Source organism: Anabrus simplex, chromosome 1, assembly GCF_040414725.1.
Source record: "Anabrus simplex isolate iqAnaSimp1 chromosome 1, ASM4041472v1, whole genome shotgun sequence".
Classification (NCBI taxonomy): domain Eukaryota; kingdom Metazoa; phylum Arthropoda; class Insecta; order Orthoptera; family Tettigoniidae; genus Anabrus; species Anabrus simplex.
In genome coordinates, this window is record NC_090265.1 from 1,009,634,931 (window position 1) to 1,009,923,288 (window position 288,358).

Here is a 288,358-nt window from a genome sequence, read left to right on the forward strand (position 1 = left end):
GCAGACAGTTCATGACCTTCGTGTATTCTTAGGTACCGTTAATTTCTACAGACGTTACCTCAAGGATGCAGCAGAAACGCAGTCTCTTTTGCATACTTATCTCAAAGGTGCTAAAAAGAAAGATAAGCGACGAATTAACTGGACACCAGAAGCTATCATAAAATTTGAAAAATGTAAGCAGGATTTGGCAAATGCAGCATTGCTTACATTTCCAGACGCAACATACCAGCTGGCCCTGGCAGTAGATGCAAGTGACTTTGCAGTAGAAAGTGTCCTGCAACAGTATGAAGTAAAAGGATGGAAACCTATTGGATTCTTTTCGAAGAAGTTAAGCGATACACAGAGAGCGTATAGCACCTATGACCGTGAACTGTTAGGAATCTACCTCTCTGTCAAGCAGTTCAAACATTTTCTCGAAGGAAGAGACTTCATAATATATACGGACCACAAACCACTCACTTTTGCATTTAATCAGAAAAATGAGAAGGCATCTCCACGGCAGTTGCGACATCTTCAGTATATCTCCCAGTTTACAACAAACATACAACACATTAGTGGCAAGGACAATATAGTTGCGGATAACCTGTCACGGATTGAATCTATGACTGTCATCGATTACGACACAGTCGCTGAAAGCCAACGTCAAGACAGTGAACTTAAACAACTTCAAGAGGAAAGTCGATCACTCGTGTTCAAGAGCTACCCACTGCCTTCTGGACAGTTACTGTTTGTGATACCTCCACAAACAATATAAGGCCATACATTCCAAAAGAATTTCGCAAACAATTCTTTCTTCAGATCCACAACATGGCGCATCCAGGGAAAAAGACTACTGTTAGGCTGATGATTTCTAAGTTTATCTGGCCTGGTATCAAGAATGACGTCAGAAAATGGACGCAAGCTTGCATGGGATTTCAAAAAAGCAAAATAACAAGACATACCAAATCGCCAGTCAGCCATTTTCAAGAACCTGATGAGAGGTTCAGCACTGTTCACATAGACATTGTTGGCCCTCTTTCACCTTCTGATGGCTATCTCTACTGCCTCACATGTATAGATCGCTTCACCAACTGGATGGAAGCAATACCATTGCAAAATATAACGGCAGAGACGGTAGCAAAATCATTTTATGATCATTGGGTGACGCGGTTTGGAGTCCCAGCAAATCTAGTTACTGACCAAGGCCAACAGTTCGAAAGTCAGCTCTTTAAGAATCTTTCCGAATTGTGTGGTGTGAAGCTTAAACGTACGACACCCTATCAATCCGCAGAGCAATGGTAAAGTTGAACGTCTGCATCGAACTATTGTAACTTTCCTGAATTTTTTACTAAATTTAAAAACATATAAAACTGCGTTTATATTGAAAAATCTGAATATCTGCATTTAAAATGGAAATTATGGAAATTAATATTCATTAAATAAAATACACGATCGTCGAACCCTGGACTCACACTTACTTCTTACCTGCTTACTTACACATACGTTATTTGAAGGGCGCCAGCTACCACTCAGTGCAGCAATAATAGAATGAGAATCTTGACTATCTCTAGGGTGTGGGGTAATAAGCTTACTTTTGACAACATACCATGTAAGTTCTGGGAAAAGGAGATTGGCGTTCGGTTTCCCCATTAATTTTGAGGTTAAGATATTTTACTGTCATTGAAATAAAACTATGAATTCGTTTGATAGAACAAAATATATTCTTTAAATAATATATTAAAAATAGTGAGTTTTGTTGCGATAAAACAGATTAGAATATGAAATTATGACATTGCAACTGAAAAAACTATGCATGAATTTGAATTCTTCTTGACCGGACATTTAACAATTTATACGAAATATTTCCCTCACTGATTCACTTGACTGTACCTTCAACACTTTGAGTGTAATTACGACGTATTCCTTTGATCTGGTGTTTACTGTAGATGTGTCACGCCTAACTTGGTGATACATCCTTGTGACTGCTTCTTCTCCATATCATCTGACTTCTTTGTAAGTCAATATGGTACCTCATGGTAGGTGGTATCCCTCTCTGACTCCATGGTAAGCCCTTGCGTCCGTGTCTTCAACTAAGTGACCGACCAAGTTTGGCCTCACTCTCTCAATGACCAATAATTAATGGCTCACTGAGTCTTTTCCATCTCTCGTTCACACTCGTTGATTGACCGACTGAGGCCTCTTCATCTCGTAGACTTCTTCACTGTTCAGCTTCCGTTTAACTAATGACTGACACTACAATATGCAGCCACCTTATATAGACGTTGGTTGACGCATCTACGTAATCTCCAGAAATAAGTATGATGTACTCCTACCGCGCGGCAAATATTACATACAGTTGTGAAAGCGCCGCCGGCTCCCTAAGAAAATCAAAGGAACGGAGCTCAGTGCTATGTGAGCACGATGACGTAGCCATGACGTAGCGATGACTTGGCAGAAATGTCAGCAGTATAGCACAATATAACAACGTCACATCCACATCTGATTCATCGAAACTCTCACTGTACAGGTATTTAATGTTAATCTACATATACGTATATATGCATACACTCAATTACAAATACGCAAGCGACAAGCATTGCATAATGGAATTGAATAATAATTATAACAAAATAATGGTAATCTCACAGATAATAATAATACGGACATAATAATAATAATAATAATAATAATAATAATAATAATAATAATAATAATAATAATAATAAAATACAGATATTACCTTGTAACGGGACTTGAACCGTTACACAATAAAAACTGCTATTACAGCCCACAACTCTATAAAGTGGACAGAGACCCTTCCGGTTGTGTTGCTAGGTCTACGCGCATCACTCCGGGAGGACTCGAACAGTTCAGTTGCACAAATGGTGTATGGTACGCATATTAGGCTTCCAGGTGAATTCTTTGATAATCCTCCATCTCATACCGAACCAGAAACTTTTGTCTCCAAACTTCAGCAGCACATGCAGCAACTCAGGCCTGTGGAAGTTAAGCACAAAACTTCCCGAACTGTGTTCATCCATAAAGACTTGAGTAAATGTACTCATGTATTTCTGAGAATCGATAGAGTGAAAAAACCTTTGCAACCCCCATATGAAGGTCCTTTCCTGGTAACTGCCAAAACTGATAAATATTTCATAGTTACCATAAAAAATAAATCTGTGAATGTCTCCATTGATCGCCTGAAACCAGCCTACTTCATAGCAGCAGATGATGAAACTTCTACAGTTCGTCATGAAGAACTACCAGGTGTCTTGCAAGGACTCTGCCCCCCTGATGGATCAACCGCGGATTCCCCGAACAAACCCAGCAAGGAGAAAGTGGTAACGAAATCACGTAGTGGAAGGACTGTCATGTTTCCCACTCGCTATTTAGATGATGTTGTATATATTTAATATTCTTGTGATTATGGTATATTTTGTTTATGTTTATATTGTCTTTGTATCGTAACTTGGTTACTGGAGGGGGAGCGGTGTAGGCTACCCCTAGTGGACTTTGAGTGAACTAAAAACCGTAGATAACTCTTCTTTGCCGAGAGAAAAGCGGCAGAAAAAAGTAAAGATGGAGTGAGCTGTTTTTGTACATTTGTGTAGCGATACTTGTGGTGTAAAATAAAGTAGCAGATTCAGTGTGTTGTGTACTTCACTACAGTATGTTACAATCATCTTCTAAACCTATTCTGACTATTTACAGGAAAAGGTGATAGTCAGCTGTTAGTTATTACTAAGAAGGAAGTTACTGTAAGTACGGAGTTTGTACAGAGGGTTGGGACAAGGTCAGTGTCCAGTAGGGTACCGTAATTAACGAGCTAGTGAACGTCAAGCAGGTAGACGACAGCCGTTCAGCCAGGCAGGGTGGAATAAAATAGCTGTGAAGGGAAGAGTGAGTGAGTGTGAGTGTGTGAGAGAGAGAGAGAGAGAGAGAGATAGCGAGATGTGTCATAGAAGAGGACACAAAACTCAATACAGAGGGTTACCAACTTATGGGTTAATAAAATAAAGGTTAGATATGAGTAAGCTTATGGAATGTCACTCATCTGCGTAGCGCGGTGCATACTGCCGTCAGGGGTCTTAAACAGGATAACTCCATCACTGGTCCAGACATTTCTGACGCCGAATTTGGAGATAGCCGCCTTCAGAACCGTCAGTCTGGCAGACGTAAGGTCCTCCCAGATCGTGACACGAGATCCTTTCAAATGCCTTTTCTTTGCGAATATCGTCTTCCTGGTGTGATAACTTGTCAACTTCACGATACTAGGCCGGGGTTTATTACCAATTTTAAGCCCGACTCTGTGGCTCCTGTCATAATCAGTTGTGTAAAGACAACACCTCCTATAGAGCATCCAGAGTTAAGAAAAGACTACAGGCCTTATGGGCCTGCTGCCTTCCACTGTTGCCATACTCGCTCACTCAGCGCGGCTCGGACACTGCTTGCGAAATACAGTCATGACATAAAATTATACAACGCTTGGTACAGCTGTTGCAAGACTAATAATAATATAAATGCCAGATTATCTCCAGTCATTAATGAAATTTCGTTTTGCCAAAACGTTTCTAAGGATAATAGCCCACTGACTGTATCATTCGAAATAGAGGAAGAGTTTGAACATGCAGGGATGCGAACTAAATAATAATAATAATAATAATAATAATAATAATAATAATAATAATAATAATAATAATAATAATAATAATAATATGCAAACATGCAGGGATGCGAACTAAATAATAATAATAATAATAATAATAATAATAATAATAATAATAATAATAATAATAATAATAATATGCATATCCAGAAACCGAAATGATTGTCTTGTTTCTTATATCTGAGAAAGTTTCATGATCGTTGTTGCTTTAAGGGAGCGCAGTGCTGAGTCTATTAGCCCCCAGAAACATTTCATTATTTCATTAAGGCATATACTGTGTGGTTACAACACAGGAAGCTGACGGCGAGATATCTCTGTCTCGGTGATGTATCCTTCAGCCCATTTCAGATAAATTTATTCGTAAGTGACAACAGATGCAAGGGCTTCATGTTTATCACAAAATACGATAACTTAAATATTCTTCCGCAACATAAAATACGGAATGCTGAATGACCTATTCGTATGATTTCTTAAAATCAGGTAGTTCGGAGTTGCTGTTTTTCGGAAGTGAGGATTGTGTTCAGAGTTGGCGGTTCATCTCTAAAATAGAATTCATGAACAGTGCGCCGTATTCCACTTCTGACAAAATCATGGTTTTTAATGAGTCTGGAATTACTGCGAATTAACTGTTTCCTTTCCCGCTTCTTGCTGGGACTCTGGAGTGCCCTTCGCTGGCTTCCTTCCTTATTTTGAAGACGGAAGTCTTCGAAATTCCTAAAAACTTTGCGGCTTTATCTACTACCCAGTTTACACTTCGTCCTGGATGCTTTGTTTTCAAATATGAAAATGAATTAAGCACCATTTGCCGTTCCTTTCTCCTGACAACTTCACTACTTATCCTTTTCACATGTTCAGCTATAATTTAAATGTATTACTCGCTGACTGATTATATAAAAAATACTAAACAGACAAAACTATACACGATACACACAACCAAAAGCAATGCAATACACGAAAAATGAAACACAATAAATTATACTGTATTTATAACAAAACACTATGCGCCCCAGGAAGACGATCACTTCACTCTGCCGAATATCTCCCAATCATTGTAATGAGTGACACACACAAAAAGGGAAACATGCCGCACTGACCTCACCAATGATGATTCGCAGTGGTTAAGCTGAGTTATTACACGTGTTGTCTACTGTACACACTTCCGCACTACACGCTGAAATGTGGCGCGCAATGCGACAAGCATGGCCGGCTGTTCCGTGTACTGAACCGCATATACGATATTTAAAAGGATAAACTCAAAGATATCAAAATGATTTTACGTCTTATTTAGTATTATATGGCACAACCAATCCTTGTTTCATAAGAAAAAGTATACCTTTTGATAGGAATTCATTATAATGTTTATATACATGTAGAACTAAAGTGGGTAACACCAACAGAAGTAAAAGCCCATAAGGCCTGTAGTCTTTTCTTAACGCTGGATGCTCTATAGATATATAAGGCCTCACAACCGTTCTGGGAATATACTGTGACGTCAGCATTGCGAGGCAAGCTTGAACCTTTTCAGTAATAAGACAGCAATGAGTTTGGCCATGTAACGCTGAAATTAGAAGAATTTTAATTCGTTTACTGGTGCTAATTGCTAATACCGTTGTACGCAATGGTACTGATGTGTTGCGTACTCAACTGTAAGGAGAATTCCGATAGTGATAACGAAGTGCATGCATTAAGTTTACGAAAGACGAGGTTATGCGGCAGATATGTTTACGTGCAATTCCAAGACAAGACTACAGATTTGCTAATAATCAATGGTGAGTAACTATTATTATTACATTCTCACATAATCATAATGAGCATAGGCCTATGACGTATTTACTACACGCAACAGCTGGTGATATGTAGGCGTATTTACTCTTCAATGATATAAGGTTATGTTAGCTCACAATCATGGGATACATTATTTCAACGGTATTATTATTTATTATTATTACACGCATTAAAACATACCACCTACAAGAGCTGCTGGTGTAGACCGATTCACTCTGTAAATGCACGAATTTCGCTCACGGTGATACATTATTTTACAGGTATACCACAGATATTTCAAAGTCGGTGATATTTTATGGGAAGTAACTGGTACTGATCCTCAGGAAAAACTTTGAACTACTCGTCTTCCAAGACCTACGCCCTATGGGCGGGGGCGGTAGAATAACACCCACGGTATTCCCTGCCTGTCGTAAGAGGCGACTAAAAGGGGCCTCAGGGGCTCTGAACTTCGGAGCGTGGGTTGGCGACCACGGAGCCCTCAGCTGAGTCCTGGCATTGCTTCCACTTACTTGTGCCAGGCTCCTCACTTTCATCTATCCAATCCGACTTCCTTGGTCAACTCCTGTTCTTTTCAGACCCCGACGGTATTACGTATGGAGGCCTAGGGAGTCTTTCATTTTCCTGCCCTTCGTGGCCCTTGTCTTCCTTTGGCCGATACCTTCATTTTTCGAAGTGTCGGACCCCTTCTATTTTTTCTCTCTGATTAGTGTTTTATAGAGGATGGTTGCCTAGTTGTATTTTCTCTTAAAACAATAATCACCACCACCACCACCATCTTCCAAGACCATGACTGCCAGAGACTGCAGTGGCTTACATCTTTCCCAACTGCCCATCATATTTATAGTCACATTCTGGCAGGTGAAGAGAAGAACCAGGCAAAAATGGGGAATAGAAAGAGGAGCAATAAACAGAGCCATTGAAGATAGTATGTCTCATACACAGAATTTCAATCCACAATCTTACACAGCTGAACAGTACAATAAACATGCTGTTACCTGATGGTTGTTGTAATGTGATGAAGGGAACGTAAGTTATTTTTCTGTACGTCAATACATCAAGGCAACCATACTGCATAGCATATGTAATCATCTTACAGGACATGGCCTTTGTTATAAACGGGTTTTATTAAAGTATAAAATATTTCTAATGTATATGTGGACAAAATTACTAATACAAATGCGGTATATTCCTAGTTAAAAAAACATCATAGCTGCATCACAAGGAATGAGTGTAACAATGTGTAGAAAGATTCAAGAAATAAATTAATTCTAGTCCTAGTTGGTGAATTGAATACCGAGTATGATGTCCCTACAGTTAATTTAATAGTCATAGTCTTAGTTCATAAAGGAGTATGTGTACGATTTTCTTGTTATTTGTTCAACATTCTGTCTGATATCTCCTCATGTTTACAAATTTATGGCCAAGCCCATGGTGAAGGGAAATAATGCCTGCCTCTTACCCGGAGGCCCCAAGTTCGATTCCCGGCCAAGTCAGGGATTTTTACCTAGATCTGAGGGCTGGTTCGAGGTCCACTCAGCCTGCATGATTACATTTGCGAGCTCTCTGACGGTGAGATAGCGGCCCCGGTCTAGAAAACCAAGAATAACGGCTGAGAGGATTCGTCCTGCCGAACACAAGACGCCTCGTAATCTGCAGGCCTTCGGGCTGATCAGGGCCAAGGCCAAACCATTCAGGGCTCTTGCGCCGTGCGATTTTTACAAATTTACGAGACATAGTAGCAATTTAATGTTGCCACATGTCAATACTTTTAAAAGAGTAGGCTCCAGTCTGTATGGTAGTCCAATATTAGGACAGAAACTTACATACTTTCTGGAATACATAAAACAAAGTTCATGGTTTCGTAAAGAATGACAAATTGGTAACATCGATGGTAGGTGAAATTCTCATTAAACCATACATGAACTTCAAGGAAGGAAACATTGTAGGCTCATGTGCAAATACTGCCAGCGATGCTACATCAGCTTAGATGTTAGGCCTATGCTAATATTATATGTGCTAGTTTTCTTTTAAGATTATGTAATGCCTATTTAAATTGAAATATGTAACATCCTGTTGTGATCTTAGCAATTCGGCCTAAGTAAGTTAACATTGCAAAATGCTGTCGTGTTTTCTCAACTGTTTGCTGTTTATCTTTAATGGCAGAGTCACTAAAATACGGTAGTAACGACATATAATTCAATATCCTTTAAATTTGAAACGCTATTTGTTAGTAAATAAATTATTCCATTGGCAAAAAATATTAAAATCATGTCTTTGTTTAACCATGTTCCGCGTTCCGCTGCATTGCCATCGCCTCTATAGCGTGACGTCACCACGCTGTTGTTAGACCTTATTATCTAGGAGGTAAAGAACGTTGTGCTCTGGGATTGGAAGTGACAATGGGTCTCGCGACGGAGGAAAAAGTGTTTACAGTGGAGTATTATTTCCGCTCGTACGGAAACGGTTATCAAGGTGGGCCGAGTTTAAAGTTAGTGGCGGAACAATATCGTGAACACTTCAATAAGCCAGCGCCTAGAAACACAGTTATGATATCTGTACCGGGCGGTACACCTCCACGCCGCTTATTTAAACTTTGCGCCAGTTGAAACTCCCCTACTGGAAGAAGTCTGAACTTTGTCCTATGTGTTAATTTTCAAGTTACCCTGAAGATGCCACTACTTGGAAATTTTGAAGTTTCTGAACTGTGTTGTTTTCGATGTATTTTTGTTTTGCTTGTAGTAAGAAGTGTGAACATTCTCTTCTAGAGGACACTACTGAAGAACTACAACGGTGCACCCTAGTGCGAAGTGAAAGAACTGTTTTTTTTTGAGAAAATTTAATTTCAAAAGTTTGTTCTTTGCTAAATTTCTTTCAGTCATTGTTTAACTTGGCAATATTAACCCTTTCTTTCCCCTTGTTTTGAATTTAGCCAATCCCGAATTTCTCGAATTAATTTTCCACCAATAATATGTTTCTTCTTCGTATTGTGTAGGGGGTTTCTTGGTGAACCAATAAAATCCTTGTGGGAGGGTGTTCTCATTCCAAAAACGCCTCGAACTTTCCGCGAGAGCATATAAACTGCTGATTTTCGGGTCTCGGTGCCACTTCAGTACCATCTTTCAGTGTATAAAGTACATAGCAGGGGACGGGAAGCGCCTCTTTCTTCGGGGAGCAGTTCAACACCAAGGTAATGGCCTTTTAATAACTTCTTTTCTTGCTAGCTCAGCAGTTTAACTCTCGGGGCGGGTCCGAAGCGTTTCTACCATGTAACTTTCCCTAAAATGTAAAGACTCTTAGCCTCTATTCTCTTTCAGAACTACATATTGGGATAGAGAGTGCTTAATCCTCTCGATCTCCCACTCATATTGCATTGAGGTGAACTTATTTTCACAACCGTTTCTTCCCTTCTAGTGTAACGTAAATTGTTTCCTTCTAAAAGTCACCTCTTTAGTATGGGATTAGCCCTTGCATTAACGGCCTTGTGCCAAGTAGGTTTTAAACAAATGTATTAGGAGTGCAGATCGCCTCCTCTCAATTGTTATTTTAGAGGTCAGGTAATTAACCATTTTCTCACTTAATAGACCTCAGTAGGTTGGGTATGTTACCCCTGTGTATATGTCCTTAGAGGACAACTTGAAGGTGGAGTTTGGTGTGGCCTTTGATAGGCTTAAAGTTGAGAGCGAGTGGCTCTTTTTCGAAAGTTGAGTGTTGTATGCCTCGAGGAGGCTTTACTGTGTAATTTGGAGCAAGTGCTCCTGGGCTTGATTGGGGTCTTCTGCCCCTTTGTTGAATTCTGTATATCGTAAAGTTGGGCTAATTGCTCAGAATTGTGTGTCTGGCTCTCGGAGCCCAAATCCTGTAATTGTACATTCTCGATTAGTGGTTTTGCTACTCTGTACCTGCCATTATTGTTATTTCTTGTTTTTTGCTAAGAAAATATAACCTTGTTAAATTTTAAATTCACTTTAATTTCGTAGCCTGAGACCTGTTCACCCCCCCCCCCGCACCTTCTTTTACCTCTAACTACGACGGAAAGCTCCGTAACAAGTGGTAGCAGAGCGTGGTTGAATGGGTCTCAATTTAGCCCCTTTTGACGGCTAAACATTGTTTTGATTCGAACTCTAACAATTTTCTCAGTTGCTGGAATTTTTAAATTTTCCTTTTTCAAAATTGTTCTGTCATCATGCCCGGCCCTCGCGATGTTCTCCATCTTAACTATTTGCGCAAGGAGGAGTTGATCTATGAATTGACTATTAGAAATGTGCAATCTGGAGGCACGGTTGCGGTAGACACAAACAAGCTTAGAGAGTCCCTTGATTTGCCCATTTCCATCCCCACTTTGGGAGAGAAAGAAATTGACGACTCTCTTTCCACGATCATCGAGAATATTACTGGGCTAGCATCTGTAGTTAGTTTTTTTGACGAAAATGATCCTTCTCCTAATCAAATTAAGCGTGTGCAAGCCAGGCTATTTCATTTTTCAAATAGAGTTAACGATCTGTTGTCTCTGAAGTTGAATGACGTTCAGAGGAAGGAAGCTAGTACGGTGCTTGAAAATATTTCTGAATTATCTAATAAGGTAACTCAATTGTTAACTGGGGAAGTTCCTCCCAAAATCGATCAACCCACCACGGTGAATGTAGGTAGTGAGGAAGAGCCTCCTAAGGGAGAAGTCAATAGGATAACCGTTGGAGCTCAAACGATCTCTACCCCATTGGACAACGAGTCTGAACGCCGTGCATCGTTGAATAATGTACGTTCTGAATTAACTTCTTTGCCACTGAAACCTTTACCTACTATGTCACCTGGGTTCAGCAGCTTGCCTCATCCATTGGCAATGTTGCTCAGAGGTATCTCGAAGTTTTCGGTTAACACTACCAGTGAAGTTATTTCTTTCTTAAGGTTTTTAGTTGAATTTCAGGATCATGCCCTTGTTTTTTCTCTTTCTCCATGTCAGATTTTGCAAATCATCTATCCCTATGCAATAGGTATTCTCTCAGACAAAATAGTAAGAGCCATTGCCGAGCAATCATCTATTGAAGACTTCCACGCCCACTTGCTAGCTAACTTCATCCCGGCTAGGGCAAGGTCATCTCTGATTCAGAAGTACTATTATCGAGTACAGAGATTGGATGAAAATCTGGCTGATTTTATACAAGACATTAAGTTTTATACTAGGGTTTTTGCTCTTCATTTTCCTGAAGATCAGATTGTACAGGCTATTGTAGAAGGAATTTCACCATCCTATAGGTCATATTTGTGTTTCGCGGCGTGCCCGCAAACCTTCTCTGAACTTGAAGCATTGGCCGTCTCAGCGGAAGGAGTTAGATACGCCGATTCTTTGCGTGTCGCGAGAGAACCCCCTCCTTCGTTTAGTAATACTCGGCCTCCACCTCGCCGATCAGTCACACCTCGTAAATGTTACGCTTGCGGGTCGCCTGACCATCTTCGGAACAAGTGTCCATTGATCAAATCTAGTAGGGCAAATAATGGAGCTGGCTCATCACAAGGCTGTTTTAAATGTGGGGCTTTCTCACATATCGCCAAGAATTGCACAAATTCAAATAGCACCCCCTCCTGCTCAACTTCTGGTGCAACTTCCACCAATGTCACTAATAATAAGTGACTAGCGGCTTCGGCTGAGTCGACTAATCCATCTTTCCGAGGCTCAGCCCCTGGTAAACAGATCGAAACTTCAGGGAACGTTCAATCTGTAAATCCATCTTTTGAATGCCCCAAAGAGTGTCTTAGGATTGCGGCGGATACCCCCGCACCGGTCCCCTTTCTCAAAATTGAGTTAAATAATGAGCCTATAACAGCCCTATTAGATTCAGGCAGTGTTTGTTCTATTATTTCGGCTGAATGGTATGCAAAATTGAAATCTGTTTGTAAACTTCCTGACTATTGTTCCTCTTCGATCCAATATGTTTCGGCTAATTCATCTCCCTTAGAAATTCTAGGTTCTTTACAGGTCAAAATTCGTATTTTTAAATTTACATGGAAAATCAAATTGTTTGTGGCTAAGCACTTGTCTTGCCCCATCATATTGGGAGCCGACTTTATTTCTCACACTGGTCTTGTGCTCGATCTTCAGAGTAAGTCGTGCACATTCAAATTTGCTTCCAATTGTAAAATCCCCTTGTTAAAATGTAATTCTGCGTCATTTTCATCTATTTCGCCTACCCAGGATGAGATGTTGTTAGACCTTAGACATCTACCTGAGGAGCAGGCTGATAGTATTCGTAAGTTGTGTCAGTCGTTTCCAGAGGTGTTCTCTGATACTCTTGGTGTTACTGACCTTATCGAATACAAAATTGAGGTCACGGATTCGATTCCTGTCCGTTTTCCACCTTATAGACTATCTCCACCTAAAATGAAGGCTCTGAAAGAAATCATCGATCAGATGTTGAAGGATGGTATTATTAGGCCCTCTAAGTCGGCGTATTCTTCGCCTATTTTTCTAGTCCCGAAACCCCAAGGGGGCTTCAGGCCTGTCATTGATTATAGGGCTCTCAATCGGAAGGTGGTGTTACAATCTGTGCCCCTTCCCGACCTTCATTCTTGTTTTTCATGGTTCCGTAAGGCCAAGTTCTTCACCATCTTGGATTTGAATCAGGCCTACAATCAAATTCCCCTTGCCGAAGAGTCTAAACATCTTACAGCGTTTGCCACGGATTGGAATTTGTATGAATACAACCGCGTGCCTTTCGGGCTCCCCACGGGAGCAGCTGTACTCACTAGGCTGCTAGATAGGGTCTTCTCCGACATCAAATTTGAGTACTTGTATCACTACTTGGATGATGTCGTCGTATTTTCGGAGACCTTTGAAGAACATCTAGATCATCTGCGAGAAGTTCTCAATCGCCTTCGTAAGGCTGGGTTAACTGTCAAGTTGTCCAAGGTTGCCTTTGCTAAGCCCTCTATGTCATTCCTAGGGCATATTGTGTCACCTGATGGTGTTGCCGTCGATCATTCTAGAACACAGGCCATCCGTGATTTTAAACCTCCCAAGGACATTAAAGGTATCGCCATGTTCATTGGTATGGTGAATTTCTTCAGGAAGTTTATTCCTAACTTCGCTAATAGAGCGGCGCCCTTAAACCTTCTTCGTAGGAAAGGCATCAAATTCGAGTGGGGACCTTCTCAACAAGCCGCTTTTGAAGATCTTAAATTAGCTCTCTGTAATGCCCCTGTCCTTGCTATGCCTGATTTCTCAAAGAAATTCATCGTCCAAACTGACGCGTCGTCGGCAGCAGTAGCTGCAGTCCTTCTTCAAGAGACTGAACTAGGGAGGCGACCCATCGCCTATGCATCGCATCTAGGACTCTATCGGCTCAAGAAGCAAAGTATTCCATATATGAGCTCGAAGGTTTGGCAGTCTTATTTGCCTTAGAAAAGTTCCGTCTCTATCTGGAACATGTCAAATTCGACCTGGAGACAGATAATCAAGCCTTAAGCTGGGTCTTAGGTAGGCCGCGTCGTACTGGTCGTATAGCCCGTTGGGCCATCCGAATCTCTGCCTTCCAATTCGATGTCAGGCATATCAGAGGTACCGAAAATGTTGTCGCTGATGGACTCAGCCGTATGTTTTCCAACGACGTTGAGAACCATGAACCGGTCGATAGTTCATCTCCTCCCGAGTCCATGCTATCTGATGTTAATGCCATCTTAACAGATGCTCCCATGCTCTTTAGGGATATCGAGAAATACCAACGTGAAGATCCGACGCTGGCTCCGATAATGGAAACCCTTTCTTCTGGGGAACATGTCGTCCCTTATGTTTTGAGGAATGGTGTTTTATGTTGCCCATCGAGGCATGATAAGATGATGAAAGTTGTCGTTCCAGCTGTTCTTGTACCTATGATCTTCAAGTATTATCATGATACCCCATTAGGAGGGCATCTAGGCATCTTTAAAACTCGTGAGAAGATTCGTGAAATGTTCATCTGGAAGGGTATGGACGGTGAAATCCGTGAACTAGTAAAGGCTTGTAAATCCTGTTTGCTTAGTAAACCAACCATGTCCACCAAGGTAGGCCTTTTGTCTTCTCATCAAGCGTCGCGCCCCATGGAACGCCTGTATATTGATTATGTAGGACCCTTCCCCCAGTCGAAGGGAAATGCCAACAAGTTCATCTTTGTATGCGTAGATGGTTTTACAAGATTTTCCTGGTTATTTCCGACTAAGCTGGCTACCGCTCAGTCCACCATTACTTGTCTAAATTCTATCTTTGCTTCTTTTGGTCCGTGTCAATATATTGTATCTGATAATGCTAAGGCTTTCACATCTAATTTATTTCGTAAATTCTGCTTTGACCTATCCATATCTCATGTGACGACTTCTGCTTATTACCCTCAACCATCTCTGGCTGAACGGGTTAATCGTAATCTCAGGTCCGCGCTTATTGCCTATCATCATGAAGATCATTCTAGATGGGACACGTCCCTGCATTGGTTAGCTTTTGCTTTGAATTCGGCGGTTCATGAATCACATAAATTTACTCCAGCGTCTTTGATGTTCAAGTTTGTTCCCAACACGCCGCTCTCTAACCTCTGGTCTCTGAGTGACATTCTACCCGAGACAATAGACCCGGACAATATTAAAGATCTTTGGAAGAAGGCTAAAGCCAATCTTAAAGTGTCTCATGAAAAGGTTAGGGAAAGATATGATCGTGGACGGAGACCCACCAATTTGAAGGTAGGTGACCAGGTGATGGTCAAGAACTTTGTTCCCGCGGGCAAGCTTGCCCCCAGATTTCATGGGCCGTGTATCATTCTCGATTTCCTTACGCCGGTTACGTTGTTATTAAGTAATCCAGCCACCGAGAGGATATTTAGGGTTCACCTGTCACAGATGAAACCGGTGTAATTTCTGTGTTAACTTGCTTCATATTATTTTGAAAGAAATAGGAAGGTTATATTTTTTTTTCTCTGAGAGGTTTCACTTTTAGGCCTTCTGCCCTTGCAATCTGTTTCCTTTAAGCGTAATTATTTTTTGTAAACCTCCCCCGATCAGTTGAACTGCCATCCTGTCCTTGCCACGGCCATTACCACGCTCCCGTCTCCTGCTCCCCACACACTGTGGCTTATAAAATGCCATGGATATCTGCACGCCGCTGGCCCCTCAACCTCTCCACAAAGCCTATGCCCTCAAAAATGATGATGGTCCAACAAAATTCTGCCGCCTAGCTTTAATGTTTCAGTGCACCCGCAGCCGCGCGGCGCCGTGCCGCGACTGGGATAGAGGAAGGGCCCCCTCTACTCCAGCGAGGACGACAGGTGCACGGCGAACCGGAGCCCTCCTTCCGGCCAAGGCTGATGTGCGGCGCACAACCTGTAACTGGCCCGCAACCTGCATGTTCACCGCGGGCGCGGCGTGCTTCAACACCACTGCTCCCCTCATAGTGCGGGCGAGCGGTATCTCAGGGTACTTGAGGGGTCCGAGAGGCCGCCTTTGGACGCAAGCTGCAACGGCCGGTCTGGCCATCCAACTTAATCAACATCGAAATATTTAATCAACTACATGGACATTTACTATCAGCAATTACTACACTTGGGAATTCAACAGCAATATTTGGTGGACTTTGAAAATTTTTCTTCACTTTCAAGTATTAAAAGTTTTTCTTCTGAATTCAACTTCTACAAACATAAAGACATTACTTCAGCAGTTACTACGAGAATTTTTGAAACTGGATCAAATCAAATTTTCACTATTTCGATAAATGCTTCTGCAATTAATCTCCATAGCAACATCATAACTTGGACCTTGTTTTCAAACAAAAGTTTATGTTCTTCCGTGTTACCCCCTTGGAGGAACTTTTGGGGGGGGAGGTCTGTACCGGGCGGTACACCTCCACGCCGCTTATTGAAACTTTGCGCCAGTTGAAACTCCCCTACTGGAAGAAGTCTGAACTTTGTCCTATGTGTTAATTTTCAAGTTACCCTGAAGATGCTACTACTTGGAAATTTTGAAGTTTCTGAACTGTGTTGTTTTCGATGTATTTTTGTTTTGCTTGTAGTAAGAAGTGTGAACATTCTCTTCTAGAGGACACTACTGAAGAACTACAACGGTGCACCCTAGTGCGAAGTGAAAGAACTGTTTTTTTTTTGAGAAAATTTAATTTCAAAAGTTTGTTCTTTGCTAAATTTCTTTCAGTCATTGTTTAACTTGGCAATATTAACCCTTTCTTTCCCCTTGTTTTGAATTTAGCCAATCCCGAATTTCTCGAATTAATTTTCCACCAATAATACGTTTCTTCTTCGTATTGTGTAGGGGGTTTCTTGGTGAACCAATAAAATCCTTGTGGGAGGGTGTTCTCATTCCAAAAACGCCTCGAACTTTCCGCGAGAGTATATAAACTGCTGATTTTCGGGTCTCGGTGCCACTTCAGTACCATCTTTCAGTGTGTAAAGTGCATAGCAGGGGGCGGGAAGCGCCTCTCTCTTCGGGGAGCAGTTCAACACCAAGGTAATGGCCTTTTAATAACTTCTTTTCTTGCTAGCTCAGCAGTTTAACTCTCGGGGCGGGTCCGAAGCGTTTCTACCATGTAACTTTCCCTAAAATGTAAAGACTCTTAGCCTCTATTCTCTTTCAGAACTACATATTGGGATAGAGAGTGCTTAACCCTCTCGATCTCCCACTCATATTGCATTGAGGTGAACTTATTTTCACAACCGTTTCTTCCCTTCTAGTGTAACGTAAATTGTTTCCTTCTAAAAGTCACCTCTTTAGTATGGGATTAGCCCTTGCATTAACGGCCTTGTGCCAAGTAGGTTTTAAACAAATGTATTAGGAGTGCAGATCGCCTCCTCTCAATTGTTATTTTAGAGGTCAGGTAATTAACCATTTTCTCACTTAATAGACCTCAGTAGGTTGGGTATGTTACCCCTGTGTATATGTCCTTAGAGGACAACTTGAAGGTGGAGTTTGGTGTGGCCTTTGATAGGCTTAAAGTTGAGAGCGAGTGGCTCTTTTTCGAAAGTTGAGTGTTGTATGCCTCGAGGAGGCTTTACTGTGTAATTTGGAGCAAGTGCTCCTGGGCTTGATTGGGGTCTTCTGCCCCTTTGTTGAATTCTGTATATCGTAAAGTTGGGCTAATTGCTCAGAATTGTGTGTCTGGCTCTCGGAGCCCAAATCCTGTAATTGTACATTCTCGATTAGTGGTTTTGCTACTCTGTACCTGCCATTATTGTTATTTCTTGTTTTTTGCTAAGAAAATATAACCTTGTTAAATTTTAAATTCACTTTAATTTCGTAGCCTGAGACCTGTTCACCCCCCCCCCCGCACCTTCTTTTACCTCTAACTACCACGGAAAGCTCCGTAACAATATCTATTGTTAAAAAATTTCGTCGTATGGGTAGTGTATTGTGTCAACACAAGGGAAAGTCTGGTAGGCCAATAACTGTGTCCACAAATGAAAATCACGGAACGTGTCCTCAATCAGGTGTTGCAGTCTCCAAAGCGAAGTCTCCGGCGAACAGCCCTAAAATTTAACATCAGCCCTACGTCACTTCGACGATTGTTTAAAGACATAGGTGGATTTCCGTACCAAATAGAAGTTGGGCAACGATTGGCGGAGCACGATAGGCATGTCATGGTGGAATATTGTGCACGATTTTTGGCCATGGTGTACGAGGATCCAGATTTCTTGTTCAACGTGTGGTTCTCCGACGAAAGTCACATTCACTTGGACTGTTTTATCGATCGCCAAACAACTCGCTTTCTTAGTTTCGAGAGGTCAGACACTATAGTCCAGAAACCACTACATGGTGTGCGTGTGACGATTTTGTGTGCAGTGTCAGGAAACGGTGTGCTAGGTCCGTATTTCGCAAGACTGGGAATTTCACGTTTTTGTGTTAAAATGTTATAAAAGCTGCAGTTGTTTTATTTGAGCATGTTATATTTAGAAACTTGGTATCATTTCTCAATCACCGACTTGTACAGCGAGCATGCTTTTCAGCTGAGCTCAAGGTCGCGAATAACCGTAATTTCAGAAGTGTTAATATTTTTTCTCTTTCCAATTTGATTGTGATTAGTGATGGGCAGAATTGAATATAATGCATTCGAGAACTTGAGGATCGATACATTCGAAACCATATTCTCGAGTTCAACATAACCTTTAAAAGTCGATGTAGGCCTAATTTACGCAGTACAAGATTTCCATAAACTGACTACGAACAGTATATACAGGTGACCAAATTAAAATGGAAGATAAAATTAGAAAAAAGGGATTTCTTTATCATATTGGGCGCTTTTGTATCTAATGTGCTTTATTTCATTAGATTAGAGAATCAAAAAATACTCGTGGTCAATTGTTGTTTGGCTTGGCGTTAAGGGTATTAGATTTTTCGAAGAGTTTGGCTGATCAAAGTTCCTGAACTGAAAGAAATTTTCAGAAGAAACTGACGAAGTTTTCCCGGTAAGACTGAATGTAAAGTTTCAAGATTTGTAAGTCGTGTACTGGTAATTAATGTTTGAAGCCGGCCCCACGGTCTAACTTGCCTGCCTCTCACCCGGAGGGCCCGGGTTCGATTCCCGGCCAGGTCAGGCATTTTTACCTGGATATGAGGGCTGGTTCCAGGTTCACTCATTCTACGATTACCTCTTAATTGAGGAGCTACTTAATGGTGAGATGGCGACCCCGGTCTAGAGAGCTAGGAATAACGCCTGAGAGGATTCGTCACACTGACCATGCGTCACCTCGTAATCTGCAGGCCTTCGGACCAAGCAGCGGTCGCTTGGTAGGCGGAAGGCCCATTGGGGCTGTAGTTTGGTTTGGTTTAGGTGTGTTTGTAAGAGTATATGTATACATATTTAATTTTTATGATGTATAGCCAAATCGTTGATGGTTCCTCCGTTCCCGGATTTTCCGTTTTCCCGTGTTGTACGCTTTTTTCCGTGGTCCCTCCAAAAACGGAGAATCGAGGTTCCACTGTAGTAAAAGAAGAGCCACTACAGAACAAGATAGAGGCATCTAGATTTAGATGATATAGACACAAAGAGAATGTAAGAGGAAAGGATACCCAGGCAGATGCATGAAATAGAGATGATAGGAAAACAACCCAGAGGCAGGTGGGTAAAAGGAGTGTGTACAGAGAAGAGAGGACTGGGCAAGAGTGAAGAGGGAGAAGTGGTGGGAAGGCAAGAGGAGATGAAGAGGCTTATGTTCCAAGCAGACCTAGCCAACAGCTGGAAACTGCATATGATGCAGTGAAATATGTAATTATGTACACTAAAACCTCGTAATTCAAAGTCGTTGGGATGCAAAAATCGGACTTCGAATTAAGCGCCAACTCTTAATTCAGAAATGCAAACTGTTGCCGGATCAAAAGATATTCTAAGGCACGTACTGCATGCAGTTAACCTTGATTCAAAGTTTAAACCTTTGAAATGCCATGGCAAAAACTATTTCCAAAATGTATCCAACAAGGTGCATTTACAGTATTCAAATTCACAATACAGTATTCACTTGGATAACTCACCGACAAACATAACCTCACGCAACGAAAAAAAAAAAAAGCATAATTCAAAGACGAGGAGAAATCTAAGCTGGCTCCCCTGAGCAAGTCCTTTATTCATGCATTTTAGATGTCCTGTACTTGCGTCTTGCACGGAAAGTACCCGATGCCCTTAAAACATCGTGGCTTATCGAACTTCCCTATGACGAGGGGAAGAAGTCTCTCGCTTCCGTGTGCATTGCAACACAGTGATTATATGAGCCACGCTTTTTCGCCAACTGTCGGCATCGCCGGTGTTCGCGGGTTCTGCTTCTCCGCACACTGCCTGCTAAGTGATATGATGTTCCTTAACACGCTGAAAACAAAAGAATTACAATTTTACTCAAACTTAGCAAATATGAAGCACACTGTAGACAAACCGAAGTGAGTGAAAATACTGAAATCTACCCCAGCACGTTCCGGAAGACGCGGATAAATTTGGAATTTAAATTACTCTGAAAAAAAATTTAAATAATAAAGGCAGTTTTGAATTAAAAGTCAATTTCTATAATGGGACCGAATTACGAATTATCCGTATTTTGATTTTTTTAAATGAAATGGCGTATGGCTTTTAGTGCCGGGAATGTCCGAGGACATGTTCGGCTTGCCAGGTGCAGGTTTTTCTGATTCAACACCCATAGGCGACCTACGCGTCGTGATGAGAATGAAATTATGATGAAGACATATACACCCAGCCCCGTGCCAGCGAAATTAACCAATGATAGTTAAAATTCCAGACCCTGCCAGGAATCGAACCCGGGACCCCTGTGACCAAAGGCCAGGATGCTAACCATTTAGCCATGGAGCCAGACTGAATTAAACAATTTAAATAACGTGCAAAACCGTACCTCATGTTTCCGGGAACGAGAGCTTCTTCGAATTAGGCGGAATTTTTAATTAACCAACTTCAAATTATCGAGGTTCTACTGTACTAGTATTAATGCATTAAATTTACAAAACAATGTTTGTATATTCCTTTAATTATGACTAATCTTTGTTGCTTTAGGTGATTTATGTACTGTAGTCTGTTTTCTAGTTTTGACCGTATTAATAAAAATACTTAAAATACTCTAAAAATATATTATGCACTATAAATCTTGTGAGTATATTATACACAGTGTTGCAGCAGATTTCCTTCTCTATTAAGTAACAGTAAATTCACAGTGTGTCACCGAGTGATGTTTTGGCGCTGATCTGATAGAATTCTCTGTATGCATACTGTGAAAGATAAAACTAGCTAGGTGAAATATCATCACTTTGCAAACAGAGAATTTGAAGAACCTGGATTTTGTTTCAAGACTGCATTGAGTTAGTTAGAAACTCCTTGAGTCCTGGAGGGGCGTGCCATTCCAGCTGATGAGTCCAAATGGCACGTCTGGACGAAACTCTGCATAATGCACACGGCCTAACCACCCAAAAGTTGGTTCTATTCCTGTGATTTTAAGATCTGCGGCTGTGAAAGCCTTTTTTGAAATTGTATCTCCAATGGGGGAGCATTTTTTAAACGGAGAAGTCATTTCTCCTTTAGCAGGTTAGCAAACTTGATTTGCTAACACGGCGGGGCCACACAGTTTGGTCTGCCACTGCTAAGCAGAGTCCTGGAGGGGCGTGCCATTCCAGCTGATGAGTCCAAATGGCACGTCTGGACGAAACTCTGCATAATGCACACGGCCTAACCACCCAAAAGTTGGTTCTATTCCTGTGATTTTAAGATCTGCGGCTGTGAAAGCCTTTTTTGAAATTGTATCTCCAATGGGGGAGCATTTTTTAAACGGAGAAGTCATTTCTCCTTTAGCAGGTTAGCAAACTTGATTTGCTAACACGGCGGGGCCACACAGTTTGGTCTGCCACTGCTAAGCAGAGTCCTGGAGGGGCGTGCCATTCCAGCTGATGAGTCCAAATGGCACGTCTGGACGAAACTCTGCATAATGCACACGGCCTAACCACCCAAAAGTTGGTTCTATTCCTGTGATTTTAAGATCTGCGGCTGTGAAAGCCTTTTTTGAAATTGTATCTCCAATGGGGGAGCATTTTTTAAACGGAGAAGTCATTTCTCCTTTAGCAGGTTAGCAAACTTGATTTGCTAACACGGCGGGGCCACACAGTTTGGTCTGCCACTGCTAAGCAGAGTCCTGGAGGGGCGTGCCATTCCAGCTGATGAGTCCAAATGGCACGTCTGGACGAAACTCTGCATAATGCACACGGCCTAACCACCCAAAAGTTGGTTCTATTCCTGTGATTTTAAGATCTGCGGCTGTGAAAGCCTTTTTTTGAAATTGTATCTCCAATGGGGGAGCATTTTTTAAACGGAGAAGTCATTTCTCCTTTAGCAGGTTAGCAAACTTGATTTGCTAACACGGCGGGGCCACACAGTTTGGTCTGCCACTGCTAAGCAGAGTCCTGGAGGGGCGTGCCATTCCAGCTGATGAGTCCAAATGGCACGTCTGGACGAAACTCTGCATAATGCACACGGCCTAACCACCCAAAAGTTTGTTCTATTCCTGTGATTTTAAGATCTGCGGCTGTGAAAGCCTTTTTTGAAATTGTATCTCCAATGGGGGAGCATTTTTTAAACGGAGAAGTCATTTCTCCTTTAGCAGGTTAGCAAACTTGATTTGCTAACACGGCGGGGCCACACAGTTTGGTCCACTTCTCTTGGGGAGCGGACGCATACTTCCCGTCGCAGCCACTTCAGATCTTTTGCTCGGCCGGGTGGCCTTCATCTATATTCGCTACCCAGCCGACCTCAATTCAAACATATAGGCTGGCACCTAGTTGGAGGTCAGCCTTCCCAACGCCACCATGCACACCTGTCTTCTCAGCGGTGTTGATCCCGCTCTCACCGATACTGACATCTATCACGAACTCCGCTCAACTGGCGCCCCCATCTACGATGCCTGCAGGCTGTTGGATGGCACTACTGGATTACGGTCATCAACGGTTCTTCTTTATCTCCCCAGAGTGGACGATGTGACCCGCCTCCTCGACACCGGCGTTACTATCTATCAACGCTTTTACCACGTGGAGCCTACTCCTCCGAACATCATCGCCCAACTCAACACAGATCCTGCTAACCTGCTCGCCGAAGTTGCTTCTCCACCCAGGACGCCGCAAGAAGAGTCACTGCCCCCTTTTCCCACTTCCACGACCACCACTACCACCACCACCACCACCACCATTACGACTTCAGTCTCTACCACTTCCAATACTCCCCCCGCTACTGTAGTAACCTGTCATCCTTCGTCAATAATGATATCATCCCTTCCTCTTACTTCACTTCCCGCACAATCTATCCCCCAGCAACCCCCTACGAACGTCTTGGATTCCCACGCACCACCGCCACTATCTCCATGCCCTGACGCCGCAGCAACAGCCAATTCTCTGTCATCGCCAACGCAGCTACCACCATCATCCACAGCTATGCCTAGCTGTGTACTTCGCGGCATCGACCCTCAAATCTCATCACGGGAAATACTCCGGGAACTTCAAGCAGCTGGTGTCCCCGCCCGCCGTGCGTCCAGGATCCAGAACGACTCCGGTCCTACATACATGGTTAGACTACACCTTCCAACTGCCAACGATGTACACCATCTTATTCACAACGGAGCAACTATCTACCGTCATCGGTATAAAGTGGAACCCTCTCGTTCATCGCCCCTACAACTTCGTCATTCCCTTCCAAACACGTCTCGTCGCCCCCGGCCAGTCCCTCCATCCTTCGAACCTCGTCAACCAGTCTGTCCGCCCCTTCCCCCGCCAAGTTTCTTCGCTACACCCCTTCCGACGTACGAACTCCTTCGTCTCCTCACTACCTCCCTTTGTAATCTCACCGCTACCCTCAATCTTCTAACCTTTCATCTCCACCCAAGCACACCGCTCTAACCTCCACACCTCGCACATAGCCCATCTGTCCTTGTAAATCTGTCCCTAAAGCAATCGATAACTGACACGTCCTTTCTTCTCATCTCCATTACTTACTCATACCGCATTTTCCCCATCTCCCCCTTTTTTCTCACTTCCTCTCAACCCCGTCATCTCTCCTGGCCAGAGAGAGGGCGACACCCTCTAGGTGGCCCGCCCCACCCCTTCAGGGTGGGGAATGAAAGCATTGAAACAACAACAACAGTTTGGTCGACGACCTTCTCGCGCAACTCGAAACTTGACTGCCTTATTCTCTGCGCATCTCCAATTACTTTTTCTTCGGCCTGGTGGCTCACCAACTCTAACTTTGCTGCCTCGCCGAACCCAAAAAAGCATATCAGGCTGACACCAAGATGGAAGTCGGCCTCCCCACTCTGTATATCTGTCTCGCCAGGAATGTCAATCCAGCTATCCCCGAAGAAGAAATTGAAGCAGAACTCCGTGCGATTGGCATCCACCATGCCATACGATCTTCCGCTGGCCCAGGACCATCAACTGATGTGCTACTCTATACTCCATCTGCAGCTGACTTCTGGAACGCTGTTGATAATGGCGTTTATATCCAAGGCAAGCTCCATCGAGTAGAAGAAATTCCAGCAACAACTACGTCAGCCCAGCCAACTGCCTATACCACAGCCGAGCCTACAACTACGCCATCACAGAAACCACCACAACTACAGACTTCGTCAAATTTCTACATCACTCCCATTACCACCACCTACACCACCACAACCACCACTGTCACCTCGACCACTCCAACATCTACCCTCCGTACTTCCCAGATCGCTGTTACAACAGTTGTCCCATGCCACCCACCTTCACTAATGACCTCTTCACTCCTCACTTCGCCCTTCTCTTCACATCCCTATGTATTTCCTGGAACAACGAATACCACAGTTGACGCACCGCCTTCGCCAGCTTCACCCAGAACAGCAGCCTCCGCAACATCATCGCCCTCGCAGCCACCAACAACTTCTCACAGAATGTCCAGCTGTGTCATCCGTGGAGTGGACCCGGCTCTCTCCGAAAGGACCATATTTCAGCAACTACAAGCTAAAGACATCCCAGTCCGCCGAGTCTTCCGCATCAAGAATGCAACAGGGCCAACATACATGGTACGCATCCATGTCCCGAGCGCCACAGATGTTCAACACCTCATTGACCACGGAGCTTACATATATGGCCAACGTCATCGAGTAGAACCGTCCATCTCTCCCCCTAATCCTGTCAGACAACCCACCAACAATTCTCCCCGCCGCCCCCAGGCAGTCAACTTCCCACCTAGTCAATCTGTCAGTCCACCTCCTCACCCATATAGCTTCTTTCCTTACCCACCTCCGCCACTCCATCTCATCCGGTACTTAATATCTTCCCTTCATAATCTCACTACGTCCTTGCATCTCCTCACCTTTCAATGCTATCCTCACAATCTTCTCTAAATTTCAATCCTAGCGAAAATCCCCTAAAATTCGCATATCCGTAGCCCACCTCCTTAAATTTGTCACATCGCTCCTCCCATCTCACTCATTCCTTGCTCCTCACAGTTATCGTCGCTCCCCTTGGCCCGAGAGATCGCGACACGATCTAGGGGGCCCGCCCCGTCCTTCGGGCGGGGAATGAAAACTCTCAAGCAGCAGCAGCAGTTTGGTCATCTCTCTCTCCTCTGATTTGGATTGCACCGAACTCCGTCGCACCTTCAAATCATTTTTGCTCGGCCGGGTGGCTCACCATCTATAACTTAGCTTCCCGCCGATTCAATCAGCATATTAGGCCGACACCTAGTTGGTAGTCAGCCTCCCCAGCACCATGTCCAGCTGCGTGCTCCATGACATCGATCCCGCTCTCTCTGACCAGGACTTACTTGCCAAACTCCAAATGGCACACGTCCCAGCCCGAAGCGTCTCAAGGATACTGCAAGACTTCGTCCCTACACGTCGGGTCCTGCTACATCTCCACTCAGCTGACGCCGTTTCACATTTTCTCGCCAGCGGAATCTACTTGGACAGCCAGATCCACCGAGTGACATCTTGTCCTTCGTACTTTGCCAACGAAACACCACCACAGTGGACTCCGTCCCAACCATCTTCCTCTCATTTCTACACAACTCCCATCGCCACCACCACCAGCACCACCATCACCACTACCATCGCAACGACCAGCACGCCCTCCATCCCTCTCTATCCTTCTGTCCCGGTCACAACTGTTATAACATGCCATCCTTCTCCTCTCATGACTTCTTTCCTCCCTGTCTGCCCTAGCCCTGAAGGACCTCAACACCTGAACCAACCCACTGAGACATCTCCGTCTACAGCTGCAGCACTGCCTTCGTCACCACCATCTACGCACGCCGCCGACGCAGCAGCCTCCGCCGCACCACCATCCACGCAGTCCTCATCGACCTGTCACACCATGTACAGCTGTGTGATACGCGGAGTGGATCCTGCTCTCTCAGCTCGAACGATTCTCCAGGAACTTCAAGCCGAAGGCGTCCCAGTTCGTCGCGTCTTTCGGATCAAGAACTCCTCCGGCCCGACGTATATGGTCCGCATACACCTTCCAACTGCCGAAGATGTCCAACGACTTATTGCCAATGGAGCTTACATCTATCGCCATCGTCATAAAGTTGAGCCCTCTCTCTCCCCACCTCAACCTATTCGCCAACGTTTCAACCCACCATATTGCCGCCCCCGGCCAATTCCTCCTTTCCAACCTAGTACACCCGTTTGCCCACGCCTTTCCCCACCTAATTTCTTCCCTCCACCACCTCCAACGCTAGATATCATCCGACTCCTCATCACTTCCCTTAACAATATCACAACAATTCTGCAACTCCTCACATTCCATTTCCACCCTGCTACATTCATTTAAACTTCACTCCTCGAGCACAATTCCTATCGTTCCCATCTCCCCAGCTAAGAAGACCCACCGTTACTTCCTCATGAATATTTACATCGCTATCCCCATCTTCCTCTTCTATCACACCTTCTACTTCTTTTCCCTTCTCCCGGCCCGAGAGATCGCGACACGATCTAGGGGGCCCGCCCCGTCCTTCGGGCGGGGAATGAAAGCATTTAAGCAGCAGCAGTTTGGTCCAGGACATCCTTCTCGCGCAACTCGAAACTTGACTGCCTTATTCTCTGCGCATCTCCAATTACTTTTTCTTCGGCCTGGTGGCTCACCAACTCTAACTTTGCTGCCTCGCCGAACCCAAAAAAGCATATCAGGCTGACACCAAGATGGAAGTCGGCCTCCCCACTCTGTATATCTGTCTCGCCAGGAATGTCAATCCAGCTATCCCCGAAGAAGAAATTGAAGCAGAACTCCGTGCGATTGGCATCCACCATGCCATACGATCTTCCGCTGGCCCAGGACCATCAACTGATGTGCTACTCTATACTCCATCTGCAGCTGACTTCTGGAATGCTGTTGATAATGGCGTTTATATCCAAGGCAAGCTCCATCGAGTAGAAGAAATTCCGGCAACAACTACGTCAGCCCAGCCAACTGCCTATACCACAGCCGAGCCTACAACTACGCCATCACAGAAACCATCACAACTACAGACTTCATCAAATTTCTACATCACTCCCATTACCACCACCTACACCACCACGACCACCACTGTCACCTCGACCACTCCAACATCTACCCTCCGTACTTCCCAGATCGCTGTTACAACAGTTGTCCCATGCCACCCACCTTCACTAATGACCTCTTCACTCCTCACTTCGCCCTTCCCTTCACATCCCTATGTATTTCCTGGAACAACGAATACCATAGTCGACGCACCGCCTTCGCCAGCTTCACCCAGAACAGCAGCCTCCGCAACATCATCGCCCTCGCAGCCACCAACAACTTCTCACAGAATGTCCAGCTGTGTCATCCGTGGAGTGGACCCGGCTCTCTCCGAAAGGACCATATTTCAGCAACTTCAAGCTAAAGACATCCCAGTCCGCCGAGTCTTCCGCATCAAGAATGCAACAGGGCCAACATTCATGGTACGCATCCATGTCCCGAGCGCCACAGATGTTCAACACCTCATTGACCACGGAGCTTACATATATGGCCAACGTCATCGAGTAGAACCGTCCATCTCTCCCCCTAATCCTGTCAGACAACCCACCAACACTTCTCCCCGCCGCCCCCAGGCAGTCAACTTCTCACCTAGTCAATCTGTCAGTCCACCTCCTCACCCATATAGCTTCTTTCCTTACCCACCTCCGCCACTCCATCTCATCCGGTACTTAATATCTTCCCTTCATAATCTCACTACGTCCTTGCATCTCCTCACCTTTCAATGCTATCCTCACAATCTTCTCTAAATTTCAATCCTAGCGAAAATCCCCTAAAATTCGCATATCCGTAGCCCACCTCCTTAAATTTGTCACATCGCTCCTCCCATCTCACTCATTCCTTGCTCCTCACAGTTATCGTCGCTCCCCTTGGCCCGAGAGATCGCGACACGATCTAGGGGGCCCGCCCCGTCCTTCGGGCGGGGAATGAAAACTCTCAAGCAGCAGCAGCAGTTTGGTCTGCCACTGCTAAGCAGAGTCCTGGAGGGGCGTGCCATTCCAGCTGATGAGTCCAAATGGCACGTCTGGACGAAACTCTGCATAATGCACACGGCCTAACCACCCAAAAGTTGGTTCTATTCCTGTGATTTTAAGATCTGCGGCTGTGAAAGCCTTTTTTGAAATTGTATCTCCAATGGGGGAGCATTTTTTAAACGGAGAAGTCATTTCTCCTTTAGCAGGTTAGCAAACTTGATTTGCTAACACGGCGGGGCCACACAGTTTGGTCTGCCACTGCTAAGCAGAGTCCTGGAGGGGCGTGCCATTCCAGCTGATGAGTCCAAATGGCACGTCTGGACGAAACTCTGCATAATGCACACGGCCTAACCACCCAAAAGTTGGTTCTATTCCTGTGATTTTAAGATCTGCGGCTGTGAAAGCCTTTTTTTGAAATTGTATCTCCAATGGGGGAGCATTTTTTAAACGGAGAAGTCATTTCTCCTTTAGCAGGTTAGCAAACTTGATTTGCTAACACGGCGGGGCCACACAGTTTGGTCTGCCACTGCTAAGCAGAGTCCTGGAGGGGCGTGCCATTCCAGCTGATGAGTCCAAATGGCACGTCTGGACGAAACTCTGCATAATGCACACGGCCTAACCACCCAAAAGTTGGTTCTATTCCTGTGATTTTAAGATCTGCGGCTGTGAAAGCCTTTTTTGAAATTGTATCTCCAATGGGGGAGCATTTTTTAAACGGAGAAGTCATTTCTCCTTTAGCAGGTTAGCAAACTTGATTTGCTAACACGGCGGGGCCACACAGTTTGGTCTGCCACTGCTAAGCAGAGTCCTGGAGGGGCGTGCCATTCCAGCTGATGAGTCCAAATGGCACGTCTGGACGAAACTCTGCATAATGCACACGGCCTAACCACCCAAAAGTTGGTTCTATTCCTGTGATTTTAAGATCTGCGGCTGTGAAAGCCTTTTTTGAAATTGTATCTCCAATGGGGGAGCATTTTTTAAACGGAGAAGTCATTTCTCCTTTAGCAGGTTAGCAAACCAACAGCTCTGCACTCCGACCGGCCAACCGAGCAGAGTCCTCCCATCTCACTCATTCCTTGCTCCTCACAGTTATCGTCGCTCCCCTTGGCCCGAGAGATCGCGACACGATCTAGGGGGCCCGCCCCGTCCTTCGGGCGGGGAATGAAAACTCTCAAACAGCAGAGCCGAGCAGAGGAAAGGGTGGCTCTTCGTCTCTGTATTCGGGAGACTGGACAGGGCTGGACCTCACGGCTGGTCTCCACTGTCGGTTTTCCTGAGAATGATTTTACGTGGTTTTCCATTCTCCTGCAATAAGGCAAATGCTGGGAGGCTTCCTAGTATAGGCCACGGCCGCCAACCCCCTCACCATCTCCGAGCATCTCCTTCGCCGTAACAAATCTCCCGGCCTCACAGACGGCGTCACCATCTAAGAGGCCCGCCTCCTCCTTCAGGGGAGGAATTAAAACATTTTAGTATTAGTACGTAACCTAGTCTTGCCATGCAAATACCCTGAAAAAAAGTGTTGACATTGATTGCGACTAGTTTTAGTAGAAATGCTAAAACACGTGCTTTCAAAATGTTCACTACATACTACAGACTTCGAGGAAGGTTGCCACATGCTATTTTTCTCGTCACCGCGACATGACATAATTAAGACCCATTTTTCTCGTAGTTCCACATTTGCTCGTGGAAATAAATGCCACTACCTTTCTGAAGTTTACTTTTGCAGAATGGTGCACAGCAATAAACCATTGTTTATCACGCGCAATAAACATCTTGTGAATAGAATGTTTACAATAAATACTCTCTCGGCTCTTGTATATTTATCAATATGCACAAAACATTTTCTTAATGTAAATCCACAGCCTGTTTAGAGTCATTTGTCCGGGTCAGCAATGGAACGAATTAAGCCCCATCTAGCGGCGAGAATAGGAAATTTCCCGGCTGCCGAAGCCTGTCGCATTCCTCTGGGGCAACGATTAATGACTGACAAATGAAATGATATTTGAGAGTGTTGCTGGAATGAAAGATGGCAGGGAAAACCGGAGTACCCGGAGAAAAACCGGTCCAGCACAAATCTCATATGGAGTGACCGGGTTTTGAACCACGAAACCCAGCGGTGAGAAGTTGGCGCGCTGCCACCTGACTCGCGGAGGCTTCTATTTTCATAACTTTACGTTTAAATATAAACCATATACTCATCACAAGCTGAATACACAAATCAACGCCTTTTATAATGAATTTTAAGGCTTATCTCACCTAAACTTACCTTTTTCCTTCACAGTTTCCATATAGTCTGTGTTGTTAAATGGTGGAGGGCTAACACGAAGTCTAGCGGTGACTCTGGAACTAGAACGTATTTCGCGCTGTGTAAACTGCCATGCGGAGGCAACTGTGTTACATATTCCACCGTTTGTATTCGAATTATAGTCCGGCCTACCAGAGGCTCAGAGCAAGGTATTGATTAGATTGGATATTTCCAGGTTGCAATTCCACCTTCACTAGCACCATCTCTTGCAGAATTATCGGCGTTCTCCAAGGTAGGTAGGGGCGTTCTCTAGTGCGGATGTTGTTAATGATATAATAATAATTCAAAGAAAAACGATATATTAATGGAAAAACCGATATATTATTCGATAAATCGAATCAAAATTTCGATATCGATATATCGATAAATCGAAAGGAAAATATCGGTATTTCATAAAAACCGATAAATCGTTGCCATCCCTATCCACGAACGCACTTCGCAACTTTTCACTTTTCAATTCTTGCAAAGTGCAAAGTCTTTCTGTTCCACCATGATATTACGTTTCAATTTCTTTGCAAAGTGAAAAGTCTTTGCGTATGAGTGAACCGATCAAGTTTACTCCATGGTCAAACTGTATAATACTCCATGATTTTAATACTTAGAAGTTGTCAAGGAGAAACGGAACATTCTTTTTGGCAACTTCTAAAATAACCTAACACATGATGACAAGCGATCTGCTTGAACTGAAGTTCTAAAGAAAGCTCAGTCTTTGCAGTTAACTGGAGCCGAAAAATCTTGGACGTACGCGAGGGATAATCTATTTGGATTATGGAAATGTAGTGCACTAGTAAGTAAATATTTACGTTTTCATTAAATGCATTAATCGAGAATATATTGCTTAAATCAATTTGTATAACCTCACATATGTCGATGCAGCATGTTACATAAAATAGTAACGTAGAAGTGATTGAAGAATATACACTGAAGAAAATGGAAATTGCAACACCCAGAAGGAGTGGTGCTACATTGCTGCAATTGAACATGAAGGACGAGTGTTCGACTTTCAGGTCCCTCTGACCGCAAGTTTGGACAACAATAAATACAGAATGTGCCCACCACGAGCTGCAACACATTGATGAATTTGTCGAGGCATGGAGTCAATAAGGCCCTGGATCGCTTCCTGAGGAATTGTGGCCCATGCTTGCTGCACTGCACTGCACGGGTCAGTTGTTCCAGAGTTGTGGGTGGCTGAGGACGGTTGGCCAGTTGACGAACCATCATGTCCCACACATGCTCAATAGGACAGAGGTCCGGAGATCTGGCGGGCCATTCTAAGGTTGTGATGTGGAGAGCTTCTCTGGAGATGCGTGCAGTGTGAACCCGGGCATTGTCCTGCTGAAACATCCCATTAGCAATGTTCGCCATTATAGGGACAACCACTGGACTGAGTACCCTATCAACGTACTGTCAAGCAGTCATAGTGCCCTCAACAAGCACTAATTGTGATTTCACATTAAAGCCAATAGCTCCCCAGACCATAATGCTTGGTGTTGGCCCTGTGTGCCTGTCGACAATAAGATCTGGGTTGCCCCTCTCCCTGGTACGTCAGCGCACACGATTCCAGCGATCACTGCGGGCAAGACAGAAGCGCGATTCATCACTAAAGACGACCCTATGCCATTCTCAGACCCACGTCGATCTTTCTCGACACCAGGCCAGCCTTACACGTCGCTGTTGTGGGGTCAATGGAACACCTTCTGTAGGGACACGGGTTCGTAAGCCAGCTGCACGCAGGCGATTACCAACTGTTTGTTGTGTAACGTGGGGTGCCACAGCTGCTCGAATTTGCGCTGCTGTTGCATAGGGTTCCATCCGGGCCATCCGAATGATGTGGCGATCCTGTCTCACAGTTGTCTGTCGCGCGGGGCCTGTGCTGGGTCTACGAGTGTGGGTACCTTCATTTGACCACTGCTGCCATAGACGTTGTACCGTAGATGCCCGTTGGCCAACACATACAGCGACAGTCCTTAGCGATAATCCAGCCTCACACAGCCCAATTATCCGAGCCCTCTCAAACGGCGACAGTTGTTGATAGCGTGCTCTTCTCTGTTGTCGAGGCATGTTTGACGGGGAACACTTCACCGCACAGACTGCAAGTCAACTACGCTACACCAGAGTCCGTATACTGGAGTTGATTCCTCCGCGACCAAGCACGTGGGGAGACCTGTAGCAACAATCCAATGGGTCTGAAATTTTGATCGTTTACATACCTACATGGCATCGTTCCATATCTTGAAAATCAACACAAATGGCCAATGCCTTCATGGTGTTGCAATTTCCATTTTCTTAACTGTATATCACGTCTGAAGCATTAAATTCTTGCTTTTAGGCAAAAAGAGATAATGCCAAGAAAACTGGAAGTGAAGGAGGGAAGATAAGCAATTGGATGAGGTGGATGCTGCTATCTTTGACATCCTACAGAAAGATTCGGCCGTTTTAGATGGGTTGAATCTTCCAGAAAGCTACATGTAAGATCAAGCGACCGTGGAGCCAATACCGACTCCTGCTGAACTTCCCAGTGGCGAAAACCTACAAAACACACCGAGGAGAAAGAAAGGGAAGCTGTCGAATTCCCCACGTCCTATTGCTAACACTGAAGAAGATACGGTGACAAAAAACTGAGGCAGGAACTTCTCCGTGTGGAAATTTACCACAGGAAGTTGCAAACTCTGAAGTTGGAAAGGGAATTGGAAATACCACCTTCAGAATTTACTAGTGACATTGCAGCTTCTGCTTCACAGAATTTTGTCTATACTACAGACGAATGTATAGAAAACATAGCCAATGAAAGTACCGAGTGATTGATTTGGACTTAAATTTCATAGTAACATGTTTATTGTATATAGATTAGAAATATAGTATAGCAAATAAAATGAATGTTATTAATGTAGAAACAGATATTATTGTTCAGTTCAGTTGGTGAAATATCTCAACAACGAATTGAGTTTAGCAACGGCGTCTAAATCGGGTGCCTCATTTCCACGATTGGGGTCTTCATTTTCATCCATTAAGGTAAGTAAGTCTTCTTCATTTTCTCTTCCAACCTTACGTGCAATATTATGCAATGCAATACACGCTAAGACCACCTTTTCAGCTTTTGTTGGACATAATCGTAAGTGTTTTAAGCAGGGAAAACGTTCCTTTAAAATTCCGATACTGTTCTCAACAATACGCCGTGTCGATTTATGTGCCTTGTTAAATCGTTGCTCAACAGCATCGTCAGGATTTCTATTAAGAGGGGGTATTAGCCACTCTTAGTCCATAGGCACTGTCACCTAATATAACTGCTCCTGGGAACGGCCACCAACCTGAGTCAAAACGTCTACATACGGCAGTGTTTCTTAGGACCCTGGAATCGTGCACGCTAGCCGGCCAACTAGCATTAGCACTGTAGAAGGTCAAGTCTGCCCACTAATCACCATAATATTGAGAGAATGATGCCCATGTCTATCAACATAAACCTCCTCGTGCTCAGTAGGAGCATCAATATTAACGAGAGTACGGTCAACCAGTAGCGTAGCCAGGATTTCAGTTTTTTTTTGGGGGGGGGGGCATTCATCCAGCATTTTATTTTGATAGGTGTCCAAACTTCCATAGTTTGGGTGGTATAGAATGCCGAAAAAGGAAATGGGTGTCCTTGGATCCAAGTAAGAATGGTGGATTCGTGCGGATTCCAGAAGCTAATAGTAATTTTCTTCTTCTTCTCTCCTTCTTCTTCTTCCCCCGCTTTTCCCACATCTGTGGGGTCGCGGATGCGAACTATGTCGCACATCTGGATTTGGCCCTGTTTTACGGCCGAAGGTCCTTACCGACGCCAAACCTATATAGAGGGTTGTAATCAGTGTTGTGTGCTTCTTTGGTGGTTGGTAGTGTAGTATGTTGTCTGAATATGAATATGTTGGGACAAACACCTAGTCCCCAGCCAGAAGAATTAATCAGACGCGATTAAAAACCCCGACCCAGCCGGGAATCGAACCCGGGACCGTCTTAACCGAAGGCCTCAACACTGATCATTCAGCCAATGAGTCGGACTCCGTAAGCTAATATTAATGTACATTATATATAAAATGTTCAATAAAAGGACATTCGTTAAAACTCCTGGAGTGTCTGGACTTCTTGGAAGACAACCCGTCCCACGGCTACCTCTGTTACTCCCATCCCAACATAACTGCAGCATTTCATACATTCCGAGTACAAGTGAAATGAATGCAAGAATAAACAGTTTGAGTAAGGATGCAATATTCTGGTTTAGAATAAATACGGTAATGTTATTATAATAATGGTCATGTGATAAGCAATAACATTATAAACAAACTCTAGACGACACAGACTTCGAACCTAACCGCATCTTAAGAAATCGCACAAAGCAGTTAATCAGAAATTTTTAAAAATGTATATATTTTCGGAATTTAGCTAACAACTTAAATTCTAATCGCGCATGGGACCAATTTAGAGCTTTGGGAATAGGAAAACATCAACAGAGACAGACAACTCCTGACATTCCACTTGACAAACTGAACGATTACTTTAGTAGAATAAATAATCAACCTACCCCAATTAACTGCACCGACTCACCGCCCGCCCCTCCAGCCAATCCACCATTCACATTTCACAGTGTCACAGAAAATACGGTTAAAAGGCTTTGTACTCGATTAAATCAAAGACTACAGGTGTAGATGATATTCCTATTACTTTTATACATAACATTATGGGTGCTATCTCGCCTATGCTGACGCACATACTCAACTACTGTTTACTAAACGGGACATTCCCTACTGTCTGGAAAGCAGCCAATATTATATCGGTACCTAAGAGTTTAGACCCACAATCACCCTCTGACTATCGTCCTATGTCTATACAACCTGCGCTTTCTAAAGCCTTTGAACGTTTAGTATACGAGGAAGTTCTGGATTACCTAAATAAAAATGCTCTTTTGGACCCTTTACAATCTGGATTTGAGAAGGGTCACAGTACCGCGACAGCACTTTTGAAGGTTACTGAAGACATTAGAAACGCTATGGACAAACGGATGCTCACTATACTTATCCTTCTTGACTTCAGTAGCACCTTTGACGCTATAGTAATTCCGACTATGATAAAGAAAATGGAACTGCTAAATTTCGAGCTGGCTGTGCTTAAGGTTTTTAGTTCTTATTTGAGTAACCGTCAACAGCGTATAACAGTAAACGACAAGGCCTTTAATGGAAAATGAAACTTAGTGTTAACCCACAGGGCAGTATTCTACGGATCCTAATTTTCTGTATTTTTATCAATGACATACCATTTGTGACAGGAAATAACACACATGACCTCTGTGCTGACGATCTTCAAATATATCGACACTGCAAGACAAGATATTAACAGGGACCTCCCACGACTCAGTGTACTGTATATGCACAACGAAGCTCTCTTATACTAAATTGCAAAAAAACTCAGGCAATTATAATTGGATTACGAAAATTACTGAGCTGCTCATACAATGTCGCAATCCCGCCTATCCTACTGAATTATTCCCTACAGTAAAACGGTTTAAAATCCCGGCGTAATGATGAATGATTGATTGGTCTGATCACACGAAATAAATATGTAAAAATATTTTTGGAGTTCTTCTTAAACGGCAGAGGGATGTATTTCCATTTGAGCTACAGGCCAAACGAATACAGACACTCATTCTCCCTATTCTTGATTATTGTGACGTTGTTTTAGTTGATATGACGAGAGAAGAAACACTTAAACTTCAACGAGCACTGAATTCCTGCCTGCGATTTATTTACAATATCGGGTGCGATGTTCATATCCCCCCATACTATCAGGCTGTCCCATGGCTGATGTCTGATAAACGTCGGCAGCTACACACACTAACGATGGTGATCAGAGTGGTAGCTGAAAGTCAGCCAATGTATATTTCTTCTAAATTCATCTTTTTATCATCATTTCACAACTTAAATACACGTTCTAGATTCATTCTTTCTATTTCACTGCACCGCACAAATAAAATTAATAGATAATTTGTGGTGACTGTCGCCAGATTATGTAATTCCCTGCCAGTTCAGGTCAGAGAAACTAGCTTTTTTAAATCACGATTTAAGGTCACCTGCCGAGACTACCTGCTGAGGACAGTTGACTGAATGGTTGAGTATGAATGTGTGCGTTCCTGAGGATTAGCCATTTTTAAGAGTTTTTAATATTAATTAGTTCTAATATTAATTTAGTAAGTAATGTATTTAAATTTATTTTTAATTCTATTAATTTATGCAGTTTTAACCATTTTAAGTATCTCAGTGTTTTATTTAAGATTCTGATTAGTATGTGGTTAAGTGTACGAGAGGGCCTGGAGCCCTAACTTCGCCACTGTACTGAAGGCACTAATAAACAAACAAACAAACAAACAATGTAAAGCGTATGGGTATAGATATTTTGTTAGTTAGTAAAGAAAAATACGCGTTACAACATATGCTATGTGGGGTTTACCTTGTCCTATTAGTTTCCAACGCGGTTAGGGCCTCGCAGCTGTGATCTTGCATCCGGGAGATAGTGGATTCGAACCCCACTGTCGGCAGCCCTGAAAATGTTTTCCCGTGGTTTCCAATTTTCACACCAAGCAAATGCTGGAGCTGTACCTTAATTAAGGCCACGGCCGCTTCCTTCCCACTCCTAAGCCTTTCCTATCCCATCGTCGCCATAAGACCTCTCTATGTCGGTGCGACGTAAAGTAAATTGTTAATTACGTTCCTCGCAAGCCTGGGATACAGAATATAGTAGTAAAAAGTTAAGAGTTTTGTGACGCTAATATTCGTATGTATAATTTTTATTAACGTGTCAGAAACCAACGACACTGAGCTGTTGCCATTTCAACACCGTTTTAAGGGTTACCGATCCAAGCCGGGATTTGAACCTGCGAACTCGGACTCAGAAGGACAGAGACACAACCAACTGAGCCACATGAAAAGAAGGCGTCTGTGATTATTGTTATAAATAGATGCAGTTAGTATTTTTACAAAGGTTTTATGAGGAGCATTTATTAAGGCGTACGTTATCTTACTTTCCTAAATGCACGAGGCCGGTCAGAAGAACTAGCTGGAAGCTAAGGAGCCTTGCAGGGTTGTCGCTTCCTTCTCTGTTCACTTTTCCAAACCAAACTCAATGACGTAACAGCCCCGAAGCGCCATCGCCTACCAAGCGACGGCTGTTCAGCCCGGAGGCCTGCAGATTACGAGGTGTCGTGTGGTCAGCACGACGAATCCTCTCCACCGTTATTCTTGGCTTTCTAGACCGGGGCCGCAATCTCACCGTCAGATAGCTCCTCAATTATAAACACGTGGGCTGAGTGTACCTCGAACCAGCCCTCAGATCCAGGTAAAAGTCCTTGACCTGACCGGGAATCGAACCCGGGGCCTCCGGTAAGAGGCAGGCACGCTACCCCTACACCGTGGGGCCGGCTGGTTACTTTAGGTCTCCTTATTTTCGAATTTGACTTAGGGCATACTGCATTCGATTCCCGGCACTGACAGAGTTAAGAAAGGCATGGGATGGGGAGGATACAACCTTGTTTTTAGGTGCAGTAGAGTTTTCCTTGAGTCTCCCGTAATTGAAATATCTATGGCCTGGAAGGTAGTCTAGTGGTTCCTTTTTAAAGAAGACAAATTAAATAAAGATTCTACTTCCTCACAAATGAAGAACGATATTATCAATTTTACGAACAGTTTCAATAATGCAGCCGGTGTATGTTAAGAGAACAGAAGCTATAATTGTATGTTCATGGTAACAATCAAAACCAACAATATCTACTGAAGATCCGTCACCGCACTCGATAGAACCGGCATTCTTTTTATATCCACCGGGCGAGTTGGCCGTGCGGTTAAGGGCGCACAGCTGTGTGCTTGCATCCGGGAGATAGTGGGTTCAGACACCACTAAAGATGGTTTTCTGTGGTTTCCCATATTCACACCAGGCAAATGCTGGGGCTGTGCCTTAATTAAGGCCACGGCCGCTTCTTCCCACTCTCAGCCACTTTTGATGGTGCCATTTGAGGTTCCAATCAGTCCCCAGGCATTTGACAAAATATATAGGCCTACCTATCGAACTCAGGCACGGCTCCACGATTGTCTTGCTACTGTAAAAAGAAAAAGAAAACGTTTTCATAACTTACCGAGGATGCACATAGTGTTGGCTTCTCAGTGACAAAACGGTCCCTCTTCATGTCTTGACATTTGTCAACACACGGTTACATTCTCAATACTGAGACCTCTACAGGGAAATATACCCGCGCATCACAATCCTGAGTGTTTTCCTTTCATTCAAGCAGTTCCCATCGTCGCCATAAGACCTACGGTGCGACGTAAAGCAAATTCTAAATAAAAAATAAAAAATCTTTTCACAACCCCTTCCAAGGAAAAGTTGTATCCACACTACTGGCCTGGACCCACTGAAATTATTTTGTGGGTACGCCACTGCATCCACTCACCATTTAAGGAACAAGGTAAGTCCGAAGAATGGTTTCATACTCAAAATACGCCACCATAAATGATGCGGTTCTGGCTCAAAAGTGTAAGGAAAGGTAAGGGACGGGATCTAGTGTTTCAAGTAGAATCCGTATCAATAGAACGTGACTTTCCATTTTAAAAATGTTTCATGTATCAACTGCGATTCAAGTCTGGGCCGTCCTGATGAGAAGATAGAACCATTGGAACTGAGTTATCACGCCCGCCATTTACAAAATAGTTACCCGCACTTTTGATGGTGCCATTTGAGGTTCCAATCAGTCCCCAGGCATTTGACAAAATATATAGGCCTACCTATCGAACTCAGGCACGGCTCCACGATTGTCTTGCTACTGTAAAAAGAAAAAGAAAACGTTTTCATAACTTACCGAGGATGCACATAGTGTTGGCTTCTCAGTGACAAAACGGTCCCTCTTCATAAAAAGTTACTTATATGGCACAAAATGAGGAACTAACGTGCAGTTCACAATCCTGTCACAGTCTTCCCAACGCTGCAACTTAAACACAGCACATCTCTCAACCACGGTACAACCCGAGGATCCCTAGGACATTGTTGTTTTCTAGAACTGATATGCAAAAGCTGACACGATGTTGTAAGCTTGCAACTGTTTCAGGACGTGGCCCTTTGTTATCTCGGTGGTCACGTTCCGGCCCCCTACTGAGTAATCCCTTGCTAATTGCCCCTTTCTTCATGTCTTGACATTTGTCAACACACGGTTACATTCTCAATACTGAGACCTCTACAGGGAAATATACCCGCGCATCACAATCCTGAGTGTTTTCCTTTCATTCAAGCAGTACAAATATGGAGAATTATGTATGGCCCTATTGAGCCCTGCTAGTAGATTCTTGTCGCTACGTTAACTTAACATTTCGGCGTGCGTTTTTAAGTTGTTCGTACCGTACGTAAAACAACGACTGATCCTCGCTCTAGTTTCAGGAAATATTTGGGGGGGGGGGGGTGGCCCCACTGCCCTCCCCCCCCCCCCCCCTGGCTACGCCAGTGCGGTCAACACATCCACACACAGAAGGAAAGCCACCCTTCATTAGAAATTCCGTCGCTATATTATGTGGATTATCAGGCGAACGTACTATGTTAGGAAATATCACATTTACTATAGCATCTACGACTTTAGTAACAGTTCTGCAAACAGTTGATTTTGATGTCCCATGCACTGCTGCCACACCGTGCAGCTGGGCACCATTTCCTAACGAATGTAAGCATATGAGAATTTGTTCCTTTTCGGAAAGGGATTGACTTCTTTTTGTTGCAGGTTTCAATAAATGACCAATCATTTCAAGAATATAGTCAGTCTGTAATGGGGTAACACGAAAACAATCGCGAAATTCCGTCAAAGTGAGGTTATGAAAATTAATCGTGCCTTTGTATGTTCTCTTGTTGGATTCTTCATCACTGTCCTCACTTGATAACAAAAGCTCTCGTCGTAACATGTTTATATCCTAAACCAAATTCTAGGCCGAGAAACTAGTGTATATACTTGTTAATTAACAACTGAAAAGAGAATCATCTCTTTGCACAACTTCTGAAAACTTTTCACTTCATTACTTTGCACTTTGCATTTCTGTACCAATGGAGGAACATAACAGGCTTGAAAAGTGAAAAGATTCCTAACTTTTCACTTTGCAAACTAAATCTGAAAAGTGATGGTGGAACAAAATCTGAACCGAAAAGTGCATAGTTGGTGGAACAGGCCCCTGGTCTGATCTTTCAAAAGTATTGTTGATGCAATTAAATTATTTAAGACTCGTAAAATTGCTTCTAACCTCTTCAGCGACGAAGTTGTAATGTGTGTGCTACACATGTAAAATGAACAGTGTTAGGGTAGAAAAGTTGCAATATTTTAGGGGCCTTCAACATATACTGTAGTCAGCATATGAATAAACAAAGTACTTAATCTGCTAGTATGCCTTCAGACCACAAAACTTCCATCCATTGTTAATCGTGTAATTTTTGCATCGTTTGTAGGTTCCACGATTCAGAAACAGGTTTAGGTGTGACTTAGATGGGGCTTCTGAATCCAGTTTACCAACACTAATGTTGGCAATGTATCATGCCACGGCATCTGTCATTTCATTTTCTGCGACCCTCATACAGGAGTTCTGAATATCCCTTCGAACAGATGCCAGCATATACAACACGTGCCCAGATAGTTCTTTCGAAGCGTAGAGTCAGTCGGAATTGGCCTATTACAATAACAAGAAAGTAACTCTATTCTGGCACCTGAAGTTCGTTCCACTGAATGTTTGCACCTACCATTGCCTGGCACGTATCTCTGAAAAAACTCTCTCTTTGAACCTGACTGTCCCGTTAGAGTTAAAGGGTACCTGCTTAGAAAACAAACTATGTTTATTGTTGTGTGCAATGCACTACGTAAATGTCAGTCAAGTTGTAATAATGTTATTCGCCTTACATCCCACAAACTACTTTTTCGGTTTTTGGAGACACCGAGGTGCCGGAATTTAGTCTTGCAGTTCTTTTACGTGCCAGTAAATCTGACATAAGCCCGACGTATTTGAGCACCTTCAAATACCACTGGACTGAGCCAGAATTGAACCTACCAAGTTGGGGTCAGAAGGCCAGCGCATCAACTGTCTGCGCCACTCAGCCCAGTAAAGTTGTAACTTCATGGAACAACGTATAGTTATGTTACACATTTGGTACTTTCCCGTTCGTTGTAAAACGTTCCTCAGTACTAGACTATGGGTGCTATTTAGTCATGTTTAGTCTGGACTAAAGCCACACAAACTATGGACCAAGAGCAAACATTTTTCTTATTCATTGTCCTTCTGTAACATGAAGGTCGTACGTGAAGTTGCGGTTAGTTCGCGAAATAAGGGAGATGAGAAGATGCATGAAAATGGATGGAATACAACCTATCATCTTCCTGAAGTACAATGATACCAGTTTTATATCGTCTTACGAAGACCAATACAAGAGATCTGATAGCAGTTGTGCGTCCTAACCTATATGAGTTTGCAAACAATAGACTGCTACTCTTACATCACTAAGTAAAGTTTCCTGCTGAAGAAGAGCAATAAGAAAGTTTCACAATATTATTCAGTTTCCTCAAATAATTATTTTAACTGTATTAGTCTATTGACTGCAGTAAAAATGTAGTCAGCTAGCGTGGTGGTCAGATCGTTAAGGCGCTGAGTTTGTATTATGGTCTCACATAGTGGTTAGAAGTCCCGTTGGTCGAACATATTTTGACCATCCGAGCTGGCCGGCAGGATAGGGGAAGGGGTGGTATACAATTTCTAATCACCAGATTGCGTGTCAAAGGCCTGGATTAAATTTCAAAACTCTCTGCATTGCTTATATGGAGCGAGGGCATACGACTCTGTTGGTGATTTTTCCATCGGATGGGGTCGTAAAGGTTTGAGCAGACTCCTTCGTGCTATTTGACAGAAGTAGGCTATTTGCTGGCACAGGGTTCCACCCCCTCAGCCATTATCAATTTGCTGATGGAAAACAGATACGGATTTAAAATCCTGGAGGGGAAGATGCAAAAATGTATATTAACAGAAAGGATGGTTTTCTTTAAATGTTCAGGTAATAAAATTAATAAACCAAACCAAGCCCCATGGCACAACAGCCCCGAAGGCCATGGCCTACCAAGCTACAATGGATAAAAATTCTCTGAAATATTGTTACCCTGTTTTTAATCACATTAATACCACTAGCACATTTGCAGTATCAGCGTGTTATCTGTTACATAGACAACAGTCATGAAAACTTTTACCCAGTCTCGATATTATTCAATGCTATTAAAGTTTTATTTTATATTACAAGTAATGAAATTTAAAATCATTAATAACCGTCTTCTTCATAATTTCATCATCACGATGCACAGGTCGCCTACGGGTGTCAAATCGAAAGACTGAGCCGAACTTGTCCTCGGACACTCCTGGCACTAAAAGCCATTCGCTATTTCATTTCACTGGGAGATATTAGCAGAACTATGTTTACAAGAAATTGAAGAAAATGAGTTATCTTCTTTATATTCAAATTCAGGAAAGTCTATTCTATTTTCCACCACTGGTAATCTCTTCTCCACACATGAAAAGAGGAATAATTTTTCCTCTCTGCTCCAGTTGGTCTCCCAAATCATCTTTTTGACGTCCATGATCAGTCAAGTCTACATGTATATGAAACGAACAATAGTTGTTACTGATGTCTATGAACACTCAACAAAATCTCCATTGCACTAGCTAGAATACGTCAAGTAGGCCATACTCCGTTTCAAGAGTTCTGCGCAATGCTCACGAGTAATTCACACTATTTGGCAACAATGTACAAGGATGATCCCCAGACTATCATAGTGCGCGCATAATACAGGTATAAGTACTAAAGCAGGACTAATAAATGAATAGCACCCTATGATCTTAGTTTTGACGCACAACTAGATGTAATTTCAGCCATTTTTAACAAGCTCCTATCACGCAAGTCAACAGACTAAACAGAATACCATTAACATACACTCGTCAGCTGTCATAACTTAACTGGTCAGTTGAGGTATGAGGATGCATCCTGGAAAGTCCATGTGCAGTTTTCACCCCATTGTCTTGTCTCTGCCACATTCTTCGTCTTATCTTGTGCCGTAAGACTTTCCCAGAAAAACAACATTTCATCTTGTGCATAATCATATTTATACTTACCATGACACCTGACCCGTGCCTGCTTTCCATATGTAACAAGGTTAAACGACCAATGCAATTCACCTAGCCATCCACAATTCTGAGAAGATTTGTGTTGTTGTATGGAGCTGATGCACTCTGACCTACTGTATTTCACAAAGGGCTAGAAATCCCTGTTTTAAAGGAACTGTTCTCTTCAGCCAACTTTAGCAATTTAAATACAGTAAAACCTCATTAATACGTTCCTGCAGGGGACAAGGATATAGAACGTTAAGTGAGAAAACATACAACTGAATATATGAATAAAAAATTATCCAACAGGGGTATGGGAACACCAGATACGATTTTTTCCGACATGGGATTCAAAGTTGATATACATGTTGATTCCCACAGGGAACCTGAAATATTTGTCCCGAATGAGTAAATTTATAATCGTCAGTTATTGGTAGCTGGAAAATTTATAATGTCCGATAACGGACCATTTACATTGGTATTATGACATTTTAAGTCGTGTACCCATGGGTACAGTGAAAATTATATCTACAATTTCTAAAGATGAGAAGAAAGTATTCGAAGGTGTGAAAAAACCATGAGAGAAAACATGAAAACCTTTTCTGCTGGCACTTACAAAATAACAAGTGTACTGATAAGTGTAATAAACACCAGACAACACACATGAAAACATGCAGCGAGGCCAATTAAAATATCTGAAATATTATTGTAGATCACACTCTTTCTAAAACAAATGTTGGTAGAAGCCTTTTATTTTGGAGCAGTGGGTTATTAAGCATTACTTTCTGGCCACACTCTCACACAATGAATTGGAGATTACGCTCAACCATGTAAGACCGGGTGGAATGACTAACCGCCAATCTGAAGTCTACAGAACTTCGACCAACTTGAGTGATCGAGACGAAACTTGACAGTGTAACCTCAACATTCACGACCTCTGCGCGCTTAAAAATGCTGATGTCAGTCCACTTTCTGAAAATGAAAAAGTATTTTAATTTAGTGTTCATTAGTGAGGAATTTTGTGACTTTTCCCATACTCATAACTAGGCTATCACAAGACAAATATGCACCACTCTAGTCAGTTCCTCACTATTACGTTCCTAATCCAGATATAAGCTACCGTATCACACGACTCAGTCGCTACATTTCACTGCATCATTCAACACAAGATGAATTTCTAACTTTTGAACAGAATGTGAAATACATGCACAAAGAGGTGCACTGTTTTTTAGCAATCTCACTGCTAACCAGCAAGCAAAACAACATTCCTGAGGCTAACAGCTTAATCCCTGAAGGTGCAACTTATCCTGTGAAGTTCAGGAATTCAAGGCCTTTTCCCGCAATCGCGCAACTGCGGTGATGGCTATTACCCGAGTTGAAAATTATGTTTTTCATGAGGGATGACAAATAACATTTTCAGGGCTAAGAAAAATGAGATCATACCAAGTGGTAATAACAAAAATTCGCGATGCGATAAGCAAGTTATTTTTATATATATTTAATGCGATGAGAATCAAACTTTAAATTTACGAGGTGCCAAGCGGGAAAACGTGTGAATGAGGAACGCACTAATGAAATTTTACTGTATATTCTATAAGATGAAATTTGCCAATTATTTTACTAGTCTGAAAATTAAACTGAAATTTAACATTAAAAAAAAAAGATGACCTAGATATGAAAAAATTACATTCTTCACATGTGTAAAAATATGTAATATTACTAAGAATATGTAAAATAAAACAAGGCATAACTATATCAGAACCCCAATTTGCCAATATTTTTCATCCTCAGTTGTCTATGGAATACGTAATTACATAAGAATCCGGGCCCTAATAATGACAAGGGTCACAGGAGTAACAATTTCCTTTACCTATACAGTGGAACCTCGATTCTCCATTTTTGGAGGGATCATTTAATTAAAAGGTACTACACGGGAAAACGGAAAATCCGGGAATGAATGAAAGCCATCAACAATTTGTCTAAACATCACAAAAATGAAATATGTATAATTATAATCTTACAACACTCTTAAACCAAACCAACCAACAGACCCAATGGACCTTTGCCTGCCAAGCAACCGCTGCTCAGCTCGAAGGCCTGCAGATTACGAGGTGACGCACAGTCAGTGTGACGAATCCTCTCAGCCGTTATTCCTGGCTATCTAGACCGAGGTTGCTATCTCACCATTAGATAGCTTCTCAATTCAAGGTAATCACGCAGGCTGAGTTGACCTGGAACCAGCCCTTATATCCAGGTAAAAATTCCTGACCTGGCCGGGAATCGAACCCGGGCCCTCCGGATGAGAGGCGGGTAAGTTAGACCTTTGTCAACTTCCCGTCAAAACTTCTTTCAATTCAGCCACTTTGATTAGCCACTCTCTTCTAAATCTAATAACGCCAAGTCAAACGACCACAAGTAATTTTTAATTCTCTCATCTAATAAAATAAAGCACATTAGATACAAACGAATAAAATAAAGCACATTAGATACAAACGCGCCCAGCATGATGGCGACATCCCTTCTTTCCTTAATCTTCCATTTAATTTGTTCTCTGGTTCGTAGTCAGTTTCTGGAAATCTTGTACCGTGTAAATTAGGCCTACATAGACTTTTAAAGGTAATGTTGAACTCAAGAACATGGTTCCGAAGATAAGTATCAATTCTCAGAAGTTCTCGAATGCATTACCGGTATATTAAATTCTGTCCATCACTAATCCAATCAAATCGAAAAAAAGAAAAATATCGAAACTTCAGAAATGAGTTATTCGTGACCTTGGGCTCAGCTGGAAAGCGTGCTCTCTGCACAAGTCAGCAAGAGTTAAAAATGATACAAACAATTTAACATACATACATACATACATACATACATACATACATTATCATTATAGACTGTTATGCCTTTCAGTGTTCAGTCTGCAAGCCTCTGAGAATTTACTAAACGTCGCCACAATTCTCGATTTGCAACTAGTGTTGTGGCTTCATTTAGTTCTATACCTCTTATCTTTAAATCGTTAGAAACCGAGTCTAACCATCGTCGTCTTGGTCTCCCTCTACTTCACTTACCCTCCATAACAGAGTCCATTATTCTCCTAGGTAACCTATCCTCCTCCATTTGCCTCACATGACCCCACCACCGAAGCCGGTTTATGCGTACAGCTTCATTCCTAAATTAGCCTTTATTTCCTCATTCTGAGTACCCTCCTGCCGTTGTTCCCACCTGTTTGTACCAACAATCATTCTTGCTACTTTCATGTCTGTTACTTTTAACTTATGAATAAGATATCCTGAGTCCACCCAGCTTTCGCTCCCGTAAAGCAAAGTTGGTCTGAAAACAGACCGATGTAAAGATAGTTTCGTCTGGGAGCTGACTTCCTTCTTACAGAATACTGATGATCGCAACTGCGAGCTCACTGCATTAGCTTTACTACACCTTGATTCAATCTCACTTACTATATTACCATCCTGGGAGAACATCCAACCTAAATACTTGAAATTATCGACCTGTTCTAGCTTTGTATCACCAATCTGACATTCAATTCTGTTGAATTTCTTACCTACTGACATCAATTTAGTCTTCGAGAGGCTAATTTTCATACCATACTCATTGCACCTATTTTCAAGTTCCAAGATATTAGATTGCAGGCTTTCGGCACAGTCTGCCATTAAGACCAAGTCGTCAGCGTAGGCCAAACTGCTTACTACATTTCCACCTAACTGAATCCCTCCCTGCCATTTTATACCTTTCAGCAGATGATCCATGTAAACTACAAACAGCAAAGGTGAAAGATTACAGCCTTGTCTAACTCCTGTAAGTACCCTGAACCAAGAACTCATTCTACCATCAATTCTCACTGAAGCCCAGTTGTCAACATAAATGCCTTTGATTGATTTTAATAATCTACCTTTAATTCCATAGTCCCCCAGTATGGTGAACATCTTTTCCCTCAGTACCCTGCTTTATCTAGATCTACGAAACATAAACACAACTTCCTATTCCTCTCGTAGCATTTTTCAATTACCTGGCGCATACTGAAAATCTGATCCTGACAGCCTCTCTGTGGTCTGAAACCACAATGGTTTTCATCCAACTTCCTCTCAACGACTGATCGCACCCTCCCTTCCAAGATGCCAGTGAATACTTTGTCTGGTATACTGATCAATGAGATACCTCGATAGTTGTTGCAATCCTTCCTGTTCCCTTGCTTATAGATAGGTGCAATTACTGCTTTTGTCCAATCTGAAGGTACCTTACCAACACTCCACGCTAATTTTACTACTCTATGAAGCCATTTCATCCCTGCCTTCCCACTATACTTCACCATTTCAGGTCTAATTTCATCTATTCCTGCTGCCTTATGACAGTGGAGTTTATTTACTATCCTTTCCACTTCCTCAAGCATAATTACACCAACATCATTTTCCTCCTCCCCATGAGCTTGGCTGTCTGCAACACCACCAGGATGATTTCCTTTTACATTGATAAGATGTTCAAAATATTCCCTCCACCTCTCCAGTGATTCCCTGGGATCTATTATGAGTTCACCTGAATTACTCAAAACACTGTTCATTTCCTTTTTCCCTCCCTTCCTAAAATTCTTTATTACTGTCCAGAAAGGTTTCGCTGCTGCTTGACCTAGCCTTTCCAGGTTATTACCAAAATCTTCCCACGACTTCTTTTTGGATTCAACAACTATTTGTTTTGCTCTGTTTCTTTCATCTACGTACAAATCCCTGTCTGCCTCGGCCCTTGTTTGGAGCCATTTCTGATAAGCCTTTTTTTTACGTTTACAGGCTGCTCTCACTTCATCATTCCACCAAGATGTTCGCCTTTTCCCATCTTTACACACAGTTGTTCCTAGGCATTCCCTTGCTGTTTCTACTACAGCATCCCTGTATGCCACCCATTCACTTTCTATATCCTGAACCTGCTTACTGTCTGCTGTTCGAAACTTCTCACTAATCATATCCATGTACTTCTGTCTAATTTCCTCGTCCTGGAGATTTTCTACTCTTATTCGTTTGCAGACAGATTTCACTTTCTCTACCCTAGGCCTAGAGATACTTAGTTCACTATAGATCAGATAGTGGTCTGTATCATTGAAAAATCCGCGAAAAACTCGTACATTCCTAACAGATTTCCTGAATTCAAAGTCCGTTAAGATATAGTCTATTATGGATCTGGTGCCCCTAGCCTCCCATGTGTAGCGGTGAATAACCTTATGCTTGAAGAATGTATTCGTAACAGCTAAACCCATACTAGCACAGAAGTCCAGCAAACGCTTCCCATTCCCATTAGCTTCCATATCTTCCCCACATTTACCAATCACCCTTTCGTATCCTTCAGTTCTATTCCCAACTCTCGCATTGAAATTGCCCATTAGCACTATTCTATCTTTGCTGTTCACCCTGACCACGATGTCACTCAATGCTTCATAAAACTTGTCAACTTCATCCTCATCTGCACCCTCACATGGTGAATACACGGACACAATTCTTGTCCTAATTCCTCCCACTGACAAATCTACCCACATCATTCGCTCACTTACGTGCCCAACAGAAACTATGTTGCGTGCAATGGTATTCCTGATAAAGAGCCCTACCCCAGACTCTGCCCTTCCCTTTCTAACACCCGTCAAGTACACTTTATAATCTCCTATCTCTTCCTCATTATCTCCCCTTACCCGAATATCACTTACTCCTAGCACATCCAGATGCATCCTCTTTGCTGACTCAGCCAGTTCTACCTTCTTTCTGCCATAAGCCCCATTAATATTGATAGCTCCCCATCGAATTCCATTTCGTTCGCCAAGTTGTTTCCAAGGAGTCCCTCGCCTGTCAAATGGGAGTGGGACTCCATTACTCCCATAGGTCGGAGGCTTGCTTAAAGTGTTCTGAGCTCGGTTAATTCATGAAGCAGGATGCTGCCCTACTTGCACACAGTCCAAGCGAGGATCTCTCCTCTAACGGGTTATGGACCACCAGTGAATTGTATAGTCCTAGCCGCCTGAGCACAAGGAGGGCCACGACTCGGAATATGTCCGAGATGCCCATTCCCATTCCATAGCAACTGGTATCCCGACTCTCAGGACCACTTACTAGGCCATTCAGCCGTTGCCCATGGTTCACGAACTAGGACGTGACTACAGTAACCCACAAACATGAACCATAACAACGTGCGCAAATAAAATGACAGGTTTATGACTTAACACAAACGTAAAATTCCCAGTCTTATATGAGGACCAAAACAGTAACAGGCAATCCCAAGACCTCCTATAGCTTTTTGTAGGTATGTACTGTAAGGTGCAACATCTGTTCTGGTCTCGATAGCATAATCGTATACGATAATATTGAAATACTGTACTACATTTGTGCAAGACGTATGTTAAGCAGCCGTTTCGATTACTGCCCGAAAACCCAGTTACTATACGTACAGTGCCATAAACCTGTTCAGCAATACAATCGAAAAACGTAAAAAAATATAAGCATCTAACCCTTGTCGTGTCCTCCCAGGGGCTTGAACCCAGGACTGCTATTCCCTCCGAGGATCGAACCCAGGGAACGTAGGAGGAATAGCTGTACCTGACGTATTGGGATCAGCCTGTAATAGAGGCTAGGAGTCAGGTATAGGCATACCTAATAGGCGTACCTGATAATAATTAAAAGATGTAAAATAATTATATTAATGGAATTGAATAGTCAATTAAGAGTGGAAATCATGTTTCTTGCATGTTAGGGAATCTTGAGTAACAGAGAAGTTTGTCATAGGACGTAAGTCATGCTGACCAGGGCATGGTTCAACTCTATAGACGCAGTAAGAAAGTACTAGAAGGTCTCTTGGATACAGGCCTCTGATTGGCCAGAATTACGGAAAGTTAGGCGGTCACGTACGCCGGTTACTACAAGCTTCGAGAACATGGGGTGTGGCCCCGGAGGCTATATAAGGGCAAGGAAGTCATTATTCAGGGCTTCTACCATTCACTTCGCGGACCAGTTGCCAGTAGAATCCCTGCCGGTCGGTAGGACGATTACGCAATCAGCAATAATAATAATATTAAGTATTATATACTTCAATGGACGGCTAGTAGACAGACTTCTTGCTCAAGACTAGCCAACATTAAGTCTTTATTTTAATTGTACATAGTGTACATATTGTAGTCAACTTTCAGTATCAGAATATATTAACTTCGTGGGAATCCATTTCGTCGACCTCCTTCTGATCTGCACCTTAGTTGAAACTTCCCAACCTATACGTTCCAACCGCTCGGGAACGATCCAAACAACCTTCCAACCAACCTGACTTTTTCCTAAGAGCTCACCTATAAGCTCAAATCCTGTCTGTCACGACAGAAGACAAAAATTTTTGGTGTGCAGCTGTGGGGTGGGAAGCAGACAACCTCAGCAGAGAAGGAGTGATTTATTTGAACGCCCCGCAGAAGAGGCTTAGCTCAAGAAAGAAGTAACGGCCCAGCAGAGTTCCCGTTCCAGTGAGAGGTGCCAGCAGCTCGACAGCAGCCTACTGAGCCAGCCCAGCGCGCAGTAGCAGACAGCATTCAGAGACCGAGGATCCAGCCCATCTTCAGCACCGATCAACCTTAAGGGTGAGTGCTTGTAATTTTCTCTTCTATAATGGCAGAGTCAAGTGTAACGGGTAACCTGGTAGATAATGTCAGTGACGGAGGTTCGGATACGGGTAGTGTGCATGCAGAAGAACGATTGTTTATATCGGCATCAGAAGGCCATAAATTAATAGGTCATGAATTTGACGGCAGTAAGCCGGAACGCCTCCGCGAATTCATTGCGAATGTAGAAGCCGCACACTGTATGGTACGGCCTAACGAGAAAGGATTGTTTTTTAAATACATCCTAACAAAGATAACGGGCCCAGCTCGCGAGAAGTTGCTATCACGGGGGGATATCATAAATTGGAGGAACGCAAAGAACGCGTTATGGGGATACTATGGCAAACAAGGTACGTTTGAACTATATTTATGCAAACTATTTCAGTCCAAGCAAGGGACTAGGGATTCCGTGGCGGAATGGGCTCACGAGGTTGAAGAAATCGTAGTCATGTTCAGAAATGCGATTTTAGAGGAAGAACCGATAGAAGGCCGCGAATATCAGCGCTGAATTATAGTTAAAATAGCCATAGCCGGTTTCACACAAGGGCTCCGAAATAGGAGGATTCAGCACAAGGTGCAGGACCGAGATCCTAGAACATTCGAAGAGGCTGTAAGTACAGCCAGGCAGGAAGAGGCATTACTGCTCTCTCAGGAAGAGCGTGAAGCCCTATACAAGCCACAACCAGTTAGAAACCCTCGTAAGGAAAGTTGGCAGGTATTGCCTACAAAGGGCAGCTCTAAGGGCAATTTAGGGCGACGTCAGGCAACGGGAAATAGGCAAGGCAAATCCTGAAACGTACTGGTGACTTGCTTCAACTGTAAGCAAGAGGGCCATATCGCAAAAGAGTGCGAACGGCCAAGAACCAAGTCTGACACACCGGCTCCTAAGTGCACATACTGCAAAAAGCTAGGACATAAGGAGCGAGAATGTAGAAGGAAATTAAAAGACCAAGAGAAACCTACTACCGGGGAAGTAAGGATAGTCAGGTCCATGAAAGTACCAATCAAGGTGCAATCCCAGCATGTGCAGGGAGCAGGAAATCGTAAGGGGCGATCTGAGCCCGTCATACGATGCTACGAATGCAATGAAGTGGGCCATAAGAGGCCCGAGTGCCCATGACGAAATAAGGACCGTGGACGCACACGTAAGCGGTGTTATGCCATTTACGGTGGCAATGTACCACCAAGCAAAGGCGAAAGGCTCAAGTCAGCCCTCAAGGAAGGGGCAAGCAAAGCCAAGAGGCGCGAGTTAGCCCTCAAGGAAAGGGTCGGAGGGTAGTCCAGGCTGGTGTAACACAAAACAGCCAAGGCAAGCCGAATAGTCCTAATAAAACACGGTGTAAAATATGTAAGCGATGGTCTCACGATAGCAAAGACTGTTGGTTCAATACCCGGGACAAGTTAAACTAACAAGGGGTCACGAGCAAGGGACTGCTGTGAAAACCCCGAAAGTATCAAGTCCCGCCGCAACAGAATTATCTAAGACAGAAGGCTCAATCTTAATAGATTTAGCCGGTCAGAAGATCCCTACTAGATTTTTAATAGATACAGGTAGTGATGTATCTCTCATCAAGGAAAAGTGTGCACCTAAGGACGTTTTCGTGAATCGAAAGGAGATCCTCCAACTGAAAGGCATCAGTGGAGACATAGTATTCACGAAAGTGGAAGTTCGAATCCCGATAGGAGGAAAAATCCTAGAATTCCACCTGGTAGGCAATGATTTCAATCTGAAGCGAGATGGGATCATTGGAAAGGATATCCTGCATAATAGCATATTAAATTACCAGGATGGGTATGCGCTAATAGCAGGAAAGAAATATCCCTTTGGTGCACGAGAAGCCGTATGGGTTACTTTGGAACCCCGAACCGAAAAGATAGTGGCTATCAAAGTAGATAAGAATAATGCCGAAGGCCTAGTTGAAAAGCAAGAAGTAAGACCGGGCGTTTAATTAGCAGAGTGCTTAACCAAGTCGGAAGATTACACGGCTATTGTCAGTATGTTGAACACTACTGATAAGACTTGGAGATTACTAAGTCCAGTGGTAGAACTTCATGCTGTAGGGGAAGAGACAGCTGAATCACCCACTGTAGTAAATAAGGTCGAGCGAGCCGCCTTATCTAGAACAAGCAGCGGAACACAAGAGCACTCAAGGAATGGCAATAATAATAATAATAATAATAATAATAATAATAATAATAATAATAATAATAATAATAATAATAATAATGTCAGTGGTGAACAAGTGGAGATCAGGTCTCCCGTCACCAAGTCCAGAGCTCAAAAACTGCGAGAGCAGTTGCGTTTAGACCACTTAGCGCCCAAAGATCGCGAAGAAATATGTGCGATCTGTACCGCCTACCAAGATGTATTTTACTTGGAAGGTGATAAGTTGACGCACACAGATGTGCTGCAACATGCCATTCCGACATTTACGGCAATATAGATTGCCCGAAGCCCAGAAGGAGGAGATAGGTAGACAAATCGACAAGATGCTAAATGATCAAATTATAGCTCCTTCTACTTCTCCATGGTCCTCGCCCATTCTTTTGATCCCCAAGAAAATGGACGCCTCTGGGATGCAAAAGTTTCGTCTCGTAATTGATTTTCGTGAGCTCAACCGGGTTACTATCGGTACAGCGTACCCACATCCGTTAATTACGGAAATACTAGATGCTTTAGGAAAGGCCCGATACTTTTCCACCATGGATTTGGCGCATGGCTATCATGAGGTCATGTTGAAGCCAGAAGACAGAGAAAAGACCGCATTCTCTGCACTAGGGAGGCATTACGAGTACTTAAGAATGCCCATGGGGCTCAGGGACAGTCCCGCGACGTTCACGCGGTTAATGAAAACCGTATTAACAGGCCTAGAAGGCATAAAATGCCTCTGTTATTTAGATGACGTCATTGTCTATGGTAGCTCGATAGATGACCATAACCAGAAACTAAGAGATGTATTGCAACGGCTAAGAGAAGCCAACTTAAAATTAGGACCGGACAAGTGCGAGTTCTTACGAACCGAAGTCACCTTCTTAGGTCACGTCATTACGAAGGACGGAGTCCAACCCGATGAGAGGAAAACCCAAGCAGTGAGGGATTTTCCACATCCCACTGCCACGAAACAATTGAAGGGATTTTTAGGGTTGTCAGGTTATTACCGTAGGTTCATACCTAATTATAGGAAGATAGCGAAACCACTGTACGAGCTCCTAAAGAAGGACGTACCGTATGTGTGGACAGAACAGCAGGAACATGCGTACCAGGTACTGAAGCAGAAACTCATTGAAAAACCAGTCTTACAGTACCCCGACTTTGAGAAGCCATTCATTTTAACCACAGACGCAAGTGGGGAAGCGCTAGGTGCTATACTGTCTCAGGGTCCGCTAGGCAAGGATTTACCGGTGGCTCATGCCAGTAGGACGCTGAATAAAGCAGAAAGAAACTACAGTACCACGGAAAGAGAAGCGTTGGCCATTGTATTCGGTGTGAAATATTTTCGTCCTTATTTGTTTGGACGTCATTTCACAGTAGTGACCGACCATAAACCGTTAAAGTGGGTTTTCAGTGTACGAGACCCATCTTCTAGGCTACTGAAATTTAGGCTTAAGTTAGCCGAATACGATTTTGATATCGTGTACAAAGAGGGCAAGCGTAATTGCAACGCGGATGCTCTGAGTAGAATTCCTGCTACCTCTGAACAGGAAGTGAGAATAGTTAGCTCTGAAGGCCAAGAGCCAGACATGGCAGGCAATGGGGAACGAAGTAATGAAAGGACGTCGACTCCTAACACTAGGTCGAACGGGGAAGGTGAGCAGACAGACAGACTCAGCTCTGAATCCGAGGACGCTTCGGTAGAGGTGACAGAGCCTGAGAATGAGGTAGGAACGCCTGCTACAAGCAAATCGAAGGCTGAGCTAACAGAGCAGGAAAAACGGAACATAATTGAAGAAGCGCATGCTTCGCTGGTCGGAGGTCACCAAGGCATTGCCAGAACGTATGCTAGGGTGAAAGACCACATCCAGTGGGATGGGATGCACAAGGACATAGAGAACTATATTCATTCATGTTCTTCTTGCCAAAAGAATAAGATTACCGGGCCAGAAGTGAAGGCACCAATGGTAATAACGGACATTCCAGCGACAGTGTTTGATAAGGTCTCATTAGATATCGTAGGCCCTCTAGACCTAACAGAGGCCGGAAATCGATATATACTCACCTGTCAGGACCAGTTATCGAAGTACCGGGTCGTGAGTGCAATACCAGATCAGACCACAGAAACAGTAACCAGAACACTGATAAATAGTGTAATCAGTATTTTTGGAATACCAGGAACGATCTTAACCGATCAAGGTGCGAATTTCATGGCGGACATGTTTAAGAAACTGTGTCGAACCTTACGAATTAAGAAGGTACACACAGCCGCTTTCCGTCCACAATCAAACGGAAGTCTAGAAAGGTCACATAGAGTGCTAGGTGAATTTCTGAGACATTATGTGTGTAGCTCTCAGAATGACTGGGATAAGTATCTCCCAATGGCTATGTTTGTGTATAATACTACCAAACATACTAGCACTGGTTATACACCATTTGAATTGATATTCGGAAGAAAGGCCAATATTCCAGGCGTACTACAGAGAAAACCTGAGCCAACTTACAATGAATATCAGAATGTGGTAGAAGAATTAACAAAATGACTCCAGGAGAGTCACGAAATAGCCAGGAAAACTCTAATTAAGAGTAAAGAGCAAGAGAAGTGTAGGTACGATGAATCACAGAACGAAGTTTCCTTTAAGGAAGGAGACCTAGTATTGCTCCGTAATGATGCTCTAAGACGAGGGCGTAGCAAATCAAAATTATCGCCACCATATCAAGGCCCCTATAAGGTCATAAGGGTAAATGGTGTGAACTGCACACTTGAACTGAATAAGCGAGGAAAACGGACCACTGTCCACAAAAATAGATTGAAGCTGTATATTGATTAGAAACGGCATAAATAATTGTATTTGGTTCTGATTTCGGCCGCGGTAAACACACTCCCTTTACCTCAACGGCATTGTGAACTTTCGATGACTGCTGATAAGGTTAGTATGAAATACCCTGTCAAGTCACGTGCCAAATTAGGGATACCGATGTTAGAAATTCAACCTAGAAATTTCAGGGCCAAGGATTATTGGTACGGGACGTCAAACAGTGCACGATCCTCAGTACCCGTCAGAAAGACCACAGTGACGAGGCTGTGAGTCTAGATGTCAACCCTCGCCAAACTTGACCCACGAGGTCTTGAGCTGAGCACAAGGCTCACTCAAGTAGTGAAAGCAGAAGGCTTACAATTTAGTTCAGAGTTAATAGGAACATTGCTAATACGCAACATAGTATTTTATTGAACGGGCATGATAGAGAAAAGGCTGCACAAAAATCACTAATATGAAAGGTAGGAAATTGTGAAGAGGTACAGTCACAGTCACAAATCGGTGTTAAGAATTAAACAATACGGTCACATACACAGTGATTCTCTCACGAAGGAAAGAATAGAATGAGTCCTGTAGTAAGGCACACGGAAAATCCCCGTGTGGTGCCGGGGATCAACATAAGTAGTCCTGTATACCAGAATAGCACCACAGCCGATCCAGCTTGTCGTAGGAGACGACAAATGGATCCTCATAGGGAGCGGCCTTGCATGCAGTCTTTAGCACAAGTGCGGGCGCCCTATGGGAGGTGTGAATCCTTTGGAACGGATTCCACCTGGGGTATGTCACCATTGAGCCAGTGACTACCCAAGGAGGTGCAATTTCTGCACTACACAGAATCCACCTAAAGAGAGAGGTTGTGAACACAACCAGGTTTTGTTGTTGTTAGGAAGGAAAGTCATACTATGGACATGAATTGTAATGAATCCAGACCAAAGCATCATATGCCACTCAGCATAAAACATTGGAAGTATCCAATCGTTTCTTGGTACGAAATCTTACACCCTTAGATCAAGCTCCATGCACGGTTACTCTGTGCCACTCTGCGCACAGCGAATAACTGGGGAATGTATGTCCCATAAGACGTTACCCTCAAGGTAAAATTCTGACCTCCAAATTACATAGCCGTTACCTTGGGCCGGCAACGCTATGTCTCCTATCAGAGGATGTTGAAGGCAGAAGGTGAGCCACCCTTTGGCCAGGAGTCACCCCTTGAGAAGACCCCGTAAGGCGGGTAGTTATCTGAGGGCTTATGGATAAGCCATGTAAGAAGAACCGTATTCTGCCTCCAATAGCACATTGGAAAGGGTTCTTGCGAACTCAGGACTCATGATACCGAAGAGTGCCGTGAGATGAAAAATGAGTTGAAGGCCATACTCATGGGATGGAATCGAACCCGAGACCCACGGCTCCGCAAGCGAGCGTGTGGTCAGTATAAACAATAATCCCCGTAGAGTTACTCGAATGTCATTCGGAAATGAATATTAATAACCTGTTGTGTTAACACCTTACTGTTGTGATTATCTAACTTAAACGTAAGACAAGCGTAAGACAATGTTGTCAGCATTGTCAGCGGGCCAGCACGGCCAAGCATGCATGATGTCCAGTAAGCGGTCAGAGACAGCGACTTTGATGTTGATAAAGCAGCACCGTTAGAGATAACCCATACAGCAAGCCAACCGGCGTGTACTTCGGAGAGGAGAAACAGAACTGTACGCGGCAGTGATTAGTACAAATTAATCGGTTATCTGAATTGTACAGTATATCGTAGCCATAAGGACCAAAAGGGGACACAATTTTGTGCATTATATCAAAGAAAGAATTCACGTGTAATAGATGGGTTCGTGTAGACATAATGAGTATTCAGCCCAAAGGCTGATTGGATCCTCGAAAGGTCCACAGTAACTACCGTAGACGGCCTAAATGCCATTGAATAGGCGCGCTAGAGAAAGAAGAATGAGATAGCTTCCGTTGCTTTCCTCATTTTGGGATAAGGGATACAATAGGACATTTTCAAAGGGATAGATGTCAGACATGAAAGGCAGGCGGAACAAACGTGAATTAATCCACGTAGTAGATACCGTAACGAAGACTATTTGACACGTTAATGCTATTAACACACGGAATGATATTGCCGTGAATGAGATAAATTCAGTGGAAATTGTGAACAACTTAAGCAATGTTCAGAGGCCTTCCAACATTCAGAATTACAGATAACTTCAGCTGCATGAGCACTATCAGATAATTTTAGATAGTATTATAAATGCTCGCTTAGGACTAGTACAGGTACGAATTCTTAGTCCTGATGATATCTTAAAGGCTTACAAGAAGGTACAAGGGGAATTTCCCAAAGGTTATGACCTGCCAATAGAGATAAGAGAAACTTATGGGTATCTCACATGTCAAATTTCAACAGTGAGCGTGTACCTAACAAAAGACTCCTTGGTATATATTTTAAAGCTTCCATTGACAAATGGAATTAAGTATTCCCTTCCCTACAAAATATAAAGAACAACCCCAACCACTTTGTATACCTACAGGAAGAAAAAGAGTATGTAATCTTAGACAAAGAGAAGCCAACATATGCACAACTAGGTAAGGAACAAGTGCAAGAGTGCAAATTAACATAAGACAATCAAAGGTTGTGTAAATATAATTTTCCTCTAAGAAATGTAATTACCAAGAGACCTTGTATAATAAGTTTGTTAACAGGTGTGAATCACCTCCCCGAAGACTGTGAAAAGAGGGTATTGCCAATTTTCGAGCTTACTTGGATCCCTGTGAATGATAATAAATACATTTACATATCCCCTAATGAAACCCAAGTGACATGCATTTGTAAGGAATCAACTAGTGATGTAAAATTACATGGCCTAGGTATAATAAGTTTCATGGAATTGTGTACTGTAGTACGATACAAAGTTCAGGGAGTATAAACTCCACCATGAAAAAGGACATTATACCTGAAATTGCACTGGAATATGATTGTTGTGAATCAAGTTATAGTAATATAAAACTCAGTGAAATTCCTGAATTAAATAAGGTGACTGCAGGTAATTTGTTGAATCATGTAAATGACTTGAAATGGACAAGCCAGAAAGTAAGTGAAGTCGAACGCTTGGGGCAACAGCAAGAAACTGAACTCAAGCATAATATAGCATTAAGATATGTAAGTGTGTACCAAATTGTAACTTGGAGTGTTTTAGATCTAATGATAGTAATATTGTGTTGTTGATGTGGCTGTTGTAAAAGCTGTAAGTATAAAAACAAGAGCATTGAGGACTACAAGGAACCCTGCCCCAATCTCTGTATCTATCAAAATGTGATTACTGCCAACAGTAAGGCAAGGGTATCAGACGAAGACATTACCGTCCATTTTAGGCAACACAGGGCTACTGGAAGGGCCCCCAGTGAGCCTGTTTTGCAATCAGAGTTAGAATTAATAGAAACACCAGTCAAGGGTGTTACCGGAAGAGACATTGGCACAGCATAGTCCAACTAGTAGGAGTGTAAGCTCCAAAAGATTGTAATTCATAAGTATCATAAGCTGTAAAGATTACAATTTGAGAGTAGCGAAATGAATGCAAGAGATGTTTGCATTCATTTCTCCCTAGGGGAGGGAGGTGTCGTGTCCTCCCAGGGACTTGAACCCAGGACTGCTATTCCCTCCGAGGATCGAACCCAGGGAACGTAGGAGGAATAGCTGTACCTGACGTATTGGGATCAGCCTGTAAGAGAGGCTAGGAGTCAGGTATAGGCATACCTAATAGGTGTACCCGATAATTAAAAGATGTAAAATAATTATATTCATGGAATTGAATAGTCAGTTAAGAGTGGAAATCATGTTTCTTGCATGTTAGGAAATCTTGAGTAACAGAGAAGTTTGTCATAGGACGCGAGTCATATTGTAGTAAACTTTCAGTATCAGAATATATTAACTTCGTGGGAATCCATTTCGTCGACTTCCTCCTGATCTGCACTTTAGTTGAAACTTCCCAACCTATACGTTCCAACCGCTCGGGAACGATCCAAACAACCTTCCAACCAACCTGACTTTTTCCTAAGAGCTCACCTATAAGCTCAAATCCTGTCTGTCACGACACCCTGGACATGTGGACGTTTTATAAGTGCGAACATTTGACTAAACTCGTTCCGAAATGCTCTGCATCTCCTTACAATTATTGTGGCCACTCTCCGCTTTATAATTTCCGAGATTCTCTAAACAATACCACCCCGAATTCGATGCTAAGATGGTCCCTTATGCAAGTTCATGGCCGATCGCTTTTCCAGTACAGTAGTTGCTCTAATTATCGCAGTGATGGGACATTAACGCCAAGATCCATAAATATGCCGTAGTCTTTCCGCGATACAGTTTATTAAACTCTTGATCAAGGATTTAGCGTTGATGGGACTGAAATTTCTGGACGGTTGATCCGGGAAATCGTTTCTTTGAGGAATGGATAATGCTGAATTTTTACAGCGTGATTTAATTACGATGCTCGCGGGACCATGCATGATCCAGGAAAGCTTAGGTTCTGGGAACGGATAATCAAGGTTCCACTGTATATGCAAAAAAGCATTAAATAATATAACAAACTAAAGTCCGTTTTTATAAGTACATTTATTGTAACAACAGATTTAATCAAATTTCATAAAATAAATACAGCAATGGATTTAAATAAAAATACTGGCAATTTTTTAACCATTAATAATTCAAAAACAAAATTACAACAAAAGGAATGCTAATTCGTAAAAATGAAAATGCTGAATGAATGATTCAGATACCAAGATTCAGTGAATATAATCGATCTCTATAAACTCAAGTGCATAGTTATAGTGGTCAAATGTCACTGCAAAAGTATAATGCAGCAATGATAAAAGAAACATTCCACAGAACATAATGCTATTATATATATAGCAGTCTAACATACATTTACATATTGACATGAAGCCACACTAACAAAATAATGGCTATAGACTTAATATGTCAATGTACAAGGATAATCTTCACCGTAAGAGTAAGTATATCTAAACTAGGAATAGAAAGTAGATACACTGCTGCAACGTGACTGCTAAGCATTAACAGAGATCTAGTCAGAGTAAACAAATAGTTCCAAATGCTAACACTTCAGCAAGTGAAAAACACAGAACGAAGTTCACTTATGCACACCACACAAGGAAAGATGATTCGAGTTTCAAGGAAAGACTTTCATTTTCCTGGTTCACTTTTTACAACTTCCATTTTTGTTTCCTCGGAACCATCTTCCTTCTTGTCTTTCTTGCCATCACCAGCTGCAACAATAAAAATAAAATGTTAATTAATTCAAATAGCTTCACTGTTGCTGGATGTTACAGTGTTGCAATATTTTTCCTTATTGTTGGAAAAAAAAAAAAAAGTAACCCTTCAGTACGTGGGAGCTACAATTGTGCTCCACTTAAAATACAAATACTGTATTTTCACCACACTATCATCACACTTCTTATACAAATATTAAAAAAAAAAATAGGGTGCAAAAAATTAATTTGTAACTAAACTCTATTTTATAGACGTTTAAGGTGCACATAAAAATTGCGTATATACATTAAAATTAAAATAGTCCAAACCAAAATTCAGAATTTATTCACAACAGTTTGGCGAACGTTTCTCCAAATCTGAAAATATAGAACTTATGGTTTTTAATACATGTATGTCCAGTGGCTGAGGAATGACTACCTATCATGTGTTCTTTTCATTAAGAAGTTGCTTCACTTCGTTCACGAGGTGACCTCTGAATTTATCTACAATAAGGAGAGCCGGCTGTTTCACTAGCGTACCGGGTCTTCTACCCCACACAGTTTTAACCCAGTCTAACGCGAGTTCTACGACTATCCAACCCAGTTGTTAACACTCATACGTGAATACCACAGGGAAACTATTTGCTTAGGCATAGTTTTTCTCTTGAAAATTATATAAGCCAGCCACTTTCTGCTGTTAGCTGTGCATCGTAATTCCTCACTACTGCCAATTTTTACAAAATATACCTGTGGTACTAAGGCAGAACCCGATACAGTGTCCAAAAATCTGATGTTTTCAATACCAATATGTATATAGAGTAACGAGGTTTAAGATGGCAAAACCCTATATGGATAACAATTCATATGTCGCTAGCACAATGAACAATTTGTGTTGAATCTATGGAGGCAAAGCACGGTATGTCCAATGAGTGAAAGTATCTTCACTCCCTTTGAAAGTTTTACAATAATGCCCACACAGAATGATTGAAAACCCTTTGATGACCTTATCACATCAATTACAAGCTAATCCGAATTACAACCGATTTTGGGTAATATCGCAAACTTTAAAATGCGTCTCCTGAAGTCAGGTTTTTGGACATAGCGGGTTCTGCCTTAGTACCACAGATATACATTCCGTGAGCCTTTTACCGCAATAGTGCTGTTGCGAGGCACATCGAGAACCAGTGACGTTACACAGAGGCACTGTACCATCCGACTGCCACGATTAGAGATGTATAATTAAGATGCAGACTTTGAAGGTAGAGTTTTATGTGCGTGTGGGGCTGAAGGGAAAAAGCGTGGTTACCCGGTAGCTGCCAGTGGTGTTCATTACAGTTACATAGGTAATACATTTCATATTAATCCGTATTGAAGAGCAATATAATGTAAAACAAAAGCTAAGGGTTTCCACCTATCCAAAGATTATTTGTTCTAAACTTAAAGTTGCATATATACGTTGATACTAGTTTCGGCAACTACCCATTTCTCCGAATTCAAGACTGTCTTTTCTCAGGAAAAGATCACAGGTCGTCTTGCATTCACGATATAACTAATGATAATGCTCCTCTTCATCTCAGTCGAAGAGCATATAGACCACAACCGATTTCGGTGACCAATTCCTGCTATACCATGTTATCTTGTGCTTCTATATCAAACTAGTTTTAACAAATACAGTAGAACCTCAATAATTAAAATAGGTTAATTCAAAATCCCACCTAATTCGAAGAAGCTCTTATTAGGCATAGAATTTCAAGGATAATTGAATAAAAACCTGTTCAATACTTTTCACATTTAATGTGGTTTGAGTCTACATGAATTTATGTAAGACTTATTAGGTCAGGTACATGTTTCACCCATTATTTTGGGCATCTTCAGCCTGTAGATTACCTTTATGTCAAGGTTTGGGACCTTTTTAACCAATATATACAAACATTAATGATCCCCTTAAGACTAATATGCCAGGATAATTTAAAAAATGTGAACTAAACGTAACTGTGGGTAACGTAAGTTAATGGTGTTTTAACACATTGAAACTTGTCGGTCCTATTCTACCTAATTTGAAAAATGTCCAAAACTGAAATAGATCTTTCTCAATCATAAGTCTTGGGTAAAGAGGATATTACACACTGGGGTTCATTTGACCCCTATATCATATGTTCTTGACGTACGGTAACTGATGTCGGGATGTGTTGTCAACAACAAGTGGAGATTTTTGAACTGATTGTTAATTGTAGATTGAAAGTATTGAAAATATAAATTTAAATTAACTGTGTTTTAACTTGGCAGTTCTATTCAACTTAAAAATATGTTCAGAACTAAAATTGATCTTTATCATAAGTCTTGAGAATAGAGGATATTGATCCTGGGGCTTATCCGACCCACATATTTCATTTTCATGTTCTTGACGTAACTAATATTGAAATGCGTTGTCAAACACTAGTGGAGATTTAAAACCGATTGTTATAAATAGACTGGTTAAGAACATTGTTGTGAATGAAACTAGTGTCTTGACTTCGGGTCTCATGTAACGCCAAGGAATTGTCAAGAGTACAATATTAAGCTGTTTTTTAGTTTTAGGCACTTAATTGAGAAGGAACATCTTAGACACTTGATACAGTCTTGTATGAATATTGTTCCCGTTGATGTGTTGCTTGGTCTTTGGGAGGGATCTTACGATTATCTGTAAAGAAGTAAAAAAGAATAAATTAAAAATTTTAGAGGACATGTTGTGACAAAATGTATAAAACTAACACCTCATAACTGTAAAATGACTTACTTCAATTCATACTAGATGGACCTGTCTGTTCCAGCAGCACCTGTCTTAACATTTCTACTCTTAGTGTTGTATTGGTGCAGTAATGGAGAGGTGGGGCATGGAGGGAGAGTGGGGGTAGGCTGGTCTATGGGGTTATGTGCTATTGCTGGAGGGGAGTTTCTAGAAGCGATATGGGCGGGCTTAAATTTTGGCATGGTGGATGAAGCATTTGAGCGTGGAGATTTAAAAACTTGAGGGATTTTGTTATGATTTAAATTCACGATATTAATTAATCGAATAATAATAATAATAATAATAATAATAATAATAATAATAATAATAATAATATTTGCTTTACGTCCCACTAACTACTTTTTAAGGTCTTTGGAGACGCCGAGGTGCCAGAATTTAGTCCCGCAGGAGTTCTTTTACGTCCCAGTAAATCTACCAACACGGGGCTGTCGTATTTGAGCACCTTCAAATACCACCGGACTGAGCCAGGATCGAACCTACCAAGCTGGGATTAGAAGGCCCGAGCCTTAGCCGTCTGAGCCACTCAGCCCGGCAATAATTAACTAGGTGTTAATTCGTACAAAGGATTTTTAATTTCATTGACATCGTTAAGATTTTTAGTTTTATTGTAGGTTTGGTCCAAAAAGATTTGTAGATTTTCCAGTTCTTTAATTGCCCTTTACCCATGCTTCTAATGATAAGATCTTTCTCTATGGATGTAAAGTGATGACCCATTTCTCTCATTCGTTGGCTCATCGCTGAGCACTTGTGTTTTTGAGCGTTATAATGTTCTAAATATCTTGTGTGAAAGCTCCGTCCATTTTGACCGATAAAAAAAATCACATTGTGTACATGTTAGTTTATATATGCCGGACCTTGAATAAGGGTTGCTATTGTAATTGACCTTGTTGTGGTTAAAAAATATGTTTTGATTGGTGTTAACTGTCCTGAAAGCTATATTAATATTGTGCTTCTTTAAAGTATTTGCGATCTGATGGATGACTGGGTTATTATATGTAAATGTGGCAAAACTAGTTTTTTTTAGTTTTTCCGGGACAAAATTAGTGTATCAAGTGTCTAGGATGTTCCTTCTCAATTAAGCTGCAACCTAAAACTAAGAAACAGCTTAATATTGTACTCTTGACAATTCCTTGAAGTTACAAGAGACCCGAAGTCAAAGCGCTTACAGTTGCTTTCACAACAACGTTCTTGACCAGTCTATTTATAACAATCGGTTTTAAATTTCCACTAGTGTTTGACAACACATTTCAATATTAGTTATGGCAAGAACATAGAAATGAAATATGTGGGTCAAATAAGCCCCAGTATCAATATCCTCCTTTCTAAAGACTTATGATAGAGAAGAAGATCCAGTTTAGTTCTGGACATATTTTTAAGTTGAATAGAATAGAACTGCCAAGTTAAAACACAGTTACGTTACCCACAGTTATGTTTAGTTCACATTTTTAAAATTATCCTGGCATATTAGTCTTAAAGAGATCATTAATGTTTGTATATATTGTATATATTGGTCAAAAAGGTCCCAAACCTTCACCTAAAGGTTGTCTATAGCCTAAAGATGCCCAAAATAATGGGTGAAACATGTACCTGACCTAATAAGTCTACATAAATTCATGTAGACTCAAACCACATTAAACGTGGAAAGTATATAATAGGTGGTTTTTATTAAACGATCCTTGAAATTATACGCCTAACGTCATCTTCAATACGGAACAATAATGAGACTTGTTACTTGTAAAATTAAGCTCTCGTTCCCGGAAACAGGAGGTACAGTTTTGTATGTTATTTAAATGGTTTAATATGAAACGGATAATTCGTAATTCGAAGAACAATGTCTGTCCCACTACCGAAATTCAGACTTAATTCAAAACCGGCTTTACATTTTTATAAATAGTATGTTACGAAGTAATTTAAATTCACAATTTCTCCACGTCACGATAGAACGCGTCTTCCGGAATGTGCATGGGTAGCTTTCTGCACTTTCACTCGCGCCGGTGTCTACAGTGTGCTTCATATTTGCTAAGTTAGAGTGAAATCTAAATTCTTTTGTATTCAGCATTTTAAGTAACACCACAATACCACGTAGCAGGCAGTGTGTGGAGAAGCAGAATCCGCAAACACTGGTGATTAGAATAATAAGTTAATTTATTAATGTGACCACCTAAAAAGTCTTGTCTTTGTTGAATTACACTGACATGTTAACTAAAAATGGTACATGTTTCGCCTTGTATATAGGCATCATTAGCCATTGCCTTAACCTTGAAATAAAATCAGGCACCAGATTTACATATAAATAAAATAAAACTAATTTCTAAAAAGCCTTGGAGAGAAGTGAACTAAAATTAACATATGGTAAAAGACTTTTACAATGTTGATTTTAAAGATATATCAATGAGTGAGTAGTTTACAATTGGTGAAAGTATTTGCAATATTGACATTAGAAGGCTAGTTATAATTAAAATGAACAAAGCAACAGTCTGTTATAAACAAGTGGTAAGATTGCTATAAAATTATGTTGACCGACCAGCGGTTACAATTAGACAATGACGAAAATGACGATCAAAATCGTATTTATTAAAGAAATTATGTTGAATAAAATAATGTCGAAGGATGGTCAAGTGACCTGTAATTAATTGTTTACACGAGATAAAAGTCTAAAGTCAATGTCATATGGTGAAGTTATGGATCACTTTGCTGAAAACATACGAAGTTGTAGTTGAAGGTTGATGAATGATGTTTGAATTGGACCTCTATGGACCATCTCAATTTGATGCAATGCTAAAACGTGAAGAATATGGGTATATTGACATTCTAGTCAAAAGACAATGTGACAGTTGAATCATTTGACGATGGTGAGGGTAACTTGTTGCGTTTATGAGCTAAAAGTTATTGACGACTGTCGACTTCTTACGAGTGTCACTCGACTTGAGTTAGTTCTGCGTACTGAACATATAAAAAAATAGAACTATATTGCTTTATCAGTTATTAATAATCTGTAATGTTAAAAAAAAAAAAAAATCCCTTCATTTAGACACATCTTGGTAGCTTTTTATACCTCCTAAACTCTTATTACGTTGAAAATTCAAGGTATGTCCAATAATATGGCCAGGGGTATTTTCCTTCAACCACGTCTTTTTGATGGTAACATTTTCTGAGCCTCATGAACATTTTGCCATTCAAGAGTCACTATGTAATATAAACAAAATATTGGAAATTAAAGAATGAACTCACTTTTGTACAGCAGTTATATAAGCAGGCGCATGGGCTACAGTCTTAAACAAGGCAAATTCAGTGACTAATAACTCGTGCTAAGGTCTATTTGTAGACCAGCTACGACAGTGAGCGGACACAATGAAATGCTTGCTAGGGCTACTGCACACACTCCACAGTGAAATGCAAAACTGACAAACTGTTATAACTGTATGCCTACTGGAGGCTTAAATCGAAATAAGTTTATAAAACATTCTTAATCACCTTCAGAATCATTCCCCTCGCCACTGCTATTATCACGCCTCCTCTTTCTATTGAAGCGGCCTCTGCTGAATTTTGGAGGTGGAAGAGGATCCATTCCCAACACTTTGTGAATTTGACGGAAAGCAATCAAGCGCAGTGCATGCTGAAACATAAAAATAAATAGCTTTACAATGTAATGTAGAAAATTTTGAAATGCTATCGTAAGAAGCTAATGGAAGTGAAATGTACATAGGAAACAGAGCAGGAACTTACCATGCAAGAACGCCCGGATCAAGTAATCATAATAAACACACTAGTCGAAGTTTTGGCTGCAGTAGTCTGGGGAGGATTATTAAGTATATAGCCAATATTGTGTGCCCTTTGTAGTTTTTCATTTGAGATTAATTCTAACTACTAAACATAAGATTAAGGCAACAACTGACAATTTTTGGACCTACCATAAGCCATTTCTTTTATATACTCATCCAGGCATGCTAGAATGGTAACTTGCTGCTCTCCATCAGAGAAAAAATATCTATATACAGTACATGAGAGTAAATCACATTGCACAGATACTGCTTTTGCACCCTTAAAAGTTGACAAACACAAGCATTCAATGCTGCAACCAGGCATACAGGATAGTACAGTAGAACCTCGATAATTCAAAATCAGTTATTTCAAAGAATCTCTCGCTCCCAGAAACACAAGGTACAGTTTTGCATGTTATTTAAAGGGTTTAATTTGAAATACAGATAATTCGTAATTCGAAGAACGTCTGTCCCAGCATTGAAAATTCAGACTTAATTCAAAATTGTCCACTTTGTCAAAAATATTTTACAGCATAATTTGAATTACAAAGTCTCTGCGTCACTTTGATTTTGGTGTGCCTACAACGTGCTTCAGCATTGCCAAGTTCTAGTGAAATAATAGTTCTGCATTCTTGAAGTTACTCATTTTACTTTAAGTTTTAGTGTGCAGTTATAAACTTTGAAGTTGTCATATTTTATTAATACTGTGTTTTAGTTTATTGTTATGGTATTTTAATTTAGGGCACGTGGGTTCCCTTTTTGTTTTACAAGGTGGCTAAGCATCGGTATTCTTCCAAGGCATCGAGTGAGAAGATTAAAATTATAAGGGAGGTCAACAAAGGACAAAAATCGAAAACTGAAATAGCTAAAGACTTTGGAATTCCAGTGCCCACGGTTTCAACATTTTTAAAAATCGTGAGAACATCGCTCAAGAAATGCAGGGTGCAAATACAGCAAAACGAATGCGTATTCGAGGAGCTAAACACACTGATTTGGGAGTGGAATCGATCTAGTGGTTTTGGCATGTTAAAGCAAACAATATCCCTGTTGATGGTGAGATTATTAAAATGAAGGCGAATGAACTAGTGCTAAAGGTGGGGCCTGAGTTTCAGTGTTCAAACGGGTGGGGCTTTAGCGTTTTAAGGAATGGCACAATATCATGTGGCAGGCAGTGTGAGTGCGGAGAAGCAGAATCGCTGAACACTAGCAATGCAGAGAGTTTGCGAGAAAGCGTGGCTCACACAATCAATTCGTATGCACCAAACAATATCTTCAATGCCGATGAGACCGCACCGGTTTTTTAATGCCGAGCCCAAACGGACGTATGGTTTTAAAGGAGAGAAGTGCCATGGCAGGAAATCTGACAAAGATAGGGTCGCAGTCTTTCTGTGTTGCAATGCAGACGGAAGAGGAAGACTTCCTTCCCTTGTCATAGGCAAGTTCAAGCCACAATGTTTTAAGGGCACCAGGCACTTTCCGTGCAAATAGTCTAAAAATTCCTGGATGACAAGCAAAATTTGAAGAGTGGCTTGTATGCCTTGAGAGTAAAATGGCATGCCAGGACAGCAAAATAGTTCTGTTGGATCAGTGCGCTGCACACAAACATAATTTAATTTTAAAACACGCGTCTCATCTTTTTCTGCCGGCCAACAATGTGAACTACTTGCAGCCCCTAGATCAAGGTATAATTTCATCTTTGAAACGGGCCTACAGAAAGCGGCTGGTGCATTACTTTCTCCGTCAAGCTGCTAGAAATATTGCGGCGGAAGAAATATGCAAGTGGAATGTGCTTAATGCAATGCGGAGTGTGACAGTTGCCCGGGATGCTATTCCTTCATTAGCAAACAAGAACTGCTTCATCAAGCGTGGTTTTGGTTCGTTAAATGAAGTAGAAGAAAATAAAGATGAATGGGACGAGTTACAGCAAATGTCTGTATAACTTTCTCAGAATACATCGCCATAGACCACGCGGAGACTACTTCAGAAGAGCGGGATCCCGCCATGACGATCAGCTGTGATCACGACACCAGAGGGAGATGCAGCTACAGCGGATGCTGAACACGGCGAGGATACGGCGCCACTCTAGCTGGGTTGGTTTCTGTGATAAGTGCAAGTGATGCCGACAACTCTACAATTAGGGCTAAGGCCCATATGGAGCAGTTCATAGCCAGTGTTTATATTTTTAAAAAGATTTTGCGACTTCTCATACATTCTTTCTTTAAAGGCAATAGGTCTAATGTGTTACAAGATATTAGAATCATTCTGTATTGACAGCTTTCACTTTACGAAGGAAAATTCAATGTGCCCTATTCAATATGTACCGGGCGGTACACCTCCACGCCGCTAATTTAAAATGTGCGCCAGTTGAAACTCCTCTGCTGGAGGAAGTCTGAACTTTATCTACGGTATTAATTTTCTACTTTCTCAGAAGATGTCACTACCTGGAAATTTTGGAGTTTTTGAACTGTGTCATTTTCGACGTATTTTTGTATTGCTTGTAGTAAGAAGTGTGAACTTTCTCTTCTAAGAGGACACTACTGAAGATCAACAATAGTGCACCCTAGTGCGGAGTGAAAGAACTGTTTTTTTGGAGAAAATTTTATTTCAAAAGTTTGTTTCTTGTTAAATTTCTTTCTGTTACTGTTTAAGTTGGCAATATTAACCCCTTCTTTTGAATTTAGCCAATCCCGAATTTCTTGAATTAATTTTCCACCAATTATGTGTTTCTTCTTCATATTGTGTAGGGGTTTTCTTGGTTAGCCAATAAAGTTTTTGTGGGAGGGTGTTCTCATTCCCCAAACGCCTCGAACTTTCCGCGAGAGTATATAAACTGCTGATTTTAGGGTCTCCGGGCCACTTCTGTTCCATCTTTCAGTGTGTAAAGTACATAGCAGGGGGCGGGAAGCGCCTCTTTCTTCGGCGGCAGTCAACAACCAGGTAATGGCCGATTAATTACTTCTTTTCTTGCTTGCTCAGCAGTTTAACTCTCGGGGCGGGTCCGAAGTTTTTCCATTATGTAACCTCCCTTAAAATGTAAAGAAACTTGTATCTATTCCATCTTTTAAACCGCATATCGGGATAGAGAGTGCTTAACCCTCCCGAGCTCCCAATCATTTTGTTTTGAGGTGAACTTATTTGTCTCAACCTATTCTTCGTTAACGTAAAGCAAATTGTTCTTTTCTTAAGTCACCTCTTTAGTATGGGATTAGCCCTTGTATTAACGGCCTAGTGCCAAGTAGGTTTTAAACAAAGTGTATTAGGAGTGCAGATCACCTCCTCTCAAATTGTTATTTTAGAGGTCATGTAATTACCCCTTTTCATTTAATAGACCTCAGTAGGTTGGGTATGTTACCCCTGTGTCTATGTCCTGAGAGGACAACTTGAAGGTGGAGTTTGGTGTGGCCTTTGAGAGGCTTAAAGTTTGAGAGCGTGTGGCTCTTTCTTGAAAATTAAGTGTTGTATGCCTCGAGGAGGCCTTTCTGTGTAATTTGGGGCAAGTGCTCTTGAACATGAATGGGGTTTTCTGCCCCTCTGGTAAAACTTATTTTGGAGTAAAGTTGGGCTAATGGCCCTAGAAGTGTGAAGTCGGGGCGCGAAGCCCAAATCCAGTAAATATTGTAACTACATTTTGTTGACTTGCTACTCTGTACCTGCCGTACTTGTTATTTCTTAATTTTGAAAAGAAAATATAACCTTGTTAAATTTCTAAATTAATTTTACTTTCGTAGCTTGAGACCTGTTCACCACCCCGCACCTTCTTTCACCTCTAACTACCACGGAAATCTCCGTAACACAATACATTATATCTCCACCATTAGATGGAGTAATAAATGTCAAACATGTTTTGGATCATTTGAGCCATCTTCTGTGAAAAAAGGGGGCCAAAGTTATTTACATAATAAGAACAAATGAAAAACAAAATATGAATGACGGAAATAAAAAAACAAATCAATATACAGTAGAAGATCGATAATTCGAAATTGGTTAATTCAAAATCTAGCCTAATTCGAAGCAGCTTTCGTTCGCGGAAACATGAGGTACGGTTTTGCATGTTGTTTAAATCGTTTAATTCGAAATACGGTTAATTTGTACCGATACTCCGACTTTTAATTCAAAACTGCCTTTACATTTTGAAAATAAGTATTTTACAGAATAATTTAAATTCAAAATTTCTCCGCGTCTTCCAGAACGTGAAGGGGTAACTTTGCGCACTTTCACCTACTTCGGCGTGTCTGCGGTGTGCATCATATCTGCTATGTTCGAGCGGAATTTTAATTTGTATTCGGCATTTTTAGGACGCCACAAATCACATAGCAGGCAGTGTGCGGAAAGGTAGAATCCACGAACACTGGCGTTGCCGACAGTTGGCGAAAAAGTGTGGCTTATAGCCTATAATCAATTCATACGCATCAAACAATATTGTCAATGCCGATAAAACTGCATTTTTTTTTAAATGCTGAGGCCAAATGGACTACCTTTCCCTGTCATAGGAAAGTTCGAAAAGCCACAATGTTTTAAGGGCGTCAGGCAGTTTCCTCGCCAGTACAAGGCATCTAAAAATGCAGACAGTACAGTAATCCAAAAGATAAAGCATTTGCACAGGGGAGCCAGCATGATTTCTCCTCGTCTCTCGATCGTGTTTTTCTTCCTTTCATTGCGTGAGGTTATGTTTGTCATTGTTTTATACAAGAGCATTATTTGAATAATGTAAATGCACCTTGCTGGATAACTACCTGAAATAGTGTTTTCCATGCCATTTGAAAAGTTTAAACTGAGAATGAAGGCGATCGCATGCATTAATGGGTCTTAGAAGTGCCATGGCGGGAAATCGTACAAGTATAGTCACTGTACTGTTGCTGTAATGTGGACGGAAGCGAGAGACTCTCTCTCCTCGTCATAGGAAAATTCGATAAACTGCGATGTTTTAAGGGCGTCAGGTACATTCTGTGCAAGCACAAGGCATCTAAAATGCATACAGTACAGTAATACAATTAATAAAGCACTTGCACACGGGAGCCAGTACAGATTTTCTCCTCATCTTAGAACCTTGTTTTCTTTCTTTTGATTTCATTGCACGAGGTTATGTTTGCCAGTGAGTTAGCCAAACACATTATTTAAATACTGTAAATGCACCTTGTTGGATACATTTTGTAAATAGTTTTTTCCATGGCATTTGAGAGCTTAAAACTGTGAATCAAGGTTAACTGCATGAAGTAATGGGTCTTAGAATATATTGTGACGCCGCAAGGGTTGGCATTTCCAAGTACGTGTTGGTGGTTAATGCGAAATCACGTAATTCGAAGTCTGATTTTTGCGTCCCAACGACTTCGAATTAACGAGGTTCTACTGTATACACATTTTCATCATTAGATGGGGTAATAATTTGTTTGAAACATCTTCAGTGAAAAATGTTAACATTTTTTAAATAATTGAAATAAAAAAGTGATTGAAACCTATGAAGAAAAAAATGAAAAATGAGATAAGATGGAAACAAACAAGTGTATATAGTGAGGTTGTGGACCTATTATTCTAAAAATTTTGCAGTGTGATACAATTAAAAAGGACGATATCAGTGTTAAAAATTCAGAATTGACAGTGTCTTTGTGAAGTCAACATCACGAATAGTCAAGAGGGGAGTGAAAAACTTGAGAATCTAAGTTTGAGAGGAAACACTTGCCAGATGAAAGGTATGAAGTGTGATGGAAAACAACCAATGAAGTTCAAATTTTACAAAAGTAGCAATCTCAAAAGACCTTATCTTTTCTAAATCAGCGGTCCCATTCTTAATGACTGTTTCCAATGTTGGCTAGGTGTGTGCCTTATTTCAAAAAGTCAGGAGGGCAGCATAAAAAAAAAAAAAAAAAAAAAAAAAAATTATAAGCTGTGTCAGAGAAGATAACATGTCTGGTGAACTGTATTAGACCATAGTGGAAACCATCAATGAAGTTCCAGTCTGTAATGGAAAAAATTAGGTACGAGACGATTGGGCTAATAAGTAAAAAATAAGTGTGAAGAAAATATTTAAACATATTAAGGGTTTTTGGGCTTCAATCCATTCCTGACCCTGTAAAGTGACTGGAAACTGGCTATGGATTTTCATTTTCAAGGAGTTGTCCTCTCGAAACGGCCTGACTTTCTCAAAGTTAATGGTCCCGTTCTTACGAGTTTGTCTATTGTTTGCTCAGCTGTGGTATGCAAGGATGGGAAGAGTGAAGGGGGAAAAGGAAGGGGGTGCAGGGCTGGTGGGGATAGCTTCTACAATAAAAAACAAACCCAGCCTCCAACTCAACCCCCGCCCCACCGCTTCTCCCAGACACAGCTGACCCAACAATAGAAGCGATCGTAAGAATGGGACTGTTAACTTTGGGAAAGTCAGGCCAGTTTGGCAGGACAACCACTGAAATTTAAATATTTTCTTCACACTTATTTTTTACTTATAAGCCCAAGCTTCTCACACAGCATCATGTTTTCCAATACAGATTGGAACTTCATTGGGATTACAAGATTTCATTGATGGTTTCCACTATGGTCTCATACAGTTTATCAGGCACCTGTTATTTTCTCTAACACAGCTTCTCAATTTTTTTATTCGCTGCCCTCCTGACGTTTTAAAATAAGGCAAACACACCTAGCCAACACTGGAAACAGTCATCGAGAAAAGGGCCGCAAAAATCGAGAAGATCAGGCCTTTTGAGATTAAAATTTGAACGTCATTGGAGGTTTTTCATAACATGTCACATTTCACCTGGCACGTGCTTCCTCTCAAACTTACATTCAAGATTATTTGTGATGGAGACTACAAAGACAGACTGTCAATTCTAAATTTAACACAGCGATTTCGTCCTTTTTTAATTGTATTACACTGCAAAATTTTTTACACTAAGAGGTCCACAACCTCACTATACACACTTATTGTTTGTTTCCATCTTATCTCATTTGTTTTCACTTTTTGTTCATAGGCTTCAACACATTTTAACTGCAATTATGTTAAAATGTAAACTTTTTTTCACCGAAGAAGTCTCAAACTAATTTACTATTACTCCATCTAATGATGGAAATGTGTATATATTGAATTGTTTTTTATTTGTCGTGTATCTCTTGTTTTTAATTTGTTCATGTTTTAACACATTTTAATCTTCTATTATGTAAATAACTAACCACCTTTTTTAACTGAAGATGGCTCAAACGAGGCGAAACAGGTTCGACTTTTATTACTCTAGCTAATGATGGAGATACAGTCTAAGTCTGTTATAGCAAGAATTCACACCAGAGGAAAATTTACTCGCTACAGCGGAATGTCGTTACATCTGATTTTTGTATAAAAGTCAGAAAAACCCCCATACACATTAAAATCGGTATGAAACGACAACCTGTTTATTCAAAACTTGCGTTTCTGCGGATGATATCCACACTACGACTTCAAAATCAAATCAAAATCTCTTTATTTGCAAATGAGGTCTCTACCTGGGTGGCAAACGGTACACTAAAATACATTATTGTCAAGCACTAAATATTAAATTAACAAGAGAAGAAAATTTTCCTATAATACAATATTATACAATTTTCGCTAACATTTTTTTCTATTAAACACACAGCTCCTTAATAAATTTATGTTGCTTACAAAATTCTACATATAATATCTCCTGTACTACTTACAAATATAGTCACCTGATACAGTATGTGGAATTACTTCAAATGATATTATACAACTGGTTTAAGATTAAACTTTACATAACCGGGCGAGTTGGCCGTGCGCGTAGAGGCGCGCGGCTGTGAGCTTGCATCCGGGAGATAGTAGGTTCGAATCCCACTATCGGCAGCCCTGAAGATGGTTTTCCGTGGTTTCCCATTTTCACACCAGGCAAATGCTGGGGCTGTACCTTAATTAAGGCCACGGCCGCTTCCTTCCAACTCCTAGGCCTTTCCTATCCTATCGTCGCTGTGTCGGTGCGACGTAAAGCCCCTAGCAAAAAAAAAAAAAAAAAAAAAAAAAAAAAAAAAAAAAAAAAAAAAACCACTTTACATTGCTTTTACATTTTTTTTAAAACCCATTCTGGAACCTAAGTAGCATAACCTGTTGCGTCTTAACCAAAGCCCCTTTTGCCACCACTTTCGTTATTTTTTGAAATGTGATGCTACATGAAAGTGTATGTTTAATGTCATTCTGAAAAAATAACAGTACCATATTTCTCTAAATCCAAGATGAGCCCCTCTCTTTCCTTCAAAGAATTTTAATCAGGCTCAAAAAGTGCTTTGTAAAATCATATGAATGCCTTTGTTGTACAGTACGCATTTTTAGACTATTTTAGACGCTGAACATTGGCTTTCGTTATGCCGCATTTTTTTGTCGGCTGCACAATTATTCTGTATTTCCGCAGGTTTAGTGACCATTAACTTAAAATTGGCATCATCAATACCGAAGAGAACCCTTTGAAAATTTGCCGGCAATACCCATTCCATACCTCTACAATACGGCGATCCGTCAGGACAATATTCTTACTGTCTATAAAACTGTTACGGTACTTTTACTCAGTGTCAGATATAACCAGTTACTGCTACACGCACGCCTCGCTTGCTGGGTTCAGACAACTTCAGCGGCTACTGATGTATAGGCCTAATCATGGACGCTGGAGGTTAACGAACAAGTTTATTGCGCCAAGGTATGGCCATTCCGCGCTTGCGTTTTCCGTGCACATACCTCACAATTTCATTTTAGACTTCTTATTGTCCTTATTGTGGACCACTGAATGCATTTTTTGTACAGTACACATTTTTTAAGCTTTCTTTGTCTTCACGCTGACGCCAAATATTGGCTTTAGTTAGGCCTATGCCACATTTTCTTGCGGCTGCACAATTATTCTACATTTTTGAGTGTTTAATAACCAATAACTTGAAATTGGCGTCATAATATCGACTAGAACCCGTTGAAAATTTGCTGGCAATATCTGTTCCACTATCCATCACGAAAATATTCCTGCTGTCTATAAAAATTTTACTAAGAGTCGGGTACAGTAGACACGTTAAGCCTATAACTGCTACTGAGTGAGTAGCCGTGGCCTTTCTAAGAATTCGAAGGCTCGCACGTTTTGATGCCATTCTGCAGATTTGAGAAATGTTTTTGTAGAGGCTAATAGAATGTAGTTCTCTCTTCATTATTTCCCGAGATCCAGTGGCGTTACACAAATGCACTGTACAACCGGTTGTCACAGCTAGCGATGTATAATGAAGAGGCGCTCGTTTATTGTCAACGAATTTTTTGTGTGTGTGTGTGCGCGTGCGAGTAAAAAGAAAGACCAGCGTGGTTACCGCAGTAGTTGCCTGCGATATTACTGGTAGACCACAAATGCAAGATAACCCCCGATTTTTTGCACGAGATTCTGAAGGGAAAAAAAGTCTTGTGTTCGGAGAAATACGGTATCATTCCGGAGTTTTCTTCTTCAAATGGCGTCACCTAACGTAACCGTAGGCCTATGTGCGCCATGAAAACATATTTGAAACGCATTCAGAGAAGTGAGTTATCCTCGCTAAAAATTCACATGTGAATAGCCCTTCCGAAATTTAACTAGACGCGAGAAAACAAACTATCTTTTGAAAGCAGTGAGGTACCATTATCTTGAGGTGTATCACATTCTTAGGATGATTTCTAATGCTGAATACGCCACACAAACCCAGCCCCCGAGCCATTGGAATTAACTAATTAAAGTTAAATTCCCCAATCCGGCTGGGAATCGAACCCGGGACCCTCTGAACCGAAGGACAGTATGCTGACCATTCAGCCGAGTCGGACTATATAACATTAAAATTAAGACAGTTTACTTCAGCCGTTATTTTGAACGAGTTAACTGCTATCGGCCACGTTATTAACGCATAACGAAAAATTGTTATCCTCTTTCATTTCGAATTTTCTTTAGAGAACAGCAGTCGTTGGGTATTACTAATCGACTCCAATATTGCCTTTGAATGTTGACGAGAGGGCTCGCAAACGCACATAGTGAGAAAACTATACCGTATCAAAGATGATCGATCGCATTTTGTGGCAAACGTTTGTTTCCTTATTCAACAGTGTCACCTATCCTAACTTAACCGCACTATACATATGATGAAAACATACTTGAAGCGCCAGTAGAGAACCATCTCGGTATAAATTTACATGATAACCTTTCCGTAATTTAACCACGCAGAGAAAATATAAACTAACCTCTGAAATAAATTATGCACTCTGCCATATCTCGAGGTGTATCGCATTTTTACTTCATTGCAGTAGGCCCCTATTTAGCATTCAAATTTTTCAGTCAGCCTTCATTTGTAACGAGTTAAGAACTGTTATCGGACACATTGACGCATTTATTATGAAAATACTCTTCCATTTTGAATTTTCTTTACGGAACAGCAGTTGACTGGTGTTGCTAATCGACTGACATCACGTATGAATGTCGAGAGAACTCACTAGTGGATATAGCAAGGAAATGATACCGAAGATAATCGATTGCATGCAACATACCCGCTGGGGTGCATAAATATCGGTAACTGAAAAAATTGTGTACGCTTAATCGCTCTTAATAACGGAAGCGTCAGTGATAGGGCTCTTGCTGTAACTGAAGGACAATACACTGTTTAATATAGGAATTATGAAGGGACAGCGAAACATTGTTGATATAACATGGTTCTCGTTATCTGCCGTACTCGCTATAGTGGACTTCTACTGAATATATGTATAGCCTAGAGCACATTAAATTTTCCTTTGTAAAGTGAAGTCTAATGTGTGACAAAAAACCTACTGGGCATTGCGAACTTTTCAGGCATTGTACCAAGTTATTCTTCGTACTTGTGTTAACCCATGAACGCCTAGCGTTGCATATGTGCAACGGCGTGTCTGTGCTCTTTTCTTTCAATGCATGAAGTTGTTTTCCAGTAAAAAAATGAAAATTGCGCGCACATTCGGTAAGGGGAATTGTGCTTTGTTACGAGTCGGTTAATCAATAGTCACCGCTTGATTGTTGACGACGTGTATGCTTGAAGTTCACCGTGTGTTCCAGCTATCACAATGGGATACCGTAAGGGGTAACATTCGCCATATAATTTTACGAATCTAGGCGGATCCGTTGTCAAATCACTTCCTTATGTACCAATGTTGCGTTTACAGTTCACCCTGTCTTCCCACTAGATCTGGTGAAGGTTTTCCAGGGCAGATAAGAAAATCATCATGGTAGAACGCCCTGCACTATTTGGAATTTATAATACATTTATGTCAGGAACAGAGCTCATGGACGAGAACGTCAACAGATTCCTGTGCCGATTAGGAGCACAAAATGGTGGTGGGCAATTTTTTCCTGGATTTTAGACGCCAGCCTGCAAAATGCTTGGTATCACAGTTTGCATTACTAAGTGATATGGAAAGAACAGACAGCATGAATCTAGACATCTTATTCCATCAGCTCCACAGATAATCCACAACTGTGCCCATTTTGTATCATTTATAGCTGGGTTACACAATACTAGTCATCTGAGGAGCTGTAAACTGGTTTAGGAGTTCATTCACAGCGCGTCATCTCTAGTTTTATTTTCTCTTTTACACAAAACAGGAAACTTAAAAGAGAGAGAGCAAGAAAACTGTGCTGCTTCAATGGTATCAAGTTTAGCAACCTGTGCATGTTTTAGCACATCATTCTTAAACAGGAACTTGTTAACGATGTAAGTCACAGGCTGCAAGAAAATAGTTTCTGAATGACTAGAAAAACAGAGATTTGTCTTTCATCTTGTAGAGTCAAAGTTTCAGGTTTGAATGCAATTACCAATTCTTCCATCATCCTTCTGATTCTTGACTGGGTGATACTAGACATCAAACTAGGTGAGCATCTGTTTCAATAGATCCATCATTAATTTAAACAGTACATGGATATGTGAGGAAGTACCCTGAAGGAACATATTGTTATCAAATGAAGGGATAATCACATGCCCCCCCCTAAAGGTACAAAAGGCCTTGTTTAGGTCTGAGGACAGACAGCTGTTCTTCATGAGATATAGTGGGATTCACATTTCTAAAAAGTAAACGTGTGCCCTCGTCCTGAGGTGGTGCAGCTCTTTTCAGACACACCCCCAATAGATGTGAGCTGCATGTACCGTGTTAACCACCTACCAGCCCTCCTGCCATTCTTAAATTTCTGGCAGCTAATTAGACACCTGTGCTCAAATGAGTTTGAATATCACTACACAAAAATTAATATCAACCTGAGCAGAAGCCGTTATGTCCTCTCTCTGCTGAGGAAGCATATTTCCAGCTGCATCAGAAGGATCCTTCTCACATGGATCGAGAAGGCCTGGCCCACCAGGCAGAAGAATTCCCGACGCCAGAGCTTCCATTATTCTGCGTAGAGCATCCCCTGGGCTTAGTGGCTGACCCGCAGAACTAATTACTTTTTCCACCAGCAACTCCATAGCCTGAAAAATGAGGCATGAGAAAATGGTGACAATTTCCTAAAATAAGGATAGAAAATAAATCTTACATTACTGAAGATTGAACTGTTTACTAAGCATGCCTCTTACTTATAAATGGAGCAATTATACTAGGCATGTAAAATATTGAAATCATTAACCCTCAGCTGCTGAGGTGTCGGCAACCTTGTGACCAACGTTAGGTCTGAGAGACTCCCTGAAATGAATGTCAAATTATCGACTACTAGTATAAGTTTCCATGAGCAAAGTATTATCAGTGGGTTTAGCATGCATTGTAGACAATGGTTTAGTGCACGATTTTTCATAATGTGCTTTCCGACGTAATAAAGATGTCAATTTTAATGGCCGGAAAATTGATAAAATTTACATTTGTTCTCATCAAATAAAAAAAGTAAACCATGCAGAAATGAATAAATACCCTATTACTACGTAATAAGGTATGATAAAAATTTACAGAGGACATTTCCTTTATCAACTGATTAAAAAAAGAAAAGTACGTCATAGTGACGTGGAGTCTGTGGCCTACACTACTTCAAACATTATTTCAGTTCCACATTATTGTTCAACAATGACCAGCTGCATGGTTGCTTAAGACTATGAAAGAGGAAGGTACCAGAAAGAACAAGGATGTTAAGTTGAAGGTCTAAACGGAAGCGAACGAATCATCTACAGGAGTCTGTGAGACACCACGTCTGTAGCTAAGGGTATTATAAATTATAAATTATTATTATAATTTATTATTATAAATTTATTCATTCAGGACAAATGTTTTAGGTTCCCTATGGGAATCAACATCTACATCATTTGATGGCCAGGCAAGCATCTATTTTTGGAAATGAGACATAGCTCTCATAGTGCATTGGCACTGCTGGTGGCTTCAAGTAGCCTATGCAGGTATTATAAATTTACTCATTCAGGACAAATATTTTAGGTTCCCTATGGGAATCAACATCTACATCATATCTTCATGTGTAGTCCTGACAATGTCTAACAGCATTTCAGCACGATTTTAACAAGTACTACGGGAACATTTCATTTTATTTACGTTGGTTGATGTGAAAACACCATCTAGCAGTTCTGCGTCAGCTGGTGGTTATTTACAGTGGCGCTCAGTGGCTTGCATACTACTAACACCACTCAAGTAGTTTGGTGATTGATGATCTGACTATGGAATCAACATTTACCAGTTCCAGTTTTGTAATTGAAACTGTAATGATTAGCAGTGATGGAACTAACAATTCTATGAATATTAATACAAGAAGTCTGGATGATGAGCATACTCCAGATGCTAAGAATTTAGAGCCTAGTTTACTTTTCAAGTTTTACACAGTTCATCCCAGATTAAATGTCCATTGTGTGTTTGTACATTTGTTTAGTTATTAGATGTATTACATTTAGGCTGAAGATGGCCAGCCAAGGCCAAAACTAGTCCGTAGTTTAGTAATTAAATTCAAAATACAGTATTGCATATTATAGTACTGAAAAGGCAGACCATTATGACATTAATTTAATAATCAATATTGTGATCGCAATTCAAAAGTCTCCAAGTGTTATTGCAGTTCACACTTTCCACAACAAATTTTATTAGAAGCCTTTTTATTTCAGAGCAGTGGGTTATTAAACATTTTCTGGTCACACTCTTAGACAATGATTTGGAGGTTACACTGCCTCATTATTATTATTATTATTGATCGAAATTGGACTTGCATAAATAGCTTCCCTCCAGCCAATGAACCTCTTTTATGAATACAATGCTTATTAAAAAGCCATACGGAATAAGTATCCTGCTAGGGAAAAGACATAACCAAGTACGACCGACAGGAATCAGTAAGGAAGGACTGACCGCCATTTTTAAAACCTTCAACCAAGACGAATGATCCGAGTCGAAACTCGAGGGTGCAAGTTCAACATTCGCGACCTCTGCACGCTTAAGGATGTGGATGCCAGTCCACTTCCTGAAAGATTTTAATTTCATCTTCATTGGTAAGGAATTTCACTTTTTCCATATCCATAACCAGGCTATCACAAGACAAATATGAACCACGATAGTCAATTTCACACGACTATGTTCCTAATCGAGATATAGGCTATCGTATCATACCACGAAACTTCACTGTACCACATCACAAAATCAATTTCAAACTTCTGAATGGAATGCGAAAAACAAGCACAAATAGGCTCACTTTTTCCATCATCACGCAACTGTGGCGACGGCTCTTACCAGAGTTGTAAATCACGTTTCTTTCACAAGGGATGACAAATAACATTTTTAGGGATGGTAAAAATTTGATCGTACTCTTGGCGAGGGGAAATAGCGAAAATTCGTAATGCAATAGGATGTTGACATGTTCCTAATCCAGATAAGGTTAACAGTATCAAACGACAAATAGTTACTACACTTCACTGTACCACATCACAAAATCAATTTCTAACTTCTGAATGGAAAGCAAAATGCAAGACAATGTTATTCAGCAATCTCGCTGCTAACCGGCAACCAAACTAAACATTCCTGAGCCTAACTGCCCTCTCCCCGAAGATGAACACAACCTGTGAAGTTCAGGAACTCAAGGGCTTTTTCCGTAAACACGCAACTGTGGCGACAGATATTACCCGTGAATAGTGAACACGGATGAAAGAAAGAATGAGCATTACAAATACTGTAAAAATATGTATTAAAGGAAAGTGGCAACAGGAAAATAATTGAAGTTGCTAAGAAATTGAGGACTGCTCCAGCCACCTTAAATACAATTGTACCTAAGGCTGTGGATATTGAAGGAAGCGCATGTAAGGTGTTATGACAAATAAGTGGGAGGAAAATATGAATACCTGCAAGATTATTTATTGCAGTGGTTCAGGCAACATAGGGCAGAAGACGCTCCAGTCGGCGGACCAATGCTTCATGAAAACAAGGCAAGTGAACTAGCTAACAGACTTGGTGGAGATTTTAGTGCTTTTGTCAGGACGGCTACACAAATTTCATTTAAGGTTAGATACAGTATAGGCAGTAACAATGTGTGTGGAAAAAGCAGAAATGCCAAGGCAGAGACTCTGCAAGATTGGAAAGAAAACTGTTCGAAAGAACCAATATCTCTATTCGCTCCTGAGGACATTTTCAATGCAGACAAAACAAGTCTTTTTTAACTTTATGCCCGGACATATAACGGATTCAAAGGACAAAAATGGCACGGCGGAAAAAAAAACAAACACGTAAAAAATACGTGGCCGGCTAATCTTTCATAATGAGCTGTATTTTTTTCCATTTGGATACGCCTTCACAATGATTACGTCAAGAAGCAAGGACAAACTGGAACACAACCACCACTCAAAAGAACAAAGAGGTATTCAAGCATGTTTGGAAGTTCTCATAATAGTCTCACAGCACCATTAGAAATTTAAAAAACAATACACACAAACTTTCGGATGACATTTTTACGATGAGGATCATGACACAACATGAATGTTTATTCATGTTTGAATTCTTAATTGGAGATTGTTTGTGGACAGTTACACTTAAGTGATTTTAACTAGAAGCTGCAAAAGAGAAGGCTATTATATTCTCGTATCGTGTATTTTCATATCAATGTGTGTTCAATAGCTTTCTCTGTGGATCAGTGGTAGAGTGTCAGTCTCCGGATCCCAAGATAGCAGGTTCAAACCCGGCAGAGGTAGTCGGCTTTTTGAAGGGCGGAAAGAAGTCCATTTGACACTCCATGTCGTACGATGTCGGCATGTAAAAGATCTCTGATGGCACATTTGGTGTTTACCTGACAAACTTCATTAAATCTTAGCCACAGTCGCCCAAGAGAGTTTCGGTTTATTCGGTCTGCCATCTAGTGAGCCTAGAGTAAAACAGAACGTCGAAATTGACGAGCAGACAGCCAGATGGCGTCAAATTGAAATGTCTGCACACGGCAGCAGAGGCCATATGATTATTATTATTATTAATATTATTTATTTATTTATTTAATGTGTGTTCCATAATGAGGTATTGCACTGTACTGACCAGGCAGTTCCTGATGACTGTGAATGAAGGAAATTTTGAGGAGTCATCACTCAAGGATTACGTAAATGTTGATACAAACCTCGTCACTGCAGAAGCCAAACAATCTCCAAGATAGCTGAAGATGCAGAAAGGGGTGTGAGCGAGAACTGTAATAACGAGGACGATGTCGAAGAGCTGCAGCATACTTCAGTGGACTTCATGCTGTCTATGCCCTATGGATACAGTTTGCGATTTTTAGCATTTGCGATTAATGCGAAATACGTCAAAACTTTGTCAGTGTATGTGCCTTCATCTTATATGACCCGTACGAGTGTATTTTTTAGCGATTTTGAATTAGCGATAAAATGTGATATCAAGAATGCTTTTTCTTCTTTTGGGAGCAACTTAATGGCGACTTTCCGGTACACAAGTCCACAACCGTAAGGTAAATATGTACAAGCACAAAGACTGGCAATCTGCACTGTAGACATGACTTCATTGGACACTACTTCATACATTTTTTCTGATTCTATATTGTATAAAATTATCTAACATTCAACTGATATTACAGTATGTGTTGTCACAGAAGAAAGGGTAGCTATTCAAAATTAACAACCGGAAACATACTTTATTGCCTATTCTATTATTGATAACGCAATTTGCCTACTTCCAGTACACAATGCATGCAGCAGAGGGATGGGGGCAATCAACGTAATGTGTCGGTCATGAACAAGGAAACGCCTAGGGGAAAAAAAATAACAATAAAACTGAAGCATTCTTTTAAAGTAACACCTTTACTAAAATTAAAAAATACCCTACCAACACTATTAAAAAAAAAAAAAAAAAAAAAAGAAACAGCTACTCAAGAACATTAATTTCATCCTTAATGTAAATGAAATTTCAAGTTTAATTAGTATGAACTCAAGTCTACCTTTAGCAAGAGCTTTACCCAAAATACACAAACCTGATACACCCTTAAGAGCGATTATTAAATTCGAGAGTAGTCCTACTTATAAAACCTCTAAATTTATTCACAGTTTCTTAAAAAACACCAAGTTGAACAGCAATAAAATTGAAATTTGCAAAAATAGTATGAACATAAAATTGAAACCATCTTCCAACTTGAATTCATTTGACGTTACCAATATGTATTCCAGCATCGAAAAAAAGAGACCCTTGACAATCAAGAACAACTTAGACACACAAACTTAGTAACCATGAAATTAAATTCATGCTACTTTTGGAATTCACCCCTCAACAAAAAGGTCTCTGGACAGGAGCCGTGGCATCGGGCATCTTAGCTGGATTATTTAGAGAAACACACCAATTCTAAACGATGAAAAAGATATTGTGTGACTAAGGTTTGATGACATTTTTTGTAATTGTAGATGAACAAATCAATAGTACAGTACAGTGGAACCTTGATTATCTGTTCCCGGAAATTACGTTTTCTCGTAATATACGTTCAAATTACGTGGTCCTGTGAGCATTGTAACTAAATCACAATGTAAAAATCCCGCACTATCCGTTCCTCGAAGAAACTATTTCCCGGGTCAACCATCCAGAAATTCCAGTCCCATCAACGCTAAATCCTCGATCAATCGTTTTTTAATAAACGATATCTCGCGAAAGGATGGCTATGGCATACTTATGGATCTTGGCGTTAACGCCCCGTCATTGCGATAATTAGAGCAAGAACTGTACCGGGACTGGAAAAGCAATCACCGGCGAAGTTGCATACGGGACCAACTTAGCATCACATTCAGGTGGCACTGTTTAGAGAATCTCAGAAAATCATGAAGCAGAGAGAGTGGCCAAAACAATTGTAAGGATACATGGCGCATTTTGATTGAAGGAGTTTCGTCAAACGTTCACACTCATGAAAAGTCTACATTATGTCCAGGGTTAGATGTTTATATTTATACATTTTTTCGATCGCACTGCCAAACAGGTTTTTGGCACTTTCCTCAGGGCACTGTAGAGTAACTGGGCTTTCAGGCAGGAACCAAAACGGCTCCTTCTTAACACAAAAATAGTATTTTAATATTGTTGTACCGGTACAGGATTACGTTAGCAAGACCAGAACTATTGTTGCACTTTACATTAAAAAAGAAAGCCATAGAATGTCTTAGGATTGCCCATTACTGTTTAGGTCCTAATGTAAGAATTTTATGTTTTTGTGTTAAAATACCAAAAACCGCAGTCGGTTTAGTTGCGCACGTTACATTTAAACGGTTTGTATCATTTCCAACTCGTACCAACATGTGCAGCAAGCGTGCTTTCCAGATGACCACAAGGTCACGAATAACCGTAATTTCTGAAGTTTTGACGATATTTCTTTTATCTTTCCAATATGATTGGATTAGTGACGGGCAGAATTGAATATAATGCATTCAAGAACTTATTCAAAACCATGTTTTCGAGTTCAACATAACCTTTAAAAGTCATTGTAGGCCCAATTTACGCAGTACAAGATTTCCAGAAAAAGCCTACGAACAGTATACCGGAAACCAAAATACAACGAAATATTAACCCCTCAGCATCGCAGCCATTTAAATAGCTTCCTACCCCACAGCCAGATGAGATTTCAACCACGTGCGACTGAAATACAGATTCACTTAAAGCGTTACTACTAGTATAAGAGTAGCCCAAATTTCACAAAATTTGGAATTCCTTATGGTAGAACTATGTAAATGCAGATACAGTAAAACTACGTTAATTCAAAGTCGTTATGACTAAAAAAAAAATCGGACTTCGAATTACGTGATTTCGAATTAACCGTCAATTTGCAATTCACAAGTGCCAACCCTTGCCGCGTTACTAAATATTCTAAGGCCCGTTACTACATGTAATTAACCTTGATTCACAGTTTATACCTTTCAAATGCCATGAAAAAAGAACTATTTCCAAAATGTATCCAAGAAGGTGCACTTACAGTATTCAAATAATACACTCTGATATCTCACTGGTAAACATAACCTCACGCAACGAAAGAAAGAAAAAAAAAAAAAAAGCAAGATTCAAAGATGAGGAGAAATCTATGCTGGCTCCCATGTGCAAGTGCTTTATTAATTGAATTACTATACTGTATGCATTTTAGATGCCTTGTATGTACACAGAAAGTACCCGATGCCCTTAAAATCGAACTTTCCTATGACTCTATCCTTGTACGATTTCCCGCCATGGCACTCCTCTCGTACTTCAGAAATGTAAACACTTGCCGCGTCACAAAGTTGTTTTTTTTTTTTTTTGCTAGGGGCTTTACGTCGCACCGACACAGATAGGTCTTATGGCGACGATGGGATAGGAAAGGCCTAGGAGTTGGAAGGAAGCGGCCGTGGCCTTAATTAAGGTACAGCCCCAGCATTTGACTGGTGTGAAAATGGGAAACCACGGAAAACCATTTTCAGGGCTGCTGATAGTGGGATTCGAACCTACTATCTCCCGGATGCAAGCTCACAGCGTCACAAAGTATTCTAAGACCCATTAATACATGCAATCACCTCGATTCACAGTTTAAACCTTTCAAATGCCACGGAAAAAACTATTTCCGAAATGTATCCAACAATGTGCATTTACAATGTTCAAATAATGCACTTGGATAAATCACTGACAAACATAACCTCACGCAACAAAAGAAGAAAAAAATCGCACAATTCAAAGACGAGAATAAATTATGCCGGTTCCCCTGTGCAAATGCATTCTCCTTTTGGATTTCTGTACTGTTTGCATTTTTAGATGCTTTGTACTGGCATGGAAAGTGCCCGACGCCCTTAAAACATTGTAGGTTATCGAACTTTCCTATGACGAGGGGGTAAAGTATCTCGCTCTCATGTGCATTGGAACGCGCTACTATGACCCCCATCCCTCACCCTTGTACGATTTCCCAGCTGGCAATTTCTCCTTTAAAACCATAAGACCATTTGGAATCGCATTAAAATAAAGCAATGCAGTTTTACCGGCAATGACAATATTGTTCGGTGCCTACGAATTTATTATACAAGCCACGTTTTTTCAACAACTGTCTGCATCGCCAGTGTTCGCGGATTCTGTTTTCCCGCACACTGCCTGATGCATGATATTATGACTTTCCTTAAAAGGTTGAATACAAAAGAATTCCGACTTCATTCAACTTAGCAATCACGACGCGCACTGTAGACCCACCGAAGTGAGTGGAAATGCGGAAAGCTACCCCTCCACGTTCCGGAAAGCGCATTCTATTATGAAGCGGAGCGGATAAATTTAGAGTTGAAATTACCCTGTAACATACTATTGTTTTAAAATGTAAAGGCAGTTTCGAATTTAAAGTCTGAATTTCGGTAATGGGGCCGACATTGTACTTCGAATTACGAATTATCCGTATTTCGAATTAAACAATTGAAATAACATGAAATACTGTATCTCATGTTTCCGGGAACGAGAGCACGTTACTGTCGGCAGGAGCTAGCCATTGAGCGCGGCGCCTCTCACAAACTGATGAAGCTGCAGCGAGACCGAAACGGAATGACGGAAATAACATTTATGATGAAACAAACCAAATCGATACATATTTCAGATTAAAAGGTCGATACATCGTCTTTCAAACGAGATATATATCATGCACAACTGGTTCTCGTACCGTGTGACAGAAAGCAGCACTAACTGATGCCTACACAGAGCGCTAGTGGAGAGTTACGAAAATATTACAAGCTGAGAAATAAAGACAAATATAATAAACAGCACTCAATGCAAAATTAGAGCAAAGAACATCACATGAAAAGACAAACTTCTCAGATCATCATTATTTTATTCTGTGGGAAAGAATGAAGCAAATGGACTATTAAAAAGGCGAGATTGGTGCTCAGACTTAATTGACAAATACTTATCCTTGCAAAAGCAACTACACTTTAACGATTTTCAATTCTTATATACAACACTGATAAACCCGAAATTGTCTTCTTGGAAAGAAAAATATTTGCATATCCATAACAACAAAACTCTTCGTGATATAGCCGTAAGTCCAAAACCATGTATGGGTCTATACCCCGTATGGAGGTCGGCGGCTAAGGAGGAAGAGAGAGTCTATACCATGTCTAGAGGTCGGCGCTGAGGGGTTAAGAAAAGAAGGGATTTCGCCATCATGTTGGGCGCTTTTGTATCTAATGTGCTTTATTTTATTAGATGAGAATTAAAAACTACTTGTGGTCGATTGTCGTTTGGCTAGTCAAAGTTGCTGAATCGAAAAGTTTTCACGGGAAACTGACGAAGATTGCCCTGTAAAATTGAATATAAAGTATCAAGATTTTGAACTCTTGCACCGGTAATTAAATGCGGTTTCGGGGTATAACATGCCTGTGTTTGCCTCTCATCCAGAGGGCCCGCGTTCAATTCCGATGGTCAGGCAGTTTTATCTGGATATAAGTCTGGTTACAGGTCCACTCAGCCTTCGTGATTACCTTTAATTGAGGAGCTATCTAATGGTGAGATGGCGACCCCGATCTAGAGAGCAAGGAATATCGGCCGAGAGGATTCGTCGCACTGACCAAGTGTCATCTCCTAATCTGCAGGCCTTCGGGCTGAGGAGCGGTTGCTTGGCAGGCAAAGTCCCATTGGGGCTGCAGCTTGGTTTGTGAAGTTAAGTCAAATTGTTGATAGTTTTCTTCATTTCCGGATTTTCCATTTTCCCGTGTTGTACATTTTATTTTCATGGTCCCTCGAAAAACAGAATCGCGGTTCCACTGTAATGCCAATTAAAATTTACATTAGAAACTGAGAATAATAAAACAATTTACTGGATCCAACTATCGATCGAAAAGAAAATCTATCCTTTTCGATTTTCAGAAAACCAACTCAAAGTAAAAATACTATAGAGAATGATTCATATCATCCTAAAGCACAGTGTATTCTTTTCTACACATGTTGAATAGAGCCTATAATATCCCCTTGTCTAAAAACTATTTTCAGAAAGAAATTACCCTTATTTACAAAATGTCAACAAGTAACAGTTATACAAAAAAACAAACTACATTGATACAGGATGTATGAGAAGTCCCCGTACCCCTAGTTTCATACATTTCATATTACAGTGGAGTACTTACATATAAAAACTATGAATCCAGGGAATCTGTATGTGCACCATCATGCCTTACACAGTTCTATCCGTCTCCTCAAGTCCTCAAGGACACCTTGCAGAGCATCTCAGGATTTATGGAATGAAAGGCTTAATCCACACTTTGGCGCAATTCTTCATTAGTCATGTACTGACGAGCCACATGGGACTTGATTAATTCCCATAATGAGTTGTCTGGCGTGGTAAGGTCCGGGCTTCGTGGTGGCCATTTCAACGGGGCTGGAGATGTTGGCGAGCCACGGCCAATTCAGCAGCCTTGAAATTGTTCATCAAGGAACTCGCGCACCTGAATAGCAAAATGTGCTGGAGCCCCATCCTGCTGTAAGCACACATGACCCATGATTCCCTTGTCTTGAAGCTGAGGTATTAACCAAGACTGTAACATATGGAAATAAGATTTTCCATTCTCGTTCCCATAAAAATAAAAATGCGGTCCGCACCAGTGACGTGATGATATCCCGGCCCATACCATAACATGAGGAGGGTTCCTTTCCAACTCTTCCACATAATGAACATTTTCCTTAGAGCAGAAAACCACATTCCTCCATCGCACATTCATCAGAAAATAACACTCTTGAGCGAGACACGGCAGTTGGGAATTGTGCCAACAAAGCACGGCAGACTGCAACTTGTTGCTCCATGTCATTGTAAAAATTCATTCACATGCATCGGCCTAAATCCTTTCGTTTTCAAATCTCTCTTAATGTGGCCGTGCATTGTTGACCGCAGTTCAGCTGCTCATTTGCGAATGGACTGAAATGGAGTCTGCTCAATTGATTGAGCGACAGCGGCACACGTTTCTTCCCGCGTCTTCTTACGTCCACTACGCAGCCTGTCTTTGACACTGTCTGAAGCAAACGCACGTTTCTCCCAATCAAGCAGAGTAGCTTTACGAGGTGGGGGTTTGCTAAAGATAACTCAAATGCACTCATTATCACTGTCATTGTTTGCCCCGTATGTGCTCGTTCGTATACGCACACACACGCCACTAATCTCTCCTCAACAGTGTAGCTGTGTCCGCTCACGTCCGCCATGAGTTAACTGAAATGAGACCGACAACAATGCTAGCAGCAGGGATACCAATACCAATAAAACAACTATTGAATTCCCCAATTATAGAAACTCAATTATCCATGCCATAATATAACAAAATAATATGAAACTAGGGGTATGAGGACTTCTCAGACACCTGTAGATTAAAAAAATTAAACCTCAAAAGCCGCTAAAAAAAAAAAAAGCATGAAAAGAGCACTTTGCCACCTACACCTATAATAGAAATATTTATCAAATTACAAATCTGTAAGAGACAGTTTCAACATAACCTTTCGTACCAGTAATAATAACCAACGTCTAACATTTAATCACCATAGTGTTGCAAGTAATAATAGATTTTTAAATTCGAGGATATATAAACTCAAATGTGTAGACTGCCAATTCTCATGTTGGACAAAGAGGACGAAATTTCCTAGCGAGAGACCAGGAACATGTAAAAGCCGAAAAATGCCAGAGATATTCAGCCATGAGCTTACACGACCGAATATAATCAGTTTTACCACAACAGAGACAACCATTATGCGAACTTTAAATCAGAGTAAATTGATTAATATTTTCCCAAACATTTATATTGAGGTTGATCAAAAACAAAACACTAGTCAGAATATACCGTATAATATCGAATACCACCCGCACTGTTTTTTTCGCAATTATCGCTTCCAAAATTGGGCGCGGGTCTTATTTAAAATTTTCGGCAAAATTTATCTTTCCGAGTGCATGTAAATCGAGCATCAACGCTGGCGCGGCTTGGCGACAATGCTCTCTCCGCTCTCAGCATATGCTACTTCCGCACTTGGCGTCAATCTCACGCACATTCTCGGAGTATCGATATGAATTCCACAAAACGTTTTCGATCTTTTACTGCAAGTGAGATACTTAAAGTAGTTCGGGAAGCCGAAAATATTGGAAATTTGCCGCCGGTAGGAAATACGATATTGATGAGTCGTGTATTCGCAACTGGAGAAAGAAAAAAAATGTGTTATAGAACATGTAGCGAGAGCTTTTCATTGACTAAGTGTACAGATACCAGAAATTTTTAAAAACCTTTATAAATATGTGACAGAAAGGCAGGAATTGGGATATGGTGTCAGCCAAAGGCAGAAGAGATCGCAAAGGAACTCTCTGGATATCGTTCTGGAAATGTTTGTTTACTTTCTTTTGTATTTTCTAATCATTTGATGTGTGTTAGTAAAGATTGTACAGTAAAACCTCGTTACTTCAAAGTCGTTGGGACGCAAAAATCACTTCGAATTCATCGCCAACATGTACGTCGGAAATGCCAACCCTTGCGGCACAACAACATATTTTCCAAGACCCGTTACTGCATGCAATTAACCTTGATTCAAAAACTCTCAAATGTCATGGAAAAAACAATTTCCAAAATGTATCCAACAAGGTGCATTTACAGTATTCAAACAATGCACTTGGATAACTCACCAACATAACCTCATGCAATGAAATCAAAAGAAAGAAAACATGATTCAAAGACTAAGAGAAATCTATACTGGCTCACCTGTGCAAGTGCTTTATTCATTGGATTACTGTACTGCATACATTTTAGATGCCGTGTGCCTGAACAGAATGTACCCGATGCCCCTAAAACATCGCGGCTTATCGCACTTTCCTATGCCGAGGGGAGAAAGTCTCCCACTTCCGTCCACATTACAACAGTACAGCGACTATACTAATGTCGCGGCCACGAAATTAGGCGGGTCAGAGAAATTACGCTGTTGCCAAGGTTATGTAGCAACTGGCGAAGAAATGTCTAACTGAACACATCATTTCGGAGCGCGAGGCAAGTTGTTCTCTCAAGCTCCTGATGTTACTTCATACAATGTTTCGATACAAATTATACTACAAGCTTCAGAAAAAGACTGCTGATTCCAGTGGTATAACTATTTTCCATACAAACCACTTTAAATAATTCTGAAAAATAAAATCTTGAAAGAATAAGTTTAAATCCGTAGAATCGTGGAGCGGCCAAGTTTTTATTTCTTCAGCCAATAAAATTTTGTCTGCGGGAAAAATGAAAAAAAATCGCCTGACATATATTGTTTATCTGAAACATATTTCTGGGAGCCTTGTAATTTTCCCGGAAAATGGCCCGGAACGCGATCATGTAAATGTCGAAAGCTGAGGCAGTTCGGGGCGCGCGCACCAGCACAGGCTGCAGGACCCCGTAAATACTTTCGGATTACATATTAATCCGTATCAGTTTTAATACATTATAACTTTAAATATTTGAATACTGTATATTGTACCGAGTAATATAGAAAAAGAACTACTTTAACCCTTTCGCACTCAGCGCGCCGATCTATCGGCGCGAGAGGTTATGGCGAAAACACTCACGGCGCCGATACATCGGCTCTGTCCTATTTAGGCATTTTCGTCATAACCGTGGCTGTTAAATCGTAACAGTTAATCGTGACGGTACCTTAAAACGTTGAATTTGCGTTTTACTCTACAGATATATCCACCAGTCCTACAAAATATTTTTATTTTCGACAAATGAAATCTGCTGACCGTGAATGTTTATGTTGTGGTAATTTGAAGTTGTTAATTGCGTGGATCTGTTTTGGTTGGCTTATGAATACAACAATTTGATCTTGATATGAGTTTAGTTAAGAGTATATTTCTTTCTTTGGTATATCGTGTGTTCGCTGTACTTCGCAAACTATAATTTTACTCCATTTCATAACTCCGTTGTTGCACGTGCTTGCGTCATCTTTTTATCGTAATGGCTAGGCCATATTCAAGGCCGAATGAAGCCGATATCCTTGAATTTTAAGATGATTTAGACAGTAATAATGACCTCCTTTTGCCAAAAGCGATTCGCATTATGTGGGAAATGACACAGTCACAGCTGCTCACCGTGCATCGGACCGCGAGGACATGACATCGATGACCGTTACATGTACAGTGAATAACTATGTGCCATGCTTCATGAATGAATTGCAGCACACACATCATATTGATATCAAATTAATCAGAAATAAAGGTTCTTTCTTTCACGTCTAAGAATAAAGAAGGAATACGCAATAATGTCTGACTTTTCAGACATTGAAAATCAAAAATATTTTTTAAAATTTATTTTCAAAATTTAATAATTGTTTCTGGCTTTACCAATAACAATACGTTCTAGGTATGTTCATTTCTGAAATGCTCATAGTTTCCTCTATTAGTGTGATTTATTTTATTTTAATGTGTGTTAAACTCTTTATGTGTTGATTTTTTGTAAGTCGGTTTGGAAAATGACAGAAATTAGTCTGAGTGTCTTCGAGCAAACTCCTGTATATAGGCTGAGTGCCAAAAGGGTTAAAGAATAGGTTAACTGCACTTACGATGTGAGCTCAACAGCTGCTTGACATGGAATGACTCTGGCAAGGTGCCTGGAGCGGATAGGCTTCAGTTTGACAGCACTGCACGGTCAGCGTTGCCAATCCATGCCCGGGGGGGGGGGTAAGCGACTCTCGACCATCTGTCGCTTCGCCGTTCCCATATCTGACGACAGCGCAATTTTCCTCACCCGCCTAATTTGGTGGCCGCGACAATAGTACGATTTCCCGCCATGGCACTTCTAAGACCCATTAATGCATGCAATCTCCTTGATTCTCAGTTTAAACTTTTCAAATGCCATGGAAAACACTATTTCAGAAATTTATCCAACAAGGTGCATTTACATTATTCATTACAAAACAATGACAAACATAACCTCACGCAATGAAACTAAAAACACTATTCACAGACGAGGAAAAGTTATGCTGGCTCCCCTGTGCAAAGGCTTTATCTTTTGTATTACTGTACTTCCTGCATTTTTAGATGCCTTGTACTGGCATGGAAAGTGCCCGACGCCCGTAACGTCGTTGCTTTTCGAACTTCCCTATGGTAGGGGAAGGAAATCTCGCTTCCATGTGCAGTGTGCACTTCATAGCATTTCCCGGCTGGCAATTCTCTCCTTTAAAACCAAAAGTCCATTTGGCCTCAGCATTTAAAAACAAAACAAATAAACAACGCAGTTTCATCGGTATTGACAATACAGTAGAACCTCTATTATACGTTCCAGGAAACTACGTTTTCTCGTATTATTCGTTCAAATTACGTGGTCCCGCGAGCATCCTAATTAAATCACGTAAAACAGAACGCATTTTGACAGCTCCACTTGAAGACGGAACGAATTTCGTCAAATGTTCGTACTTCCGAAACGTCTACATTATGTACAGGGTTAGATGTTTAGATTTTTTAAAAAAAATTTTCGAGTGTATCGCCTAACAGGTTTTCGGCATTTCCCCTCAGGGCACTACAGTCACTGGGCTTTCAGGCAGGAATCGAAACGGCTCCTTAAGTAACAAATTTACAGCCGTATTTTAATATTATCGTACACGATTATGTTATCGAGACTAGAACAGATGTAACGCCTTAAATACTTAAAACCATGGGAGGATATGGGGTTGCCTATTACTGTTTTCGTCCTTTCACAAGAATGGGAATTTCACGTTTTTGTGTTAAAATGTTATAAAAACCGCAGTCGTTTTATTTGCACATGTTACATTTAAAACTTTGTATCATTTCGCACTCGAAAAGGCTTCTACAGCGAGCGTGCCTTCCATTTGAGCTCAAGGTCGCGAATAATCGTAATTTCGGAAGTGTTAGTGATATTTTTTCTCTTTCCAATTCGTGATTAGTGAAAGGCAGAATTGAATTTAATGTGTTTGACAACTTTGAGATCGATACTTATATTCGAAACAATTCAAAACCATATTCTCGAGTTCAACATAACTTGAAAAGCCAATGTAGGCCTAATTTACGCGGTACAAGATTTCCATAAACTGACAACGAACTGTATACCGGTGATCAAATTACAATGGAAGAAGAGAAAAAAAAAAAAAAAAAAAAAAAAAAAAAAAAAAAAGAGGATTTCACCATCATGGTCGGCGCTTTTGTGTCTAATGTGCTTTATTTCATCAGATTAGAAAATTAAAAACTACTTGTGGTTGATTGCTGTTTGGCTTACCGTTATGGGTATTAGATTTTTCTAACAATTTGGCCCTGGCTGATCAAAATTGCTGAACTGATATGAGTTTTCAGAGCAAAAATGACGAAGTCTCCCCAGTAAAACTGAATGTAAAATTTCGAGATTTTTAAGATGCGTACTAACTTGCATGCCTCTCACCCGGAGGACCTGGGTTCGATCAGCGGTCAAGTCAGGCACTTTTACCTCGATATAAGGGCTGGTTCCAGGTTCATTCATTCTACGATTACCTTTAATTGAGGAGCTATTGAATGGTGAGTTGGCAGCCCCAGTCTAGAGAGCCCAGAATAACGGCGGAGAGGATTCGTCACAATGGCCATGCGTCACCTCGCATTTTGCAGGCCTTCGGGACAGAGGGCAGTCGCTTGGTAGGCGGAAGGCCCATCGCCGCTATAGTTTTGTTTGGTTTAGAGGTCTTTGTAAGATTGTTAAGTACACATATTTCATTTTTGCGATGTTTGGCCAAATTGTTGATGGTTCATTCGTTCCCGGATTTTCCGTTTTCCCGTGTTGTGCGTTCTTTTTCTTTCCCCGGGGTCCCTCCAAACACGGAGAATCGAGGTTCCACTGTATTGCTTGGTGCGAACGAAATGATACCACGCTTTTTCGCCAACCATTGGTATCGCCAGTGTTCGCGGATTTCACCTCTCTGCACACTGCCTGCTATGTGATATTGTGGCGTTCCTAGAAATGCCGAATGCAAAATAATTACAATTCCGTTCGAACACAGCAGATATGAAGCACACTGTAGACACGCCGACGTAGGTGAAGGTGCGCAAAGTTACCCCTTCGTGTTCCGGAAGACGCGTGCTTTCATGGCGCGGAGTAATTTTAAATTTAAATTACTCTGTAAAATACTTCTTTTTTTAAAATATAAAGACAGTTTCGAATTGAAAATCAGAATTTTGGTGTCGGGACCAATATTGTTCTCCAAATTACGAATTATCTGTATTTCAAATCAAACGATTTAAATAACATGCAAAGCCGTACCTCTCTGGGAACGAGAGCTGCTACGAATTAGGCTAGATTTTGAATTAACAGATTACGAATTATCGAGGAATAATTTTGACTTAACTTTTTAAATAATGTTCTTTCAAAATAAGGGTGCGGGTCTTATTCGGTGGTGGGTGGCATACGAGATTATACAGTAAATTAAATAACTGACAATATATACTGTTAGAAGAGGCTTCCAATCTACATTTATGTACGAAGGCCATCAAAAAGGATCCAGAGAAACATACCGCACGTCTCCCGTCGGCATTTCCCCATCTTTCTCCTCCATTTCCCCACATTCGCCTCATGCTCCTCTCACAGCCATACACATACAAACTCAGTCAGCTGATGACTGAAGGGAAGAAGTAAACATAGCAGTAACGGCCGGGAGGTAAGCATTTTGATGGTTCCTTCCACACTTCCCCACCGTATATTTACAAGGCTTTTTCTTTTCTTTTTCTAAAACTACTTTCATTCCTTTTGTTACAGGCCCCCTTCAACGTCTTAAAAAACTTTATAACAGAAAAACTTAACCTCAACTTAAGGAGTTTTCTCCTGTCATATTTTACATTTTTAAAAATATTTTAAAGTCTATCCTCAAGATATTTATTTAAAGTACATACTTCTCCAGCATTTTGAAGAAAAGAACATCCCTTACATCAGATTTTTATCTCAAACCTCAACACTGACTTCTTGAGGTTTTAACTCAACATGAAGGAACACTATCTCATCACTATCGTGTTTATTTCATTTATGCCATTTGTGTTCTTTTAGCTGTAGACGTTCCACTTTAGGAACAAAACGTGTACTTTTTTCAAACAATGTAATTAGATTTCAAGCTGGAATACGTTTCATAACATAGACTAACAGTAAAAAACGAACGAGTATTGAAAGGTGGGATTCTTCCTTCAACCTAACTTTAGTTACCGATAGACAGTACCACCGCATTTCCTACAAGTTTTGTGCGTTTACTTTATCTCCCAGTTTATTTGAGATAAGAGTATAATCATAGGCAATGTAGACCCAGGGTGTTCCTCATATAGTGTGGTATTACTCATAACGCAAACCCACTCTTGAGTACAGTGGACCCAGCACATTAAAGTGCAGTGCTCTGCATATTCTATCACTAGACAATAGTCCGTGCGGCTGAGCGCCCGCTCCTCCACCTCGGTGGGATACACATGATAGTACTAATCACAGGCAATGCTTACACCTCTGGTGTTCCTTACACAATGGTACTGCTCCTAGGTAATGTAGGCCCATGGTGTTTCTCACAGAGTGGTTCTAAATCGCAAGTAACGACCACGTTGTTCCTCACGTTAATGGTACTAATCACAAGTAGTCTCATGGTTCTAAGTCTATCATTCCTTGGTCACCTCTTACGATTGGCAGGGGATACCGTGGATTTATTCATCTGCGTCCCACACCCACAGGGGGTGGTACATGTAGTTTTTAATACATCAGTGGAAAGCAAGGAAAGTATGTGAGGAAAGTTTCACATCTTTCACATTCTCAGAGCAGAGAGCGAAGCTTCTGTTGACCCTTTACGAAAGATAGGTTTGTATGGTTTCTTCTACCTCACTGCTGTTAGCCTTGTGGGCACAAACGATGTGATAAAGCTCGCCTTCATGACAATAGATCCACACCAGCTAATTAGCACCACAGAAAATTGTTGCTAACCTGACATTCACACAACTTCAGTTTGATTCCCCGTATACCCTATAAGCAGAATACCTCCAGGAGCAGGTTGAGGGTCTCTGCCAAGCATAAAGAATGGATCTGCTCCTTTACTTTACCTCAGGTAATTCTTATATGACCTGCGAAGGGTCAACAGCGGAACCACCCAGCCGATAAATGTTTGAAATTTGCAGCAAAGGTAAAACCTGAAGTTTTAACCACTGAAAATTAAGTGAATATAGTTGAACCATTAAAAAGGTGAACTACTTGCAAGCACATAATCCGAGTTCTTTCTTGGTGTTACGACGTGGGATTAATAAATTATTTATATTCTTATATTTACATTAGTTGAGAAAGTACATTAAAATTGGTAATACAGATGTCCATTTTCTTTGATTAACCATTAGGTATGTGCCGTTCGTTATGACAATCAAGGTTCTGAAAATGGAAATCCACAGCCTATTTGCAGTCATTAGACGAGGTCAGGAATGGAATATCAGAATAAAAAGGGCGGCACGCGCAGATAACTATCACCTTTAATACTTATTGATGTGTTACAACCTGATCGCAACACTATTTAAAGAAACAGTGCTGCAAAACTACCATATGCAAGTGATGCAAACATACCCAGCTATGTAATGGAGCCCATGTAGGAACACGTTGGCATAGATCCCTCAATATCCTGATGACCATTACACAGCTCTGCAATCCAGTTGCTCTGGCCTGGGTTAAGACAACAGTAATACATTAAATGCAGAATTAATAACACACAGAAAATTTATTTCTAAGAAAAGCTGTTCGTTCCTGAATAAGAGAAAAATATCTTTATGTGCATGCTAAACTGAAAACTGATTACAGCCCTACCTCACAACTCCACACTAAAATCACTCAGTAAACCCAGATTTTAACGTTAAAATCATCTCAGAAAATATCAAAGGGGGAGGGGTAAAAGTACTATAAATTTAGAATACTGCAGTATGAAAAAAAGAAGCAATTGTTTGTGCAATGAGTCTAACATGCACACTATCTGAAGTATGAACGAACTTCACTAACACAAACCTTTAATAAAATTAACCCTGAACCCTTTAAAATAAGTAATGCCCTGGGAACAAAGAGAAGCCGAAGAGAGGATGTTACTTCGGAAGTTGATGCCAACTTTCCAGCCTCATGTATTAAATACTGTAATTTCGTTATTTTGGAAAAGAAAAAAAAAAACCAGACCTAGTACATTTCTAAGAAGAAATATATGTTGACCTAAGCATGTGATCCCAGAGACAAATTCTAAAATAATTAACACGCACATAGAGTAAAATCGAAACATAAAAACCATACATTACAAATTAGCAAGTGAAACCCATTTAAGAATAGTGTTATATTGCTAGATAATTTCAACAGTTTCTGAAATACTGCAGATTTTGATATTAGAAAGGAGCAATTTGATAATGCAAGGTAACACTGTAATGCTAGACCAATTTAACAGCCCTCCAACATTAAAAGTGTGCTCAATTCTGCACTTAAAACAATAATGTAACACTAATTTTAAAACATTTTCCAGTAAAATACTACTCTTACATGTTTGACCTCGGAAAAAAAAAAAAAAGTGGTAATTTGGGACAAGTCAACATTGCAATCTTGCACAAGTTCTTTAATTAACCAAGGGTAAATTTTCTTAATAAGGTTTCACTGCTATGAAGAACTACTGTGCAATTTTACTCTAAAATTAGTAACAAGTTCTGATCTTGGATTTTTAAAGTTTAAGAAACACTAAATTAGGATGATAGTCAAAAATAATGAGTGTACAGTATAACCTCCAATTTTGAGATAAAAATGCAAACATTGCAGAGTTAAAAAAGAAACATTAACAGTAATTTTCTTTTGCAAAGGTCAGGACTATTTTTCACATTTATGCCTATGTTTAAAACCAAGCTTAAAGTAAACTATAGCACTTTGTCATACTGTACTCCCATCACTTTTGGTGAACACAAGGCTGAAAAGTATTGATTTCTATTTTTTCTTTCATTTTTAAACAGTAAGGAGGAATTCCTTCAAACCTGGAACCACTTGGCATGCCTCAAAGCTGCCAGGGCATCCAAACATTTCTGCTTGTCGAGTACGTCTGGTGGATCCTTCATCACCTGCGCCTGACTCACAGACACTGAGTCTAGGGTCGGGGGAAGAAAGATGGAAAAGAAGCCATGAGACAAAATTACAAAGGGTGTTTGACCATGGCCAGAATAAGACTACCATGGCAGTACAAAATAAAAACACTTTCAAGTCAGAGGAATAGGTCACAATAATTTCTAAAATAATGATATAATATAAACAGGTAAGTAATTAATGATGATATATCATGCACAGTAGTAGGAGTTACATTATTGCTAATAGATCCCTTCTGTAAGTGTCTACAAAGCACGTAACAGGTGGATGATTATCATGGTCCATTTCTTCCTACTCCATAAAGATCTAAACCAGCTTAAAACACTACAATTCTTTAAGGGAATGACAACATTTCAGTAAGAACTATAAATTAAACATGAGCCTGCCCTATTTTAGAATTGGAAACAAATGAAATTTACAGGCAACTAACCTAAAAGAAATATTGCAAGTAGTGTGTCCCTTGTATGATTTACCTAGTACTAGAACCTAACATTGGGAGGCAATTATGTCTTTAGGAATAATTGTGACCCAAACCTATTGACTATGAAAATGTTTCAGCATGGTCAAAAATCCTTCCCGTTTGCCTCAGCTTTCTAGATTCCCCTTCTCCGTGGCTGTTAAGTCGACAGGACACCTAGAAACCTTAGCAGTAAGACACAGGCTCATGAAAAGAACAAATATCAATGAACAAATGGTTATCTCAACCTAGAGAGCAGAAAAAGTAAATCTCAACATGAAAGGGTCCTATCAACTAAGATACAGGAGAATCTTTAGCAATTTTTTTATCCTTTTCTTGGCCTGGAATATGCTAGCCTGTTCCTTAATTTAGAGTTACATGCATCAGGCTAGCACTTCAACAGTACTTTCAGTAGTCTGTCCAGGGGCCAATGATTCCTTCAAAGAAAATACGAAACTTATAATCTACTAATATTACAAGAACAAAATATCAGTTCATAAGGAAATGGACATATAAAATTTTGCCAGAAGATCTTACTTCTAAACAATGTTATAGAAGCTAAGGACCTCAGAGAAGCAAAGCATATGCGCGACCGGCCCCTGGTTTGTTTAGTTCTAGGATACCTGATCTGCTGAGTTCCTATCTTACCACCACTTGTTTCAGGATGTGTCAGCAATTGCTCACGCATCACTGGAGATGTAAGAGTAATTGTGACAGTGATGTGAGGTTCCTTCACACCCATCACAATTATGGCTGCTTCGTCTACCTTACGTTGAACCTTGTAGGTTTCCTCAGGACACACCACCTGAAAAATAACCATACCATGACAGGATAAATGATATATAACACTAGTAGAAATACTTTGGAGGCAGAGTAATATTACCATATGCAAGTGATAAAATTTATGAACTGTGCAACACATACAGCTCCTTATTCTACAGAGAATGATTATTGCCCTGCATCAGGATTGAGACAGTAAATGTCCTAACACTGACGGGAAAGACAGAAGAATGGGTTGACTTCATGCAAGAAAAAGATATAGCCATATTTAGACTGAGCGAGACCAAGAAGGCTGTATTACAGTGGAGGACCTGAAGCAAAAAATGGAGTGGCCAAGAATATGTGGAATCTACAAAATGCATCAGCGATAGGGTGATGGTGATGAGACTCCAGTTTGAAAATGGCATGAAAGATTATTTCAGTTGTATGCCACATGAAGAGGTTGCATAGATGAACATCTAGAGGAATTTTTAGAGGAAGTGAAAAGACAGATATAAGATAAGGAATGGCTATGGATGGGAGATCTAAATGCACAAGTTGGAATGGAAAGACAAGGAAAGGAAGAATATGTAGGGCCCTTTGGATATGGAAATGTAAATCTAGAAGGCAAATTGTTGTTGGATTTTTGCATGAGGATCCAAATGATCGATGGAAACACCTGGTTTAGAAAGGAAGAACAGGTCAGACGATTACAAGGTATGGTTGGGGAGACAAACAAAGACAATGATTGATCATATAATCGAGAAAGAACAACGGAAGAACCTTTTATATGTTACAGCCATGTCCGAAGAAGCCTTTGGTGGAGATGATAAGAGTGGTGATAGGAAAATTGGAAATGGGAAAGACTGAAAAACCCCCATTAAGAAGAGAGAAAAGAATTAAAGTATGGAAGTATGGAAGGTACCCAGGACAGAGATGGGGAATGTTGAAGATGAATGGAAAAGGCTTAAGGAAGCACTGGTTGGATGTGCAGAAAAGGTATGTGGTAAAACATCAATGTGAAAGACGAAGACAAACTGGTGAAATGATGGGGTAAAGATTAAAGCGAAGGAAAAGAAAATGGCATGGAAAGCATGGAAAACATCTAAGACTGAAGTAGAATATGTGCAGGCAAAGAATTTGGCCAAGAAAGTAGTGGAGGAAGAAAAGAGGAAAAGCTGGGCCTTATTCACACAAATTAACAGATGATATGCAGGGCAGCAAGAAATTATTGTATGGTATCTAAAGAAACAAAAAGAGATATCAAGTAAACACCAGATTTGTGAAGGATGAAGGCGGCATAATATTAACCAAGCCAGAAGAAATATGAAATAGATGGAGAGAATATTTTCAGAAGGAGAACTAATGACAGTCATTCAATGGATCACCAGGAAAGGCAATTAGCTGAAGAAATTGCAATTAAAGAAACTGAAATGGCAGTGAGAGAGATGAATGGAAAAAGGGCTGTAATAGACAATCCAGGAATGACCTAAAACTAATCACAATTTGGCTAAACAACACAAAAATGAAATACATATAATTACAATATTACGAACACTTCCAAGTCAAAATACAGCCCTAACGGGCCTTCACTCACCACGCAAGCACTGCTAATCCCGAAGGCATTCAGATTACAAGACAACGCATGGTCAGTGTGACTAATCCTCCCCGCCGTTAATCCTGGCTCTTGACACTGGGGGTGCCTTCTCACGAATAGATAGCTTTATTTAAGATAATCACATAGGCTGAGTGAAGCGCTCGAGTGGGCAAGCCCCACAGTACCGAAGATTTAACCAGTCCTCCATATCCAGGTAAAAATGCCTGACCTGCCTGGGAATCGGTTGGTGCCTACAGGCGAGAAGCAGGCCAGCTAGACTGCGCGGCTGGCTTCAAACAACTCTTTCAGCGCTTAGGGAGGATTTTTCAATTCTCCGTAAACTCACCCTAAGTACCAGGAATGATATTTCATCCCTCATGCAGACTTTTATAAGCCATTGTACTTCTTCCCTTTCCATTAGATGGTAGTACATATCAGTATATTTGTAATATTTGTATCAAGGAAGGTGTGTAATCTCCATATTCACCACTAAGAGCCACATAAAATCATTTCTTGCCGTGTGACGAATAGAGCTGCAGTATACTTCAGTGACCTTGAATGATGCTGTCAATGCCCTATGGACTGTCAAACGTTTTGTGACACGCCGTAACGTTTCTGAGGAAATACTGGCCGAATTGTAAGGGTTTGAGAATACCGTTCATGCCGTGGCCAACAAAAAAACCAAAGCAACGGACTACTTTATTCCGTAAAGTGACGTTTCCCTCCCTTTGTATTTTTTGTATCCATATGCATTTCTTTTGTGTTTATATTGTTTCATATTGCCAGAATTATATATGAGTTTTTCACACTTGCGCACTTTTTCCTGTGGTCTCCTGAAAAAGGAAGTTTTACTGTACCTTTAATCCAAACAGTTCCCATGCTGTGTTAGATGCATCGTGCGATCACCGTGTGCAATATGATACTCTGATCTTTTACAGTGCTCGATATATGACTGTGTTATGAAACACCGAAGGTCACCACTGGGGATCAATTGCTCCTTGTGCAGTTCTGGGCACAAACTCTACCTTGCTGGTAATTGCTGGATAGCAGCTACGCCTGACTTAAGTAGAATTGTAACAGTGGAAAAATAGGCCTTCCTAAACATAAGGAAGCGCAAATATTAATACTTGCACTTGAGTCAAAAAAAAGAACTTGAAGGCAGAAAAACCTTTTCCACTGCTGGTAATTATTATAGTTTCTCGGAAAATTATATCATATAAACTCGCAGTGATATGTTACGCTAAAACCTATGGAAATAGGGCAGTGGGCCATGAATATTCAGCGTCAAAATGCAACGTATGCTACCGCGGTAACAGAGAAATGCATTTCAAGCGACCAACAAGTCCCTCAAAGCATTTCGCCGACCAAAAAGTGGCAAGTTTCTGAAAGAGCAAGATCTGCTTAAATATACTATTTCGTTACACAACGATGGATGAGGTTTCTCACGAAAAGCTGTATTTTAAAGGACGAGAAACAGCTGCTCCACATGGAATCAGTGTCTCGGATTTGAAGGTTAGCCGAGATTTCATTAATTATATGAAGAGAAACTGATTCTCTCTTTGACGAAGAACGTTATGAAACAAAAATGCCGAATGATTTCAACCAAAAAGTAATAGGTTTTCATAGTTTTGTGATTGAGAAGCGTAAAATGAAGGAATATTTGCCTTCCCAAATAGGAACCAAAGGTCATATGGCAATCAATTTCAGTATGCCACAAAGTCACGCGTTTTTCAAGAAACCGTACCTCATGAAAGTACGGCTACGGCATACTTACGGATCTTGGTGTAAACGTCCCGTCATTGCGGTTATTTCAGGAAGTACTGCATTGGAAAAACGATCGGCGGTGAACTCATAAGGCACCATCTTAGCATCGCATTCAGGTGGTATAGCTAAGAGAATCCTCAGAAATCATAGAGCAGCGAGTGTCCACAACAACTGGAAGAGTGCATTTCGTCGACAACAGTACTTGAAGAGTGAACGAGTTTCGTTAAAGGTTCGTACTTGCAAAAAGTCTACATTATGTCCAGGGTTAGATGTTTATTTTTGACTATTTTTGAGTGTATCGCCGAACAGTTTTCGGCACTGCCCTCAGGGCACTGTATGGCTTTCAGGCAGGAATCTAAACTGCTCATTCTTAAATAACACAAATTTAGTGTTTTAATATGATCATATAAGCTTATGTTATCGACACGAGAACAGATGTTGAACATTACACGCATAAAGCCATGGAAGGTTTTGCAATTGCCTATTACTGCTTTGGTCTTAATATAAGACTGGGAATTTCACATTTTTGTGTTAAAATGTTATAAAAACTGCAGTCGTTTCATTTGGCAACGTCACATGTACCGACTCGTACAGCGAGTGTGCTTGCCAGCTGAGTTCAAGGTCGTGAAATCTTCATTTCCAAAGTGCAATCCACTTTTTGTGATTAGTGACTGGCAGAATTGAATAAATGCATTAGAGAATTGAGAATCGTACTTACATTCGAAACCATATTCTCGAGTTCAATATAACCTTTAAAAGTCTATGTAGGCCTAATTTACGCGGTACAAGACTTCCATGAACGGACGAACAGTATACCGGTGACCAAATTACAATGGAAGATTAAAAAAAGGGATTTCGCCATGATGTTGGGTGCTTTTGTATCTAATGTGCTTTATTTTATTAGAGAAGAGAATTAAAAACCACTTGGAGTCAATTGTTTGGCTTGGCATTACGGGTATTACTTTTATCAAAGAGTTTGGTTGCAATTTATTGATCAAAGTTTCTGAACTGAAATAAGTTTTCAGAGGAAAATGACAAAGTTTCCATGTCAAAACCGAATGTAAAGTTTCGAGATTTTTTAAGTCGTGTACCGGTAATTGTTTGAAGCCAGCATGGCGGTCTAACTTGCTTGCCTCTCACCCAGAGGGTCCGAGTTTGATTCCCGGCCAGGACAGGCAATATTACCAGGATATGAGGACTGGTTCCAGGTTCACTCATTCTACAATTACTTTCAACTAAGGAGCTATTTAATGGTGAGATGGCAACGCCGGCCTAGAGAGCCAAGAATAACAGCCGAGAGGATTTGTCACACTGATCGTGCGCCACCTCGTAATCGGCAGGCCTTCAGACCAAGCAGCGGTCGCTTGGTAGGCGGAAGGCCCATTGGGGCTCTAGTTTGGTTTGGTTTAGGGGTGTTTGTAAGATTATAAGTATACATATTTCATCTTTGTGATGTTTGGCCAAATTGATGATTTCGTTTTCCCGTGCTGTACGCTTTTTTTTTACCGTGGTCCCTCCAAAAAAGAAGAATCGAGGTTCCACTAGTTACCAGACACCTAGAAATTTTGAGTAAAATGATCTAAGTTTCTCAGTTAATGCCAAAGTTCTAGAATGAAAAGCAAAAAATTCTTAGCTATTGTATTATAAAACGTGCACAGTAAGTAGCATTGTCAGTGAGGCACCAAATGCATCCAGCTGAGCCAGGCATTACTTCCTCTCTCTCTCTCTCTCTCTCTCTCATAATTCATAAAAGACCTGGCCATTCAGTCAGGAAGTCTGTCCGCCTTTGTAACTTCCCTCACAGCCACCAAACACTAGCATTTAGCCTGCTTGAAGCACCTAGGCTGAATTCAACTATCGCAACCTGCCATACTTAGTATAATGTAACTAACAATGTGGACAGTGAGAATGTTTCATCTCATTACAGTACAGCTGTTACAAAGTGTAACTTGAAAGAGTGCAAGGCAGAGTTAATTACAATACTTGTAATTTTTCTGTAGGCCTAAAATGTGAAAGTCAAGACAAATGTGTCACCAAAGAATAGGGGGGGAAAATAAATGCTAATATGAAGGAAAACAGATGCTAAATTTTTTAGTCTCTTTAGATTATCATACTGATGTTCTACACAAATACTTGTCAGTACTAAAACAAATTGCAGTATCTGTTTCACTGAAAGTGGGCCAGTGCAAGGTTGCACTTGACAGTTGTGTTTCATTTTGGCACCACTACAAAAAGTAAATAAGGAAAGTCATCAATCATGATGACCAATCCACTACTTTTTAAAATTCCAATATAGTTATATATTTTATTCATAGTAGTTCATATTCAATTTCATATAGTGCTTGTAACCTTTCAATTACTTACAAAAACATAAGAACTTATTTAATACAAAGTTTCAGCTAGCCACAAAATTATTAATTACTTCGATTGTTGTTGGGAACATGGCTGGTATAGTGTAAGCCATCTATAACCCTTTACTGCATACGGTTGCCATTAGGCAACATATATAACTTTTCACCTGTATAAATGGATACAGATTGTGGACAGCGGAAGTTTTACGGCACACCTTCAACTGTACAGACAATTGAACACATACCAGTGATGTCTCTTTTTTTTTTTTTAAACATAAGACTAAACAGCCCTACAACCTAAGGTACTCCTTCCACCCCGTCAACATCCACGCGTACCAACCACCGTTTATTTTAAGTGGGGCCCCCCCATCACATTACCACGGGCTTCAGAAGTACCTCTGGTTCAACCTCAAAGACATTATCAACCTACAGTCGAGCAAGTATGCTTGTGCCTTGCAATACATACCCATGGCCACCAGGCAGTAATGTTTGGTCTTTGAATGTAAAAAACTTGTGTTGCCATTTTGCCTCTTGTTGCTAGCACAGGGTGTGGTTCACATGTTAATGAAGTTTGACAGTTGTGTGTTCTTTGAGAAAGCGCCAAGATTTTTTTAAACTACTGCAGTACAATATCAGAAACGATGATGAAATGCAAATTGATAATCGGTTGTACCAAGGAGTGCCCTCTAATAGTCAGGCATGTGAATTAGTGAACGCAGGAAAGTGAATTTGTTTGCATAATACACGTAAATCCCATAAGAATAAGGGCTCTAAATTTTCGTAAATTCACTAGCTTTTACTTGTAACCGCTTGTGATATCACCAGTATTTATTATTATAACATTTATACATGTATTTCAAGCGAGATTCTTGCCGGCCAATATCTTCTGTATTTTTTAACACCATGATAAGATCCTTGTAGTAAGTTTACCTACTACCTTTTCGCATGGCCATATATTTTCTTAGAATTTTAATAGGCGTGTTGAAAGTGCGACTGTTGCCTGTTGATTTATTTTTGCATAGGGTATTACAGAAATTAAACTGAAATCATGATTCTAAAAACTCATTTGTGGCGTGCAATCTGCTTTTAATATGGCGGCAATTTCGCTTCGGGTGGCATTGCAGTGTGACCGACATTAAGCACAGCTGTCACATGCAACCTTACGCCAGCTGTAATACAACTTACGATGTGCCATGTATTACACCATTTACTGGGATTTTAAGTGCAATGAAGTCAAATGAATTTTCTTAATAGCTACATTCTACTTCAGTTATGTAGTTTTCACATGTCAACTTTCCATTTTTTCAGGTTCCTCGAGAGACAGGTACTACTATTACTACATAGTAAAGAACAGTAACAGAGTCATAATTAAGACTAAATACCTTTAACTGTTTGGGCAAATTCTCTGCAACTTTATTCAGCAGGGTTCTTGTAGGTTTCTCAGCACAAAGGACCACCAAATTAACTGCAGTATCTCCGTGAAGAAGCAGACCTTTAGCCAAAACACCAACTCTCATGACACCTTTCAGCACACGAGGTACTTGACTGTCATCCTTTTCCCTATGGAAAGAGAACCTGAAACACAATGTGAACAGTGCTTTAAACAGGTTATTTGATCCATTTTAAAATATAGCCAGTGGAAGAACAACCACATCAGTAAAAAGCAAGTGTAATGGAAATCCTCTACAATTCAGTAGCCATAAAAATACTAACAAATTCATACTGTAACTATTATGCTTTTCAAGAAACTTTGCTTAAAAATTAATGAAAATAACTTACAAATTTCCATCACGTCCATCTTCTTTCTTGTTCTCTTCCTTCATTTCTGGCTTCTTCTCTGCTACAGCAGGTTCTGGCTTATATGGAATGCGTGTAGTCGGCGTAGTAACACCAGCAGGTTTTGGAACACCAGGCTTTCCGGTAACATCAGGTTTTGCTGGAGGAGTTGCTGGTGTAGCTCCCTTAGCTGGTGCTGGTTTGTTAGCATTGGCAGCAGCTGTAGCCAGGTCAGCGAGATGATCAGAAACAAATTTAAGGGCCTTCTCAGTATGTGAAACTATCCTCTGTACAGCTTGGAGTTCATCTTCTTTTGGATATATTTCAACATGCCGTGCAACAACATGACGATCATCACTGGAGTCGGGACGGCGCATAGGCTGGGGAAAAAACTAGAAAGAGAGTTGCATAAGAATTATGTTTTTTTCATCTAGTGAACAGGAGCATTTCCTTGATGCCATTTGCAAATGAGCAATACCATTACGAATAATAATGCAAGTTTGGTGAGGAATACTGAAGTATTCCATAACAAAGGCTTAGAACTAAGAATATAAAGTCAATACTCATACCGTATTTACTTGCGTAATTCACTCTCTTGCATAATCCATGCACCCCAATTTATAATTTCATAATAGGGCAGGGGGGAGATTTAGCTTATGACACTAGTGGTTATTTCTACCATCTACTACATCATTTCACGAGTGTTGCGAAATGTAGGTGACAAACAACAACCTTTCAGTTTTGATATCTGGTATTTCAAAATTGCAGCACTCCACTACTTCAGTAAGTCAGTACTGAACGGATCCAGTAACGCTCCATGCAGTGCGGGCACAGCTACACTATGAGTGTGTTTCAGGGGTATTCTGCAACTGTTATTAAATCCAACTCATGGTAATTAAGCCAAGATTTACAGGAATAGGCCAGCAAGTCTTCCTAGTCCAAGTGCAGAAGTGTCAAACCTTTGAAGTGGGCCATCAGTAATCCCCCCACCCCTTCAGAAAATAGAGTCAAACACAAACCCCTCGTGATAGGACATCCCGCTTGCGCCTCCTGACAGCGATCTATTCTTAATACAGTAAAACCTCGTTAATTAGAAGTCGTTGGGACTTAAAAAAATAGGACTTCGAAATATGCGATTTCCAATTTACCGCCAATTCGTAATTCAGAACTGCCAACCCTTGCCGCGTTACAAAATATTCTAAGGCCCGTTACCGCATGCAGTTAACCTTGATTCACAGTTTAAACCTTTCAAATGCCATGGAAAAAACTATTTCCGAAATGTATCCAAGAAGGTGCATTTACAATGTTCAAATAACGCACTTGGATAAATCACTGACAAACATAACCTCATGCAACGAAAGACAAAAAAATCACACGATTCAAAAGCGAGAATAAATTATGCTAGATCCCCTGTGCAAATGCATTATTTTCTGGATTACTCTACCGTTTGCACTTTTAGATGCCTTGCACTCGCTTGGAAAGTGCCCGGCGCCCTTAAAACATTGTGGCTTATCGAACTTCACTATGACAAGGGGAGGAATTCTCTCGCTTCCATACACATTGCAACACAGTACAATGACCTCCCACTCTTGTACGATTTCCCGGCCGGCAGTTTCTCCTTTAAAACCATAGGACTGTTCGGGCGCTGTATTAAAAGAAAGCAATGCAGTTTCATCGGAAGTGACAATATTGTTCGGTGCTTATGAATTGATTATATGAGCCACGCTTTTTCGTAAACTGTCGGCAAAGCCAGTGTTCGCGGATTCTATTTCTCCGCATACTGCCTGCTGCGTTAAATGTTAAATACAAGATAATTCTGATTTCACTTGAACTTAGCAATTATGAAGCACACTGTATAGTACGGGAACATTTTCTTGACATCTGAGCTGCCTAGTGCTGAATCGGAACTTGGTGTCAATAGGTTCGCGTGCTATGGACACACCGAAGTGTGTGGAAATGCAGAAAGCTCCCTTGCATGTTCCGGAAGACGCATTCTATCATGATGCGGATAAATTTTGAATTACTCTGTAACATACTATTGTTTTAAAATATAAAGGCAGTTTCGAATTAGAAGTCTAAATTTCGGTAATGGGATCAACATTGTACTTCGAATTAGGAATTATCCGTATTTCGAATGAAACAATTCAAATAACAGAACGGATCTCATGTCTCCAGGAACGAGAGCTTCTTTGAATTGGACGGGATCTTGAATTAATCGATTTCGAATTATCGAGGTTCTACTGCAATATCATATAAAATAGTGAAATTTGCACATTGCCTGTTAGTTCTCTGATAAAAAATCTTTTGTAGCTTGTTTCTCACCCATGCTCAAGCAATAACATATCTGAAAATGCTCTTGCTATCCATTATCTTTGAGACTGGTCAAGCCTCCCACCCAGATATGGATACGAAGTCCATCAGAACAATTTGTGTTCTGTTTTCCTGTACTAATGTGCGAAGGAAAATTAACCCAAAGACACTAAATGTAGGAGGGCCTAAAACGCCATAGAAACATACATTCCTACAGTGCCGTGCGGTAAGGTTTACAGAAATTGTTCTTGTAGACTGCACATCCTTGTGGCTGGAAGGCGTGGCCAATCTTAAGGAAAATAATGTATAGGAAGAGCATTGTTAGATACACGGTATTGCTCGCTCAGCGAGGAGCTACTTTTCAATGTAGGTTTTCTTGAAGCATCGCCTCCCGTGCAGATGCACTTAATGTAGGCCTGAAATGTTGGATGTCCTATCAAAACTGAAAACTGCTCCTGTGGCAGAGCTGTCAGGTACACTTAATACTGCAAATGTAACATTACTTACGGCTTTATAGTCCAGAATAGCAGTCAACTTACTTCATTCACAATTTCACAACACCCATGGGTAGCAAAAGGAAGTGACGATTGAATTAGTTGCCAACTCACCAACACAACCAGGAGGGTTGAGCAGTAATGCTCAAAAGGATTAAACAATTTTTCTTTCCATTAGAAAAGTACTTTTTCTTGATAATGTATTTTCCGTAATGCCGCAATCATGAGGTGAAATTTGGCACCCCTGCGAGTGCAATGTGCGAATTCTGACACAGAACGCAAGCCACCAGAAGTGTTGAAGTTACTTCACAGCAATGAAAACTGGCAAGTTTCTGTATGTAGAAAACTACTCAAATACAAAATTATATCAGGTTTGTTCCAACACGCGTCCCTGACCGCCCGACGCATGCGCAATTGAAAGAAAGCGTTCCAACACACACCAGACTAATCCCGGACTGATGCATGTACTCAAATGCGGCGTTCCAACACACACCAGACTAATCCCGGACTGATGCATGTACTCAAATGCGGCGTTCCAACATACCTCAAACTGCAGTTACTGACCGCCAGAACTCGTCCGATGCCTGTGGCATGAACCGGTAGTACGGACATGCACAATGGAGTATATGCGCGAAGGAGGAAACTTACTGGACAGACCATGTGAGTTTCCACTCCCATTCTGTTCCTTGTTCTTCTCCCATGTGGTTTGTTAACACTGCCATAACGTCTAAGCAGTAATAATTATTTCTAAATCTGTTAATGAATTCTGTTAAGGTACTTTTGAATTGAGTAGAAATAATAAATTAGTATTAGTTAGTAAATAACGATTTAATAAATACGCAATAAAAATGGAAAGGTACGGGGATTTCGTTGAATCTTCATCCAGTGGAGATGAGTTGGATCTGCAGTTAGCCGCACCACGGAGGCGAGAAAATTATTTGGTTAAGTTTTATTGTTGCTAGTGGAATTCTCAAAGTTCTTTCTAATCGTGTCATTCTGATTTCACCGTCCAAACTCAGTAGTGATTATTCTAGTTGTTTTTTCTAATGGTAGAAGATGACAGGGTCACGGCCACATAAAAGTTAGTCATTTAAAACCTGAAGGTAATCCTGGTACATCGAAACGGAAACCTGGTTACCACTTGTTCCACTGCTTTCCTCTCATCCTAGTGGGGCGTAGGAGTGAACTGTGCTGTACATGTTGTGAAGGGATGTATTTGCTATTACGTGTTTCTCCATTAGTTAGTTGGTTGGTTGGCAGTAAATTGTGTGTCTATGAAGAGCATGTATTGCGCCGAACATGAACATCCAGTTCCCGCGCTCGTGGAATTAACTAGACCAGGCCAGGAATTGGACCCGTGACTTCTATGAAACGAAGGTTGTAACAATGACCTTTGAAAATAGTGAATTATGATGATGAATAATAAAGAACGTGCAAATGTATTTATTTTTACACCGAGCGAGTTGGGCACGCAGCTGGGAACTTGCATTCAGGAGATAGTAGGTTTGAACCCCAGTGTAGGCAGCCATGAAGATGGTTTTCTGTGATTTCCACATTCTTACACCAGACAAATGCTGGGGCTGTACCTTAAGGCTACGGTCGCTTCCTTCCCCCTTTCCTATCCCATCGTCGCCATGACCTATCTGTATCGGTGCAACATAAAGCAGCTTGTAAATTTATTTTTACGTTTGTAGTTTGAGATTTACTATGCCTAACAAAAATGTGACAGTATCAGCAGTTCCCTTACACAGCATTTTCTGCCGAGTATAGGGAGCTGAAAACGTTTATATTCTTACTTACATCCTCAAACAATCTCCTTGAATATCATTCAGTACCTCACTATATTTCCTTAATCGGAAATATTGAGATATGCATAAACATTTATGTTTCATTCAAGTTATTTTATCAAAGACTATAACATTTCTTTGATCCAAGTTACTTAAATCATATTTCTTTAACAGTGAAATACAGGCCTAAGGCTTCGAGCAGATATCCCTCCCTAACCAATTAAAACGAATATAAACCATGTGTATTTCATTCTTTTAATTTTTAAAATACTTGTTGTACCGTATTCTATACGTATATTGAATATCATCAGTATTTCAGTAATTTACCCTTTCCTTTTTCTCACGAATCTACAAACAACTGAACAGGGCAAGGTAATACGCACCAAACTCTTTGTTTACACGTCAGATTGCTGTCCAGGAAGTGTTCCAACATGATCAAGTTCGGGACCAGCCGCTGACCAATCCCAAACCGGTGCATGCACACAGGGCGATGCATGAACCCACCGGTGACCGTCAGAAACTCGTGTTGGAACAAACCTATCATATAACAATAGATATGCCATTTCTCATGAAAAGCTATATTTTGAAGAACATGAAATAACTGCGCCACAAGAGTGTGTCACATTTTAGGTGAGCTGAGGCCGAAGAGTAAGTTTACACAGGGAAATCTTTGTCTGCAATGAAAGTCATTATGCCAATGCATAACTCTCAAAGAATTACTGGCCTTCATCCTTTAGCGATAAAGGAGAGTAAAGAGGACAGTTAACTTCTTTACCAAACAGAAAACCCACACCAGACTTATTACCAGTTTCGATATGCAAAGAAATCCAATTGATAACACAAAACTAGTGTTACTGTCAAAGGACTGGGAGGAAAGAAAGAAGACTTAAAGACTTTGTTCTAAAACCATGACAAAAGTTAAATTTCCATGATTCACATCTTCTACAGGAGGAAGTAAATTAGCTTTTTAAGGATTGTGAATGAAAGTTCTAGCCAGGATGGATGGCAAAATTGTGCATAAATTTACTCCAGCAGGCAGGATATGAAAATCATCTGTAGAACTAATCTGCACATGGATAATGAGCCCTTGGAATGTGTCATCCTTGGACATAATTGAAGAGAGTTTCAAGAAGAAAGTAAGAGTCAAAATGGCTACTGCACTGTGTGTGACAGTACTGACATATTTCATACTAAACCATCAAACTAATAGCTACTAAGAAGATAGTTGTTAGATTGAAGAAAAGGTGGAGAACAGGAAATAATGCATGCCAGAATTCAGAAGAGACCACTCAACACCGTAAAGGCAGGCTATCAGGGCACCCCTTATCAATAACCATTTATGCAGGGCTGCAAGAAATTACTGTATGCTATTTTAAGAAACAAAAACAGAAAAAAAAAAAAAAAAACACCAGTTTTGTGAAGGATGAAGGCGACATAGTATTAACAAAGCCAGAAGAAATAAGAAATAGATGGAGAGTATTTTCAGAAGTTGCTTAACATGAGAACTAATTACTGTCATTCAATGGACGTCCAGGAAAGGCAATTAGTCGACGAAGAAATGGATAAAGTAATTACAATGAAACTGAAACGGCAGCGAGCAAGACGACGGGACAGTCTGGTGCAAAAAAAGAATTTGACAGGGATTGATAAAAATGATAATCACAATGTACAAGGAATGTTGTAGTTGCATGCAAACAAAAGTTGGCAGGACTTCTGTTGCCAATCCTGCTAATAATAATGGATGTGACCATGAGAACAGTAAAAGCAACATATGGAGGAAGAGAAATGATCATCACCTTATTTGCAGATGATATTGTGATTTGGGGAGAAGAGGACATTAAGATTCAAGAACAGCTGGATGTGGTGAATGGGATGATCAAAGAAAGTGGATTGAAAATAAGTGTAGAAAAGAGTAAAACTTGTTATGACTAGAGGGGAGAAGGAAGGGAAAGGTCAGATTAGACTTGCAGACAAACCCCAGGAAGAAGTGGAGACGTTCAAATACCTGGGGAGTGAATTAATAGAGAATGCTCGACTGGAGTTTAGGAAGAGAGTTCAAGCTGGAAGCTGTTTCTGTCATAGTATAACATGATATGGGACAAAGACTTGCCAATGGAAGCAAAGGAAACTATGTACAAGATGTATTATGTACCCATAACAACTTACAGAGCAGAAACTGAAACAATGGCGAAGGATGAGAGTCTAATACAGGCAGCCGAAATTAAGTTCATGAGGAATATGATACAGAAGAGTAGAAGAGAAAATAAGGAATGAGAAAATACTGGGAAGAAATTGGAGTGGAAAAATGAAGGATTGAATACAGAAGAGCTGACTAAGAAGGCTTGGGCACATTAAGTGAATGAGCGATGAAAGAATGCCAAGAAAGGTGACTGAAATTTAAATACAACGAAGGAGAGGCTGTGGACAACCACGATTGAGATAGCACACAATCCAACAGTACTATAGACAGAAACCAGGACTGGGGACACAGTGTTGGAGGAGTGGTGGAATGTTGAGAGGAACCACATTTTCCCCTACCCGGCTACAACTCGATAAAGGGAAATGATGAACATTTGCAAAATGACGGAACTGCACAGAAAGGTACGAACCTGAGGCAGAAAAGTAAAATCCTTGTGATGGGGACCAGGGACTGTAAAATACATATCCAAGACATGCATTTTCTTCAAGGTATGGAATAAATGAAAAAGCATATTCTACCTCAGCACCATACACAACAAATTGCTAACAGAATGGAGTATTAAATGTTCAGCATATAAGTAGTCTGTTTTTAGATATTTATTACAAAAATTTATAGAAATGTATTATTCATAACGTTTCAATATAGTTGTTTAATAACTTCAATGTTGTTACAACCAACGAAAGAACCTTCCTTTGTAGGGTAGAAAGCACACTTCCAAGGGCTTAAGTTGAAATGTCAGGCTGATGAAAGACATGAAAAACAAATGGTGGCAGCAGAAAGCCAAGGAACTACTAAACGTGTGCAATGCCAGAGACCTTTGGAATTTCTATGACAAACTGAAAGGAATTTTTTGGCCCCTCTCGCTCTTCACCAGGAGCGCAATAACGCCATCATTACAGACAGACAAGACATATTAAGATGCTGGAAAGAACACTTCAGCTTAATTTTAAATCGAAGCTCAACTGTTGCCGAAGACTTCCTCGAACACATGCCACAACATCCTCTGAAACTGTGGATGGCAGTCGAACCAACCTTTCATGAATTCACCAAAGCCCTCAAAAAAGTATGAAAACAAGAAAATCTCCCAGACCAGATACAATCCCTGAGGAACTTATTCAAATTGGAGGACTATCCTTGTGAAGACCAGGATTTTCACCCGAATTCTTGTAATTTGGGAAACAAAGAAAGTGCCTGCCGACATGGATGTAACCATAGTAACCATTTTTTAAGAAAAGGTGATCGAGGTATAACTGGCAACCATCGTGGCACTTCTCTTCTATCCATAGCAGTCCCATTTTCAAACTGTTTTAGCATTTCTTGGCACCATTTCACTCTATGTGCCCTTTGTTCCTCTGATAGTGAATGGGACACCGAAAGGGAACAAACCTTTCTAACAGGGAGATGGTCATATAGAACCGAATGAATAGCTGGTGCAAGGATGTGGAGGGTCTCATACCTGCCGATATGTCAACCGCCTCTCTTGCTGAAACATTTTCTTCACAGCTTCAGTTACTGATTCAGACGATCATCTTCAACCCCGAAATTTTTTCTCTGGAACTCTTCGTACCAGTGGATAATTATTGTTGCAAGTAACTATTCTCATTTTGGTTCCGTACTGAAGTGTACGTATATCTTGATTTATTAGATTTTTTCTATGATACGTTGACGCATATCTCAAATATTATTATAATATTTATACATCCACCTGTTCAATGCAAGTCCCATTTTCTTTCCTACGACTTTCAGATATATCAACTGTACATATTTTGATACGTTCACACTTCTGTTTTAAATAACTGACAGTGATTTTACTATCTTGCACTCATGCTATGGGAATGGAACAAACATCCTCCTTGGATGACTGTGCTTACACTCAAGGCTGTCAGAGCCTTAATGTTTAAGGAGAGGATCCATTTTGGTTTTAAACGCTCAAATATTCATGATTAACCACGTTTTAATCTTCAAAAACAGTTAATTCACAGTATTTTTAACATACTTTCTGTGCAATATCGTTATTTTAGACGTTATAGTATAATATTTTATGAAATCATTGTCCAACATTTTGCTATAGTTTATAAGATTAGAAAGATTCCATATACATTAATTTTTAAGATGGATATAGGCTGATGATGCCCGTAAAAAAAGGGTGAAACATGTACCTATGACTTATGTATTATGTATAAATTTTAACCACATGAAATAGTGGATTATATTGTATTGAACAGGTGGATCTATAAATATTATAGTAATATTTGAGATATAATTATTGTTGTTCGATGTGGACAGTCTTTCCCCAGCACAGGAGTCATTACCTCCAGGCACTGGTCAACAGCTAATCCACAAGAAAAATTGTAGCAGATAATTGTGCGATGTTCACCTTTAGACCACACCGACATCTTTCAATCCCATTGCTTAGTAACAACCGGTGCGAAGGTCGAGCCTTGCTGTCTTCCGAACCAGTTTTCACCCCCCTTTTCATCCCTCCCCATAACAGGAGTGTCCAGCCAACCATTTTTGCGTATTGCAAAACTATCCTAGTGCCCTTTGTATGATGGACAGTTCAACCGCACCCCGCTCCTTCCTCAGAGACAGGCTCATAATACTCGCAAAAATGGTGCTTAAAACACACTGATGACAATGCAACACCTGCCCATACACACGAGGAACTTCAAAACACCCATTAACCGTTGTAAGGAAGCTTATTAACGATTTGGTCTGACCGACAACTGTTAAGACTAAAGTACTTGCACAGCAGACACCAGGTGGTACTGTCCCTAAACTAAATGTCACCTTATTCATGTCCAGTGATATTTTCATCTTTATCCTCAACTCTTAGATTTCACCTGAGCTCCTTTCCCTGGTTTGTTGGGGCAGGTCCAGTAGAGCACGGGACTTTAAACATGGCAGCAATTAAAATATAAAACCCCTTTAAGTGTTCTAAACCCAATTTCAATATTTTTCTTGAAATTCATGAATTTTCTCTTCAGCGTTCCCTAGACTGACTTCTTTCTGCTGGTATGCCATTGTATATGGACGCGATTTGTACCTTAGCTAATTCATCCTTATTTTGTTTCAGGTGCTAATTACCAGCTTGCAATGGAAAGATTATCTTCCTGGTACCCACACGCTACTACAAAGCCATGTGTCCAACTTGTCAGATATTATCTTACACTCCTGACAGTCCAGAAGTACACCAAATGATAATCGATGTGTGTTTTCTTTAATGATCACATACATAATCTACCTTTCCTCGTATAAAATAAAATTTTCTATCCCAGAATTTTGGCAATAATTTCAGCAGTTGGATTTTTGCCTGTATTTACTGGATGGTTACGCTAAAAATATCAGTGTCAAAGTTTGTTGTTTGACAACCACATTAACATGTAGAATTTTTTCAACTTAATCTTTTTTAATGTGTACATAACATTTCTTAGGCCAATTTCATTTAATTATGCGAGCAAATACAGTAAGTAAGTGCATGTTAAAAATGAATTATTGTGGATTAATTTAAATGTTAAAGAATGATACAATAAAACAAATACTAAGACTGTTTATTGCTTCTTCCAGAAGCACAACTTTTACCACATAACACTTATGCATTTAATGCTTTCGAGATAAAGGAAAAAAAACATTACCCATACTATACTTAAAATCAAACTAGGTCTCTGTACCTATGAAGCTACTAAAACGCACAGTAAATCTGGAGCAAGCTGAATAAGCAACAGTTCCAAAATTAACAAGCGAAATGAAATACAGAGAAAACAACCATAGAGCAAAATAATAGAAGTCTGCACTAAAATGGTGCTCATATTTTGAGAAGATAGGCGTTGTAAGTAAAAAAAACGTTCATTCTCCTACATCATACCCAGGAATGTGCAATATTCAAAATCTAAACCTATACTAACTACATTCTCTCCGAAGGCAAGTCAACTACATGGATTAGTAACTGATGAACAATGACAAAATTCAGAACCGATTACGTGCATCTGATATCAGAGTTCAACATCTTAAACTTCATTGTAAAATGCTCCAAACGAAATAATTTATACCCTCACTATCACGGGAGACAAATTCTCCACAAGCTACATTTATACAAAGTCGACCAGAGAAATTTATCTATTCAAAACAATCTCATTCACAAAAATCCAGTAAATTTTATGCTAAAATGGTTCAGCAAAAAATTAAGGTCGTATTTAGAATGAAACATATGGTGGGGTTAGGTCTAATAGGGAACATGCATGATCCGGGGTTTTAATTAAAAATATGCTAATCTGATTCAAAATTTAATGCAGAATTCAAAAATGTGATCAGAATGTACAAATAATAACTCCAAACGTGATAAAAATCTACGAAAAAGTCACGTCACGCAAGCACGTGATCTCATTGGTCTGACGTCATCATACAGGTTGACTGAATTAGCAGACGAAGTAACACATAGTGTGCTGTGAGAAGCAGGATACACTTCGCGTATTTCTACTTTACGTTAGTGTCTAGTATGGTTAAATTCGAGGTCTATACATTGGATAATAATCTGAGTGGTATATTTTAGACTTAAAATGAATCCTGCGCAGACAGTGAGGCAGAAAACTTATAAATGGTGTAGAGTTCCGATGTGCAATAGCACATCGCATACCATACCAAACAAATTGTTTATAAATGTTCCAAAGACGCTAAAACTAGGGAGAAATGGATTTTGGCGAGCCGGAGAAATGCTGGTGATATATCGGAAAAGTCTACAGTTTATTTTTTTTTTAAGATTTTAACGTAAGATGAATTTGTTTGAATTTTCAAATCACTTTTCCATGTCAGCTGTTCTAGTGGTAAAACTTTAAATTTTAATGTATGATGCTTTATTTAAATGCTTCAATTACATCTTGGAATATGAAAATAAAAAACAGTGCATTAAATAATGCTGATTATTAAAGTATTCTCCAAACCTAACCTATGTTTTGGGTGATCCATGTCAAGATAATAAATCAAAGGGGTTATGAACCATTTTGACAGCTCTAATTCTACCAATATATCTTGGCATGGGACAGTTATGTATGTCTTTATTGAAGAGCTTAATTGGTAAAGAAATTTAGGCTGTATCTAAATACTCTATAATGTAACAAAGAATAGGCGTGTACATCATGAAAGGAAACAACGTGAATTTAACAAATGTATAACTCTACACAAAACTAATGCTTGTCTGTTGGGGTCTTATAAGTTAACAATGCTCAATTATAATAATTATCATAATATTAATGAAATAAATAACATAATTGCACACAGGTGAAAACAGTGATGTAGGTGTTTAAAATATTATCCAACTTAGCCTAAGTTTTAGGTTATACAAGCAAAGTCAATAAACCGAAGGGTAAAAATACCGCGCGAGTTGGCCGTGCGGTTAGGAGCGCGCAGCTGTGAGCTCGCATCCAGGAGATAGTGGGTTTTGAACCCCACTGCCGGCAGCCCTGAAGATGGTTTTCCGTGGTTTCCCATTTTTACACCAGGCAAGTGCTGAGGCTGTACCTAAGGCCACGGCCGCTTTGTTCCCATTCCTAGGCCTTTCCTGTCCCATCGTCGCCATAAGACCTATATGTGACGGTGTGACGTAAAGCAAAAAAAAAGTCACAGCACCCAAAGACATTCCTGTATTGAGCGACTAAAATGTCACCGGGACACTTTTCTTTCCTGATATGCTCAGCTTGTTAAAAGCCAAATGTAATTAATGTTATTGGCTTCACGCCCCGCTAACTACTACTACGATTTTCGGAGACGCCGATGTGCAGGAATTTAGTCCTGCAGGAGTTCTTTTACGTGCCAGTAAATCTACCGACACGAGGCTGACGTATTTGAGCACCTTCAACTACCACCGGACTGAACCAGGATCGAACCTGCCAAGTTGGGGTCAGAAGGCCAGCACCTCAACAGTCTGAACTACTCAGCCCGACTTGTGAAAACTAGATGAAGTCATATTTATCTTTATCATGTTTAACTTTTTCCCTCCACAAAGATATTTAATTCTCTTTCATGGGCCCTGGAAGTGGGTAGGCCAGTTGTCCCAACCATAAATATATATTTTTTTGGGAATGATAGATTATAGCCCTATAGTACTATGATCTTTCTTTCCTTCTTTCTTTCTTTCTGTCTGTCTGTCTTTCTTTCTTTCTTTCTTAATCAGCGTATCCTTCAGGGTTGGTTTTCTCTCGGACTCAGCGAGGGATTTCACCTCTACCACTTCAAGGGCAGTGTCCTGGAACGTGAGACTTTGGGTATGGGATGAAACTGGTGAGGAGGGCCATTACCTCGCCCAGGCGGCCTCACCTGTTATGCTCAACAGCGGCCTTGTTGGAGGATGGGAGGATCGGAAGGGATAGACAAGGAAGAGGGAAGGAAACGGCCGTGGCCTTAGGTGCCTGGAGGAGAAGTAGGAAAATACGAAAAACCATTTCGAGGATGGCTGAGGTGGGATTCGAAACCCTTCTACTCAGTTGACCTCCCGAGGCTGAGTAGACCCCGTTCCAGTCCTCGTACTATTTGTTTTCAACTTTCATGGCAGAGCCGGGAATCGAAACCGGGCCTCCGGGAGTGGCACACATTAACCACTACACCACAGAAGCGGACTAGTACTATAATGCTACCTATATGTTTATGTTAGTGCTGAAATCCGATTTCTTACTTTACTAATGCTGAAAGCCCGAAAATGTAATGTTGTTCTTTAATAGGGGAATCAGTCTAGAAGGAAATGTTGAAAGTGATGTGATATCTATCCACGTTCGTTGTTATCCTAATACTATGGGTTACAGTACATTGCACGTATATAAAAGACGCCACTTACAAACTTGCTTGTTATCCGCGAATTTCTGCGGGCACAAAAGTCACATTTTTCAAGAATGATGACATCTACACATGGTAGATTGTCTGACTGTGCTGTTTCGAACCTTTCTTCTGTCATTTCGAAGTTATTCGCGATCGTGAATAATAAACAATCGGCTTTTAGCAACGGCTATGCACAACGGCTGATAGAGCTCTATGCGGTACTGGATCGTGACGTCACAGCGCGCCGCTTACGTCAGAGGCCGTTTCACTCGCCTTGCGGAAAGGCACTATTAAATATTTTTTTAATGGTAGAAAACAAGGCAACATACCACAATGTAATACGTTTACGTACTATTTCATTGGTGTACTTTTCAAAAAAAATATTTTTGAAAATGATGCATGTTCCCAATTCTTGAAGATCCAGACAATAGAAAAAAAACACCACATCACCACCATACCCTACAATGGACATGCTGAACTCAAGTAGATGGAAGTAGAAGTAAACTGAGAAACTGAAATAAATGATCCCTTACCAGAGCAGGAAATTGTTGCTACTTGTCTAAATGCCATACAGAAAAATTCTGCAAACTTATAACCAAATAACATTCTGTAGAGGCAATCAGGCAAAATATAAAACTTCAGATAGAATAATTTACCGACTTATAATCTAAGAGATCTATGAAATATAGGAACTTATAGTAACATGTAGTAACTTGTGAGAAGTATTCACAGAAGAAAAAGAGGACAACAGTAAGCAAACAGATTGCAAAGCTATTTGACAATGTAGGACATTGTCCATTAGGAGCACATATTGTAAAAAGTTTACATTACTTGCCTTACAAGCGTGAAACACTGCCGAGTGAGAAGCAGATGTCAGCACAGACAAATGCACACACGTTAATGGTTGCTATGCCGTATCTGTTCATTTGTGACGTTGCGTGTTTTAATGTGCGCAGATCATCAAGCAAGATTTACACGGGCAGATTGGAAAGTAACACACATTTTTCCTCCAAAAAAAGTTTAATAAGTATCGAAACCAAACAAATCACAAATGAACTTACATCTATGACCTACTTTTCTGTATAGCCGCCAATTTTCACAACACATTTTTCCCAACGGTGGTACCAGTTTCAATATGTCCTGTTGGCAGGTCTGCTCGGTTGGAGTATAGCATTCTGCAGACTGCTGATTTCACTGCCACATCTGTTGCGAAGTGTTGGCCGGCCAGCAATTACTTCATGGGACCCAACGGATGAAAGTCCAATGTGCCAGGTCCGAATTTTATGGTGGATGCTGGAGCACCTCCCACCCAAATTTGGGTAATTTCTCACGAACAGGAGCAGCAACATGGGGACAGTCATTGTCGTGAAGTTTGATACCGTCAGCATTAATGTTGCAGCATTTCTTACAAAGAGCACGACGCAACTTAACCAAAGTTTTAATGTAGGCAGCAGCATTCACAGTGCTCCCGTGTTCAGCAAAGTCCACCAGTAACACAAAACATGTCCCAGAACACTATCACAAGCACTTTCCTAACAGATTGAATCACAATGAATTTTCTTCGTACTGAGGAACCAGCATGTTTCCGCTTCAAAGAGGCCCGCTTGATTCCGGGCGTGTAATGGCACGTTCGACTCGTCACCAGGGAAGATTCCTTTCAGAAAAAGTCATGCCCTTCTGTGGTGTAACGCGTTAAGTGATCACGCTTTGAATTGATTATTTTGAGGTCGATAGTTCACATTTCATAATACCTCCCGTACATGTTTCGAGAGCACAACTGCTCCCTTCCTCAACGGTGCAAAACATAAAATTAAAAAAAAACCATTGGAATTGACACATTTTTACAACACAGTCATCAATAAAACAAATTATACATAAGATACGCGTGTTCGCCATTGCTGTGAACCTACTGTGTCTTACTCAGGAGTACAGTGGAACCTCGATTATCCGTTCCCGGAAAATACGTTTTCCCGGAATATGCGTTCAAATTACGTGGTCCCGCGAGCATCGTAATTAAATCACGTTGTAAAAGTCCCGCATTATCCGTTCCTTGAAGAAACGATTTCCCGGATCAACCGTCCAGAAATTCCAGTCCCATAAACGCTAAATCCTTGGCCAATCATTTTTTAATAAACTGTATCTCACGAAAAGACGGTTATGGCATACTTGTGGATCTTGGCGTTAATGCCCCGTCATTGTGATGTTTAGTAGAGCAAGTACTGTATCGGTACTGGAACAGCGATCAGCGGTCAACTTGCATAAGGGACCATCTTAGCATCGCATTCGGGGGGTATTGTTCACAGAATCTCGTAAAATCAAAGCAGACATTGGCCACAACAATTGTAACCAGAGGGAAAAATATCCTGGATGTGGTGCTGATAAAACCAGATGAGCTCTATAGGGAAACTGAAGTAATAGATGGTATTAGTGATCATGAAGCTGTTTTTGTGGTAGTTAAAAATAAATGCGATAGAATGGAAGGTCTTAAAAGTAGGACTGTTAGGCAGTACCATATGGCTGATAAAGCAGGTATGGGGCAGTTTCTAAAAAGTAACTATGATCGGTGGAAAACGGTAAATAAAAATGTAAACAGACTCTGGGATGGGTTTAAAGAAATTGTTGAGGAATGCGAAAACAGGTTTGTACCTTTAAGGGTGGTAAGGAATGGTAAAGACCCACCTTATTATAATAGAGAAATAAAGAGACTAAGAAGGAGGTGCAGACTGGAAAGAAATAGAGTTAGAAATGGCTGTGGAAGTAAGGAGAAATTGAAGGAACTTACTAGAAAATTGAATCTAGCAAAGAAGGCAGCTAAGGATAACATGATGGCAAGCATAATTGGCAGTCATACAAATTTTAGTGAAAAATGGAAGGGTATGTATAGGTATTTTAAGGCAGAAACAGGTTCCAAGAAGGACATTCCAGGAATAATTAATGAACAAGGGGAGTGTGTATGTGAGGATCTTCAAAAGGCAGAAGTATTCAGTCAGCAGTATGTAAAGATTATTGGTTACAAGGATAATGTCGAGATAGAGGAAGAGACTAAGGCCAAAGAAGTAATAAAATTTACATATGATAACAATGACATTTACAATAAGATACAAAAGTTGAAAACTAGAAAAACGGCTGGAATTGATCAGATTTCTGGGGATATACTAAAGACAATGGGTTGGAATGTAGTACCATATCTGAAGTACTTATTTGATTATTGTTTGGTCGAAGGAGCTATACCAGATGAATGGAGAGTTGCTATAGTAGCCCCTGTGTATAAAGGAAAGGGTGATAGACATAAAGCTGAAAATTACAGGCCAGTAAGTTTGACATGCATTGTATGTAAGCTTTGGGAAGGCATTCTTTCTGATTATATTAGACATGTTTGTGAAATTAATAACTGGTTCGATAGAAGGCAATTCGGTTTTAGGAAAGGTTATTCCACTGAAGCTCAACTTGTAGGATTCCAGCAAGATATAGCAGATATCCTGGATTCAGGAGGTCAAATGGACTGTATCGCGATTGACATGTCTAAAGCATTTGATAGGGTGGATCATGGGAGACTACTGGCAAAAATGAGTGCAATTGGACTAGACAAAAGAGTGACTGAATGGGTTGCTATATTTCTAGAAAATAGATCTGAGAGTTAGAGTAGGTGAAGCTTTGTCTGACCCTGTAATAGTTGAGAGGGGAGTTCCTCAGGGCAGTGTTATCGGACCTTTATGTTTTCTTATATGTATAAATGATATGAGTAAAGGAGTGGAATCGGAGGTAAGGCTTTTTGCGGATGATGTTATTCTCTATAGAGTGATAAATAAGTTACAAGATTGTGAGCAACTGCAACGTGACCTCGAAAATGTTGTGAGATGGACAGCAGGCAATGGTATGTTGATAAACGGGGCTAAAAGTCAGGTTGTGAGTTTCACAAATAGGAAAAGTCCTCTCAGTTTTAATTACTGCGTTGATGGGGTGAAAGTTCCATTTGGGGATCATTGTAAGTATCTAGGTGTTAATATAAGGAAAGATCTTCACTGGGGTAATCACATAAATGGGATTGTAAATAAAGGGTACCGATCTCTGCACATGGTTATGAGGGTGTTTAGGGGTTGTAGTAAGGATGTAAAGGAGAGTGCATATAAGTCTCTGGTAAGACCCCAACTAGAGTATGGTTCCAGTGTATGGGACCCTCACCAGGATTACCTGATTCAAGAACTGGAAAAAATCCAAAGAAAAGCAGCTCGATTTGTTCTGGGTGATTTCCGACAAAAGAGTAGCGTTACAAAAATGTTGCAATGTTTGGGTTGGGAAGAATTGAGAGAAAGAAGAAGAGCTGCTCGACTAAGTGGTATGTTCCGAGCTGTCAGCGGAGAGATGGCGTGGAATGACATTAGTAGACGAATAGGTTTGAATAGCGTTTATAAAAGTAGGAAAGATCACGATATGAAGATAAAGTTGGAATTCAAGGACAAACTGGGGCAAATATTCATTTATGGGAAGGGGAGTTAGGGATTGGAATAACTTACCAAGGGAGATGTTCAATAAATTTCCAATTTCTTTGAAATCATTTCGGAAAAGGCTAGGAAAGCAACAGATAGGGAATCTGCCACCTGGGCGACTGCCCTAAATGCAGATCAGTATTGATTGATTGATTGACTGATTGATTGATAAGGAGACACGGCGCATTTCGACAGCTCTGCTTGAGGACGGAACGAGTTTCGTCAAATGTTCGCACTGATAAAACGCCCTTATTATGTCCAGGGTTAGATGTTTATATTTTTACACTTTTTAGAACAGACTGCCGAACAGGTTTTCGGCACTTTGCTCAGGGCACTGTACAGAAACTGGGCTTTCAGGCAGGAATCGAAACTGCTCCTTCCTAACACAAATTCAGTACTTTTTATATTACCGTACATGATTATGTTAGCGAGACCAGAACAGATGTTGCACCTTACATTAAAAAAGAAAGCCATGGGAGGTCTTGGGATTGCATATTACTGTTTAAGTCCTAATGTAAGGCTGGGAATTTTACGTTTTCGTGTTAAAATACCAAAAACCGCAGTAGTTTTATTTGCGCATGTTACATTTAAATCGTTTGCATCATTTCCAACTCGTACTGACATGTGCAGCGAGCGCAGTTTCCAGATGACCTCAAGGTCACGAATAATCGTAATTTCTGAAGTTGTCATGATATTTCTTTTATCTTTCCAATTTGATTGTATTTGTGACGGGCAGAATTGAATATAATGCATTCGAGAACTTTTAAGGATCGATACTTGCATTCGAAACCATGTTTTCGAGTTCAACATAACCTTTAAAAGTCGATGTAGGCCTAATTTGTGCGGTACGAGATTTCCAGAAACTGACTACGATCAGTATACCGGAGACCAAATTACAGTGAAAGATTAAGAAATGAAGGGATTTCGCCACCATTTTGGGTGCTTCTGTATCTAATGTGCTTTATTTTATTAGATTAGAGGATTAAAAACTACTTGTGGTCGATTATCGTTTGGCTTGGTGTTATTAGATTTTTCAAGAGTTTGGCTAGCCTAATCAAAGTTGCTGAACTGAAAGAAGTTTTCACGGGAAACTCGCTAAGTTTTCCCCGGTAAAACTCAATGTAAAGTATTGAGATTTTGACTTGCGTACCGGTAATTAATGCGGTTTCGCGGTCTAACATGCCCGCTTCTCATCCACAGGGCCCGGGTTCGATTGTGACCAGGTCAAGCAATTTTACCTGGATATAAGTCTGGTTCCAGGTCCACTCAACCTACGTGATTACCTTTAATTGTGGAGCTATCTAATGGTGAGACGGCGACCCCGATATAGATAACCAGGAACATCGGCCGAAAGGATTAGTCGCACTGACCATGCGTCACCTCGTAATCTGCAGGCCTTCGGGCTGAGCAGCGGTCACTTGGCAGGCAAAGTCGCACTGGGGCTGTAGTTTGGTTTGGTTTAGGAGTTTTTGTAAGATTATAATTATACATATTTCATTTTTGTGATGTTTAGCCAAATTGTTGATGGTTTTCATTCATTCCCGGATTTTCCGTTTTCCCGTGTTGTACGTTTTATTTTCAGGGTCCCTCGAAAAACGGAGAATCGAGGTTTCACTGTATAGCCCTAATTTTACAGAAATAAAGACACTGAAATACTGCACATGACAAAGAAAGAAAAATTACTGGACGCTCTAGAGAAAACCTGTATGAAGGTAGGCCAGAAAAGCAAAGAAAATAATTTAAATGAACTGCTGAATGAAGAAAATGTGATGTACAAATTAGCGTACAATCATAAGAAAAAAGGAAAGAAAGGGAGGGAATGAAACAGTTCCCGTCGTCGATACGCTTCCCCTCCCCTACATTACGTAACCGGCAGCATAGCGTCCAAGTAGCAGCTGTCCTCGTAAGGTCAATGGTAGCAGGCGCAGGAGTAACGGCATGTTTGGTTCGGACAAGTGTAATTTTGTTTTAATTTTGACATATTTGGAACCAGATGAAACTGAAGTAATGAAAGTGTTCACTAGTCATGTAAGTTGTCCCTTTTCTTTTAATTAAGTTGTTTTGATGGTGGTTTATTTTAAAGGAACTTGACAGTTAAAAATGGCTCACATGGTCGAATGAGATTAAGAGGAGAAATTCGGGTTTGTATGGAAGGTCCTAGAACTTCAGCAGTAAATCAACTGACAATTTTCTGGAATAAAATATACAAGTAAGAAATTTCCATTACTGATTAAGAAATGTAAAGGTTTTTTCAAGTGTAAATAAGGAATTTAAGGAAAGGCAAAGTTTTCAAGAACAGAGCAGACATCCTTTCAAATAGTGCTATTTTATTTTTTAAAGTTTTTACTAAATGACAAAGCAAGGATAAGTGAACATTTTAGCCACAAGAGATATTTTGAACATTTCAGAATTTCATGTACAATTTCTTTTGACAACTGTATTGTGCAAACTTGTCAAGTCCTAGGATCTTTGTTTAAAGCCTTGCACCGCTGAGGAAGGAAGCAGTTGAGCTCTCGAAATACGAGGTAATATAATAAAATGTGAAGTACTGACAAGGCGGAAAAGTTTTTTCATAGATGATCTATGCTGGCCCCGCGGTGTAGGGGTAGCGTGCCTGCCTCTTACCCGGAGGTCCTGGGTTCGATTCCCGGCCAGGATAGGGATTTTTACCTGCATCTGAGGGCTGCTTCGAGGTCCACTCAGCCCAAGTGATTACAATTGAGGAGCTGGCGGCTCCGGTCTCGAAAGCCAAGAACAACGCCCAAGAGAATCCGTCTTGCTGACCACACGCCGCCTCGTAATCTGCAGGCCTTCGGGCTGAGCAGCGGTAGCTTGGTAAGCCATGGCCCTTCTGGGCTGTTACGCCACGGGGCGATCTATGCTTGCCATTTACTGGCCCTTGTGGTTGTCCATCAGGTCCACAGGCACCCAGCGAGCACTATACTTCACACGGCTCTACTTTAAATTAACGTTTCGGCAGATTTTGGCTCTATCTGGTGGATATGTGCTGAAGCATAGACATCCGACCAATCCCAATCTGCCATTCATATCGATTTATATCGACAGAGCACGATTTCGAAACCCAGTTGCCAACTCCAATATTTGCATTCACCACGTGGTTAACCTATCTCAGCGTGTATGGTATTCGGTACACTTCGCGGTCTTTTACATTTTCCTTCAGTAATTAGTGTGCTTTCTATATTGTCGGAGGGTTCTAGTGACTCTGAGATCAGTGTAGTATTCCCTTTGTAGGCCATAACCTCGTTCCTGTGCCAGTCATTAGCGGTGAGTGATTTTTTATTTCCTCATTCTCTTTTATTCTTAATAATATATTCTCTTATTAGTGTCAGATATTGTTAAGGAGTGTAGTTTTTGTGAATTTGCTTTCAATCCATATTCAGTTTTTCTGAGTACGGTATTACATTTTACTAGGGCTGTTTACCGCGGTCATTTTGCATCAGCTGTTCTCGCGGACGTAGCGCGCTGGCAACAGAGGAAAGGCTATGCTCATTTGCTTTGAGACACTTAAATTTAGAAGTAAGGCCATGCGGACTATGACCATATGGAATTTCAACGTGTCATGAACAATGTCTCACTACATCATTTAAGAAAGGTTGAACGTCTGCGATAAGGTTCGCGGGTGCACATGCCGGTCATTCAAAATCGATGCCTGAATGGTGCGGACATTCTACGGAGTTGAAACTGTTGCTGGCCGCCCGGAACGTGGCGAATTGTTAAGGTTCACTGCCCTCTTGGAAGAATGCACACAACCAGAGACATTGCTAAGATCCAGACAGCCGTCCCCATACATGCCATGCATGTCCCTGTGTATTTCACGCCGTGTACGCCCCGGGGCACACAAATATCTCACTAAACTTCGCTGCTCTTCACGTGGACAGCAGTAACATGCATGCCATGTTTGTTACGTAGTTCAGGCTTCCCTTGCTAGAGCTACACGCAAAAAAAAAAAAAAAAAACCCACGCTCTGTAGTGCAAACTTCAAATTATATCGTCGTGAAATTTCTGAACAAATCTGACCAATAGGTCAGTTAAAAGACCAGTAAGTTTCCTCCTAAGAAGATGTAAGGCTGGAGCATCTTGTTGCAGAAATATATTGACAGAGTTAAAAACAGGAAGTGTACTCTGAAGAAAGTAGCAAAACAGTTTTGTGTGTGGGTCTTGTATGAAAGATTTCACAGTTTCAAACTGCTTGGTGGTCTCACTTTTATGGTGGGTCTCACTACAAAACACGAGTGTCAAAGCTTCCCACTGCTCAAGAACTCTTATCAATAGACTGAAGAAGCGAGAGCCAACGGGTACTAACATATTTCAAAATTTTGTGACCCTCTGTGCCACAAACAGCCTGATAAACTTTCAACGTGTTTTGTCTTCTAGAACTCTTGTCAAGATAGTAATATAACTGAAACAAAAAGTTCTCTACATTGACTGGCAATTGGGCTGCTGCTTTTTGTGCACAGATGTGTATGAGATGACATGAACAACCCGGGACATAAACAGAAGAATGCCTGTTCTTCACAAATTTGGCAACACCTTTATTTGCCCCTATCATTGTGTATGCATTGTCAGATGAAAAAGAAATGCAATTTTCCCATGGAATGGCTAAAGAAGACAATTCACTATTAATTACAGAGAAAATTCCCTCAGCAGTATTGTCACTACTCTCTAACAATGACAACAGAAGAGTTGATATTTAACCTCTGAGCATTACAGAAAGAGACAACTATAGGATAAAGTTTAACTGCATTTGAATCCGTACTACCATCAGTAGCCAAGGAAAAAGGCGTTATTTGCAAAAGTTCACTTAATTCCTGTTTTGCCTCAGATGCCGTGTATTGAACTAAAGCAGAGGTTTTAGTTCTTGCACAACCATATTTCTGAGATATTTTTGAGTCGGGGAACATTGATCTAAACAAATTTCCAGCGTGGTGTGAAACTGATAACGGAATATTATGCTCCAAAAGAAATGATTTGAACAATAATTCGGCATTTGTCACCGCAGTTTTATTACTTTTTACGAAGAACGATGAAACAGACTGGTTTCGTAATTTTGATTCACCGTATGTGTGATGTTTCTTGGATTCTATGTGTCTTCTGCAATCATCTCGTCCACCGTGAGCCACAGAGAAATCACACGAACACACACTACAGAACACGTGGTTTTCACTAACACGTGAGGCAAGCAAGCATGGCCATTCCTTTGTGTAACCGTCTCGATATTTCTGTAACACTGCTGTCTTCTTAGAAGAAGATGCTATTTGACAATTGCTCCACTTCATTTCACAAAACCAATCACTACTTTCCGAATCAACGTCTAGGATAATTAGAATTGAAATGCGCTAAATATATACCATTCTTTCTACGAACACAACAGAGAGCTGAATGTGCGCACTGGAGAACAGCAAGGCAAGGAGTAGAGCCTACCTCACGGCCGACTTGATACGTCATTCCCGCGTCATTCTAGCTAAGAAAGCAGCGTATATCTATGTAGCTGGCCGTGATTTCACAACGCTCGCGGGAAACTAAAGGAAGTGACGACCAAATAACTGCCAAATATGTTTGGTAGCCAACGTACAAGCATTGAAACGAGGCGGGTTGACCAGTAATGCTCTAAGAGATTGAACATTTCTTACTTCTTTCCTTTTTTTCACAGAAATTAATTTTTATCGTGACAAGGTTGCTTTTCCGTAATAATTTCCCCTTCGACCGTTATGCCGTAATCGTGAAGTGAAATCCGTAATCATTACGGACAATCCGTAATAGTTGGCACCTCTGCATAGAACAAATAGAAACAATGTCATGTTTAAAATAATCAATCCACACATTTTATTTACCAACAATGTAAGAGGAAAATATGTTGTATTATGCCAAATACAAAATGCATGCAAACCATAAATAATTACTGAACCCATGTAGTTAGAAAAATTTGTTCAACCTCTCGCTGAGTTCTGCATGCCAAATACCCAAGACATTGCCTAGTACATGGAAGTGGGTTGCCAGCCAACAATGCCACAGTAGTCATAAATCACCTCACCGTGACAAAATGTAGTTACTGCAGGATGACCACTAACCTCAGGCAGAAAGGCTGCCTGGATATAAACGTAGGAAGATGAGGACAGGATCGAGTACATATTAAGAAAGCACTAATCTTTATGGTGAACTTCTTAGGTTGGCTCTAATTCAATGCCATTTTATCATAGGAAACCATGAGCTGAGAGCCCTTATGATCAGTAGGGATGGGGCAAATGGTTACTTTCCAGCATAATGTTCCTGTGTATTCGTTACACTGTAGTATTAGGTTGGAGTATTACGATATAAAAGTAACATAATACTAGTTGCAGGTCAACTTTTGGAAGGAACATTCCTTATACCTGCTGTCTCTTGCAGCCCCTAACTGCACCTTAGTAAGTACTTATAAATAGCAAAACTATATCTTCATTTCGCTTTCTCCTGTCCCACTGTCCCTTTCGCTAGCTCGTCACATTTTTAACTATTCTTAGAAAAATGGCTGCAATGACCCATTTACATTCCGAGAACCAATACTCCGAAACCTTCATGTATAAAAAACGCAGTAGCTGCTATGTGAATTTGTAGATGTCCAAGGATCTGTAGTTAAACAGACATTAGGGCCAGACTTCATAAAATGTTGATGCCGCCGGAATGGGTCATGAAAAAATTGCCCTCCTAGGCAAGACGTAAGCAGAGTTTAAGCCAGTATTTTTTATTTGTTTTTTTTACATTGCACTGACACAGACTGATCTTACGGTGACGATAGGATAGAACAGAACAGGACTAGGTCGGAAGCAACAATGGCCTTAACTGAGGAACAGTCCCAGCATTTGCTTGATGTGAAAATGGGAAACCATCTTGAGGACCGCCGGCAGAGGGGTTCGAATCCACCATCTACCGAATAAAAGCCAACCAGCTACGTAAATCAAACCGTGTAGCCAACTCGCTCTGTAAATCCAGTGTAAAAGGCTCCAAAATAGTCATTTGCCATTTACAGAAGGTTGTGGGTATGTGGTAAGCAACAGTGTAGGTGGCTTGTCCAGCGTCTTTTCTTTTTTCTGTATATCACCCTTTTTTGTACTGGTAAAAATTATGGTAGCAGCTTTTGGTGCACTGCCTCCCAGGTTGCAGTCGATGACGAAATTTCAGGACGCACAGATTCACAAAATGGGACCTGCGATAGCTTTTCAGGACCTGATATTTGAGTTCCATGTACATTACCAGAAATATATGAACCGGTAGAATTATCAATTTTTTAAAAATTATTATTATTGGGTACCTTATTTCAATGCGTTTCTAGGAAACCGTTTTCCTGCAATTGAGTTTTTGTTCACGTAAATCGTATCCGATGTAATACATCCACCGACTCATTGTCCAGAACACTGAGTGAAACTCGAGATGCAAGATTGGAAGACCACGTGTAATTGTTCCGAGGAACTACGCTACTGTATGTATTACCAGTTACCACCAGTAAACCTAATACAAAGTACTTCAAATAACTAAAGAATATCTGTAGCCGACCAGCAAGTATCGGTATAGGAATGCTAGTACTGCCACTAAACTGTTACAAAAGTATCGCTCGCGCCTGCGCAGGAGTGCACGCTTTAGCATGCTGCTATACTTCCTAATACCAGTTAGCCAATCAAACTCCCTACTCTTCCCCTGGTTTCGGTGAGACTCTTTTGTATCGGAGTCTCCAGAGGAAATTAATATTTCTGGAACAGCTCACTGTTATGGATTAGGATACAGTATCATGTTAATATGTAACTCCCATCTCTAATGATCAGCCTCTATCGACTCAGGACCTCTTCTCCTTACAAGGGACAATAAAATAAATGCAAAACAATGACCGTTGATTCGTTTTATGGGTTACATTTTGTTGAAAAACAGAAAAAACTGGTGGATCTCTGAAAACACTAGAAAAATCAACCTTCAATCCAAGCCATCAACACGCAGCTCTTTTCCATAGCTAAGCTTGGCAACACTTTCAGATTACTTAACTAAATACAGAGAAATTTTATAGTCAACACAAACACTATGATACTTACCACAGGAGGTAACATACCAGGAACAAAGGGCCGAGGAGGAGGCAGAGCACGAGGATCCCTGCCATATCGCCTGTACCATTCAAAGTATTCCACTTCCTCTTCATAACGGCGGCGTTCTTCCCAATACAAACGCTCTTCCTCTTCCATCATCCTTAGGGAAATAAATAGTAGATTTAACAGCCGCAAATTTTGCCAGTAAGACAAGTGCCATAAAAAAGGAAACTATTACAATTCTGAAGGAACTAGAAGTACCAAAACTAGAAAGGAGCAAGATAAACCCTACTGAACATAACTAGAATGCAATTAGAAACCTTAGTAGTATGAACCACCCACTTGTTTTGCACATAATTTGCAAGTAAAATGCACTATTTTCTCATTTTCAACTAAGGTGGCAGCCCTTGCCAGCCAACAGCAACACGGAAAATAGTGGCAAATCTTGATTAACAGTGCCCCCATTTTAATTCTTATACTTCTGGGCGTCTGTTAATGGGTCGAAGTGAAGCGTTTGCGCCGGGAGGCCCGTAGTGTGATTGAGTGTGAATAACCTGCGCACTCCACCCAAGCCTACAAGATCCTTGCTCAAAACTAGCAACTCTAATCAGTCGCATGTTCTCGCTTAACATGTTGCTGCTATTTTATGCTTAATATCGAGCTGTTGCTTTAAATTCACAAAACTTGTGTGTATATATTTCTTACAAATGATCGATCAATGCAAGAATATTGCAGCAGAGGACAATTTTTTTTTTTCTGACGATCGATGCGATGAAACTATAGCTTGAGGAACGACAGATGCAGGGAAATTTCACACTGGTAATCTGGAACATTTTTGGGACGGAATAAACTAACCAATGAATGAATACCACAATGCAGAAACAAAATGTATTACTAAGGAAATGAAACGGAAAAGGCTTTCAGCACAATAAATTACAAACCTGGCATTGGGGGAAGACACGCATCAGGTTGCAGGCAAGAAGGAAATTAGCATCCAAAACTGAGAAACCTAAACCACGGAAACTCATCTTGTGTTAGGAACACAGCAAAAAGACAGCGGTATAGTGCTGCCAGGAACGAGACTTGGGTCTCGTCTCAAGGGGTGCTTTGAACTATCACACCAACCTAAATTATTACGGTAATGTGAAAATTATGTAATTATCTACATGATAAACGTAGACATAATCTGTAACTATGCGATATCAGCAAAATAGTAAGTCTAAGTTATTAGACGTATTACCCAATTAGTCAGGAAATACAAACCTCAAATGTTCTTATAAATTAGCGTTAACTACACACATTTTCTCCCTTTTCCTTGTTTGGTCCTTCAGCAGTTTTGGAAATTATATTTTGTTTTATTCTGAAGAATATATTTTAGTAAGTAGGTGTTTTTTCTTTTACAGTGCAATGTTAAAAAGGCATATTTTGAAATACCAACCCGCCAGATGTAAGAGGCAATGCAGGCTCAAGATGGCACGTCCATTAAATAGGCTGCAGAGACTTAGGGCCGATTGCAGAAACGATGACTAATTAAGCCTTAGACATCGTCTACCTAACCAACGCCTAAATCGTTCACGATCTTCCATTGCATAAACAATGTTCAGTCGATGTTTAACTAGACATCCCTTAAAGTTTCAATTTTGGTTTGAAAATGGATACAGAAGTATCTTTCAGGCAACTCTTTGCTTGTCGCAACCAATGAAATTCGCCGGTGCGCGTGCCGAACGCCAGTCAGCTGTTTGTCTTCCTACACATTACTCAAATATGGCTGAGCATGACTTGCCCACAGATAAGAGTATCGTTTTCGGTGGAAATTAAATATCATTATCGACACTAAAGCGACACGGCACCGTACGGGGAAGTGTAGCTTTCATTAAAGCGTTGTTACAGCTAGTGTAATCTACTCATAAATACGGTAGCTTCGACGAAGGGAAGATGAAGCAATAGTAATGTGTAACCGAGTGTGTTGTACGGGCCATATAGATGTAGCTTGTATTCTGGAGATCGTAGGTTCGAAACGCATCATCGGCAGCCGTGAAGATTGTTTTCCGTAGTTTCCCTATTTTTACACCAGGCAAATACTAGGGCTGTTATGGCCACGGCTCTTCTTCCTCAGTCCTCTTTAACACGTTGAGTGCCAGACCAACTTTCATAGGCTTGCCGTCTAGTGCCGTGAGCTAATAACATCGAGTTACTCCCTGGTGCCAAAATGTTCACAGGCTTAACCAAGCAAATGATCGCTGATATGAGGATGTATTTATGATATATTAGGTTAACTTATTATGTATATTAGGTAAAATATTGCGACCCCATATGGGGTCGTATTGGTCATTACGAACTGTACACGTACACGTGCCCCCATATGGGGTCGTACTTATACAGTAGTTACTGTCCCGACGCTCGGTCATACTTACATTTTCCTTTGCGGGGATGCGTTATATGCTGTTGATTATGATAGATATGTTATCTTGTTCATACTGGAGCCGTTAAAAAGTACGATCTCCGATTTAAGGTCAGGAAATGTTTGTAAATGACGATCTTCCGATTTTAGGTTAGGAAATTTTTGTATAGAATATAGTTATATAAAGTAGTGAAAATCATGTGAATTTGGTAAATTAGGATGTAACAGAATAATATTATAAGAAGAATTAGTAGTTACGGAATATTGAATAAGTATACCATTTTTTTTGTATAACTTTCAATTTGAGTAAGAGAAACTGGCAGCGCTGGTTATGCACATGGGAAACCGGTGACTATATCGTTGAAGACGGTCATAATTGTTGCAACAGCTGGCTTTGAAACCAGGAGTACAGTGGGGAAGTGTGTGCTGAAGACTGTAATTCATGAATGTGGTTGAACGTGCGAGATTGATATTTGCTGTATACTGGGTTCAAAATCACTGTAACTATATACTTCGTCTATATCATCATTGTCCGACTTGTTTGATATATCATCCAAACAGTCTGCACTAAGTCTTTTACTGATCGATTTACTCGTAACGACTTAAAAAAGAAAAGGAAACTCACAGCACTGCACACTAACATAAACAACCCGTGCGTGAGATAGACAATGACTTTGTCACCCTACAAAGCACTCTTGACGTACCCATATGGGGTCGCGCCAAAACAGGAATTGAGAAATGGAAGGTGGACTATGCTCGTACTTTAAATAGACGACCAGCAGATGGGAGGAAGAGACTTTATACATCTTCGAAACACATACTTACTGCGCACCCAAATGGGTTCGCACAGTTCTTGATTTAGAACTAACGTACGACCCCATATGGGGACGTGAAGTTCAAAAACTTGGCTACTCTCACGTACCCATATGGGGTCGTATGGCACTCAACGTGTTAAACGATAATCACCACCACTTGCCTTTTCCTATCTGATAGTTGCCGATGATATATATAAAAATCCCATACAACCTACTTTTTAGTTTTCACTATTATGTGTGTTTACTTGGCAGTAAATATAAGTGAATCCCTCCTGATTGATATATGTGACAGCCCTCAGACGATCGGGACACACAATTCTGATATGTATGTAGTCGAAGTGACCTATAATTCCTTGAAAATTACCTCATGTACATAATAAAATATATCGGTTGCCAAGAATTGTATTCAAGTTGACAGTTACCGGACTGTCACTTTGTCAGTCTCAAGAAACAAGTCTCTCGTAAAGCGAAACCTTATTTTATTGTTATCTCCCCGTGCATGTCAAACGAATTGCTGTGATTTAGCAGCGGGCGACCCACAGAGATGCCGTCGGACTAACCTTTCTTTTCGGAACCGTTTCAACATGATCATACAAATTACATATTTTATGCTACATAACCTCTGTGATTCACTCCTCTCATTTGAGGTTAAACAGTGCTCTCGGCAGTGTTTAAACATGACCGGTTGAACATCGGTTTTAGACAGTGTCTAAGTGATAAATAACGTCTCTGCAATGCGGCAGCCATGCTTAGGCATTGTTTAACCGTAGACATCGTCTAAATACCGTTTCTGCAATCGGCCCATGGTGTTCTGAGGAACACCCGAGGGATAAAGTCCACGGAAAGACTCCACCAAGGCAAAAAATTGGGTCTGAGTCTTTCTTCACAGCAGAGAAGGAGAGCATATAAGTAGAAAGGGCTCTTTCTCTTTGTAAAGCAGAATTTTGCATTACAATGGAAGACCTGCAAAATAGCGTTCAGCAGCTTAAAGAGCTGAAAAGACCATTCCTGTTAAAAGATGGATGGCCAAGAAGAAAATGGTGCCAGTCTTTCTTGAAGACGAATCCATGTCTAACACTAACAACATTGGGCAAGTTGGCAGTGCGGTTAGGGACATGCAGCTGTGAGCTTGCATCCGTGAGATAGTGGGTTCGAATCCCACTGTCGGGAGCCCTGAAGATGGCTTTCCATCGTTTCCAATTTTCAGACCAGGCAAATGCTGGGGCAGTAGTTTAATTAAGGCCACAACCGCTTCCTTTCAACTCCTATAACTTTGCTTTCCCATTGTCACAATTAGACCTGTGTCGGTGCGACGTAAAGCCACTAACAAAAAAAACCCACAGAACTCAATTCTTCGTCATGCTGCAGATCCCCAAGAAAATATTAGGAACTGATTCAAGAAGATCCTTCAATTCTTGGAGAAAATTGTAAACTGTTCTCCATTGACCCATGGCGTATATTCAACAGGGAAGAAACAGCTTCTTTTCCTAAAACCCAAAGGAAAAGTGCTTGCTAGAAAAGGAGAAGTTAACTCAGAGAAAGAGTGGCTAACTGCTTTATTGACTGGAAATGCTGCAGGAGAATGGCATAATTTTTTTTTTCTTTCAGTACAAATACCTTCAATACATAGCTAACATGCCCACAGAATGAGGCATTGGGAAATCCTAAACGGCTGGATGACGGGAAATCTTCTACGAATTTCTTAGTAATGTATTTCATCCATAGTTGGTGGAAAAGAACATCCCTCTGCAAGTAACTATTCATCAATGGCCATTCCTACAATCTTATATTTCACACCAGTACGTTATGCGAGGGACACGACGTCCTGTAGTGCTCTTCCTTAATGCCACTCACATCATGCAACCAATAGATGTTGGGAGTTTCTAAGCAGCTGAATGGGTGGAAAACAGCTGTAAACAAATTATGTACTAGAAGAGTCAGCAGCAAAGACGATCCAACATTGAAGAAAAAAGACATTGCTGCCTTGGATAAAACCTCAATAGAAAAAAAATGTTGCAGTAGAGAATTTACAACATTTCTTTCAGGAAATGTGAAATTTTCCCTTTGAATCCTGGAGAAGGAATTCCTGTCCCTATGTGTATAATTCCAGAAAAACCTCAAATTTGCTGTGAGGGACACATCACTTTTAGAATTTTGGAAATACACAAACACTTCAAAACCAGCAATGGTCACCTCCACAGACCATCCCGAGGTGCCCTAGTCTCCTGAGGATGGTTGCCTAGTTGTACTTCCTCTTAAAACAATAATCAACACCACCACCTGCCCTAGTCTCCAGATACAATATCCGACTCAAACAAAACCCAGTCTTTAAACTTCTCGTGTATATCATTTGCCCATTTTCACTGGATCCTGTTCCTATTTCTTCAAACGATCATTCCAAAAATCTATAATCGCTATTGAAGACAGGCCCACAGTCTTCTCAGACTCTCATCCTAGGACATCTAGATTCAAACACCCATCAACTCCAATGAAAGCTTCCAAAAGCCCTAAAGGAAAGTTAATCCTTCACATTTCAAGAAAGCATTGTGTAGGCCTTCTGAGAGGTCAAGGATCGAAAAACTAGAACCACAAGAAGTTCTCTCTATTGCCAACTCAAAAGCCTGGCAGAATTACTTTACAAGCAAAAATAGAAATGCAGAAAAAAGGGGAAGGGCAGCAGGGAGAATGAGAAGGAAAAAAGTCTAAAGAAAAGGGAAAACTTGACCATGAACATCATTTTCAGAACTTATTTTTTGGGCATAATTTCATGAATGCAGTGAACCACATGAAGATCAAGTCCAGCTTGAAAACTTAACAAATGAATATTTATGACCTGGCTCTAGGACTCTGACATTCACTGGAGGAAAGTGAGGGACATCAAAATACCAATATGCCTACAAAATCCAGAATAATGAGATAGTGGTACTGATGACAATTGTTCTAAGAGGAAGTACAACTAGGCGACCGTCCTCTATATAACACTAATGGAGAGAAAAAATGGACTAAACCAACACTTCGAAAAACGAAGCTACCGGCCACAGAAATACAAGGGCCACGAAGGGCATTGAAATTAAAAGACTCCCTAGCCCTCAACTTAATAGCACTGGGGTCAAAAAAGAACACGCGTTGACCAACGGAGGGCCTGACACAATCAAGTGGAACCAATTATAGAATTCAGCTAAGGGACCCGTGGTCACTAAACCACGCTCAAGTTCCTCTTATGACAGGCATAGGGTGCCCTGGGTATTATTTCACCGCCCCACCCACAGAGGGAGGGAGATGAAGTGGAAGTTATGGGCACGCAAACTCAGGAGAAACTAACAAGGTGTTCCTATCCAAAGATGATATTTCGTTCATAAATTGATAGCAAATAGAAGGCATTCTTCCACATCCAAAAGTGAATCGGCAAGGCATCAAAGTGAAATACCTAACTAACTTAAAAGGACCTGTTGGTGTTCGTGAGAACTGAATTTACAGGTTAAGTCAAGCGATTCCAACTAAGGTGCTCCCATGGCCCCGGCCAGCCGTCAGCAGCCCCGGTGCTGTGCTATAGCACCGTTGCGGTGGTGGGGCAAGGAGGGGAAGTGAGAGAGGCAGAACCACAGGTCATCAAGTCAACGCGCAGCTTATGAAAACACTATTATTTATGACAGTTCTGTGAACACACAAACACAATTTTTTCTGTACATACTTTGCGTTTGCCTTAATGTACATTTAGCATTTAAGTCGATTGCTGACATCGTTTTGCGGAAACTAATTTACCAATAATGGGTACAATCGATTTGGCAGCAGAAATTCTAACTACAGCCTCTAAAGTCCGCATCAGAAAGAGAAGTCCTAGTTCTCCATTTATTTAAATTCAGAATTGAAAAACATCTGTTTTTTGCAATTTTCAGAGCAACAATAGCCCATAACGTCCTCGAACTGTGCCTTCTAAAGTATTGGGTTCAAGTATCTGTGGGACAGGGAGATAAAATAATTATCTTTGTGGGTTCTTTTTTGCAATAGGTCTCATGGTGATGATGGGATAGGAAAAGGGTATGAATGGGAAGGAAGCGGCCGTGGCCTTAATTAACGAACAGCCCCAGCATTTTCTTGGTTTGAAAATGGGAAACCACAGAAAACCATCTTCAGTGCTGCCGACAGTGGGGTTCGAGCCCAATATCTACCGAATGCAAGTTTACAGCTGAGCGCCCCAAACCGTGCTGCCAACTCACCCGGTGTTTTTTCTTAGCAGCACATCTAATTCTAAACAGTTCATAATAATACAAAACCAAAAACGAAAACAAATCTCCTTAATTGCATGTAAAACAATTCCTAATGAGTAAGTTATTACGTATCTGAAGAACTTAGCAATTCCGATTTTAACTTGGCAATTTGTTAGGTTCTTGCTGCGCCAACAATGTCATCATAGGTGGAAACATGTTTATTGTTGTAGTGTCGTCGCACGGTTAAGACTTTACGCTTGAAATGACATGACAAATTAAACAGTGAGCTTTCCCTTTGGTATTGAGAACAAAATATGAACCCACCCATGAAGGATTAAACGACATTTTTAACAAAGGTGAAGCCCAACTGCTCCACTGTCTGTTCTATCAAACAGATTCTACTGAGAATGACACACACAGGGAGAGAATGAGAATGAATGTAATGTCTTACGCACACATGCACCTACCACTGCGCAGTTAACACAAACGGCTTGTAATAATACATTACATCCTTGCAAATTTTCAGTCATTTCCTGAATATTTTGTTTATATCCCTGTATTAAGTTAAAAACCTTGGTATTTTATTTGTGTTGTAAGGCTTGATTTGTGCATTTAGCCTCACCTCCACTGTTTGTATTATGGGGAATACTAGTTCCAACCAGGAACAGAGAACTAGTAACCCACGATTTCCATTCCCAAGAACACTTTGTGCAATTTATCAAAAATAAAAATAAATATTTTTAAAACACACATTTACATTTATTTACTGGAATCTGGTCAAGTTGAAAACGGACAGTTTGATGTAACTTACACAGATACTGACTAGTACGACTTCTCTGAATTGACGTCATTTGTGAAGATTGAGATGCTATGTACAGGGGTGACCAAATTATTATACTCAAGATGTTTTTTTCTATTTGTGTTTTCCAGTTCTTGGCACCTATTTCAAAGAACGCATTTAGCGTTTTTTCCTTTATCCATAATGTCTTACATCTTCCAACAATAGATTCCTGGAATTTTTTCTCATGACTTGGCAAAACAGTCACCACAATGGCAAATTGTTGCTTTTCAGTTCTCATGAGAGTTACTGTATTGAGTTCATTGTTTATACAGAGAGTCTTTTCCAATTAAAACTAGAACAGCAGAAGGGGTCAAAATGACACTCGCCTTCGATTATTCTTTAATATCATGCGCATTCACGTATCATTTCTCTTCAAATATCTAGACTTTTCATCGTTTTTCTTCTCGTTTACAGTGATGTATCGTAGTCAGCAAAATATTTACATTCCCATAGATTTTTGATATGACATACCCCAGACAGTGGTAGGGATCATTTTGACACCTGTACAATTACTTAAAACAATGCAACAGTTTGCAATGCCAGCCTGGATTATTAGTATTGTTACCAGGCAAGCTGGCCGTCCAGTCAGGGGCACGCGGCTTTTCTGGAGCTCTACACATAGGGACAGGAATACCGTCTCCAGGATTCCAAAGGAAAATTTCACATTTCCTGAAAGAATGCTGTAAATTCTCTACTAACATTTTTTTTTTCTATTGAGGTTTTATCCAAGGCAGCAATGTCTTTTTTCTTCAATGTTGGGTCGTCTTTGCTGCTGACTCTTCTAGTACATAATTTGTTTACAGCTGTTTTCCACCCATTCAGCTGCTTAGAAACTCCCAACATCTATTGGTTGCATGATGTGACTATTAATGGAATTAGAAAATTGGAAAACAGCAACGGAAATGTTTGTACAGATTGCTATTGCATACTGATTTTAATTTGTTATTTGTGCGAGTTTGTTATCTTTTCCAACTTTTTATGAAAAATCATGTATTGTTATAAGAACCTTAAACCAAAATGGTTTTGCATTCACCAACAAAAATCTGTCAAAATGAAGTACATACCGTAACTACAGTACAGTGTGCACGGTAAATATCTTGTTTTATTGCTTTCACTGTGTAAATAATGTGTGATGTACAATTTACGTTAATACAGGCAAGAGCTGTGGAAAATGTGGCTCTTTACTGAAACCTCAATTTAAGGTAAACCCCCATTTTAAGGTTAAAAAATCAAGTCCCTTCAAAAACGTTAAATACGGGTTCTACTGAGATTCACTTTTAATATATGGATACCCAACCTCCAAGAGCATAATTGAACTTACCCTCCACATGCCATGCACTTGTGCAACAAGAACGCAGTTTTGAGCGTGCGCTCGTGGAGCACACCTGCAATTTCGAAGGAAGATCAAAGGAGCTGGTTGAAAGTTAATACGCTAGAAGGCGCAATGCAGGGCAATGTTACAAAGGATTGCAAGAGGCTTGCGGTGAAAGTGCATTACCTTACCGTACTGTAACATAATTGGTCAAGGTCTTTGAACAAGGACGACAAAATGTGGCAGACATGCCGTGGCCTGATTATCCTGCAGTAAGTAATGAAGATGTGCAGAATGAGAACGTGGAGTACTGGTGGATTGTTAGTCTGCTAACAATACAGAGCTGGCGCCTTCGACTGTGCTGCAAATCCTGGAGAAGCGGTTGGGAATGCAGAAAATTGCCTTCAAATGGGTTCCACATCATTTGACCAAACATAAAAAATGGCTGCAATAGGATTCAGTCCGTACGCACCTCGAGCGCTATGAACGAGACGGTGAGGCCTTCTTACAGCGGATAATGACTGTTGCCGAGACTTGGGCCAGAGTTTATGAACAGCAGCTGAAACTCCAAACGAGTGGCGTCATCTAGGGTCAAGTGATCAATCGCTGGTGCCGGGAAGTGCTTTACCACCCACCCCTTATTCTCCAAATCACAGCCCCAGCGACAATTTCACTGCTAAAAGTAAAGCATCACTTTTACAGGTCCGCCTTCGCACAGTGGCTGACATACTCTAGGCCACCGACAGCGACTTTCAGAGATGAGGCACTCTACTAAATGGCATCCTACAGCTTCTACATCGCTGGGAACGAGTGCTACAGAACAGGGGTGATTACTTTGAAGGCCTGCAAAACACGTAATGTTGTAAGTATACTGTGTATCTATAGTTGCCACCATTTTAAAAAATCAACCCATGTAGTTTAATTTCATAACAGTTTTCAAAAGAATTCAAAACTTGCTTTTATATTCATTACGATGCATAATGTCTTAAATGTTAATCATATACATATAGGTAAAAAAAAAATTAGGTCAATACAAGGTGGTCCATAGAAGTATCTCTGACTTTTTACAGATCTTAAGGTAGATACACACTGCTCAATGGCATACAAAGGCCCAATAACAGAACCCCAAACGTAACCTATTAATAGAATTTGAACTACGAACTCTGTAAAAGGTTTAAGCTACTTGTGCCTAAAGCAAACTTAAAGGCACATGGGTTACTTACAAAACATGTGATCAGCAATCTTGAAGGCATAATCTCTGCCAGCAACCAACAGTTCACATATGGACCACTAAAATAATAATTATACATATTCCCACTTGTAACACCCTACTGCTACTTTGGATTGCTCTCACATGCCCAGCAAACAAAATTTGTATAACAGAAATAACAAAGCAATTTTCAGTCAAACTAGTATAGGTCTTGCTCCTTACCAGGTACTACATGATTTATAATTACAGATATGTTGCCTGTTGAAGTAATGTAGAATAATATAGGGGAAGAAAAATAAAAAATTTAACACACCCCCACCTCTCCTCGTCGCGTCGCCGCCAGTACTCATCCCTCATTTGCTGCCGACGAAGTTTGTCTTCTTGCATCTTCCGCAATCTAAGTGATGGCTTCACATCTACAACCAGCTCTGGATTCACCTTCTTTTTATACTGCAGACGATGACGACGTCCTTTCATGTGCATTTCTTTGGCATTAGGATCGTTGAATCTACATTCACAAAGTTTGCAGTTGAAACTTATAACTTTACCTGAGGAAGGAAAAAGAAGTCTGTTAATCTCATAGTAAAAGAATGTTACAAGTAAAAATTCAAATTATTGGACCTATATAAGTGTTGGTGTTTGCAGAAGCATATCCTCAGTTTCTTTTTTTTTAAAGCTACAAGAGCTTTCCCTTGGATTGCCAGAATATCAAAACAGAAAGAGCATTCACAAATATTATTTATTTAGCTTATGGCAAATTACACAACATATATAAAAGTCTGGCCTTCACAAAGAAAAAGGTGAAAATGAATACTACTACTTTCCCAATTGGAAATGCACCAATACTGAGGAAGCGGCATGCGGTCCTGAACGAACCGATTCATTCAAAAGAGAGAGCTTCCTCAATTGAGTTGTTAAATCTTGCTAAGATAATGGAGAGGATACTGTAAAGTAGGATAAGGTAGAGGGTTGAAAATCAGATACAGGAAAATCAGTTTGGGTTCCGAATGTCAACAAGAGCCCATTTTTGTTATGAGACAACTAATGGAAAAGCAATGGGAGTATGAGAATGATATGACATTCATTGACACTGAAAAGGCATATGACAGTGTCCCCAGGGTTAAAGTTTGGGACACGGCCGCTTCCTTCCAACTCCTATGCCTTTCCTATCCCATCGTCGCCATAAGACCTATCTGTGTCGGTGCGACGTAAAGCCCCTAGCAAAAAAAAAAGTTTGGGACAGTCTGGTGCAAAAAGGAATTGGACAGGGATTAATAAAAATGATCATGGCAATGAACAAGGAATGTTGTACTGTACTTGCATGCAAACAAGTTCGCAGGAGGAAGAGAAATGAACATCTTATTTGCAGATGATATCGATATCTGGGGAGAAGAGGACATGAAGCTTCAAGAACAGTTGGATGTGGTGAATGGGAAGATTGAAAATAAGTGTAGAAAAGAGTGAAACTATTGTTATGACTACAGGGGAGAAAGAAGGGAGAGGTCAGATTAGACCTGCAGAAGCTCCTGGAGGTAGTGGAGACGTTCAAATACCTGAGAAGTGAATTAATGGAGAATGCTAGACTGGATGCGGAGATTACTAAAAGGATTCAAGCTGGAAGCTGTTTCTATCACAGTGTAAGAAACATGTTATAGGACAAAGATGTGCCAAAGGAAGCAAAGAGAACTATGTACAAGATGTATTATATACCTGTAACAACTTACGGAGCAGAAACTTGGACAACGACAAAGGATGAGAGTTGAATAGAGACAGTTGAAATGAAGTTCTTGAGGAGTATGATACAGAAGAGTAGAGACAAAAGGACTGAGAAAATCCAGGAAGAAATTGGAGTAGAAAAGATGAATGATAGAATAGAGAAGAGCCGACTAAGATGGTTTGGGCACATAAAGCGAATGAATGATGAAAGAATGCCAAAAAGGCCGGAAATGCAAATGCACGGAAGGAGAGGCCGTCGACGACCACGATTGAGATGGAAGGACACAATCCAACGCAGTATTACAGGAAGAAACCTGGACTGGGACGCAGTGTTGGAGGAGTGATGGAAAGACCGAAGTGGAGAGGAACCATATTTGCCTGGCTAGAGGTGGATAAAGGGAAATGATTATGATGAAGTATATGAATGAGTTTATTTCATCATGTTCCTGGGCTGCTATAGAAGTGACTTTTTTCAAGGCAATAATACGCTTAAGATAATCTAGAGCTGCTCCTTTTCATAGGTGATCCATTCTAGCCTCTTCACACAGTGCAGTGGTCATGGATTTGGTTTTGTAAGTCCAGTTATGTAATTCAGTTAAGTCAAATTTCGGAGGCTATTCCCATGTAAATTTATAGCGAGACGTTATCAATTCTATACTGGCGCTTGGAATATGTTTTCATGATATAGTGCAGTCAAGTTAAGTTACATGAGTGAATAAGGAAACAAACATTCGGCACAAAATGCTGTCCATCATCGAACATTACTGTTTTTTCCCTATGAACACCTGCAAGCTCTCTCGACATTCGAAAACGATGTTGGAGTCTATTAATAACACCCGTTGACTGCTGTTTACTAAAGGGGAAATTCAAAATGAAAGAGGATGACATGCTTTTGCAATACATGCGTAAATGACGTGGCCGATAGCAGTTAACTCGTTAGAAATAAAGGCTGAAGCTAACAATCGCTTAATTTTAATGTTAAATGCTGAAATTAAGAATGTGACTGAACTCAGGATATGATAGAGTACATCACTGATTTCAGAGGATAGTTTATATTTTCTTGCATCTAGTTAAATTTTGCAATATTCCCATGTAAATTCGTAGCAAGGTGGTCATAATTTATCTACCTGTGCTTGACATGTTTTCATGATGCATAAACGGATAGGTTAGGCGTCTGTTTGAAAAAAAAAAAAGTTTGCCACAGAGGCCTCTAGAGTAATACGGTGAAACTCTGTTAAGAAGTTTTTCAAGGGACTACAAAAAAAACCTTAAGAAGGAAACTTCTTAAAAGGGGTAATGCCCAAAAACTTCTTCTGTACTTTGAAATACATGTGAAACACACAGCCAACAGATTTCCTTCTTGGTGAACAATACCGAAATAGGCCGATATATAAGAGCTGCTAACAGAAAGCCACAATATAAAAAAATGATTATCATGACAATATTTTTAGAGATAAAGTAAAATAATTGAACATATTGTATTATAAATGTAATTTACTTAATTTTAGGGAAGTTGTTTTTGTTCACCTCACTAATAATGGACACAGAAAATCTTATCAGTTTAGTTCAAAACCGTAATTTCCTCTACGAAAAGACCCGTAAGTATTATTGCAACAACGTAAGAGAATGCCTGGAAGGAAATAAGCAAGGAAATGAAAAATCAAACAGGTTAGAATATTCAATTTTGTTGTAAATTAACAGTAATGTTGTGGACAAATACACTTTACGGTTTTTAATTAAGGCTTAGGCCACCTCGATTAACGATTTCACCCTGTCGCGGCCCGCGAATTACTGCATTAAAGTTGCATCAAACCATCCATTGCGTGCTTGATGTTTCCCACGTAGAATCCTATTTGATTCTATTCCGCTAGATGGAACAGTGGAGTGAAAATTTCGACTGATGGGTTCGATTCAATTCCACAAGGTGAGAGTGAGCATCTGACGTCCGTGTTGTCATAGCATGACGTCGTATGGCCTTGGCAAGCCAGCACAGGTTCCGTGACACCAGACACACCGTGAGCGCGCGAACAGTCTAACACTGGGTGCAACTTGCACGGAGACTGGAGGGTTTTAACCATGGGCTGCTTTGAGCGGACGTTTTCTATATCAAGGGGCTCTAAAATCTGAACTGTTTAACACTTTAAATGGGAAAAATAGACACATATGATATTCTTGGTCCCTTGATCAGTTGCATTAAGATATACTTCTTTAACAGAGTTTCACTGTACTGTAATTTCTTCTACGACAAATGTACTTTTGATAAAGCAAGTACTGTACTGGGAATAACTATGGACGGTGAACTTGCAAAAGGGACCATCATAGCATCGCATTCGGGTGGTATTGTTCAAGAGAATCCTCGGAAATCATAATGCAGAGTGGCCACGGCAACCGTCCAGAATCACAATCCCATCACAATCCTCGGCCAAGTGGTTTTCAAGAAACTGTTTCTTATAGTTTTCAGACAATTAAGGAAATAGTAAGTAGTGTCAATCCTAATGTTTTTAGCAGTGATATGGCTGACTGTTTAACAGATGGAGGAAAGTTATGGGGCAAACCTGGCAAACGACGAAATATGTAAACATCTAACCCTGGACATAAGGACGTTTCACCCAGGAAAACTTGCTCTCCGGGAACACGGTTCCACTGTAATATATATATGTAGGTCTAAAATTCATGTGTTGATCAATTTTCTTTTTAAATTTAGAAATCTGCTTTCCAACGTTTTACAAGTACGAACATTTGACAACCTTAGTTATCCATTGTTCAGCCTTCAAGTAGAGCTGTCGAAATGCGTACCTTTTTCGGGAAATCATTTCTTCGAGGAATGGATAATGTGGGATTTTTAGAAGTTATTTTATGTGGATGCCCGTGGGACCACGTAATTAGAACGAAAATAGCCGGTAAAACTGTGAATACATTCATATGTTTGTTAACCTCTTAACTGGGCATGACGTATATATTCGTATGCTGAATGTTCAGGGTAATGGGCATGACGAATATATATGTACTCGTCTTTTACCGCAAAAATCTCCTGGGTATGACGAGCTACTGTGCCACATCGTGTATTGTCTTAATGGATGTTTTTCCTACTAGATGACAGCAAATACCACATGTGACGCTTCTTGTAACTTATTTGTTTTTATTATACAACTGTGCGGTGCTACTTTTCCTCAGTAGGCCAAATATGGCAGCATCTAGTCCAAAGCGCAACTTCGAAATTCTCGAAGAAGACGAGATTATCGAACACTTAGAGAATGATTGTGACGATTTATCTTCTCAGAAATCCAAAGATGAGTGATTTGATACAGATAAAGGTGAGGCTTTCGGTGAAAACTTATTTCAGTTCAGCAACTTTGATCAGTCAACCTCTTCGTAAAATCATTTAAGGCTAATCCAAACAAGAATCGACCACAAGTAGTTTTTAATTCTCCAAACTAATAAAATAAAGAGCACAGGTCATGAAAGCGTTGAACGTGATGGTGAAATCACTTGTCTTCATCTTTCCCTGTAATTTGATCACCGGTGTACTGGTAAAGCGAAAGTGGTTTAGAGTACTCTGTACATTCAAATTCATATTCTCGAGTTGAACATAATCTTAATTTACCCAGGGCTAGATTTCTAGAAACTTACTACGAACAGTATAGCGGTGACCAAATCACAATGGAAAGGGGACTTCGCCATCACGTTGAGTGCTTTTGCATCTAATGTGTTTTATTTTACTAGATTAGAGAATTTAAAAAGTGCTTGTGGGTGGCTTGTTTGGTTTGGTGTTATTACATTTTTTTTCATGGGTTTGGCTGATCAAAGATACTGACCGCTAAACCTGAATGTAAATTATACCGATTTTTAACTCTTAAAAGCCCGCCCCACTGTCTAGCTCTCCGGCCTTTCACCAGGAGGTCCAGAGTTCATTTCCCAGCCAGGTTAGGCATCTTTACCTGTATATGAGGGCTGTTAAATGAGGAGCTATCTAATGGCAACCCCGGTCTAGAGAGCCAGGAATAATGGCCAAGAGGATTCTTCTCATCGCCCCATGCATTCCCCTGCAGGTATTCGGGCTGCACAGCGGTCACTTAATTGGCAAAGGCCTATTAGGCCAGTAGTTTGTTTGGTTTTAAAGGGTTTAAGATATAGTTCACATTTAATTGTTTTGATGTTAAGCAAACTTCTTGGTTTTAATTTGTTCCAGTTTTCCTGTATTGAACGTTTTTTTCTTTCATGGTCCCTCCAAAAACTGAGAAATGGGGTTCTACCATACATCCTCCCATTCGCTTCTTTCACGTTTTGTCCCGCAACAGTAGGATTTTTACAATAATGATACCAGATAAGAGACTTTTTTCCTTAAAGAAATACAGCACAGGCTTGTGGAATGAAGTGTAAGTTATATTCATCTGCAATTGGCAATTACTGAAAAAATCCGGTATATGAATGTCAGATAGTGTACAAAAAAGCCTGATTGCTAGGATTACATGTACGGCATTATCAAACATACAGAAACAACTGTACTGAAATTCCCAGGTAAATCACGTCAAGTAAGAGGCATATTTAATAGTTTAAATCAGTTTATTTTATTTTATCCTTTGCAACCAGATACAGTATATGTGTAATTATCAGATTAGGTTCTTATCCTTGTCAGGATCAAGAACTGCTTCCGGCAGCAATTTCTCGAATGTGTGTTATAGAACAATTTTCATAAAACATTTTGCCATTATATCAGCTTAAGTTTCTATTAATTCAGAGTTTGCTTTATTTCCACGTATGAAGTAGACTATATCTACAAACATAAAATCAAGCAGTATTCAGTGTGTCCTGGACCTAGATTCAACAGACCTCAACTGTGTGTCGAAATTACTTTTAGCAGCATGCAGGGTGACTCAGTGTTTAAGCGTACCATGGTAGTTTAACAGCACATATTCCTAACTGAAATAGATTACCAATACAAGGGAATAGCAGCTCCCAGGAACCAAACAAATATGCATACATGTGAATTTAACACAAGATGAACCAACTGAAACAATCTGAGTGTTCATGAATCTACAGTCAAATGTATAATTGCTAGCACAAATGCAAAGAAATATTGAATCGTATTTGAAACTGATAACCTGTTTTAAATGACCCAGATATCCATTATCAAGTAACAAAAAATTTAACATTAAATACTCCACAACTGAATATTCATATATACATAAGCAAGTCAAAATAATGACCAGCAAAATCTGTTAAAAATAAATTTATGTTCCAAAATTTTCCAATTAATAATCAAATTCTGTAAGGCTGTCACTCAGTAATGTAATAGGGAACATGTTTTCATCAGTTCACATCAAAGAGAGCTGAGTTTGTCATCACAGCAACTGCCTCACTTAAAACCATAACAGCACAGTGTACCCATTAAGATTTAAACCACCCAATATTTCTTGCAAAATAATGCACTAATTTTTCATGTACCATGTGCAAATTATTTCAAAGGAAGCTCCATTAAGTTCCTAAGAAACCTATAAAAATTCAGATTGTTGAACAAACAGATGAAACTAATAGCAAAATTACATTTTTATGTACTTCCTACAAAATCTTTGTCTTGTTCAAGGAACTACGTTATTTGCTGACCAATTTTGCTCACAATGGTGCATACAACGAACACGTTAAGATATACCTATTTCGTCGCATAATCGTCAAGTTTTGTAAACAAATTTCTCGAAAATATTGTAGAGTGCAACCATTACGTGAAGAATTTTTTATACCAATGGTTTTATCACTCTGAAAGTAATTTCTAACTAAATTGTAACTCATATTAATGTACGACGCATATAACACTTGAATATGTCTGTTAGGTCATCAGCCCAGAGGCCGGTCGGATCCTCAAATAGCACCACCAAAATGAGGCGTACTAGGCAAGATGAGGAGTGAGGTAGTTTGCCATTGCTTTCCTCACTGGGTCAGAAAGCACTATTGCAGCATGACTGACCCTATGAGCAGCTCCTTTCATAACACTCAGATGCACTAGTCATGCTCTGAATGTCATTACTCAGCACTACCCATAAACCCAGCAACTTCCATATTGTCACAGCAAGACATGTACGATTTATTCACCATGATACGAGTTCTCATTTGAAACACGTAAAGCTGTAAGCTATAGCTTGTCCGCATTGTCGCCGGGAAATAACAGCACCGCACACACCTGTTTTCTAGTACAGCTTTCAAAGCCTTGCAACCAGGAGTACATTGGTATCAGAACATGCAGGTAAACTGTGACAAAATGAGTCAGTGAGAATCTAATTTACAAAACAAAAAGTTTGTATCTGTTCTTGTCAGTAGTAACATTGAAATGAATTTGTCCTTTTTCTCATTAGCACCATCATGTATCAGCTCCCATGGGCCACATTCTTGTGGACTTTATATTACATAACCTAACATTCAGGTATTGGGAAATTTATGAGTAGGTACACCCTAGCTTGCAACTCTTGTAGTTCACAAGTGGGCCTCTCCATGTCCTGGGGGTATGATGGAGGTTATTCCAGTTTCGTGTTTATTAGGTACAGTTCTCTCTCGGAAGTATGAACTGATCTGGAATGTAGAGATGCATGTGCTTGAGAGTGACGTGATTACTGTACTGTAGACGTGTGGGTGAATTTTAGTTTGATTGTTTCCTGGCGTGTTTGTAGAAACATTTAAAAAAATAAAATACTGAACATTTACTGGCATTAATTTATGTAGCAAAACGTTGACGTGTGCTGTATTTATTTGTGATCATGGGAAATTGCAAAAACTATTGCGTGGTCTTCAAGCTAAATGTAATTGTCTTCGCTGAACAGTATGGGAACCGAGCTGAGAAACAATTTTCCACAAGTGAAAAGGTGATGCGTAACATGTGAAAATTAAAAGATGAGGTAAAAACTATTTTAAACGTGCGTTCGTCAGCTGAAGCAGCAGCTTTGTCTGACGACCTGTAACCACTGCTAATCAACAAAGCGGGATCCCGGTTCTCTGAAGTAGCCTTCGCATTGTTGATTCAAACGTCTTCGACGAAATTGGAGACATCTTGCAAACGTGCCTGTGCTGTGAAACTCACCATACGCCATACACGTATTTAAACTGCGCTTCCATACGCAATTTACATTGCAGCCCCTTTCACCTTTTAAGCGGCTTGAGAAATAAAATTTGAACATGCGACGATTATGCGATGAAATTCTAAAATCCGATTTTTGTATGGAAAATAAAGCACGAGACCATTACGCGATTAAATACGGTAGAATGTTCTTACCCTCATCATTTTTTATTTCTTCAATATAGTCTTGACCAACAGGTTGGACATCCTTATCATTAACAGTCACTTCAGAATCTGAGACTGAAGCATCCTCCTTAGCATCAGTCTTTACTTCCACAGTATTTCCTGCATTGGCACCAGATCCAACAGCTCCTAAAAATTCAAATTAAAATTACATAAACTTTAAGTAACAGAAACCTTGCACATAAACAATCAACATGTCACTAGGCACATGTAGTTCAATCTGTAAGTATGTCACTCAGAAAACAAATTGGGAACAAATATTCATCAGAGAACACATCGAAGCGAGCTGAGTTTGTCATCACTGTGATCATCTTACCATAAACCTAGGGATTAACATACGTATGCACTTATTACAAATAAAAATTAATCAATTTGGAATAAAATGAATGTAGAATTTAATAAAAGTGAAGAGGAAGACGCTTTTCTTAAGAAACTGCTCTTTTGAGAGTTGAATTTTGAATTATGTAGTGAATCGTGGTGCTATAATTTGGAATAGGCCTAAATTGTAATTCTAGACCCGGTCATAGTACTACTACCGTACTAAGTGAGCCCCTGCCAAATGTGCACACTGTCATTCAAAACAGAGCGTCAGAGTAGGGATCGAACAGCTGGAATACTATGATGAACCAATGTGTTACGTACCACCAGTATCAGACAATGTATGAACCAGAGGAATGGCATGCTAAAGAAAAAAGTTTTCTAACTCCCCTGCTATTTCCCACCAATATTCAGCCAGGCTGTTATACTCGGTACGCAAGAATAATCCCATGTATCTGAGTCGAGGTCACCATAAGAGGCAAAGAACATCGCAACAAACAATGGTCAATGTAATGCCATTGTTGATCAATGTTGTGCGCTTTCGATATTGTAGGCCTTCACCTTTAGTTTTCTTCAGACTATGAAATACTACTCTTATAGTCCGTATGGTAAAATTGAATAAAACATAAATGATCGTTATGTAGTACTTTTCTGTAGGACCAATAACATAGCTATTTAAAAATTACATTTTAGGCGCCTAATCCTAAACTACCATTTCATACAGGGACAGTAAAATTGCTTATCGCGTAGACTATAGTTTCTTCTTCCCCGACTCTATACAGATTTTCATTAAATTCTGTTCACCCATTTCCTCGTGACTCGGTGTTGATGTGGGCTGAGCAAACAAAAATCTAAATTCATGAATATCTGTGTTATCATAACCGGTACGGTAAAAATGTATACGACACAAATGATCGGAAATTTAATTCTATGTAACTTTAGTTATGTAGTATTTATCGATAGGGCCACTATTAATATAAATATTTGAGAACTGAATTTTAGGCCTTCCCCTAAACTACCATTTCACTCAGAGTGAATAAGATGATTCATAGCCTAGATTGTAGTGGCTCATCCCCCCCGACTATACATCCCGATTTTCATGAAATTCTCTTCAGCCTTTTTCTCGTGATGCGTGTACATACATACAGAAATTATGATAAGTAAAAAGTGCATTTACTTGTTACTGTGGACATGACCAATACAGAAATACCGTTCTTTTCAAATTCTGAGCAATGTACAGACAAAACTTATTTCATATATATATAGATTTTGATGAATGAGGGACAACGTGAAGTGCTTCAGAAATATGTAAGTAATATAATTTGTATCATGGCACACACGGCCTCAGCAATTATAATTTTGAGTTGTTCACACTTAGTTCTAGATGATTTGTATCAAGTTTTTCCGTGTGCCTATATGTTCAAGAATAAGAGCGAAGAACAACTAATGGCACTATTTTCGGACAATTAAGGACATAGTAAGTAGTGTCAATCCTAATGTTTTTATCAGTGATATGGCTGACTGTTTAACAGATGGAGGAAAGTTATGGGCAAACCTAGCAAACGACTCTACTGTACGTGGCACGTGATTAAAGCTTGGCGGAAAAAAATCTTACAGAGAAGATTAATAATTCAGATAAGACGGAAGAACTATACAGACAAGTCACAAATTTACTGCAAGAAATAGATGTCAATGCATTCGGTGTAATGCTTGAAACATTTATAGAGAAAACTGTAAATGATCCTGATTCTGAATTGTTTGGGAAATATTTTGTGCAGCATTACATCCCTACTGTAAACTCTTGGGCATTGTTACAGATTGTGGGCACAAATTAACACCAACATGCATTTAGAATCTGTCCACAAGACTCTTAAGAGTATTTCTACTTATCCGGCAAGAGAGTGAAACGTCTTGGCAAGGCAATACATGCCATGATTTGTTTCATTAGCGACAAGGTATCCGACAGTATCATCACCTTAGAAAAGGGAAAAGTCACATCAAAACTCTTAAGATCTTCGAGCTAGACACAAAACAAGTTTGAGCATTTCCCCTGAAAATGTATTATAAGATGAAGATGGTTGGCTAATCACCTCAGAAAAAGAGAGTATGGATTTTTATAAGGTTGGGAAAACTGAAATTAAATGTGAAAGCTGTCATCTTAAATGTTCTGAACGTGACACACGTATATCCAAGAGTTCAATTATACCTGCATAGATAATAGTATATGATGGAATATGTTTAAGCATATTCATGTCATATGTAAGTACAATGCTATAATGAACACAACCAGGAGGCCTAGAGATTCGATCGAGAACGTTATTTCCGCTAGCACTGACGTCAGCTCTACTCACTTCGACAACATTAACGATAATCAACTGAAACAAAATAAGACTGAAGTACTAACTGCGGCTCTAAACAAGAACAGTGTTACAAGTAAAAGTGCAACTTTAACCCTAGAAGCGAGGCAAAGGAAATCTTTAAATATGCTTCACGAAGTAATAACCTCTGCACGAAATGGTTGCAAAAATAAACCTATTTCAGCAGTCCGTTCAAAAATTGGATTATTTTCCTCAGCCTCCAGAAATGTACCCAGAGAATAATAATATGGATTAAAAAAGACAATTTTTCTCCACTAAGAAATCTATCCTAAATTATCTAGAAGCTTTCGGCGTATGGATCCCGGGGGAAAAAAAAAAAAAAAAGAAACCGGTTAGTTGTCAATGGTAATTATATGCAGAGAGACGGTTGACCAATGTGTTCAAAGTTCTCAATCGCTAGCTATTCAATGAGAAAGAAGGTAGCATAATTTATTACAGTAATTTACTTAATGTGTAATTGTGACATAGGCCTATCCTTAACTTCTGTGAAAAACCACACAAAATTGTGTTATTAGAGTCAAGCACACGGACAACAATCTGAGTTAACAAAGTTTGACTTTAAATAAATGTGACGTTTGTGGAAAACTATAGACTATAGCGTGTTAGATAGAGTGCACCTCCGGAGTCGTCAGCAGAAAGCAGTTGTGGTCAGTTGAAAATGAAATGGTGTATGGCTTTTAGTGCCGGGAGTGTCCGAGGACATGTTCGGCTCACCAGGTTAATTAACAACTGTGTTAATGCATGCACAGTGTAGCTTACACAGTATTTTGTTGCTGTGTTTAATGGTAGGCTCCTGAAAGACAGCAGTTGTGGCGAGTTAATAACTTTGTATTAATGTATGCACAGTGCAGCTTACACAGTATTTTGCTCTTCTGTTCAATTGTAGGCTCCTAGAAAGGGGAAGAGGGGGAAGGAAAATAGCTATGCGCATGCGCCAAATCAGGATCGGAGCGAAGGAGTGAAATGTCTGTCAGGGTCTAGACGCTCGTTCAGATTAACTATAACTATAAACTGCATGGCTAGCAACACTGAACCGAAGCCCACGGTTAGAAATTAACTATAAATCGCCACCTTCAGTGTTTATATTAAAATACTAGGTGGGCGTTACGAATGAGCAGTTTTGATTCAAGAATGAAAGCCCAGTGACTATACAGTGCCTTGGAGGAAGTGCCGAAAACCTGTTTGGTGATACATACAAAAAATTACAAACATCTAACCCAGGACATAACGTGAACATTTTACAAGTACGAACATTTGACGAAACTCCTAGAACTGTCAAAATGGGCTTCCAATTGTTTTGGCCACCCTACGATTTCCAAGGATTCTCTAAACAATACTACCCAAATGCAATGCTAACACGACCCCTTATACGAGTTCACCGCCAATTGCCTTTCTGGTACAGTACTTGCTCTAATCATTGCAACGACGCGGCATTAACGCCAAGATCCGTAAGTATGCCGTAGGACTAGTCAATTCGCGAGATACAGTTTCGTGAAAAATGCTTGATCAAGGGTTCAGCGTTGATGGAACTGAAATTTATGGACAGCGGTTGATTAGGGAAATCTGTTCGAGGAACACAACGCGGGATTTTTGCAATGTAATTTAGTTAAAATGCTTGGGGGACCACGTAATTTGAACAAACCGGGACAACTTAGTTTCCGGGAATGGATAGAGGTTCCACTGTACACTTTAGAGCAATGTGTGAATTACTGGAACATTCTGAAAAAAAATATACACACACACAAGAACCTCGTTTATCCAACCCTCATGAATCCGGACCTCCGGTTAATCTGGATCGAAAATGAAAATTTATTTCTACTTCTACAATATTTCTTCTACGGAGTCGGTTTTTCAAGAATGTCTCTTCCGCCAAGGATAGTTTAGGAAAGGAACTGGAAATAAGCCGGCCGCGGTCTGTCAAAGGTACACTTCCGGCATTCGCCTGGAATTGAGAATGGGAACTCTGGACTCAGTTTCTTAACACATTTACACGCATTCCCAGATGCTCGGACATAAACGACAAATATATTATTGCAGTGGATTTCCTTTCCACCGCAATAATTGTTTCAATTCATATTTTAACTACGGCAATACTTAGCATATACAGTGGAACCTCATTATCCGTTCCTGGAAACTACGTTTTCCCGGATTATGTGTTCAATTTACGTGGTTCCGCAAGCATTCAAATTAAATCACGTGAAAATCCTGCATTATCAGTTTCGCAAAGAAACAATTTCCCGTATCAACCGTCCAGAAATTTGAGTCCTATCAACGCTAAATCCTCAATCAAGCATACTTCAAGAAAATGTATCTCACGAAAGGTTGGCTGCGGCATACTTATGGATCTTCGTGTTAACGCCCCGTCATGGCGATAAAGCAAATACTGTACCGAAAAAACGATCTGCGGTGAACTTACATAAGGGAACATCTTAGCATCGCATTCGGGTGGTATTGTTTAGATAATCCTCGGAAATCATAATAAAGCAGAGTGGCCACAATTGGAAGGAGACAGAGCGCATTTCGACAGCTCTGCTTGAAGAATGAACGAGTTTCATCAAATGTTGGTACTAGTAAAACGTCCACATAATGTCCAAGGTTAGATGTTTATACTTTTACTTTTTTTCGAATGTATAGCCAAACAGGTTTTCGGCACTTTCCTCAGGGCACTGTATTGTCACTGGGCTTTCAGGCAGGAATCCAAACTGCTCCTTCTTAACACAAATCTAGTATTTTAATATTATCGTATACCATACGATAATGTTATCAAGACCAGAACAGATGTTGCACCTTACATAAAGCCAAGGGAGGCATTGGGATTGCCTATTACTGTTTTGGTCCCAATATAAGACTGGAAATTCTCTACTTCTCTGTGTGGTATTCCAAGTGGCCTTCTCGTTCATCTTCATCCTCTATACCTAGAACACACTAGTTATCCTTAGTCTCATCTAGCCAACAGCATTCCTGTTCACGCTCACTTTCACTGGTCATTATTATCACGCATGAACTATGTCAATTTAACCGTTATGACGTTCAATCCTACGAAATTAAAAAAAAAAATATATATACCAAAGCAATATCAGCAAAAAACCTTAACGCCAGTGGGCGCACAGAGGACAAGTGTCCTCCATTACTGTACAGCGCAAATAAACACGAGGTCACGGCGACAATTAGCGAGCATAAGAGCTGACAATGCACTAACGGGTGGAGGGCGAGTAGGGAGAAAGGTACATGGCAGCTCAAAGTCACGAGTGTTGCCACACCTTGTAGTCACGCAAAACAAAATCACTGGAGGACACGTGTACTGCGTGCGCCCACTGGAGTGTTAAAAAATAAATCAAAATTACAGTAAAGATAATTGTGTTGGGTCATAATGACTCGACCGTTACATATGAAACTATTACAGTTTACGGAAAAACTACTTCAAGTATTTAAAAACCTTTTTTAACACATGCTCCTCTATTTTCTATTTTCAAAGTCACCGAGTTTCATAAACATATATTGGTATTTAAAAATCAGACAAACGACGTGTATATCCATTTCAGATCATATTGACCCGAACAGAACAGCAGGGTTAAAGGTGCTCAAATACTTCAGCCTCGTGTCTGTATTTTTATTGACAGTACAGTGGGAGAAAATTCCGGCACATCTGCATCTCCGAAAACTGTAAAAGTAATTAACGGGACGTAAAATCAATAACATATTATGGAAAGCAGATGCTATTCTACCACCCCCACCCACAGGACTAACACGTTGAGTGCCAAGCGACCCCATTTGGATACATGAGAGTAGTCCAGTTTTTCAACTTCACACCCCCATATGGGGTCGTACGTTCAATCTAAATCGAGAACTGTGCGTACCCATTTGGGTGCACAGTAAGTATGTATTTCGAAGCTGTATAAAGTCCCTACCATCTGCTGGTTATCTATTCAAGTACGTGCATACTCCATCTTCCATTCAATTCCAGTTTTGGCGCGACCCCATATGGGTACGTCAAGTGTGTTTTTAGGGTGACAAAATCATTGTCTATCTCGCGCACGGATTGTTTATTTAAGTGTACAGTGCTGTGAGTTTCCTTCCTTCTTTAAGTCGTTACGAGTAAATCGAACAGCAAAAGACTTAGTGCAGATAGTCTGGACGATATATCGAACAAGTCAGACAATGATGTAGACGAAGTATACAGTTAAGTAATTTTGAACCCAGTACAAAGCAATCAGCGATCTCCCACGTTCATCCACATTGATGAACAACTGTCTTCAGCATACACATCACCACTGTACTCCAGGTTTCCAAGCCAGCTCTTGCAACAATTATGACCGTCTTCAACAATGTAGTCACTGGTTTCCCATTTTGCACAATCATCGCTGCTAGGTTCTGTTACTCAAATTCAAAGTAATACAAACAAAATTATATACTTGTTCACATGTTCAGTAATCCGTAACTAATAAGTCTCCTTATAATATTATTCTCTTAGTTCCTAATTTACCAAATTCACATGATTTTCACTACTTTATATAACTACACTCTACATGAAAATTTCCTAACCTAAAATCGGAAGATCGTAATTTACAAACATTTCCTGCATAAAATCGGAGATTGTACTTTTTACGGCTCCAGTATGAAGAACCTAACATCTCTCATAATCAGCAGCACATAATGCGTCCCTGCAAAAGAAAAATGTATGACCGAGCGTCGGGACAGTAACTACTGTAAAAGTACGACCCCATATGGGGCGCATGAACGTGCACGGTTCGTATTGACCAATACAAACAACCCCATATGGGGTCATAATAAGTTAACCTAATATATCATAAATACATCCTCATTTCAGCGATCATTTGCTCGGTTAAGCCTGTGAACGTTTTGGCACCAGAGAGTAACTCGATGTTATTAGCTTACGGCACTGAGCGTCAATGCTATGAAAATCGGTCTGGCACTCAACGTGTTAAACAGAACTCTTCGTTATGTTTATTTTCACATAAAAATTCCGAGACATTTCAACAGGAAATTACCAAAAAACAATTTGCCACCTTCTAGTAATTAGTTGCTACCATGTAGTTTCACTTACAAGTATTAATAACACAGAAAATTAGAAATACATACCAGTAACAAAATTTATTTTAGGAGCTGCAGTAACCGGTTTCTTGACTGCGCCCGGGACTACTTTTGTCTGAGTAGTAGTAGTTTTAGCCTGAGAAGAAGTATTTGTAGTGGTAGTTGCAGTTGTACCAGTAGTCTTAGCAGAACCACCTCCAAGAACAACTGGATCATCTGATGGAATTGGCTTACCCAGCCTGGTATGCAATTTTAGAACCTAAAAGAAAAGTTCCGTTCTAAGAGGGCGTAACTAAGGACTTGCCAAGAAAAGTGAATTTATAGCACTCAGAAAAATAACAGGGAACAAAACAGCTCTTCATTATCACAATCAAAGCGAGCTGAGTAATTTCATCACAGTGAATTATTACTGGAGAAGTATCTCTCCCAACTATTACCCATAAGAGTACAATTTCAATTAAGCACGAAAATTCCTACCTTCTGATGTTTAGCACCACGAATATGAGCAGCATAAGCATCAGATCCTGTGCAGGTTACATCGCACAACTCGCAACGCAATGCATTGCTTCCACGAGCTACTGGCGCAGATCCGGCCTTTAATGCAGATTCCTTCTTCTTATGCTTTTGACCATCCAAGTGCTCACGGTAAGTCTAAAAAAAACAGAAAAATCAGACCTGTTATCTAAATATTATGAGAAAAATTAATATTACTGTGTAGAATAGATGTATGGAACAAGTCACACAAGCTCATTATATAACAAAAACTTGAGGAAACAAATTTATTTTCCGATTTATCCGCAGTTTGTGGGTTACTGTAGTCACGTCCTAGTTCGTGAACCATGGGCAACTTGGCCTCAGGGGCTCTGAACTTTGGAGCGTGGGTTGGCGACCACGAGGCCCTAAGCTGAGTCCTGGCATTGCTTCCACTTACTTGCGCCAGGCTCCTCACTTTCATCTATCCTATCCGACCTCCCTTGGTCACCTCTTGTTCTTTTCCGACCCCGATGCTATTAGGTTTGCGAGGGCTAGGGAGTCTTTCATTTTCACGCCCTTCGTGGCCCTTGTCTTTCTTTGACCGACATCTTCATTTTTCGAAGGTTCGGATCCCTTCCATTTTTCCCTCCGATTAGTGTTATATAGAGGATGGTTGCCTAGTTGTACTTCTTCTTAAAACAATAATCACCACCACCACCATGGGCAACGGCTGAGTGGCCTAGTAAGTGGTCCTGAGAGTCGGGATACCAGTTGCTATGGAATGGGAGTGGGCATCTCGGACATATTCCGAGTCGTGGCCCACCTTGTGTTCAGGCGGCTAGGACTATACAATTCACCGGTGGTCCATAACCCGTTAAGAGATCCTCACTTGGACTACGTGCAAGTAGGGTAGCATCCTGCTTCATGAATTTACCGAGCTCAGAACATTTTAAGCAAGCCTCGGACCTATGGGAGTAATAGAGTCCCACTCCCATTGACAGGCGAGGGACTCTTTGGAAACAACTTGGCGAACGAAATGGAATTCGATGGGGAGCTATCAATATTAATGGGGCTTATGGAAGAAAGGTAGAACTGGCTGAGTCAGCAAAGAGGATGCATCTGGATGTGCTAGGAGTAAGTGATATTCGGGTAAGGGGAGATAATGAGGAAGAGATAGGAGATTATAAAGTGTACTTGACGGGTGTAAGAAAGGGAAGGGCAGAGTCTGGGGTAGGGCTCTTTATCAGGAAGACCATTGCACGCAACATAGTTCCTGTTAGGCACGTAAATGAGCGAATGATGTGGGTAGATTTGTCAGTGGGAGGAATTAGGACAAGAATTGTGTCCGTGTATTCACCATGTGAGGGTGCAGATGAGGATGAAGTTGACAAGTTTTATGAAGCATTGAGTGACATCGTGGTCAGGGTCAACAGCAAGGATAGAATAGTGCTAATAGGCGATTTCAATGCGAGAGTTGGGAATAGAACTGAAGGATACGAAAGGGTGATTGGTAAATGTGGGGAAGATATGGAAGCTAATGGGAATGGGAAGCGTTTGCTGGACTTCTGTGCTAGTATGGGTTTAGCTGTTACGAATACATTCTTCAAGCATAAGGCTATTCACCGCTACACATGGGAGGCTAGGGGTACCAGATCCCTAATAGACTATATCTTAACAGACTTTGAATTTCGGAAATCTGTTAGGAATGTACAAGTTTTTCGCGGATTTTTCGATGATACAGACCACTATCTGATCTGTAGTGAACTAAGTATCTCTAGGCCTAGGGCAGAGAAAGTGAAATCTGTCTGCAAACGAATAAGGGTAGAAAATCTGCAGGACGAGGAAATTAGACAGAAGTACATGGATATGATTACTGAGAAGTTTCGAACAGTAGACAGTAAGCAGCTTCAGAATATAGAAAGTGAATGGGTGGCATACAGGGATGCTGTAGTAGAAACAGCAAGGGAATGCCTAGGAACAACTGTGTGTAAAGATCGGAAAAGGCGAACATCTTGGTGGAATGATCAACTGAGAGCAGCCTGTAAACGTAAAAAGGAGGCTTATCAGAAATGGCTCCAAACAAGGGCCGAGGCAGAAAGGGATTTGTACGTAGATGAAAGAAACAGCGAAACAAATAGTTGTTGAATCCGAAAAGAAGTCATGGGAAGATTTTGGTAATAACCTGGAAAGGCTAGGTCAAGCAGCATGGAAACCTTTCTGGACAGTAATAAAGAATCTTAGGAAGGGAGGGAAAAAGGAAATGAACAGTGTTTTGAGTAATTCAGGTGAACTCATAATAGATCCCAGGGAATCACTGGAGAGGCGGAGGGAATATTTTGAACATCATCTCAATGTAAAAGGAAATCATCCTGGTGGTGTTGCAGACAGCCAAGCTCATGGGGAGGAGGAAAATGATGTTCGTGAAATTATGCTTGAGAAAGTGGAAAGGATGCTAAAAAAACTCCATTGTCATAAGGCAGCAGGAATAGATGAAATTAGACCTGAAATGGTGAAGTATAGTGGGAAGGCAGGGATGAAATGGCTTCACAGAGTAGTAAAATTAGCGTGGAGTGTTAGTAAGGTACCTTCAGATTGGACAAAAGCAGTAATTACAGCTATCTATAAGCAAGGGAACAGGAAGGATTGCAACAACTATCGAGGTATCTCATTGATTAGTACACCAGGCAAAGTATTCACTGGCATCTTGGAAGGGAGGGTGCGATCAGTCGTTGAGAGGAAGTTGGATGAAAACCATTGTGGTTTCAGACCACAGAGAGGCTGTCAGGATCAGATTTTCAGTATGTGCCAGGTAATTGAAAAAAATTAAGAGAAGAATAGGCAGTTGTGTTTATGTTTCGTAGATCTAGAGAAAGCACATGACAGGGTACCGAGGGAAAAGATGTTCCCTATACTCGGGGACTATGGAATTAAAGGTAGATTATTAAAATCAATCAAAGGCATTTATGTTGACAATTGGGCTTCAGTGAGAATTTATGGTAGAGTGAGTTCTTGGTTCAGGGTACTTACAGGGGTTAGGCAAGGCTGTAATCTTTCACCTTTGCTGTTTGTAGTTTACATGGATCATCTGCTGAAAGGTATAAAATGGCAGGGAGGGATTCAGTTAGGTGGAAATGTAGTAAGCAGTTTGGCCTATGCTGACGACTTGGTCTTAATGGCAGATTGTGCCGAAAGCCTGCAGTCTAATATCTTGGAACTTGAAAATAAGTGCAATGAGTATGGTATGAAAATTAGCCTCTCGAAGACTATATTGATGTCAGTACGTAAGAAATTCAACAGAATTGAATGTCACATTGGTGATACAAAGCTAGAACAGGTTGATTTCAAGTATTTAGGTTGTATGTTCTCCCAGGAGGGTAATATAGTAATTGAGATTGAATCAAGGTGTCGTAAAGCTAACGCAGTTAGCTCGCAGTTGCGATCAGCAGTATTCTGTAAGAAGGAAGTCAGCTCCCAGACGAAACTATCTTTACATCGGTCTGTTTTCAGACCAACTTTGCTTTACGGGAGCGAAAGCTGGGTGGGCTCAGGATATCTTATTCATAAGTTAGAAGTAACAGACATGAAAGTAGCAAGAATGATTGCTGGTACAAACAGGTGGGAACAATGGCAGGAGGGTACTCAGAATGAGGAGATAAAGGCCTATTTAGGAATGAACTCGATGGATGAAGCTGTACGCATAAACCAGCTTCGGTGGTGGGTTCATGTGAGGCGAATGGCGGATAGGTTACCTACGAGAATAATGGACTCTACTATGGATGGTAAGAGAAGTAGGAGACCAAGACGACGATGGTTAGACTGTCTCTAACGATTTGAAGATAAGGGGTATGGAACTAAATGAGGCCACAACACTAGTTGCAAATCGAGGATTGTGGCGACGTTTAGTAAATTCACAGAGGCTTGCTGACTGAACGCTGAAAGGCATAACAGTCTATAATGATTATGTATGTATGTATCTGCAGTATTTTCCTTTTAACAACTTCATAGTACCCCCTCATTTGAACCTTATGTCCAACTGATCTCTTCCTTCCGCCACCACTCCCACATATACGCATCCTGTCTACGTTTTCCCTTTATACCCAAGCCCCAAATAGAGTCACACTACACACAAAGCACCTTTCTTCGACTCACAATCTAAACTTCTCAAATAACAGCCTCTTCCTTATAATAAATGCCTGCTTGGCCATTGGGATTCCAGCATTTGCATCTTGACAAGACATGTTCTTTCATATGTATGTTCCAAGAGCTTTGAATGTTGTGATTCCCGTTTTGCTTTCCTAATGTTATTCCACACTTAAACCAATGAACTTCAATGGCGAGCTGGATCCGCGCATTGTCAATGCTCAGGCATCTTACTACTGCCTACCCAGTTTGTAAGAGATGGCTCCTGGGTTAAGATTTCCATATACTAGAAAGCTGAGGTGAGGGTATGTCGAAGTTTCCCAATGACCTTCACATCATGTGCATAGGTTGACTGAAATATTACAAATTCCTAGTGAAGATCTTCAAGAATTAGAAGACTAATTTTATGAGGAAATGTTGAGTGTAAATAGCGTAAACGAGTCGAGAAACGTACCATTAGTGACTGAGACCGATTAGCATAATTTTCCGCCAGGCCTCCACAATCAAAATGTGTGAACGAGGATGATTGGGTGTGAATAAGTAGAGATAATAATCCTGTCACTCACCCCTTCACTGCACACAGTTGTGTTTGCGAGATTTTTTCTTTCCAGAAATATGCAGCCACAGCTCCATTCCGACTTATCTGTCTTTTTAGATAATATGGACCCTTTATTTTCTGTAACTGTTACAAAGACAATTATGCTCAGAAGCAACTTGCAGATGAGAAAAAAAAGGAGAAATGATTATAAAGGGTTAAACACAACCGAGGACGAAATAAAGGCGTAGTTTGTTTTGTGTATCCTGATGACCCAGGTTTGGAAACAGTGAAGCAAGTTGTACTGGAGTAAAGATAGGTGTACCGAAACTCCTATCTTTTCAGAAACAATGAACATGAAAAGATCTCTCCATTTCTAGTTTCCTCCACTTCACTGATGAAGTTTCAGGTGATGCCAGTGACAAATTGAGAAAAATCAGGCCTATAATTGTGAACTTCTCGGACACATTCCTCATGGTTTAAACTGGCAGAAAACGTTCCCTTGGACGAATCCCTCATGAAATTTCGTGGTTGGCTACCATACGCACAGTGTAATCGCAGTAAGCGAGCCAGATTTGGCACAAAGATCTATAAAATTTGTGAGGCAAATACTGGCTAACGCAATACCTTTCGTGTACAGTGAAACCCCATTAGTGTGTTCCTCATAAACACTTTCTCCCCACTTAGCAGTCCAAATTCCCATCATATTAAATCTATTAAAGAAACTCCCTTATCGCGTCGCATATTTTTGCTAGTACCACTTAGTACGATCGCATTTGTCCTAGCCCTGAAAATGTTACTGTATTTATCAGCTCTTTGGAAACAAAATTGATTTCCAACTCTGATAAGAGCCTTCACCATAGTTCCGTGAATACAGGAAAAGGCCTTCTCCGACTATTACGTTCGAGTATCTACATGCAAGATTATCTTTTTATAATTTTCTTTGTCTCAAAAACCCAGGGGGGAGGGGGTTGCCTCGCACGCTAGTAATTGAGGAGTTGGATGCAAAAACAGCGTAAGTAGACTTACGTTATTTTGAGAAACAGTAGCTTGAAGTTTATAAATGTTCCGAGTTAAAAGTAATATTAAGAATCAACCTGAATTTCATTTAAGGACATTTAAAAGAGCCAGGAAATGTATTTCCCAAAGAATTTTATTGATCTAGTAGCTAATAAGAAAGACCGAGTTAATTAAATTTTCCTTTTACACGCTGTTATTGCATGAAGAGCAGGAATATTATATTTTGCCATACACCAGTATTGATCAGGGAGTTAGGAAAGCATGATCGCCCACTATAGAGGAACAAAAGTGGCAGTTTATCCCACCTCAGTTCTCCAAAATGTCAAAACTTAATAAAATTAAGGACAAATTCCTTTAAAAAAAAATTGTCAACTAAGAAAAGTAAAACCATTAAGTTTATTCTTTATTTAGCATTCACCTTTTTCATTCTTTTTGGGTCGAGAAAATATTGTCACAGTGCTCTCTTCAACTACGGTATTAGGTCACGGTAATTGCCCCGCCCCCATCCCCACAAATTAGTTGAAATGTTATAAAATTAGAAACATTCCTTTCTGAACAACTTTTATTCCTATTTTCATGTATAAAGTGAATCTCTAAACCTAAAATAAAAGGAAAAAAAAAAAAAACAGATCACAAAGTATATAATTGGGATTTAGGCATTGTGTGTCTTACTTGTTTGAAATACTCAAATGCATCACTGATCAAAATCAGGAGGATCCATCTTCACATGCTGCATTAGTAGACTCTAGGGAATCATTACACAGACATGACTCACATACCACCCAACATTTTCAGTTTTTAAGTATTTCATTAGTGAAATAACATCAAACCTTTTGTCTGCTTTTACGCCACACTTTCTTACATCATGTAGCCTCAAATCGTTAAAACTGAGACGGCTATCATTTCTCTTTAAGAAGGTAAATGGCACATAGTTAAGAGTGTAAGACTGACTGATACAACACCATTATGGTAATAAAGTCACACAAACTTCTGTATCATGAATCTGTTGCTTTTTTAGCAGAGTGCATTCTTAGAAACATAGGTCGAAGTGCTGATACCCAGTCTTTTATTAAATGTGACGCCACAAAACCTTCTCTACCACTCAGTGACATCATTTCTAGCCAGAAAACTGGCGGCAACTGAACGTGCCACTCATGAAGCATGCATCATGCAATAACAGCGTAGCGCATGGTACTAGTTTTAGTGAGCTACTGACATGGGTTGTAGTGAAGGGACCAAGAAATCTGAAAATAGTATTCATGCAATAACAGTGTAAGTAGACTTACGTTGTTATTGCATCTAGCTCCTCAATTGTGGTAAAAGCTTTTCAGTACACTGAACACAATTTCAATATACATATTACACTTATATTTATAATAAACTTGTCTGTTCAACAAACTGAAAAGCTTTTAAGTTACATTTGACGGAGTAGACACTGGAAAGAACGCCTTCCTACTGTAACTTTGTCAACAGAACTGAAAGTTTGAAAGATACTCCTAATGAGTGATTGCATTAAGTAGAAGTTTTTCTCGCTTAGCACGTCGTAAATTTGAAGTCCCAAATCGATATAAAAATATTGTATTGAGTCACAAGATTTTGCTATCAAAGCTTAGAAGAAACACTTTTTTCCTATCCTTGAAAAAGTCCCTTGTCATCCCCTATGAAAGGAATGTGATTTCCAGCACATATAAAAGCCCTCAACACAGGAGGCAGGTCGGGGAAAGTTTCCCCCTAACAGGAAATGGCCTTAAATTCCCGAATTTTACTGGGGTAAATTACACCTGCGAGGAGCAAGCCATTAATGTCAGGAAAGTTTAATCTTGCTTGCCGGTTTTCAATGCTATTGCTGAATAACCCAGTAAGCCTGTTTGTGCTCGTATTTCGCATTCCATCCAGAAGTTATTTTTTTTTGCTAGGGGCTTTACGTCGCACCGACACAGATAGGTCTTATGGCGACGATGGGATAGGAAAGGCCTAGGAGTTGGAAGGAAGCGGCCGTGGCCTTAAGGTACAGCCCCAGCATTTGCCTGGTGTGAAAATGGGAAACCACGGAAAACCATTTTCAGGGCTGCTGACAGAAGTTAAAACATTAATTCTGTGCTGAGTAATACAGTAGCAAATATTTGTCGCATGATAGTCTACATACGGATTAGGAATATAATCGTGTTGACTAGCGTGGTGCATACTTGTCTTGAGGGAGTCGTTAAGGATTCTGAAAAATCGCTAACTAATGAAGGAAAAAATTAAAATCCAGGAAACAGACAAACATTCGCATCGTTCAGCAGTGGCGCGTAAGGCCTGCATCTTTGAGTTTCAACTCAAGTCGATTGAAGCAAACCAAGTGTTGTCGCATTCGAGACGGCGGTTAAACCATTCGCTCGCAGATGGCCAAGTTTAACCTCCAAATTAGAGTCGACGAGCAATACCAGAAAACTTCAGATTGTTTAATAATCCATTGGTCTGAAATATGCTTCAGTTTGTTTTAGAAAGAGTGAACTGCAACAATACATTGATACTTTTATGGTCCCTAGTGCAAATGTTTTCATATTTTTTGTATGGTGTTTTACACACAGTTAGGTAACAAGCCCCAGTCAAAAAGGATTTTCATATTTGTTCTTGTCCTTTTTCAAGCCTTTACAAACTGTAGACCTAGATATTTTTCACTACAGGCCTGTCTGTACATTCACAACGTAAAACACTTTCATGTCAGAAAAAAAATTACGAAGTGTTTACAACATATCCCTGTTGGATAGTTTTTATTCGTGTATTCAATAGTACGGTTTCTTGCTTAACACATTCTTTCCTTGTCCCCTGCAGAAATGTCTTAACGAGGTTTTACTGTATATATGTAATGTAATGTTTAATTCAGGTTAGAATTCATTTTGTGCTTGAAAAGTTAAGAAATAAGGGTGGCCAAAGTTAGACTCTTAACACATTGAGCCTTGCATATTTGTTGGATTGAAACTGCATTGGCGCTGGGATTATTTTGGAGGAAATATAGTGTCGATTCATGTCGTGAGAAATTTCTTACTTACAAGACTACTAAAGATTTAAATATATATGAAAACAAAAGGCTTTCATACCACAAACTGCGGAACAAGGAATACAGTACAACATTTTATTTTATTAGCATCACGGGTCCGTACTCAGTCCACCTGCTGAGCTGTAACACGGCCTTTTTGCATTTCCTCTTCGATTTCCACATCTATTTGTTCTTCAGGAGCATTGCTAACACTAATACTAATATTACTACTAATTTCACTGAAAAAATTACATTCCTAATCATCATTACTTCCTAAAATGGGTTATATAGCTGTAAATATCAGTTCTATACTGGCAGCCATCTTGTTTACAAGCGAATCTCAAAGTCGAGAGATAGCCCACTTCAAACTAATATTACCAAGCACACTGTCGATATGTATTAGCAAAGAGCATATAACATTGCAAAGAAAGAATCCCTACACAAATCACAAATGCAACCCACTCTGCCATCTCTTGAGGAAAAGTTGAATTACGTAGTAAAATGAGACAACGGTACAGTTCCGTGATCCGGCATTTGGTCCACCGAGACGAAGCACGGAACGGTTCCGTGGCTCGGGCCCAATGAGTTAAAGTGGGACACTTTGGACATAACATGCCTTTTATTTTTCATTGCTGACCATAGCTGTACATGCTAAGTCAAATAATAAACATACAGTATTTCATCATAACTATCACTTCATTCTCTCGCAAATATTTCATCATATTTTCCTAACTCTACATGAGCTCACAATAGATATTTGTGCCCAAACTACTTGTAGATGGATCTAAAACCAAGCTTTTTCATACCAACTCCTGTGGGGGCAAGATATGATATACAAAACATCCTCAACCAAAATTTCACTTGTGCATCTGTAATTTTTAACAAAAGCGTCCTTTGCTGTTGATTTGAGGCCTTTAACCTCAATATACCCCGTTTCTAGGAAACACAGTTGAGTTCCTTTTTATACAGCTTCCTGTGATACTTTCAGTTACAGTCTCCGTTGTTTCTTCAGAAATCGAGATCAATGATGGCCCCTGTGGTTTGGTAAGGTGCGCAGACAACACATGTTAAGTCAGGTACTCTGATTAAAAAAACAACTGCACAGTGGTGGGACTTTCAAATCACTATGCCGATGCCCAAAGTTACCCCGTTTGAAAGTACCTAAATTGCTGATGGATTAAATTGCTCCTAGATTTAGTTTTCACATACTGTATTTTATTTTGGCAGGGTCCATCCAAAAACAGAAAATCAAGGTTCCTCTGTATTACCCTAGCAGGCGGAAGGAGATTGTGACTAGACACCAGAAGGATGACGCAATGAGAGATATTAAAAAATGTCTGCAACAATATAACTGAAGTCTTTATGTTCACAGTACCTGCATCACTCCCCAGAATATTGGAATACCTCCATAAAATTCTTACCTGTGGCCCAGCACAGCTGATCTTGCATACATCACAATAATGAAGCTGTTGTGGCTTTGGTGGTTGTTTTGGTTTCATAGCTTTCATTCCTCCCGGCATTGGGCCCTTCTTATAACCTTGCCAGGTCCCAGCAGGCTTAGGCAGAGCAGTATTAGTGGCCACAGCTGCTGTAGCTCCAGCACCAGTAGCTGCTGCAGCTGCCGCAGCAGCAGCAGTTCCCGTTTGGGCCTGCTGAGCGACGTACATAGTGGCAGCACTGTACAATGCCGCATCATATCCAGAATACGTGGTACTGCCAGCCGCTGAAAGAGTAAATTTCCAATTAAAGACATTGACGAGGGAAAATACCAAACTCTAAACCCTTTGCCATTCCCAATTTAGGGTCATATTCAAGAACAAAACTTTGAGGCAGAGTCGGCAAAATCGACTGTAAGAACAAAAGTCACAATTTCCCCAGACAGAGATTTTGCGCAAAGTAGACTGGCCGAACTTCAAAGTCGCCAATGGCTCATAATTCACAAAGTCGACTGTAGAGGGTAATATAATGATGGGCATTCTAAACACAAACCAGTTTGTGGAATATTTTAAATGCGTCCAGGAGATTATCTAAGTGCCACATACTCTTCGAGTTATACAAAACTTCAACTAAAGTCTCCTTTAGAGAATGTAGCATCTATGAAAGTCTTACAGCAACGTTAGGCTTTCCTATACAAGACTCCTGAGATAAAAAACTTCCGAATTAAGGTGTACCTAGCAAAACGCGTGCGGACTCGCGCAGGCGGGATGCCATAATGCTGCAATGTGTGGCAAACAGTATTTTGGTCATACTGGTAAACAAATGTTTATGGCTGAAATTTAAAGGATTAGTGTCCTTTTTCTTGTCACGAAGTTATTTCGCTGAATTCAAACAATTTATCACATTGCCAATTGTAATTTTACATTTAAATCCCATATTTCTCCTATAATGTTCTGCCAAATGTAACCAAATTACATTCTATATGTATCACAGCTATATTAAACCTGCATATGGAATTTTTGACTGCAAAATTTTTCAAGTAGTAGGGATTTTAAAATCAAACATTTTTAAACTTAAAAATTACACATAGTTTAGTATACATATCTCCTTATATAAATTATGTACAGAAAAATTGATACGTAGTGCTTTTAAAAGAAGTATTATCTACCTAATTGCGAATTTACATTAACTGTGGATTAAATTTCATGAAAAAATGGAATTAAATATTTCAAAAACAAAGTTATTTTGGAAAAACTATTAGTTGCATATGAAAGAAATGACTGTGATACCTCTACTTTTATGTAGGTGACATTCCCAAAACGTTTCGTGAAAATCCATGCATTAGGTAAAAATATTTGTCTCCAGAGTGTCGCCTGGGAGGCTGCCTGACCGGAATGAGTGTTTTTTGACAAGTGCATTTAAATCCCAATAGATGCAGCAGCAGAAATGTCACCCTTCAGAGAAAAACATAGAAGTCAAACTAAGAAGGGTGTGAATATAACTACTTGCATTTAGTTTCAAAATCATCAGTACATATATATTTGTTCATAACTTAAATTTCAATCTAAATATTAGCCTGGTTTTCTACACTGTCAGACCAACGCTGCTAACAAGACAAGATAGATACTCACACGGCATTTGATTTAACATTGATGTAACATTCTATTCCGTCGAGATTCTTACAACATCTGGAAGACTACATTATATGTGAAAATCAACACAACTTTCAAATACAGATAAATCTTCAACTTATACTCCATTTCAACAATTACGCCAGAGTGCATCTTAAATCAATTCAACTCAACGAAGAAACACCATTTGTTTCTTAACCTAAATTCAACAGTTGGAACGTATAATTTAAAACAAAATTCATCCTCTGATCTATTTAGCAGCGACCGCGACAAATATTACTGACTTTTACAAAGAAAAGGATCCATTTCAGTTCCAGACACATGCCGATTTTAAAAACTTGTCTAAAAATTATTGGTAATATTGTAAAATATACAATAATTTTATCATGTGCTCGTAATTCCCATGTCATATTTCTTAACTACTGATTCAAAGAAAAACATTTTTTTTAACATCACAACATATCTCATCTCAATTTTTCATAATAATGCAATCATCCTTTAAAAAAATGTTTGTTTTAAGATTAACTAAAGTGCTGATGATGCCCAATAAGAAGGGCGAAACATGTCACAACTTTTTAATCTTTTATGATGTAACCACAAAACGTGGTATTGTAGGTATTGAATAGGTGAATAATAAATGTACACTTCGTAAAATTGAATGTGATTTCGCAATAAGTCGACATCATGAGAACATTATTAATTGAAGACATGGATGGAAGAAGGGCTTAAGTCAGGTTGTGTCATTTGGTAAATTGCATACATACGTTCCTTGGAGGCTATTCTATATACTACCTAAATGGCTTCTCAGTGTCACTAGATGGCGTGTGAAGTGCTATATCGAGTTGCACCGTTCTTGCAAATATTGCTCGTGCCTGAATTAAAATACACTCCAATACTGACTTACGGCAAGCCAGCACTAATCACTCATGAGAAGCGAAATGGCTGATGCAGGAGAAGTCACGGGAGGAGAAGCATCTGATTTTTCAGCAGATGACAGTGAATACATACCAAGTGAAATGATCTCTGATGATTCGGATACCAAACCTTACTATCCGAATGGTCTGCCGTTCTCAGCCCTGTCATTTGCAACACCACAAACAAAAGGACTTTCAATTCAAAAGTACGTCATATGTTACTCTCCTGAAGGAATTGTATCATGAAGCCAGACTTTTAATATTACATTTCATAACAAGTTTCAGTTATTGAAGGATATAAGGTCTAGATATTTGGGTTGTATGCCAGTCCCTCATGTAGGTATTAAACCCGGGAAATTAAAAGATGTTAAAGATTTAGTAAGCTTTGTATGTACAGATGCATGTGCATGGTCTGAAAATATTTTGCTGGGAAGCTGAATCTGTAGGAGTGGAGAATTCTCAATATAGTGACTCCCCTAATGACATCCTGTGACCTGTCAAATGTTCAAACGTGTAAAACTTGCCTACAAGCTTCCAACAATGTAAATAACAATTTTTAATGAAAATGTTTCTTGAAAATGGAATAAGGGCGTAACTCCAAAATAATAATTGACAACAAACCACACAATTTATAAGTATATTTGATATACATATTATGAAAAAATCAGGAATGTAGTTGAGTATATTCCAAAATTCTGTATTTCTGAGAAAAGTGTTTGATGTTATAATTCTTTAACCTCATTTATCTAAAAAGTGTTTTTTTTTTGAGGTACGCCCTTCTTCCATCCATGTCTTCAATTTCTAATCGGAACACGACATTTATAAATACACACAGGGAAAACCCAACGAAGCGCTGAGAACTCTGGGTCATCAGAATTCAATGTGGTTTAAGACCCTTAAAAATTTCCTCCAACACATTTCCGATGACCGCATGTTACTAGCATTTTAGAGCATTAAGCACAGCAGGGGAATCATAAAATTCAAGCACTATGGACAGTCAAGAAATGCACAGGGTTAGAAAGTGTATATTGAATGTGCACACGAGATCTTGTAACCCACAAAAGTGCTACACTGATATTTTGACCTTTTTTACAAATCCCCAATAGCCAAGTAAAATAGACTTTCGTCTTTATCATATGCCACAAGCAAGACAAGCATGAAAGTGCAAAACTACAATCCCTCAGTTACCAATGACTGCGGGTTACAACGTATTCTTGTTTGAAAGTTGATGCACTAAGTTTAGACCCCTCCGACAAATCCTCAAAACAAATTGCTGCCCCCAGTCAATTCACAGTGTTTATATAAAAAGTTTACTTCCAAAATATATATTTTTTATAATTGGCTTAACACAATTCAGACACAAGATAGGTCTTATGACGATGGTGGGTTAGGAGTGGGATGTGGCCATGGCCTTGGGTACAGCCCGAGTATTTATCTGGTGTGAAAATCGGAAACTATCTTCAGGGCTACCGATAATAGGGTTCGAACCCACATCTCCCGAATGCAAGCTCACAGCTGCGCGCACCTAACCGCAAGGCCAACTTGCTCGGTACTTTCAAAATAAACTGTAAGGAAGGTTGTATTCAGAAGACTAAATTTCTTCCCAAGCAAGTTCCTACAATTTGACACACATGAATTGTATTTTGAATATCGGAATACCATTCACTGTGACAATACGAAAGTCCCACAGCCATAAAACCTAGACCTGTATATTCACATTGAACAGGATATCTGCCATAAATTTGAATTTCTGACAATCTGTTTAATCACTAATTTTATTCGATTTCCAGAAATGTGTCCCAAAACTGCTCATTTCTAATACTTTATACAGATAACAGAAAACCTCACAGGGCAGGTCTGCAATAGCAAACACCCTATAACAAGTTTTTTAATGCCACTTGAAACTGATATATTAAACATATACAGTAAAACCTTAAGACTTTTCTGCAGGGGACAACAAAAATTAATGTGTTAAGGGAGAAAACATACTAAATATACTAATAAAAACTACCCAAAGGGGACAGGAAACACTAGATACCAACCATTTTTTCATCCATGAAGGCATTTTACGTCGTATCCGCAAGGACAGTGAAAACTATATCTGCCTTTTCTCAAGATGAGAGGAAAGTACTAAAAGGTAACACGAGAGTATAAATATGAAAACAAACTGAAAACATATGCACAGGGGCCAATAAAAATGTCTAAGTATTATTGAACAAGTATTATTGTAGATCACACTCTTTCTACAGCTAATGTTAGTAGAAGCCTTTTATTTCAAAGCAGTGGGTTATAAGACTTATTGGTCACACAGACAATGAATTGGTGGTTAACAAGTATTACAGAATTTTGGGAACCTCAGAAATTTGTTATACTTCTTAAGAACTCCCCTATTGCTAAACCTGTTGAAAAATCTATATTATTTCAATGTGAACTTACACATAAAGCTGAAAACTGTATTTACTAAATGAGAGCAAAATTAGGATACATGCACACTCTTTACATGATGGGATATAAAATACAGGTATTCGCAAGAAGTTTTCAGCATCTCAAATTTTACCCTGTACCGGTACATTATCTCCTCCACTTTATTTTTTGAAAAAACCTGATTTTCTTCCAAAATCTCCCAGACACATGAATATTTACAGTAGTCAGCAACCACTGCACTTGAATGTAACACAAATTTAATCCAAAACTGCCTTTACATTTTTTTTAAATAGTATTTTACAGAGTAACTCAAATTCAACATATATCCATGTCATGAGAGAACGTGTCTTCCAGATTGTACAGCGTACCTTTCCGCACTTTCACTCCAGTGTGTCTACAGTGTGGTTCATATTTGCTATGTTTGAGTGAAATAATCTTTCGTTCAGCGTTTTAAGGAACGCAGCAGGCAGTGTGCGGAGAAGCAAGAATCAGCAAACACTGGTATTGGCGAAAAACATGGCTCATAAGAAATATGTACACCGCAAACGATATTATCAACACCGATGAAACTGCATTGTTTCTTCTAATGCCAAGCACAACGGATTTTAAAGGTGAGAAGTGCCAGCCGGGTAATCGTATAAGGGTTTGGCGTCATTGTACTGTGTTGCAATGCACACAGGAACGAGACTTTATTCCCTCATCATAGGAAACTTTGATAAGCCATGGCGTTTTAACGGTGTCGGGCACATTTTGTGCAAGTACAGGGCATATAAAATGCATACAATAAAGTAATCCAATGAATAAAACACTTGCAGATGAGATACTGTAAATGGACCTTGTTGGAAAAGTTTTGGAAACTGCTTTTTCCATAATATTCCGACAGGTTTAAACTGTGAATCATGGTTAATTTCATGCAGTAATGGTTCTTTGAATATTTTGGATTGCGGCAAGGTTTGGCATTTCTGAAATAAGAGTTGACTGTTAATTCAAAATCCGATGTATGCATCCCAACTACTTCGAATTAACAAGGATTTACTGTAATGACGCTCGGTACCGGTACACCAAAACTGTGTAAGGTAATCTTCACATGCTATTGGGTAGGCAACATGATTGTCAGAATTACGATGCGTTAGCTTACTTTCCTCCGATTTGTAATCAGGTAGTTTCGCCTGTGTTGTATAGAAAGTACAGTCTGGTATTAACTGAAAAGAGATGTGCGAAATACCCGGCGAATAAAACAGGATGAATTTCAATTATATTTTGAAGAAAAAGGCTACATCTTAATTTGTTATACTGAAAGTTCAAAATTCGTTACAATGAAATATTTTAACACATTAAATAGGGAAAAGGGCCTAAAAATAATTTCGCTATCCTGAACATTTCGTTATACTGGCATTCGTTACAATGACATTTTCCCGTACTTCGCCATGTGCAACTGCAACAGAATGACTTTGGCCGCCATTTTGAAAAATTGGACCAAGTCAAAACTCAAAGGTGCGAGTTGAATATTCACGACCTCTGCACGCTTATGGGAGGATGTAGGTGAAATTTTCACAAAATGACTTTCTTTGGCTCTAGAAATAGTACGAGGTTTTAACTTCACAATTCCGAAGTTTCATTTCCGTATTCAAGTTCTAAGTGCATAAAAATGAAAAATATAGTGCCACGCCCCTATTTTCCTGTCACTGTATAGCTCGACATAAATTTAAAAATCTCGTTACTCTGACCGTTATTTCTCGGAAATATTCGATATCGTTCAGAAGGCTGTGGACAATATGGCTGCACTTCCAGTTCCCTTACAATGCAAACAAAGCATGGATACCATGTGTTTGGTCAAAATTGCTTGCTTGTGAGAAGTGCTTCTACCAAATATATTTTTTCTAGTTGTGGTTTTTCTTATGAAAAAATTGGGAAACATTCTGGTGGAGTTTGAGTGAAAAGGAATAGGATTCAACGTGTAAATATAGTGAAAGTCGTCCCACAAATTTTAGATAGGAGTGCATCTTCAAAATAAAAATCAGTGAAGGTATTTTACCAAGCAATACTTTGAAGGAAACATGTAGTGGCCTCAGAGTGATAAACATCAAAGTAGTGATGCAATTCATAGCAGTTGTGCATGTGCTAATTGTGGTTCACATTCTATGATCTTATTTGATGACTGTACAGAAAGGATTGGGATTGTCAGCACTCTTCACATAGTTTGTGAGAAATGCAAAGCAGACAGTAAGTTCAAAACATCACCAATAAACAGATGGGGTTATGATGCTAATATTAGATTTTGTTATGGGATGAGGTGTATAGGTGTTTGGAGGGAGCAAATTTATTTTGTGGCCTGATGAATATGCCACCTCCGGTCAACAGGTTCACAGTAATACAAGATTGCTTACATCTGTGAAAAAGTAGCTAGGACAAATTTAGTATCTGCAGTTGAGGAGGCTATAGCTGAAAAAAGAGAGACTGAACCTAATTCAGAATCCCCAGCAACAGATCTGTCAGTTTCCTGTGATGGAACATGGATGAAACGAGGTCAGACATCACTTCATGGGGTTTCAACAGTTATCAGCATTGCGACAGGGAAGATCTTGGATTTGCAGGTTGTGAGCAAATACTGTGCTGCTTGTTCAACAAGAAAATGGCAGATCCTATTAAAGAACAGTGGCAGGAACAACATAGGATGGAGTGCAGTAGAAATTATTCAGGATCAAGTGAAGGAATGGGGCTAGCAGGCATGAAACTAATATTTCACCGTTCTGAAAGTAAATATGGTGTAAGGTTCAGAGAATATCTTGGGGATGGGGATTCTAGTGCCTTTAAAAGTGTTCTAGACAGCCAGCCCTATGGCCCAAGCTGCAGTATAAAAAACATGAATGTGAAAGGCACATACAGAAGAGAATGGAGGGCAGACAAAATTGAAAAAGGAAATGGGTAAGAAAAGACTTGCAGATGGCAAACCTATAGAGGGTCAAGACAGACTAACTGCCAAAGAAATACATAAACTTCTGATCTACAGGAATGCTATAAGAAATAACACTAGGGATGTAAAGAAAGTACAGCATGCTGTATGGGCCACATACAAAGGGCACTAGGAAAGTTTTGCAATGTGAGCGATCGCTTTAGACTTTCAAAATAATTTCCACCACACTCTCTACACTTCTCCATACGCCGAAACCAGTCACTGAACCAACTCTGCAACTTTTCTTTGGTTACATTTTCACACTCTTGCTCCCATGGTATCAGAAACTCCTCGTCGGATACAAAACGCCGCCCTTTCAGCTTCATCTTCACTTCTAGGAAGAGTGCAAAGTCACATGGCGCATGATCAGGACTGTGTGGAGGGTGATCAAGCAGTTAACCCTGATCTGGCAAGAAAATCCATTGTTAAATTAGCACAATGTGCTGGAGCATTATCGTGATGCAAGAGCCAGGTGTTGAGCCTTGACCTTGGACGGAGCTGCTTGAGAGCCTGGATGACCTGAGGCAGACAAGTCTCAATGTACAACTCCGCAGTAACTGTCCTTTGTGTTTCTAGCAAAACCCGACTAAGGATGCCCCATTTAGTGAAGAATACTGCAATCATCCTTTTCTTCACTGGCCTTGACTTTTGCAGTCACAGGAGTTCCCTCATCTTCAAACAGCCACACCTTGTTCTGGGATTTTGTTGGGACTTCGTAATAATAAAGCCAAGTTTCGTCACCTGTAACGATGCTATTGACGTTACGCAAAGTCCCATTTTCAAACTGTTTTAGCATTTTTCGGCACCATTTCACTCGATGTGCCTTTCGTTCCTCTGAAAGTGAATGGGGCACCCAAAGGGAACAAACCTTTCTAACACGGAGATGGTCGTGTAGAACTGAATGAATAGCTGATGCAGGGATGTGGAGGGTCTCTTCTACCTGTCGATATGTCAACCGCCTCTCTTGCAACATTTTCCTCACAGCTTCAATGTTTTCCTCAATCACTGATTCAGAAGGTCGCCCAGAACGAGGATCGTCTTCAACTCAAAAATTTCCCCTCTCGGAACACTTTGTACCAGCGGAAAATTATTGTCCGATGTGGACAGTCTTCCCCCAGCACAGGAGTCATTTCTTCAAGGCACTAATCAACAGTTAATCCACGAGCAAAATTGCAGCAGATAATTGTGCAATGTTCACCTTAGACCACACTGACATCTTAACACATTGCTGTCCGGCCCATCTGATGTATAACTGGCCCCTGCGGCCGGAAGGTTTTGGCAGAGACATAGAGTTGTTGCAGGGTATCATAATTTAATAATTTTGGGTCCATTCAGACTTATATCTGTCCACTTTATAGCTGTGGTGAGATTTTATATTTCGGTGCATTCTGATGATATCTGTTTGATTCCTCCACCATATACTCCAACAAGTCATTACAAATGAACAACTTGACATCATAACCTATATTTTCAGGTACACTCGGCGATATTTTAACGCCAGCCGTGTCCGAGAAAGACTCCAAAAGGAGTAAAATATCCTGCTTAGACCACTCACTGCCAGAAATAGGGAGAATATTATCAACAGTACTTACATCTAGACCATCTTTGCTATCTGAAGCAACAGGTCATTGCTCGCATGGTGCAATAAACGTGTCATTCAACGCATCACTTCGACATAAATGCGCGACACTAGCACTAGAATTATCATTATACAATTCATCTTCACTCTCCTCACAATCACTGGATACATGACATGTTATCAGCGTATAATTCACGTATAATATCACTAGAAGTCAATCCAATGTTTACCGGCGCTGCCATTTTTGTTTGCTAGCATTGATGGATACACGGGAGATATTCGAAGGCAAAAACAAATGCCATTTACGCACAAAAACGGGCAAAACCAGTACTAAAATATGCGTAGATTTTCTACAATTTAGGTACATCAACGATAACCTCCAAGTAGTTCCTCAATAACCGTTATATGGCATCAAAAGACAGAGCTGCACCAACACGTATTCATACGTGATCGGCTGCACAGCACCGTGCTTGGAAACACGTACTGATACGTGAGCGGACAGCATTGTGTTAACTTGCTTTCAATCCCACTGCTTGGTAACAACTGGTGTGAAGATCGTGCCTTGCTGTCTTCTAGACCGGTTTTCATCCCTCTTTTCATCTCTCACCATAACAGGGGTGTGCAGCGAACCGGTTTTGCGTATTGCAACACTTCCCTAGTGCCCTTTTTACTTACGCTGTCAAATGATGATAACCCTCACCATTTTCTCTGCAACATTTCATGGTATGGCTATAAAAAGGCACAGGTTGATGGGTCAAATTTTCACCACAATAACCTGCCAGAAGCTGTTTTAGATGTTGTGAAACCAACTTACCAGTTCTTGGCACATCCAGACCTTTTGAAGAAATGTGTACATGGGAAGACACAAAATCCTAACGAGAGTTTCAATTGATTGATCTGGTTACGTTGCCCCAAAACATCCTTTCATCAAATGTACTGAAAATTGGGGCTTATGATGCCTGTCTTGTATTCAACAGTGGAAATATGGGCAGGATTCATGTATTATAAGACCTTGGGGTTACACCAGGTGCATTTACTACAAATATTCCAAAGGCATCAACGAGGTGTGGATAGCCAAAGCAGACTCTACAGTGGATGTTTTGAAGATATATACCCATCAGAACAAACAAGGAAAAAGGAAATGGTAGGTGCAAAAGAAGATGAGGAGTATGGGTATGGCCAGCACTGAAAAGTTCAGCACCAGGTATTACACTGCAATCTCAAATTAAAACTTAAAACCAACCAACTTTTTTTTTTTTTTTTTTTTTTTTTTTTACACATTTGGTGCATTTTCTCAGAAACTATTACATGTAAAACAATGAAACTTGGTAGTCTTTAGTTTAGTTTAGTTTAGAAATTATGTTGTGAAGATTGTCATTTTTATGCAGGTTATTCCAGAAATACTAGTTTTTAATTTTTATTTCAATTTAAAAGAGATCAGAAATTTGTTGCACAGGCTCTTAATTCGATGCTTTCTAAACCTGTGGGTAAAATTTTAGAAAGAAATACTCAGTAGTTCTGTAGACAATGCACCATAAAAATTTGAAGAGGTAATTTTAAAAAAATCACTTCAACATGTAGTTAGTGAAACTATGAATTATAAGTACTTTAAACTATTAGTAACAGTGTTTAAAGTGAGAGTACAAGATTTCAGCTACATATCTTTTAAAATTTAGAACTTACGGGCATTTTCCTTGGACCATGTACTGTATTTTCACCTGCATCCTCTCTTAAAGACGCACATGCCAGTACACAGAGATTTCAATCTTTTCATTAGAAAGGAATTTCACTTTTTCCATATCCATACCTAGGCTATCACAAGACAATATGCACCACGCTAGTCAATTTCACACGGTTATGTTCCCAATCCAGATATGGGCTACCATATCGTGCAAGAAACTTCACTGTACCACTCGACACAAAATACACTTCTAACTTCCAAATGGAATGCAAGCACAAATAGGCTCACTTTTACTGTAATCACGCAACTGTGGCGACAGCCCCCTATCCGAGTTGAAAATCACGCTTGCTTCTCAAGGGATCACATTTTCAGCGCTAGGAAAAATGTGATCGTACCAAGAGTTAATACAAGAAAATTCGTGTTGTGATAAGCGAGGTATTTTTATATAGATCACCTTCCGTGCAAGTACAGGGCATGTAAAATACATACAATACAGTAATCCAATGAATAAAGCACTTGCAGATGTGAGCCAGCATAAAATTCTCGTCTTTGAATCATGCTTATTGTACTTTCGTTGCGTGAGGTTGTTAGTGAGTTATCCGAGTGGATAACATATTTCTGGATCATATCCCGAGTTGTAATTCAGGACCTAGTCCCACACAGGAGACACCTTGACAGTAAAAAATGGAAGGTCTTCTAAGGAATACTGCAGCACCGCCTGAACCAAGAGTTCAAAGAACGCAGCATTTAGATATGGTGGTCTGCCACTTAAAAGATACTGTGGAGTCGAAGGCACGGAAATACCCCAGTACTACATACACGAACGAGACAAAATCAAGAATGAAACCAAAGCAGATAACCTACTTCTCTACACACAATATGAACTCACTCATGCACACCGGCAAGCTGAAAGTGATCACTGACATAACGGACCAACACAAAATTCATATGGTATTACAGAAAATTAGAAAGCACTGACCAGAATGCCTTGGAATCTCCAGGGTACACAGCCTTTATTAAAGGTATACCCAGGAAGAGGTGATGAATGTCCCACAATTAGGACCATGATTTTTGGTCAGCCTCAAAATAATAAACTCACTTGATTCAAATCAGTTTTTACGACTGAACGCTCACCTTAAAGGCATCTAATAAAATCACTGCTGTAATAGATGCCCATGCTCCTACTAATGATAAGAACAACTCTTCAAAAGACCATAAGGAAACACACGAATTCTGGGACCTATTGGACAATATCAATAACATCCCCAAACACTATGTAAAATTATTAATAGGCAACTTCAACACTCAACTAGGCAGAGAAAGAAGATCAGACCTTTGCAGAAATCTGGTAATATGCAGGAAGATCAGCAAATGTTGCCCTCCATCAGCAACTTGTCTCTATCTGGATTAAAGAACTACCAGAACACTGAACAACAGTCCTCATTCGCCCACTGCACAAAAAAAAAAGACAAAACTGACCCGAATAACTAGAGGGGAATCTCGCTCCTAGACATAACAAACACAATCTTCTCAATAATCATCCTTAATAGGATAACTTTACAACTTGAGAAAGAACTAGGAGAATACCTAGGAGGTTTCAGACCCTGGAGGAGCTGTCCTGATCAATCCACGAGTCGTAAGTTGATAATGGACTATAACAGGAGAAGAAACAGAGATATGGTGATAACATTTGTAGATTTCAAGAAAGCTTACAATTGCATCCATAGAGAATGTTTAAAATTGTGACACCTTGGACTACACCCCAAATTAATGAACAAAATAAAATTTACTCGCTAACACCAAATGAAAAGTTCAGGGGTGAAATATCAGAATCATTTGAAATTAAAACCGGATTATGGCTTTCACCACTAATATTTGTGATCTAGAAATGGTAATGAGGAATGGTTTAGGAAATATCCCCCAAAAATAAACATTGGCCAAAAAATCAAAACGAATTGCCTGGGTTTCACCAACGAATTAGCATTACTAGCAGTTGACATAAAAGCAAAAACCTGGATATCACAACTTCAAAACATTGCAAATAAAATTGGCCTCAAAATATCATTTGAAAAAAAAAAAAAGGCAAAAACCAACACAACTAAAAAGAAGTTACCATAAATGGTAATAAAATCAAAATAGTAACTCAATTTAAATATCTAGTAGTAATAAAATAACCTAAACAAAAAATCTCCATCCAAACAAGAACAAATAGATTAGCTAAAGCACAAAATTTAACATGGGATATCTAGAAGAAGAAATGCATCAATAAAACCCTACAGCAGAACAGAAACACTTTTTCACTTGAATAAACAATCAGACTTCAAAAAATTATTAAAGGATTGGAAGGACCTGCATCAACAAAAAAATCAGAAAGATGGACAGTGGCGAATAATACATAAAGTCATGAACAAAGACCTAGAACCCATTACATATACTATGCTGTTGAGGAGACTGGGATTCTTTCAACATCCTGAGGATGCAGGATTCAAGACTTCTGAAACAACTAGTATAACACAATCTCATCTCAAAAAATACAACAGGATGTAAACAGATCAGAGAAGTTAGAGAGGATCTGAAAGAAATAGGCCTCACAACAGAAGACACCACAAATCTGTGGCTTGGTTCTAAAAGGGCCAATGTCATGTTTTATCGAAATTGAGATATTAACTGATACAAACATGTTTTATCCTGTCTTGCAACATGTTAAAAGGGTCAATGTCTCTGTTAAGTACTAAACGAACAGTGAACGTTTTATTAAATAAGCCCTTGTCAATAATGTTAGATTACCAATAAAGATTAGAGACCTGGCAATTTTTTAAGAATACGATAGAAAAAATTAGCGTTTAATCAAGTGACTTCCACAAAGAAAGTATAAAGTTATTTGTTGAAACAGATAGTCGGAAAACAATAAGCAAAACTTCAAATGCTCATAGTTCAAAAACAGGTTTCTTGACATTGGCCCTTTTAGAACCAAGCCACTGAAATAAGATAAAATTGAATACAAAACTCTGCTTTATGCTTATGCGAAACAAACCAACAAAACTCATATTTTCAATCGAAGAAAGAGCACGAAGATCGGAGCGTCTGAAGAAGTACTGGGAGGACCGTAAAGCCCGAACAATCTCTTCAAAAAGACCTAAACGATAGACTAACTAAAGTGATCCTAAGCGGTCATAAAACAAAATTTAAATACGATGAGAATCGGGGACTTCGAATTTACAATGTGCTAAGTGGGAAAACGTGTAAATGAGGAATGCACTAACAAGGTTTCACTGTAATATCCTTCTGTTACAAGAGCTTTCATTTTAGATCACCACTGAACACCAAGTGATAAGGCATACATTTTCTTTCTGTTATTTATACACTGCAGAATATCGAATACGATCAATCAATCATCTTCCATATCAATTACCCGTAACGTGCACTAATAATAATAATAATAATAATAATAATAATAATAATCGTATGGCCTCAGCTACCGTGTGCAGACATTTCAATTTGACGCAATCTGGCTGTCTGCTCGTCAATTTCAACGTTCCGTTTTACTCTAGGCCCCCACTAGATGGCAGACCGAGTAAACCAAAACTCTCTTGGGCGTCTATGGCTGAGATTTAATTAATTTTGTCGGGTAAACACCAAATGTGTCACCAGAGATCTTTTACATGCCAACATCGTACGACATGGAGTGTCGAATGGACTTTTTTCCGCCCTTCAAAATCCGACTACCTCTAATGACATTCGAAGGCGCGGCACTGTCGAAATGTCTCAGCGATACCCACGGACTCATGACAGAATGGTGTAAAGAAACATTAAAGTTTAAAACAAGGCGGAAGAACGTTTTCACAATATGGGCTTAAATAACATGCCACAAGCAGTTAGCTTGTTAGAATTACAGGTTGAAGTAAACAATTTTAAAACTGTGGAACTTCAATTATCCGCTCCCGGAAACTACGTTTTTCAGGAATATGCGTTCATATTACGGGGTCCCACGAGCATCGTAATTAAATCACGTTTCAGTCCCATCAATGCTAAATCCTCGATCTTATCTTTTTTCAATAATCTGTATCTCACGAAAGGACGGCTATGGCATACTTATGGATCTTGGCGTTAACGCCCGTACTGGAAAAGCGATCGGCGGTGAACTTGCATAAGGGACCATCTCACCATCGCATTCGGGTGGTATTGTTCAGAGGATCTCTGAAATCATGAAGCAAAGTGTGGCCACAATTGTAACGAGACATGGCGCATTTCGACAGCTCTGCTTGAAGACAGAACGAGTTTCGTCAAATGTTCGCACTTATAAAACGTCCACATTATGTCCAGGGTTAGATGTTTATGTTTTTACTTTTTTCGATCGTACTGCCGAACAGGTTTTCGGCACTTTCCTCAGAGCACTGAAGAGTAACTGGGCTTTCTGGCAGGAATCGAAACTGCTCCTTCTTAACACAAATTGAGTATTTTTTTATATTTATCGTACAAGATTATGTTATCGAGACCAGAACAGATGTTGCACCTTGCATTAAAAAAAGAAAGCCATGGAAGGTGCATATTGCAGTTTTGGTCCTAATGTAAGATTGGGAATTTTAAGTTTTCATGCAGTTGTTTTATTTGCGCACGTTAGATTTAAATGGTTTGTATCACTTCCAACTCGTACCTACTGACATGTGCAGCAAGCGAGATTTCCAGATGACCTCAAGGTCACGAATAAACGTAATTTCTAAAGTGTTGACGATTTTTCCTCTCTTTCCAATATGATTGGATTAGTGACGGGCAGAAGTGAATATACAGTAGAACCTCATTCGAAATCGGTTAATTCAAAATCCCGCCTAATTCAAAGAAGCTCTCGTTCCCGGAAACATGAGATACAGTTTTGCATGTTATTTAAATTGTTTAATTCGAAATACGGATAATTCGTAATTCGAAGTACAATGTCGGCCCCATTACCGAAGTTCAGACTTAATTCGAAACTGCCTTTACATTCTAAAACAATAGTATGTTACAGAGTAATTTCAACTCAAACTTTATCCGCGTCATAATAGAATGAGTGTTCCGGAACGTGGAGGGGTAGCTTTCCGCACTTACACTCACTTCGGTGGGTCTACAGTGCGCTTCATGATAGCTAAGTAGAATGAAATCTGAATTCTTTCGTATTCAACCTTTTAAGGAACGCCGTAATATCACGCAACAGGCAGTATGCAGAAAAACAGAATCCGCGAACACTGGCGATGCCAACAGTTGACAAAAAAACTTGGCTCATATAATAAATTCGTAGACACCGAACAATATTGTCATTGCTGATGAAACTGCCTTGCTTATTTTAATGCGAGCCCAAACGGTCTGATGGTTTAAAAGGAGAAAGTGTCAGTCGGTAAATCGTACAAGGGTGGGGAATGGGGGTCATTGTAGTGTGTTGCAGTGCACACGGAAACTACAAACTTTATCCCCACGTCATAGGAAAGTTCGATAAGCCACAATGTTTTAAGGGTGTCTGACACTTTCCATGCCAGTACAAAGCATCTAAAAATGCTAACAGTACAGAAATCCAAAAAAATTATGCTATTGCACAGGGGAACCAGCATAATATATCCTCACTTTGAATTGTGTGGTTTTTTCCTTTCGTTGCATGAGGTTATGTTTGTCGACTTATCCAAGTGCATTATTTGAACATTGGAAATGCACCTTGTTAGATACATTTCGGAAATATTTTCATGGCATTTGAACGGTATAAACTGTGAAGGTGGAACATTAAAAAATTTGTATTTATTTTAAGTATAGTCTTAACCCAATATGGAACCTAACCATGAAGTTTAATACTTTGAATAAACCGAATCACGGTTAACTGCATGCAGTAACGGGCCTTAGAATATTTTGTAACGCAGCAAGCGTTCGTACTTCTCAATTGCGAATTGGCGGTTAATTCGAAATCACGTAATTCAAAGTCCGATTTTTGAGTCCCAACAGCTTCGAATTAACGAGGTTTTGCTGTAATGCACTCGAGAACTTTTGAGAATTGATACTTACATTCGAAACCATGTTTTAGTGTTCAACATAACCTTTAAAAGTTGATGTAGGCCTAATTTACGCGGTACAAGTTTTCCAGAAACTGACCATGAAGAGTATACCGGAGACAAAATTACAATAGAAGATTAAGAAAAGGGACTTGGTCCCCATGTTCGGCGCTTTTGTATCTAATGTACTTTATTAGATGAGAAAATCAAAACACTTGTGGTCGACTGTCGTTTGGCTTGGCAAAATTAGATTTTTCGAAGAGAGTGGCTAATCAACGTCGCTGAACTGAAAAGTTTTCACGGCAAACCGACGAAGATTCGCCTGTAAAATTTAATATAAGTATCGAGATTTTGATCTCTAGTACTGGTAATTAATGCGGATTCGCGCTCTAACATGCCTGCCTCTCATCCAGACGGCCTGGGTTTGATTCTGACCAGGTCAGGCAATTTTACCTGGATATAAGGGCTGGATCCACGTCCACTCAGCCTACGTGATTACCTTCAATTGAGGAGCTATCTAATGAGTTGGCGACCCCGGTGTAGAGAGCCAGGAATATCGGCCAAGAGGATTTGTCGCACTGATCATGCGTCACCTTGTAATCTACAATCCTGAAGCGCACTGTAGATCCACCGAAGTGAGTGTAACGCGGAAAGCTACGGTACCACTCCTCGTTCTGGAACACGCGTTCTGTTATGACGCAGATAAATTTCGAGTTGAAATTACTCAACATACTGTTTTGAAATGTAAAGGCAGTTTCGAATTAAAAGTCTAAATTTCGGTAATGGGGCCGACATTGTACTTCGAATTACGAATTATCCGTACTTCAAATTAAACAATTTAAGTAACATGCAAAACTGTATCTCATGTTTCCGGGAACGAGACCTTCTTCGAATTAGGTAAAATGTTGAATTAACCGATTTCGAATTATCGAGGTTCTACTGTATTCATATCCAAAAGATTGTACACAGTTAAGAAATTATATCGCATAAGAAATACGCTAGTAATTTCAATTAAAAAGCTGTATGGTGCACACCAAATTACAAAATAATTTAAGACTATGGTTCAATTTGTATGTACATGTATTTTAAATTTATGTTAATATTGATGTGTATAAAGCCTTGTAACAATTTTCCTTTGGCTGATGATAGCAAACAAATGCCGAAACCGGTCCCAATGTTGAAATCTAATAAATATGTGATGTATTAATAACGTCACACTGTTGTAGTATTGAATAGGTGGAAACAATTACCCTCACTCCTGAATGTAATCTGGATTCAATAATCCTCATCATTTCCCTTTATCCAGCTGTAGCCGAGTAGGGGAAAACATGGTTCCTCTCCACTTTCTTCTGTCTTTCCACCACTCCTCCTCCAACACTGTGTCCCAGGTCCAAGTTTCTTTCCATAATGCTGCATTGGATGGCATCCTTCCATCTCATCGTAACAATAGCATATATGGACAAAGCCTCTGGATTCAATAAGACTAAAAATGAGGTTTTTGACATTAAAAAAAAAAATGTACTACAGGCGTCGAACTAACAGTTCTAAGTTCCAGAGCTAGAATGACCAGGCTGCAGACAACCCCGAACACACCAGTGTAATTATTCTGTTTAAGTGTGCACACTGCCCATTCCAATCACTGCCTCAGTGTAGGTATCAAATAGCTGGAATACTATGATGAACTAGTGTGTTACGTGCCAATAATATCAGAAAATGTATGAACCAGAGGAATGGCATGCTAAAGAAGAGGGAGATCTAACTCCCCAGCTACTTCCTGCCAATCAACGATCGTGCAAGAGAATATTCAGCCAGGCTGTTAATACTCTATACACAGTACTCCCATGTCTCGGAGATAAATGGTAGCAGAATGCACAAAGCACAACAAACAATGGTCAATGTATCATTATTGTTGATCAATTTTATGAGCTTTCTATATTGCAGGCCTTCACATTTAGTTTTTTTTTCGACCCTGTGATGTTGGAGCATCTAATGTAATGTGAGTCATCCTTTCCTTCACGACTCCCTCGAGTTATTATTCAAGCGATCGTTCCTTCACGACATTTTTTCTTATTCTTGTAATCAACTTCACAATTTAATCACCATCACCACCAATATTATTATAGTCAGTACGCTAAAACTGAATAAGAAAAATAATCGGAAATTGTATTCTCTATAACTTGGATTATGTAGTGCGTTTCGATATAACCATTAAGATAGGTAATAAAAATAAATTTTTGGCACCTTCCAGTAACCTACCATTTCGAACAAGATGAATTTCTTTATAGCGTAGACTGTAGTTCCTTATTCCCCGACTTTACATACAGATTTTCATTAAATTCTGGTCACCCGTTTTTTGTGGTTCGGTGTTGATACGGATTAACAAAAAATCAAAATTCATGAATATCTGTTATCATAGCCAGTACGGTAACAATGTATAAGACAAATGATAGGAATAACTCAATTTATGTAGTGTTTATTGATAGGGCCAATAATAACAAATATTTAAGAATTAAATTTTAGGCCTTCCCCTAAACTACCATGTCACTCAGCGTGAATAAAATTTATGGCCTAGATTGTAGCGACTTCATATACCAATTTTTATTAAATTCTTTTCAGCCGTTTTTCGTGACAAGGGTATATATATATATATATATATATATATACACAGTACAGGTAGAAATTAGGGAAAATTAAAACTCGCCTTTCCCATTGTTACAGTGGTCACGACCGGTACAGAAACATCATTCTTTATCAATTCTGAGCAATGTACAGACAAAACCCTTATTTTATTTATATTGAGATAAATTAAAATTAGAATTGTCTCCAAATGGCTCCTAAAATACCTACAACAGTCACTAGTTATCATTGAAATTCTGTAACTAAATTACTAAAAAAAACATATCTAGCAACTAGTCTAGAATCAACTACACTGATGTGAACGAAAACGAACATATCACGCAACGAGAGATCGACTATCGATATACGAGTCGTGATATACAGGTTTCAATATAAAAATCGGACATTTCTCGCATTAATAAACGTCGATATTTTGTTTGAAAGCAGCCAATGACCGAAGGACTTCTGACCACTGGCATGAAAAAGCTGAAATGGTGAGATTTGAAAAAAAAAAAGTTAAAAATCTGGTGAAGTAATAGAATAATCGGGAGGCGGGAAAAACTGTTGAAAATCGGGAAAGTTGGCAGGTATGTTTTTAGTGTTATTATTAAAGTGTTTTAAATTGGCAAATTTGCAACACATTTGAACAAACCTAAAACATTGGTAAGTAAATGTGATTTTTTCCTTCCAAATTTTGTCATTAGCAATTCAGGTGTGCGGGACTTATTCAGTGGCGGGTGGTATTCAGGATTGTATGGTAATTAAAAATCACATGTGAAGAAAATTACCATGTAATATCACCAATAACCTACATACAGAATAATGGGCTAGGCATAAGATGGGTGTAGATGTATAGATTTGTGTGTCATATACAGTAATGTGATTAATTCATTACTCCTGGTCTCTTAGCAGTTTATATCATAATTATGTGCTGCCAAAAAGGAAAGGAAGTTTTGCATTACCTGGTCGCAAATTTAAAATTTTTCAAACAGAATGTAATATTATACAGAAAAGTTTAGAATAACTTGCCTTTTGTGGTGTTAGTAGTCTGTGCAGCAGCAGCAGTGTATCCTGACGTATAATTAGCACCCTGAGTTCCTTGAGTCGTATATGCTGTACTGTAGGAAGCTGCCTTAGGAGTTGCTGGGGTAACCTGTCGAGTAGTAGCAGCGTATGTGCTTGTAGTACTAAATGCAGGCTTTGATGCTGCAATAGAGGGAACAGAAACAAGAACTTACTACTTTATAGTGTGACATTTTTCTGTAATGATTAGGATCGTATAAGGGATTTGAACTTAATGTCTGGAAAGGAACAAACAAGTTTCAAATGAAATTATATAGAGATAGAAACATGAAATAGAACAAGACTTTGTTCTGTTGCAAGTTTCATTTCCAGTTCCCATACCTCCGAATAGATGTAGGCTTATATTTACCTTGGTAATGGGTGTCGGTAGTGGAATAAGTGGCTGCCGCTGCAGCTGGTTGCTGGTAGTAGGTTTTCGTGCTGTCATAAGCAGTCTGTGCAGTGCGTCCATAGCCATAATCATAGGTAGTAGCTGCAGCAGGCGTTCCAGCCCCAACTGCAACATCGAAGCCTATTCTCTCAAAATACATTATCCATTCCAAATAACTTTGTATACAAATAACATTTATAACAAGAACAAATATTTTTTTTTTTAAATTTCAAGTGTTCATTACTTCATGCAAGGATTACAGTTTCAAAAAAAAAAAAGAATATACCATTAACCTCTCATAATTAACAGAGTCCTGGTCCCACCAAGAAATGGAGATAACAGTGCAAATAAAAGAAGCAAGAAGAACTGATCATTTGTATATAGGCTCAGAAGCGTAAGCTGATTCACATGGATACAGACAACAAACAATACAGAGAAAAAATTGCCAATTTCATATTGGAAACCTACAATCACAATTACCACTCAACAACCATTACCGACACTTCTATACCGATATCTATGAAACTTATATTTCGTGTGAGATAACGGAGCCCATTTTGAGTTTTAAGACAGTTCTTGGTCATGTACAGAAATACAGACTAGCACGAGCCAAAAAAGTTATGATCAAAGACACTGCAGAGAGGGGTGGTAGGGGGCGGATTGAAACAAATTGTGTTCAGCCTGTGAGAAGCCCTAGTTCCGTCCATCAGCGCATGGAGTTGAAATAGTGGAGAATAAACGCCTTCCTCACGCTGTGCACAATGAAGTGAACAGACTGTGCCTCTTATAAGGGCTTCTGATGAGTTCACCTGCATACACCTCAGCGTCAGTGGGTAGGGTCTGACACATCCCACTCTGATGAGTCTAATGTCAGGCCTAAGACGAAACGCCTGAGAAGTCTTACATCTGATCTGTTTTGACATGTTCTATTGGTGAAAAATATCTAATTCCCTCCATGGGAATTTAGAATTTTCCAAACAAATGCATATTGTTAAAATAATGAGATAAGTTGATGAATCTGATGCAGGGGGAGAATAACCCTACCATTGGCCGTCTGAAAGGCAGGAAATCATAGCCTGAACATTACAACATTAATAAATATATAACGTACATAATACATATATAACGTAAATAACAAAAGTGAATTATGATGAAAATATGACAATTGAATGTAATTTTCAAGGAGCCATCTGCGGGACCGGACGAGTTGGCCGTGCGGTTATGGGCGCGCAGCAGTGAACCTGCATCCAGGAGATAGTGGGTTCGATCCCCACTGTCGGCAGCCCTGAAGATGGTTCTCCGTGTAGTTTCCCATTTGCACACTAGGTAAATGCTGGGGTTGCACCTTAATTAAGGCCTCGGCCGCTTCCTTCCTACTCCTACGCCATTCCTATCCCATCGTTGCCATAAGATCTGTATCGGCGCGACATAAAGCAAGTTGTAAGATCTGCAGAAATTGCCATCCCTTTGACTTCCAACAGAGGCGTCATAACTCTGCAAACATCGGAGTTCCTCCAAATTCGGGGGTCATGGACAGTCAGGCCGTGATACATCTACACTGGTTGAATTCTTCCTTTCCAATGCAAGTGCCCTGTACATTAATGCTAGGGACGCCTTTTCTGTAAATGTAGTTATTCCCATGAACATGTGGCTTCTTAATTTCTACACAAGTACAACAGTTCCTACGAGAAACTAAAATGTTCTTGCCACTTAGCCTATGCTTCCTGCATCTGAGCAACATTTCTTGGAATTTTATCTAATTATCTTTCATTTCTGTTTATGTCAAAACCTGCGAAAACGCTTCTGACACAGTACTCCGAGATGTCTTCACCAACTCCACTCTGAAACCCAGGGTCAACGAACAGGATTTCTTCATTTGTTAGTGCACCACCTCGTTTCTCTGGAGTGCACAAGGAAATGCTCAGCTAACCATTCAGCATATTCCTTGAAAATCCACAATCCGTTTCCAGTCATCTGACCGGGTCACGAATGAAATTAATGAAGCCCCTATCTACCGGCGAGGATAGGAATCGTGCCGGCTGTCGAAGCCTGTCGCACTCCTTTGGAGCAATGATTAATGACTGCCAGGTGAAATATTGGTGTGTGTGGCTGGAATGAAAGGTTACAGGAAAAACCAGAGTAACCGGAGAAAAACCTGTCCCGCCTCCGCTTTGTCCAGCACAAATCGCACATGGAGTGACCGAGATTTGAAACAGGGAACCCAAAAGTGAAAGGCCGCCTGAGCCATGGAGGCTCTTCAGCATGCTCCTTACTGGACCTATACAACTCTGTAATCAAGTGGAGATGATTCCCTGCAAAGTTTATATAATTTTTTTCCCCATTAACCACCACCATAACCTCTGCCATGCCATTCGACACTGTAATTTGGAGTCGCCTACTGAATTAGCCCAAGGAAACATGAGCAAGCTCTTACTGGAAAGAGTGCTTGCTTTATCTTTATTCACCAGAAATCTGGAGCACCCACTCTGCTACTCAAGCGAGTGGAGTGTGTGCTCAAGGTCACAGGTCTCCTGTGAGTGACTGCTACCGACCAGCGGTTTTTATTCACCTCATCGCGAATGCCTGCTCTAAATTTGCGAGTAATGAGTGCGTGCCCATTTTTATTCACACCACCCCTTGTCTCAAAACCGGACTGTTGCTATATGAGGCTATAAGGCTAAAAATTACATATCTCCTTTCTCTGGCAGGAAGTACAGTATGTGAGCGAGATGATTGGTCTGCGATAAGCCTTCCGAAAATAGTATGAACTCATGCTCCACACATGTGAATCAGTCATGCACTTGGATGCCATTACTTAGCAAATGCATTGATTAATATATTGCATCATGTGCCTGCGCGATTATGTGAAGCGTAATGCTATTTTTATGAATAAATTAAAATTCACCAGAATTGCCTCCAAATGGCTCCTAAAATCTCTAGAAGAGTCACTAATTGCTATCTTTGATATTCTGTCACTGTATTAATAAACAAGACTGCAAATCTAGCGACTAGTCTAGAATCGACTAGACTTGTGTAATTAAGATTCTATTAGAATAAAATTCTCGTCTTAAGACCTTAAGACTGACAACAGGCTGAAGATGCCCAAAAACAGGGCAAAACATGTACCTATGTAGTGTATACAAATCACTTAGAATTTAATCACCACAAACAGTGAATTGTATTGAATAGGTGGCTACAATAAATTTTATTATAATAGAATCTTAATTATTGTTATCTTCAATACGAAACAAAAATGAGATTAGTTCCTTGTAGTCTTATGCGAACACGTACATAGCACGCAAGAACGAGAGATTGACAATCTATATACGCATCACGACATACAGCTGTCAATGCACATTTGCACGCACTTCTCGTATTAACACCAATATTTCATTCGAAAGCGACCAATGAACGATGGGCTTCCGGCGACTGGCGTATAAACCTGAAATGGCGGGATTTGAAAACAAATTTTCTGAAGTTCACAAAAAAATAAACAAAAATCGGGAGACGGGAAAACTGCCGAAAATCGGGAGTCTCTCACCCAAATCGGGAAAGTTGGCAGGTATGTAATTATGTTAATGAAAAATAGATAAAAGCATCTTTCAGTTTTGGATTATTTACTTGCGTAGAAAAACCTCCAGTTGTAAAGCACTCTCTGAATAACTGTGTTTAAAACAGCTACTCTTAAACGCCACACTGAGCAGGGTATGCGGTTTGCAAGACCACTTGTGCGAAAGCACTTCATAGTAAACACACAGTTCAGCCAACAGAAAGGACTTATGAACTCTTAGAATCCACAACAGTAATGTGTCTTACCACGATTCAAAGCCTTGAAGAAAGTTTGCTGTGAAGCATTCATCCATGCTTCGAAACGCACAGAAGCTTCGAAGGATGTCAACAGCCCAAATGGTGATGGTATTCAACAGCAAAATGAATTCTACCCATGTGAGAAACCTGGTGTGGAGTAAGTACCAATCAAGCGTAAAGAGTTGTATAAAATGTACTACCTGGACACTGACACAGACAGAATAAAATCCAAAACCAAAAGCCCCAAAGAGCCATCGCCTACCAAGCGACAACTGCTCAGCCCGAAGGCCTACAGATTACGAGGTGTCGTGTAGTCAGCACGACAGATCCTCTCGGCTGTTAATCATGGCCTCCTAGACCGATGCTGCTATCTCACCGTCAGATAGCTCCTCAGTTGTAATCATGTACGCTGAGTGGACCTCGAACCAGCTCTCAAGATGCAGGTAAAAATCCCTGACCTGGCCGGGAATCGAACCCGGGGCCTCCGGGTAAGAGGCAGGCACGCTACTCCTACACTGCAGAGCCAGCACAGAATAAAATCCAGGCCAGTAAAATTAATTTAAGATGATAGGCAAGAAAGGACAAATTTCGAAAACTGAGGACATCAGAAGGAAAAGCTTGATGACAGAATAGAGAGAGATGAATTTTATATGGTTTGGACAAATTAAAACGATAAAGGAGGGAAGTATGCTGAAGCTGATGATAAGAGACCAAGATTAAGGTGGCTGTAAACATTCAAGAATAGTGTTACTAGAAGAAACCTTGATGAAACACACAGTTAAGAAGGAATATTGGTGGTTGGAAGAGGAAGAGAGAACGGTGTCAAACATCCCAATGAGGGAAATGAATGATAAACATAATTGTAAAATAATGTAGTACCATATCAGCCATCAGACATTGGCGATTGTAGTTTTATTCTTGGCTGTGTGGAATAGCGAAATGGTCCTCTGTCGAAACTAATACTGCAGGTTCTCCAGCCAATACACGCGAGGTCTCCCAGGACCGCTCTTCTTCCTGATCTTCCCTTGTATAATTATTTGCAGGAGTGTGCAAATTTCTGGGTATTTGACCCAAGTAGGAGAGTTTCTTTATCTTAACAGCTCTAAACAGTTATTTTTCCTTACACATTCTAGTCAATACCTCCTCATGATGCTCAAATCTAGACTTTTTTTCCTTTTGAGTTTCATCATGATATTGTTTACTGGGCTTGTAGTAGTGGTGTTTCAAGAGATTTATCAGTGTGGCTTGAATAAGTTTAATTGTAATCAATTCTGAATGTAGTTTTTTGTAAGTAATTGTTCATGTAATGGCCTAGAGACAATGCTACTTTTAGTGTAAGTGTTTAATTTACCTTATTGGTTAACAATAAGGAATTGTGTGGTCATTCAAGGTTTGATGTAACTATGGTGAAGAATGTTTTTCTTAAGCACTCTTTGGAACAGTTTCCTTCTATTACTGAATCGAAAGGTTCAGGTGTATATCCTTTCCTGTAGAATATAATTTGCCCATTACCTGTTCTGGTCTTTCAGGCCCACTGTTTCAAGAACAGTGATTGGATAAGTTCATAGGTTATAAAAGCTGTTGCCAATACATAGGACCAAGCTTTGAAATTTATGTATAGAATGTGGTTGTTACAAATACTGTATTTGCTCGCATATAACTTGAACTTTTTGACATAAAAATAAGTGAACATTTACAGTGCATGATATATGCGGGGATTTCTGAACTTTTCTTCTCGTGCATAATTTTTGATAGTGTACTTACGGTTTCAATATCAGGAATTTCAATAGGTGCAACATCAAGCCTGAGACTTTTTATCAGAAAAATTTCATCCCCTCTCTTCCCCTTATTGTAGTTCTCTTTCCCTACGTTTGAGCTGCAAGGTTAAGACCATTCACACGGTCGATCAGTACGCGAGGTGACATGTTCTCAGCAAACTGCATAAACAACAGCTGAAATATGCTTACATTTCACAGAAACAATACGACATGAAATAATAACGACCTCCCTAAGAAAACATGGTTATGTTTAAAATTAATTAAAATTACAATTTAAAATTAATCGCCTCCCTAGCAGCATTAACCTACTCTAGCATGATATCGTATTAGAAATAGACCAAGGATATTTTTCTGAAGAAAGCTTTGTTGAATGTGTATATGAATACTAATCTCGTTATCACCACTACTAATACATAAATTACTACGTTGCCTCTAACGTGAAATGGTAGCATATCTAGTGAACGAATCTTTCTTTCTAATCACATTTGAAGTTATTGCTCTGTTTTTCTCGTAAATTTATTACACGACCACTTTCTGCAAGTTTGGATAATGTGGCCAATTTTTGTTGCATAAAACACACTGAAATCCCACTTATTTAGTCGGCCATGGCAGCACGTGGTGAGATGACAGCAGATATGTGCGCAATGAGACGCATTATCTTACAAAGTTCGCCACTCGCAGCGCTGCGGCGCAGTTCTCCCATCACCGCACGGAGCCTATACTGTACTAAAAATGTCTTTTTAAAATAAATCTTGGACGAATGTTCGAGGCATTCTAAACATAGATACGAAGTTTTATGTAAAAATTCCTCATAGTTTTAGAGATATTTGCATTTCAGTAACAGCTTGCACATTGGGATGGGCGTGGCTACGTAGCAATGGATGCAAATGTACAGCGCCAGACGATTGAGTGGTTTCTCTTTTCGTCAATTTCTTATAGCACTGGCTGCATGGGTGGTATTGGCACGTAGGCCATGCCTGTATCCTTGGTTTAGTGGGTTGTCTTTGAGTGTGGAACAGTTTGTTTAGAAACTTTCCACGTGCATTTATTACATTGTGTTGTGAATTGTGATCATAACACCTCAGAAAGGGAATGTTGCAAGACTGAAAAGAGATTTGCTGGAAATCCCTTTTCTAATGAAGAGAGAGGTGATAATGGCAATGTTATTGATGTAGCCAGTAGGCCTAGTGCATCAGCCAGTGTTTCAAAATGTGCCATGGAAATGTGAATTTAACCGAAAGTAATATATTTGGGTTGGCCAGTACATTTTGTTTATCCTGTGAGAATTGTGACTTCAAACATTATTTAAAAAACTGTCCTTCAAATTATAACAGAGTCGCTGAAATAAACAATAGTGTATGCTATGCAGATTTTAGGTCTTGGTCTAAGGGGGTTGGAAAATTTTTTGTGGTCTTATGGATCTCCCACCAACTATAAAGCAACCTACTTATGGCCTGATCTGTAACAGAATTCTCTCTGCTACCAGGGATGTTCCTGAAGAACACCTTCCTCACTGTACAGCAAATCATAAGGGCACTGCAGCTAGCATGGAGTGTAATAGTATGGTAGACATTTTCAAACGCTCAGTTGAAAAGCATGGCTTCAAATACGAGTATGTTGGTGATTGAGATACTAAAGGCTTTAAAATGGTACATGATTCTAAGCCATATGGTCCAGAAGTAGAAATAACAAAAGTGGAATGTGTAGGTCATGTCTAGAAGAGGATGGAGACTAGACTTAGAAATCTCAAGTGGCCGACCGGAAAAAAGTTGTGTGAAGAGTAGACGTGGCATGGGTAGATAACCATAAGAGACAAACTCCAAGTTTATTATGGCAATGAAATCAGGGCAAATAAAGACTGAGCGACATGAGGGCTGCAATGTAGGCAATTTGGTACCACAAAGGTTAAACTGTCCTGAATCCCACTCACTTTTGTCCCAAGGACTCAGAATCTTGGTGTGGCTATCGACGAGCTGAATCAGAGGGGACAGTTCTTACAAGCACCCACATCCAATGCCCAAACCTGTAATGGACACCATAAAGCCCGCTTTTAAAGATCTTAGCAAAACAGTTACTGAGAAGACGTCTAAAAGGGAGAAACTAAAATGCAAATGAGTCATTCAACTGTAAAGTTTGGTTCATTTGTCCCAAGACATCATGCAATGGTAATAAAATTGTTCAAATAGCAACCTACAGTGCAGTGGCCAGTTTTAATGATGGAGCTAGCAGTAGTCTACAAGTACTGAGGGCATTGGGAATCAAAGTTGGGAAGAATACTGTGGAAGCTATGAGCAAGTTTGACAAGGTACGTGTAGATTCAGCTGGAAAAGAAAGTTTAAAAAACTCAACTTTGGAAGCTAGAACGACTAGGCGAAGACTCAGACTGGAAGAACAATCCAAGAACATCCAGGCAGAGGGTATAACACATGCCAGTGAAGCCTTCTAAGGAGAACTGTGAGTAGAACTGTGTGCGACAACTTTACACACGATTCCATGAAAACGTTTTTTTTTTTCAAACAAGAAACATATCACAAGAACCATTTGTCTGATCTAAATGAAACTTTGCACAGTTGTTCAAATAGGAATTATATAGAGAATGAACTAAATGGAACTGAGACAATAACCTTAACCCGTAGAGAGCCAGACAACGTTGTTCCGTATATACGAGTAAAGTGCCAACCACTATATACGAAGGTGGTTTGAAATGTTCGTGCAAAGTCAGAGAGATGGCACCACCGTGCGTATCGAGGTCTTGTTTAGTTAGTAAAATCTCTTGAACGCACACCAAGTTTCATCCATATTGGTCTATTTCTTTGTGTTTGGCATTCGTGTGAATCAAGGAAGTCTAGTGAGTTTCAAGAAATGGACGAAAAAGAATTTCGTGTGGTGATTAAACATTACTTTATGAAAGGCAAAATGCCTCAGGAGACTAAAGAGAAGCTTGATAAACATTACGGTGACCCTGCATCTTCAAATAGAACAGTTTATAAGTGGTTTCAAAATTCTCGGACTGGCCATATGGGCACAAGTGACTGAACGTTCTGGGCGGCCTGTGGAGGTTACGAATTCAGAAATCATTGATCAAATCCATAATATGGTGATGGATGACAGACGAGTTAAGGTGCGCGAGATTGCTAGTGCTGTGGGCATCTCGACTGAACAGGTACATAATATTTTGCATAAACATTTGGACATGATAAAGCTATCCGCAAGATAGGTGCTGCGATTGCTCACGCTTGACCAAAAACGAAATCGTGTGAAGTGTTGCAAGGAAGGTTTGCAGCTGTTCCAGAAGAATTCGGAGGATTTTAAGCGTCGTTTCGTCACTGTGGATGAAACCTGGATACATTACTATACTCCTGAGACCAAACAACAATCTAAACAACGGGTAACCAAGGGGGAATCTGCACCAAAAAAAGGCGAAGACCATTCCTTCGGACGGAAAGGTTATGGCGACTCTTGGGATTCGCAAGGGATAATCCTCATCGACTATCTGGAAAAGGGTAAGACTATTACAGGTGGATATTATTCATCATTATTGGACGGTTTGAAAACCGAGCTGCAAGAAAAACTCCCGCGATTTGCCCACAAGAAAGTCCTTTTCCATCACGACAACACACCAGCACACACCTCAGCAGTTGTGGTCGCAAAATTAATGGAAATAGGATTCCAACTCGTTTCACACACACCCCCCCGCCTATTCTCCAGACTTGCCTACCTCGGACTATTTGTTCCCCAATTTGAAGAAATGACTGGTAGGACAAAGATTTTATTCAAACGAGGATGTGATTGCAAACACTAATGGATATTTCGCAGACTTGGACAAGTCCTATTATTCGGAAGGGATCAACAAACTAGAACATCGTGGGACAAAGTGTATAAGCCTAAAGGGAGACTATGTCGAAAACTAAAAAAGGTTTACCCCAAACACGCAAGTAGTTTATTTTTCAAGGACTTTTTAAACGCCCCTCGTATCGTTTGGTTAGCGTGCTCTTCTATACGAGTTGCTACAGCTTTGGCCGTCAGATGGCAACATCTTATGTGTCGAGTCCATAGAGAAAGGTCTAGTTTTTTACTACGCCGGTAGATCGTGTGTAAATTCATTCACTTTCATGCAGTGAATTTCTGAAATCAGTATTCACCTAGGACGTATGATCTAAATGCCGTGCGAGTAAAATGGTGACTAGCGGGAGAAGCGATTTTGTTGACGATGACGAACTGGCTGTATATCTTAAGCCCTTGCGTCAACAGCTGTTGCACGAGTATTGAGTTTGACGCCTTTAGGAGTTCTTGTACTTCTAAATGTGTTCTTGCATAGAGTTAGCCACCTATAGGCGCCTGACTATTCTTAATCACTTCTGCCATTTACTATCGTAATTTTAAATAAATTCCATTCATATTAGATGTGACTGTTGCTGACATATTCATTTTTATCCAGTCTCATGCCAGTCGGGTAGTTCGCGCCTAGGCGGCAGTCCAACAGGTGTCTCATGTTACCTCGTACGGTTCGCGCCAAATTCTTCGTAAATAATTTGTGTATATGTACATTGAAATAACTAAATTTGAAAGTTGTTGTCGTTACTACGATAGTTGTTCGGCGAACTCCATCGTCCATGTTCTGATAACTTTTTGTAAATTGGTCTGCATCCGAGTGATAATGGCTTGGTTAGGAAAGACGTTGAATTATCTGAGAATCCGCCAACCAGATGTAGGTATCACTCAAGAAAACATGTTGTGCGCCTGTCAAACCAGAGGTGACGAAACTGTCTACTACTGGGAGGAATGCGACGTGGCCCTTTGTGCTTGCCCTTCCTTCCGTATTTACCACACTGTGCGCAATTTCTGAACGACCTATGAACCAGAACGTACGTAGAAACTATTGATGCATTTCTGAAAACTTGAAGAATGTCATCATAATAATGAAAGGAACACTATTTTTAAATTCACCTTTGTATGAACACACTGCATATATGTATATGTTTACGGATTTACAAGAAAAACGGTAATAACAATGCTATTGAATTTCTACTACAGTAGAACCTCGATTATACGTTCCCGGAAACTACGTTTTCCCGTATTACCCTTTCAAATTACGTGGTCCCACAAGCATCCTAATTAAATCATGTTGGAAAAATCCTGCATTTTCCGTTCCTCAAAGAAACTATTTCCCGTATCAACCGTCCAGAAATTGCAGTCCCATCAACGCTAAAACCTCAATCACGCGTTTTTCAAGTAACTGTATCTCACGAAAGGACGGCTAAGGCATACTTACGGATTTTGGTGTTAACGTCCCGTCATTGCGGTAATTTGAGAAAGTACTATACCAGAAAAGCGATCGGTGCATTCTGGTGGTATTGTTTTAGAGAATCGAAGTCATAGTGTCCACAACTATTGGAAGGAGACATAGCGCATTTCGACAGCTCTACTTGAAGACGGAATGAGTTTCTTCATATGTTCGTACTTGCAAAACGTCTACAATATTGTCCAGGGTTACATGTTTATTTTGTTATTTTTTCGAGTGTATCGCCGAACAGGTTTTCGGCACTTCCCTCAGAGCACTGTATAGTCACTGAACTTTCAGGCAGGAATCGAAACTGCTCTTTCTTAACACAAATTTAGTATTTTAATATTATCGTGCAGTATACGATTATGTTATCGAGGCCAGAACAGATGTTGCACCTTACATACATAAAGCCATGGGAGGTTTTGGGATTGCCTATTACTGTTTTGGTCCTATGATAAGACGGGGAATGTCGTGTTTGTGTGTTAAAATCTCATTTTATTTGCGCACGTTACATTTAGAAACTTTGTATCATTTCGCACTCGTACCGACTTTTACAGCGAGCGTGCTTTCCAGGTCGCGAATAACCGTAATTTCGCAAGTTGTGATGCTATTTTTTCCTCTTTCCAATTTGATTGTGATTAGTGACAGGCAGAATTGAATATAATGCATTCCAGAAATTGAGAATCGATACATCATTCGAAACCATATTCTCGAGTTCAACATAACCTTTAAAAGTCAATGTAGGCCTAAATTACGTGGTATAAGATTTCCATAAAATGACTACGAACAGTATACCGATGACCAAATTACAATGGAAGATTTTTAAAAAATGGGATTTCGCCATCATGTTGGGTGCTTTTTTATCCAACGTGCTTTATTTCATTAGATTAGAGAATTAAAAACAACCTGTGGTCGATTGTTATTTGGCTTGGCAGATCAAAGTTGTTGAACTGAAAGAAGTTTTCAGAGGAAACTGAAGAAGTTTCCCCGATAAAACTGAATGTAAAGTTGAGATTTTTAAGTCGTGTACCGGTAATTAATATTTGAAGCCAGCCCCGCGGTCGAACTTGCCTGCCTCTCACCTAGAGGGCCCGGGTTCGATTGCCGGCCAGGTCAGGCATTTTTACCTGGATTTGAGGGCTGGTTCCAGGTTCATTCATTCTACAATTACCTTTAATTGAGGAGCTATTTAATGGTGAGATGGCGACCCCGGTCTAGAGAGCCAGGGATAACTGCCGAGAGGATTTGTCACACTGACCATGTGTCACCTCGCAATCTGCAGGCCTTTGGACCGAGCAGCGGTCTCTTGGTGGGCGGAAGGGTTTGGTTTAGGGGCGTTTGTAAGATTATAAGTATACATATTTCTTTTTTTTTATGTTTAGCCAAATTGCTGATGATTCATTTGTTCCCGGATTTTCCGATTTCCCGTGTGGTACGTTTTTTTTACGGGTCCCTCCAAAAACGGAGAATCGAGGTTCCACTGTATATCACTCAATTTAAATAAATCAAGTAAAACAAATTTTTCTGTTGAGTATTTACATCTACGCCGGCCCGGTGTACGGGGAGCGTGGCTGCCTCTTACCTGAAGGCCCCGGGTTCGACTCCCAGCCAGGTCAGGGATTTTTACCTGGACCTGAGGGCTGGTTCGAGGTTCACTCAGCCTCCCTGATTATAGCAGCCCCAGTCTCGAAAGCCAAGAATAACGGCTAAGAGGATTCGCACCTCGTAATCTGCAGGACTTCAGGATGAGCAGCAGTCGCTTGGTAGGCCAAGGCCCTGCAAGGGCTGTAGTGCCAGGGGTTTGTTTTTGTTTTTTGTATTTACATCTGCCGCAAGCTACTGTACCCATTGCAAAAGTGCGCGTTGCGCTGAATAATTACCCACTGGCTGGTTGATGTTATGAAACTATTCCCCAGGTAAGGGGTTAATAATTTAAGTGAAGAAGAGTATGATGACTGATGAGGAATTCATTCCTCCAACAAGTGAGGAAGAGGAAAGTGAAAGAGTTATTGGGAGTGTTAATGGCGATTTTTCTGTAAACACCCGACCACATGTTCATTGTTCGAATGTAAACAGTGGAAGTGGTAGTGAAAGTGGTCACAACCGTTTGGATGACAGTACTGATGATGGCTGTAACAACATCCAACAGCAACAATTTCCTGTTTTTCGTGAAATTCAGGTAGGTCAAGATGTAAAATACCAACCCTCACCTGGTTATTATGAGTTTCCTGGCCCGAGACATGCCCCTTCTTCAGACGCAAAACCTATTGTGTATTTTTATCTGTTTTTAACAGCTCAATTATGGAACATCATAACTACAGACAAACAGATATGCTAATCAGTTTTTGAGAAGTCATGTCTTGTCATCACATGCCAGAGCACAGAACTGGTGCCCAGTTACAGTGACAAATGAAGGCTTTCGTTGCTGTTTTGTTGGAAATGGGTATAACTATAAGGCCGAGCATATTTTCTTATTGGGTCAAAAATTCTAGTTATATTCCATGGTTTGGAAATATGTTCTCAAGAAACAGATTCCAACTGATCTTGAGGTTTTTTCATCTTGTGAACAACGAAAATCTTTCACCACCTGGTCACCCTGACTACAACCCATGTGCCAGAAGGTTTGATCCAAATGTTGAGCATGCCAATCGTGTATTCCGATACCATTACACTCCACCACACCAACAACTTAGTGTAGACGAATCTTTGAGTGGCACTAAAAGTCACTCAGCACTAACTCAATATTTGCCTAATAAAAAACACCATAAATGGGAAATCAAGTTTTGGATGCTGTGCGATTCAGTAATCCACTACTGTTTAGGATTTTAATGTTACCGAGGAGTTAAAAGTAGAGAAAACAAGGATGACAAAAGAATATGGCCTTGGACATGTTGTGACAAAATTACTAACTTTGGGTAACTATATGATGAAGGGATACCACGTCTTTACAGACAACCGCTTGACAAGTATACCCCTGGCGCGTTATCTTTTCGAGAAGTCAACCTACATAACAGAAACACTTTGTAAGAACAGGAAAGACATTCCAAGTGCTTTAGTGGGAAAGTAAAATCTTGGGAGAGACAAAATACTACAGAAGCAGCGAGGTTTTGATTAGTGGGTTCAGGGAAAAGCAATCTAAAACATGACTAAAATATGACTATTTAAAAAAGCCTCTGCTGAGAAAAAGACTTTCAAAGATGACCGAGCTAGTTGGCCATTCGTTTAGGGTCACGTGGCTATGAGCTTACATTCGGGTGATGGCGAGTTCAAATCCTACCATCAGCAGCCGTTAAGATGGTTTCCCGTAGTTTCCCATTTTCACACCAGGTAAATGCTGGTGGTGTACCTTAATTAAGGTCACAGCCCCTTCCTTCCCACTTCTAGCCCTTTCCTACCTCATCGTCGCCATAAGACCTATGTGTGTCTGTGGAAATAAATTCCGAAAATATTGTATTGCCCTCAAACTGGAATTTAGCTGTTAGAATATGAAAATTTTAGGCGACTACAAACTTCTTTTAGTCGCCATGGCGACCAGGTGCCTGCGCTTTGTCCAGCCCTGCAATGAATCCCTATTTTACTCCATACCACTGGCATCAATAGCCACTGCCTGAAATGTATACATGACAAGCTTGCAGAAGATCAATGACAACTCCAACACAAATCCCAAATCATTGTGATAAACCGATCTACACACACCTTCAGTCCACATAAATGCTGTAAATAATCCAATGTTGACAATTCTTCTGAACTCTTTATGCTGTACATACACCAATGGTGGTAGGTTTTCTAACCGCTTATGCCTCACTTCACTCAGTATATGCTCAAGGTAAAATAATTATACACACACCTGAACTAAGTCCAACCACTTATGCAGAGAAAACTGCTAAATATCCAACGGCGATAGGTTTTTTAACACGGCAAGCCTTTCACTCAAGTACACATTTTTTTAATGGTGAACAATTCATAAAGCTTTCGCTTCAGGGTCACACAAGTTTGGTTACAAATCAAACAAAACATTGCTCTGACAATGTCGCAATACAATAAATGTGATTATAAAAAACGCCAGTTTTATAAAATGTTCAGAATAGCAAAATTATTTTTAGGCCCCTTCCCTTTTCCCTATTTAATGTGTGTCAAAATATTTCATTGTAAAGAATTTCGAACCAACATAAAACATAGCCTTTTTACTTATATTTAACATCTTTTTCATTCACAATATAATTGAAATTTATCCCATTTTAATAGACGTGTATTTTGCACGTCTCTATACAGCTTAATACCAAGCGGCACACACTATACAACATACAGGCTAAACTACCCAATTACAAATCAGGGGAAGGTAAGCGAACACATTACAATTCTGATGATAGAGTTGCCTACCCAACAGCACGTGAAGATCATCATAATTCAGTTTTTGTGTACCAGTACTGAACGTCATTATGTAGGATTAATTTCTTATACATAAAACGCAAGGTATGACATCAGCCCTTCAAAGTTGTGCAATTCCTTACTAATGAAGACAAAATTAAAATCTGTCAGAAAGTGCACTGAGCTTAAAATCTGTCAAAAAGTGCACTGAGCATCCGCATCTTGAAGCGCACAGAGGCTGAAAATGTTGAACTCTCACCTTAGAGTTTTGACTTGATCACTTAAGTTGGTTGAAGTTTTATTCGATACAAAATGGTGGTCGAAGTCATTCCTGCCAGTTTACAGGGTCGAGTGTAACCTCCAATAGGTTGACAAAGAGCGTGACCAGAGAATAATGCTTAACAAACCACTGCTCCGAAATAAAAGGCTTCTACTATCATGTGATCTGCCATAAGACTGATATTTTTATTGGCCTCCGTGCACGTGCTTTCATATTTGGTGTTTTTCACAACTTTCAGTGCACTTATTTTATGAGCCCCAGCAGAAAAGGTTTTCATATTTGTTCTCTCGTGTTTTTAACACCTTTTAATAATACTTTCATGTGTAGATATGGTAGATATAGTTTACACTGTACCCACGGACGCGACGTAAAATGCCGTCATGTCCGAAAAGGCTGTATTTAGCATATCCCTCTTGGATAGTTTTTATTTGTATATTCAAGTAGTACGATTTCTTGCTTAAAACGTTCTTTTTTTGTTGTCCCCTGTAGAAACAGAGGTTTTAATGTATATGTTAAATGTCATAAAAGAATACTAAAACTACGCCATTCATAAAATAAACACATCTGTAAGTTCAACAGTAAATTTTAGAAATACTCCAACCTATATGATGGTAAAGTTTATACAGATTTTTTTAAAGAAAGATTTTATGTTTACTTCGACAGCAGTACTCAACATAACTGAATTTTGCAACAGAACCAAGGACTTTGAAATAGAGGAAAGTAACACAAAGTAACATAGAAGACATGTATTCCAACATACAGATTTCTAAAACAATAGATATTATCAGTGATAGGAATCCGTGTGATGAGGAGGAAGAGGAAGATTTGCCTGAAAGTGTTGAACAGAGTTTGACTTGTGCAGGCAACAAACATGGCACGAAGTCTTCCAACATTTTCTTCTGTCACAAAGTGATGTGCCAGAATCTGTGTTAAATTCAAGCGCAGTGGTTGCTGACTACCTTGAATATTCGTTTGCAGGGTGCCCACCAAATCCAAATTTTGAAATTCCCCGTTTTCCAGACATAAAAACAAGTTTTTTCCCCTGACACACGAAGAAAAAAAAAAAGAAGGAAGTTTCCAGCTATGACAGTAATATTAAAATACATTTTGAAAGCTTAACCTCCAAAAAATAAATGAGCAATTAATGTGCATATTAAATTTAAAAACTTGGAAGGTGAATTTAGTCTCGTCTTTTTAAGATTTAAAAAGTATTACCATTACTGCTTCAGCAAAGAAATCTCTTCATCTATAGCCACCAACGACTGTCGAGCTTCTGCCATCACCCTCCACTTTTCTTCTAATTCATTCAGCAATAAAGTGGCCTTAATACCCTGGCCACAAACACAAATTGTCCTCTGCCTACCACAGCTACCACAACGAACTGTCACACATGACTCCACTGCTTCTTTTTCCATTAAAGAAGGTTCACCAGAGGCAAGATGTCTACAGAATCATCTTTCAAGGAGCAAGTGACCAAAGCTGAGATTATATGGTGCATGCGTGCTGTCATGCAACACCATTCTTGACGTGCCATGTTTGTTCCCAGTAATGTTTCCAGACTCTGAAATCACTTCGAAAGTTCAACTGCATAGAACGAAAGTTGCATATACAATCACTCATGGCCTGCCTCCCTATTTACATAAACAAATTCTTGAGATGTGTAATAAGTGCACACATTTCAACGTTGGTTCTGACGAGTCACTGAATAAAGTTTCTCAGATGGACCAAATGGATTTTGTAGTTCATTGTTTCAATACCGATAATAATGAGGTATGCACTTCTTATTTTGATTCCGTGTTTCTTGGTCACTACCTCCTAGGATTTGTAAAATGGTTTTTTGCAAGCACTGCAAGGACTCGATCTAAAAAACTCACAAATTTCAATGGATGGCCCAAATGTCAAAAAGTTCCTTCCTTCAGGATATGTATAATTTATTAAATGGTGATCCAGTTGCTCCTATTTTGGTGAACACTGGACCTTGTGGGTTACACACTGTGCGCAATTCATATAAAATGCCAGTAAAAGAAACCCAGTGGAATATTGCAGAGTTTCTTCATGCTCTTCACTTCTTGTTTTGTCCGACTTGTTGACTGAACGGGCAGACTGGCCTTCAGTTCAGAGGGTTCTGGGTTGGATTTCCAGCCAGGTCGGGGATTTTAACCTTAACTGGTTAATTCCAGTGGCCCGGAGGCTGGGTGTTTGTGGTGTCCCCAACATCCCTGCAACTCGCACACGACACTATCCTCCACCACAATAACATGCAGTTACCTTTGCATGGCAGATGCCGCCCACCCTCACCGGAAGGTCTACCTTGCAATGGCTGCACCCGGCTTGAAAAAGCCGCACGAAATTATTGCGTTTTGTTTTGCTACGTTCCTGTACATTATCTCTTTCCGGTCTAACTGCGAGCATAGCTCGCAGCGGCCGAAATTACATTCAGGACGCGCTGCAGGCATAGCCCGTAGTAAGGTTTGACAATTCGCTAAAAATCGAGAACGAGCTATGCACGCATTCTGGTGGTTACATCATGTTTCCTAATGTATTAGTTACGAGAGTATTTAAGCAGATGGCAGTATTATATGTCAAAGTCAGAGAATTTACGATATATTTGAACAGCATGCATCAGTAGATGTTGTCACTCAGTGAGCTCTAAGACATGGCTTCTTGCAGCAAACATGTGCTTGACGAAAGTGATATTTTCGATATTTTATGATATATTATAAGTTTATGCGCAAATGAACATATTGACATGAATTCGAAACAACTTCTTGCATTTCATTATGATTGGAGTTCGTTTTACGGCGTAGGGTCTGACACATCCCACTCTGACGAGTCTAGTGTCGGACCTAAGACGAAACGCTGGCTAATAGAGCAAACGCCTGAAAAGTCTTACATCTTACATCTAGTTCATGTTCCCGTGTATTTCATATTTGCGCGAATACTTAAGATTGTCTACATATTCGTAAAGTTGTCTGTTTAGAAGACTATTTTCTCTTTCTCAGATGTCTTTTGTGGTAGAACAATATTTTTACATTTGAGTAACTTTTAACAAAATTTATCAATTAAAATAAAATTTCGTAAGAGCACCCATTTTCATTATTGTAATTATTACTATTATTATTATTGAAAAATTATTTTTATATCGTACTTGTTATTGTTTTGTAATTGCAATGCACATTTTATATTAGCGAAATAGGGTAAATATTACTGTATTTCAGAAAAATGTATTTGCTTCGTTATCCGTCAGACCTTTCCTCCATTCGCAAAACATGGTATAATATATAAACAATTTTAAAATCTGAAGTGATAGTTGACATGATACAAAGAGCGCTTTTGAAAATTAGATGCTCAAACAAGCACAAAGAAAAAAGAATCATGTCAATATCTCCTACAGGTACAGAGATATAATACCGTATTTTAAAGATCCTTAAAAATGCCCAGTTCAGAACGTTTGTTAGGGATATTAAGGCCCAGACTGGAATGGGTTATTCAGGTTCAAACTTATTTCCTTTGAAATAGTGTGCCATAAGATGGCTTGAAAATTCGAAAGTCAATGAACGTGCTATAGATATCCTACCTAATGTTGACAATTATGTGGAAGAAAAAAAAACAGACAAAAAATCCCAAACTGTAACAGCTTCAAAATAGTATCAACGTCACTAAGATAGTGTATGCGCTTCCTAACAATATCAGACACTAAAATAAGAAGAGGTATATTATTATTAATAAAATAAATTATTCGCAGCTAATAACTGGCATAGGAAGGATGGTATGGCTGAGAGACCACGGTGCCAATTTTTGCCAAGTCACATTCTTGCCACTTGTCTTTCATGAACTATACTGAGGTATGGTACACAGACGAACTAGTGTATATACTAACCAACACACTGATGTAAATAAAATTACATCTACACTGAAGACTATTAAACCTATACCGCACACGCCGAGCCAGGTAGCTTAACCACGTGGCTGCCACCTGGTGATGTATTCGTATTGTAGACAATACAGTTGGCAGCCAGGTTTCAAGATTGCACTCAATCTATATATATCGATATGAATGGCAGCTTGGGATTGGCTGGATCAAGATCGAATACATACATACAAACTCAAAAACTCCAAACCAACAAACAACTTTCATCTTACAATGTGATGTCACTTTATTTTAAATCTTTTACTGTATTCACAAAATTACACGATATTACAAGCTACTAGTCCCGCCTCAAACTTCCGAACACCTTGCATGAAAGATGGGTTAGAAACTCAACATGGCACAGCCCGAACGGTGCCACAAGGTTTACCTACATCAGCACATTTAATAATTGTAATAATAATAATAATAATAATAATAAACACTCGAATGAGTACTAGGTTTAAGCAAATTCCATACTTTCCTGTATTCAGTGTTTTTTGTCTGCTTTTACATTTTACGATGTAGTGACTATTGCACACGTCATTACATAGTAAACAAACAGTCATCCGTTGGGTTATGGAATTTTGTCTATATGCATATTTCGTTGTGGAAGCCATGTATTTAAGCGATTAGAAAAGTGAGAACATATTTTAGGCCCCACAATTCCCAACACCACAGAATATTCAATAGTAAGCAGATCAAAACACTGAAAAATTGATCGACCATAGTCGCTACTGCTTGCTAAAGGCAATCCATATAGCTATTGATGCTATTGGTTACTTCACATTCGAGGTCACTGTTTTTTAAAAATGTTTATTCCGTTTTCTTTACAATTTATTCCTGGCATGAGAAACATGCCCTAGATTAACGTTATAAAAACTGAAAAATGTGCTTGTATTAACAGATAAATACGGTATGTCCATTTTATCTGGCAGAACGAATTTCCGGATTTTTTCCAATTCCCTGACATTTCCTTGTTTTCTCATTTATCGAATTCCATGACATTTCCTGGTTTTCCAACGGGTGGACACCCTGGTTTGTCTGGGAGCGTTCAGAAGAAAATCACAGATGTTTTCAAAATATAACGTCCCTGTACCAGTACAGAGTAAAATTTGAGATGCTGAAAACTTCTTGCAAATAACTTACCTGTACTTTATATGATTTCTTCATGTATATATATATATCCTGATTTTCCTCTCATTTAATAAATACAGTATTAAGGTTTTTTATGTGTAAATTCATATTGAAAAATATGTAGATTCTTCAATAGGTTTAGCAAGGTGAGAGTCCTTCAAAACTGAAAAAAAAAATTAATTTATAGTGAAATTCTCAGGTCTCCTAAATTTTTTTAATACTGGTATTTTACTGTACACTAAAGAGGGTCTACCAACGTCAGCACATTAACCTACACAGTAAAGCAGCGCTTTCCACATGGACAAAACTTAGTATTTCAATACCCAGTTCAGTGTAGAAATCTTAGAAAAGTAATGTTTCAGGATAACTTCCATGGATCCTGCAACCCACCCCTGTAAGTATTTTTTTATATAGAAGAATTAAGACTAAAAAATCTGATTTGTGACCATTTTTTATGTTGCTATTGACCAACTTGGATCGGTTATGAAAACAACTTGTCTATTACCTCCAATACAGATCGCATTATGATTTCATGTAAATCAAGTTTTGTAGTCCTTACGTTCCACTTTGTCACATTTTAGTAGGATTCCCATGATCCTAGGCCTGTTTGCTGCTTCGAGGCCCTAACATATGGGCTTACACCCCCCACATCCCCTTTGCTTATCCCCAGACCAATAGTCTTCTGACAAGCTAGACTTCAATTCAGTTCAATGGTCTTGCCACTAGGTGGACCTAACAGTACTTAAGAGTAACACTGTTCATTGATGTTGCCTTGTTCTTACTTAATAGCGTATCTTACCCATGGAGAAATCACGAGCACTCAGTGCAGCTCGATATCACTGAACAATTTTAACTACATAACATTACACTATATTCAAACAAGTGAACAATACGGGTTTTTAAGTTACTGGTGAAGCGTATAACAGCAGAAGGGAAGAAGTCTATGGCCAAGGGTCATCTGTAGTTTTCTACACCTGACAAGACAGTCATGACATAAGAAAAGAAGGCCGAAGAAATTTAATTGTGTTAAAAACAGAAAATATACTTGACTGTAGCATTATCATCAAAAGTTACTGAAAAGGATGGAGTTGCGATGGACTAGGTGCCATAGTTCTTGAAAGTTGACAGAAAAAAAACCTAATATCACGGCATGGAGGGAAGGTAGCTCACACAAATTCATGAGTACAGAGAGAATGGTCGGAAAATAGTATATTTAGACGAGACATTCGTTCATTCTTCACACTCTGTCCCATCATGCTGGCAATATGATACAGAACTGGGAAAATTACAAGCTATATGGAAAAGTCCTCATATTATTGTTGCGCATGCCAGGGGAGAGGAAGGCCTTGTAAACAATTTTTCAGCGCACACATCTAGGCACGACTGCACTGTCATTTGTTTGTCTCTCGCTGACTTCTCACAAAGGTGCAGCGGCGCTAATTTTGAATTTATGAATCTCGTACGGTGATAGCAGCTAGTGACAAAGCCATTGGACTACGATCGAGCAAAGGGGGTCTCTAGCATTCCGTATGGTGATAGCTAGTGACAAAGCAATTGCATTTAGTTGTGTTTTTACTGTGCGCAGGTTGGTAATGGAATTCATTTTACTTGACTGATGGGAGTGACGTCATGTCCAATTGTGCCTCAGCCAATGGAAATGCTGCTGCGTAGTTAGACGATGAACAATGGCACGGAATAAATTGTATTAGGCTATAAAAGGATATTCTTGGGGACGGTGGGTGGGTCCCTGGCTGTCGCAGTGAACACATCTCTCCTCTACAAGGTAATACATGGAAGATTTTTAACATACCAAATCCCTCCGATGCTATGAAACTTATGTTGTGCATACTGAATTTCTACCGGAAAGGCTACTGCTACTGAACTTAAGTCCAAACAGTATGATAGTATTAGATAATGCTAGTTATCACAGCGTAGAAGAGATTAGGAATCCAACACTATCATCGCTCAAAAAAAAAGACACAATTGGCTTACCCAAAACAACCAATTTGAAGGAAGTTTGACCAAAGCAGAATTGCTAGTGTTTGTAAAGAATGTCCCTAGTGAGGCGACCTACAAAACTGAAAAATATTTACCAATTCTGCCCTATTATGCAGACCTCAATACTACCGAGTTGGTGTAGGCAGACAACGGCAGGGTGAGTGAATCTGGGTCCGACTCTAGAAGTGAAATAATGTTATTTTTACATCCCACTAACTACTTTTTTTACCGTTTTCGGAGACGGCAAGCGTAGGCTTATTAGAATGATGTATTTCTTTAAAACATGATTTACAGCTTGGGAATTCTAAAACGTTTCTTTTAGTTGCATGCTTAATACTTCCAGTCACTTATTTACTTTCGATCTTTTAATTGTATTGAATTTCCAGTATTAATGAAAGAATAACCTCAATCGAAGAGCCTGTCTGCAGCTACTTACAGAATCTATTAATGGCAGCTTGACAGCCAGCCAGCCGTGCACATGCTTGTCCATGATGCCGTATTGTCAGGGAAGTTGGTAGTGGTGATTATAGTTTTAAGAAAGTATTGGCAAAAGGAAGACAAGGGTCACGAAGGGCATGAAAATGAAATACACCCTAGGCCTTGCGACCTAGCACCGCTGGGGTCAGAAAAGAACAAGTGACCAAGACAGGTCGGGTAGGATGGATGAAAGTGAGGAGCCTGGCACAAGTGGAAGCATATGCCATGACTCAGCTCAGGGCCCTGCGGTCACCAACCCAAGCTCTCAAGTTGAGAACCCCTGAGGACCCCTTTAGTTGACTTTTTACAACAGACAGGGGATACCGTGGGTGTTATTCTACTGCCCCCACCCACAAGGGATATTGACAACGAAGATCGGGACGAGTTGAAGTAAACCGTGCAAACCAAACTACCCGAGGCTTCTTTTGTTTATAATCTGTTAACAGCATCGTAATTTAGAGTCGTAACTTAAATTCACGCATGCACATTCAAATAAAAATCTGTTGCAAAACACTGTTCAGAAACCTAAGTGTCATAGTGTAAAAGCCTTTAGATATAAGAGCCAACTTCACATAACCAATGGATCCTAACAAAAGAGTTTTAACTTCAAATGTGTCGTGGGTGTAAACAATGTGGGCAAATGGCACACACGAAAACAAACCCAGCTCACTGCCTTCAAAAGGCTTTCAGTTAATCATATGTAACGTGTTACACCAATGGGTTTTGCTCAATACAAAGGACACACGAAAACCAATAGATGTCAGCCCCCTCCCACAACATACATATCCTTCAACAGATGATAGCTTGTGACAACACACCTATCTGTACTCTCAATGTGAAAGGAGTATCAGTCTGCATTGAGCCTCCCGTTATGTAAACGAATCGTATCCACTAAATTTCATTATAATTTCTGTCCTAAATGGAAGGTAACTGCTTAATACTATAGTTCCATTGAGCTTTGACTTGACAGTTAACCGTAAGTCAGACATTGGTGCCAAATTGTTGCGAGTACAAACAGCTGATTCACGACACCTAACACGAACGGAAATGTGTACATTCAAATATAAGTCCAGAATCAATTATTCTACGTAGCAACATGCATAACCCACATGAGATGAGCAGTAACACATAACATTTAAAATAAGGCCATAAGATGAAAAAGAGATCAATGCTCGAACAGATCAATGCTCCCCGGAAGGAGGAGCAAACAACGGAACACACACATCATTAATATACAAGACGTCAAGCAACTTCAAATGTAGCCCCTCCAAGGTCATGGTAGAATTTGAGTTTTAACAACAGTAAGGTATGAACCATTTTATACATTAACCCTTTCCCGCCCGCATTTTCACTCCGCTTATCCCCAGGTTTCAACCTATTATTTAGCAAAAACTGAAACAGACTGTATTGTTTCAGAAAAAGTTAAATACAGTAAAAACTATTGATCACAATGAATTCAAATTTTCAATAACATTAGAAAATATACCATCACATCCATTTCTCTGTTTGAGTCAATGTGTTTGTCACCCCCCCCCCCCCCCCTTCCTCGTGATACTCGACACAGAGACAGTCTGCATTTGTCACATTCCCATGTTGTCTGAATCCCTCAAAACAAATAATCACGTGATTTTGGAAGTGGAATGATGCCCATGTATATAAGATTTTATTTCATCTGGGCAAGGGTCTTCCCAATCTGTTTTTAATCTTACCGGAATGCGACTGTTTGAAGGCTGCATTGTTATATGCGCAATAAGCTAGGTCACTGAATAGTTTTTCTCCTCCTAACATACGTAAAAAGCAATCTCTTTCCCCTAATACTCTTTCCGAATTATGCGCAGGTTCAACATCATCCATTTAATCATTCGGAGTAACGAAACATAATATTTGTGTTACCTGAATTGCCGTGGCATCGCCATCAGGTCCGATTTATCGATATTCGTTTTCATTCATATCACTTATCACTAAAATTATCTTTGTTGATACCATTATTCACTCATTAAAAATTCACCTGCACCCCTACTCAAGGATTCTGTGTCACTTTTTTCGCCCATATTCAGCTCAGTTTCAATATACGCGATATTCAATCCCGCCATGTTCACGAATGAAACAGCTGACCCGCGCTCGCGGAAGTTCAAGACCGTTGCCTAGGCAACGTCAAGACAGATTATCTCTCTTCCTTTATTCCCTAAGACTTGTAGATTGCACTGCGTGTTCACAAATGCCTTATAAACACTTCACTGATGAGAAAAATAAGAAAACTATCGCACAGATCGCAGACGAATACAGATAATGCAGCCGGGCGCTTTCGGGCGCTAAAGTCCAGAAGGCTAAATGAACAGTCGGGCGCTTTCGGGCGCTAAGGACCGGAAAGGGTTAAGTTATTATGTAAAGACACAAGTTTTCATTATAAAACCAAATTTTCCTCATTTCATTTCAGAAATTGAGACGAAGCTCCCTTCTACAAAAGTTAACGGCAATCAGCTTCATAGTTCCGCATTAGACTCGATTTAGGGCACATTAAGCAAGCTCAAAATAAATAACAGCCAACCTGGAAGGAGTGAAAAACATTCAACAATAAGTAGAACAGTGTCAAGAAGTCAATCATTTTTAAAAAAACCTTTTAACTGGAAGAGATTTTTTTTAGTGGGTGCCGCTTCCGTACCCGGTGTGCAGACTTAGGGATGATAAAAATCATGTAAGAATGAAGTGCAACGATACCTTAAGTAGCAGAAAGGAGAGATCCTTCCTTCATGCTTGCTAGAAACCCACCATCCCGTCCCAAAAAGTATTCTTACTTACATAGAAGAATTAAAACCGAGACTGTGTAAATGAGATGATAGCGACCATGTGCTGTGTTCCTATTGGCCGGCTTATATTCGCGAAGAGTTCCTATTCGCCGGACAAGCTTTCTAATGTCTCCGACAGAGCTCGCATCGTGTGCAAGTACAGGGCTGCCATATTTGCTAAAAGTAAGAGAACCATGAATTCCTAGCAGCTCTAACCTATCTTTGGAAATCCAGGCCAAACTCTGGTCTTGTCACTAAGAATGCGTAAGTTGGCAAGCCTCCCGAGTGTTACGTGATGTCGCTCGTGTCACGCCATGTTGGATGTCTAACCTCACTTTTGCACACCGGGTACGGAAGCTTTACCTTTTAGTGTAACAGAGTTGAAACTTTTAACAACTATTCCAATGAATAGATATAATTTTTTTAAAGTTGCTAACTATGTATTCATCCTGTCTCATTTCATCAACCTATTAACCCCCACATAGTTTTAACATCATTTTAATTTATATTCAAATAGTTTATAAGAGGAACAATGTACCTGAAAATAATGTACTCAGAAACTTATCGATTCACCTAAGCCTAACAACAGCTGAAGATGTTCTCAAGTGAAAACGAAACATGTACTGTTTATAATTAATTTGCTATAAAGCAAATAAAAAGTAGCAAAAAGGTGGAAGATTTTAAATTACTCTAAGTCTCTGTGGCTGTCTTTTTGCCAAATTAAACCTTAGAATTCATCTGAAGTAGGGCCGCATTTTCAAATGCGCGTAGACCGCACCCGGCTCTGGAATCCATGCGCCATTGTTTTTATTATACAGTTTTCATGATCGTATAAAACAATGACATTAAGCAGAAAATGCCTCCCGAAAAGATGGATATCATTTCTTAGTTGAATTCATTACGAACACCACTAAAAATACTAAATCGCTTAGAAATTCCTCACACAATTCTAAGATTCAGAACTACTGCCAATGTTACACACGCACACAAAGCCTTTCAGCTGCTATGCAGCATGACGCTGTTACTAAAGTTGTTTTATATAAATTCACAGCCTGCTACTTTTCACGGATTTCTTTTCTTCAAAATCGCAGCCTGCTACTTGTTTGGGAACATCTCATTGAATGAAGTAGCAGTGGAGGTAGAACAGTTGATAAAAGCACGGTGATTATCGATACATGTACCGGTCGAATTTCAAACACTGCGTCTCGTATTACCAGTTACTATCAAAAGTCAAACATCCGCTTTGACCGCAGGAAGTGAAACCAAGCGCGGATATTCAAAATCCGTACAATAACGTTCATCCGTACAACCGTAAAACACAGGTATGCTAACCGTATACAAAACTAGGGGCCTAACGCCGCTTCTAACCATCCAGACCAATTGTCCACAGCAAGAATCCCAACCGTCCAGACCAATGGTCTTGTCCAGATCCTCTCCTAACTTTATACGAAACTACAGTCCAGTCGCTGGCTGTCCGGCCCTGACAGATTGTGATGAAAAGAAAAAATAAGAGTAGAGAAGAGTATTACTAACCTGTGGCAATTTGAAACTATACATATAACCTTGAAAACACTATTATAAATTTACATTGTGCCGTATGATTTTAATATTAAATCACTGAAACCTACACCCCTCGTCGATTTGATATTGTTTTAATTAAAGTTATGTTACCACAAAGAATACTAAGAGTTCTGCTAGTGGCAGAATAATAGTCATGGTTTGCAATGCCTGACGTCACTGGCGCGCCAGATTTAAGATTTAACAGCAAGCACCAATCACCGTTCATGTCGCCATGACTCTTGTACTGCTAGTGCGGTGATGCCACTTCTTTGAAGAGAAACACGTGGCCTCAGTTGCTCGCTAGCCTGCATGAAGTGTATGCGTTCACTGTGTGTATAAGCCGTTTGTTTTTGTGACATGGCCAGTGGATCATCGAAAACGAGTAAGAAAAAAATCAGTTATAAAAGCCAAAGCCGTGAATTTATATACCGGCTACGTAAATATTTTGAGAAAGAGCGTGATAACGGTGGGCCTATTCTTCCTGTTACAAAAGTGGTGGATCGAGTTTGTGACGCTTTAAAAGTAGGTAGGACAACCGTGAAAAGTGTTACGAAAGAAAAGTGTCCAGTGGATCTTAATACACCTTCTGAAGTGCTGCGTACTCCTGAAAAACGAAGACCAAGACATTGTCCCAAGACATCACTAGATGCATTTCAAAAGGATGCGATAAGGCAACATATTTATAGTTATTACAAGAGGGAATTTCCCACGCGTGATAAATTACTTGACTCTTTGAAAGAATCTCGCTTATTCAGTGGAGGAAAGACCAGTTTAAGTAAAATACTGAGAGAACTTGGCTTTCGTTGGAAGAAATTTTCAGGGAGGAAAGCTGCGATGGAGAGAAGTGAAATTGTAGCATGGCGAAGTAGATTTTTGAGGGAAATTCTGAATACTAGTCCTGAAAGAGTGGTGTGGTTAGATGAAACGTGGCTAAATGCCGGACATTCTAAAACGGTGGCCTGGACAGATGAAACTGTAGCAGGGACTTTCAAAGCACCTATTGGGAAGGGAAGTAGGCTTATTTTGCTTCATGTAGGTGGCATTAATGGATTTGTTCCAGTAGCTAATTTGGGCACAAGTTAAAGGATATGTTGCCGAAAATAACAAATCTTTCCGTCTGACTGATGTTGAACGCTTAGTGCACGAGGCAGTCAAACTTGTTACAGCGGATAAGTGGAAAAGTGTTGGGAGTCACACCTGGGAAGATTTACACAAGGCAAAAGAAGCTGATGGAATTGTTGAATGTCGAGTGGAAGAACTTATTATTTCCCCGGATGAGGATGATAGCAGTGACTCCAGTAATATTAGTGACAAGGACGAAGACACCGATATTTTCGGAGAGTGTGGCGTATTCCCTTTGGATTAGTCCCTGTGAGTACATAATTTGTTTCATGTCAGTACAATATTTTATTATTTCGACACTACTATTCTATGAGCATGTTGAAGTATTATTGTAACAGCGACGTTTTTATTGCCATGTTGATACTATTTTCAGGTTTTTAAATTCTGACTTATTAAAATTACGGTGATACTATTCACACAGTTCGGTTTAATGTTATTTTATATTAAGTCTATAGCCTACTGTTACTGAGTTACGGTTATTCTATTCTCTGTGTGTGCTTAATTTTGACTGCAGTGTTTTGTTATCTTTATGCTGTTCTTGGAATGTGCATAACTTCGACTGGAATGTTTTGTTATATTTACGCTGTTTTGGAGTGCAGTTAATTTTAATTGGAACGTTTTATTATTACGATTATAGTAGTGTTGGTTTTGAATATATTACAGGCAATTTTTGCACATTTCCGTCGCATTAACACAGAATCTGATCTACGTATACGTGAAATACTTTAGGTGTGTGTGTTTGTTTATATCTTATGGTTCAAAATCGGCAACACTGTCTCAGAAACGTCAGGGTCGAACAGGCAGCGGCTCGACTGTAGGGGCCTAACGCCGCTTCGCAGCTTCTAACCGTCCAGCCCAATGGTCTTGTCCACAGCAAGAATACCAACCGTCTAGACCAATGGTCTTGTCCACGACAAGAATACCAACCGTCTAGACCAATGGTCTTGTCCAGATCCTCTCCTAACTTTATACAAAACTAGAGGCAAAACACCGCTTCGCGGCTTCAAACCGTCCAGACCCATGGTCTTGTCCACAGCAAGAATCCGAACTCTCCAGACAAATTGTCTTGTCTAGATCCCGGCCTAACCGTATACGAAACTAGGGGCCCAAGACCGCTTCGCGGACGGCAAGAAAGGGGAAAAATTCGAAAGCACAGTTCCTAAGTAGAGGGGTTGACAGCACTGAGCACTGCTGCAGAAAACATCCTTTCCAAGAAGGCCGCGAGCGAGAAAACAACCGACAGTCGTTACGCGTCTGTGTGAATACGGCCTACGGGATGAACTAACGATGAAAAATCAAATGGAACTACACGCCGAGTCGGTACGAGTTCTTAAGAGACAAGTACATCCCCAGCAACAAACTAATATCCTGCAAAGATACCTGCCAGAGCAGTTTGGACAGTGAGGGCAGGGAAATTGAAAACAAAGGAAACCAATTTTCAAGGGCAGATAATGGGACATACAATAATTGGGCTGCCCAGTTACCACAAACGAAAGCATAATTTCAAATAGAATTCTAGATTTAAAAAAAATATATGGGGTAAGAGTACTTGCAATATGATTAGACAACTGATAACCAGTTTTCTTGTGTGCCAAGTTACCAACAAATAATCCAGTGCTCTATTCTTATCACAAATCTTACTGTATTATCTCCATGCAAATTTGCTACAAACCAGGAAACTGGCAATCCATTATGCAACAATACTTAAAACAGAGCTGTACAACTAAAATGGCAAATCAACTACATGTTGAAACTTCAAGGTAGGACATCCAACATTTCCATAATTATAGTGAATTTCAAAAGAGACAAACCATCCCAATCCACGAACATTTCAAATAATTACATTAAGTGCAATTTAACAATGACTGCGTCTGATCATAAATAGACCCAACAGAATTTTAAAATAAGAGACAAACCATCCCAATCCACGAACATTTCAAATAATTACATTAAGTGCAATTTAACAATGACTGCGTCTGATCATAAATAGACCCAACAGAATTTTAAAATAATATGTACAACAAATTTAGCTATTTACCTGCATATGTCCCGGCCGTAGTGTGAGTGGCAGCTGTTTGGTATGCTGTTTCATATCCCGTCCCAGCTCTCTGCGCCGTGTATGTAGCAGCAGTAGCCGCGGTAGGCGTTACAGCATATCCAGTCTGTCCAGTCTGATATGCAGCAGCTCCAGTTGCTCTGCAACATACATTCCATCAATTACAACAAAAACAGGAAATTGACAACTTAACATTAACATGGTCATGGATCTCAAGAGCATCAAAATGGCGTCAGCATCAGAATATTTTCATAGCATACAATGAAATATAATCACACATTTAAATAATAGTCATTTCGACAGAATAATCCTCATTACGTGAAACCATCACGACAGATGAAAAGACAAATACAAGGAAACGACTGCACCAACAAAAAAGTTCCATGAGCACTGCCGCTAAGACAAAAATGCCGACAAGAGAAACGCCGGCTTCGATAGACATCATTTACCTACACACTTCGAATTCTCACAAACTTCAACGAACAAATTAAGATAAATAGATGCCATTACACTAATTTAATAAACCGTACACCTACCCATATTGCGTTCCTCCATGAGTAAACCCAAAATAATTATTCGTAGCCATCGTCCTTTCATCCAACTTAGAGAAAGAAGAACTACTGCTAATACGCAACGAAGGAAAATGGTTGAAACAAACGCCCTGATTGGCTAACAAAATGGAGCTTCTGGCAACATAGCAATCCCCACCAGTTTGGTATTAGATACATAAAATGAAGTTCCAAACACTTACAAACAATATAAAAGTGGTAGCATGAATTATTATTAAATAAAGTAACTTTCTAACTTTTCCCGGAAACTGGCACGCAATAAAAATAATTATTGGAAATTGGAATATCCAATCACATGCAAGCAAACGAATGTCTGGTTGCCAAACTGTATTATTTAAACGAATTTCCAAGCCATGAATCAAAGAGAATGTATAAAAGAGAAAGCCAATAATCCTGTAATAATAATAATAATAATAATAATAATAATAATAATAATAATAATAATAATAATAATAATAATAATAATAATAATAATAATAAGTGTAATCATCACCGTCTGCTATGCCGATAACAGAAAGGATATAAAGATAAAAGCGGAAACAACGAACATTACCAACACCACCTGTACAATATGCCTAGCAATGCAAACACGATCCTCGTGTGACGTCATGCAGCTCCATCCTATCCGAACTGTAAACATCTGGCAGCGTGTTTTGAATGTTATTTTTGTTGGATATGTGAAGAAGTGTAGTGTTTGACCAGTGCGTGTGAACTCATGTTCTTTACTTGGTGGTAGGTCTACATATCATAGTAAAAGGCATAATGCCTCATTAGTGCAATGTGCAACATTGTAAAGGCAATTAATTAAACGGACAAAAAATGAGTGTATTCTCTTTCCCTGCTAATAAAGAACTGAGGTTAAAATGGATAAGAGGTATTAATCAGGAGGATTTTATTTCTACGAAACACTCTAGGGTATGTATAGGTTTGGTTTACTAAATCCTTTTGACACGGAAATCACAGTAAAGCATTACGAACAGCACATGTGCATTCACTTTACAATGCCATTGTCTCTTAAGGCCGGTCTCCACTGGTTCTCATTTAACATTGCGTCCACATTTAATAAACATGTTAAACTTTACTTCCTTTGTTTATATATAGGTAGTTCATCATATCAATTTGTGGTAATACATTTAGGTGGTGTCTAGTCTTTTCAAACAAGCACAATGGACTCAGATGAAAAGGATTCGGCCTTTGTTATTACCACTGTTGCTTCTTGTTATGATTTATAAATGCGGTTTTATTAGGCACATGTCCTTCCCTCATCCCACTCATTGCTTCAAAAGCAAACCATTTTTAACTATAAACTTCGTCCGTTCCCGCCCCCCAACTTTTCTGGACTTTTTGCAATTATCAACTGTACTGAGGGCGGAGGGACGCTAGTATTTTTCGATGCACTCGCACGAACAATTATAGATAATTTCTAGTTCCTGGAAACTATCAGCTTTCTTCGCTTTATCTCTGTATTCCTTTGATGAGACATCCCACAAACAAGGCCTTTCTATTACCTATATCATTAATTAAATCCAGAGTAATCTCCTTGCTCCACTCCATTTCTGACTAAATTTTAATATAGTAGAGAGAGAACGCCACACGTGCGCGTACTGTACTTGTAGCTTATAACAAAGTGAATCCTACTTCACGAGAAGCACGTCGTTTGCGTCGTTTAGGCCATCTATTGGTATGGAAAGAGCACGGAAGTTGCCGAAGCTGTGCCGACATCTCACGAACAACGAATTGACTTGACATGTTTTCCACTTGGAGCGGAAAACACGCCAATATGTTAAAAGTGTTAACCTCAACATTCTGAGTATACATGCAAAGTCAATTGGAAGATACAATCACAATATACATGTCAACTGTAACATGTTAAATTTAACATGTTGGTGTTAAATGTTAATCAGTGGAGTCCGGCCTTTAGGTAAGCGAACTTCATTTCAAAGATGATGAGATTGAAAGATCCATGAGCATGTTCGATGAAAAAAGCGGGAGGTTACTCACTGCTCCTTTGTCAAACCCCAGATTGGTGAAAATATAGTTCATCATTCCTAGCTAGAGCACAATGATGTTTTAGGCATATTCGTTGTTTCTTAATAGAATGTCAGTTTCAGTACAACTGTATAACAACTAATTTTAAACAATTTAGATGCATTTCCGTCACAGTTTCCAAACTGCCCTCAATATCTCTCTGGAACCGCTACTGCATTCCCTGAAGATCCAGAAAACAGGTGGCGTAGAGCGGGAAAACAGTGTTTAGAAAATGTTACTACTGACAGTTTACGTACATATAGTGAACATTCTGAGGCATTCAGATTTGAAGACTTTGAGGAATTAAAGCTAAAAGTGAATGAAATTATATTTAATACTGAATGGGACTTGCTCAAGAAAGAATCAGGTATATGTTTCATTTTAATGAAAGAGGAACCTAACCCTCATATTTCTTGACGTGTTAAAATAACACAAGATTTACATGCTTCATTATTATTGTGTCAATAATGTAGAAGTTAAATGCTGTGAAGAGGTCTCATTGGCCAAGCATGTTAAGAATTTTACAGAAATTAAAAAATTGATACATAATGCACATTCTCTGTATGTATTTTCCACTAAGTGTAGCAGCCAGGATATAGAAGAAACTTTGAATGTTCTTGATGGTTTCTTGCAACACTTAGAAAAAGTTTCCTGAGAAGAAAAGTATTTTAAATTTCTTAAAAGAACAGTTATTTTTCTACCTAAGAAAGAGATAAAGAATCATTCCAGTGAATTAATGGTATTTTCTTCATTAGCTCATTCAATGTCTCCCCATTGTTACAAATTTATTCGAGGATCTGGTGACAACTCTTCCTGCTCCACGGAGGTTGCAAATAATATGCTAAAAGCTTGTAACAAACACTCTGCAGGAAAAGAATGGCAATTATCTGTTCTATGTGAAGAGCTAATTTCTATTACTCTCTCCAGAAGACAAATTAGTACTGTTGTCAATGGATGAGGATCATATCAAACCCCAGTTGGATTTCAACCAGGGCAGGATAATAGGTACTGCGATGAACAGTGATGAATGTGCCACAAGTGCATATGTTTTCATGGTCAATAGTGTACTTTTACATTATAAAGATGTTGAAAATAAATTCCGACTTAAGTCTGTTATGGAATTGGATGCTGCTATCAAATACAGTAGATACAATACGCGACACTTCCGGATTTAGCCCTGTTAAAATGGGAGACAAGTCAAAAGTGGCGCTCCTAGTGGCTTGATCTGAAAATTCGCGCTAAATTCGAATATCAATGGAAATGTATATACAGAAATGGATAAATAAATTACGTCTAGAAAGAAAGTGTTACTATGTTATTAACTTCAAAGTTGCTAAAGCAATTCTGGGTAAATAAATGAAGAATTATTGAATAGGTTATTATTTAAAGACTGAAATTAGACATATAATCAAGATGTGAAATGGACTGCTGTGAAAGGGCTTGATCTTTCATTTATGCATTACATTTTTAGCTTTAGAATTCCTGCCTGAACGTTCACGGTCATTTCTTTTTTCATTTAAAAGCATTGTATTAAAACACTTGTCAACAAAAATATCGGCACATTCCTTACACACGTGATTCAATGAATTTACATTTAAGAGCTGGACAATTTACCTTTTAACTTGAAGCCTACTAACAGAAAGAAAATCTATAAATTTAGCCTCAAAAACATTCAAAATTTCCCTATAAACAATACTTGCCATAATGCCATTACATTAGGGTAAAGCATATTTGCACCATCATATTGTTTCAACAAAGTATGTACATTTCTCAAATCACCAATATTTTCTTCGGTGCTTGACAACGCATTACGGCATTTCAAATGGGGAACACAACCAGCCACACGCATATGCATATGTATTTTCCTGAATTAAATCAAATCCACAGATCACACCTACAACAACACATCGGTATTGAAGGTTAACTGCTGCAGTATGAAATAAAATAAGCTTATTATATTTTAAGCCAATTAAAATGTGGGTCGCGCAGGTCAGAAGTTTAGGAAGTACTATAAAAATATCTTTGTAACTGGAAGAATATATTTGCAAACACAATATTTACTTACATTTTCTTGTCACGAGGGACACGGTAGAAAGATCGCGAATCCTTCTGCACTTCATAGTTATTGCAGCCGGACATAGCATATATCTTTCCACTCATATTGAAAGGAGATATAAAGGAATGACACACGCTACTATTTACTTACGTCAACTTAATGCAAACGCATAAATAACGCCAAAATCTTCACACACAAATACACGTGCTCTTATGATAGAATCAGTAGTTCTCAGATCAATTCGCTGGATAGAGCTCTAATAGCTGTCTTCCGATATCTCGCAGAGTTTCGCGTATTGTCTCTACTGTATTTGCTGCTATTGTTGATGTGATGGTGGTGTATTTGTGGAATGTACAGCAAATTAAAATTATGTGCATGGGATTGAAGAAGAATATTGGCCGCTGTTACATTACATCAGTAGATACTGTTCCTATGGTATGATGAAACGATACAGCTGCGATTACTATGAAGTTTTTATCTGCAATGAAACAGGTGATCGAGCTGCTGTGCATTCAAGCTTAATAAATGCAAATAACAGGGGAGGATTGTGTCATCCTCACAGTGATGTGGTACTGTGCACATCATTCTGTTTCATAATTATGAATAAACTGTTACAGAAGGATTTCAAAACACAGTTTTACATCATTCCAGTCAGTTGAATGTGTTGTTACAATTAACTATGAAATGTTTGCCCTCATTTCCCATCGCATTACGAACCAAGCAGTTTGTCTCGTGTGTAGGTAGTATCAAGTGAGTGTGAATTGGTGACAATCAGTGCATATACCACATCACATACGTTCGGTAGTGCTACGTACGAGTGATGGCGACCTCCAGTGAAGGAGACGAACTGTTGGATAATTTACAGTTGCAAGTTGGTAATGAGGTAATAGTGCCCATGGAAGATGAGTCATTGGCGAACCCTTCTCCTGAACAAACAAATCAAGAGCAAACATCAGTCAACCAAAATGCTAGCCTTGGTGAAAGGCCCCGGATCCAAAGGATCAGGAGTACTATACACGGGAATACCATGGCCCATATATCATGTTTGTGGAGTCTTTAAGGGATACAAATATCGGTCAGCTGCATACAATGGCCTTAGGACGGATCTTTCATGATAAATATATTTATGTAAAATCAATATCTCGCAAGGGGCGGAATCGTTTACAGGTATCATTTAGCTCTGCAGCTCAGGCAAATGACTTCCTACGAAATCCCATACTCAAAAGCATTAAGGCAAAAGCATGCATCCCAAGTTCCAACATTTCCCGTGTCAGTCTCATACGTGGCGTGGACAAGCAATTCACAGATGCGGTCATACTGAAACACCTTAAATCGATCGCAAAAGTTAAATCCGTCCCAAGGCTACATCGCAAGGTTGTTCAAAATGAGAATATTGAGTACATACTGCACCCGTCATGCCGGGCTCAGCTCGGCCGGTGATCGAGGATCTCCAGGGGGTAGATCGTTCGCTTATCGGCTGTGCGAAATTTTTAAAGTGCAGGGATAGATGATGAACTAGTGGCAAATGAGAGAAAGCTAAATAGGTTTTACACATTTATTACAACTACTGCTCTTCTTAAACTTTACAATAATTTACAAAATCTAGGGATTTGGTTTATTATGATTTGTCTTCTTTTATGTCGTAATCACATAGACACTTCATCGACAAACGGAACAGCAAATGCCTGAATCTGTAAATATAATATTTATATTTTTAGTTGAAAATTAATTAAATAATTAATAATAATTAATTTGAGATGATCTCTCCCATTGATTATTAAATAACTTGAAAATAAATTTCCTTCCTCCAAGGATTTAACTTTAACCAAGTTTGAAAATGATCATTTTCACTCCTTTTTGAAAATTAAATAAAAAATTTTCTCCCATGAAATTATGGTTAAATCGTCTTCCTTGACCTTTAAATTAATTAATAAACTCTATTTTATAATTATTTAGTAGTTGATTTTCACATAATAGCTTGGAACTTGACATCATGTCACCCTACATTTATCCATTAATTGAAATAATTAATTAAGTAACTCTTAAAATTTTGATTTTGTGAGTTCAATCCACTGACATGGCCTATACTTATTTATGTGTATTCGTTAGATAAGATCCTATTCTTCCTTAAAAACGAATAAAATTCACTAAAGGTTTAAATTCAATCAAATGGTGAACCACTAAAGTTGGCGTAAAATAGGCCAAAAATTCCACGAAACAACGAAGAGCATCATCACAAATATGGATTGAAAAATTACATTAAGCAAAATACAGACAAATCACACACACTACACTCACACAAAGATACACGGAAATATTATATACATATTTACACGAACGCTAGCCCTTGATTATTAATTTTCATGTTTAGTCAAAGTTAGGAAAAATATTCTCATGATGACACTATCGTGGCGACCTCCTCTCATCAACTTGAAATGTGATAGAGCAATGATTATCACTTTATTAAAGAACTCAGTTATACGACGATGTTCAGAGAAAATTTACGAACAAAAATCATCCAAAATCATCGACAAATTTGCTTAAATACAGGTCAGAATTAACATTCCGCGCACGCGGTTCATGAGCTGCGATATTTATTTTTACTTCTCCACCATGATTGTGACTCTCGATTAATCTGCACTCACAACGAAGAAATTTACGTCAAGTAACATATTTTCTTCTTAAATTGACTCACTAATGGATGCACAGCTCATCTGCTGAATTCAATAATATCGATCTACCAGTCAACTAATTATCACAGCACAGCAAATATATAAAAATTGTATCGGTCAGATACTGCCATTTCCCAGGCCTAAATTAACATAAATGAGCGCACATCAACCATATTCAATAATAAATAATATTATGCTCATGACCTTAGGTATTCTTTTACGCGATAATTGAGTTAATTTATTTTTATTATTATTATTATCCCTGGCCGCGCAAGATCATACATGCGGAAGCTACTGCACAACAATATTTCAGATGACTCTATTGCACTCGAAATTCAACCATACGTCGCATAATTGAGAAATGAACTCTGACATAATAGAATCCACGAAATTACTGTCCCATTTGATCTCAATTTAAGTCAAAAAATATTCAAATAGTTCTAGTTTAACGTTGAGGTCATTTTACATTTATTTCTCCTGCCACAATGAACTCGGGACAGTTGAAACACTTCTCGATGACATTCACTCAAACAAACTAATAGGTTCAAAATACTCACACATCCACAAACTACCTTCACCAAGAAAGAAGAGGTGGAAAATTCTAACTAATAGAAAAATTTTCTAAACAAATAAGTAGAGGCTATGTCTTTACAATTACATTTACAGATAGAAAGAAAGAATAACAATGTTTAAACATTACTTGGTGGTGACTGTCGGTTGTAGAATTCGGGCTGATGACCTAGTGCATTACCACATTACGCACCATCGATCCTGGTCACGCCCGTCTGGACTGCCTTACATTTTACTCGTACATTCTGGACATGCTGGCGCGCTGGAAATCACACCATTCACCTCGTAAGAAGACAGGCATCCTGACTTGATCTCGAACCAGCGATCTCTTCTGTGGAAGTTCTTGTGAAAGCTGAAACTGAAAAGTACGTCTGAGACAAGTCCAAAACACACACCGCTGTTTGATAAGATGGAAAAGTAACTTATCTTTTAAGATCTGTTGAATTGTAGGTGGAATCCGTAAATATCTGAACTGCTGTTGCAAAAAGTTGTAGGCTCTGAATATGACGAAGTTCCCCAGCAAGCGAAGTGCGTCTTCTCCCGTCCGTAGTTGAAGCTAGAGTAATTCTCCACACGTCGCGTTCAGATGTAGAAATTTTCAAGTAAAGTTTCCTTAGGAAAATCCACAATTCACCGTCTTAAGACAGGGGTGCGTCTTTTACTTATAAGCGATTGGTTAATTTATTAACTTCGGACCAAATTAATCGCTTGATTGGCTGCCATAGTCAGACGTCATGCACCTTCACTAATATCGATCGAGCACTTGACACACATTCTGCCTTATCACGTGGCATTCACGGCTGATTTGAAGGTTATTTGGCTAGCAGTATCTGCGCTCTCCCCTCGTTCGCCCTTGGTTGGAATTCCCGCACACCTGGTGCTAAGCTCAGCCGACTCGATGTGTTAAAATTCCCTTCCTGGTTCACGAAATAATGTTCCAACACACAGTAGAAATAAAATATTTTCCAATAAATGATTTTTACCACTTTTGAAGGGGACAATACCAACAGAATCGGTCAAGGTGGTTTTTCAATAACGAAACCTACCTCGGCAGGTCTCCTTATATAGCGTTTATTTAGAAGTTTATTTAGAGTTTAACAACATCGCTTGTAAGGTTGGTTGGTGTATAGACAGCACGCGTATGACTGAGGTAAACATGGCAAGAGTTTCCTTCTCTGCTACTGGCCACGCCAGGTTTTGTCTTAACCCCCAGGGATTAACCTACTGAACATTTTTGGTGTAGGCCGAGTGAACCGAGTGACTCCTTTTTCAAGATGGCGACTACTGTGTGTGAGTCTGTGATATCCGTGGTGGATAATGGTGTAAGATGCAGTGAATAATGTGGCAAATGTAGAAGAGTAATTAAAAATGGGATTCTGTGTCGTAAGTGTGATGAATGGTACCATTTTCGTTGTGCAAATATTGTAAATAGGTCTGATATTGAAGAAAGTGTGTGGCTGTGTCCCGAGTGTAAACAAACTGATAGTGAGGTAGAACAACAAGAAAGAGAGACTTACGAATCTATGCTTAAGATTTTAGGAGTGCTACAAGAAGACTTATGTGCTCTGAAACTTGAAAATGAAAGCTTAAAGGACAGAATAAAGAAACTGGAAGATAAAGAAGACAGTGGAGAAGAAAGATCGCCGTGAACGGAAGTGACGCGAAGCCATTTTAGGCCTAATGTTAAACATATGGGAGAAACTACGTACAACTTAAAACCGGGAAAAAACTCTTTGCAGTGCCAAAATAGATTTCAGTCATTGCAACAAGTCCCAGAAGAAGACACATCAAGTCTTCAGAATTATTTTAAATCCAGTGGAGGTAACCTACAGAAGAAGAAAACCAACCGGAAGTCAAGATCGCAAAAAATCATCTCTACGCAGACAGAGAAGGGCGGGATATGGCAGAAGGCATCAAGGATGAACTGCATAATCCAGAAACTGAGGTTTTAGTACTAACAAAACCAGGTGTCAAAACTGAAGACGTCCTTTCAAGTTGTGATCCTGTGTTAGAGAAGGACAACTACGTGGTGATTGTGAGTGGTACAAATGACATTGCTGCAAATGAAGGTGAGGAACTAATTACGACCCTCCGAGGTAAGATTTCCAAACTACCTGACTCAAAAGTAATTGTAGCTAATGTGCCACCAAGATATGACCTTATAGAAGACTCGTGTGCGAACAAAGCTGTACATGATGTAAATATAAAAATCAAGAGATTAAGTAAGAGTTTTAGAAATGTCTATGTAGTAGATACTTTAGGTCTTGGCAGGCAAATGTTCACTAGGCATGGGTTACATCTGAATGGTAATGGAAAAGCAACTCTCTGTAGACAAATCGCTACAATTATCAACAGAGATTTGCAAACTAATATGCACTTAAGAAAACCCACACCACTAAATTGGCATATACAGGGAAACTTGCCAGAAAACCCAGATTCTTAAATCAAGATCTATGTACAAAAATCTGGGTTCCAGGGACGTTCTCAACTCATGAGTCAAATGTTACCCTATTACAACAGTCAAGTTTTAGGGAGGAAGGGGGTCTGAGATTGCTCTTGGTAAACTGTCAGAGCGTAGTAAATAAACAAATAAAATTCAGTACATTGATGGAATCTTATGAGATTGATGTGGTGATAAGAGTAGAATCATGGTTGAGAGAAGGGGTGGGTAATAGAGAAAAATTTCCAGAAGGGTATACAGTCTATCGTAGAGACCGAGGAGATAAAAAGGGTGGGGGTGTTTATTCTGGTGAAGGAAACGTATTGTTCACATGAATGGTTTACCGATGAAAGGGATGAAATATTAGGGATAAAATGAGTTTGTGATAATATGAAGGAGGTGGGAATTATTGGAACATATAGGCCTGGAAGAGAGGAAAGAGATATGGAAATTTTTGAGAAAATAATAGATTATACTCATAAAAACAATAATAATGATATGGTAATAATTGGGGGAGATCTAAACTTGCCTGAAGTTGAATGGAATGGAGCTGCAAGTGAAGCCCATGAACAGAAACTGGCAAATAATTTGGGAGGTAGGATTTACACAAGTAGTACAAGAACCGAATCGTCTCAACAACTTGCTAGATGTATTCTTGGTTAAACCATGGAAAATTGTTGATAAAACTGCGGTAATCGAAGGAATAGGTGACCATAAGGCTATAATAATGGATGTAGGACTTGTACCAAAAATGCTTAATAAGAGGGTCACACAAGACAAGAAATTATACAGAAAAACTAAAGTTGATGAATTTGAGACTTACCTTAAATCACAATTCAGTTGTTGGATAAGTGAAGGGTGTAATGTGGATACACTTTGGGCTAAATTTAAAGGAATCATTTGGGAAGGAGAGAAGAGATTTGTACCTGTTAAGAAGGGTAAGATGACCTCAGACCCTGTTTATTATACAAGGGAAATAAGGAAAATAAAAAGATAATGTAGAATAGTAAACAGGAAAATCAAAGAGGGTAGGGAGAATAGAGAAACTAGAAAACAGCTAATGAGGGAACTGAATAGAGTGAAAAAGGAAGCACAAGAGAAATATATGAATGGCATACTTCAAGAGGGTAATGACCACAAAGGGAAATGGAAAAAGATGTATTCATATATTAGGAATCAAAAAGGAAAATGAATCAAAATTCCTACAATGGTGGGAGAAGGGGGTGAACACTATTCAACAGATACTGAGAAAGCAAATCTATTTAGTAGGGAATTCAGATATTCAGTAGAAGATTGTCAGGAGTTGGAAACAGTAACAGAAGATAGAGAGGGAGAGACACATAGGGAAACAAGAAGCTTCTCATTCACAAATGAAGATATTTTCAGAGAAATCACACTGCTTCAGCAAGGAAAAGCAGCAGGAAGTGATAAAATTACTGGGGAGGTATTAAAGACAATGGGGTAGTACATAGTGCCTTATTTAAAATTTCTCTTTGACTATGTCATAAATAATAGTGTAATACCAAAAGAATCGAAGGAATCTATAATAATACCCATTTATAAAGGAATGGGTGATAAAAGGAAACCAGAGGACTACAGACCAATCAGCCTGACCAGTATAGTTTGTAAAATACTGGAGAGTTTAATAGCAAAGTACTTCAGAGGGATATGTGATGATAAAAACTGGTTCATGAGGAGCCAGTATGGATTTAGGAAGAAATTTTCTTGTGAGGCACAACTGGTGGGATTTCAGCAGGACATGTCAGATCAGTTGGATTCAGGAGGCCAGTTAGATTGCATAGCCATAGATCTGTCCAAAGCCTTTGATAGAGTGGAACATGGAATATTATTAAAGAAATTTGAAGGAATAGGATTGGACGTAAGGGTTATACGTTGGATAAGAACATTTCTAAATTCAAGGGTTCAGAAAGTCAAAGTAGGAAATAATATATCACAGGAAGAGAAAGTTTGGAAGGGAATCGCACAGGGTAGTATAATCGGTCCGTTACTTTTCTTAACATACACAAATGATTTAGGGAACAATATAACATCGAAAATAAGATTGTATGCTGAAGATATAATTGTTTATACGGATATAAATAACATTAAGGATTGTTCAGAATTACAAAGGGACCTTGAAAGTATCCAACAGTGGGTTGAAGAGAATAATATAAAGGTTAATGGAGGCAAATCAACTGTTACAACTTTTACAAACAGGAGTTTTAAAACTGAATTTGAATATACTTTGGACGGGGTAGTTATCCCAAAAGATGGCAAGTGCAAATACTTAGGTGTAAGATTTGAAAGTAATTTGCACTGGAAGGGTCATGTGGATGACATTGTTGGGAAAGCATACAGATCGTTACATGTCATAATGAGGATACTTAAAAGATGCAACAAAGAATTAAAGGAGAAAAGTTACCTAAGTATGGTTCGTCCATTATTGGAATATGCAAACAGTGTTTGGGATCCTCACCAAGAATACCTAATAAAAGAAATAGATAGTGTGCAGAGAAAAACAGCAAGATTTGTAACAGGGGATTTCAGGAGAAACAGTAGTGTATCAGAAATGTTAAAGGAACTAGGGTGGGAAACTTTAAGTAAGTCCTATAGACTTATAGGATTATATAGAGCCTATACAGGAGAAGAAGCATGGAGAGAAATCCGTGAGAGGCTTCAGTTGGAAAATAATTATATTGGCAGAAATGACCACTATTATAAAATTAGAAGGAATTTTAGCAGAAGCGACTGGGGTAAATTTCCATTCATTTGGAAGGGCGTGAAAGAGTGGAACATTTTACCAGGGGTAGTGTTTGATCCTTTTCCAAAATATGTACAGGTATTCAAGAAGAGAATAAACAGCAACAGGGAAAATAAATGAAATGTTAGAGGGCATTCGACCAGTGCAGGCTATTGTAAATAAAAAATGGGTGTTAAAATTAATTCCATCCCCTGGTCCATGGAGTTTGGACAGCCAAAATAGGGGACTGCCTGTAGGGGTGAAGTACAGTGGGGACTTCGAGGGCCCTGGGACTGCTACGGTAGCTGTGAAGGCCCTTAGGGAACTCTGAAAAATGGTGGAAAAAGGGGGCTCTGGTTAAGACGCAGCAGGTCGTTATGCTACTTAGGTCCAAAATGGGTAAAAAAAGTAAATGTATGCAATGTAAATTTTAATCTTATACCAGTTGCATAGTATTATTTTAAGTAATTCCTCATACTGTATATGAGTTGACTATTTTTGTAAGTATAGGAGATATTATAAGTAGAATTTTGTAAACAATATAAATTTATTAAGGGTGATCTGTTTGTTTAATAGAAAAATTGTTAGCATAAATTGTATATTATTGTACTCTATAAAAAATTTCTTCTCTTTTAATTTAAAAGTTAGTGCTTGACAATAATGTATTTTAGTGTACCATTTGCCACCGAGGTAGACACCTCATTTGCAAATAAAGAGATTTTGATTTATCTTTTCCCCAGTCATCTGTAAGAAATGTCAGAGATGTGGTCACACAGAACGACATTGCAAAGATCAAGTCTATAGAAGTGGACATTGTTCAATGCAACATGCTACGAACCAATGAACTGAGCAAATCCGCAAATGTGTACATTCGACAGGACACTTCACGTGTTCGGAACATAAACATCAGCACCCGGTGAAAAATTATGAGTACTGAGTACTGAGCACATTTCCTATCCAGAAGCCAAATCCAAACTCGCACCCCCTATTTATTTCCCTGATCAACATCGACAAAATTTTCCCCCTTTTCCCCGAGAATCTCATTCCCCTTCTAATGAAAATCCCCGGAAACGTAAGTTCACCCAGGTCCTCATGCACTCTCCCAGACCGAACCCTCTCCAGGATTTGATAGGGCAGGCTATATGGCCCTTACCCGAGATCAGAATATAGTTTCTGTGCAACCCGTGCTTCTACCCGCTACTGCACCGCCACCCCCCCCCCCCAACCTCACAGCCACAACCCTCTACATCTGCTACCAGTGATATAAGCAATATCGCTCCGAAATTGCAAAAGGGCCATCCAGTACACCGTTAGAAGGATCACCTTCAAAAGGAAATATAGCAGATCCTTATTATTCTATTACAAACCTTAGGAGATAACACACAAATCTCTTACGCCGTATACCAATTACGCGACCGTCTATTTGATTTCCTTAATTATTCTGATAAATATCGTACAATGGAATATTAGGAGCGTAATTAATAAAAAATATGAACTTCAATTAATTATTAACGAAACCTTTTCACATATTCTTCGAATACAGGAAATATGGTCTACAGCCCAATCAAATTTCTCTCTTCGAACGCCATGATGGCCCAGGTTACGGCGGGGCCCCAATATTAAGACACTTTACTTTACCTTACTTTATCAAATATTACCCATTCCCTTTCACATCCCAAACGCATTTATCGTCGGAATTACTCATAACCATTTACATCTTGTCAATATTTTTGTCCCCCTGACATTTTTATTCCGGAAACACAATGGTCCCATGTTTTCCGTCAATTTGATCCGTTGTCGAATATCACCTTCTTTGACGATATTAATTGTCACCACACGGCATGGGGAAGCATTAATGATACCTCTAAAGTTCGCAACTTCTATTAGCTTCTCAACAGCATGATTTAATTATTCCTAAAATTGGTCCCCTACGAGAATAGGTTTGCCTGAACCCTAAACCAGTGCTGTTGACCTAACTTTATGCCGTTACTCCATGGCACCTATTATCACGATCATGATTACCTACAGTGTTGGAATGCCACTTCACTCTCCGCGTACTCTTGTACAATTGAGTAACATATAGCTCATATCTTCATCATCAGCTACGACGCTTACCAAGTCCACATTAAATTTATCATTCACTTTTAACATTTTTGAATCATTATATTGATATTTTTCATCCACAACATCCCCGTCCCCTTCAGTATATACACTGGTGGGAGAGCGAGTGCCACTAACTTATACAGACGCTAAAAATAAAATTCTAAACGTACCGTAAATCGATAACTTGAACAAATTATTTACGGTTAAAACATTACAGTGTTCGTACCAAGAAAATTTCAATAATAAACGACGAGTCGCTTGTAGATCATTTATATCATTTATATCATTTATATCATTCCTCACTACTCATATCCTCACCATTCAGTTATGGAATACTGACACGCACATGACAACATATAATACAACAGGCTATTCCACGTGGCATACTATCTTCATTTCGCAATTCCATTACCCCGGATTATACGGTGCCGTTTTCTGATTTCTCCGACTACTCAGCCCATTCGCAATACTCAACTTTTATGCAACCTATTCAGTTGCGGGAATTACAATCTGCCCTCCTTTCTGCATCAAGTTCTTCTCCCGAACCGGATTATATAATATATAACGTGCTTCGATTACTTCCTTCTTGAGCACAACTAGTCCTTCTTCACCTCGACAATAATATCTTACCTACTACTCACATACCAGTTCAATGGAATGACTTTTTCTTAATACCCATCCTAAAACCACAAAAAATACCAAATGACCCTGAGAATTATCGCGGGATAGTCCTGGGTTCGTGTATACGAAAAACTTTTTAAATCCTCATGCAACGTCTCCTTTGGACACTAGAATACTATAATTTCCTACCTAAGTATCAATGCGCGTTTCTCAAAAGACGAAGTGCACACGTTCCAATACATATTCTGATCATAGATATACTCCCTGTAAGATATCGTAAACACAGCACTATTTCCATATTTCTAGATATAAAGAGCACATACGACTCTGTACCTCTACATCTCCTGTGAGAAAAGCTTGCTGCAAGCGGCTTCCCTCCTAAGTTCTTATTTATCTTACAACAATTATTTACCTATCGTTCATTAACAGTTAAATCTGCCCACCACCAACTTCCTAGTCGTCAAACATCGAGCGGTTTACCTCAGGACGATATATTAAGCGGAATTCTATTTGAACATTATATTAATGATCTAGAACAACTTCTCACGCAATCAGCCAGGGTTTTAGCTTATGCGGATGACCATGTAATATACGCCTCTCATGACTGTATAGATGAGAACAGAACATTTCTGGCGTAACGGGTAGATTACTAACATGGTTTAATTTACACGGCTTACAGCTTTCTATTACTAAATGTGCTGCAATGATATTTACTCATAAACGCACCTACGACCACCCCCATATTACTTTTGGTTCAATATTCCTTTCACAGCTCATCATAAATATCTTGGGATACTCTTGGATCAAAAGCTCACTTGGAAGCGACATATAACTAATTTACGCCATTAAGCGGATGAATATATCAAAATTCTTAAAGCCGTCACAAGGCGCCAATGGGGAACGGATCCTACAAAAACACTACCTTTATATCGAGCAAACCTACGTTCCTTTATGCTTATATTATAGATACTGCACATCTAACAACTCTTGCGCATCTTAATACATTATAGTATCAATCTTTACGCATTTGTATCGGAGCCCTAAAGTCTACGCCCACCAACGCCCTTCTGGTAAAATCAGGTTAATATCCACTTTCGATTTGACGACAAATACTCGCATGAAAGTATGTTCTTAATCGACCTGCCCTTTCGAATTCACCCCTAATACCGAAGTTACAACTTCTACAGAAATAGTGTAATGTGCACGCTCTTCACTGCGGACGAGCCTCTGCAATATACTATGCTTATATAACCCTGAATAGGTACCGAACTTCGTTATTGATGACCTCTACACTTCCCATGTATTCTTTCTGCTTTGCAAGCTTACATCTTATTCCTCATATTATCATATCCGCAAAATCCAATTTCCCAGAATCTACATATAGTGCAGTTCTTCCCACATCTACGTCAAAAAATTATGAATACCCCTTTCTGCTCGTGGTGTAGATATATATACCAACGGCTCGAAAACTGCCCAGGGTGTTGGAGCTGCTTTCTTCGTTTCAAACACCCTTACAACTGAACGCTATCATCTACCGACTAATTTTTCAATATATTCTGCTGAATTGTTCGCAATCCTTCAAGCAGTAATTTATACTATACAATACTCTTTTAAAAAAGTAACCATTTACACTGTGCTTAAAGTGTTTTACACTCCTTATCTTCATGCACACTCTCCTTAAATTGGTACTTATTCAGTGTCAAATATCTTCTGTATCAACTCGAACAAGACGGAGTATGTCTGAAGTTGGTATGGATTCCCGGACACTCAGGCATAACAGGAAACGAACAAGCAGAATTTGCTGTCAAAAAGGCAAGCCGCCTACAGGTCACCCCTCTCACAGTAGATATAATACCGCCCCTCGATTTTACCCTCTTATCAAAGAAACCGCATACCGTACTTTGCAAGAAGAGTGGTGTCAATCTGCACGTATTCAAGGAAATTTCTATTATCACTTACAACCACATATCCCACTTAGACCATGGTATCTGAAGGGTTCATATTCGCGACGACACATCACTAACATCATACGATTAAGATTAAATCATGCTCTTACACCACAATATAATGTCATTTCCGAATTGCTCATCTACCTTACTGCATATGTGGCGTTCCAGATGGAGATATTAATAATTTATTTTTCCAGTGTCCTGCATATTCTCTCCCAAGACGCATATTTTTAAGTCGTCTAACGCGTTTGAAAATCCCCTTCCCAACCACGGTATCCTGTTTGTCATTAGAGCTCGCCCCAATAAAATAAATATTATAAATCTGTTCCTTCTTCTTCCTCTTGAGGATGTGGGTTGGACTCTATGAAATTCGTCCAGTCACTATGTCTGCGGTGTAAGCACAAGTGTCTTGAAGACGATATTTTGTGTATATCTTTTACATAGGATGTGAGATATATATGTTACGGGGCCAATTATTGTAACAATCCCACACGCTTTCTTATGATTTGCTTAAATTTACCCGTAGAGGATGGAATAAATTTTACAGTGGAAACAATCGTGATATGCCGACGAGTGTATGATCCACAAAAATACCAAGGTTTGTGAGGAATTTGCGGCTGAATTTGATAACAATTTTGCGTTGTGTACGAGTGGAATATTGCCAATAACCTTGGCACGAACTAAATGTTGCATGGTAAAGTTCAGGAAGGGCCACAAGAATTGGTGCTGAATTTTGAGTAATAGCTGCCTTAGCCGCAGAATCAGCTCACTCGTTTCCAAAAATACCGGATTGTTCTGGGATCCACACTACTGTTATGTACACTCGCGATTGTTCGAGTTGAAACAACAAATATTTCACATTGTAGAGATACCAATTATAAGAGAACTTGGGAGAGGTTAATGCATCAAGTACACTTTGAGCATCCGTATATATAGTTGTTCGTTTATAATGCTGTTGCTGAACGTGCTCGTCTAATCGCAAATAATTCTACAGAAAACATAGAAAAAATATTTGGTAAATGGAAGGTTCCAATTATATTGAAATTGGGAATAAAGAATGCACCTCCTACGCCTTGCGCGGACTTAGAACCGTCATTGTGAATACTAATCTCGTTCTCAAATAAGGAAATTCCTATTTTTGGACGTGTTTTATAGGCGAAAATGAGTTGCAGAGGATATTATGATTTTAGGTTGGCAAAGTGGGGTTTTATAAGGGATAGAATACATAAGAAATTTTGGCAAACGTAAATTTTATCGCTCTGTGTGCACAATAGTTTTTATGCCTGATAGGGTGCAGGAGTTGGTTCGCCTCTCGGAGGGTGTTTTGTATAATACTCATGTAGAAGCTGTAATTTTGGAATTAATGTTGACCGGGCCAAAGCAAATTTCTTTAGAAGGTATTTACACCTAAGAGTCTTTCTTCGGATCCACAAAAGTTATTCGCCTGTTTCCACCAGTAAGGCATTTGTGGGAGTAGTTTTGAATGCGCCTATACATATTTGAGGCGCTTTGTATTGTATGGTATTGAGTTGCGCTACTATGGAAGGTGCGGCCATATCTATAAAAATGCACAATAATCTAATACAGAGTAAATAGTAGCACGATAAAGCGATAAAGCTACTAATAGATCTGCCCCCCCTCCCACCAACTTCTACGCATGACTGTTTTAAGGATTTGGATATACCCGTCCGTTTTTTGCCGAATTGCGTTAATATGATGTTTCCACGTGGACTTTTGATCAAAGATGATACCAACGTATGTGTGTTGAAGGGAGAACAGAACTATAAATTCATCAAGTATTAAGGGGGAATGGTCATACGATCTCTTATGCGTAAACAGCATTACTGTGCATTTAGGAATCCATAGAGTTAGCGCATGGGTATCCAACCACCAAATTAGGTCACGCAAAACACCAGCTAAAATCCTCCTGCACTCAGGGATGCTCTCATGGGAGATGTATATTGCAAAATCATCAGCGTAAGACAAAACTAGCGTATGGTGAAATTATCCGGTCTAATTCACGCATATAAAAAGCAAATAAAACGCCGCTTAAAACGCCCCCCCTGTGGTAAGCCGGTCAAAGTCTGTCGACCCGCAAGTGGAGTATGTGGTGATTTAACGATAAGGGTGCGGCATGTAATTGGTATAAGAGTAATATGAACTTATACGGAAATCCATCTGACCCAAATTGTTCTCATAGAAAATGCAAGAGGACGGAATCATATGCACCTTTGATATCTAAAATGGAGCAATTGTACTGTTCGCGATATCGAGCTAACAAAAGTTCAAGAATGAAGATATTAAGGGGGCCTTGTGCACACGATTCATTAAGGGAAGCATATTGTGATGTGGATATGAGGTGATAATATTCCATAATCCAGACCAAACGGTTTAATAGTATTTTAGGAATGTTTTTCTTACACACGAACCCAACACGATTCCCCTATAATGCGCCAGGTCTGTTGGCGTTTTTCCAGGTTTAAGTATTCGAATAAGATGAAAGACGTCCAGCAGCTAAGATATTATGAAAATATTCGAGTATTATATTATGGGTTGAATATGGCAACAATTGAAGCATAGTATAGGTTATTGAATCTAGGCCAGGAGAAGAACTTGTCGAAGATACAAGTGTTTGAGTTAATTCATGAAGTTCAATAGGTTGTAATAAAGTAGAATATAGAGTAGATTGGGAAACAGTCTGAGGAAAAGAGAAGGGAACGGTGTAGTCTAGAGTAAAAGAAGTGAGAAAGGGGGTAAGAATCTCTCGCGGAATGGGTGAATGTGGGCGTTGTTGGGCAGTGCACGTAATAGTTCTAATTGCATTCCACGAACAGGCAGTGGACATTTATGAAGTCAAAGATTATATGAAGGTTTTCCAGGCTGCCCATCTCTTTTCATGAAATTCTTGTTTCATTCTTGCAATATGACGCTTTAAACATAAATAATGTAACGTCATATCATTTCGGTACGTCTAAAATAAATGTTTTCGTTTTAATACCAATTGGTGGCACTCACTATCCCACCAGTGTATATACTGATAGGGTCATAAATACGTGGATACACAAAGCTTGCAAGGATGAAATACATTAATGTAGGTATTAATAATAGAATGAAGTGTACTATACGTGAAAGGAGTATGCTGAAGGCTCTAAGTTGATTGTGTATGAATATGCGTAAGTTTGCTTATCGAAAGTGCGAAATGAGCGGACATTGCTACGGATTTGAGTTTCTCTCTGCGTTTAGCATGGTTTTCCAATACCATGTGTGATATACAGGGTTATTCACCTAACATGTTACACGGAAATAACTTCTAAACCATTAAAGATATCAGCATTCTGTTTTCATATTCGTAAATATTACTTAGGGTCTTGTAAAATAACGTGCTACTTAGTCTCATGTGGTGATTAATAACCGAGATATTAATATTAACTCCATATTTTAAAAATGGAACGGCACAAATTCATACAGCTGGCCTAAATATTCAACTACGTACAAGTTCAAATATGCAAGTATTATCAAAATCAGACAATTACTTTTTGAGATATAAATAAGAACAGCATGCACGGTTTTGCATGCCGCATCTGACGGCGTGAAGTCGGACAAGGACACATTGACGCGCAAGCAATTTTCTGGGAGTGAGTTCAGCCTCAGAATGGATACCAGGCATGTAAGCACCTCGTACACATGTGATGGGTTTGCAAAGTGTGTATGACAGGCGAACTCATGACAGGACAGGTAGGGTTGATGTGTTTAAAACGAATAAAATTAGTACTTTCCCTTGAAAGGAACATAACGAAAGCTATAATTGCCACTGGTTTTAGCATACAGTTCATACTACTCTATGAGTTGAGAAATAAACATAACACAAAACACCGGAATAGTTCCTTCTAGAAAAGCAAATGTTCAGAGCTGATCGTAGTGAGATGGCAGCAACACTATTAGTTATGTTTTATTTTACACGCATTAATCTCCGCAGAGCTCCAGGGCGACTGTAATAGCGTGCATTCGGGAGAGCGTAGGTTCGAGTCCTGCCTCGCCCAACCTGACATTGATTTTCATGGTGTCCCATGTTCAACATCAGGCAAATACCGGATGGGTACCTTTGTGATAGGCCACGGCCGACTTTCTTTCCAAATCCTTCCCATTCTCATCCGTCAGAAAAAACGCTAAAATGAGCGCAGCCTATTACATGTCAAAACAAAACAATACAACTTTAATCTCCCTTCCCCGTTGTGTGTTCGCCAGTCATACAATAACGTTGCACACCCAGGGTATGTTACGGTACATCACATTATGTTTACAGTACATGCCTGGTATCCGTTCTGTGGCTGGAATCAAGGCCAGGAAGCAGCTTGCGCCTCAATATGTCCTTGCCCGACTCCACGCCGTCTGATACGGCATGCAAAACCACGCATGCTGTTCTTATTTATATCTCAAAAAGTAATTGTCCGATTTTGAAAATACATATTTGAACTTGTACGCAGATGAACTTTTAAATCAGCTGTATAAATTTGTGCCGTTCTATTTAAAAATATTGAGTTAGTATCAATATATCGATTGTTAATCACCCCATGAGACTAAGTAGCACGTTATTTTACAAGACCCTACGTACCATTTATGAATATGAAAATGTTTTAATGGTTTAGAAGTTACTAGCTGATGTACTCGTGCTTCACTACGCGATTCTCAGAAAGACTGACTTGGTGGTTTTCCTAACTGAATTCAACATAGGTCATTACAAAAACGTCAGTAGGAATGTACCGATTGAAAGCAATGTTATCATATAAAATACTCGATCAAATGAAAAACCGCACACTTTCTCACTTTCAACGGTACCGATCTAAGAGTCCAAAGTTCCAGAGCAGCTGGAATAACCAGGACGCAGACTGCCTTGAACACTCCCCTGTCATTATTCCGTTAAATATGCACACTACTCATTCCAATCAGTGCCTCAGAGTAGGGATTGAATAGCTCGAATACTATGATGAACCAGTGTGTTACGTACCAGATATATCACAAAATGTATTGAACCCTTGAACTTACCATTCCATCGTTGGTCGGCCACGGCTGCTACAGTAGAACAATCTAGAACTCTTAAATCATGGGTCGTTGCGGGGGTAAATTCGGTCACGATCTTAACCAAACGATGGGGTTCAGAAGATAGCCTAACTACTTGAAATGAGGAGCAAAATGTGCTTACTAACTTTTATTAAATCGAAATAGCACGGCAACATTATTAATTTAATATACAATCTTGAAATTTAAAAAATGAATTATTTATTTTTGAATGTTTCAAACACAGTCACATTGCATAGCGTTGATTTGTTTCTTACAATATCGAAGAGTTGCTTCGGAGAAGTTAGTACATTAGTGGACAGCGAAACTGAAAAACTGAAAAAGGGAAGACCTGAAAACCGGGCACCTATTATCCAAACGAGAACTGAGAGTTAATCCACACGATCCGTGGAAAATCTGACTTTCAACAAGTAGAACGCCTGATTTTCTCTCAATTAAGATTATCCACCAGTCGAATACCCTTTACGGATACGGAACACCCGCCGAATGGACCCTTAATCGAACCAAACTGACTATCAGTTGCTTTGGATAGGTTGCGAATATTATGGGAAAGCATGGTGATCACTACGAGTTAACAGCATCATTCACAATTGAAATAAAATTCCACCATGTATTTGTCATTCATGACACCCTTAAGTGATAAGGTAATCCCGATGCTAAATGTGCATCACCCAAACAGCTGTTCGGAAGGAACCAACAACAACATGATCCGGGAGGATCTTACGTTATGTCGTTCTAAAGGAACAAAACTGCGAAATGCAGGAAACACTTATTCATCATGCATTTAGAAGAAATGCCAGACACTGAAGTTAATTAAAAAGTGAAAAGTCACTTGAAAAGTATTATTATCGAACCGATTTTCAGGTTAGAAATGGTTTTGTTACGCTTAATAAAAAATTACCGGTCCACATTGAAAAATATCACAACTTTAAGGAATTCTTTCCCTCGAAAAACAATGTCTACCATTACAGATCTATCTATTTATTGTCTGTCCCAACACACTACTTATAAAGTGATTACTTAATTAAAGTCAACTACGAATAAAATGAAAATACGACAAAGATTGAAAATAAAATAGTGTTACTGGCTGACGAATCGAAACCGCATTCGCAACTCAAGTCTCACACTAATACACTGAGTGTCAATATGCACACTATCAAAACGAAACGGACGTCAAAACGATAAAACAATTAAATCCGTAAAATAAATTAACATATCGAAGTCATTAAAGCTTGCAATTATTATTATTATATCTGAGACTTGAGTGTGTACAGCTGACATCCCAGACCTATCGTCGGGCTCACTTAAAATCTGTACATCCTAACAATAATCTCTATGTACATGATACCTTCCATATTCTATCGTCGGGCGTGAACTAGGACGTCTCATCATCAGTAACTCCAAGGATAACATGTGACGTCCTAAATCTATCGTCGGGCGTCAACAATGTGTCGTACTACGCATCCCTTAACATATCAGGCGAACTAGAAATTTCAAACAAACTCTGACATTAATACTAAACCTGGTCAGACTAATAACACACAACGGAACAACGTCTCTTACTATTAAACGAATGCAAGTCGAAAAATACAGTAAGTCTCTACCTCGTTACAATACGTGAACTCGAGAATAAATATACGTGACGAACAATTCTCCACCTCAAACACAATCTCAGCCTGTGCAAGGAAGTTTAGGGAAGCAAATGATAATTCCCAACACACGTCTACCATTTAGTGGATGCTTTCAAATAATAATCATCACTACCGCCTTAGAAACTCTCAAATCGCCTATCGTCAATTCCAACTATTTATATCAATGACATATCCAGTGAACGAAATTCAATACAACACCCACCATGTGTCCTAAATGCTCTTTTATCCTTGAGGTCACATTATCTTAATATCCATACGGGCTTTAAGTAACAAATCACTGGACGTTTGCTACCAAGATTTTTAACCTTTTTCTAGAGTCGTTTTCACTTGGGATCTTACTAGAAATCTACGGTGCCTCACACAGTAGTCGTCTCAAATTTCGGATTGGTAGCGGAAAACACTACAGCCTGTCTCAATACAGCCTGTTTCCTAAATACTTCCTCGGTAAAATATAGCCTGTGTCAAACTCATTCTCCTCGCCTTACTCCAGCGGTATCACTTAAAATCCAGGCTTCATTTCATCTTCAATATTCCTATCCCTCTCATCTCCACATACATATAAATTCTTCTCGCCTTCAATCCCTTTTTCTTATATTTCCAAGACCCTTTTTCATCATTCAATCCTCCGGTGAAAACAACAACCATTATAAAACATATCTCTGCATAATTTACTGTTATTATGACTTTCGGACCTCGAGAATCCAAGACCACACCGCGATTTTTCGTATCATTGATATACACGATGCCTCGAAATTTTACTTCCCATGAATAAATGTAACTCTATCGAATTTCACTGAAATTTCCTAAATGCCTGCGATCCTTGTAAAAATATACAGGTTAAATGCACTTTTAACATAGAAAAATTTCTTGATCCCGCGCTAGACATTATTATTATTATTATTATTATTATTATTATTATTATTATTATTATTATTATTATTATTATTATTATTATTATTATTATTATTATTATTATTATTATTATATTAAACATCTCCGAATTCAACTGATCTTTGAAATTTAGGTATTCGCCACGACTAATTTACACTTATAACTTCCCAAAAATTCTACGCTTTGGACAATATCTCATCGAACATTAACACCAAATTTTAAACGTCGCATTTTACAGTTTCTTGACGTGAAATTTACACACTAAAATTTTCACACGCTGACCAAAAATTACAACACCTTTCGCCTGATAATTACAAATATCAACCCAACAATCATCTTGAAAAATATGTTGGGACAGAACAATAACATCTAACTACGACATAATACAAATATAGACAGACCTGCACAATGGAGTCATTCCCAGTATTCTGGCTACATCGTCGCCAGCTGACCTCTTGCTCTTAGCCGTACATTTTCACAAATAACATTATCATTTCCAACATCTCACTCTTACAAACACTCCCTTTTTCACACGATCCAAAAATTACCACACAAATCACGCACTTTCTCTATAATTTACACCACGAACTTCCCTCGTTCTGCAGTCAACTGCGACTGTCTGACTCGTTCCCAGAGTTGTCTCTCTCTGTTACTCCAATAAAACAGGTGTTCAACAGATAAAGGGAGCAGAACTACTCTGAATAGCTTCCCCAACTCTCTTACCGCTTTCAAACGTACATGAGATGATATAATAAAATCTGCTGTGTATAATTTAACCAACGCTTACATTTTCATAGTTCGTCGGCAAACGTTGAGAACTTTTTCAATCACCTTCTCTTCCTAACCGAGTATGTGGACCTCAGCCACGGACATGTATTTAGTTATTTGTAGATCAATCTGGCGCAATTTTCCACTGACGACGGGCGGAAGCTCCCGCAGCTTCAAGATCCAGATCGACACTGAAAAATATACGGTGGGGGGTTCCTTTTATAATCCCAGGAGGGACGCTACCCACACTATTAAGCTTGATTGCGTAATCTGCCAATTTTGCGTCCAATAGACCGATTTTGATGAGACTTGTCCCAGACTTCCGGACAGGCTTGTAATTATTTTAGATGTTAATCTTATAATTTTACCACACTCACAAGAGGGGAAATAAATTATTTCTGCCCGTGCGTTTCGCGCGTTTTCTTCATCCATTGACCTTGGCACGTGTAGCCAGTTCACTGATTTGACGCTGACATGTACTTAGGCTTAACTGCATTTATGTTTTTCCCTGGGGGCTCTGTCTTCACGTAGGGTTTACGAATAATTTAACTTATTTATTTCTTTATTTCCTGTATTGCCAAAATCCCTCGTTATATAGAATTCCATGAATTTAAAGAATTATCGGGCACTCGAGGTTCGCCGAGGTGTCACGGTATTTCACGAGCTTGCCGTGAGTGAGATCATTCCCACGCGACATCGGGGCTCTTAGGAGCGCAACATGGCTGCCCTCAAAAATAAAAGTAGCTTGTTGATACCAAATAAATATTGAGAAAAAATATAATTTTCTCACCGTAGAATTATGGGTTCAGTATGAACCAGAGGAATGGCATGCTAAAGAAGAAAGTTATCTTACTCCCCAGGTACTTCCCGCCAATATACAGGCAGACTGTTACAGTCGGTACGACCAGGCGAGTTGCCCGTGTGGTTAGGGGCGCGCCACTGTGAGCATGCATCCGGGAGATAGTGGATTCGAACCCCACTGCCGGCAACCCTGAAGATGGTATTCCGTGGTTTCCCATATTCACACTAGTCACACCAGGCTATACCTTAAAGCCAAGGCCGCTTCCTTCACACCACTATTCATTTCCTATCCCATCGTCGCCATAAAACCTACCTGTGTCGGTGCGACGTCAAGCAAATTAAAAAACCTCGGTACGCTGCAGTAATCCTATCTATCGGGGATGAGAGAAAACAGAAGACAAAAAGCACATCACAACAAAAAATGGTCAATGTAATGTTATTGTTGATAAAGTTTATGAGCTTTCTATATTGCAGGCCTTCACATTAGTTTTCTTTCGACTCTGTGATATTAGGGTGTTTTACAAAATTATTTATATCGTAGACTGTAGTTCCTTATTCTCAGACTTTACATACCGATTTTCACTAAATTCTGTTTACCCATTTTCTCGTGACTCGGCGCTGATATGGACTTTGTAACAAAAATCCACATTCATGTATACTGTATCTCTGATTATATGCCGTACGGTAACAATGTATAAGACAAAAGTGATCGGAAAATTAATAACTTCTTACATAACTACTACTAACAAACGACATAACTAAAATTATGTTAGTTATGTAGTATTTATCGATACGACCACTAATAACGTAAATAACTTATTTGAGAATTACATTTCAGGCCTTCACCTAAATTACCATTTCACTCAACGTGAATAAAATAATTTGTAGCCTAGATTGCAGTGGTTCATCACCCGACATTGCATACCAATTTTCATTAAATACTCTTCAGCCGTTTTCTATTGATGCGTGTACAGACAGACAGACAGACAGACAGACAGACAGACAGACAGACAGACAGACAGACAGACAGACATTACGGAAAAGTAAAAAAATGCTATTCCTTGTTACTGTGGATATGACAGATACAGAAATATCATTAATTTCAAATTCTCATCAATGCACAGGCAAAACACTTATTTTATATATAGATTACATTTCAGGCCTTCCCCTAAACTACCATTTCACTCAGTGCGAATAACATTATTGATAGCCTAGATTATAGCGATCTATTCCCCGACATTGCATACCAATTTTCGTGAAGATACGACCACTAATAAAATAAATATTTGACAATTAAATTTTAGGCCTTCCGCTAAACTACCATTTTTCTCAGCATGTATAGCCTATATTGTAGCGAATTATTTCCCATATTTGTCTAGCGATTTTCATTAAGACACGGCCACTAATAACATAAATATTTGAGAATTAAATTTCAGGCCTTCCCCTAAACTACCATTTCACTGAGCGTGATTAAAGCAACATATAGCCTAGATTGTAGCGGTTCATCACCCGACTTTACATTCCGATTTTCATAAAATTCTCTTCAGCCGTTTTCTCGTGATGCGTGTACATACATACATACATACATACATACATACATACATACAAACATACAAACATACATACATACATACATACATACATACATACATACATACAGACAGACAGACAGACAGACAGACAGACAGACAGACAGACAGACAGACAGACAGACAGACAGACAGACAGACAGACAGACATTACGGAAAAGTAAAAAATGCATTTTCTTGTTACTGTGGACATGACCGATACAGAAATACCATCCTTTTCAAGTTCTGAGCAATATACAGACAAAACTGTTATTTTATATACATATAGATTACATTTTAGGCCTTCCCCTAAACTACGATTTCACTCAGTGCGAATAACGTTATTGATAGCCTAGATTATAGCGACCTATTCCCCGAATTTGCATACCAATTTTCGTGAAGATACGACCACTAATAAAATAAATATTTGACAATTAAATTTTAGGCCTTCCCCTTGACATGGACATGTCATTGTGTTATTCCTCTTCCTAACTACATTTTCTGAGTAGCCTAAGGGCATGGAAATTGTGTCAAGATTAACTCTACCCTGGCGGTGTCGTTTTCAATTCTGTTTCGTGGTATATCAGGGTTCACCTTTCCGCTACTAATCTGTGTAGGTGCTCAAGTCTACTTGAGTCTAGGGAATGTCGAGGTGCAGCCAATAATCGGCTATGTTCGGGCCTGCTCGAGTCATCTCGGCGTTTAGTACCGCCTACCTAGCGATTGCGCTCCACGTGTGGGGCAAGAAGAAGAAGCTTTGTTTTGTTTTTCTGTCGAGGTGCAGCCATAAAGCATTTCCGCGAGGTGCAGCCGATGCAGCTAGACGCCGTACATGTTTGTATAACTTTAAAGCCTAGAGTTTTAACTACGGTACTCAAATATATTTTTAAAAGCGTTTTCAATTCCCTGAAAAATAATTGCTAGTTGCTTTACGTCGCAGCGACACAAATAGGTCTTATGGCGACGGTGGGACAGGAAAGGGCTAGGAGTGGGAAGGAAGCGGCCGTGGCCGTAATTAATTGCCTGGTGTGAAAATGGGAAACCACGGAAAACCATTTTCAGGGCTGCCGACAGTGGGGTTCGAACGTACTATCTCCCGAATACTGGATACTGGCCGCACTTAAGCGACTGCAGCTACCGAGCTCGGTTGAAAAATAATTAGGCGGTAAGATTGAACAACGAACGCTACGTGTTTAAAAATGATAGAAATAATGAAACTAAATAATTATTTTTGCGTCTTTCTATTACGATAGTTGAATGTTAATACTGATAGTAATAATAAAACTCAATAAGGATTTCACTTTGTTCGAATCCTTGGTTGAATGGCCAGCGTTGTGGCCGTCGTTTCAGTAGGTCCCGGATTTGATTCCAATCCGGATCGGAGATTTTAATTCCGTCTAATTACTTCTGGCTCAGAGACTGGGTGTAATTAGACCCATATTGAATTTGATATAATATGCTTAAAATAGTGTGATGTTTTATTCCACCTTTTCAATACAATTGGTTTTATGTTGTTAGATCATAATCATAAAATAGTGTTGTAGCACTATGGTCTAAAAATAGTGTGGTAGCACTATGATCTAACAACATCAAACCAATTGTATTGAAAAGGTGGAATAAAAAATCACATTGTAAGCATATTAAGTGGTATGTTCCGAGCTGTCAGGGGAGAGATGGCGTTGGAGGACATCAGTAGACGAATAAGTTTGAGTGGTGTGTTTAAAAGTAGGAAGGATCACAGAATGAAGATAAAGTTGGAATTCAAGAGGACAAATTGGGGCAAATATTCGTTTATAGGAAGGGGAGTTAGGGATTGGAATAACTTACCAAGGGAGATGTTCAATAAATTTCCAATTTCTATGCAGTCCTTTAAGAAAAGGCTAGGAAAACAACAGGTAGGGAATCTGCCACCTGGGCGACTGCTCTAAATGCAGATCAGTAGTGATTGATTGATTGATTATCAATTTAGCAAAATAAGTATGGTATTTTAATTAATGCCTATCAAAATACGTACAATTGAAACTGCCTAAAAGTATTTTAGAAACTACTTGAGTCTTTTAGGCAGCTAAAATTAACACCTAAATATCCGAAGTCTAGTAATCACTATTGCATGTTTCTGCGGTGGTTGGGAGTGCAGTGTGTTGTCTGAATTTAAGAAGAAAAAAAACCTACCTCCTGTTTTCCTTGACCGGGTCAAGGATGAAATGAATGAAGCATATTTAGGCTAATGTACGATGGGATCGCCACTCCCAAGGTGATTTATTGATGACTGATAGATACTATGAAATGAGAATGGAGAGTGTTGCTGGAATGAAAGATGACAGGAAAAAACCGGGAGTACCCGGAGAAAAACCTGTCCCGTCTTCGCTTTGTCCAGCACAAATCCCTCGTGGAGTGACCGGGATTTGAACCACGTTATCCAGCGGTGAAAGGCCGACGCGCTGCCATTTGAGACACGGAGGCTCAGTGTGTTGTCTGAATATTAAGAGAAAAGTGGTGGAACAACACTAACACCCAGTCTCTGAGCCAGAAGTAATTAGACGGGATTAAAATCTCCGATCCGGATGGGAATCAAATCCGGGACCTTATGAAACGACGGCCACAACGCTGGCCATTCAGCCAAGGATTCGAACAAACTGAAATCCTTATTGAGTTTTATTATTACTATCAGTATTAACATTCAACTATCGCAATAGAAAGAAGCAAAAATCATTATTTAGTTTCATTATTCCTATCATGTTTAAACACGTAATGTCCGTTGTTTAATCTTGCCGCCTGATTATTTTTCATGGACTTGAAAACGCTTTAAAAATATAGTTAAGTACCGTAGTTAAAACTCTAGGCTTTAAAGTTATACAAACATGTACGGTGTCTGGAGAGACAGATTTTATTTGTACTATTGCTTAAGAATGAAGGATATTCATACTTTAAAACGTGGGAGCGGCTCCACGCACTGCGCTCTTGAGACACAGTGCTGGCTTCACGAAAACTGCATCGGCTGCACCTCGCGGAAACAGGCGGACATGCTTTATGGCTGCACCTCGACATTCCCTCGACAGCAAAACAAAGCTTCTTCTGCTTCTCCTCCTTCTCCTGCTTCACACGTGGCGCGAAATCGCCATGATAGGTAGGAGGTCCTAAACGCCGAGATTTCTCGAGCTGTCCCGAGCGTAGCCGATGATGGCTGCACCTCGACATTCCCTAGACACAAGTCTCAAGTCTGAGCTCCTCGTACGTACTGACATCTGAACTGTGAGCTAGAACTACGAGACTCCGCCCATTAACCAATTAGAGCTCACTGCCGAACGAACTCTGCCTTGTCGGTTCTTGTTTTGGCGAGCCGGCCATTATTGTCTGGACTGTGGTTTGAGATGGACGAGGATTTGGCGTGTCTCATCTGTGAGAAGTTTGTGGCGTTCGCAATGGATGTAACTTGAAGGAAGGAGTAAGAGGGTTTCTCCCTTGCCATCATTATGTGTTTCTGTTTCAACCAACGCGGGATATTCTTCTCTAGTTTGTATGCTTAATGCATTTGTTCGCTCAGCCTCTTCAGCCTGTAAGTAATCTTTAAAAATGGCGATGGCGTCATTGCTTCGGTGAAGATTTTCGGCATTTTTAAGTATGTTATCCTCTTCAACTTCGGACAATTTTAGTATCTGTTTGGTGACGTTTGTGGACTCTAAATTTCTGGGAAAGCAAGATCTCGATGCTCCTTTTAAAAATAATAAGAATTATTATTATTATCATCTTTTCGTAATGGAACTTTTCGTGTTATTAATGATGAAAATTAAGATGTATTGGGGGAAGTTGAGTACTTTATGCTAATGTGAAATATCTTTGGTACGTCTTGAAATGTTTTACAGTATTGCTACCGTATCTAACATCCCAAGTAAGTTTGTTTTAACCATGTGAGTTCTGACCAAGCGGACGGCATTAATTTATTTTTCTCTGATTCTTAATTTTGCTTGTGTTCCTAGTTCTTCGTCTTTTCTTTCTTTTCCCTTGTTTTGCGGACTTTCGTTTCCGTGGCTACCTGTTACCTTCTTTTTCTCTTGGCGTTTGTTGGTTACCTTGCCAACGGTTTTTGTTGATGATTGTTAAGTTTTGAAGTGAGAGAATTGTCCCTGATCGTTGATGCTGTTGGATTTTTGGGCAACTTCTTCCGTCTTGATGTGATGATATTTAATTCCGTTTAATTTTCCTTACCTTGTGTGCTTGTGATCGCGTTGGGGTGATTTTAATTTTTAACATCCTGTCACTTTATTTTCTTCCGGGTATAAAGTGTTGTGTTAATTTTTTTAAATTTCTATTATTTATCGCTTGGTGAGAACTCTGTGGTTCAGAGAAGTTTTTTTCTTTTAAAGAAAAATTTGGTACATTGTGATCTGGTACTAATTTGAAACTGTCATTTTCTCTGGAATGTTGAGGCCTCCCTTAATTAAGAGTTTAGTTTGTTTTTCAATTTTCTAGTGATCGATCACCGTAGATTTTAAATCAAGTTTAACTTAGTTTCCTAATTTAAGTAACTTTTCCTTATTTATTGTTCCTGCGTTGTTGATTTTTTCGTAACATTCTAAAAATTTATTTAACTAAATAAATCCCTTGTTTTAAATTTCCTAAGAATGTGTTCTTCTTTCTTGAAGTAACTGATACCAGGTATGAATTTCTTAGCACGAGTTCTTGGTAACACTTCTTCGTCCTTTAATGGTAAGTTTTCTGTTCTTGTCTAGTAATTTTGTCTGTTTTGGGTGACCCTAGTTACGCTTCCTGTTTGTACCTTTCAACTAGCTTATTTGTGTACCAGCTAGTTGACCCCTTTGCTGCCCTTATCGTAGTGTTCGGGTTTGACCTACGTTACGGGACAGTATTTTGGTATCAGGGCTGCGTTTTTTTATTCATGCACCTGTGGCTCGTACATACCCAGAGGTTGTTTGTATCCTTTTATTTTTTTAATTTACCTGGTATCAAGTTCAAATTTATTGAAAGAAGGACACAGTATTAAACTGGTGTAATATCCTTTGTAAAAGAATTGCAACCATCTTATACCAACTTTGAATTGTTTTGTTTCATATTGTCTATCGTCATGGCCCGTCCGGTTATTCACCCCCATCACCTGCGTAAGTCGGAGTTGCAGTATGAGCTTGCGGTCCGAGGTTTAGAACCAGTGGGTACTGTCTCTGAGTGTGCCGCCTTACTTTCAGCTCATCTCCAGGTGCCTCTTAACCTATCTAAAATAGATATCTCCAAGATTGGTGAGTTTTTACATTTAATTAATTGTTCTTTAAATGAAATTTCCATAATTCTTAAAGAATTTACTGAAACGACACCTACGAAGTCTCAAGTTAGTAGACTCAAGGCTAGAGTGTACCACCTCTCGGGGCGTATCCAAGATTTCCTTACTTTGAAGCCTGAGGGGGAATTCATTACCGAATGCACCCGACTTTTGACTTTAGCGTCCAGTATTTCTACTGAACTTGATTTAATAATTGCAAGTAGGGAAATGGAGAACTTGTTGGTTACGGATGGGACCAATCCTCTTAGTAATAAAGAAAGTGTGAATCAAAATTTATCTCCTCCTATCCAAGGTGCATGCTGCGTAACTTCTCCTGTCCTTGAGTCTATCTTATCTCGATTAAGTGGTACATCGCATAATTCCTTGAAAAAGCTGTTTCACGGTGTAAAGAATGTCTCCGTAAACTCAATCAAGGAGTGCCTTTGATTTTTAAGGTTCCTTGTAGAAATGAAGGAATCCGCTAGTGTATACTCTGTTGATGAACTAGGCATGTATAGGGCATTATTTTCCCACTGCGAGGGTATTCTAAAAAAGGAAATTTCCGAGGCTATCTCTCAGAAGTGTAAAACTGATGAATTTCATGAACTAATTCTTAACAAATTTATCCCCTCCTTAGCCCTTCAGAGTCTCATCCCTTAGTATTGTTTCCGAACTCAGTACCTTCACGAAAATTTGCTAATGTACATTGTTGATGTAAAGTTCTATTGTAAAGTATTTCGAATTTTGGTTCCTGAGGAAGAAATGGTAATTCGTATATTAAAAGGTATATCTCCCGCTTATCGATCTTACCTTTCCCTTGTGAAGTGTCCCACTAATTTCATTGAACTCGAGACTGCGTGTACCTTCGCTGAGGATGTAAAGCACGGAGACGCGTCCGGGCCTGTACATCTTCCCCCTCCTATTACCAATTCTAAGTGTACTGGTTATCCTAATGTACCCTGTAACATGAAAACAAAAAAATGTTTTGGGTGTGGTTCTACGGAACATCTAAGGAATTCGTGCCGTCTAAGAGTAATGGACATGATGTTTGTTGTTATCTTTGTGGCTCTAAGCAGCACACTAAATTTTTTTGCCCTAATTCATTTCAAAGATGCCTAAATGACTAAAACCTAAAAACCGGTCTCGTTTCAACCTTTTAAGAATGTAGGGGACTCTGATGAGGTTATCTGTCCTCGTAACTGTAACAAAATTTGTGGAAATGTTGTCTCTGAAGGAACCTTCACCAGTGTTGAAGTGAATAATGAACCATTGATGGCTTTGATTGACTCTGAGAGCGTTGTAAATTTAATCAATTCTGATTGGTATTCCAAAATGAAATATGCTTGTAAGTTACCGTCCTTACAACCTTCTGATGTAAAGTGTGTTACTGCTAATGGTAATAATGTAGAAATTCTAGGGACTGCTAGGGTGAAATTGAGAATTGGAAATTTCACCTGGAAAGTGTCCTGCCTGGTGGTTCCTAACCTTTCGTGTAATTTGATTCTAGGAACTGGGTTTTTGTCCAAAACTGGACATTTCTCGACCTTCAAGACAGGAAATTTTTCTTAAGTTTTCCCCTGCTAATAAATTTAATTTCTTTGATGGTTCTAAGGGTAATTTAAACGCGAATTGTGTTTCTGAGTCAGTCCCTGATGAAATTAGCAATGTTAAGGAATTAAAACTTAATCATTTGAGTAAGGAAAAAGCTGATGAAATTCGTGCACTTTGCAGCGAATTCCCTGAAGTGTTCACTAGTAAACTAGGGGTAACTGATGTTATGGAATATGATATCGAACTAACTGATACCAAACCTGTGAGATCCCCTCCGTATAGACTCTCTCCTCCACGTATGCTGAAATTAAAGAAGATTATTGAAAAACTTCTTGCAGAAGGGGTTATACAACCTTCTAGCTCCCCATATGCCTCTCCTGTTTTCCTTGTACCCAAGTCCTCTGGGGGCTTTCGGGCTGTTCTGGACTATAGAAAATTAAACCAGAAGTGGTACTTCAGTCTATCCCGTTACCTGATCTGCACACATGCTTTGGGTGGTTTTCTGGGGCAAAGTTTTTTTACAGTACTGGACCTTAACCAGGCCTATTATCAAATTCCTTTATCCAAGAGGTCCATTCCTCTAACTGCCTTCATCACTGACTGGAATTTGTATGAATTTGTCAGATTACCCTTCGGTCTGAACTCTGGTGCTGGAATTTTGACACGATTGCTGGATACTATCTTCTCTGACATTAAATTTAAATGTGTTTTTCACTATCTCGACAATTGCGTCGTGTATTCTAAAACCTTTGAAGAACATGTGATTCATGTACGGGAAGTCCTTGAACGCTTGAGGAAAGCTGGCTTGACTGTTAAGCTTTCTAAGGTAACCTTCGCCCAGCCAAGTATGTCTTTTCTTGGACACATTGTATCTTCGAGTGGAATCTCGATTGATCAATCCAGGACCCAGGCCATTCGTGATTTTCAACCTCCTAAAGATGTCAAAGGCATTGCCCGTTTTGTGGGAATGGTTAACTTTTTCAGGAAATTTATTCCTAACTTCGCTGAGGTTGCTGCTCCTCTCAACCATTTAAGGCGAAAAGATGTTAAGTTTGTCTGGGGTCCTCTCCAACAAGCAGCTTTTGAGAAATTGAAGTTCGCTCTCTCTCGAACGCACCTGTTTTAGCAATACCTGACTTTTCTAAACGCTTCATTGTTCAGACCGACGCATCTGGAAGAGCTATTGCCGGAGTACTCTTGCAAGAGTACGAGGATGGTCGAAGACCTGTTGCGTATGCCTCCCGAACCCTCAATGATATTGAGAGCAAATACTCGATTTACGAGTTGGAATGCCTTGCTATCCTATTCGCTCTCGAAAAATTTCGGCCCTTTGTTGAACATGTAAATTTTGACCTGGAGACGGATAATCAGGCGTTGTCGTGGGTTTTGAACCGACCCAAAAGAACTGGGAGAATCACCCGTTGGGCACTTAGGATTTCTGCCTTCAATTTTCAAGTCAAACATATTAGGGGTACAGATAATGTCATCGCTGATAGTCTCAGCAGAATGTTTGATGGGGAACCTTGTCCTGAGGTAAAATCTAATGTTGAAAATTTTGAGGATGGTAATGTGATTAAAGTCAATGCCATTCTTTCTGAGCTACCTTTGCTTTACCATGAAATCGAAGATCTCCAGAAATCTGACCCTGAATTGAATGAAATCATAAACAAAATTTGTAATGGGACTCTTGTAAAACCTTATTCTCTTGTAAAAGGTGTTCTATGTTGTAAGGGACGAAGAGACCATTGTTTCAAAATTGTTGTTCCCAAGGTACTGGTACCTGTCATCTTCAAGTATTACCACCACTGTCCCATTGGAGGTCATTTAGTAATGTTCAAAACTACAGTAGGCAGAAAATTAGGGAATTTTTCATCTGGAAAAGAATGGCCAGTGACATCAGAAGCATGATTAAATCTTGCAAGGTTTGTGCCATAAGTAAACCCAGTCTAAACAACCGTGTGGGATTGTTGTCGTCCTCACAAGCTTCACGCCCCATGGAACGTCTGTTCATCGACTACGTGGGACCTATGGTCCGATCTTCTTTGGGGAACACGCACATTTTCGTGTGTGTCGACGCGTTCTCACGGTTCACTTGGCTTATTCCAACTACGTCTACCACTTCTCGGTCCACTATTAACTGTCTAAATTATATCTTTGCTTATTTTGGTCCTCCCAAGTTCCTTGTCTCCGATAACGCTAGTGGGTTTACTAGTCATCTGTTCAAAAAATACCTTTTCGAGTTGAGCATCTCTCATGTCACTACTACCCCATATTATCCTAATCCATCCTATGCTGAGAGGGTAAATAGAAATTTGAAGTCTGCATTGATAGCCTACCATCACCATAACCAGCCTAAGTGGGACTCCTGTTTACATTGGCTAGCTCATGCATTTAACTCTGCGATCCATGAGTCTCATGGGAAAACGCCCATGTCCCTTATGTTTTCCTACACTCCATACTCCCCAATGTCAAATGTACTAGGCATCGATGACCTTTTGCCTGATCTATCTAAACCTCTTGATGTCCAGAAGATTTGGGACGAAGCGAAGAAAAATCTGTCTATTTCATATGAGAAGACCAAGAAAAGGTACAATTTGGGTAGGAAAACAACTAAGGTAAAGGTTGGTGATTCAGTCTTCATAAAATGCTACCCAGTCAGTAAAGCTGTTAATAAGTTTTCCGCCAAACTGGCACCCAGGTATCAAGGTCCTTGCACCGTATTGCAGTTTCTGTCCCCGGTATCAATGTTAGTGAGTGATCCGGTTGCTAAAAGGATTAGGAGAGTCCATCTGTCACAAGTTAAACCTGGTTAATGTACAGTACTGGTTCCTAATTCCCTTCCTTTGGGTTTCTGCTTTGTGAAGTTCTAAGGTACTGAAAGTGACATACAGCTGAGAACTACATTTCTGTGAGCTAATTAAAAGTAAAATATAATCTTTCTGTTTAAGTGTAATTTAATTCTTCCTAGAGTCTTCATTGTCGTACATGCTTCTGTGATTTTAAAAGCTAGGTTTGATATGTTTCTATTTGCTTTGGTACTGGTATTGTTTCTGGTGTGAACATTGTGGTTTGGTAGTGTGTGGAATTTATCACATGACCGTTTCTTGGAGGTTGTTACCAATATACATATATAACCTGTACACCATATATCTTTCCTTTTCTTGGTTTAAACTTTCGTTCTTTCTGCTTCTCATGCTGTTGTATAGGAAGTATTTTATGACCGTGTTCCGTTGATTGGTATTTAACACCCTTGTGCAGCATGTCCATTGGGTGGGTTTGTCGACTTCTGGTCGCTCCATTTGATTTCTTATTTTGGGTGTTTGTTTCTAAAATTTTAATTAAAAAATATGAAATTAGGAAATTGTGTTTTACCTAACTGGAACTTTGATGTAAACGTTGGACTTAGTTGGTTCATTCTTTTGGACTTTCTCCCGATCTGGTAAACTTATTCTTTTTCATTTCTTAAAAATTATTCTTGCTCTGGTTTCATTCTCCCCTTGTAGCAAAATTTTGGTTTGGAAATTTGGGTTTAATGTCTGGTGTTCTATTTTATTTGGAAACTACTATCGGTTTCGATAAATACTATTTCTACGTACTGTAAGTTTGGAACTGGGAGTTTAATTCTGCTACCTGTTCCTGATCTGTCGCTACTGTACCTGGTCTTGGTCAAAACTTTGGGTGGTTGTTAATCATTTAGATGGTCTGTAAATCTGTATTAGAGTTGGTAGGCCGTTTGCTTCGTGCATGGGTCCTGCATCTTTACGGGTTTTCCATCCCTAATTACTGGTTGCTGTGCCATTTCATTTCTAATGGTTGTGTAGCCCCCCTTCGTGATTGTTCAAGTGACTGTTGACAGTATGGTAATCTTAAGTAATTTCCGTGTCAATCAATCAATCAATACTGATCTGCATTTAGGGCAGTCGCCCAGGTGGCAGATTCCCTATCTGTTGCTTTCCTAGCCTTTTCCGAAATGATTTCAAAGAAATTGGAAATTTATTGAACATCTCCCTTGGTAAGTTATTCCAATCCCTAACTCCCCTTCCTATAAATGAATATTTGCCCCAGTCTGTCCTCTTGAATTCCAACTTTATCTTCGTATTGTGATCTTTCCTACTTTTATAAACGCCATTCAAACCTATTCGTCTACTAATGTCATTCCACGCCATCTCTCCGCTGACAGCTCGGAACATACCACTTAGTCGAGCAGCTCTTCTTCTTTCGCTCAATTCTTCCCAACCCAAACATTGCAACATTTTTGTAACGCTACTCTTTTGTCGGAAATCACCCAGAACAAATCGAGCTGCTTTTCTTTGGATTTTTTCCAGTTCTTGAATCAGGTAATCCTGGTGAGGGTCCCATACACTGGAACCATACTCTAGTTGGGGTCTTACCAGAGACTTATATGCACTTTCCTTTACATCCTTACTACAACCCCTAAACACCCTCATAACCATGTGTAGAGATCGGTACCCTTTATTTACAATCCCATTTATGTGATTACCCCAGTGAAGATCTTTCCTTATATTAACACCTAGATACTTACAATGATCCCCAAAAGGAACTTTCACCCCATCAACGCAGTAATTAAAACTGAGAGGACTTTTCCTATTTGTGAAACTCACAACCTGACTTTTAGCCCCGTTTATCAACATACCATTGCCTGCTGTCCATCTCACAACATTTTCGAGGTCACGTTGCAGTTGCTCACAATCTTGTAACTTATTTATCACTCTATAGAGAATAACATCATCCGCAAAAAGCCTTACCTCCGATTCCACTCCTTTACTCATATCATTTATATATATAAGAAAACATAAAGGTCCGATAACACTGCCCTGAGGAACTCCCCTCTCAACTATTACAGGGTCAGACAAAGCTTCACCTACTCTAACTCTCTGAGACCTATTTTCTAGAAATATAGCAACCCATTCAGTCACTCTTTTGTCTAGTCCAATTGCACTCATTTTTGCCAGTAGTCTCCCATGATCCACCCTATCAAATGCTTTAGACATGTCAATCGCGATACAGTCCATTTGACCTCCAGAATCCAAGATATCTGCTATATCTTGCTGGAATCCTACAAGTTGAGCTTCAGTGGAATAACCTTTCCTAAAACCGAATTGCCTTCTATGTTCTTTACTCGTTTAATTACATTCCTAACGTTGAAATTATTAACCCTTTCCTTGAAATTTTATCTTGTAGATGAGTTGCTCTTCCACCATTTAGAGGTATTTGGTTGTCCACTATTTAAATTTCAGCCTTGTGGTATTTAATTTTGCACACTACGATATCGCTATACTACTGAAATTTTTTTCTTGAATGTAGTGCCATCTTGTTTACTTCTTTCTTCTGTACGAGTTGTAGATTCTATGTTGAGGTGTTGTCAGTATCCATCTTCCATCTGTTGATATTATTTGGAGTAGTGAAATTCGTGCGTGGACTAAAAACCTGAGAAGTTATCTTCTTTTGCCTTAGTGCTTGGTTTACTAGTCCTAGATTTGGTGTTGTCAAGTTGTTGCACCATGTATTTGTTCAGTTACCTGTGTGGCAGGTTGGTGTGGAGTGACTGGGTTGTTTTGACTCTTGGCGTGGGATACCATGGGTTCTGTGGGATTTATCAGAGTCCATATTAGTTGTGTTATTACGTTTTGGTGGGTGTTTTGGCACCTCTGATTGTACCATCGTGTTCTGGGGAAGATGGAAATTAATTATGTAGTTCTTTTCTGCAACTCGTGTAGTATGTTGTGGTGTTGGTATGTAAAAACTGTGACCTCACGCATGGGCTATTTTTCTGTTGTCATTCTTAATCATAGCTATGATATTGTAGAGATCAATTCTGTTTAACCTATCTCCTATGGTGTTTTTTCCTTCAGTTAAATTTTTGAAATTCATATATGTTGTTAATTTATCCGCTACTTGTTCTGCGTTCTGGTTAATTAAGCGTGTTATTGCCTACCTAGTGCTATCGCTTTTGGAGTCATGCTGCCTATTTATTTTCTGGCCACTTTTGGGACTATTTGGTGTGTAAGAGGTTGGTTTATTGCTTCGCAATGTCTCTTGTAGTCATCTAATTGAGGTATTTTAATACATTTTCTGTTTGATTGGGTGTACTATTGTGGAAGGTGTTTTAGTTTTTCCTCTTGCTATGTGGGTTAGTTATGTGACCCCAAGTCATATCCTCCTGAAACCGTATCCATCAATCCTTGAACTGTGATTCCCTTTGTATTTGTTTGTTCCTCGCTTAGTGAGCCTTTGTGGAATGATTGTCGATGACAAAATGTTGCGCTCCCTGCACCTGATAGTACTAGAGGTCTCCAACTCATTTTACATAAGGTTTCCTTTGCTTGGAAAGACAGTTACCGCTAACTCGTTCATGGCTTCACAGTGCTTGTGCTCTGGTCGGTAGTTGCTCTGCTTGATGTGCCCTTTTTAGAAAAGTCTCTTCTTGTTGGATTATGCGAGGTCAATGATCTGTAATCTAAATTCTGCCTTTCTTAAAGGTCTAATTAATTGATTGGGTTGAATTATGGTGGGTTCTTAAAAATTAGTGAACCATTGGCTCACGGATCTGTGGAACTCAGTCTGTTGTTTTTAAGATTATTCTTACTTACCTTGTCCGACTTGAGTGTGTTTATATAAAACTGTTTATTGGGGTTTTGAATCTTGGAAATTTGGGGATTTATCTTATTGTGTTAAGGGTCTCCGGTGGAGCCCGTGAATTGGTTATCCTTCTGGTAGCTCCCTGTTTTGGTGGGAAACCTTGGTGATGTTACGTCCTTTCTTCTTATCCATTTTCAACGTTTTAGTTTAGGGTTTTGAACCTTTAGTTTATTGAGGTAAGTACTGTATTCTTGACATTTGAGATCCACCTTTGGTGTATGGTGGATTAAGCTTACCATTGCCTGTACCTATCTTTTATATAGGGTTTCCTTGGTGATGTTGTGCTGGTAGATCTTTTTGTTCATTGGTAGTCTAGTGTGCCTAATTGGTGTTCTTGTGTAATTTGGTAGGGTGGTACGCTCTAGACCTAAGTTTATTGGCAATTTCCCTAATTAACGCTTACTATATGTGATTTACGTTTGGTCTTTATTTATTTTAATGAAAACTTTCACCAATCTTGAAATTCTCTCTTCTTTTCCTTTTCCGGTTCGTTTGGGGTATCTTCGTGTTGTAGGGAGTTTTATCTCGATTTCGAAGGATGTAAGATGCTGCAATTCTTAAATCCTAGAACCAGTGTACTGGTACTAACTACGATACAGTAATTTTGAGTTGAAAAGTGGAATGTACAGAAGAGAGTGATTCCTAGTTCAAGCTTAATTATTGGAAGGAAAACCTATGGATGCATAGTGTATAAACTTTCATGTACTTTATGGTTGGTAATACCCGCCGCGTGTCATCATCACCGTGAATGGAATTACAATCAAAATCATAACCTATTGTGAACTAACTAAGTTTGAAGATGTGACTTGATTCAAAACTATATGTATAGTGTACTTCTTGGAACTTATGGTCTTCCTTTCCCTTCAAAAAAACTGAAACTGTGGTGTTTATTTCTTAAAAGGTTTTGCGGAAGGTCCGAAAGTGGTGAAAAATGGTGAACTCCGTGTTGATGATGAGTAATGGTGTTGAGCGGAATTTAAAGTGGGACTAAGCTTCAACCTACCTCTTGGTATTATTCTATCTAATTGGATGTTTACTAATTGGACATGTGCTTGTGGTCATTTCGATTTGGACTGTGACACCAAAAAATTAGATTACTTCAGACCACCGTGAAGCGAATATGAGAGTTTATAGCTAAGCTTCGGGGGGAGAGGCTGACATGGACATGTCATTGTGTTATTCCTCTTCCTAACTACATTTTCGGAGTAGCCTAAGGGCATGGAAATTGTGTCAAGATTAACTCTACCCTGGAGGTGTCGTTTTCAATTCTGTTTCGTGGTATATCAGGGTTCACCTTTCCGCTACTAATCTGTGTAGGCGCTCAAGTCTGAGCTCCTCGTACGTACTGACATCTGAACTGTGAGCTAGAACTACGAGACTCCGCCCATTAACCAATTAGAGCTCACTGCCGAACGAACTCTGCCTTGTCGGTTCTTGTTTTGGCGAGCCGGCCATTATTGTCTGGACTGTGGTTTGAGATGGACGAGGATTTGGCGTGTCTCATCTGTGAGAAGTTTGTGGTGTTCGCAATGGATGTAACTTGAAGGAAGGAGTAAGAGGGTTTCTCCCTTGCCCTCATTATGTGTTTCTGTTTCAACCAACGCGGGATATTCTTCTCTAGTTTGTATGCTTAATGCATTTGTTCGCTCAGCCTCTTCAGCCTGTAAGTAATCTTTAAAAATGGCGATGGCGTCATTGCTTCGGTGAAGATTTTCGGCATTTTAAAGTATGTTATCCTCTTCAACTTCGGACAATTTTAGTATCTGTTTGGTGACGTTTGTGAACTCTAAATTTCTGGGAAAGCAAGATCTCGAAGCTCCTTTTAAAAATAATAAGAATTATTATTATTATCATCTTTTCGTAATGTAACTTTTCGTGTTATTAATGATGAAAATTAAGATGTATTGGGGGAAGTTGAGTACTTTATGCTAATGTGGAATATCTTTGGTACGTCTTGAAATGTTTTACAGTATTGCTACCGTATCTAACATCCCAAGTAAGTTTGTTTTAACCATGTGAGTTCTGACCAAGCGGACGGCATTAATTTATTTTTCTCTGATTCTTAATTTTGCTTGTGTTCCTAGTTCTTCGTCTTTTCTTTCTTTTCCCTTGTTTTGCGGACTTTCGTTTCCGTGGTTACATGTTACCTTCTTTTTTTTCTTGGCGTTTGTTGGTTACCTTGCCAACGGTTTTTGTTGATGATTGTTAAGTTTTGAAGTGAGAGAATTGTCCCTGATCGTTGATGCTGTTGGATTTTTGGGCAACTTCTTCCGTCTTGATGTGATGATATTTAATTCCGTTTAATTTTCCTTACCTTGTGTGCTTGTGATCGCGTTGGGGTGATTTTAATTTTTAACATCCTGTCACTTTCTTTTCTTCCGGGTATAAAGTGTTGTGTTAATTTTTAAAAATTTCTATTATTTATCCCTTGGTGAGAACTCTGTGGTTCAGAGAAGTTTTTTCTTTTAAAGAAAAATTTGGTACATTGTGATCTGGTACTAATTTGAAACTGTCATTTTCTCTGGAATGTTGAGGCCTCCCTTAATTAAGAGTTTTGTTTGTTTTTCAATTTTCTAGTGATCGATCACCGTAGATTTTAAATCAAGTTTAACTTAGTTTCCTAATTTAAGTAACTTTTCCTTATTTAGTGTTCCTGCGTTGTTGATTTCTTTTCCTAACATTCTAAAAATTTATTTAACTAAATAAATCCCTTGTTTTAAATTTCCTAAGAATGTGTTCTTCTTTCTTGAAGTAACTAATACCAGGTATGAATTTCTCAGCACGAATTCTTGGTAACACTTCTTCGTCCTTTAATGGTAAGTTTTCTGTTCTTGTCTAGTAATTTTGTCTGTTTTGAGTGACCCTAGTTACGCTTCCTGTGTGTACCTTTCAACTAGCTTATTTGTGTACCAGCTAGTTGACCCCTTTGCTGCCCTTATCGTAGTGTTCGGGTTTGACCTACGTTACGGGACACCCTAATCTACCATTTTTCTCAGCGTGTATAGCCTATATTGTAGCGAATTATTTTCCATCTTTGTCTAGCGATTTTCATTAAGATACGACCACTAATAACATAAATATTTGAGAATTAATTTTCAGGCCTTCCCCTAAACTACCATTTCACTCAGCGTGATTAAAATAATTTATAGCCTAGATTGTAGCGACTTATTTATCTTTGTCTAGCGATTTTCATTAAGACACGACCACTAATAACATAAATATTTGAGAATTAATTTTCAGGCCTTCCCCTAAACTACCATTTTACTCAGCGTGATTAAAATAATTTATAGCCTAGATTGTAGTGGTTTATCACCCGACTTTACATTCCGATTTTCATAAAATTCTCTTCAGCCGTTTTCTCGTGATGCGTGTACATACATACATACATACATACATACAGACAGACAGACAGACAGACAGACAGACAGATAGACAGAAATTACGGAAAAGTAAAAAAAATGCATTTTCTTGTTACTGTGGACATGACCGATACAGAAATACCATCGTTTTCAAATTCTTAGCAATATACAGACAAAACTCTTATTTTATATATATAGATATATAGATTACATTTCAGGCCTTCCCCTAAACTACCATTTCACTCAGTGCGAATAACATTATTGATAGCCTAGACTATAGCGACCTATTTCCCCACTTTGCATACCAATTTTCGTGAAGATACGACCACTAAAAAGATAAATATTTGACATTTAAATTTTAGGTCTTCCCCTAAACTACCATTTTTCTCAGCGTGTATAGCCTATATTGTAGCGACTTATTTTCCATCTTTGTCTAGCGATTTTCATTAAGACACGACCACTAATAACATAAGTATTTGAGAATTAATTTTCAGGCCTTCCCCTAAACTACCATTTCACTCAGGGTGATTAAAATAATTTATAGCCAGGATTGTAGCGGTTCATCACCCGACTTTACAATCCGATTTTCATAAAATTCTCTTCAGCCGTTTTCTCGTGATGCGCGTACAGACAGACAGATAGACAGACAGACAGACAGACAGAAATTACGGAAAAGTAAAAAATGCATTTTCTTGTTACTGTGGACTTGACCGATACAGAAATACCATTCTTTTCAAATTCTGAGCAATGTACAGACAAAACTCTTATTTTATATATATAGATTTGCGTGCAACATGTTAGGTGAATAACCCTGTATATAGGATAATGATCACTAGAAGGAGTGTCTGATACTGTTTTCCATGTGATTATGGGAGCCATGTGGGACCTATAAAGAGTTAAATCCACAGCACTGGAGGTGCGCCAGGGGGGATATTCTCGTGCGAGGTCCATTATTTAATAATGTGAAATCATATTGCTCAAACATAGATAGGAGATGGAGTCCCCTTGGTGTATCATGCTCACTTTCCCATAACGTATTGTGGCAATTAAAGTTTCCGAATATAATAACGTGATCTAAAACATCAAATTGACAAAAAATGGTACCCATTGATTTGTAGTAATTTAAACATCAGGAGGGAAGTAGACATCAATGAAATGAATATTATTGTGCGTAACACCTATGGCGAAAGTATAAGGAATGTGGTAAGTGAGAGGTAAAATATGGTAGGTAAGATGTTGTTGAATAAAAATCGCTATACCTGCACTACCTGGTCCATCTTGTCGTTCGAGATTGAAACCCGGTAAATTAAATGTGGAAGACCTAGAAAACCGTTTCCTGAATGATAATGATATTAGAAGAGGTTTCGCTGATTAATAATTGTAACTCATGTTTTTAAGAACTATGCGTCATGCATTCCACTGTAAAATGCAAATCATACAATGCCATCATATTAGCTATTCGATCCCTTAAATTATATATAGCATTTGAGAGTTGCTCCTCTCCTTCCGCACTTTGTAATAGGAGGCCTATGATTTTTAGGATTTCTTGTTGAAGTTGACATTTTTCTGATGCAGAATGGTTGCCTGTTGTGATTCTGAAGTGCCGATGCTCATAGAAGTGTGAGCGGTAGAAAAAGAGGAGGAAGGCTCAGTAGGGGTTACCTGGTGGGATAGATAGACTGCCCCTGTGAGGGGATGCGTTCATTGCGTAAAATTGCCATATATCCCTCCGTATCAAAGCCGGGGATTGGAGTGCGTCGTGGAGATTGCATTGCAACTTGGGTGAATTTTCTTTTTCCAGGATTTTCCGGAGGAAGGGTTGTGGGGGTCGTTTCGTGGGAGGAGGAAGTCGTGTGGATGCTGTTGTGGATAGTAAATGGATAGCGCAACTTTCGCTTTAGCCTCCTCAACGAAAGGTAATCCGTACTCATCACTTTTTTTATTTCTTGCTGGTATTTATGCTCTGGACATCCGATGGATCCGGTTGAATGACTAGTACGCACATTCTTGAAACTGTTCGGTACATTGATTGGTAGGATGTGCAAGTGAACATTTTCTGCATCTGAAAAATTGAGCTTTGCACTGTTTTTCTGTTGACCATGCCCTTGGAATTTTCGGCATAATATGGGTGCGAAAATAAACTGTTCAACTTGTAAATATAGACTAAAAAGAGATGCATATTGTGGCAAAGCCTGGGTTCAGAAAATATTGTTGACAGACACTGTAGGCAGATACTCAATATGCTTATTATTGACTACCCGTCTGTTCAGACTGCACTGACTTAATGAGAACGGTAGACTGTATGTGTGTGAGTATTTCATCTTCCATGAGCTTTTTGTCAACATCTCGGATCAGGCCAACTCTTAGTATATTTGAGGACGGAATATATGCTTTTAGCTTTAATGCGCCGATAATGGAATGGCACAAAATATCATTAGCTTACAAGGCAGTAGTAAATGTCACTTGCAAACGATTGCTCCCCTTTCGGATAATGGATTTCACATTAAAGCATTTTCGTGAAAATATCGCCTAAGTGCCATAGGGTGTAACTGATCAAGATGCTGGTTATTTTTGGATTCTACAAACACTTTAATGGGCCATAATGATTCGGAGGGTAAAATTCCCTTTCTACACTGACTGACAGAGCAAATGCAACACCAAGAAGGAGTGGTCAGAACTTTATGCCAATTGCAGGGTAGACTGACGTTACTGAGGTATGCTCATGATGTGAAATGCGCCGCTGTGCTGCGCACGTAGCGAACGATAAATGGGACACGGCGTTGGCGAATGGCCCACTTCGTACCGTGATTTCTCAGCCGACAGTCATTGTAGAACGTGTTGTCGTGTGCCACAGGACACGTGTATAGCTAAGAATGCCAGGCCGCCGTCAACGGAGGCATTTCCAGCAGACAGACGACTTTACGAGGGGTATGGTGATCGGGCTGAGAAGGGCAGGTTGGTCGCTTCGTCAAATCGCAGCCGATACCCATAGGGATGTGTCCACGGTGCAGCGCCTGTGGCGAAGATGATTGGCGCAGGGACATGTGGCACGTGCGAGGGGTCCAGGCGCAGCCCGAGTGACGTCAGCACGCGAGGATCGGCGCATCCGCCGCCAAGCGGTAGCAGCCCCGCACGCCACGTCAACCGCCATTCTTCAGCATGTGCAAGACACCCTGGCTGTTCCAATATCGACCAGAACAATTTCCCGTCGATTGGTTGAAGGAGGCCTGCACTCCCGGCGTCCGCTCAGAAGACTACCATTGACTCCACAGCATAGACGTGCACGCCTGGCATGGTGCCGGGCTAGAGCGACTTGGAAGAGGGAATGGCGGAACGTCGTGTTCTCCGATGAGTCACGCTTCTGTTCTGTCAGTGATAGTCATCGCAGACGAGTGTGGCGTCGGCGTGGAGAAAGGTCAAATCCGGCAGTAACTGTGGAGCGCCCTACCGCTAGACAACGCGGCATCATGGTTTGGAGCGCTATTGCGTATGATTCCACGTCACCTCTAGTGCGTATTCAAGGCACGTTAAATGCCCACCGCTACGTGCAGCATGTGCTGCGGCCGGTGGCACTCCCGTACCTTCAGGGGCTGCCCAATGCGCTGTTTCAGCAGGATAATGCCCGCCCACACACGGCTCGCATCTCCCAACAGGCTCTACGAGGTGTACAGATGCTTCCGTGGCCAGCGTACTCTCCGGATCTCTCACCAATCGAACACGTGTGGGATCTCATTGGACGCCGTTTGCAAACTCTGCCCCAGCCTCGTACGGACGACCAACTGTGTCAAATGGTTGACAGAGAATGGAGAACCATCCCTCAGGACACCATCCGCACTCTTATTGACTCTGTACCTCGACGTGTTTCTGCGTGCATCGCCGCTCGCGGTGGTCCTACATCCTACTGAGTCGATGCCGTGCGCATTGTGTAACCTGCATATCGGTTTGAAATAAACATCAATTATTCGTCCGTGCCGTCTCTGTTTTTTCCCCAACTTTCATCCCTTTCGAACCACTCCTTCTTGGTGTTGCATTTGCTCTGTCAGTTAGTGTATTTGAACATTAGAACCGTTATTCACTTGGTTACTCTGTTGAGCAGGTGTTTGTTCATTATAAAGTGGTTGAACTTTAGAGATTTGAAGCGATTAATTTTCCACTGAAACCTTTACTTCCTGATTCATTGGTATTTCATAACTCAAAATATGTCCGCCCCCTCCACTGGAGGCGGCCATCGTACCCGCAAATAACTAACATTTAAGTTTGATTGAGGAAGATACACAATATCTCAAATGTATAGGAAGCACACATGATAGACTCAGCGCACTAGTGAATTGAAGCGAACAGCTTGAATGCTCCGCACAAAATCGTAAAAATCTCACTAACGCAACAAAAACGTTATGCAGGCCTCAGAAAGCCTCAATGCACCACGCGGATACAAATGAACTTCAAACTATTTTCCGAAGTACAAAACACCTTTTTACGACTGCTAAGGTAAACAGACTGTTATTTCAAAAATGGCTTTCACGGCGGCAGATATTACGATCAGGGGAATAGAACCAGCTGGTTCTATTCCCTTGATCGTAAGACTGTTATTTGTAGTTACGTATTAATCGGTTTTTTGACGACTCTAAATTGATTTTGTAAACATTAGTAATTCCCTTGTTTAACAAAAGAACATACACTCCTGCTTCCATTTGTGCCGTATCCCATTTAATACGTGATCTACGAATGTACATTCAATACCGAGAGTGTAAAACAAGACTATTCACAGTATGCATCAGTGCAAATGTTTGTATTGGGTGTGATATATGGATTGATCTTCAATGAGCGGGCACTTCTTTAAATTAGTATTGTGACTGGGTGACATTAACACAGCCCACAACCCTCAAGGCAAAGAAATGTTTGCTTTCTGACATTTTTATGACCCACAAGTGGCCCAGTCACACGACAGTTCTCATTCATCAGAACGTTCTTCATACAGCTAACAATATATAGATTAATAATTTTGTAAAGGACTTCAATGATGATGCTAAAACCCTCGACCAGCATAAAACAAGAAAAATAATGCAGTGAATTATAGTGTTTAATGCTGATTATAACAATAATTTCGTAAATAGAGTACCTACAGACTGCTGTTAGTGCCAGAACTATGACTAAACTTAAAATCAGACAACTAGTTTGTAAATTAAATTATCTGATATGTTTCTCTAAATTCTCTAGGCAACTGTGGGTAATTGGTATTTTAAACTTCTACATTGATGTGTCTGCCATGTACTGGATTTCATTCATTGATGATGTAATTATAGTATGATTGAGTGTGCTTGCAGGTTTTTAGTTGGTGTGTTTTAAATTGTTCTTGTTTTAGTGCTAAGCTTGTGTGTCATGTACTGTATTTTGTTATTGCTGTTAAATATATTGAGTCACTGATTGTGCATGCCATTCTTATAGTTGGTGTTGTAATAAACTCGATCTGACTCCATAGATTCAATATATTTACTGTTTAAACTCAATAACAACACATAATCCTGATCGATTACAGGCTTAGACAACAACACTAATTCACTTCACTGGTCCAAGAGTCGCCATGTTACGCAACCAAAAATCAAATGAGAGTCAAAATACTACACAATTCAAAACAAGTTAAATTCTCAACATTTCTCCCACCCTGAAATTGTGGGAATAATTTCAGTACTTTGATATCACAAATAACTTATGCCTGCGAATATCACAGGACACTTTCTTAAGCACAGTTCCATAGCCCATAACTTAAGAGAAGCATTTTGGATTGGGGACCACTCTGCGACCACTACGGGTTCTGTACCCATGGGGAATGTTATCAGGTGAAAAGGTTTTGGAAACTAAGGTGTCCTCACGAGTGTCTATCTCCAGAGGGTACAGTCGTTCAATAGGTTTTATCAGTGTTCCATCTTTCAGTCTTAACTTCGCTACCCGAGATACACCGTCCTTGCCAGGAAAGAGAGACACTATTCTTGCTAGTGGCCACTCCACTCTCTTTTGTTGCTCGCAACCAACCAGAACCACATCACCTTCTTTCAAAGTCGATATTCCTTTTCCTTTGGGACGCTGGATCAGCTGAAACAGATATTCCTTCCTAAAGCGTTGTTTCAGTTCTTGCATCAGGTGTTGTGGGAAGCGCAAGCGTGCCTGGAACTTCTCCTTCTCGAGATCATCAATATCTTGCACAAAACCCTCTCCAACATCCTTAAGAAACACTGATAGTGTCAAGGGATTTAAATCCTCAGGATTCTCTGATATATAAGTCAGTGGGCGTCCATTAATAACGGCCTCTACATCACAAAGCGAAGTCAGTAATTCTTCATAAGTGAGTACAGACCTTCCGAGCATTCGTCTCAACAATCCTTTAATGGAACGGACCAGACGTTCCCACAATCCTTCCCACCAACTTGCAATAGGGGGATTGAACTTCCACTCTATTTCTTGAAACCTAGATTGTTGCTGAAGTTCTTTTAATGCATTGGAAGCCCAAACAAAATTAGTACCATAGTACAAGGTCATAGTAAATCTGTGTGATAAAGTACTGAACCAGAACTCAATATCAGTGCTAAAGAAAGGTTTTAACTTCGCTGTGGCGCCGAGAAGAATCCCAGTAGAGAGGATTTTCTGTGGGGTAGAGTGTGCCATCAGAGATTTACCGTTAAATAAGGCGGAAGAAATTCGTCAAGATGTATCTTACGTGCTTAGAAAAGCGAAGCCACCACGTCAAAGCCTGACCAAAGGTGACCTTAAAGAAGCTAATGTGTTTCGCAAAGACAAGACAAAGGCAATGTTTCAGTCATCATGAATACAACTGATTACGAAACAAAAATGAACAAAATACTGGAAGAAGAAACGTATAAGAAAGTTAGGAATCCCACTAAGAAAATTAATACACAAGTCACTCGACTAGTGAAGAGCTAAACACATCCAGAACACATGCAGAAGTCCTTACTAAATTCAGACCCGGTACCTCCAGTCATTTATGGCGTTCCAAAAGTACACAAGGATGACGTGCCACTAAGACCAATCGTGAGTGCCATTGGTTCTGCGACCCATGAGTTAGCCCGCTATATTTCATCACTGCTACAGCCAGAAACAGAGAAGACAGAACAACACATTAAAGATTCGAAACATTTCTTGCAGAAGTTACGTGAACAACGGGTGGACGAAGGTAACATCCTGGTAAGCTTTGATGTTACGTCACTTTTCACTAATATACCTGTAGAAGAAACACTGGCTTACATCAGAAAATACCTGTCTGAGGACTTGACCAATCTGGCAGCAGTTTGTTTAAAATCCACTTATCGTCGCCATAAGACCTATCTGTGTCGTCGCGACGTAAAGCCCCTAGCAAAAAAAATCCACTTACTTCTACTACAAAGGGGATTATTACGAACAGACAGAAGGAGCAGGAAGGGGTCACCTTTGTCACCAGTGGCTGCTAATATTTTTATGGAACACTTTGAGTCTACTGCATTAACAACAGCGCCATTGAAACCTAAGTGCTTCTATCGTTACGTGGATGACACAGTTTCGGTCTGGCCACATGGAAGGGAAACTTTAAATGAATTTTTAGAGCACCTAAATTCCATTAACAGTAACATCAAGTTCACAATGGAAGTATTAAATGAAGGCAAATTACCTTTTCTTGATGTGTTAGTATACAAGAAGAACGATGGTACACAAGGCAATGCAGTGTACAAGAAACCTACACATTCTGAAAGATACCTTCATAAGTCTTCACATCACCACCCCTCCCAAAAAGCAGCTCTCCTTCGAACGTTATATACTAGGGTGAATAATGTTGCAGATGATGATAACCGCTCGAGTGCAATGAGAGAACTGACAACATCCATGAAGAAAAACGGTTATACATCTGGAGACATAACACGAGCTGTGAAGATCAAGGAGCCTAACTTGAATAACACCAACCAGGACTACAGCAAGAAGAAAAAAGTATTCCTTCCTTACGTGGCAGGTATAACTGACAGAATAGGGCGCATTCTTAAGAAGTACAATATAATTCCAGTTTTCACCGCAGACCGGAAACTCAAATCCCTGTTTCGACCAGTCAAAGAGAAGCCACGTCTTGAAACACCGGGCGTATATGAAATTCCACGTGGTTGTGGTTGTTCATATGTTGGCATGACAAAAAGGCTTGTTAGCACCAGAGTGAAAGAGCACATTAGATCGGTAAAGAATGTCGCTCTTTCATCCTCCACGGAGAACGCTATAAGCCAGTCTGCCATAGCAGAACATTTCTACAGTACAGACCATGAAATCCTCTTTGAGCAGGCGAAGGTCATCGCGCCTGTAAAAGACTTCTATGCTCGTCTTGTGAGGGAAGCCATAGAGATAGAGCTGCGCCCAAATAACATCAACAGGGAAGACGGCTTGAAATTATCAAATACATGGAGACCTGTACTGCAGAAATACATGCATAACACCACCATGGCACAGCGGGACGCACTCAAACTGTCGACAGAGGGCGGTACATCAGTAACTTCCCTCCCAACCACCACAGCACAGCGCCACGATCCTTGAGTCCAGTTAGTGGGGTAGGCCGTGGATAGTACGGGCATGACTTCCATGTTCCTTCAGATAATTTCTTTGCTCACTGCCGGAGGCAAAACTTCACATGCCCTGATGAAGGCCAATGCAATTTGGCCGAAAGCTTGGCTTTATTATTAATAAATATATATAGTGGCTTTAATCCAGTTCATTTATTTCTTTATGATGATGATTATTGTTTGCTTATTTTGTGTGGGCGTGTCCCTGATGATTTGAGCGGCCTTGCTTTTACTTCTTGGTGAAGTGTGATGAATTTGTCCTTATTGTGACCTATTTAAGTTTACCTATCTTAGTTACCCATTTCTTTTTTGGGACTAGTGTTGTGTTCTGCGTTAATTTACCGTTTTTTCTGTAACGTACTTTGAGATCCGGTTCCTTGGCAGAATCTCGGTGGCCTCCCCTTACTACGCTCTATGGTCAATTTAAAGTAAGGAAATGTGGAATCTCGAATTAATCAGAATTTATGTAGGAAACAGTTAAAATAAATAAGTTATTTATTCTTCTAAAGCCTTGTCTGGTGGTAAATCTAGTCCATGGACATTTTAAATTTAATTATCCTGTAAGTTGTTCTTTTAGTTCTTAACTAGTCTTGTCAATTCATTAATTTTAATTTATTGCTGCTTTTAATTTAGGGGCGTCCCTCACTTCAATGGTAGTTCATTTTTTGACAGTCTAAAGCAGTCCTAATTAATTTAATTAGTTTATTTCTCTGTTAATTTCATTTTTCTTTTAAATGGTGCACCTAAGTTTTTTAAAATATTTATAGGCTTTTGTTTTGAATATTTTTAAATTTTTCTATAAAAAAGGATTAATTAAATTATCATTTGTTCGCAAGTAAATAACGCTTCTTTCTTTCAAAATTTCTGTTTATTTCTTACCGTACCAAAAACAATTTTCCTTTCGGTCCACGTTGTATCTGGTTTGTCCCCAGCTGCTCCATAAGTTTGGTGAGTATCTTGCCGTTGAATTTTAATGCTATGTTTAGGGTATTTTTGGTATCTCTTGCCTATGTATGACTTGTACCAGCAAGTGATGGTACGACTGGTGCAGTAAGAGGTACCAGAGCTGATGGTTTCTTTAAGTACCGTCAGTGCGGTAATACCCATTTGTTGGTACGGTATCAAATGAATGGAATATTGAAAGAGGGACGAGACGTGAAAATTTAAGTAATAATTTTGTAAAAAGAAGTGCAATTTCTTGCCCTGATCTTTTTCTTTTCTGTTGCATATCCGGATCACTCATGGCTCGTCCTGTTCTGTATCCCGATCAACTTCGTAAGAGTGAGTTACTTTATTAACTGACAATAACACAACAGGAACCGGGGAATACTCATGCTGAGTGTGTTGCTCTGTTTTCCAACTGTCTGCAAGTACCTGTCAATTTATCCTCTCTTACCCTAGAGAAGGTCGATTAGTTGCTGCATGACATTAATTTAGTTTTGAATGAAATAATAATAGTAAGAAGTCAAAGTAAAGGTCAAATCATTCGTCTCAGGGCTAGAACATATCATTACTCCAGTCGTATTAATGACGTATTGTCTTTTAAACCTAATTCGGAATTTTTCTGGGAATGTGTGAAATCCTATCACTGTCTGCTAGCATTTCAGCTGATCTGGAGATAATGCTTGCTAGTAGGAAAGTGGAGAACCTATACATTACTAATAGTGAAGCCTACTGTAGTCATTATTATGATCATGTTCCTAACCATGTTGTTTCTAATCAGCGGTGCCATAGTGCATGTTGTGTGACTACTCCTGTTTTAGAGAATTTATTGTCTCGTTTAAGTGTTACCTCTTCTCATAATTCTCTAAGAGAATTGTTTCATGGTTTCATGGAATTAGGAATTGCTCGGTAAACTCCATCGATGAAAGTATTAGGTTTTTGAGATTTCTGGTTGAGATGACGGAATCTGGAATTGTATACTCAATTGACGACTTGGGAACTGTCCGTGCTCTCTTTCCCCATTGCGAGGGTGCCCTAAAGCGAGAAATTTCAGAAGCCATTTCTGGAAACTTAAAAATAACTGAATTTCACGAACTTGTACTTTCTAAATTTATCCCTTCATTGGTTCTTCAAAGTCTTATCCCAGAACATTGCTTTAGAGTGCAGCTCTTACATCGAAATTTGCTAAGCTATATTTTATATCTTGAATTTTACTGCAAGGTGTTTATAATTTATGTGCTGGAAGAATAAATTGTGAACAGAATCCTAAAATTATATCACCTTCATACCGGTCTTACTTGTCATTGACGAAATACCCTACTTATTTTTCTGAATTAGAAATTGCTTGTTCGTTTGCGGAGGTCGTCAAGCATGGAGATACGTCCAGACCGATTCATCACCCTCCTCCTGCCAATCCTGTGTTTTCTGTTCCTTAAGTTCCTAAAACTTATCATGAGAGTAAAAAGCGTTTCAATTGTGGTAGTAAGGATCACCTGAGGAATACTTGACCTGCGGTAAAGCAAAAATTAGGTATTTGTGGTTATCTTTGTGGATCGAGATAACACTAAAAAATAACTGTCCCTTGTCCTTTCGCAATGACTAAGGAGTAAAGTTAATGGATGTAATTCTAAAAATACTGAAACTTTAGATAATTGTGACACTGTTGTATGTCCTGAAGGATGTGACAGGGTCTCTGCGAATGTTATGTCCAAGGTGACTTTCGTCCCTGTTGAGGTCAACAATGAACCATTGGTTGCCTTAATGGATTCGGGCAGTGTTGTAAATGTTATTGATTCTAATTGGTATTGTCAAATGAAGTCCCCCTGTAAACTACATGACTTTCAGTGTTTTGAAGTCGAGTGTATTACGGCTGATGGAAAGAAAATGGAAATGTTGAGGTCTATTAGGGTACAACTTAGAATTAGTAGTTTTACTTGGAAAATCTTGTGTCTTGTTTCTCCTAACCTTTCGTGTAACATGATTCTTGGAACTAACTTCTTGTCTAGTGTCGAGTTAGTGTTAGATCAGCAAGATAGAAATAATTTCTTTAAGTTGTCCCCCAAATTATATATTTGATTTAATTGATGCCCCTTTCAAGGCTGCTAATGATTCTGGTGTTGATAAACTTACCCAAGAAGAAAGTAGTGATTTTGAGCAACTAAATCTTGATCACTCGAGTGAGTAGAAGGCTGAGCAAATTCGTGCCCTCTGTTAAGAATTTCCGGAAGTGTTCTCCAGTAAACTAGGTCTGACAGATGTCTTCGAATATGATACTGAGCTATCTGATAACCAACCTGTAACATCTCCGCTTATCGACTCTCACCACCGCGTATGCTTGAGCTGAAAAAATTATTGAGCAAATACTCAAAGAGGATGTCATCAGGCCCTCTACCGCGCCATACGCCTCTCTGGTTTTTCTGGTGGCTTCAGAGGGGTTATTGATTTTCGAGCTTTGAACTGTAAGGTCGTCCTTCAGTCTATCCCGTTGCCAGAATTTCACACTTGTTTTGGATGGTTTTCTGGGGCAAATGTGTTCACGGTACTAGACCTTATTCAGGCTTATTATCATGTGCCCCTGTCTAAGCGGTCCATACACCTTACAGCCTTCAATACCGACTGGAATCTGTATGAATTCTTGAGATTGTCCTTTTATGTGGTGCGGCTGTGCTAACCCGCTTGTCAGGAACAATCCTTTCAGATGTGAAATTCTAGTTTGTTTTCAACTATGTTGATGACCTGATGATCTCCTCGTCGAACACCTTTGAAGAGCATGTGAACCATGTCACGGAAGTTCTGGAACGCTTGAAATAGGCTGGTCTTACAGTCAAGCAATCTAAGGTAGCCTTCTCCCAGCCCAGTATGTCCTTTCTTGGGCATGTTATGTCATCTAATAGAGTCTCCATTGATCAATCTATGACCCAGGAAATCAGAGAATTTCACCCCATAAAGATGTTAAGGGTATTGCTCGTTTTGTGGGTGTGGTAAACTTGTTCGGTAAGTTCATCCCAAATTTTGCTGAGGTTGCAGCTCCTCTTACTATCTGAGGCGCAAGAATGTCAAGTTTTGCTGGGGTCCTTCCAAACAAGAATCCTTTGAGAAGTTGAAATTTGCTTTTTCGAATGCTCCTGTTTTGGCCATACCTGATTTCAGTGAATGTTTTGCAGACTGATGGTTCTAGAAAAGCTATAGCCGGTGTGCTTCTGCAAGAATATGAGGATGGACGTAGACCAGTAGAATATGTATCTAGGATCCTCACCAACCTGGAGAGCAAATACTCCATTTATGAGTTAGAATATCTCGCTGTACTGTTTGCCCTTGAATAGTTTAGGCCTTCCGTCGAACATGTTAATTTCGATTTCGAAACGGCACATCAGGAAAACTGAGAATATCATCGCCGACAGCTTAAGTCGAATGCTTAGTCATGATAATGTAACTGAAGAAAAACCTGATTCTTGGAGTCCTGAAGTGGTTAACATGATTGGTGTTGGAGTCATGCTATACTATGAATTCATTGATCATCAAAAGTCTGATCCTGAATTGAAGGAAATTATTGATAAAATTAATGCTTGAAATTTGCTAAAACCATATTTCACTGTCTAAAGGAGTTCTCTATTGTAGAGGTCGTGATGAACGCAACGTCAAAATTGTTGTTCCTAAGGTACTGGTGCCATTGATATTTAGATATTATCATTCTTCTCATCTAGGTTGTCATGTGGGCACCTTCAAAGCCAGACAAAAAATTAGGGAATTCTTCATTTGGAAACGTATGGATCAGGATATTAGAAACATTTTCAGAACATGTAATTCTTGTGCTATTAGCAAACCTTGCATGAATTCCAAGGCTGGTTTGTTGTCATCTACTCTAGCTTCTCGTCCTATGGAAAGATTAGTTATAGATTTCGTGGGTCCTTTCCCTCGGCCTTTCTTGGTAAACACGCATACTTTGTGTGCGTTGACGCGTTCTCTCTGTTTTCTTGGATTATGCCTACTAGATCAACTAATTCCCGGACATCTATAAACTGTTTGAATGTTATTCTTGCATCCCTTCGTCCTCCCAAATTCTTAGTTTCTGACAATGCCAGTGCTTTCACCAGTCATTCGTTTTAAAGGTATTTGTTTGAGTCGTGCATCTCACATGTTACTACTGCCCCGTATTATCCTATTCCATCTTACGCTGAGAGAATGGATAGAAACCTGAAGTCAGCTCTGATCGCATATCATCATGGTAATCAGACCAAGTGGGATACGTGCTTACACTGGTTGGCTTACGCTTTCAATTCAGACTGTCGTGAGTCACATGGTAAGACTCCTATGTCCCTCATGTTTTGCTATACACCATATTCTCCGATGTCCAATCTTCTTCGGATAGAAGATCTTCTACCTGACCGGTCACTACCTAACGATGTACAAAAAATCTGGAATGGAGCAAGAAAGAATGTGTCTATGTTATATGAGAAGGTGGAGAAGAGATACACCAAAGGCAGGAAACCTACTAAGTCGGAGGTTGGAGATCAAATTTCCATCAAATGTTACCCCATAAGTAAAGCTATTAACAAGTTTTCGGCTAAAGCTGCTCGCAGATATATGGTCTTTGTACTATTTTACAGTTTTTGTCACCTGTTTCCATGTTAGTAAGCGATCCTATTGCCAAGAGAATTCGACGAATTCATCTGTCCCACGTTAAGCCGGATTAATGCCTAGTGTACCTTCGCCCTCTATTTGGTAAACGTAACTTAGTAAACATTTCTTGATTTTGGTTGGGAACTGTGCGTGCAGCCTACTATTCAGTGATCTAAGTAATTGGTATTCGTTTGGTAACGTGTCTTGATTAATCGTGTAACCATGACATTTATTTGGTAGCTATAGAGCTACTGTGGAAGTAAGTTCTAGAGCCATGTGTGATATTATTTACACTGGAGTAACATATTAGTTCTTTGATTTAATGTGATTGTTATGTTTATTCTGGATATTGTGTTTCTGTATTGTGTGCAGTAAAATTTTTAGATCATCTACCCTGAATTATTTATTTTAACATGTTGGATTTGGTGTGTAAACATTGTTGATAACCTTATATAGCCATCTGATTATTTGTGGTGTGTCAAGTTTTTGCGGATAAACACATCGCATTGAAGTATATGGTAATTGGATTGTTGTTATCAAATTAATCCCCAGATTATTTTGTTTTCATACCTGTGATTTTTCTCCTTATTTTTAAACAGTGGGTAGAAGTGCACCATTTTAATGGTCATAAATTTGGTGCAAAGTATATGGATTTGATAACCTCGTCCTGACGTAGGTTTCTGACGTTCAATTATTATTTAATCTGGTAAAATTATTTCTTGGTGAATGCCATTATCTGCATATCGTAGTGAATTTTGGGACTCGCACCGAACCTTATATAAATCTTTAGCTGGTTTCTGTGTCATCTGCTTTGGGTAAATGTTTATTATTATGAGGTGCTATCGACTGGAGGTTAGAATGGTAACCTGTTTGTCTAGTGCATGGATCTTGAATCTTTTACTGTGTTTCCATTTCTAGTTGTCAGTTGTATGTGCTTCTCAGTGCTGAACGGTGTTAGTGCCCCATCTTAATAATACTTATTTAATTGTCTTACTTGGTGCATTCTCAAAAGAAGCCTGTTACTAGTTGGTACTGCCGCACTAATTTTCTAATGTTGAACTTACATTTATCCATACGTAACCTTTGTTGTTTATTTCACGTAAATGCGGTTAATGTGCTACTCCGTTGTGGTTATTGGTCTCGTTTATACATGTTATGTGCTCTGCTGAAAACGTTATTTGTCTGGTTAATTATTTCTAAATAAACTATTGTTATAGTGTATTGCTCCATTTGAGTTGTAGATTGCATTAGGTGTGAGGTGAGTCCTACCCTATCTACCTTGTTGTGGTGTTGTGTAAAATGTGTACGGATTCTTAACGTGAGGAGTGCTTATTCGTTTATACCGTGATGGTATGGTTTTGGTCCTGGGGTTGGTGATGATATACGGTACCGTGGGCTTGATTTTGAATTAATTTGGGTGGCATTATGGCTCCTTGGCGTGCTGTTGAGTATGATGTAATACTTTTATCCCTAGTGGGCTGACACATGTGTCTTGGTGGTCATGATGGTTTTGTTTTGATTGTATTGTTTACGGGTGGTTATGGGACAATGGTAGGGATGTGTATTGCCTTTATGTTTATCTCTGTGTCCTGGTAGCTTTGGACATTTAATTTTCATGGGTCTACAGCTCTGATGGAATAACGTAATTTTGTTTTGTCGAAAGCATCTTGTTGCTGTTGCGTGTTATGGTTTCTTCTTTTCTATTCTCCTACATTACCTGGTGAACTAATGTTATCATGATTTTAAAGGGTAATACTGTAAAGTTCAACCTGCCAGTCTATGGGCATTTTCACTCAGTGGAACCTTCGTCATCTGTGGTTATTGTTCATTTATCACCTTATCGTCTTGGTGTTTTGCTGCTTAAGTATGGGATTATAGAAGTAATTCTCCAGACGGTACTGAAGTCACCCTGCTAATCGATTATGGGACCATTTGGTGGTGTTTCTTCCTTCCTTCTTTCCTTCCTTCCTTCCTTCTTCATTGTCCTGCTGAGCGTTTTCTATCGCCCTTCTCATTTTCTACCATTTAATATTTTATTTACCTGGTCTCCTGTCAGTAGGAGCAGGTAACTGTCTAGGCTCTGCGATGCCACTTATTTATTTACCGGGTTGCCCCGAGGTCTTATGGACTACCGGTGGATTATGTTGTGTGGGTCATTGCTCGTAAATTTCTGCTGGTCGTCTGGTTTGAGGTATTTCCTACTGCCTTTCTTAATTTATTTGTATGTGCCATGGTGAAATATATACTTGGTAATTCGATGAAGTTTGTAGGCTATGTGACTTCAATCGGGTTT

The 288,358-nt window shown here is 39.8% G+C and overlaps 1 protein-coding gene across 4 annotated transcripts; it reads right to left on the reverse strand.

The window, feature by feature from the left end:
• Positions 1-61,063: 61,063 nt before the first annotated feature.
• Positions 61,064-227,227, reverse strand: Zn72D (Zinc-finger protein 72D). 4 transcript variants are annotated; one of them, XM_067136935.2, is made up of 18 exons: positions 227,109-227,227; positions 226,555-226,712; positions 195,992-196,138; positions 195,589-195,765; positions 174,738-175,039; positions 164,603-164,776; positions 164,174-164,384; positions 156,351-156,506; positions 147,690-147,924; positions 136,599-136,749; positions 110,445-110,833; positions 110,048-110,240; positions 102,843-102,999; positions 101,632-101,741; positions 100,208-100,303; positions 80,513-80,722; positions 67,998-68,139; positions 61,064-61,753 (listed from the first exon to the last, which is right to left on the reverse strand). In XM_067136935.2, the coding sequence occupies exons 1-18, from the start codon at positions 227,156-227,158 to the stop codon at positions 61,671-61,673; spliced, it is 3,141 nt and encodes a 1,046-aa protein (XP_066993036.2). In that variant the 5' UTR covers positions 227,159-227,227; the 3' UTR covers positions 61,064-61,670. The 4 variants fall into 4 exon arrangements, with proteins under 4 accessions (XP_066993036.2, XP_066993035.2, XP_066993034.2 ...); XM_067136934.2 differs by having other exon boundaries at positions 147,696-147,924; positions 195,992-196,153; XM_067136933.2 differs by having other exon boundaries at positions 195,992-196,153.
• Positions 227,228-288,358: the final 61,131 nt, after the last annotated feature.

Excerpts from the sequence above, each read along its gene's own strand:
- Zn72D (XM_067136933.2), bottom strand. The coding sequence starts at position 227,158 with ATGGCTACGAATAATTATTTTGGGTTTACTCATGGAGGAACGCAATAT. Across the intron at positions 100,304-101,631 it reads GGCATGCCAAGTGGTTCCAG|GCCAGAGCAACTGGATTGCA; the intron begins GTTTGAAGGAAT and ends GTCTTAACCCAG. Across the intron at positions 61,754-67,997 it reads CGAGGGGAATGATTCTGAAG|CTGGTGATGGCAAGAAAGAC; the intron begins GTGATTAAGAAT and ends TTATTGTTGCAG.